The 288358-nt window shown below is 40.1% G+C and overlaps 4 protein-coding genes and 2 long non-coding RNA genes across 8 annotated transcripts; 2 read left to right on the forward strand and 4 right to left on the reverse strand.

Moving 5' to 3' along the window:
- Positions 1-949: 949 nt before the first annotated feature.
- Positions 950-80466, reverse strand: MMP24OS (MMP24 opposite strand). The gene is made up of 5 exons (XM_088156999.1): positions 80412-80466; positions 77160-77440; positions 48388-48454; positions 5819-5900; positions 950-1728 (listed from the first exon to the last, which is right to left on the reverse strand). The coding sequence occupies exons 1-5, from the start codon at positions 80464-80466 to the stop codon at positions 1689-1691; spliced, it is 525 nt and encodes a 174-aa protein (XP_088013125.1). The 3' UTR covers positions 950-1688.
- Positions 80467-87393: 6927 nt separating this feature from the next.
- GRAMD2B (GRAM domain containing 2B) lies at positions 87394-136774 on the forward strand. Of its 3 annotated transcripts, none has more exons than XM_014874393.2 (14): positions 87394-87599; positions 119579-119701; positions 121684-121765; positions 122084-122150; positions 123031-123134; positions 126537-126632; positions 127324-127395; positions 127518-127598; positions 128234-128345; positions 129842-129964; positions 130153-130240; positions 130742-130843; positions 132381-132474; positions 135515-136774. In XM_014874393.2, the coding sequence occupies exons 1-14, from the start codon at positions 87475-87477 to the stop codon at positions 135554-135556; spliced, it is 1311 nt and encodes a 436-aa protein (XP_014729879.1). In that variant the 5' UTR covers positions 87394-87474; the 3' UTR covers positions 135557-136774. The 3 variants fall into 3 exon arrangements, with proteins under 3 accessions (XP_014729879.1, XP_014729880.1, XP_088013498.1); XM_014874394.2 differs by lacking the exon at positions 87394-87599 and adding an exon at positions 106453-106621; XM_088157372.1 differs by lacking the exon at positions 87394-87599 and adding an exon at positions 107979-108113.
- A 12607-nt stretch (positions 136775-149381) lies between these two features.
- ALDH7A1 (aldehyde dehydrogenase 7 family member A1) lies at positions 149382-165179 on the reverse strand. The gene is made up of 18 exons (XM_014874396.2): positions 164948-165179; positions 164800-164853; positions 163802-163867; positions 162122-162202; positions 159740-159863; positions 159073-159205; positions 158440-158484; positions 157991-158068; positions 157025-157122; positions 156041-156082; positions 154367-154461; positions 153430-153514; positions 153037-153143; positions 152222-152338; positions 151698-151795; positions 151459-151532; positions 150636-150711; positions 149382-149876 (listed from the first exon to the last, which is right to left on the reverse strand). The coding sequence occupies exons 1-18, from the start codon at positions 165125-165127 to the stop codon at positions 149822-149824; spliced, it is 1608 nt and encodes a 535-aa protein (XP_014729882.2). The 5' UTR covers positions 165128-165179; the 3' UTR covers positions 149382-149821.
- Positions 165180-165787: 608 nt separating this feature from the next.
- Positions 165788-183165, reverse strand: LOC148219745 (uncharacterized). The gene is made up of 5 exons (XR_015799351.1): positions 182706-183165; positions 174087-174126; positions 167696-168554; positions 167321-167401; positions 165788-166070 (listed from the first exon to the last, which is right to left on the reverse strand). It is a non-coding gene; the product is annotated as an uncharacterized LOC148219745 (long non-coding RNA).
- Positions 183166-191519: 8354 nt separating this feature from the next.
- FEM1C (fem-1 homolog C) lies at positions 191520-208559 on the forward strand. The gene is made up of 3 exons (XM_014874401.2): positions 191520-191634; positions 192170-192897; positions 202351-208559. Exons 2-3 carry the CDS (start codon positions 192354-192356, stop codon positions 203658-203660), a joined length of 1854 nt encoding a protein of 617 aa, XP_014729887.1. The 5' UTR covers positions 191520-191634; positions 192170-192353; the 3' UTR covers positions 203661-208559.
- A 59910-nt stretch (positions 208560-268469) lies between these two features.
- On the reverse strand, positions 268470-269351 carry LOC148219746 (uncharacterized). Its single transcript, XR_015799315.1, has 2 exons — positions 269245-269351; positions 268470-269078 (listed from the first exon to the last, which is right to left on the reverse strand). It is a non-coding gene; the product is annotated as an uncharacterized LOC148219746 (long non-coding RNA).
- Positions 269352-288358: the final 19007 nt, after the last annotated feature.

Raw genomic sequence — 288358 nt, forward strand, 5'->3', positions numbered from 1 at the left:
AGTGAAGTCTGTGTTTACTGAGAGATATTATAAAAAACTGCAGCTTGACTAAACATTCCAGAACTAGGGAAACAACGTGTACATATCCATGAAGCTGAATCTCTTTTCTTATTTATATATTTATTATTATTTGTATTTTCAATTGGTCCCTTCACACGTATTTCTCATAAAAAAGAGATTCCATTTCAAGTGTTAGCTGGCTTCACCAAAATTATGTGGCTGGAAGTTCCCAGAAACTGTTTTTGACAGTGTTAGTGAGCTCCCCAGCAGCACAAAACAGACCTTAACTTCCAATTTGTTTACTAATTTGGTCATTGTGAGCAAAACACATTTCTCTCACTGCCTTTGGGAAAGGGATTCATAATGACATGATTTAAAAAGCAGTACAACCATCTTAAAAACATAACTCCTAAGTGTGAAACAGGGAGGTTATACTGTAAGGAAGAAAGGCAAAGGACACCAGAGAGAGAAAAAAAACCCCGAAGCTTAAAGGCAGACAGACATTTGAAAATTTTAATTTGTCTTCACTTGAAGACAAAAGTACACCATGAATCAACAATGCAAACTGTCTCAGCCGTATTCTTACCGTATCTGCTGCAGTAAAGCAGCTTAGCCTTTCCTCCATGTGTGCTGCTGTTTACATAATCAGTTCTGACTCTGTTATTTAATGATGTGAAATACAAACATTTCTTTATCAACTCATTTTGCAAAATATTCTGCCTAATTAATCTCTCTCCAACACCACCTATTACTTTCTCTCTATTTTTAAACACAAGTTTTCCCAGCAAATGTTACAAGAGGATGACAAGGGCAATTATCACCAGAACAAAGCAGAACAAAGCTATGGTAATGAGAGGAACTTCAGTTCATTCACTGAGGTTCTGGCAGTGATGAAAGGAGTAAACTAAGCCTACCTTTATTTTATAGATAACAAAGCAATTACAGCATGTAAAGTAATACAGAGAAAATAATAATTTATTGGAAAGCCAAGAGAACAGAAGGCTCTGAAAAATACAAAGGAAAGCACACTTGTATAAAAAATAATTCACTACATCAAAATTATTATGAATAGGTGTCATATAAATTGTGTTGGGATGCATAGCTAATAAAACCACCTTTACAAAAGGAAATACTCTTAATTGGGGGAAAACAAAACAAAGCCCCAAAACAACAAAAACAGGAAAAACAAAACAAAAGGTGGAGGAGAAAAAAAAAAGCCACCAAAAAGAAATAATCATAGGAAGAAACAGAAGTGCTTTATTGAATCCAACAAAGGGGTAGCATATTTTTTTATTGTAAAATTTATCCACAGAAAGCAAAATTTGTTTGAGTAGGGGAAATACCATGATCCAGGGGCGGCCCATATACACTGTGAGGAAAAGACACATAACATCAGAATGGTGCACTCAGGGCACTTCAGCAGGTTAATGAAGATCATGATAAATTAAAAGTACCATTGCAGTTGTTCTGTAGCTGGCACTTCAGATCTGTCAGAAAGGTAAATTAAAATTTCTTCTTTCTTCCTGCTTCACAGTGCCTTCAACTGAACTCAGGAATGAAAAACTTCACAGTGTATTAGCTGGAAGGCTCAGACAGGGTTCCTGTGTTGCCCCTCCTGCAAATTGGCCACCCACAGGCATTTCCACCAGATGTAAATGCTGGCAGTAAAAATTGTTTACACATTCACATCATGTCGTCTTGTCTTCTGATTTCAGCAATTTGGACTGTCTTAGGAGCAACAAACAAATAAGTGAAAGCCTTAGTTAGGAAAAAGCTTCTGCACTGGAAATTCAATCAGATTAATCTGAAAGCCATGAAACACCACAGTAAAATCCAACATTTCCTAAGCTCGTGTTTTGGCAGCACATCATGGCTTAAAAGTAAATTAAGAACATGCAAAAAGAAATCTGAGGCTCAAAAAGGATGAGTGCCTGCCTCAGATTCGTGCAGCGAGTAACCAAGACAGCCTCAGGTCCTTCTTGTGCAATCTACTGCCCTGCTCTGCATCCACTCCAAGCACATTTGTGGCAACCTCACTTGGATTTTCAATATCTGTTAAGATAATACATCATTTCATTGCCCTCATCTGGGCTAGAATTGCCCATCCTTGCCTACAAGGAGTCTCCTGAGAATTCAAAGCAGGTCAATGGAGCCTTCCACGGAAGACAGATGCCACAGATGTGTATCTTCCTTATCACCCTGGCACAGTTCAGCATGAGCATCTGCAGCCTGGAAAGCAGCATTAGCCCCGTGTGCAAGGCTAAGGAGCTGAGGCTTTAAGCAGTACTCCAGCAGATTAGGAGCAGGAGTAAGTGCCAAGTGACCTGGGTTTCCACTCTCTTTCTGAACTTGTTTTATTGCAGAGCATAACCTCTATGAGTCTCAATTCTCACACTTGAAAAAGTCAGATAATTACACCCCTGTACCTCATGGGGTCTCTGTGAAGTTTAAATTAATAATGTTTGCCAAGTGCTATGTAAGTGCAAAGAATTATTAAGGTCACTCAGCATCAAAAAGGGGACCAGAGTCCAGGGTTTTATGGCTCTTGGCCCCATATATAAAACACAAGACTTTCCACTCAAGCAGTTATATTAAATAAATCCAGGGCTACAATTCTTTACTATTTAATATGTGAAATGTCTAGACGGATGTTCATTCCAAAACTGATTTCTACAAAACACATACATTTTTACAAAGTAAAATTGTACTCTTTTGGGTTGCCTGACTACTCACTATGACATTTTCTGGCAGATTAAGTAAGAATTTTCCTCCAGCAGTTCTATCCCACAAGCAAATTATTTTTTCTAAGCCATTAAATAAGAATAAACACATGGGAAAGAAAGGATAATTGTTATGAATAGATAATAGATGGAAGCAAACCATTTTAGGAATATACTTATTTGTTTCCTTTTTATTTTTAAGCTCAAAAAATCATGCTTTTTATTGGGTGGAAAGATTTTTCTGTGTTTATATTCATGCAAGCACTTGATCTTAGGAAAAATCCAACTCGTTAGCAATCCTAAACTTCAAATTATGTCATTACATAAAGGATTTAAACACAGTTTAAATATGCCCTTAGTAACATTTTGACCCATTCATTTGGGAGGCTCTTGGGGAAACACAAAGCTCAGGACTAATTTGTCATTCAAGCTGGCTCACCACTAAAGGGAGGTACTATATGTAGCTTTAGTATTACAAGATAAGGTGATGGAATCACTTACTGTTTCCATGCTTTCTCTTCCAGACACATTCAATGACAAGTATTTGTTCTCTGGAGTATGGTTTAAGAACTGGTAAAATGCTTCTTATTATCCCTTCTAGTCACACTAAGAACAACAGTCTCCAAAATATTCAGTTCATTCTTTTCCATGGGTTGGATCAGGGAGATAAATTGTGAGTACACTTTTAAAAAAATCCCTTATTGACAATGGATAATATTTTAAAACGGTGACTCTGTATGTTCTCCATTCCACAGGAATCCAGTAAAATTTGCAAATGTCAGACACTCAGGAAGAAGTTTCTTCAGAGTAAATTGATTTCATATATCAGCATTTCTGTTAAAGAAATAGGAAGCATGCCTGGAAGTTCAAAAATGAGATTACCCTCAGAACTTCACCTAGACTCTGCAATACGCAAACACTACCCTTTATTCCAACCTCCTTTTCTAGCATGGAACCATACGTGACAATCATTTTAAAAGACATCTTTTTTGTTTCCTTCTTTTTTTGATTGCTTGTTTTGTTCTGTGAGTGGGCCAACATGAGGTTTGAGTAGTGTTTTCCCCATTTTTCAATGGTATTCCCATTCAGAGTTTAAATTTAGAAGCTATAAGGCCATAAAAATGGAAAAATATCTGCGATTGACATTACACAAGATAATGATATTACTTCAGAATTTAAAGTCATAAAAGGAATCACAACAATAGTGTTAAAGTATATGCAGACTTCATAGATAAGACAGCGCATGAAAATTCCTGGCATCACTGTAAGATCTAGATAGATACTAAGATTTACTTTTATATTCCTTTCATTGCCAAAATTATGGAATGTTAAGGGTTGGAAGGGACCATAAAGATCATATAGTCCCAACCCCCACTGTGAAGGCCAGGAATATCTCCCACTAGAACAGGTTGATTTTAAAGCGTTATCCGACCTGGCCTTGAACTCTGCCAGGGCTGGGACATCCGCAACCTCCCTGGGCAACCTGTTCCAGTGCCTCACCACCCCCACAGTGTAGAGTTTCTTCCTACTATCTTGCCTCTTTCAACTCATACCTATTACTCCTTGTCATATCACTACAGATCCTGATGAAGAGTCCTTCTCCAGCTTCCCTGTAGGCTCCTTTCTGCTACTGGGTGGCTGCTGTGAGGTCTCCAGGCAGCCTTCTCTTCCCCAGGCTGAACAGCCCCAACTTTCCCAGCCTAGCTCCACAGGGGATGTGCTCCAGTCCTCTGATCAACTTTTGGCATCCTCTGGGCTTGTTCCAACAGTTCCCTGCCCTTCCTATGCTGGGAGCCCAGAGCTGGATGCAGTGTTCCAGGAGGGCTCTCAGCAGAGCAGAGCAGAGGGGCAGAATCCCCTCCCTGCCCTGCTGCCCACGCTGCTTTGGACACGTTTGGCTTTCTGGGCTGGGAGTGCTCATGGCCAGGTCATGTGGAGTTTTCCATCAACCATCATCCCCAAGACTTGTCCACAAGGCTGCTCCCAATCCCTTCTCCACCCAACCTGTGGGTGTGTCTGGGATTGCCAAGACCCAGGTTGTAGTACATTGTGCTTTAATAAATTTTAAATAATAGCTAATAAATATTTAAATAAAACACTCCAGCTGGAAAAAACTACTATTACTAATATTATTGGGCCAAATGTTTACTTTAAAGAAAAATGCACAGAAATAAAATTACCCTCTACCTTGCTCTTTCAATGATAGTTTTAAAAATTAATCAGTAGCAGCTGTTGGAAACTTAAATTAATTTGAAAATGAGAATGTAAAAATATACAAGTGTTGGCTTAACCAGCTCTAATGGAAGAAAACTTTTGCCAGCATTGTATCCAGGTTGTCCTTGCTGATGAAATATAAAGTTGTACTACTTTCTATGAAGCTGGAAGGAACGACAATAAAGTGAAACCAGAGTTTATGATGAAGACAACCATTCAATTTTTTTTGGCTTGCTAGACTAAAGCCATTACGAGTATCTTATGTATTTCTGGTTATGAACAATACCATTATTCAAAGGTTTAACTCCACATTTCTGTTCAATTTGTAAGCCAGGTTTGAGAGTTCTCAACCACAAAATCCACACAGTCCTCAACCCTTCTAGACTGATAGTGGATTAACATATTTCCCATAATGTAGCTTTCCTTTAAGAGACAAAATGACCTGTTTCTGAAGTGGTAAGAGGGGAGAACCATTTAAGGTCTATCTGATTAACCAGATACTTTACAGTGAATATTTTTCATCAGCTGCAGAGACGGAGTGAAATTCAAAACTCATTGTGGTATGTTTTTTCTTCCTCAGCTTCTCAGATTTCATCCCCAAAGAGGTGTACTTCAACTCCGCAAGGTGAATGGAAATTATTTTGATAATGTCACAGTAAAATAAAAGCTACACGCTTGAAATCATCTTGGTGAAAATGAAAAGGAGTGCCACATACAGCATTGCCTGATATGTTGTGCTCATCACTCTATTAGTCCCAGGGAGAGTGTCTCTTCAACAGGGAAGTGTTTCAGTTTCAGTGCATTGTCTGGTTCCTGTCTCCTTCCACATTCCGCATGTCAGTTCTGTAACTATTACTTGAGTTAATCTAAAAGAAATAACCTACCTATTCAGGAGAAGTCTGAACATTTCACGTAAGATTACATTTCTTCCTTTCCATGTCAGGAGCGATAAGCAAAACCCAATACCTTGAGCAAAGAAATGATAATTCAAAAAGAAAGAAAATACTCTTGACATTTTAACAATAACAAGTTATTAATATAATTCACTGCAGTTGAAAGAAAGTAGAATACATTTACAATGCAACTGAATAAGGGTTAAGTGTATTTTGTGTTTTGCTCAGCATTAAATATAAATATCTGTCATATCAAATCCTAGACTAGTTGTAAGCACCATATTAAAATCCATGTTTCTAGAAGTACAAAAAGCAATTTGAAATACTATTTTTACAAGTGACAAAATCTAAATCAGGCAAACCCCATATGGAGTAGCTCAAGAAATCTAACATAGCTATCCTGAGCAGAGTTCTCCACACACTGGGAACATCACAATCTCTTTAATACAATTGGTGCTATTGAGATACAGTACCCTTGCAGTATCTCACTTAGGACCAGTTTCCTAAAATAAAAGAATATAAATCAGACTTATGTCTTCCTTTTCCTTGCTTGTTTCATGTTATCCCTTCCATACTCCCCTCTATGAAAATCATATTTTTATAGAAGAAAATATTTAACCAATTAAAAAAAAAAAACCACTGGCAATTTCTGCAAGAATTTTTAAAGGTACCTACCGTATTATAAAAGTACAAGACAAAACCCAAACATAATTAGTAACAAATCCAATGTCATTTTCTCCCTCTTGTCAATCTATACGAACAGTCAGTCTGAAGAAAGCATTGATTTCTGAGGGTAGTACTGGCTTCTCACCTTTGGGATCAAAGACTGAAGCTGCCAGACCTGTCCACTTTCGCCAGTGGCATCTTTTGGCATCTTTGCTCTTTTCTGGGACACTTTCAAGACAGCATTTGAAATGCCTTTTCTCTCCTGTAAAGTTTAGCTCAAACACTGTCCCCCAAAGGAAAGAATCTCTGAAATGTAAAGGAAGCCATGGGCTTTAGGCTGACTTCCCACTACAGTATCTTTTTTAAATGGACCACCAGTGGTAGAGCAGTTCTGTTCTAAAACTAGCAGATATGGCCTGTCATCACTAGCAGGAGTCTCACTATTTTGGAACAAAATCCAAATAATGAAAAACAAATGCTCTAACTTTCTGGGAGTTTACACCATTCAGAATTTGGGGATACACTCCCCCCTCCCCCTTAGAATTCTTAAGTACAATATGTACAATATGTACATAGGTACCAGCTACAGTATACGGCCTTTGTTCCCTATACTCTAATCAGCCACTAACAAATGAGTGGGTGTAACAAAACAAAGGGTATTTGTAAGGAGCATTTCTGTTTTTCTAACATGTTTTCCTTCAAAAGCTCAAAAGGTAAAGCACTTGGCAGATGTGGTGCTCAAAAAATATTTTACAGAAGGTGGGAACTTTCAGAGTCAGAAGAAGAAAGGACACATGAAAGATATAACAGAATTGTTTTTCATTTGAAAGGAATTAAATGGAGAAAGTTGAGGAAGGAAATAGACAATAAGGAATAACAGAAAAAGATGCAGAGGGTAAAGAATAATTCAAAGTTTTAAAAAAAAAAAGGAGTTAATGAGAAGTTCAGTGCAAATTGATGCAGTATAAAATTATACAAAGGTAATTAGAAGAACATGTTTAGTCTGTGAATAGAACACACAGCTTATTTGAAACCATGTTTTTTGCATCAGAATGGTCATTCCAGCATCAATAACAGATACATGTGTACTTTACTGCTATGAGAAAACATGTATTTACAACGAGGTGAAGGTTATACTTAAGGCAAGGAGTGCAGCCAGATCTTGCAAAGGACACATTTATCTTGTGTGATGCAGCTCTAAGCAAAGTAGAAAGTTCTAGCACTAATGATATTTGCAAGGTTTTAGAAGTCACTAGTTCTGTTCGGAAAACATCTGCAGAAACCAGCTGCACATGGACAATGCCAAAGAGTAAAGAGAAAACAAGCCAGTAAATTTTTCCTTTTAAATCTGTGATGACAAGCTCAAAGGCTGCTGAACAGCCACTTTTTACTGGGGAAAAATACACATAAAACTTCTGCAATGAGAGTAAAAGTGTATGGTGGAAGGAATACAGAAGTCTACTAACATGAAAGGAAAATATATGCATAAGGAAAGCAAATTCAGTGAGGAATGCAACAAGTTAATTAAAATAGACACCAACTTAGAGGAGTCATCTTCAGCTCTGTGTCTGCCTCTGCTGCTTCCTCTGAAGTAAAAAACCGAAGACTGAAAACAAATCCAGCTCACTTCCCTACCACAGAAGGAGGACAAGCTCCCCGTGAATACAGCAGCTTTCCTGCATGGATGGCACAGGAGTAGTAAAGCAGCAGGAAGTTGCACGAGAAGAGGGTGTGGAAAGGTCTACTTAGATATTCCTCACTCTTCAGGACATTTCCATAGGGAATGTCCTCTGTACCTTTTTGACCTCAAAGTGGATATTAAACTCTGCATTTGTAAAAGTGCTATGACTAAAAAAAATGATCAAACACTAACACATGTTATGCAGTTGCAGCTGAGACAGCATATTTCTTTCAGATCAGCCTACAAAGAGAATTTAAATAATATACAGCAATGTGGCAGTTTAACTCTTGCCATGAAGATTAAGATTAAGGGGATGACCTCAATTTCCCTCCCACCCATCTGGGACTCTGCCCTTTGGGCTAGTTAGTTCTGTCACAGTCATACTGTGAAGTTACTTTCAGCTACATTGAGAAATTTTGGTTGAAAGAAAATGTCTTTAGGAATAAAATATTCTTTAAAATGAGTAAATAAAAGGCTTTAATTAAAATACACACCTTTAGTTATTCCAAATCTATAGCTAGAGGTCTACCATGACTTCACAAGAAACTTTGAGATCTAAGAAATCACTTATAAAACTGTTGTAAAATACTTTTTCTTTAAAGAACCATCTATAAAATAATTCCAAAAATCATATTAGTTATATTTGTTATTCACATAATGTCCCAGTGCATGTTCTTAATATATTCAAGAAAGACTTTCCTTCAAGTGCCTCACACACAATACAAGCAAAATTTCATTTTGAGGAAAGCATAAGAGCAGTCGGGTCCAAAATCTATTAAAGCTAGTGTTTTGTTGAGTGGGAGAAATGAAATAGCAGTCAGTGTGCAAAACTGGTGAGAGGAAAAATGCTTCTGACTCAGAAAATAGTTAAAAGTGTTTCCTGCTTCTTCATCAACTAAACAGGTTAAAAGTTATGAAGTAAGCCTGATGTACCAAAGTAGGTTTATAAGTACTTTGGTTGACAGAATTAAAAGTGACAGTAACAACAAAAAGCCCTGGTAACTAGATAAGAAGAGCTGCTACTAACTCCTAACACAATTATGAAGTCATTGTTTCATCACAATTTTGCCATTTTCCTTATACAGAAATAATGTAAGAGAACACAAAAGAAAACAATATTCACATTTTCATAAATTACGGTTGTACTTTAAATTGCATTCTCCTGTTTAGAACCTCTGCATATTTTGTTTAAGGAGTGGCAAGAGATCCAGATGATTGAAACACATCTGGAGTTTGCATTTTCAATGCAATATATTTTTTCGAAAACACATTTATATGAAAATTCTAAAGCTAGTACTCAAACTCTGATATATCAGTTATGTAGAAAAGGACAGCATTTTTGCTACAAGTATTTCAGTATTTCAATTGATCATTTGGGCTTTATCAGCTCACAAATGCTGGGTCATGTTAATGATGCTCTTTTAAGGTCACAAGGGAACTCTAACCAGCTGGCTGTGTACTATGTAGGGATTGAATCAGTGCTATCAGATTATAGTAAAGAGAGTGGCCCAGACGTGAGCACAGAACAAGAACAAAATCTATTTCTTATCATAGTTCTTTGTAAACCATTTGTTGACTTTTGTTTGAAGAGTTACCTCTAAGGCATGAAAGACCTAATCCATGAATACTACAAGTCTGTAATTTATTTTTTTTTAATCTCCAAAAGCAGAAACAATTACATTGAAAGCTTTTCATAATGCAGTAAAGGTGTTCTACAAAAGACACTATTAACAAAGACAACACACTGCCACTAATGACTTTAACACTCTCTAGTGTTACGTATTATCATCATCAAGCAGAGTGTCTTATTTGCTAGGAGGTAGACTGTATCAGTTCACCCAGAAAGCACTCAGCAAAAACATTCTGGGTCCTCCCAGCAAAACTTGGTGTACACTTTATTTTAGGGTGTTCATACCAGGGGTAGAGTGTGGTAACTCAGGCTGGCATGTCATTGCTCACTTCAAACCAGTCAATTGACAGTTGTGCCAGGAAATTATAAACAGCTGGCCAAAAATGTGAGCTGAAGACATGTCCTCCTGAGGCAGGGAACAAGAGCCAGCCTGTACTTTGCCATGTAATGTTACAGCTAAGCTCCCTGGAGGTGGTTAACTTTAAATTAGGATGGTGTCTGCAAGAGACACAGCAATGCTCCTGATTACTCACAACACGTATTCTACAAGATCACACAAAACACTCGTGATGGTAGACAATGCATTTGCTTAAGAAAGAAAACAAAACAAAATAAAAAGCAGCTAAATCTTGGACATCAAGGAGAATGTGGACCCACAGATTTCAGTATCAGTGGGATATTAAAGTTGGTACTTTCAGTAACAGATATTTGAAAGTTTCTGTAGAGGGTAGTTTTGCATAGGAAACCAGGTTAAAAAGTAAAAGAGTTACAGAAATTAAAATGGACTTGATGTTTTAGAGTATTTTTCCTATTTCTGTAACTTTTCTTTCTCATTTCTTTCACTTCATATCACTTCCATGTCCCTTTTAAATGCTACAAAATATCCATAATCTGTGAATAGTACGCTAAAACTGGACTAAAATAATAATGGAGTAATTATTTTCTTTATACTGAACTTCAGACCAACAGTTTCTATTTAGGGAAAAAATCCGTGTAAAAATTCACAAACTAAACCATTTACAAAGGAAATTAAAATCTATTGTATACCTACAATATTGGGAGCAAGTTAAGATGCCTCAGGAAACATTGATGATTTCTGCAGTGCCCCCTAAAGATAATATGCACCAAAACAGCCCTTTCAAATAGAAGGCAAGTTTTACTGCATCCCTGAATGCTGGAACATGTATAGAGAGGAAGGTAACTAATATTAAGAATTTTATTTTATCCCTGAAGCTAGAAAGTACTTTTAGATGGTACAGCACTTATAAAATAATACTTATTTTAAAAAACTGTATATAGTTTAACATATTCTAAATTCTCCTTTAGATTGGTAACTGCTACATCAAAATAAATAGTCCAGGTTTTTGTTTGTGTAGACATTCAAAATAGAAATAATGTCTTTGTTTACTTCAAATAACCTTTTGTTTATTTTGAATTGAAGAAAGTGTACAATTTTTTTATTAATTAATAGCTATTTACTCACAGGAGACAGATTATTATACACAAACAAGGGTTTTGTTGCTGTTAGGATGGTGTGTGTTGTTATTTTGTGGTGAATCTGACCTGAAAATTGAACTTATAAAAAAAACCATAAGGTTGTCCAAAGAGTAGCAATTTCTTTTCATATTTTGAGGCTAAAAGCAGGCTCATATTGCCCCACTAATATCAACTTTTACACTTACAGAATATAATAATATGTAAATAATTTATAATACCTGTTAGAAAAGGGTATAGTAATGATTCAACATAAAGGCAGATAGCAACATAAGACAGTTTAATACTCAGCCTGTGGGAAGACAGTATGATAGCTGTGAGGTTACAAAGAGCAGGCTTCATATTGTTTTTACCTCAAGTCAGTAATTCATAGGGCAGTGAGAAGCCTGAAGTTCATAAAACTGTGGTGCTTAAGGAAAAGGATAATGACCAAAACCAGTGCAAATCCATGGGACAGAAAAGTTTTGATGCTGCATGTAATTCTGGACCTGTGTGCAAAATGACTAAGCTAGAAAGAGCAAAACATGATCAGGGGTACAAAGATCTGCCTAAGGAGTTACTAGACAAACATCTCTTTAGTCTGGGGAAAGTGGAAAAGGGTTTGCTAGGAGGGACCTACAAGGTTTCGTGCCACTTGGAGAAATGAAAGAGCAGTGTTTGCTTAACCTTTGAGATCCCAATGACTGGCAAAGCAGATGACTCAGCCAAGGTGATGCATGTGTCCCCTGCTTGCCCTCTCAGATGGGCATTCATCACATCAATCAAGCTTTGAAAATCCTTGCCATGGGGCACTGTGACTTACAGGCATCCACAAAGCAACTGGACTGCTTGATAGGAGAGTAAAAAACCACCAGGCTGTTAAATAAAAAGACAGGCATGCGCAGGACAGGGATACAATACAATACAGGTTGCTGAATACTGAGACCTTGTTTAGGAGGAGGTGCACTGACTGTGCTGCTACACCACAATGCCCTCCATGTCCTGCAGGCACTTCGAGGCTTCTGCTCCCAAATCCTGTCCTGACACACTTTTGTCTCACCTAGATAAACAATTCACATAATTTTACATAACAAATCAGTCGTCTGCTGCATGCCTCGAGGTTTTGAGATTGTTTTATGATACAACTCTATTTACCCAACAGCTACATCAACAGTAATGAAGAGTACCGCTGAACCAAACAGGAGGCATTATCGAAAATTCAATGCATTTTAATACATTTAATAAATTGTAAGGAGTTCCTTTAAAATGCTTAAAGTGTACTGCATGAAAGAAACAGTGCACAGCTTAAGAAGACCACCACAACATTAAGATCCATCAGGAAGGATAAAAAGAGAAGAAGAGAGAAAAAAAGGAAGGGAAGTGGGGGGGGGGGGGGGGGTTAGAACTGTGAAGAGACAGAAGGACAGCTATAGAACCTGCTAGCTTAACTGAAAACTAAGAATCCAGAACATTTTATGAAATACATAAACCACCTATGAGGTCGCCTGTTCAAACTCACCAAATTTTGAAGCCCTGCCCGAACTCATGTTTTCTTAATATTGGATGGGTTGAACACTACAATTCATCAAAATTCTGAAGGAGATACTCCCCTAAATGGAAAGACTTAGCCTACAAGAACAAAAGTAACTAAAATAGCCTCCACACTTTAAAAAGAATACTCTCTCTTATTCACAACTTATTAACTATATATACATTAACTAAATAAAGTGTTCAAACCCTGGAAAAATCAGCAAATAACTGTTTTCCTGCTTTCCAAAACCAGCCCCAGTATTACAGAATTTCATATGTTGAAGTCACCAGTCAAAACAACTTTCTTTGCCAATTTTAGTAAAATTCCCAAGACATCTCATTTTTCTTTCTTTCTCCAAGACAGTCATTTTGGAATCTGTCAATGACAGATGCTGTAACCATCCTTCAGACCTAGTTAAGCACTGTTAGTTATATGGATTTAATATATAACCTATTCAAAAGCAATGTGTTGAAAACACTCTTCCAAATCATTGGCTGCTAATGAAATATCAGCTCTTCCACATTAAATTATATTATATTATGGTGCTGCTTCACCTCTTCACAATGTAATTCTCGGCTGAGAGATCAAGGATGCTGCCAATTCCGTGCCCTTTAATCAAATCTGAATGCTCAAATGTTTTATCTGGCTTCTACTTTCTTGTCTGGCCTTGCACACGGTCCTATTTAACTCCTGTGTGGTTTCTATAAAGTCTGACAGGATGTCTTGGCATGATTACAGTTCCTATATGTGCTGAAGTTATTACTGTGGTATTAGAAAATGTGTTGTCAACCAGGAATTAGCAAACCAGCTGAGATAAAATAACTGTAATCCTGCACCTTCATTAAAACTGGATTCAAACTGTGATTATCAAAGAGAAGGAAATACGGGTTTGCAGCTAATGCCATGACTATATTCTGAAGGCTTCAATTCCTGGTACTCTGAAAGATTTCTTACTTGATCTGGAGCTGTGCCTTTTGGAGCCATGAGATTGTAAGCACTTGTTAAAGCATCTAGTCACGTTTGCAGATCCTTCAAAAGGTCCTTGCATATCACTGACTTTCAATATTGTACAAGCATGAAAGCTAGCATTTTTTAAAACTTCAACACATACATATCTGCACCTCCAGGAGACTACATACCTTGGAAACATTGAAAGCTGTATGTCTAAACCACTTTTGATTTGTAAATTTGTGATGTCTTTGCTAAATACATTTCACTGCAGTGTTTAGAAAATAATTTTACCTAATGATCAGGGTCACTGATTGTTTTATGGTCCTAAGATACGACTGCTCCACACAGCCATCCTTCAGCAAAAGTAACTTCCTTTATTTATGACAAAAAAGGCTACAACAAATTCTGAGTAGAAAGCAGTTAGCCATGAAGGTAGATCTTAGGGGGTAATGAACTAAACAGGAAGAAAGAATGATAGTATCACATATTAAAAGGTTTGAAAGGCACCTTAACTGATGATGTGGATTGACCAAAGAAGCAAAAAGGCCAACAAAGCTCCAAAGACTCTTTCAGTTTTGGACCTGTCTCTAAAACTGTCAAAGAATTGATGAAAGAATAAGGAAAGAATGGATATTGAATGAAAGCAAAATGAGAAATATCTTTACTGAATTTTACTTTCAAATTAGTAAACCTTATTAATTTGTTTTGTGTTGGGCAAGTAGACACAATTGCATTGTATACCCAAATTCTACTGCATTCTCAGTGGAAACAACAGGTAGTCTCTTTCTTCCTTAACATTTGTTTAAAGAAGTAGTGTTAGAATTACCAGAGCCTGATGAAGAGTATCTAGCTACTTCAACGTAAGTCAGGAAACTTCTTTAAAAAAATAAATATTTGTTATCATTTTATTACATAAATTAATTACACCTATTATATTAAACCCTCTAAAATTCTTAAGAAAAATCAGCAGCTCCAAAAAAACCATTTTTCCAAGAGAAACCTGCAGTTTTGTAGTAAAAGCAGCTCGATCAGTTCTCCTATTTTATTTTGTACCCAAGGGATAGTATTCAAAACAAAATTCAGCTTTTATTTCCACAGTAGAAGTATAATGTGCTGGTTTCAGTTGGGGTTGGGTTAATTTTCTTCGCAGTGGCTGGTATGGGGCTGTGTTTTGGATTTGTGCTGAACACAGGGTTGGTAATACAGAGATGTTTTTGTTATTGCTGAGCAGGGCTTACACAGAGCCAAGGCCTTTTCTGCTGTTTGTGCTGCCACACTGGTGAGGAAGTTGGGGGTGCCTGGGAGGCTGGGAGGTGACACAGCTGGGACAGGTGACTCCAACCCACCCAAGGGATATTCCAGACCATGTGACACCATGCTCTGTACATAAAGCTGAGGGGAAGAAAGGGAAAAGGGGAAACATTTGGAGTCATGGCATTTGTCTTCTCAAGTAGGTGCTGCACATGATGAGGCTCTGTTCTGTGAGGAGCAGTGAATGAATTCCTTGTTTTGCTTTGCTTGTGTACATGGATTTTGTTTTCCCTATTAAACTATAAATAACCTAGGAGTTTTCTAGCTTTTACCCTTCCCATTTTCTCTCTAGCCACACTGGCAGGAGAGTGAGTGAGAGGCTGCCCAGGGCTCAGCTGCTGGCTGGGGTGAAACCACAACATATGGTTTCCAACTAGAAGTACTCTCATCTCAGTGATCATAATCCAATTAGCAGAAAGTGACACCTGGATGTAGATATTAGTTTGTAACAATTCCAGATCACATTATAAAACTCAAATCCAGGAAAGATTCTAAAACTCCAGCTCTTTTTGGATGATCTTCTTTCTCAAAAGGAGGAAGATCCATTGTGTTCAGATACAAAACCTTCCTGGTATATTGAAGAACATCTGAAGAGACTACAGTAGGCACCAAAGTGCTAAATGAAAACTCTTAAATGAGAGGTGAGCTGGATAATTTTTCAGCGACATAAAGAAAATTGTTATTTTTGTCAGAACTGAGTCCCTTAGGTTCAGTGCTTTTCCTAAACAAAAAGCAAACAGAACTTTGATTTTTCCCACTTACAAGGCCTAATTGTAATTTCACAGTAAAATAAGCGCCCTCACACTGAGGGTGGCAGAGCACCAGAACAGGCTGACCAGGATGGTCATGGCTCCCTCTCCAGAGACATAAAAAACCCAGCTGGATGAATTCCTGGGTAACCTGCTGTAGGTGACCCCTCCTTGGCAGGGGAATTGGACTGGATGATCTCCAGAGATTGCTTCTGAACCTATGTATTGTTTTGGCATGGCTTGTTTTTTGGTAGCTGGAGGGCCACAAAGATGACTGTTGTGAGAAGCTGCTGGAAGCTTCTACCATATCCAGCAGAGCCAATCCCTGATGGCTCTGAAGATGGACATGCTGCTGGCCAAGGCTAGACCAATTAGAGATGATGGCAATGCCTGTGTGATGATGTATTTAAGAAGGAAATCAAAACAAAGTCACAGGTTTTTATTCTAGCCAGAGAAGAGGAAGAGGTGAGAACATGTGAGGGAAACAACATGGCAACACCAAAGTCAGTGGAGAAAGAGGGGAAGGAGGTGCTCCAGGTGCTGGAGATGATTCCTCTGCAGGCTGTGGTGAGACCATGGTGAAGCAGCTGTGCCCCTGCAGCTCATGGGGATTCACAGGGGATGCAGAGATCCACCCACAGCCCATGGGGATCCATGGGGGATGCAGAGATCCACCCACAGCCCATGGGGATCCATTTGGGAGAACTGTGTGCCTGTGGGATGGACTCGGATTTGCAGCAGGTGCAATTTGAGTGCTGCTCATGAGAGTGGACCTGTGCTGGAGAAGTCAATAGAGAACTGTCTCCCATGGGAGGGATCTCATGATCTCACAGGGGAAGGGCTCCTCTCCCTGAGCAGCAGAAGAAAATCTCGGTGATGAACCAACCAAAACTCCCATGCCTTGTCTCCCAGCATTGTTGGTGGGTAAGAGGGAGGGGCTGGGGGGAAAAAGGTGTTTTAAGGGCTTATTTTACTTTCCATTATCCTCCTCTGATTCTGTTAGTCATAAATTCACTTTGCAACTAAAGCTGAGCCTGTTTTCTCCTTGAGGTGTTTTCTCCTGGTCCTTATCTCAACTCAGGAATCCTTCATTAACTTTTTTTCCCTTTTCTCTCCTCTGCCCTGTCCCTGCTGTGTCAGGGGAGAGAGAACAAGTGATTCCCATGGGTGCCTGGTATAGGGCCAGTGTCAAACCACAACACCCTAACGATTCTGTGATTCCACAGTAATGCAAGAGTAAGTCTGATCCACATGTACAAACATTACAAGTTGGCATATAAATATTTAAAGAAGGTGTGGCAGATGGTTTTATCCACTGACAACCCATTTCTAAATTTTGCACTGGAGATCTGAGCTCCATGTTACTTTAATGACTGCTTTGATAGTATGTAATATTAAATTTTCATACTTAAAAAAAAAGTCTGTCCATAATCAAGCACAAGCCTGTATTTGCTTTTTATTTAAAGATCATATCTCTCAGTAAACTTATTATATTGTGTTAACTTTGTTAACTGTATGTGAGTGTCTGTCTTATGCAGTACTTTGCAGGCTATGAATATTCAAGAGATCTTCTGCTAAGCAATTTGAATTAATCTGTCTCTCATGTCAGAATCAGAGAAGCAGTTTGCATTTTTTACAGGAAATGGACAGAATCCCAGATATACATTGCCTGCCAGAATTTGTACTTCCCACCATTCAGAGAAGAAATGGTGCAAGATTTACTACCAACGTTACAATCAGGTTGCAATAAATGTTACTTTGAATTAGATGTGCTTTAATTTACCATGACTTTTGCACGTCTAAGCAGCCTGTTGGAGTTCTGCTGTTAATATTAACTGAAGCACATGGTTCTTTTGTTACTCATTAATGGCCCTATTCAACAGAAATTGAATTTCCACAGCTGCCATGCACTGCAAGCTCCTAATGCTGGGTACCCAAAGTGCCTAATCCTGGTGCAACTGATAGATTGTCCTTTGTAGAGGGTTAGAGCTTTCTTCAGGGCTGCCATACGATCTCAGATGGCCTTCCACAGCCTTCTCATCTAGATCCAAGGAGAAGAACCATATCCAGATAACGGATGCAACTGCTTCTAGAAGTGCTGACACTTGTCCATTTTAACAGGCATCCTCTGAACATTACAGAGCTTTCCAAATATTTCAGGTCACAAGTGTGATACCAAACTGGAATGAAAATATGAAACTTGATGAAAGCACGCTTTGTAAAGAGTGGCTGACAAGTAGTAGAAAAGCACTGCAAATTCAATGCTTTCTCTCTTCCATTTCGTCAAAGGCTATCAAAATTTGATTCTTACTGTTTCCACAATATGTTTGTTAAGATACAAGGTTCCTACATTACTGAAAATTCTCCAAAATTCAGAAAAAGCTAAAGACTTTCTCACAGATACTTCATTTCCAATAGCTGTTTTACCATTTCATGTTTCATAGTTAATCTAGGGATGTAGTACTTGTTTCTACATGCTAGCATTTTTAACGATGCAAGACATTTCTGCTAAACATAGGAGCTTAAGATAAATTCATTTGTGATATTTATTTCTCATGTAACCTGATCTTGACTAAAATTATCAGAATTTCAAAGAAAGCATTCTGATATAGCACTTGTCAAAGCATATCTGTAGATATAGCTCTTCGTATCTTTTACTTTGTCAGTCAAGCAGCTTATGTTGGGATTAGAGAAAGACATTGAATACCAGCTGAGCATCATAATTTATGGAGATGGAATACTATGATAAAAGCAGTATCACCAAGACAGCCTTTCCAGCCTCCCCAGCCTGTTTTCTCCTGTAAATATGTCTTGAACTATCATAAAATCATTGAATCAGAGAATGGTTCGGGTTGGAAGGGACTTTAAATATCATCTTGCTTCAACCTCCCTGCCATGTGCAAGAACACCTTCCACTAGATCAAGTTTCTCACAAGCCCATCTAAACTGGCCTGAAACTCCTACAGGGATGAGACATCCACAGCTCTTCTGAGCCTGTTCCAGTGCCTCACCACCCTCCCAGCTGAGGAATACCTCTGAAGCACATAGCTCACTTTGCAAGCTGCAAATTGAGATGAAGTTTCAGAAGCACATTGACCTCTGGGTAGGAGCCTGAACAAGAGGCCATGAACTGCAATGCTTTGGATTAAAAGGTGATTGAAGACGAGTGGTGCCAGCCAGGTGAATGGACATTGAGAGACGCAGCAGGAGCAGCAGAAGTCAAGAGGAAGAGCAAGACTTGGGCAGGGTAGACTGTGAGAGTATTAAAGCCCAGGGGTTGCTTTGAGGGAATCCTTCTCAGAGACACCAGCTCGAGCTATTTCTGTGCTGTGAACAAACTTCTCTGTAGAATGAGTCATGTGATAGTTTGCTACAAGGAAATCTGGTCTGAATATATGTGTGTGTAGTGGGCAAAGCAAGGGCCTGTCAGGTCCCTGGAGACACTCACTGTGGGCTTAGGTCCCATCAATGGAAGTCTCTGGCCTTGGGAGTGTGACTGCCAAGAGAGGCCCATGAATGGTCAGACTGGGATATTTCCTTAACTTTGGCAGTATAATATCTAATCTAATCCTGCCCTAATCCTACCCCCTTGTTCTATACCCATCCTTGTAAAATGCCCCTCTCCAACTTTCCTGTAAGTTCCTTTCAGGTACTGAGAGGCTGCAGTCAGGTACCTCAAAGCCTTTTCTTTTCCAGGCTGACCAATCTCAACTCAGCCTTTCCAACTGGAGACGTGCTCCATGACTCTAATGAACTTGGTAGCTTTCCTCTGGATTTGTTCCAACAGGCCGATGCCCTCCCTGTGCTGCTCCTCATCTACCAATATCCCTCAGGACTGTGAATTCCATCAGTGCATGATCACTGCAGCCCCAGCTAGATCACCTGTATGACCAACAGACTCAGTAACACCACGCCTCCACTAGGGCTGCATATTAGCCCTTCCTGTGGGTCAGGAAGTTATTTTCCATGCATTCCAGGAGTTTCCTGGACTGCCTACAGTTTTCTCTGCTGCTTTTCCCGCAGGTACTGGGGTGGTTGATATCTCCCAGCAGGACAAGAACCTGCGAGTGTGATCCTTCCTGTAGCTGGAGCAAGATTTTCTCAACAGGATACCTTTGGTCAGGGACCTGTGGTGACACCAGCCACAAGGTTCCCTTTTTGTCTCAGTCTCTGTTTCTTACCCACAAGCGACTCTTTGTTGTTCTTCAGTTCACAGGTTGTTCTTCAGAGATGGCTCATCACACTCAATTCACTTCTTGGTGTAGAGAGTAACCCCTCCATCTCTTCTTCCTCCCTTCCTTTCTGAACAGGCTGTAGCCATCAATAACTGTACTCCAGTCAGGGGATTCATCCCACCAGGCTTCAGTTATGGCAGCTAGGACATAGTTTTCCAGCAGCATAGTGGCTTCCAGCTCCTCCTGTTTGTTGCCAACCCTGCATGCACTGCTGTAGAGGTGCCTCAGCTGGGCAGCTGGCCATGTTTTCATCCTACAGGTACACCATTTACTTCCTGTCAGATCGTTCTCTGGCGTTTCCCTGTTGGCTTTTGTTACCTCGGGAGTCCCAGCTCATCTCCATAAGACTGCAAGTGTGTCTCAGTGTTGTCGGTGTGTGACTTCAGAACCAGCAGCAGGGAGCCCTCACTAGCACCCTATCCCTCTAACCTTTGCCTCTCATCCTACAGCTGGCCAGGGAAGGTCTGATGTTGTCCCTCTATCCCGACACATCTAGCTCTGCAATTGAGACACTAATTTTCCCAAGCAAAAAGCCTCCTTCTTCACTGAGAAACATCTGATGCCAGCATGCCTGGTGCTGCATAATTCTTTCCTTTGGGTCAAAGTGCTGGGTCAAAGAACTCAGCATTTTTGCACTGACACCAGTCATGGAGCCATGTATTTATAGATTCTGTCTGCCTGTTTCTTCCAATGTTGCTGTCTTCTACTGGAAGAATACAGGAGAATATGGCTCATACCCCAGATTCCCTTATCCACTATCCCAAGACCCTGAAGGCATTTTTTGGTGACTATGTGCTGCCACTTCATCATCCCTTCCATGGAAGATCAGTAACAGGTCCAACTCTCAGCAATTTTCAGCCTGTTGTCTGCAGGTTTTTTACAGACCCTCCCTACCTTAAGGAGGGATAATAAGCAGTACAAATGTTTTATTTCCATGCTAATAATTAGCAGAGAAAAGCCTCGGATATTTTTCTCAAAATACCAAGCTATCAATATTTTCAGGATTGCATGCAGGGTTCCTATTTATCTCTGAGATAAAAAATGGACTGGAATTACACAATTTTTTGCCTGCTACAACTTTGATTTCCTTTTTTTTTCCCAGATATACACAGCATTCCAGTAGCTTTGTAAATTCATGCCAAGAGTGTATGTTCAGATAATTGCAGCATTGAAATTACTAGCTATAGATTAAAATCTTAAAGTTATAAAATGTAATAAAATAAACTAAATACAAGTTAAAGACACCAGGGATTGTGATTCTTAGCCAGCATGAAAATTCATTATACTTAGTGGGACTGCTGGTAAGCTCCAGGACTGATCTTCAATATTTCCAGAATCTACACCAGTGTTAGTCTTCAGATCACAGAAAACATGACTTTACAGTCTTTGTAATTAACATGAATTAAAGGTTAGCATCACTGGATATTCTTTTCTTTAAAAAACTCAAGTATAGCAAAAATCAATGTAATTTAACAGAAAGCTGCTGCTAAGATTCATGTTAGCTAAATAAGTAACTTGGATTCTTTTATAAGTTTTGTTTTGATTTCCTTGGGTAAGCCCTACATGTCATAGTTACAGACTTTCATATTAAACTAAGAAGTTTAATTAAGACTAAATTCAGCTGTAGGAAAACAAAGTGTGGGCTATCTACCATCAAGTTTCAGACAGGGAGTCCCTATGAGCATCACTACTTTTCCCATTTTCTTTGCATTTTCTGGTGTAGCATCTGGCCCAATATCGTCTCAATTGCATATGTACAGAAAGGCATTATGACTATTATTGGTAATAGTTGTTAATGCTTTTTGTTTCCCACTCTCGGAAGGGTTCATACAACAGACACTTTACACTGTCCAGATGGTTTTTTATACTGGATTATAGAATCACAAAATATCTCAAATTGGAAGAGATTCATAAGGGCCAGCAAGTCCAACTCCCTGCTCTTCACAGGGCTACTTACAGTTGAACAAAAGAGGATCACCCAGATGCTCCTTCAGCTCTGTCAGACCTCTGAGCACTTCTCTGGGTAGGCTGTTCTAGTGACTGACCACCCTCTGGGTTCAGAACCCTTCTTCCCTCAAGATCCCCTCTGTCATCAAGGAAGTCCACAGCTCCTCCTAATTCAGAATTGTCATCAAACTAACTTAATGCATATTTGACTCCTGCATCCAGATAATTTATAAAAATACTAATGAACACTGGCCCTGAAACTGAGCCCTGTGGAACTATGATCAACTGTTTCTTGATTTTTCCATCCATTTGAAGTTTTGCTTTCTTCACCTCTATTTAGGTTACTTTCTTGCTTTATGGATAAAAAAAAAAGCCTTTAAACATTTGTGAAACATTTTCAAATTAAAAACAAATTCACATAAGATAATCCTAGTTCCACTGATTTTTTTTTTTTTAATTTGGGATACAATTTCAAGAAAAATCAATTAAATGCTCAGAAGTGGTCACTATTCAACCCAAAATCCAGTTCAAATTAGCAGTCACTTGTGCTGCATGGTAGGCATACAGACAAAATGTTTTGCAGAAAATTGTAAAAAAAACAGAGTGAAGAAGGTTTTCATTCATTCTTCTGTGGATCAAATATACCAGACAATGCATCTATCAAAATGAACAGAAAGAACACCAGAAATCAAAATCCATAATATCACCCAAGCCATGAACTCCAGTGTTTCAGTGGCATTACCACTGGAAAGGTTTTTCGCTGATTTCTACCTTGACCTTTTTTCTATCTTGCAATCTGAGCTCATTAGCACTCTCCATGGAAGGGAGAAGGAAACATTCTTTTCTTTCTAAGACGCACCTTTCTAATTGTATTAGTAATTGGCTCTCAGTGTTTTCCTAACCTTTTCTTGAAGATAAACATTTACAGAATTTTCAATTCTTTTTTGCAGGTCACATTTGCTTATGCACTGTCCTTTTCTGGACTCACCTCAATTTATCTATGATTCTCCTTACATGCCCAAACCCAGATGTTCCTTTGGCAAGACATCACACATGTTACTCAGGAAGCAATACTGTCACCCATTCATGTTTCATGATAATAACGAAATTTTCCTTAACAGCACCCACCCTGTACTTGTGGAGTTCCTCTGTCAACATTAGCTTATCCTCTCTTGAGTTTCATCTTAATTTTTCCCCAGATAATTTTATAATATTTTTTCTCCTACAGTTAGTCATCTCCGCATGTAAATAAGAGTATTTAATTTCTATTAAATCTGAAGAGCCTTAGACCCTTTTTGGAAGCACAGAAGATACATACACTCATTTCAACAGATTCTGTAAATGTTGCTACTCATCTCTGCAAATATTTTCAATTGAGACAGTATTTCATTTTTTAGTCCTTTTAGGCTACTATATTACCCAATGCCAAAAGCTGGTGGCATTTATTTTATCTCCTCTATCCACGTGTCTTTCCAGCTTACTACAACTTCTTTTGACTTTTTTTTGTTTTTCTCAATAAAGCAATGCTAGTTATTATTCTGTTCTTTGTTATTTTTCATAATCTCAAAGTCTTGGAATTGAATTAGCTTGTTAGTCCATGCTTCCTGGATCTCACTTTTCTGCATAAAAGTTAGCACCAGTCATTTTTCTAGCACTCCTGTTGCACAGCAGTCCTCCAACATTTCTCAAAGGAAATTCCAACCATTCTGACATTACTTAGGCAATATCACTAAGCATACTATAATGAAGTTTATCTGACCAGACAATTTGAAAACATCTAATTTATCTAAGTGCTCTCTTATCCATTTTCCAGGGTTTGGCTTGAAACCTTTGGCATCAGTATTGTATAAGCCATCTGCTCCTGACTGATCTTTTTGTGAAGACTAAATGTAACAAGGCTTATACATATCATGTGATAGTTGGAAAGGTTTTGTTTTCCCTTCAGTTTCATTTTGCCAGTAATAGATTTGTGGAACTTATAATTAACTTTTTAAAATGCTTTCCTTTTACCCTTGACATTTTCTGCTAATTAACCTCATTTCATACCTTGACTTTCCAACTTTGTTACTACATATTCACATTATACTTCTTTTCCATCAGACTGTCAACTAGACAACCAAGTTGGCATTTTGTGTTTAGTCACTTGTTGAAGTCAGTAACGCTACCACGACTTGGGCTTATTTGCTCTACCTAGCTGTCTTATTCTATCCAGTTTTCTTCCTGTGTAACCTTAAGTAACAATTCTGAGAGCTAATTGAATAATTGAAATCTGTTTTCTGGACCTCCATAATTTTTTTCCTTTATTTTTCTTCCCTTCCCAAAGATTACAAAATCTTATTTTAGTTTCAGTCATTTTCATTTCAAAACCTCAGACAGTTTCATCCTTGATTTCCCTCTCTACTTGTTCTTCACCTGTGAGTTCCTGTATTCTGTTGGACAGTCCAGGTCTTCAATTTTCATTTGGATTTGTTACAATCTTCCACTGAACACTGTTTTCCGCCTGGTGCTTTCTACATTTCTTTGACATAAATTATCACCCATAATTCTACCATGTAAGTCCGCATTTTGTATCATAGACTTTGAACAAGTCTAACTCCACATGTACTCAAAACCTCAGGGCAAGCGTATTGTCAGATCACACTTTTTTTCTGCCTGAGCAAAATATACCCAGGAATACTAGCACTCTAGTAACGAGAAATGGCACAAAACCCATTACACTAATTATACATTGCATCTGACTGTGCATTAAGATTTGCAGCTTCTCCTGTTTATAACCCACATTGTTTCATTTATGTGCTGACATGCAAGTTGTTCTTTTTTCTTTTATTAGCTTTCTTGAATAAATATACTTAATTCTGCTGTCTTATCTAAAGACTATGATCATCCACTGTTTCTTTTTGCATCCTGCTTCTTGATCTTCACTTATTTAGTAGGTCAAAGTACAGAGGTGGTCACTGCAAGAAGCTTTATACTTATCTTTAAAAAATGCCAATGTAATCAATGTTACTCAAACATCTAAGTTCAAATTACACTGGGTAATTGGGCAAAATAAATTGGGTAAGGGATAGGGCATTGTGCTTCATTTTTTAAATAAGGCCAGGAGAATTTTAAGGAATATCTCTGTTTACCTTTCAAGTAAGCATAAGGGAACACTGAAGCTCATTTCTGCATTCAGTTATAAGAAGGTGCTCTCGAAGCTCTTTTCTTTCTTATTAAATTCAGTAAAACCTGAAAATCATTCTCCTCTTTGATTTGGTTGCTCCATGGTTGCCTATTTCACGACTTGTTAAGTCTTCTTTGAAGCAGCTGGTTTCTGAGATCCTTGGATACAGTGTACTAGAGCAGCCAGAACCCTGATGCAGTAATTTGAACAATTACTTTCTGATGCTCTTTAGCATTTTCTGTCCATCTTTTCAGGCGCCCAGCTGTTGCTCTTAAGGCTAGATACCGAGCAATTAATTATTATACATTCATCAGTTTTAGACAGGATGATGAAGAACTCAAGTAGTGAGCAGATGAGTATCTAAGTACTATTCTTCTGATGTGCAGACTACAAGGAAACTCCACGGCATCAAAGACTGGCAGCCATGCACCAGCAGAGCTGAGAGCACTGCTCGGACCTGACAGCTCCCCAGGTCCCAGTGACAGGGGGATAGGAAAGGCACTCCACAAACCAGCAGTGGAAAATAAACCAACACACCCACTTGAAGAGCAGTTGAGATTGCAGGAAACACGGATGAAAACATCAACTACTGGATATGATTACCATAAATCGCACAAAAGTCTCATACCAAATGAACCGATATCTCAAGGCATTTCAGAGTCCCTAAAGCAGAGGAAAAATGTAAACATCTGCACTGCTGAAGTGATCAAACTATTTGATTAAGATGGCAGGGATGACAATGAAGAATAAGAACAAGAAGGAAACCTCTTCAGAGAGCACAGGGTGCTGTAAAGTCTCCATGTCCCAACTGAAATTATAAAATCTCCACTTCTCTGGCAGTTCTAGAGGAGCATACAAGAGTGGCTTAATATGAATGTTACTATACTTCACATTAAACTGCACATAAAACACATAAAATGCAAACATATCAATGCTTCCTGAAACTATTGAACATAAGTAACCTCTTAGTTTATCTCTTTTTACCTTATCTAAAGAAAACTACAGTTCTAGATTGGTACATGACTGGTGCATGGAGTCTGTTTTTTCTGAATTCCTCTTTTAACTTAATTTACACATCATGTTGGGCAAAACAGCACCTGAACAGGCTCAGTAGTCAAAACATTTTAAAACTGAAAGGTTTGCTTTTCCTCATAAAACTCTTAAAGCTAGTGCACTTTCAAGAACAAGCAGTAACAGATGTTACAGATGACAGGAAATAAGTCTTTGTCCAAGGAAGCACAAGAATAGTTCTATGACAAAATCCAGCTCATATGTGTACCATCAGAACTAGGCAATTAAGTTTTAAGAGAGTGTTTGCAGAAGTCTTATGAGCTATTTTATGTACTGCTCTTTGTGCTTTATGCCTTCTCCCCAGCCCAAGATTTTACCCCTAGAATGCCTGTGAAGGAAAATAAAAGAAATCTATTTTGTTTCTTAAAAACACTGAATACCTTATTCTATATTTGTGTGCTATTATTTGTACTGCTAACTGGTTTCTCTGTTGAAAGAATGAGGATGGTGATCTTAGAGCAGTAGCAATGGCCAGCTTGCATGGAAAAAAAAAGTGGTGGAGTTGACAAAGTGTAAACGGGGGTAGGAGGCATCTCCTGTGAAGGACCTGGTGGCAATTTCAGGTCCAACTGCCTCTGCTGAGGAACGGACATGTGAGCTTCATCTGGACTTTACACAATTACCATAGCGAGCAAAATTGGTTTTATCTATGTTGTCAACAAATACAGAATATCAGGCTTCCCAGCATAAGCTGACTGAAATGGTATTAAACTCCATGTATAGCAATTATCACATTAATTAAAAGATGTAATGGGCAGTGGCACATACCCTGGAGAATACTAGGGACAGAAAATATTAGAGACTGGCATTTCTCAGACACTGAAACTGAGTAAGCGACAGTATCTAACCTCTAAGGAATTTTCATGTTTTTGAATATAATGTAATGTAATTCAAAATTTTCAAATGGGCTGTAAACATGAATTCTCAAAACCTGGGGTTCTTGAACTTTTTGTCTCAAAAGAATTATCTCAGTAGCTGCAGCATATTTCATAAAATGTCTCAGGTAAATAAAACTCTTTTTTATTCTAAAAACAGATTTTAGAATATGCAGACACTCCTACCACAGCCTATAATTTGTATGACACATCTTCTCATGTTGATGAGAAACAATTCAAGCCTACAAGTTTCTCTTTTGCTGCCAATTATTGCAGGGAGCCAAATTTCGTTCTAATTTTCTTAAACCAAAATTTTCCTTTAGTCTCCCAGTTTCTTAATTATATGAGAGTTCAGTGCAAACCACAGGACGGAAAAGAGAGAACAACAGGTAAGCCCTATGTTGCAACCCAAATTGGAGAATGTCCACTGACCTCTTTGTGACCTGTAAACAACTCCTAGCTTGTACTGATTATAAAAATGGGGGAGAAAAGTCATTTTAAAATGTAGGATTTAAAGATTTTCTTTAGATGCTCATTTCTGTAGGTGCAGCTTGACTGGAGTTATATCTCTGGAAGTACAAATTGAGACCAAACACTTACTGGACACCTACCAGTGACACTGGGGAAGAAGTGCTGTGGAGTAGGTCGGTGATGTCTTCATGATCTTTGTGTGGATTGTCATCATCATGTTTATACTCTGTAAGTAACAGCTCCTACAGGCAGGTAAGAGCTGAGTGAAGCTAAGCCAGGCAGCCCACTCTGGTCACCAGCTAAGAAATAGCACCAGGTCATAACACAGAGTACTGCACAGCAGAGTTTCCAGTTCCAGCTGGACTGTCCATACAGAGACATTTGCTCTGAAAGGAAGGGGCAAATTCCCCATATCTTCTAGATCACTGCATCAGCCTTTTTTGGGTTTTTATTCTGACAATACAGGAGGCTTCTCAACTGAGAATGAGTTTCATTAGCATCACACAACAAATGGCAGTCATGACTTTTCCATCATATTTGTGATAGTAAATTAAATTAGTTCATATCACTGTTCACTGCTGCCTTGTGAAATAATTAACTCTTTTTTAAAAAAAATTAATGACATTTTAAAATCATTTTATGTCCCAGAGAAGCTGGAATCTATTTTATGAGAATTCTTTTATTAATTATAACCAAACACACTTCAAAACTTGTTTAACTTTAAAAAAAATCCCAAACCCAAACACAAATGATTGACCTCCATGAAGTTCAAACTGAACAAGGCAAATCTTGATAAAATGTCAGTAGGAATTAATTTATCAGTGAGGAAAAAAATACATAGTATACCAGAGCCTAGGGGATTAGGGAGAGGAATGTTTCCCCCACTTGAGGTTTTAAATCTATATCATCAAGTCTTTCAGAAAAGTGAAATTATTTCTTTGTTCTTACTATCTCACTTTGTATTTTCCTTCCAGAAAAAAAAAAAAATTAAATACAAAGCTTGCAATTTCCTTAGGGGGGAAAAAAAAAAGGAAAGAAGAAGAAAAAGAAAAAATAGAGTGCATTGTGATAGTAATCCTACTGAGAATTGCTGATTAAGAGTTTTCTTTGAAATAGATTTTAATTTAGATATCTAGAGGAGATTTTGTGAAATCCACTTGAAGTCTGATATCCATACCTCAAAAAAGAAGCAATTTTGCTGGAGCCTGAAATTACAAAGATTTTCATTTCCACCCATTAGACAATAATGCAATAATTTATCCTGTCATTCCAAATCTACTTTAAAAGGTGCAATCTTCACATGTAGCCCTTCTTATTCTGTCAAAATTACCAGGGTGAAATCAGAAGGAAAAGTGTTGTCACGGTGAGAATAGTTTGACATCTTATTGTACAGTGGTCTGGACAAGTGAGTCAGCCTGAGTGAGCAACACGATCATAATGGAATATCTTGCCATGTTGGCACACATGCAATGCCTATCCAGCTCCAACATATAAACAAACCACTTTACAACAAGATGGCAAATTACAGTGATACTTCTCAATGATATTTTGCTTTCTAAAGAACTTCCTCACCAAGAGCATAACAAAGGGGGAATAACACTCAAGTCACAACTCCTGGTGATGGGTAATTGAAGCACACAATTGAGCCCTCATTCCAGGCACTTTTGTAAGTTGTGTTGTCCCAAGCATCTCATCTGACACCCGGTTTCCCAGTATCTCAGTCCTTCTTCTCTAGGCTGAACAATGTCATGCACTGCCTTGAAATGTACAGACAGACGTGGCAGTGAAGAGATTCCCTTTCTGAAAGAAGGAAACCTTGCAAGGCATGCTCTAGTTCCAGGCAAACAGAAACCAGCAGAGATATGGCTAAGCTCATTGGCACCTGGTAGAGTATGCAAAACCAGGACAATCCCACGAGCACCCATTGGAAAAGTCCTGCTTGAGAAGAGCAAAGCAAGGAAACCACTGAGAGAAGACTTTATCACTCCTGCAGCCTCTCTGACAATTTGCTTACCAACCTTGCTTTATGGTTTTCCCCCGGGTGATAAACATGAAGTTCAAGGTACAGATATCCATCACTGGTGGCATCCAAACTACCAGTGAGGGACCACTGGAAATATGGCTGATAACCAGCCTTTGCTCTTTTCCTGCCTTCCATGGAAGGAGAAGGAGGAAAATAGTGTAGAACAAGGATACTTAATTTTATAGTGCAGCTTTAGGCCCAGATTCATTCTCTCTGTCTAAGTGCTTAATGAAGCCACTAAATCATCCGAGCTTTCCTCTGGAGTCAGTATAGGAAAACAATGGGCAGAATTACCTGCTATATTAAAGGTGTACCCAAGGGCAACAAGACACCTATTGTCAGTGTCTTGGGAAAGCACAGACTGATTGGGCCAAAACCCCTTACTGCTTACTTCAACTGAACTCTGCTCAGTTTATTGTTCAGTGATTTACACAATCCGGAATTTAAGCATATTCCTCAGGCTTTCTTCAATTCAGAAACAGCTAAAAAGGACATGGAACTATTCGCTACTGAGTACTTCAGCTATAACTATGGGATGGACATAGATTAAAGATAATGGACAGACAATATTTTGTGCATTTGTAGAGTAGAATTCAATTAAGTGTGCCTCTATCAGACTGTGTTTCTTATTACCAAAATCTTAAGTTTTATATTTGTGTTTCCAGTTAGACATCATCTAATATCTGTTCTCCTATTTCAATAAATTAGATTTCCACTTTAATTATTACAATTTTAGAAGTAGGGTATTTGACCATAATCTTAATAATAGATTCATTATGATTTATACATTAAGCAGAATACATGAATACTCTTTTGGAATCACGTGTGTTTGTTATGTGTAATACATAAACAGATTAGAACAGCTGTGAACTCAATGTAACAATCAATGCAAAATATGTCCTGACACTATGATTTCTGTTCAAATAAATTTGGGAGCAAAAACCCTGTGTAAGCAGAATTGTATTAGAAAGTAATTTCAGGAGAAAAAAAACAAAGCTTACAAAACCTATGCAATGCCACAACAGATATAGTTACCTGACACCTTAAAATTAGGAAAAACTGTAATTTCACACCTTCAGTAACCATTCATACAAAAAAAAAATCTCACCATTACTTTCTGGGAACTGTGATTGGCCATATTCTTGTGTAAAGTTAGTTTAGCCTTGGAAATGTCTCTGGGTGTTAATTATTATAAAGAGCAATAGCAAAAAAAAAAAAAAAAAAAAGGACAAAGAAGTGTAAGCACATAGTTCTTTAAGAAAGGTGTCCTTGGTCTTTATACTCTAACTGAATTTCATATGAACTTCCTTCCAGATTTTCTCTGCACTTGACAAAGTGGAAAATTATCCTTTTTGACCTCCATTGTAGGTAGTTTTAAAGGAGATAAAAGAGTTTTGACAATATGGCTGCTTATTCTCCCAAACAAATTGTACCAGTTCCTTCCACTGCTCCTGCGACACCCCAGTGAGGAGGTGCAGGGGTTAGGCTCATGCAACATTGCCATCTGGTGATGAAGTGCTTTCATTACCCTGTGAACATGTTAGACTGTGCTTTACAAAAAGAAAAGCTAGACAAGATGGCCACTTCACTCACCCATGACTGACCACCTCTGAATACTCAGTAGGGAAGATGAGTACAGAAAAATGGGTAATGTCCCTTTAAAAAGTTTTCTTGTATATGGTTCTTATCATCCACTACAAGAAATTGCTCTATGTTCTCACTCTGTGACAAGTTCCAGCTGCATCTGTTGCATTGTGCATGCAAGTAAACAGCAGAAAAAAGTTCTGCTGGTTTTAAAGTAATAAACGTATTTTGCATAACTGTTTTAGTGACGCAGAGGAGAATGGGAAAGAGAAGGCACTATCTCTAGAATCAGAATGGCAGTTTAAAGAAAAAATAAGTAATTGTTATTTCACTCGAACAATTGCTAGAGACCTGAAAAGCAAGAAAGCACTTGCTTTTTTTTTAATCCTAAAAGAATCAATGTTGGTAAATTTCATAATATTATTACGTCACAATAGAGAAAAATAAAATCATTACATTAATTTTTTGCCTCTACATAAGTCACTAGAAATGAGTGTCAATAATCCATATCAACAGCTTGTCAAGCCTGCAGCATCACTTGTTACATTCATGGAACAGTACACAAAGGTGATAACAAGTATGAAGATATATGCATACACTGCAAATTTGCTTTTAAAATAAGTGACCAAAATGTGTAGAGTCATGCAAAAAAGCATTTGAGTTGTACTTTGATGGCAAGCCATAATTCAGAAATAATCAAACTCATGTGAATGAAAATCTTTTGAAGGAAAGACATGGATTTTTTATCAATTATATGTTTTTTTTTCTGGACAGACAACTAGTTAGGACATCAGCAGGGACCAGTTGTCATCACCCTACACATTGGAAAGAGCAGCAGTGAATGCAGTGAAGGAGAGCGGAGCAATTGTGGTCAGCGTGAACTTAGGAGAGAAATTCTCAGGTTACTTCCAGCTGATCACAGCTGTGGAATACAGGAAGAAAGAGCAAATTTTACCAAATTGTAGCTAAGAAACAAGAGTCATGCCTGCAGAAATGAATCGGTTGAAGCTACAAAATCTTCTAATGATGGAAATGTAGATCTTCTTTTATGGTCTGGTACAAAAAATCCATTTACACCAGACTGCCTAAAAAAGCCTCCTTGGTGTACTAATAAAGAGTACCCTTATTCATTGTACATACTTAAAATCACATGAATGAAAAGCAAGTGGAGAGCCTTCCATGCACCCTCATGATGTAAAGATATCATATCTTATGTCAGAATCGTGAGGAATTTAAGTCAAGCCACTGCAGGAACACAAGGTGCTCTTGTTGTATTGTCGTTTTATTGGTTTTGGAATTATAACAGCATATTACAAAAGTATCTCAAAAGAATAAATTAGGCTCCAGAGGCCACAGAGCTGGCACAGAGAACAAGTGCACTGATGCTACATACCATATTTGCCTGGACCATGGAATACTACAGACAGCCAACACAGTACATCTAGGGGAAAAAGTATTGTGAAAGGGAAGTTCTCTAGTCTCCATTCTGCAGGATGCAGTACGGGCTGCATTAGGGTAACACAGCAGCTTTCTTGTGAGCTGTAGGGCAACTTTGGGTACCACCAAACCTAAAGGGAAAGCATTTGTCTGCTACTTCTTTGCTTCTGACATCTATGGCAATACTACCATGCTTTTTTCCTCATTTTAGGACCCAGGAAAAAGTGACAAGATTCATGTTTATTCTTTTCACTGCAACTGTGGATGTTTGCTGATCTGGCCACTTTTTTGCCTTCTATCTACAGTAACTTTTGTGTACGGTTGTTTCTCCTAAAACAGAGTCACTTATGGCCAGTTACGTTAGTAAATTAACTTCAGTTGGACACATCTCTGCTTTCTGATGAGCAGATCTAAGCAGGGAAAATAAGTCACCATGGGTATATTTCTTGGTTCATTTGTATAACAATTATTCCATTTGTTCAGGCATATTCTGAATCAGCAATTTGTGGACTTAATAAAAAAGCTAGTTATGGTAAGAGCAAACTTTTTTGTTTGTGATATTTGGAAGCAGTGTTAGAGAGTCACATGCCAGGCACAATACTTCTGATTTTTCTTCTCAGCTTTGTTCTCCCAGCTTAAAACTAAGAAAATAGGAAGAATACAATGAAAAAAATCTGAAGTAGTGTGCTGCATGCAAAAGAAAAAAAAAGTGGTTATTTTTGTGTTATATTTTTTTTAAGATTATGACATTAAGATTCTCAGGGAATTCTCTTACTAAAGATTTCCTTTAAAAGTCAACACATCTCAGGTACAGATCCCAGAGGAAGCGACATTTTATCTCATGTTCAAGGTCAAAAAATCCTCTGAAAATAAATTATGAATGGGAGGGAGACTGATCACATCAAATAGCAAAATGTAGAGCAACATTAAACAAAAGTCTTAGTTGCCTGAACATGTTTACTTTTTATTCTCTTAAGGTAACACAAAGGCATTGCACAGGGGGACCAGCAGGGCTCTCTAAATGCCAATACTCCTTGTGCTAATAGAGGCCTTCCTGGAAGGAATGAAGACATGTCTACGATGTCACTGTTACTCTTTAATTCTTAATCATAGATGTAATTTCCATAATTCCTAGATCCATGAAACATAATGGAAGGTGCTATGCACTGTCCTGCCACTCTCAGACAGAATAATGTCAAAAGAGCAGCAACACAACCACTTAAATTATTCTGGAACAAGCTCTCTATTTCTTAATTCTGTTCATGACTTTGCAGCTTACTGATACTCTCTTTAAGCATTTTGACATGACTTTTGAAAAAGAGGAAACCATTAAAAAAACAAATGTTCAAACAGACAATAATGCAAAAATGAGCCTTTAAAAATGGCAGATCCACCTCACAGGGTGCAAGATCCAGCTTCAAATGACACCGTAAGGAGTGCAAGCAAGCATTTAAAAGGAACCTAATTAAGAAAACTGACTGGCACTTTGTCTCATTGCTGGTCTTTTTGTGTAGGGAGAAATCAATCTAGCACAGAAGACTTGACAGCTGTATAACATAAAGGGCAAACTGAAAACTGGTGACTCGAGCCAGACTAAAATCTATATTATGCATTCAGAGAGAGCTCTGCCAGCATTAAATCAGAGAAACAGTCAAATACAGGGAATCTTTGACTACACAGATTAGTTGACTTTAGGAGACCCTACACACAGCAGTTTGCCCTGCGTTTCACCTGCAAAAGAGAAGCAAGCTGTTGCTTTTTGCATAGTGCCAAAATAAGTATATTCTTCTCCAAAGCACAGGACTTTTCAAGGAAGAACTGTGAGGGAATAGTGAATTTTATTTCTCCAAGGTTCGTTCTCAACCAGCAGAGGCATTCATGCGTACACATTATGGCGATATCTTAATTCCTTTCCATTCCCTATTTATCTGTGTCCATTTGAAAATCCAAGAGATTACTCACCAAAGATGAAGTAAAAAGGCAGTTACATATGTGTAGAATAAATGCAAAAGCAACATAAAAACCAAGATGACTGGGCTCTTATAAAATAATCTGCAAGACATCACAGGAGATGGGTTGGTAACACAGGCAATTAAAAGAAACAAATACACAGGATGATGAAAAAGCAGATTGTTAAAGAAAGAATTTTAAATCACTTTAAAAATTTAGCTTATGCCAAAGAGAAACCAGAGAAAGTCGCCCAGTACATGTTTCTTCTATAGTGTCTTCTACCATCTATTTAGAATACAGCTTTAGAAAGCTTTGCAATATCTGGACAGGAATGTCATCTTCACATGATCAAAATCAAGGCTCATTGTTACAGAACATCACAGCTTCTAAAAACCCTGCATAGGTACCACTCACATGCATAGAAAAGTATTATTTTTAACCTAACAATATACCTGTACCAACCTGGTACAACCATGAGTAGGGCCTCTGATACTAATATCAATGAAAATTTTTGCAAAACACACATGACAATGTTCATTGGAGATATAGAATAAAAGGTCATGCAGCAAGTCAGCTAAAACTGGGGGAAAAAAGTTCAGGAGTATTTCATTACAGAGTTTTTGATCTGAAAAACATGAAATTCCATTATTTTGTTTCTTTACATTGTTACAAGCTGGTGAGAAGTCAGCAACTCTTTTTGTCCTATAGATTAAAGCTGAAGTTGCTAGGGGTCTGTATGAAGGCATACACATATGAACTTTAAATACAGATCACGCCTACATTAACCTCTCTCCTAAAGAGTAATATTTAAAAAAAAATTAATTCATGATCTCATGTATAACATGCTTAAAGCTCCAAGTGAGAACTTTATTGTACCAGCATTGTAAATATGTGGTGAACAGGTCCTTTCTTAAAAGTTTCTACCACTAGTTAACAGAAAATAATTTTTCAAAAAATCAAGTCTTCTTTATAGTCAGCTATTGAATTTACTAGCCATTGGGACCTCAAAAAATCCTCAAGCCAATGAATTTCCATCTGCATTACCATCCACAAGCATCTGGGTCATCTGTTTAAAGATGACAGTCTCTGATGGGTGTAAAAATTTAACACAGTCTTAAGGAAATAGTTTCAGTGCTTAGTTCTAATGCATGTAAACATGTCTTCTCTGTTTTTGAATACAGCTTTATTGCCAGATGTTTTCTGTGTTTTTGTTTCTTTTAGCTACTCAGGTAGCATTTATTTTACCTCTCAGGGGCTGGTTTGTCAATCCAAGTCACATGGTGGTTGAAGACTACCCCACACAGGGTCCTGTTAGCAGCACTGGCACTGGCCAGAGGCACAGTACAGTTTGGCAAGTATGAGTTAGCCTGAGTACAAAAGAAATGGAGCTACAGCCACACACTCTGTTAAACTGCCCACAGGGGTGTATAAACACTACACCCAGTTCTGGGCGCAGCTCAGGCTCTGTCAGAGGTGTGCATGTGGGAAAGTGGTCTGTGTCTGTCACACTGCGTGAGGCAGCCACACCATTTAAGGGACTCCCTTCCTTTAAGAAGGTGACAAAAGCTGTACATCATACTGCAGAACAACACAAATTCTTGGCCCAAAAAATTTAATCCACCATGATTTCTTGTTGATTTCAGAACTCACCCACACACATACACCAAGTAAGGTCATACCTGCATGTTTAACTCTGTAGCATAGGAAGGGGGTGGCAGAAGAAGAGATGTTTTGAAACCTTTTTATTCTTTTGAATCTCAAGCACACCACTTTGCTATTAGTTACAGTAAAAATTAATTTTTGCTTTGATCTCTGCCAAATGGAAAAGTCTCCTGCTTCAAATAGACATCTTACCATTCAGTCTCCCATTTAGGGATGTGTTGCAGAAACACTAACCAGCACATAGTCCAAAAGATCAGAAACCTTGATGAATTGAACCATGTTTTTTAATCAAATAGGCTTTCATAAAGGGTCAGGTAAAAATCAGACAATGTGAAAACATTTCAAACATCTTCTGTCAGAAAAATTTGCAGATCAATGACAGTGGACCAAACCTGAACTTGAAAAGACTTTTGATCACATCCCCGACAGTTTCTATTAGAAATGAACTTGATACAATAAATTTAAATTTAGATAGCCTGAAGAACAGACAAACATATAAATTTGAGGGTTTGGTTTCACTCATTCAAATGGTAAAAGCTCATTTATAAAATTTAAAAATACACTTGGATGTGCTGGGGTGGTAAAACTTGCACGTTTTAGGTCTGATCAAAACGAGTTTGGGGGATCCAAAAGAGGCGAAGAAGTCCAAAGGCAATGACACCACTATGTCACTATCTTTCTGGTCACGAAATTCTGACAGCTCAGGAGGCCAAAGCTACCACCTCCACCAGTCTCTACCACTAGAACCAGCTTTCATAATTCACGTGCCAGGAGCAATTCTGTCACACAAGAACAGTGTGTTAGCACCTGAACATTCAGGGTAGGCAGCCAGTCCAGGCAGATGCTGTCCTTGTACTGGGCACCAGTGCTATCCCAGGCCCAGTAAGCAGGTCAGTTTTCTCAGGTACAGCTGAATGGTAGGAGAGGAGGATTATTCCATTTTCCTCATTTGTTCACTTGATCATGCTTCTTCAGAAGCCTTGGATCTGCTAGATTAGGATAAATCATATTCCAATTCAGGGAATTTTCCAGGCTGCTCAGTAATTCTTAGCATATGAAGGTTTGACCCTGTCCCAGAAACACAGTATACTAATTCTGTGGGTCTGGTGTTAACTAGCCCTTATGTTAAAGACCTAATCACTGAATTAATATATTAGTCAAGAATCTCATTTTTCTTTTTTTTTTTTTAAGAATACACACACAGTTCTCAGGACAGTGTGGAAAAAGTGAATGAAGAAAAAAACCATGACTCTAGAAAGCTCAAATACCAAAAGATGAATAACACCAGACAATCACTAAAAGCATTCAAGACTAAAATGGAGTGCAGTTCCAACTGACATAATGATTCCCAAGTTTGAAAGTCTATGTAATAGCTTTTGAAATTATTACATAAGTATATCTGTTAAATTATACACTGTATAGCACCACAGATTTAAAACATTGTTGGGTTTTATTTGTGTTGAATGGGTCTTCTGAGTCTAAGTATAAGATGGAAGACCAGAAGGCTCTTGTCTCCGGGGTATGTACAGCCCTGGAGTATATCTTGGGACAGGCCTGAAGTTGTGAAATAGAAGAAGAAACAGAAAAAGACAGTTATCCTGCCTTATAAATAAGATCATTTATTACCTTATTTATAAGATAAATATCTTATATTTAAGATATAAATTTTTAGTCATAAAAGATACACAAAGTATTTGTTCACGAAGCTTACTCTCTCTATTTGTCGTGAGCAAGGATCAATCAAATTATTTTCCTGAAACACTTTGCTGGGAGAATTATGACAGTTCCCATTTGAGTTGTCTTTAAACCCTTCAGAGAAACAGCAGTCAAAAAAAATCTTAATGCAGTAAAAGAGCTAATTCTTAAAATCATGAGACCTTCTCCTAAAAGCATCTGCCTGCTTTTCCTTGCAACCTTTTTAAAGGTTTTTAAAGCTATTTTTATAGCTTTTTCTTTCCAATATCTATATACCTGCCTTGTGCTAGGCTGAACCTGAAAAGAGAAAAAAACACAAAAAGTAGTTAGTAGAGATGAAAGGAAGGAGCAGCTTATGATGGGATATTTCCAGGAACGGGAGAAAAGAAACTGGAGTTCTTGCATATTAGGCAGCTTAGTTGCATTCTTTAAGTATGTGTGTTAAAAGCAACAAAAGGATCAATAAAGTTGAGAAGCGAGATGGTGCTTTGTGAAGGACTCATCTCATTATTTTTTTTCCCAACCACAAACTCTTGAGTCAGTTGTACACCAGAAGAAAAACAGTTGAGTTACCTGCCCTGTTATACAAAGACTTTCCAGAGCTATAAAAATACCATAATGAATACGAATTTTTGGACTATGAAGATAAAAGCTGCCTATAATTGATTAGTTTTCCTCAAGGCAAAGTTTCTGAGGAAACTAATTGAAATATCATCCCCTTTTTCTTTTTTGTTCTCTTAGAACTTCAAAAACCCTAAGTCTATGTGCAAGCAAAAAACTCTCATGAGTGTGCAGCCCTAAAGATAAACAATTTCCTAGACCTACTTGAATCTTGCACATCAGCTCTATACTCCAAAGCAAGACTCATTAAAAGCATCACCATTTTTCTTAGGAAACACTCAAGGAGATACAAAAGAAATATGGTTTTACATATAATTAATTGATTTTAGTCTTTATTTTTCGCCCTCTACTACCTAGTGTGAATTTGTTTGGCACACCTTTGCCTGATCGAAAAGGTCTTCTCAGTACCTGTTATTTTAAATAGCTTTTAACATTGTGTTTAATTAATGCCTAGGGCCCAATATATATAATTTTCTTTATGATTGTCTGCTAATTAAAATTCCTTTGTTTTTTACTTCAAAATTCAAGAATATTCAACACACACTATAATACCAGAACAAAATTCTACATCATTCTAAAACAAAGAAGAGGTGTCCTTCAACACCTCTGTGACAGCTACATCCTGTTGACAATTTTAAGATCAGCAGCTTGGTATTTAATAGTTAACTGAGCTTTCCTATGGTCTCAAAATAATCCACTTAAGTTATTGGACCACTGCCCTTTGGGTAAGAAGATTCAAAACCATATAAATGTTTTACAGCTCCACTCATTATCTATGTTGTGTAATTTTATTTTCTTCTTCCGATATTTTTGTTTTCCAGCTCAATTAAACATTCAGACACATATTAAAATAGCTTAAAAATTATGACCCTCCAGACTTACCAAATGCAAAAATTTGCTATGGAGCTTCAAATATGCTCCCTATACCAGCATCAAAATAGAAAGGTGGACCATAGTGGCCATAAGTATCTCAAAAGAGATTTCTTTGAATTACTGAATTATTTCACTTGACCTGAATTTACACTGTTTCTCTTCTCTCTGTGTCCTCTAATAGAGGAATCTGCAGCTAGTTTGTTGGAAATGAACGAGAGCCAGAAATGCTGCATCCTTCCCCACATGGGGAGTTCTGAAGCAAACCAAGGTTGGATTGCACAGACCTACCAACCTTGCCAAGCACATGTGGCCACCAATGGTGAGGACTGAATCTTGCTGGTAGAAATATTTATATGGCTCAAGAGCCAGAGCTTTCCTAGCAGGCTTTGGAAACAAATAGGTGAGGGTTTGCCAGACAGCAGTCCTCCTTCACTCCCACATGATAAAATGCATTTGTCCCTGGCAGGCTGACACAGCCATAGTTCAGGAGCTGCACAGCCTGCTCTCAGATCAGGGCCAGGATTGCTTCTGCTTGCAGAGACCATGCTACCACGTCAGCTGGGATCTGCTCTTACCTGGCTTTTAGTCGGGTGTATTTACTGTCAACCTGTCAGGGAGCACAGAAAAACGCCCCCACACTCAACAGACCCTGTGGGTGCACACAGCTGCCATTACCCAGGGAATCTGGTCTGTGAATATATTCCCTAAGTCCTCACAAGGCAGTCAACCACAGGAACACCCAGGAATGCTGTTAGAGTTATGGTACTGACCATTGTGGGGGTGTATGCTGGGCTTTGTACCACTTATTAGTGGTTTGTTGTCAGTTTCGTTTGTTTTTTCTCAGAGTTAGGATTAATAGAAACGCGATTGAGGCAATTCTCGTGTTCAGGCTTGGATGTTTATTATATCTTATCAGAAATTACAGAAAGTACAACAGCACCTTTAGCTCTTTGCTAGAAGTAGGAAAAATGACTACAGCTGAGCCTGCTTCAAGGCCTTTTAAAGATAGACAAACTAATAAAAGTTTAACACTTACATTATTTGTCCTTTTGACCCAATAAGAGATTCCTACAAGTCTTAGAGTGATATTTGACTGACCAACCAAAGGCTACTACCTAAGTTCCGTGAAGAAGAAGGAAGAGAAGATGAACAAAGAAAAAAACACTACCCAAAATTCTCCATCTTGTCTCATATCCACCACTATACGATAAAAACTTCACATTTAAAACCCATCACATAGCGAAAATACACACAACTAACCCACTATAAATTTGTGATTTTTAACTCATTATTCATATTTACAAGCCTTCTCCAAGGTCTCAGGTCCAGAGCAGTATTTTTCAGGGAGTCTGTAGCTGGAAGAACTGAAAGCTCAAAAACTCCAGATTTCTGAGATCCAACAACCATGGCAATGAATTTCAGGTGCAGGATTCCATATGGACTGCAGTGGAGGTGGGCTTGAATGTGATCCTCCATCTCCAGTGCTGGCTCTTACAAATTTCTCATGTGCCTTTATTCTGAACAAGTAGTACAGTGTCTTTCTTGGTGACCATTAATAGGTCAAAAATAATTTATATTCTTACTTCTAGACCATTTTCATAGTACTTTGCCATCTTCACAAAATTTTGTGTTCCTTTCCACAGAAATGACATTTTTTCACTTGACTGCTATATTGTAGATTTTCTGGATGGCAAAAAGTACATGAGTTATACTGAAGCTATTTTGATACTGTTAAGCAAGCTGAGAGAGGATCAACAAGTTGAAGTGAGAACTCATCCCAGGCAGCATTGACAGCCTGGTATAGGTGGTAAGTTAGGAAACCCTTACCATTCTTTCAGGCAGAGAGGATCAAATTTCACATCTGTGGTCAGAATGCTACTGATTTTTGAAAATCACTGTAATGGATCTCTTCCCAAAGTTACCCAAAGATTCTGAGCACCATAAAATTACACCTGTGGATGGTGGTTGCTGCCTTCTTCAAGGGGGGGTGATTGTGGAAACTATGCAAACTTTTATACTTAAATAAAAGGAAGTTTTACTGGTTACTGCTCATTTTAGTGGCCACTCTACTGTCATAACCCCCTAAAAGCTTATGACAGGATTCAGAACTCAATGTAAAATATAAACTTCACATGCCTTTCCATATCTAATACTGCAATATTATTTCAAATAGGCAGACTTGGGAAACAAACAAACAAATAAACAAACAATAAAAAACTTTTCCATCCCACACCACCTTAATTCTTTTTTTATCTTTCCTGTAAAAAAATATGAATAAGAATCCAGAGCTGACTCAACAAATTCTCTATTCTACTCATTAAAATACAACATATTTTCAGGAATGTCTGGTCAAGGAGTAGAATTTTGTATGGACAAGATATCCGATTCAAATTTGAGAAAAAATATTTTTGACCACTGATTGAACCTACAATAAAAACTGACTAGATTTAAGCTAGAATCCATGAAAACATTATTTCAAAGATTTTTTTCTACAATCAGTTTCCTCTAAATCTATGAAACACACACAGAAAAAAAAAATCTCATAACTGTGACATCAAATTAAGCATTTTATTTATTGAAGGAAAAGAATTAATGAAGAAAGTAGAAGAATGTTGTACATTTACTTTTAAGGCAAACATATTGCCCTCATTAAGCAAAAAATATTGCCAAACTTCAAGCACAAAGCTGTACAATACTGGCAAGCTGCAACTCAGACTATGTTTCAGTCACATGGATAATATCACTGAGAATTTCTTGATGCTTACGGTTAGTGTTAAAGTTCAGAGTAAAGACTTTTCTTAAGGAGGACAAACATATTGTTAGTTTCTCATTGACATTGTTCAGAACTTCATTACAAGTGCTGCAGGACAGATTATGGCTCTCACTCAGACAAAGAAACCCAGCACACTAAAAGGCATACTTACCATTGAACTTGCTCTTAGATACTCTCTAAAAAGTGATTTCTCCAAAGTCAGTACATTCCATCACACACTCGTTCTCAAACACCCTGAAGGACTTTAGAAAACAGCAAAGTATGATGGGGTTTGCATCGATGTTTTGAAAAAAATGCAGCATTCAGTTTAGTGTTCTTATCAGACAGACTTTCATGAATGCTGTTTATAAAGATTTAAGAATGAGCACTTATAAGTGTTTAAAAACATACCACAGTAGGCACTGCACACATTATATGACAAAATAAACTTTTTCTGGCTGAAGACGAATCTATACAACATTAATTAACTCCTTTAAACCTTTCTCATTTTGGTTCTAAAGCTTGTCACCAAGGCACAGCCTTCTGTTTTAAATGAATATCAAAGATATTATTTGAAAGAAACTCTAGTGAGACAATCATTAGCACAACCTGCGTTATATGAAAATACATATTATTCCAGCCAATGTCAGTAGCACACACTAGGAGATTCTAGAAAGGAAAGAACTAGTAAGGGAAAGATTGTAGGGAAAAGCTCCTGCCAGACAGATCTCTCACACGCATACACCTCCCCCTCATTTAAAATTTATGAAGATGAAGTGCTGCTTTTGTTTCCTGTCTCCAAGATGAGCCCTAATACTCTTGCCAAAAGCAAGCTAACACAGTGTAATTTTGTTTTACATATAAATTGTGTGTCCAATCTGCTTAGTTTTCAAAGAACATTGATGAGGCTACTTTGATACCCAACTGCCAGATGACAAAGTGCAGGGCAGAGAGGCAGATGGGCATGATGAGCATTTTTAATCATTATGTTTCTCAGTTATTTTACAGAGTGTGGAGTAGCAGGGGAGAGACATAAGAGATAAGAAAAATTATTTGTAAGAACAAGATAGTTTTTATTTTCATTAAGAGTAATTTAGAAAAACAAATAAGAAAAGAAACAATTTAGCACAAACATCCTCTGAGGCATTTTAAATCTGTTCTACTCCGTATAGCTAAAAGGATTTTTGAAAGGTAACAAAATTATCAGAGTGGACAGAAAACATAAAGACAACTTCCTTTTTTTGACAAAAACACTAGTCTTCGTTCTGAGAGAAAAGTAGCTTCAGAGTTTGATACTTACAGAGACACTTGTAAATTGCTGTCACCATAAATCACAATATAAAGTTATCATCCTTTAGCTTTCTCAAGTTCATAGACATACTGTAACCCTTGTCACTCATCTCCTATTTTTCCTCTCCATATTATTTCATGTTATCTATTTTCAGAAAGCAGAACCACATGGAAATGTGTAAGGAAAGTCATGAACAGTTAAATTCTCAAAATATATCCTCAGTGATGGACTGCCAGTGCAGAAGGATGTGCAGCTTTTACCTTTGACCCATACACGTCATTCTGTTACCTGGAGCCAGAAAAACTTGATTCTTTTTATCATGCTTGTCTGGGTTAATTTAGTACCTTCCCAGGTTAAACCATTCTCTAATTATATTTTCTAGGCTTTACAGTGCAGGGGTCAGGGAATGTATTGCTTTTCCTGTTGTGCATGTAAAGCACATGGCTTCAGCAGCTGCAGTAATCCCCCTGGCTTTTTGGAACCTTATCTTTATCATTCCCAGCCACTGATGCCTCAAGGAGAAGCAGGGCATCCTTTGCATGTGAGTGAACACGTGTGAAGAACAACACTGTATGTGGAAAAGCATGCAAGGAAAAGTCTGGCAGCACAAGATCTTCATAATGTCAGTCTAGACATCACTGTGAATCAAGGAACGAAAGCAGAGGCAAGGCGCTTTTGACAAGATTTTTTTTCCCTTTTTTTGATTGCAGCTACTGCCATTCTTCTGTTAAATGGAAGCACAAATATCAGTTTATTTAATACATATCCTCTTATGTTCTCAAAATTAAATGAAGGACATTAACTCTCACGTTTCTTTCTTTTTCACAGAGCCTTTCCATCCACTTATGCACAAATATATATTCCTGGCTTAAAATAGACAGACATCAAGAAAATCAGACCACTGACATTTCATGAAAACTATTCAAAGAGAAATTGACTCAGGGCATACATGCTCAATTCTAAACTTGCCATCATTTTGGCATAATATCAGTTATGACTTTCCCTTGTGACAGGTTTGCTCCTTCCATGGAATAGGAACAATCACACATACTTTTTCCATGCAACACCAAGGCACATTGTATTCATGTGTTATTTTGTCCAAGTGTTTAACATTTAACTGCCCATATAATTTCACTTTCACGAAGGCAAAGCTTTCCAGGTTGCTAGTACACCAATTCTGAGCAATTTAACCAGATGTTTAAACACATGCTTAATTTAGTCACATTTATCTCTTTAGATACTGTTCTTTTAGCTCTGTCATCAGGATTAGCAAGGGCTATTGAGTATTGACTTGCTATTTTAAAATTATCAGGTGTGTACTTTTACTTGTATAAATAGCCTTTAACAAAGGCTTGCAGAAAACTATAGAAGAAAGCACAAAAATGCCTTTATTGTTTGATTTTTTTCTCTCATTAAAGGAGAAATAGTAGAGTGATTTAAAAAAAATTAAAAAATCAGTATGAGGCATGAAATATTCTGGTTCAGAGTAACTGGTGTGCACAGAATACATCCAGCTAGAGAAGCCCCATAGCCTATTAGCAGGAACATAGATTTTGCATTTACTAAAACCTGTCTGACCTGTGAGAAGAGAGCAAGGAGAAATGGAGAACAAACCAGTGACAGCCATAGCCCGAACTTCATGTGAGTGCTATTGATCTTATTGACTGGGGCCCTGAAGTGCTGCTGTACATATAGTAGGGAGAACAACAGAAAATTACATTAATTCAAATTGTTAAATCAATATTTAACAGTATAGTTAGTGGCAGTTGACCTTCAACACACCTTAAATAAACCAATAGTGAAATAGAACTGCAAGAGTCATAGGCAAAATAGTAACCTGAATTAGTGTGAGATATGTGTTTTAAGGGCCTGTACAAATTTCCATGTAAGTGCAGATATTCTTTGGTTCATTTCTTGTAGCAAGTAAAAGGCTCCTGTCATCATGTTGTGTTACACTTTGTGTTAAACGGTCACTCAGATAACCACTGAGAAAAATCCCAATATTTCACTGCCACATGTCTTTTCTGATATATTTGTGGACCTTGAGAAGAAGAATAAAAACAAAGAGTAACAATATTAAGGCAGGAGTGGGCCACTGGCCATCTTGTTTTAACATACAGGGCATTCCTCTCTTAGATAAGTGAGCTGCATCCTGATCTGAGCCTCAGGGGTTCCTTCTGTGGGATGATTCTGGTGTAAAAAAAAAACAAGAAGCTGTAATAATAATTTTTTGTCAAGCTAGCACTAAAAAAACACAGAGCAGCAAAACAAACAAAAAGCAGATTTAGGTCACTGCACTTGAATCTCTCAATAATAGGTTCCCAGGACATATTTAAGCTGCTGCTGACTTGTCAAATGAGATTCTTAAGGCATCCCCTATGCAACCAGGATACCAGATCATAGTATATGACAGATGATGCCAAGAAATGTGGTGTCCTTAACAGATTATTAGCATTGGGTTAATGATTAATACGTCAAATTCATTAGACACGTGTTAATCCATGCATTTTAAAATCATTAATAAAGAAAATCCTTTTCCCTGCCTAGTAACCTAGATCCCCAAGATCACTGGAGATCTAGGTTCTAATCCCTCCATTTTTAAAGCCATCTTTCACTGCTGGCAAAGTACATCAACTATCTTGACTTATACTCAATTCTGCCTATCTAATAGAATGTTAATAATACTAAAACAGAGATAGTGAGGTTTCTTAAACCAAATATTTCATAGCCATAAACACAATTTAGCCTATTTAAAGGGAGACTGAAACACTTGTTAGGCTTAAAAGCCTTTGTTATTCTGGAGTCTCTAAGTGAGTAAAACCTTGGGAGAATCATTTCTTCCCACAGACTGAAGATCTTTGTAACACTTCATGTAATATTATCCACTACACTCATTTAAGACAATCATCTTCAGCATTTCCTTTTTTTTTTTTTGACTGGTGAGAGGAGGAAATCAGGCTTTCTGGATGACCACCTGCCTTTTTACTGCCTAGTGACTCAGTACCACAAGGTTCCTGTGCAATCTTTTACAAGCAGCCTTCCTCCTTACCATGCTCAGTGCAATGTAAACAAAAGGTAATATACTTTAAAAAAGCATAAAGAGTGATAGTTGCTAAGTTGACTGTTTCTAGTCACAAAAGATGATGAGATTAAATTAGATGGGTTTATGAAAATATCAATCCAACACCCAGTTCCCTGTCACGGGATACTTTCCACGATGAAGACTACAATTCAAAAGATAAGAGAAGAGAAAAAAAGGCAGCAACCCAAAAAAACTTAAGGGGGGAAATTTTTTTTAAAACAGCCTATAATATCCACCCACCAGGAAATATTTAGATTTACCATATATATTTCTTCTAGTTCACATAATTCCAGAATTACAAGTCTTATTGTATGCGGATTTTCTTAACACAGTTAATTTAAGTCACACTACTAGTAATAAATTTTAGAAGTGACTGGTTAACTAAATATTAGATTCATAAAATCTGGCACACAAGTTAATGAGGAATTTTCTTTTGTACTGGCAAAACTGCTAATATTTGAAAGTATCCACTGTGGCCTAATTATTTTTATTCTAAATGCTTCCTAAGCTTTTCTTATTCATTATTTTTATCTGCATGGTTTGGGAAAGTTTTACATTTCCTTTGAAGATTTAAGTGAGAAATTTAGCAAGTAATGGAGGCATCATGTTTTCATAAAGCCTGGGTCCAGGAGACCCTTGATAGATGGAGTAACTGTGAATTAAGGAATAATAAGCTCCTCTGGAGTGAATTTTTAATTACTGCATTCCCTTAATGCAGTTCACTGGTGCCATGAATGTCATCCAGAATATATTTTCTAATAGTGCTTTTCCTTTAATGCACCTTTCTGTTAAAAACAGATGACATTTTGTCATTACTAGAGCTGGGGTGGTGCAAGCATAACCACGGTGATTACACTTGAATTATTATTTACCGTAAAACACATACAAGATTTAGATTTAGTGAATTTATTACTTAGGTGACTTTGTTGAGGTGTTACTTCTCTTTTGATAACTGGATTTTAGACACCAAATATTTCCTTTTATTTCTTCAATTAATAAATTTCACTGCCAAAATAATATCTTCTAGTCAAAGAATATGTTTAAAAAACATAAGGAAAATAGTCTACTCTTTGCCAAAGCAACATTGACCATTTTTCATTCTGTCATTGAAGGCAAATTCCTATTTATAATCGCCAAAAGAATTCAAATCAACTTGATACACTCCCCAAAACGTCCCACACATGACACATTCTTACCTTAATTTAACATAAATTGTACATCTCCTTTACTGCAATACTGATGTCATAGCAAAGAATGAGCTTAAGGCAATATTATTTAAATATCCTTAGTAGCAAGCAATAATTAATATTTCCTGTCAATTTTATGATTCCTCAGTTGCATGCTATGCTCCATATACTCACAAGTGACCTGCATTTGTATTTGCATGTCTATTATTTCCCAACACAAATGTTTTACCCATTCAAATGAAGTTATATAAATGATAGTGACTTCTTTTTAACTAAATGTAATAGTAGAAAAAATAACACGGTAGCTGGAAGTGTAATGTAGTGTTCTTGTCTGACAGCTTTTCTAGGTACAATATAAACCTCAGCTGGTTTGATAAGAGAATTGCATTTGGAATTGTTACTTGGAGGAGAACGAGTTCTTTTCAATTGTCGTTGGAGTGCTGCACCAGGGCTTTGATTTGCATTAAAACCTGGTTATATTTAGTATCTGCTCATGTATCCATGCTAAATCAGCATTGCTTCATCATTCCACAAAGATATCTTTCTGCCTATATTTCTTCTAAGATCTTCCTTAGACTTCTTATTGGAAGACTTCTTATTATTGAACTTCTTATTATACTTCAGTTTAAAAATATACATTAAATCATACCTGTAATACTCACGGGTCTCCAGATGTCTCCTAACATCCCATCTCTCTGTAGAATTTGTTCTTCAACCTGCAAGAAATGTCTGCAATTGATACTCCATTTCTAAAGGACTCTTCACTGGAATTTGTAATGACTTCTGAGGTGCACAGGATCTTGGTTAATGTATGAAAATCTGATCAAAACTATAGAATCATATAATGTTAAGTGGTTGGAATGGACCTTAAAGACCATATAATTTCAACCCTCCTGCCAAGGGCAGGGACAGCTTCCACTAGATCAGATTTCTCAAAGCCTTATCCAACCTGGCTTTGAACACTGCCAGGGATGGAGCATCTGCAACTTCCCTAGGCAACCTGTTCCAGTGCATCACCTCACTCACAGTAACAAATTTCTTCCTCATACCCAGCCTAATTTTTCCTTCTTTCAGTTTATACTCATTACTCCTTGTCCTATCACTACTAACATTGTCCCTAGTTTCCTGTACAATTTCACTGTATTCCTCCCAGGCCACCTGTCCTTGTTTTCACTGCCTGAAAGCTTCTTGGTTTTGCTCCATTTGCTCAGTAATTCCTTATCTGTCCATGGAGACCTCTTAGTACTTTTTCTGGATTGCCTCCTTGTTGACCTTTATAAATCCTGAGGCTGGAAGAAGTGATCCTGGAAATTCAGACAGCATGGCTGGGCCCCTCTGCCCTCCAGGGCTTTATCTCATGGGATTTTACCAAGTAGGTCCTTGAAAAGAACAAAACCTGCTCTCCTGAAGTCCAGGGCAGTGAGCGTGCTCTGTGCCCTCCTCACTGCCCTGGAGATCTCAAATTCCACCATCTTGAGCTCATTGCAGCCAAGTCTGCCTTGGAGCACTACATTCCCCACCAGCTCCTCCCCGTTGGTACACACAAAGTCCAGCATGGCATCTCTCCTTGTTGGCTCTTCAATCATTTGTCTAAGGAATTTGTCATTGACATATCAGAGGAACCTTTGGGATTGCCTGTGCCCTGCCGTGTTGTCCCTCCAACAGACAATCCAGGTGATTGAAAGCTTCCATGAGGACCAGGGCTTGCAAGCATGAAGCTGCTCCTGTCTGCCTGTAGAGCACTTCATCCAAACCATGCCCCTGATAAGATGGTCTGAAGCAGATCCACACCATAATGTCCCCTGTCCCTGCCTTCTTCTTAATCTTGACCCACAAGCTCACAGCTTCTCATCCTTCCCCAGGCAGAGTTCCATGCTCTCCAGCTAGTCATCAACATGGGGGCTACACTTCCTCCTCATGTCCCTAGTGTGTCTTTTCTAAAAAGCCTAAAATCTTCCATTCCAATGCTCTAGTCATAAAACCCTTCCCATCATGTCTCCATGATGCCAGCCCACGAGGCATCTGCACATCTCTAACTCCTCTTGTTTGTCCCCCATTACACGTGTGTTTGTGTAGGGGCATCTGAGCCAGGCCCCAGGCTCTGGTTAAAGCCAGCTCACTAGCTGGAGTGTCTGGAATGCCTTTGCACTTGTCTGGGCATACATTACAGGTGCCAGCATCTCACTGGCAGGATTGGGATGGACAGGTGCCCTCCCCTTACAGGTCTAGTTTAAAGCCCACTTCACTAGTCAGGTGATTGACCTGGTGGATGCAGGGAAGGCTGTGGATGGTGTACCTGGACTTCAGCAAGGCCTTTGGCACTGTCTCCCACAGCACAGTCCTGGAAAATCTGGGAGCCTGTGGCTTAGACAGGAGCACTCTGTGCTGGGCTAGGAGCTGGCTGGATGGCCGGGCCCAGAGAGTGCTGGTGAGCAGTGCTGCATGCAGCTGGTGAGCTGCCATCAGTGGTGTCCCTCAGGGGTCTGTGCTGGGGCCAGTCCTGTTTAATATCATTATTGATGATCTGGATGAAGGGATTGAGTCCTCCATCAGTGAATTTGCAGATGGCACAAGCTGGGAGCATGTCTCAATCTGTTGGAAGGGAGGAGGGCTCTGCAGAAGGACCTGGACAGGTTGGATAGATGGAGAGAGTCCAACAACATGAAATATAACAAGTCCAAGTGCTAACTCCTGCATTAATTAACCTGCAACATTCTGCCCAGGCAGAAAGGGACCTGGGGGTGCTGGTTGACAGCTGGCTGAACATGGCCAGCAGTGTGCCCTGGTGGCCAAGAAGGTCAATGGCCCCTGGCCTGTATCAGGAATGGTGTGGCCAGCAGGAGCAGGGAGCTCATTCTCCCCCTGTACTCAGCACTGGTGAGGTCACACCCTGAGTGCTGTGTCCAGTTCTGGGGCCCCAGTTTAGAAAGGACCTTCAGACACTTGAGTGTGTCCAGAGGAGGCAACAAGGCTGGTGAGGGGCTTGGATCACAAATCCTGTGAGGAATGGCTGAGGGAGCTGGGGTTGTTTAGCCTGGAGAAAAGGAGAGTCAGAGGTGACCTTATCACTCTCTATAATTCCCTGAAAGGTGGCTGTAGTCAGGCGGGGTCAGCCTCTTCTCCCAGCAACAACTGACAGAATGAGAGGACACAATCTTAAACTGTGTCAAGGGAAGTTTAGGTTAGATGTTAGAAAAAAAATTTTCACCGAAAGAGTGATTGTGCACTGGAATTGTCTGCCCAGGGAGATGTTGGAGTCACCATCCCTGGACATACTTAAAAAAGACTGGACATGGCACTCAGTGCCATGGTTTAGTTCATAAGGAGGCATAAGGTCATAGGTTGGACTAGATTAGATGATCCTAAAGGTCTTTTCCAAACTAGTTCATTCTGTGATTCTGTGATTCTTTAACCATCAAAGCACGTTGGCTACTGCAATCTTGGCAGCATCAGCCTACATACTTGGGTTGCCTTTGTCTTTATATTCTGGGCACCTGAGATCCTGCAGTCAAGTATCATTGAATGAAAACAGGATCCCAAATCACTAAGTTCCTGAGCAGGCTAAGTCGAGCCAAAAGGCAAATATCAGAAAGGTCTTTATTAAAAGAAAAAAAAAAATTGAAACAGGTATTTCCAGGGGAAAAAAAAATAAAATAAAGTTTTATTTCTACCAAACACTTTTTCCAGAAACTCATTATACTTACTGAGCACGTCAGACACATTCACTTTGAGCTCACATGGTATGGATGCCATGTTGAGTATAAGTGCAACTGTTTCCAGGATCCATGTTTTGTCTAAATTACTAACACATACAACCGCCTTAGTGTACATTTGGGGTGGTAAAATACACACACATATATGCAGAGCAAATATTACCCTTTCTTCATATGCAAACAAAGTGCCAGCCAGCAGGGAAGTAAACGTGGATTTGTTTTATTAGACAGAAGAAGAAATTGTCCAGCTCTGATGAAAATACAGATTTTAGATTTTAATTATTATTCTAATGGAGTCACTTTCATTTGCAGTTACACATTTCATTTTGCAATTTAATAAATCATCACAGTGGGAGATAAATCAGCAGACATTCATGCTTCAGCCTGAAATTTCTAGTGTCATTTGCATAAAAGACAACATCTCAGAGAAAACTCACTCCTGGTTACATTTTCATAGTGGAAATAACTGCAAAAGCTAAAGAGATACAGGAGGGCCAAAATTATTTAAAACAAAAGTCACACTGTCAATATTTAAATATTGAAACTTCATTATAATAATGTGAACTTATATAACTAAGGAGAATGCCTTCTTACTGAAACTCACGATCTTAAATGGTTCCTGTAATATATATCAACATAGCACTCTTTTTTCTTAAAAAAATCCCACACTCATTGAAGTCATCATTTTACTAACACTAATGCTATGCATCCATAAGAAAGTAACAGAAAAATTACAAGTTTAACTAACCAGAGTTATAATCATGCATAATAATTTGGCTACATGAATGAGCCACATTTTGTCAATGACCTAGAGAAAAGACATGTTTTTGTACATCTCCACTCTTATAAAAAGAATTACTTACATTTCTATTTTTTTGCTTCAAGATTAGAAAATACAGAATCACAGAGGAGAAAATAACCTTGATAGCAATGATACTCCTTTCAACTTTTAACTCCAGGCTAGAAATCAATTAGTTGATGATATAATGTAACATACTATAAAATGTTTATTGAACTCCAGACTAAAAGATGTTGACACTGTTTGAATTTACATTTCTTCCTGATCTTTATGTACTTCCTCGTCTTTATTTTAATTATACATTAGAGAGCTTTTAAGTAAACAGGTTTTAAAACACAAATACATGCACATAAATTCTCAGGAAAGTGCATACTCTTACTGGAACAGTCCTCTCAGTTCATGAATTTAATACAGGAATGTATTAAATGTATCAGCTTCTTTCTACATAAGACTTGTTTTTCTACCTAAAAATAGTTCCCAAGAGCATCATTAAGCTCTATTGTTTCTTTGCTAGTCATGCAAGTGAACCAGAACTATTTCCAATTTGGAGAAAGTTTGTGACATCTGAGGCCTCTAGCTTGACGCACAGAAACAATTCTAAGAATAATTTTAGTGCCTGTGATAGGAAAGGAAAAAAATCCAGTACTGCAATTTTGTGGTAGCATAAGTTCCAGGTGTTAAAATAAAGAGTTTTGAAATAGGAAGCATTAAGTTAAGATTTTACAGGAAAAAAAGAAAAAAATAGAGAAAAGTAATAAGGTCTCAATGGTTACAATACCTTTGATGGTTTTTCATTTGCGTTTGAAGGCTGAGCAAGATTTCACAAATCAGACATGATCCTTCATATTTTTAAAACTAGGAGAGTATCAAGATGAGAAGCAAGAGGAAGACACAGGTGGGTTGCAGAGTCTTTTCACCAAGAAAGCAAATTTAAAGGTCCTATGGATTGAACAGTTTTAAATACTGCAGATTAAAACAATGTGAATATTCCATTGAAGAGGGGGAAGTGAAAGCATATTAAAAGATATTCATAAGTACAAGATCTGCCTCAGACATGGGAGAAATACATCGACTATTAGAGTACCAAGAACACTTTCTATTCCAAAGCAAGCTGAAAGCTATTTTCTATAGTATGAAACATATACACAGAAGATATGCATTAATCATAGAGAAAAAGCAAAAATGAAGTAGAAGCTATGTAAAAAGAAATGCGTAAATGCAAAACTAGAGAGATGAACAAAATTAATGTCTTGATCTGCTGTGAAGAACATGAAAAATGCCCTGCCTTCTGGGCCACATGGCAGCTGTGTTAGTGTGCTAAAGCTTGCAGTAAAGGAAAAGAATCACACACTCTGAAAGAAAAACAGCACCTGAGAGGAAAGTTTCTGCACTTTATGACTGTAATGCAATGCAAAATAGCACAAAGAAATGGTTTCTAGAATTCAAACTAGTATCAGACACAAAGATGAGGCATCAGTAGGCAAACAGTCAGCTGAATGCCAAGCAGTCAATGGGGCACAAGTAAAAAAGAGCTGTGGAAGAGGAGAGAGAACATAAAATTTTTCAGTCTTACAGAGGCAGAATTAGGATAATTCAAATCCTATGCCAAATTCTGATGAGGAAAAAATGCTAAAATTTTAGGCAGGACAAGGACATAAACCATACAATACATGAACAGACATTCAGGCAAAGTCACCAGCACTGAGCACATTCTGCCAGGGCCCACAGTATCCACGGGATCTCTGCAAAGGTGGTACAGATTGTCATGACAGATTTACAGGACCAGAGAATCCTGCCCATAAGCACACTAAACCAGATAAAAACACTAAGCAATACAGCATCCAGATCACTGATTCCTTTTGTGATATGAGAGTAATGGAAAGACCAAACAGAAAAAGAAAGAATTATGGGTATTTTCTGTTAAGTCATTTGTGCCAAAGAAATATTCAAACAAAGGACAATGAGAGTCGTGGACAGATTAGTCAGTGTTTGGAGCGTTAAGAACACACATATTTAAGACAGATTCTAGTCACAAAAGAGTGCTCCAAAGAAATCTTCTGGTAATGGTCTGAAAATATAATGGTTTCACTTCCCAAGGTTTGCACAGTAAACAGTGCCAGAGATGAACACTATTTTTTTTTACTCAAAACAATCATCTTGGATCTAAAACCATTCTACAGCAGACCAAGAGGATCTACACCACCTGGGAAAACGGAAAAAGAGATAAAGTAAAGGAACTGAATTAGTTCCATTGCTTCAGAGAGAACAAAAACAAAGCAAAACAAAAATAAAGTAGATTAAACACAAACTAATATGCTGTCACTATTTGCATCTGATATTCTAAGATCAGCTACTGATTGTTCTGAACTATCCAAGATCATCAAGTGTGAAAACTGTCACTGTACATTAAAGCATTGAAGTCCTTGAGATACAGAATCCTTTGTGAAATTATTTTTAAGCTGATTAGAGGTAGAAAACCAGCTCTGGCTGGATTTGACTTTCAAGTCAAACCTACTACACACATTTGCCAAACATGACCAAAGATATTCAGCATACAGTTGTGACACTTTCTAGGAAGCACAGAATAAGCAGCAAAAGCCAAATGTTTCTCAGAAATTGAGAGCATTCCCAGTTTCAGGGAGAGGGAAAGGGACTACTTCATTGACTGACAGACTTGTCAAGGCTCTGCACACCAGAATAGCACAGAAAATTAGTAAAACAGAAAAACGGATCTGTTTCTTAGCAATTAAACACATAATCCTATGTTTTAACCTGCAACCTATTCAGTCAAAATCTGAAGTCAGTAGGGATCTACCCAGCACGCTATAATAAAATACTGCTGATCTGATTTCAATGTGATTTGAAAGAGTGTGGACACCTGGAGAATTCAGAAACTGATTCATGTTCACTCAGTCTTGGGGCAGGAGCAGGGCAACACCAAGTGATGTGGTCCCAGCCTTTGACACAAACAAATTGTATTAACGATATGCCACTGCCTTAGAGGCAAAGCCTTAACCGAGATGAACATGTATATTCCCTGTATTGTTTGTGCCGTGAGTGTAACAGCCCCTGCCCGAGAGCAAGGCTGATCATGACCACCTTTATCACCACCACAGCAAAAGCACTCCAGACACCACAGCAGAGGCTTCATTCAGATTTTGAGGATGACAATAACCTGCAGATGTTCTGCATAAACCCAAGACAAGTGTTTGCAACACTTTAGAAACTGGGTGTTTTTGGCAACAGATGTCTGTTTGCTAGCAGCATGTTTACACCCCATAGCCAGGAATTCAGTCATGTCAATCTAGCACAGCCAGCCAAAAGCCAAAGCTTTGGAGTCAGCAGCTAGAATTTTAACCTTTTAAAAGCTTCATGAAGCAAATAAATGCATCAAGCCAGACTTGAAAAAAATAAGTGACACATGAAAATTCTATAAAAATGATGGCCATGACTTGTGAAACACCAAATTAATTTTAGAGATTTTACTGGTAAAATTTTCATTTTACAAGTTTAAATTAATTAAGGCTTGGGTTCTTTAAGAAATGCTTAGTTTCATTGTAAAAATGTTTTCCTCACATAGAGTCTGAACTTCAGTTTAAAACCATTACCCCTTGTCTTATTGCTACAGACCCTATTAAAATGTCCATCCCCATCATTATTTTAAGTCCCCTTTACAGAAAAGCCAGGTGGATGCCTTTGGCCAAAAAAAACACTTGCTTCTTTCAAGAAATCATTTAATTCATGTTTTCAAGGTTTTCCCTAAAAACTGACAACTAAAAATACTTTTAGGATGACAGGTAAAAGTTACATGTAACCATGAGTCCAGGAACATAACCTGTCAGTCAAAGCAGCATTATGAAACTGCCATATTTGAGATGTGAGAAGGATATGCAGACGTGTTACATTATTTGATTGTAATCTGCATCCATGACACAATACTGGCATCACAAGGAGGATTTAATCTGCCTGAGGGTTGTTCAGTTTTTCTTGTCTGCTTGACATGCGTGCGCCATGTAGTAAACCTATTCATTTTTCATTGTTACATCATTACATTTTCAATTTCTTATGTATTCAAGCTGATTTTCTAAAATGAATTTTTATAAATGTTTATTTGCACTTCTGTTGTTACTCTCTGAGCAGATACGAGGGAAAATATTTTCTAGCATATACAGCTCTAGATAATCTTGATATTTTTCTTAAATCAACAAAAAAACACCCCACACTCTCTGTCAGCTTACTTCTTTCCTTAGGAAAGGCACATAAAAAAAACCAAGGCCTTGAATTACACAAGAAAACACAGAATCAATATAATCAAATGTTACTGGATGGAAAATATTAAAGAAACTATAAAATATTTCCAGAGATCGATCCTAGAATACAGAAAGTTTTGACAGTTCTGGTGCAGAGCCTAGGCATACAGAATACAGCACTGGTGTCTAAACAATTGATTTGAGTTTAATAAGAAATGAGACTAATTTGCTCCACACTCAATTAGTAAAAGATTAAAAAAAAAAGAAAAAAAGAAAAAAAGAATCCACAGTTCCATGTAATTTATTCCTCACTTTCATTTCCAAGATTTCTAGTGTGCTCGTGTACCTAGTAATAAAAATTTAAAGTGGATAAGATGGTAATTAGGTTTTGTATGGATTTTCTTTATCTAACAGTATTAGGAAGCTACACTGCCAGCACATAGAATACTACAGATTGTGTCCCAGGTGCACAGTGGGAGGAAAGTGATCACTGTATGCCTGATTCAAACAAAAGATCCTTCTCATAATTTTCTAGAACATAATAAACTGCAGTACAGCATGGCAGACTTTAGTCTGGCAGAGGAAGCAACAAATGAATCCAGGTTTTTTTGTGTTAATAATTATTGGTTTCCAGCAACAGATTCCCTTAAATACCTCACTGCCAGTAATAATAAACTGTGTATTTAGTCCTTGTTTATGTTTATGGCAGAATTTTACTTTTAAAGCAGTGTAAAAGAAAACATATGCCTCATCACATTAGTCTGTCTTGCTGTTTAACATCATCTGTAATGATCTTTTGAGAATCTGACTGAAAGCCTGGAGCTTCTGTACATGATGTCCCTTGGAAAACATCACAGAATTCCTGCCGTGTAAAATTAGGCCTAATCTTAATTATCTTGCTGTCTGTTTCCTGAGCTTAATTAACTTCTATGAGTGCTTTTCTACAGTGCAATCAGTACTAAACCCATTTCATCTTATTCAGCATTTCATAATTTCTTTTCCCTCTGTTCTAGGACAACAAAAAGCTCCTCACAGTCCTAATTGTTATGGCAAAAGCTAAGGTATGAAATCTGAAAGAAAGCTGTAGCAAAAAATTTAAGAACATTCAGCCATGCATACAAATAGAAGGGCAGAAATCTGCAAATGTTTAGAGATAATCCATTCTATCCTCTAAATGAACTGACTTTAAATATTTAATTATCTTGTTAAGTAAATCCAGATTATAATATTCAAATCCTAGTCATTACAGGTCATGAGGATGTTTTACGTGAAGAAAAAATTGTCTACAGTCCACACAGCTCAAATAATTTTAGAATAATATAGCAGATAATTTGCATGGCCAAGCCTTCTCCCTTAGTGCTTATTCAAATTTTCATATGATCTTTTATCGCAAGAGAGGACACCACAAAGAAGACTGAGCATGTATTGCAACATATTACTTTCCTACTGCTTGAATTTCACTTTGTTTCTCTCAGATTATAAAAACCATCTCTATTCTTTGGGGAAAGAAGACACAAAGGCCGTTTATTCCATTTTTTTGCCCATTCATGAGACAAAAGAGCAAATTTATTTAAACTGGGTCTCTAAAAATAGATTTATCTTAGTTAAAAGAATACTTTCTTCCAAGATCAGATAATGCCCATTAGCCCTTACAGTGCATTTACTGCATATTACTCTCTTCACTTCTACCATGCCAGCAAGAAGCAGGGTGGCTTTATCTCTAGGTATGACCAGATGAGGTACTCTGTGAACGACTGGCTGATATGCAGGTGTTCAGGTAAGCTGCTTTTAATAATACCAAACGCAGAACAGACAAGTGAAAAACTAGTAAGTGAACACCAGGCACCTTCTATTTAAAGATCTAAGAGCTACCAGATTTTGCAGAATATTTTTTGACTTCTCAGGATTTAATCCTGTTGACTTTCAGCATCAAAGACAGATTCAGATAATTAAAATAACCAACACCAGAGAAAAAATAATCAGCATCCATCCAGAAAACAGGGAAAATCTAAACTATGTGATCCATTTCCACTTTTCCCATCGCAGGCACAAACAACAACTAAAAAGCTTAGCAATAATTTCACCAAAGTGAGCAAGAAAGCTTGATTATCATAAATAACTAACACAAAGTCAGGTTGGTCATCTCCTCTGTTACCCTGGACACCAACAAAGTACCCTTTATACCAAAAACAAATGCACTGCATCAAGAATGAAGAGGGCCAACGTTCACTTAATGAATTTGTTTCCATGTGTATTTCAGTCTTTTTCATTAATCAAAACTCCCTGCTTGTGAGCTGAAATGTCACACCAGGCTACTTTTAGCATCTATGGACCAGAGGCTTACAAGCACTGCTGTCCCAGGTTGTCCATGTTTTTTAGTGGCAGCTCTCAGAAGAAAGATGCAATAAGGATATCTGGATGTACTGAACATCTCGTACTCTCTCCTTCAGCAGCAGGGAGAGAAATTAAGCACAAATATCATAACTCCATGCTGTCACACAGGATGTACAATGTAGATCATCAGTACAGCACACAAGTGTGCAATTGCACAGCTGCCACATCTCACCTACTCCTTAAACTTCACACTAATACTTTCCTACACAGTAGCAGGTGATCTATCTTTCTCAGTAAGAAAGTAGTAAACTGAGTTACAGACTAGAATGCTTGCAAAAGCAGGTGAAAAAAGAATCTCAATACAACCCATTATAATAAACAACAAAATAAAGGAAAAAACACCTAGACCTCTAGTAGAATAGGTTTTACTTATATTTTCCACATTAGCTTCCTCTAACACCAATACTTAAACAATGGGTAACCTCAGTCTATATCATCACTAATTTCCCCATTTTACTCTCCCTCCTCCAAAACACCATAGAAGATGTAAAGAAGGGTAAGGGCTACTTAACAGAACCAAAGGGCTTTCTCAGCTGGGCAAACTCAGCCTAAGAAGCTTGAAAGCCAGGCTCCCAGGACTGGCACCAACGCACCCAATTCTGACACCTGGGCAGTATATGCAAAAGAAAGGCCCACCAGGAAAGGAAGCAAGCAATCACTGTCCCCCTCTTGTGAGGCACCCTCAGACACGAAGCTAAAATTGGCTTTGGACAACCTGTTATGCCTGTGTCACTAGTCCACGACAAATGGCCAGTTTTGACATGTGGCCTATAAATCTGAGAAGGTTGGCCATTTTACTTTTCAAGATTCAAGCACAGTCTAAACAGAAACAGTTTCATGTGATTGCTTTGGAAATGGAAGTGCCTTTTTCTTCAAGGCAAATCCCTCTTAGGAACCAGAGCCCAGAGCAACTTACTGGTCACCAGTTCTAAAAGGTTCTGCTAAGCCAGGGCTGCTCACACTGCTATGACCCCTATCATGTCCATACAGATAGAAACACCAAAACTTTAAACTTGAGGGCAGCAAAAAGGATTTATTTCTATTTAAGTGACAAGCTGGAGGTGAAAGGTTCACCATATGAAGCTCAAAAGAAAAAGCAACAATCTTCTCATTAAGTGGTTTATGATTTGACTCAGTTTCACCAGCTTGTGGACTTGTAAATTGTTTTTGGCTCACAGAACAATGGTGTTCATTTCCACTAAACTGGACAGCATTTTCATTAAAAGATCAAACAAAACATTTCTCATTTCCTAGCCTTCTAGCAGTAGTGTAATGGTGTAAGAAACCGCTGCCTAGGCAAAAGGTCCATAAATCTATCACCTTACTGTATCTATTGTCTTTTGAAGTGAGCAACTTGGCCTGTAATTCAATTCTCATTGACAGATACAGACACACATCCACATGCAAACATTCTCAATATCTATTTTAAAAATATGAGGAAGAGAAATATGTATATCCCTAGCTATTTTGAAATGAAGAGTCTGAACAACCAGAAAAACCCAATTCACGTATTCATATCCTCATTCAATTACAGAGAGCAATAGGCATATAAATTAAGTGGAAGAAAGAATCATAGATGTTCAACAGGTTGCTTTTGCTCAAAGACAAAAAGTGGCTGCATGCTAGAAGTGAGAATGTGGGTTTCACACCCATGCATGCTCATGTACAAAGCAGTATGTAATTTTCTGCTATTTCTCTGTACGAAGCAGGTGATTAAGAGTGAACAGATTGAGAGACAACTGTCATGTAGGCTAAGTGTTAAAAGAAAGCAAGCTCATGTTATCCCAACTGCACCACCATAACACTTTGAACTACTACTTGCTTGCTAAAATGAAGCAAAATGAACAACTAGAGAAACAAACAAGAACTGAAATAAACTCTCATAGGTAACCCTTGCTAACAGCAACTCAGAGATCTTTTAACCAAAAAAAAAGTTTCTAGTAAGTTAGAAAAAATCTGCTCATGTCTCAAAATTTAGTGAGTTTCCAGGCAAGCTCCATGATTACTAGAAAATATATTAGTCTTATTTGATCTAGACAAATGGGAAAAAGAATAATCCCTACATCTGCTGAAGCCACTAACAGCTTATTGATAGGTTCAACTGAGCCACTTCCATGTTTTCCCTGCTTTGTTTAATATATATCTTGGCAGTCAGCAGACAAAACACAATATTACAGAAGGTAGGGGAAAAGCCAATACATTAATAAAGAAAAACAAACATCAGCACTTCGGCCAACCTTTCTCTGTGCTTTTGCTTTTTCCTCAGTGCATGTCCTGACATTTATCTGGTTATATCTCTACAAAACCTATAGCAGAAATTAATATGAATTAAACATATTACCATAGGTACACATTTTGCTGCTCTAGCAATTCACAGATTTCTGCCTGTATTTTATGGGGATGTGCAATTATGGTTTCCAGAAGCCACAGAAGCACTCCTTGACACAAACATGAACATAATGCATAATACACATAATACTCCAACGTCCATTCCTTGATTCTTCCCTTCCCACCTTGCTTCTATTGCAGCACAAGTGAATAACATTACAGATTTCAATATGTTTTTGCTTACAGCATTTTCATGTAAAGATATTCCTAAGGTTTCACAATAAATTAAAATATTTCCAGAATAGAGAAGTTATTAGAAGTGTTTGTTTCTACTAAACAAGCATTCTCTCAGAATTCTGACAGCTGTGGTTTGGCTTTTTTTAATGGCTTTCCATCCAGATCCTGTGTAAAAAGGGCAAAGTGGCTGATACAAATCAAAGGCAGGAACATCTTTTACTGTAGTCAAGATAAACATATATATTTTTATATACATATATTTATATCTGTATATATCCTGATACTATTAAAAGACAGTGCTGTCTTTAATTTATATCAATTGGTTTGCCATACAGTAGATAGCAAGATCAGAGGGGTTTCTGTGACTCATCTTTTAGCATTTTTCTTCCAGCCTTGTATCTTTTCTGTGAATTTCATAGCCATAAGATCAAGTTTACTACATCTTGGTGTGGCAGAGCACTGGGCTTTCCAAACTCTGCAAATTATACTCTTGCATTTGATACCAGTAGCTGAATTCAAAATCACGAAGTGAAAAGTTGAATATTCCATTATTTCTTTTTCATTGTTTGTGTGGAATGTGTAAGAAACACAAATACCTATTTTTCTGCCCATCTTACCTGCACAGCAATAACAAGATAGACATCCTTTTACAAAAACAAGGCAATAAATCAGTCATATATTTCCCCTTGTCCACTCCAATATTCTTTTGTACTCTGTTACAAACAGATCTGACACTGGGCTCTTAAAGAAGGAAAGGACAATTCTATTCATATTATGTGGAGAATAAACACAGTGGTATGGAACACTACTATATGGATTATGATTTGATGTCTGCTGGATCTGAAATCTGGGATAATATATCTTTTTTTCAGAAAAAACACCAATAAAAAGTGTAGCTTTTTAACATCATAAATGTGCATACTTGCTTTACATCCAAATTATGGAACAGGCCAAGTAACTGAAAAGTAACCTAAATAATACAAGCAGAAAACAAGAAAAGTGACACAGAACAAATTTGGCTGGCAAGGTCAAATTCATAGTGAGCACTACAAGTGTCATCCAGGCATAAATATGATGATAATGTGCAATGTCCACGTTTAACAATAGAACAGAACAGGGTTCTTCCCAGACAAAGAGGGGGACATTTAAATACAAATATGAGACAGAAACTCTGTTTGGAAGTGACAGAGAATAAAAGTGGAAAGCGACTTAGATGAGGATAAAAATAAAAGTAACATTTCTGGTTCTTGGAAAGGAAAGCATGGGAAAAAAATCAATAACCTTCAGGTAAGCAGACTTCTATAACCTTACAGCCATGGCTGCTGAGGTCTAGTGGGATGGATGTCTAGATAAGAGAAGGAAATGAGGAGAGATGGTGACCTTTAAAGGGCATGGGTGCAAGTTATCACAGTTCAATAGAAAGATAAGTAAGGCTTGGGAAACAGTGACTTGGTTATTTCAGTTTTTCAGTGATTTCAAAAAGAGTACCCAGGATAGCAATGAGCTTATATTATTCTTTATTACCACTAGTAATTTTAAAAAAATGAGAAGAAAATATAGAAAGGCCAGTCTTTGAAGAGTTAAGGAGAAATTACACTTATTTGGAAAGTAATTCAATACAAAGACAAGCACCAGAAGAGCTGGCTTCATACACAGTGAAGAGGAAGCACCGCTTTGCATTTCTCAATTTCTGACATATTCAATACCAGTTTGCCTCCTTCCTCACTTGGGATGCAATCAGTGTTTAACATGACCAATCCAAGTGACAGAAAGGTAAAAAACCCAGCAGGACAAAGAGCATGTTGGATGTTTTGAAGCTGGCAGTGCTGCTGAAGTACCCTATTGCATAGATGAGGCCAGTACCTCTGTGAATGGTGGAGCCAACCTAACAGCACACTCAAGCTGAAAGCAAGGGAGAGGAACCTGCCTCCTTGCCAGCAATGGGCAGTTTATTGGTCCACCTTACAGTCCTAAAACAAGTGTTTGTAAAAGGCCAAAGGAAGCAATTCAACAACAAGTCAGCAGTTATGCTTCAGATTTCATAAAAGACCCAGACAAGCTCTGAAAACTGAAAAGAGGTTAGAAAAACCACTTGATGACAACTTTTAAACAGGGGAAATTAAAGGGTAAAATTTAGCAATCTGAGCCCTATGAGCTTACCTCTGATTTCTAGAATAAAAGAACAAGAAAGCTCTAGCACCACAGAAGTGCAAATAGCACCAAATTATTTGCGCTTCTCTTCCTTTCAGGGCAGAGATCCTCCTGAAAGGGGAGTAAAGTAAGTGCTAATACCTTGACTTTAAGCTTTGATTACAAAGCCATTCCAGATTATTTTCTTGTAAGAATTAAGAAAGCAAGAAAAAGTTGCATGTAAGAAAAGCTAAAGAGCTGAAGTATCAGAAGGTTAGTGACAAGCTGAATCAGGGTATGAAGTGAGGTTTTACAAGAGTCTATCCCAAGCCCAAAACTATTCAGGATTTCTTTACCAACCTGGATGAAAGAAACAATACCAATACAGGTAATATCAATAAGGATCAGAGTCAGAATTCCAAATCATAGTTAACTGAATTCTTACTGACTGCAACATAACAGCAAATGCAAAGCTCAGCATTTAGAGGTAATCCATTCACAGACACAGGAAAACACATTACTCCATGCATAGTTGCACTGCAGAAAGAGATCTAGGAGTTAACCAGAGTATTCTGTGATCCAAGAGGAAATGCCTAATTGGAATAGGTTTTGTCAGCCATGTGAACTTTTTCACTCATTTAAGTGACTGGGTTGCCCTCAGCTAGAGTCCTGCCTAATTCTGGGCACTCATTCAGGAAAGATGTGAACCAGCTGGAAGAGGCAATAAGAATAAGCAAAGGAATAATCAGTATAATAATGGAATTCTCAATCTAGAAGTATGAAGAAGAAAGTGGCCGAAAAGCTCCAAATGTACATCAGAAAAAAAGGATGCCATTGTCAACAGAAAATAGTGATCCTAGAGGTTTAAAGCTCTAGTTACATGTCAACAAAAATGTCTTAACATTCAAGATTTTAGAAGTGTAAAACAGTGCAACTGACAGCAGACTGGGCACTTCTCTATGGCAGACAGGTTTTGATCCTCTAATTAAATCTAAAATAGAATAATCAAGTGAAAAGAGCTGGAATTGGGAATAGAGATGAGTAGCTGTCTAATAGAAAGTGTCACATAAATTATTTTAATTACATTTTGTTTTGTTGGCATGGCAAGGTTTTGGTAGCAGGACTGTACAGGGTTGGTTTCTGTGAGAGGCTGCTAGGAGCTCCACACCTGTCCAACAAAACTGGTTCCAGCTTGCTATAAGACAACTGCACCACTGGCGAAGTCCAACTGCTGGAATGGTAGCATCACTGCAATATAGCAGTGAAAAAGGATAAAAACTGCTCCTCAATAGCAGCTGGGAGAGGTGATTGAGAATATGTGAGAGAAACAACCTTGTAGCTACCAAGGTCAGTGCAGGAGTGTGGGGAGATGCTCCAGATGACAGAGCAGAGATTCCACAAGACTATGGTGAGCCAGGCTGTGTCCCTGCAGCCCATGGAAGCTCATGCTGGAGTAGAGATCCACCTGCAGCCCATGGAGAAGCCCACGTCAGAACAGTTAGATGTCTAAAGAGGCTGCGACCCCATGGGAAACTTTCACTAGAGCAGGGTCTGGACAGCACTTGTGGTGCCATGGGGAGAGGAGCCCAGGCGGGAGCAGGTTTGCTGGCAGGACTTGTGACCCAGTGGAGCAGTCTGTTCCTGAAGGACTTCACCATGTGGAAAGGGACCCTCACTGGAGCAATTCATGAAGAAGTGCAGCCTGAGGGAAGGACCCACACTGGAAAAGTTCACGGAGGTTCACAGGTCCTCCTGTGGAAGAGACCCCACAACAGAGGAGGGGAAAAGTGCAAGGAGTCCTCTCCCTGCAGAGGAAGGAGCAGCAGAGCCACATGTGGTGAACTGCATTCTCCATTTCCTGTACCTCTGCACCATTGGAGGGGAAAAGGTAGAGAGAATTGAAATTAAAATCAAGCACAGGAAGAAGGGAGTATTGTGGGGGAGGTGTTTTGCAATTTAGTTTTTATTTCTCATTACTCTACTGACTTGCTTGGCAAGAATGTATATTAATTTCCTCAAGTTAAGTTGCTTTTACCTGTGACGGTAATTGCTGAGTGATATCTTCTTGTTCTTATCTGAACCCACGAGCCTTTGATTGCTTTTTCTCTGCCTTGTTCAGCTGAGAAGGGGAGTGATAGAGCTGCTTAGTGGGAATCTGGTATCCAGTCAGAGTCAAAAGCACAAAAGTAAAAACTGCAGGGAGCCTTCCTTTCCTTCCTGATTCTCAGTGACTTCTCCATCCAAACTGTGCTTTGCTAACCTTTAAATCTCAGTAGATTGCCAATTTATGGCACATACTCTTTGCAAATTGGATATTACCTCCATTTTCTGGAACTGAATCGTGAAAAGGATGAAGGACATAATGCAGTTCCATGTTAGTATTTGCCACTGGAAGACAGGATTAAAGAAACAGAAGACACCCGATCAGTGTTCAGTGTCTCACTTAAAGCTACACATTACTTGAAGCACAACAATACTTTCTCATGCCAAGCCATTATCTTTGCTAGAATACTGCCCATGGTTGTATTTCTCACTTAGGCAGACTATTCAAATGTGATACCAGAAATGCAGCAGTAGATGGCATAATTACACTGTGAGCTGGGGGAAATTTCAGGTTCCCTCTTGTGTTTGTCTAAGTCAAGCAGCCCAAATATTAAAAAAATAGAAAATGCTCTATACTCAAAACATTTTTTCTCCAACAAGGAATTCTGAAGATGGATGATCAAATGTAAGAGCAGAAACAACACAGAGGAATCTGGAACTGTGTTTTCTTGGAAGACAGTTGAGCTCTAGGCACAAATTCCTGTAATAGTGGTCAGAATCAAGCTGGAATTCAGTGTTTTTACTCCTTTCTTTAAACTGAAGGCAAAAAAGGTTTCAGAAAATAAGTCCATTGAGTTCTTATGTAATTATGTAGATAATGTGATTAAAATTACTCACTCTTGCTTTAAGACTATTTTCTTCTATATAGATTTTTAGGGAAGGTTGGTGGGATGTTACAGCTTTGGTGTTTTTTAAGGAATCATAAATCCATTTTGAACTAACTATATATCAGAATTTTTCCCTTGGACTTCACAGCTAACGTAAGTTTTCAAAAATTTCATGTGAAATACAGTAAAATCCCTCACTGCATTTCAGGGTATGATTTTAAAGTGATAAGTAGATATTAAAGCATGTGAAAAATGACAACATAAACAACAGCTTCTGGGCCACAGGCAACAGTAAAACAAAATTTTTGCTACTAGTAGGGGTTAGCAGAACCTTAAAGATAACTGAATTGCATGGTGCCTGTTTCCTTCATCCTTAAGAATGTTTCAAGACGCTTGCTGTCTTGCAAAATACTTTGATTTTTCTAGAGTGCAGAATATACTGCCAAGTAGATATCAGCACTATCTTGCTCATATATAGTTCTCATTCACTGAATTGCAATCTCAGAAGGAATCAAAACATATAAACAAAATGCTCTCAAAAAATCTGTAGCATCAGTGTAGCTAATAGTCCTAATATATGACATAGCACCTGGAGTGCTCCAGAGACAACATCAATCCATGTTAGAAACCCAGATTCCCTCCTCGGGGATCACCATGCATCCTGTTTCTTCAGCTATGTTTGCTGCTGCCTTTCCTCATTTAGAGAAATAACACACAAAGACATATTGTCTAGGAACTTTTCTATAATTCATGCCTAAGTTTTGAAGACTGTGGGCTAATACGATATTCTTGCAGGCAGGTGAGGCAGAGAAATATCAGCACTCTTCCCTGTTTCATTATGTCTCCTATTTCTTGCAAGCAAGAATTATTACACTCAGAATTTGGGTTATCTTCCAAAGTGTGTGGCACACACTTTTCCTACCCCAGAAGAGACTGCTGCAGTCTTCAAAGGGTTCCTCTGTCTTCTATAAGAACCTTCTATAGCACCTTTCAACAAAAATACCCACAATAGTAGAAAGAGTTGAATCCCCATATCTAAGATTTCCCTAGGGAAGATGTAAGACTTGGCAAAAGAAAATATTCTTCCAGTTCCCCATCCCTGTTCAGGCTTTTGTTTATATCAGTTGTGATTGAAGCAAAGAGGCTCAGGTGGACAAGTTTTTTTCTTCCTTGTGGGCAGCAGTAGCCTTAATTACACAATCGAATTTCTTTCTATAAGACAATCATCTGAGTGGTTTGGGATGCTGATGTTCATTGAATAGAAAGTACTCAGCACCATAATGTTGCCCTTACTACTCAGCACAGACTCACAGTTTAGTATATTCCTCACACTTTATTTTGAATACTGACCCTGAGATCAGTTCAGCTTGTATAACCTGGTGCTAAAAACATCTCATTTGTGGGTACAGTCCCTGTATGGGCCAAGAGTGGGACTTGGTGATCCTCATAGGTCCCCTCCAACACAATATTCTGTGATGCTGTGACCTACTAATTTCTGTGTCAAAGTCAAGTGTTTGTCATCCATCACATTGTCTCAGCGTGCTCCTCCAAATACTCCACAAGGTAAAGGAGCATTATGATTCCTTTGCTTTTACTGATGATAAATGAAAGCATGGAAGTCAAAGTTAACATTATGATGATGAACTGTTTCAAGTCAGTACAATGTGATTTTTCAAGTTTTCAGGACAGAATTTCCATTTACTAAATTTTTATTGTGAAATCTCAACATGTATGTGAACTGGGATGCTCAGGGTTAGAAGTAACATGCAAATAATTAGTGAGGGTTTTGCTTGGAGGTCTGGCTTTTGGGTCTTTCTGTTTGGTTTATTTGCAGGAGTTTGGCTTGAGTGAACTATAAAAATTTCAGCAATATTTTGTACAATGAAAATTAAGTTTTCATGGACAAGTTTCATCTGTCTTAGTTTTAAGAACTTTTTTCTCTACATCAGTCACCAAACACTCCTGTCTATATATCCTTCTATCTCCACAAACTTTTGAAAGGTTTGATCTCATACTCCAAATCTTTATTACTATTTTCTTGTTAACATCACTGCTGTTCAGTATACTGCACAAGTGTACTGACTGTTCAAAATACAGCAAGCAAAGCACCCTCTGAGAGACTGTCCATTTACTTACACATGAAGATGTGCAACATCTTTCTGGAAACTGTAGTATTCCCAAATCATCTTTTAAGAGTGCTTGGGAATAATTCACCTACCCCCTTATGCTACGTTATATCATAAGTGTCTATGTTGCGTGTTAGAAACTATGAAATGAACAGTTCCCCTGCATTTATCTCCCAACCTCAAACTACTTCAAATTCATGAATCCAAACAGACTGAATTCATTAATTATACTCGAACAATTGAGGGCATGATCACAGTGAACAATACTACTGCTGCCAGAGAAAAATATTGCAGTGTGGCATGATTGCAAGGGACTCTAGACCTTGTAGATTCTATTCTTATGCTCAAGTCAAATCAAGTGGCACCTTTCAAGGATTCCATTGTTTCTAAAACAAAGCAACCTGCTTTGGAAAAAATGTTTCACAACAGAAGTGTGTTGTGTGAATGCTTCTGTCCTTTGTTCTCTACCCCTACAGTTTATCCTGGAAGTTGAAAGAAGTTTCCTAAACTAAAAAAATATTCATAATTGAGCTCTCTTCTCACAATAATTTCTCCTTTGCAGGAAATGGAAACTGGACAAGTTTTATTCCACACATAATGAGGAGTCTATAGCCCTCTCCCACAATCTAGCAGTATTCTGTCTTGGAGAATCCATTCCAGTTACTGGGATTTTCTGCTGTTTCTTGAGGGGGGGAGGTTGGTTTGGTTTTGGGGTTTTTTTTAGGAAATGAAGCTACCTAGCTTTTAGCTTTTGTACTTTTATTTTTGTTACTGTCCTGGCTGAGTTCTTTACCACAGGTAGATGTTCTCAGGCTATATCTTACAAGTGTTTTCTGAAAGTTGTCAGGTACATTTACATATTTATCTAGTAACAGGTGTTATCGTGCCCAGGATTTTTTCATGTAACATCTGTCCCAATTCCCTACTTGATCATAAGAGTTAAATCCTGCTTGCCTCACAGGATATAAAATTGTTCTCTTGAAACATATAAACTTTTCTTTTGTGTCAGTAGATTCCCACAGTATTACTAAAATTACTGTCTGTCAGGACACTAGACAATGCACAGATAATTAAAACAAAAACAAAAAAACCCAACTAAAACCTCAAACAAAAAAAAACAAATAAAAATGTTAAAAATTCAGTGCATTACACACTATATTAAGCCTGAGGAATTCCTGTTAAAGAGTAACCCTCTTACAGCTGTATTGCAGCTCCTGATTTTTTTTCCATACTAGGCAAACTCTTCTAAGGTTTGAAAATGTAAATACAGATGTAAGCTTTTTCCATCCTATGGGTAAAGGTCTCTTTCCATCCTATGGGTAAAGGTCTCTCTTTGGCTAGTTGTAAGGGCCAATACAACTTTTTTTCTGGACAACAGCTTAGATCTCCACATGTTCATACACTACAGTTTCTTTGATGCAGTATTCCAAATTCTCAAATCATCTCTACAGTTTCAGGCACTATCTACCTTGAGAAATGGACCAAAACCACTATCTGCCAGGTGTGGCTGTTTTGTGAAGCATATATGGTTTTTCAGAATTTTCATTCAGTATCTTTTCTTGAATACATGCTGCAAATTAAATCAGCTGCTTAAGTCTTGCTGCAACTCCATCTAATCAGTAAAATCATACCTTAATTTTCACAAAGAACACCAAATTCTTTAATTTCCTATGTTTACATATAAAGCTGACTCGACAGAATAGATCCTTTCATGTGACTAGAAGCACTGCAGAATAGGAAGCCCCTCAGATATACCATGTCATTACAGCAAATGCTTTCTGAAAACCTGCAATATCACTTACTACTAATGCTTGCAGGGTCACACATAATTTAATTTTTCTAATTTTTTTAAATTTATTATTGCATATCTTAGCACACTACAAGGTCCAGTATGCAATAATTATTCAGCAATAAGATGGATTGTGCAATTTTGATTCTAGACACTTCTAAGGTACAAAAAGGAAACTTTCTCACCTCAGTTGCCTGTGATCTGCAGCTCTACTGCAGCAGCTGTCAAGGAGTTGGCCTGCAAACACTCAAGAAGGGACATAAACCACTTCTGAGGAGAGCACTGCCTCCCCAAAAAGCAAGACAGCGGAGCTACTACTGTTCAATGTCTTTCATTTTTCAGTACCTGCTAATTGAGTAGTGTGCTACTTAATAAAGAGATCCCACATATGCTGTGGTCACTGACAGGCCTTTTTCTGTCTCAGGTTTTGTGGCAACAGCAGTTTCAAAAGCACTTGAATATAACGATCAAGATTAATTCAAATGGTTTCATAAATGCAAGGGAATGACTCCTTCATATTTTTGCAACAAACTGTGGCTCTCCCGTTTTGGAACCCAACTTCTCATCTTTACTTTCTTTAGTGTGCTATCTTTAGACTCCATTCCAAAAAACTGGCATGAAAATTAAGTTTTAAAGTCACTTTATTCCATGAGGAGTCTGTTGTTAGAGTACTAATTTGAAACCAGTATTTGAAAACATGATGTAGCAAAACAGACACTGCACAGAATAATGAATTACATAATACAGATGCAAGTCATTGGCAGATCAGTTCAGAGCTACTGAGGCTTATATGGTTAGTATGGTTATTTAAATTATATTATGATTATGAAGTAATAATACACCATTAGTACTTGTTCGTGAAGTAGCAGCTGTCAGAAAAAAAAGCAGAGACTGTCAGAAAAAACTTCAAGATTGTGGCAAATAGTGTACAGGTGTGTGTATGTTTCTGCATGTGTGAATGGTCCAAAATGATAATATTTACAAATCAAGTTCTCCTGCAGGGAGTGCTTAATTTAAAATATTTATAAGACATAACATATTTTTTCGACTCTCTTTCTGAATTTTAGATATAAAATGAAAGCATAGCATCACTTGCAAAGAAATTGGAGGCAGACATTGCATTCCTCCCATTTGGATTGTTTGCAAAACGCACTTAATGACTTAATTCCAGTTGCTCCTACAGAGCAGACATGGGGAGGCTGCTGAAATCCAGGAGCATCACAGGACTAAAGGAATGCTACTGTAATCACAGAACTCTTGTAAGACTCAAGGAGAAGGCACTGGAGACGTTGCACATCGCAGCTGAGTCTTCACACCTTTCTACCCCTGCAGTCAGGCACAGCAGCAGCTCTGCAGCCTCTGGGGCTGTCCTGCCTCCCTTCGGGCCCACACTGTTTCCCATGGTTGTCTATTCTGGCAGCAGCCCCTGCTTGGGCCATGCCAGGGCCACTGCATGCCCAAATCCCAGATGCTCCTCCTATCCTGATTTGCACAAAATTAAATTCCAATGTCCAGGCTAGGAGCCACCCCAAACCCTCAGCACTGGGCATTGGCTGAAGATCTGTCCATCACAACTCTGGCTCAAGAGGCTCTCAAGCAGGAGCTTCAAAGCCTCCACGTGAGCAAAAATGACAAGGACACTTGTGCGTGGGAGAAAGGTGCCCAACTGGCTAACTTTCGCAGTGGGGCACTTAATACCTAATGCTGCAGTCTTCCCTTTTTGTCCCTGGTTAACATCTCTTACAGACAGCAGGACTCTGCACTGCCCTGACATTGCCTACAGCATTTCACAACAGTTGGATTTACTGCTCGACTCCTGAGTCCAAACACCTGCAGCTCTGGAAATGAAAAGTGATAACTGCGATTTGTCATCTTCCCCTCCTGCTGCTGCAGCATGCCAGGACACAGGCTCCAGGCTGCAATGGCACCACCATGGAGCATCATGGTGATATTTGGGAACTTCCCCTTGAAACCTGCAGCCAGGCAGTGCCAGTTCCTTGGCATTTTCTGTCTGGCAGGAACAAGCCCAGCTGCTCAGGGAAATGCCTACGGCTAGGAATCACTCTGCTCTAACAAGCAAGACAGTTTGAACGGGAGCCATCTCCAGGAAAAACATAATCTGCTTCTGCCCAAGATCAGTCCCTTCAGCTGAAAGACTCAGCTTCTCCTGTCCCTCCCGAATGGGACAAGAAAGCACCTTATAAAGCTGGTTTGGCATCCCTCAAGGAAAAAAGCATTTCCAAACGTGCATTGATTACCAAAGTACCAACAGAATCCATCCCCTTTGTTAGGAAGAGTGCTCTGGTGAAGCTGATGACTTTACCTTTTCTAACAGAGACATACACACACATACACACCCCCCTTCCTAGATTCATATGCACATACACATTCGTGGATTCCCCAGGAACTAGCATGGGCCCTCTTATCTCACATACAGACTCAGAATATTCTGAGTTGAAAGGGATCCTACAAGGATAATGAAGTCCAGCTTGTAGGTAAATAGCCCGTACAGAGATTGCAGCCACAAACCTTGATGTTATTAACATCATGTTCTGGCCAAATGAGCTAATCTCCTCTTGGTATCCCTTTCTGGATGTCAGCCTTATTTTAATCCTGCACCACCTGAGGCACAAGGTGAAGTGTCTGCAACTTGCAGCTCTGATGTGGCACAAGTGCAGCCCAGTGGCCCAAGCTCTTGCCTCCATACTTTCCCAACAGAGGATGGGGCCTAATAGACTTTTAGCATCTCAGCATCTTTTTGCAACAGTCATTTCCTCTGTATGTGTACAAGGACAGCCCTCCACCCTGTGAACTTACCTAAAGTGACATACTCAAAGTTATAGCACTTAGGCATCCAATTAGGTCAACCTAATGTATATGTATAGATTGCTCCTATGGTTTAGGGTGCAGCTATGTATGTGGTGTTCTTCTGTCTTTTTTTTATTTTGTTGAAATCATATCCTAGAAATATGACGATTCAAGAATGAGAACAGTACTTTGCTAGCAAGCCTCAGCTGTTTGTACCCTAATTTCTAATAAAATGAAATCCCATTCCTGATCATCCAAGGTACAGAACTATTTGAATGAAAAAAAATGTATTTCAATTTGACAAACCATACACTTGTGTAGACTACTAAAAAACCTTTTTTCAAATTATTTACCTTTTTTTTGCCAGTATTAGCTGTATTTTCTGATACAGAAACATTTTACAGGCGTAGCCAGCCATTAGTTTATTTTAGAATGGCATTTCTAACTCTGTACGTGAAATTGAAGACACTATTGCTCTGTTAAGTACAGCAAGAGCACATTTTTTATCCAAAGGACCAAACCAACTATACAGAGACTGAATGAGATATCAAGAATAAAAGCTGAAGCCTCACAGGGCAGGCATGCATTTTTGATACTGCATAGCCCAAAACCAAAAAGCAACACAAGACTCAGTGCAGCCTTTGCTACGTACCCTCAATATAAGCAATGCAGGCCAGAACAGCTTTGCTTTCTTCACTACACTACTTGCACATTTCACCAACATACTCTTTAACCTTTTAAAGACTGGTATTCTGAACCCTGGAATAAAAGCAAGGCATCACGAATTTCATATACCAGCTGAAGCTCCTCTGAGGATAACAGGCATGTTCAGCTAGCAGTTTTTTCTAGCTTTATAACAGGCCTTGGAGATTACATATCACCATCTGCACATTTTGGATTTAATTTCCATGGTTTGGGATGAGCTGAAAGGCCAATTTGCCAACAGCACACAAACGCCTGCATTTTGATTGACTGGCAGATGAGGGAAGAGTTTTGTATTTACTACAATGAAGTCCATTCAATAAGTAATATTGGTAGCGTTACCAAAATTAATAGTTCCTTCTTGCCAATGGTGTTCTTGCTGAAAGAAGTGTGCTGACACGCTTCTGCCTTCCCGCACACAAAGGCTTCATACAATAAAATCAAACATAATACGAAATCAAAACACCTCCAAGTCTTTCCTAGCAAGCACTAGCTCATCCAGTTGTTACCATAACAACATCCAACAAAAGTGGATGAGACTTTACTTTTAACATTGAAATATCTGAAAAACTACTTTCCTCAGGAAAAATTCAAGAGGATACTAGATGCTCTCTTCTTCAGTGGCAAAAGAATTGCAACCTCCTACAAGCCAAAAAAGCTGCTTGAAGAAAACTTACAATAGGAAGGATGCAATTCAACAGAGGAAAAGAAGATACTAATAGTCAGATTTGGAAAATTTGAAGCAAAGTTTCATCCAGTCTTAGCATTCTAGCTGTGTCAAGGTCAAAGGAGCCATGACAGGCCACATAATGTCCACTAAAAAGATATTTACTCTTGGATCTATGTAACTAAATTATGAAATTTAGCACTTATGATGAAACAGAGCTTAAGCAAACTCATGGGGTTTTTTTAATTTCAGCAGTAGTGTTTCTCAAGACCACAGAGCTTGTTCTTATAAGCAAAAGCACAAAATATCTAGTTTAAATATGATGCAAATACGGGCAATTAGCTATTCTAGCTATCCAGAACCGTGCCTATGGACTTTGTGACTATCTGAAGGCAAGAAGCACAACTACTCACTGTGTAGAGAAATTAGGCAGAAAAACTCAGTCTCCAGATTAGAAAATAAAGTCAAGCACTGCAGAAGCCTTCAAATGTCATGAGTTCAGAAACAGAAAGGTTTAGGTGAAAAGAAGGTAAAGTAGAACACTTCAGCACATTTTATGGCAAATTTGGTATTTCTGACCCCTTTTCTATCTGTCTCTCTCAAGAAAGTGTAATATATAAAGTGTTGTTCAGATAATTTTGGTCCTAAAGAATCTAAAAGTGAGTTTGGGGTAATTTTTAGTCAAGGGGTAAGGAGTTCTTTTTGAAAATGCAAAAGCCAAACAAGAAAATCACAGAAATATTCCACCCCACCCCACAAAAAAAAAAAAAAAAAAAAAAAAAAAAAAAAAAAAAAAAAAAAAAATTCTAATTAAGAGCTTGCACTGAATTTTAAGAATTTAAGATGTAGTCACTTCCACATATAATTTCAAGTACTCAAGGAGAAGTACTTCTTACTAAAAACAACCAGCACTATATGTACTTCTTTGTCAGCTTTAGGACTGTGCGTGCTGGTTTCATCCCACACCATCAAGGAAGTTGGGGGTGCATGGGAGGTTGGAAGCTCCTGTCACAGCTCCTGTCACAAGGGACAGGTGACCCCAACTGACAAAAGGGACAAAAGGGATATTCCAGACCATGTGATATCACGCTCAGTACATAAAGCTGGAGGGAAGAAACAGAAAAGGGGGAACATTTGGAGGGATGGCGTTTGTCTTCCCAAGAAAATGTTACACATGATGGGGACCTGCTCTTCTAGAGATAGCTGAACACCTGCCTGTCATGGGAACCAGTGAAATAATTTCTTTTTTTGTTGTTTTATTTGTATACATGGATTTTGTCTTCCCTATGAAACCATCTTTATGTCAACTCACAAGTTTCTCACCTTCACCATTCTGATTCTCTCTCTGCTGGCAGGGGATGAGCAATTGGTGGCTGGCTGGGTGAAACCACAACACTGTGTCACTTGTGTTTCTCCAGCTTAAAGTGAGGTTCCACTTATCTATGCAAGCTCTATGTTCCCAGCTGAATATTGCTGTAAGATTTTTATGCAGGTTTACATCCAGAGCTTCAGTCTGTCAACGTGTTCTGCCACTATCGTACTCCTTCATCTTTAGTAAAAGAAGAGCTAAAAAGGAAGGAAGCAATATCAAAACTAAGTGCATCTGCGCAATGAGGCAGACATTTAATGAGAAACCGGTTAAGAGCTTCACACTGTTAAGTACCACTGTTCTTAAGTAAGAAATTATTTACTGTGGGGGTGGTGAGGCACTGGAACAGGTTGCCTAGAGAAGATGTGAATGCCCCATCCCCGGAAGTGTTCAAAACCAGGCTGGAATGAGTCCTTGAGCAATCTGATCTAGTGGAAGATGCCCCACCTGTGCTGTGAGGGTTGGAAACAGATGATCTTCAAGGCCCCTTCCAACTTTTCTGTGATTCTGATTCTATTAATTCTTCTTAACTTTTATAGCTTCCCTCACAAATAATGAACAACAAACATCCCAATCACAAAATAAGACAAGGTTATGTATCAGGATCTCACAAATGCTCATATCTGGTGGACACATGTTGTCTGTTATCCAGTAATCTCAAATGTAGAAAATGAGATATTGACACATAACGTAGACAACATTGAGTAAAAAGCCACATAATAAACATACTTTTTCGAAAAGGAAAAATTCATGAAACTTCCTTCTGTTTATAAATCTCTTAATTTTGCACTAAAACTAACAAATAACTCACGAAAAGTGAATTATTAAGCACCTGTTTTGACATCTGTCTGCCTTCAGATATCAACTTTCTTGTTTGTTCCATCATTCTTGGCTCAACCATCTAAAGTAGCTTTAACTTAAATTCTTGCAAAAAAATAATCTACATTTAAGGCACTTTTTGAGAGACAGAAGGGTGAATGACTCGGAGTGAAAAAATTTTCTTCGAAAGAAAGACCGCTGCTGAAGAGTTCTGTTAATATTCATAAATGCACTGCAGAGATAATCAAGGGTGTTCTCAAATGGGGAACATTTGAAAGGGGTGCCTTTAACTGATATGCTATCAGAATAGTTTTAAAACAATTAAATAAATCAATGAATTCTTAAAGATCCTGAACTCACCCCACGCTGTAGAGGAGTCATGCACTCAATTTCTGCGCAGTGCTTTCCAAACTGACGGCACGATCTGCATTCTGTCGTTTGCATTCGGCCCCATCCCAAGCAAAAGGGAACTGGCAGCACCAGGAAGGGGTCCGGGTCCGGGTCCGGGTCCGGGTCCGGGTCCGGGTCCGGGTCCGGGTCCGGGTCCGGGTCCGGGTCCGGGTCCGGGTCCGGGTCCGGGTCCGTGACTGCGGCTCCTCGGGAAGAGCAAATGCCCCCCCCGCAGAGCCCGCTAGATGGCGCTGTTCGCCCACATATTTAGTACTTTTGTCTGAAAAACATGGAAGAACAGGTCAGGAAAGCGACCATTGAGGGTTACAGCAATTTTCGTAAAAATATAAGAAAATAGCATAAAGTTTCAGAAGAATTATTTCTTATAGGCTTCCTCCTCATCATTCATGTGAATGGTACTGGTGTCCATCAAATCTCTTTCTTGAGGCAACATTAGATAAGAAAACTAAACATTGGCCTTGTGGCTTAGAGTAAGTTGTCTCTTTTTTAACTGTTGTTGTCTAAAATAATCCAATTCTTAGCCTGCTCTAGGGGTAACATGTATTATTCAACCATATATTAACTTACAGCCTGGAAGAGACCTCTCATTTTGTTAATTCAAAGAAATAGGTTTGAAATAAATTTACATTGCATATTACATAAAAAGCAATACCCAGATTGTAGAAAGAGAACATGACCTTTTGTTTCCTGAACCCTTTTCAGTTTGCTCTCTGATAAATATCATAAGTTCACCGTACACAAAGAGAAAGTTTAGTTATTCCAAATGGCTTATTCCATTTTGTCTTAATTTCAAAATAACAGTCTATAACAGTCTAACTTGTATAAACCTTGAGTGCACACCAGGCAAGAGATCAGAGGAGAAACACATAGTATTTTCAGGAAAATTTGGTGTAAAAATGGCAGTTAACCCACAAAATATGGTAATTTTCTCTTGGAAAAAGAAAGTAACACACACACGAAAGTTAGAGACGTAGGATTAGGAGGCAAAGAATAATGGATTGAGTCAAAAGGAAATTTTACTGAAGAGGGCTTGACAACGTGTGTCAAGCACTAAACCATTAACATACAGCAGACTGTATCAGAAGAACAGGAGTGATAATGAGAGGCAGTGAAGGTCTAATGATTAGCAGATTCTATAGAATTTAGCAAATAGGTTTCTTATTGCTGGAAGCCTAAACAAAGTTCACAGAGAAGCATTCAAGATAGCAATTGGTCACGGAAGAATCACATTACAATCTACTTGTCCTGGTTTCTCATGAAAAGCTCAGAAACAAGGCTGAACCCAAAAGTTAGCTTCAACATCTTAGGTAAGTAACAAATGCAGTGCTTGCCTGAGTAACAATACGCAGGAAGCAAATCTGCTGGTGAAAACTGCTTATATATGCAAAGTCACCATCACGCCTCTAGAACTTGGAGATTTTTCCAGCTGTCGTGATTCTGTGATTCTATCACATAGGATTGACATGGCCTTAGAATGGCAGGCGTAAAATACAAACTTCTTAAACAACTCTGCTTATAAACCAAAATTGATTCAAAGTATGACTCTAGAGGTTTAATTTAATCTTTCAGATAGAAAAATGTTAAAGGTTACCAAGAAAACTAGCAACTGAGAAAATAAAATATTTCTGATATTTTCTGTCTTTCATTAGCACAAATAACTTACTACCAGATTAGATTATTCAGCAAATTAATAGGCAATATTTATTATAATTTTAATTGCTAGCAATTAAAAACAACATTAGTGAAATTAAAGATGTTAAAAGCCTTGAAGTATTGTTTCCAGTTTTACTGGAACACTGGGCTATGTCTGTTAAGCATAAATAGCCTTTGTTCACTTAGGGTACTTTTATTCTACCAATAAAAAATTGATAGCTTGGCATAGCAAACTGACCTACAGAACATAGGTTTTAACATAAAAGATTGTTCTGCAGAAATCAACTTCATGTGCTACTAGCTTACCAGGTAGCTTACCACATATTTTACTATTCACTGTGGAATGCAGCATACAAGAGAGTAATGATCTCATGAAAATTTCAACTCCTCTATTTTTTAATAATAAGCTATGTTAGCACTGAAAAGTAAAAAAGAGTTGCTATATAATGCTAGATCTAGTAAAGATTTTAAAAGTGCTTCCTTATATTTTCAAACATGTTTCTAGATATACTAATACCGACACAAACTTATTAGCTTTGCTGCACTAATCTGTTTCAAATTTGTTGACCCTCATTCAAGGGATAGGAAAATTTGCCATAAGAATATTCAAACAGATTTGTAAAAAAGGTTGCTAAAAACCTAAACAGAGTTACCATCATCTGAGGAACACATGCAGACATGGACAGACTAAAATTACCATGGTTCAGCTCCTTTAAGCGATACAATCTACTGCAAACTGATCCAAACCATAGCTTTATGTATTTCATCTAAAGTAGAATGGTTTTTAAGGACACAGTCCTGTATTGCTGGCCAAATTGAAAGCTGAAGTTTTGAAGGCTCTCCCTACCTCACTTATTTGAATGACATGGGCTGCTTGAATAAGCTTTTTAAACACTCAGCATTAATTGGTAACAGAGACTAGATTAAAATCAGTCAAGTTCTTTTAACCTTTCCCAAATACCCTCACATCTTCAAGTTTCACTTAATGTAATTGTAAAAACAGGTGTACTGTTACTCAACTCTCAAGGGTGGCATTAACTTCATTAGGTGCTGTTTGTACAATGTGTTAAGCTCCTCATTAGAACATGCACAGAGGTATTTTAGACTAATGAGGCTCTATTGTTATAACCTATCCCTGCTTAATTGCAATTTCTTTATAAGTACCTGATGTGGTGAAAACTCTCTTAAATGGCAAGTACTGGTACAACAATCAGTTTTAATTGATGTGTACATTAAAATAAATCTTCCCATTAGGCTGCAGTCTGTATGCCTATTAGCCTCAGAGAATAAAAAAATATTTTTAAAAGAAAAAAGAAAAAACACATGTGTCCAACCATGGACCTCACCTATTTGCAGAAGGGTGCTGCAGACTCCTTCCTACTCTGCAGCTCTACACAGCACCACCTGATGGGCCCTACAGCTACCAGTGACATAGAAGCATGGAATCATTCAGATTGGAAAAGACCTCTCAGATCACCGAGGCCAGCACTGCCGAGTCCACCACTGAATCATGTCCTCAAATGCCACATCAATGGATCTTTTAAATACCTCCAGGAATGACAGATTTCAGCTCACCACTGCATTTTTCAGCAGCAGTCTTCATCGTCACCCTCAGTTCAGGTAATTGACTGCCCTCGCTCGCACTAGAAGAGAAGCAGACACCGAGGTCAAGAGAGGCAGTCTTCTCTCACATGTGCACAGTCACAAGAGCTAAACTGTGGTATTGGAACTGTGCTTGTGGTGATAAAAGGGACAGATGAAATCACTCAACTTGCAAATGCCTCAAAAAATGCTCTACACAGGACAAGCATACACAACAAATCACTTGGAATGACATAAATTAGCAAATCGAGGCATAAACAAAAGCAAACCCAAATAAATCTAGGCTGCAAGTAGGAATTTTGTTTCTGAACAATGTCATTTTTGTGCTCTTCTGTGCTCTTCATGAAGGAAGGACGTGAGGCCTATGTAAAATCATGCTAAATATAAAACCTTCAAGGGAAAAGAAATGCAGCTAGGCTTTACTTCTTTTGCACTGGCAAGGCTCCTTCTAATTATCATTCCTAGGCAAAAAAGTCATTTGCTTTTAACAGAGCTGCACAGAGAAAGACAGCAGATAAAACCATGTCTGTGTATAGAGGGATAGAAATTTACCTCTGAAAAGACATTCTAAAGAAAAAAGTTCGTTTTAAAGCAAAACATGTATTTTTTTTTTACTTTCAGGAAGTACTCTACTCCACAATCACATAAGATTAACTTTGTATCTCTAACCCTTCCTCCTATTGTTTGTGCTAAATAAAAATATATGGTAAGAGGTTGGAAGGGACAGTATAAACAAGTGGGGGCAAATTCTGCTTGGGAATACTTGAAGGCAGTAAACCACCACTTTACTTACAAAGAACAGAAAAACAGGTATGAAGTGCTTAAATTCCATGGATCTGTTTACTTTCCCCCTGGCCTAGTCTAATCACTTCCTGAGAAAATCAAAGCAACCAAATCCATGAGTTGTTCAGGTCACCTTTATGATTACTGTAGGCAAGTTTCTATCCAGTGAGGGTTTTCCATGCTTCCTACCTGCAAATTAAGTTCAGTGTTGCAGCACAGGGTTGTCTGACAGTGATTGGATCAGAATTCTGATGAAGCTAGGTGGGGTTTTGTATAATACCTCAAATGCCATTTCTGTTTTAATTATTTGCTATGTGGACATATTAAAAAAGCTGTCCTTGTTGGGTTCCTCTTACCGTGTTGTTGTTGCTGACAACTGCATTAGCATCTGCTATCTCTTCAATGTTATTGTGGTCTCATGCATCTTCTTGGTGCTGCAACTCTAGCTGAACATTGCTGGAATTTCCTATTTTATTCACTAATGCTTTGCCCATACACCTCTTGAGAGGGGTTGTTACTATAAAGTCAGCAATGATATTTTACATATGTCCTGAGCTGACATGCCAATTCATTTACCAAATGAAATGTTTAATAAAGCAGAGGTCTAGCCAGGAGGCAGCTAGCTCACCACCAAAAATAGCAATAGTATGGATAAGCGGAAATTTCCAACATTTCACAATGCTATTCACCAAATTTATTTCTTCCTCTCATATCAGTAGTCACCAGTTAGGTAAAATATTGTAACTTCTCACTCCTAGCAACATTTTACTCTAGGTCTGTCAGTAATCATCATTAATACAGAAAGTTTGAAAACATTACCTGGACAAACTCGTCAGATTCAGCTGTATAAATGAAGATATTAGTATTGTTATTGCAGTACTGAAGATAATAGATCAATTCACAATTTTAGTGGACTGATAATACAGCAAGAGTCTATATATCATTTAGTGAATGGGAAACACAGCCATTTACAAAGCTGAATTTATTAACTTTTTAAATCATATTCTACAAAGATCCAGTCTTTATTAATAGTAATGGTCTTTCAGTAAACCAGATGAAGTGTTTTTTTTTTCTTAATAACAAACCCAAGTCTCTTACACAGGGCAACAAACTCAGGTTTTTTGTCTCAGACACTTTTGTCTTACATTTCCTTATCAGCCTCAGGTGCTCAAGAATTAAGGTTTGATTTTTTAGACTTCAGTGTTTCCTTCTGTTAAAAGAAAATTTTTGCCAAGTCTCAACTTCTAAGGTAAAGTTGCCTTTCATAACCTCACCACATCAGACTGTCTCTCCACCCCAATGGCTTTTTCCAAATTCATTGGGTGAGGGTTTGTTTCTTAAAAAAGCTTTACCTGCCTGGAAGTAGAGGTTTCCAAATACAAATACAGACCTCCAAAAGCTGAGCATATGGGAGTTCCAGGATGAGGAAGGGAACTGGATGTTCATACAGTGGAGTAACTGAAACAGCATCTACTAAGGTGACCACCATGCAAGGGAGCAGAAAAGACATAGTTTTTAAGAGTATGTTCTAACAATAAGATTACTGAAGAGTAAAACAGTCACTGGCTTCCACAAATAGGGATACCACACCACTCATTTAATTCCAGTGTACCTCTAGGCACAATGATTCTATGCTGTGTATTCACCTATTGCTCTCACTCCACTTGACCACTGTGTCCCGTTGCTCTACAAATTTGTCTGTGATTCTACACATGAGTTCGGGTCCCATGCAGCATTCAGAGCAGCACAGGAGGAGGCACAGCAATTCTATGTATCTGCCCATAGCATCCCACATGCTCAACACAGCACTTCTGTAAGCTCAAGCAGGAACAGGCACAAGCTTGTAAACTAGATATAAAATTTACCTAAAAATGTCCAAAATTATTTTAGAGTTAGTTTTAGTCACCAACATGTGACCCATATTTCCTTCTGAAATTATCTGTGGAAAGGTGCACTTTTCACATGTCCAGTTCAGAGGAAAAAAATGTTAGTTTTTGAATAGACTTGGTCCAAGCAAGAAAAAAACTGAGACAATTCTGACCATGAAAGACAATGTCGGTTCTGAATCAGAGCAAGTGCTTCTGTATATACCTCAGAAAACAAAAACTATGACAGCTAAACCCATAAAGCAAGAACTTATCTCTCCATTATTCTAGGGATCATAACAGACTAATTATGCAGTCCAATATTTACAGGCCAGTAAACTCTGAGACCCAAAACAAACTGATAAAATGACCACTCATTGATTCCTCTGCTTCTGACTAAAAAAATCTATAAGCTTTTGTGGCCACACTCCAGCCAAGATGTAAACTGCTGTAAGATTGTACATAATAACATTCACTACTATCTCAAGTCACTAGTGTGATGTCCAGCCACAAGTTCAGCAGATGGTTTATTGCTCATTTGGTTGATTCCTGGATGGTAATAAAATTGAATGCTTTGTTCAAAATAATTTCCTGACATCTCTTTACATACTGTAACAGCATCTCCCTGTATCATCACTTCAACTTGCAATATTTAGGCAGTTTCTTAGCAGTCACCTATCACAACACACAAAGGCCTTCCTAGCATAAATGAAGTCTCTTGCTCTGAATAACCAGATTTTGCCATTTTTTTCTTTGTATCCCATAACATGAGACCATTTAGTAAAGACATAAGGACATAAAATATGTGTAACACAATGGGCATTGTTAATATATTTCTGAGTATGTCTACCTTCAGAAGAAATATTCCAGGGACTGAGAATGCAAGAATCATCTACCATATCTTTTCTTGGAATAATTCACTTTATTTTAATGAAAAAAAACCAAAACCACAATAGTCACAAGGAAAAAAAAAAGTGTATATTTTCTGGACAAGTTCTTTTAACCTTTTAGTGACAATTGCTGCAGACTGAAAATAAAATTGTATGAGGTTCAAGGACACCAGCCACATTTTGTTCCCTCTCTGCCTGCCTATCAGAAATAATTGCAACAGTCCCAGACTCCACAAGATATAGTCTAGCAGATAAGTGATAACAGAGTGTCAGTGACAAAGGTCAAAATTAAAGGGCATAGTTTGATAATTGAGAAACTTGGCCAAATATGAATATAGAGTTCAAGAAAAGTAGATTAAAGGAAAAGGAACTAAAAAAAAAGAAAGGGGAAAGTTGTTTTCATTCTATGAGACAGCAAGAGTTAGATCAAAAAAAATCTACTCAAGCTTATAAGCTACTGAGCTACTAGTTTCTTCAGAACATGAAGAACAATTCTCTGGGGAGAAGTCCATGTACAGCAGATAGCCACACCATCAGGAGTATCAACTTCTTTCCACACCTGATCCATCACATCAGAAAGAGAAAAGATACTGGTGTCTGTTAATTACTGCTAAGAGGTCTGAAGTGAGCAGCTACAAAAAGTAAGATATTCTGTATCTGTCCCACATCTCTGTTGGTGACATTTTTGTAGGTAATCAGAAAGACATGGAATGATCAACTGCTTTTAATTTGTGTAGTGGTTACAAACTACATGGCTTTCATATCCTTGCATCAAAATAGGGCAATCCCAAAGATGATAATACAGCTTAGATCCACGTGGAATAAAAATTGCATGAATTTAAGTCTTATCATTTAAACAGGCACAGTCAGGTTAGCCCTTCTGGTCTCCTAACTACAGCTATCCATCTACTATTTTTCAGCAGTAAAACAGCTCAAGATCACAGCTGTGCAGAGGCACTAGAAATCAATACTAAACTCAGTTTGTGTGGGCCTGATAATAAGGAGAGAAAATCATCTCTTGAGCATATGGTGACAGCACTACCACCACAGTACCTTTCTGTTCCCCCTAGAAATTCATCTTGTAGGCCTGCTCCTCTTCTTTTCATCAATCCAGGGAGTTACTGCTGCAACATTCAAAACAGATAACACCTCTTAATAAGCAAGAGCAGTGAGAGTCTCAGGGCACTGTCACACAAACCTGTTTTTCTACACATGGCCATACATAACACCAATTGCCACTGCAACAAAGCTCCTGAGGTGGAATTGGCAGTGTTAAGTTTATGGACGGACTTCATTTAAATGATTCTGTAATTCTATGTAGTCAGGCCTGACCTGACCTAAACTGGCCCAGCAGCACCAGCTGTGTAGGCAGGGGCATTTAAGTCCCCAGCCTAGTACTTTAACTGGTTAGCATTGCACTAGCACAGCAAACCTAGAAGCCCTGCAGTACAGGAATATGCAAGTCATATAACTGCAGGCTGGAAAACATACCCTACCACTTAATATTGTTGTATAGGATGGAAAACAGTAGCTTAGAGGCAGGCACGGTACCCCGTAAGAAACTGCAAAACTTGAATGTTTTGTACAACAGCAAACATGCATAAAATTGCAGGAAGGAATCATGTAATTATTTTTCCTTGCTAAGAATGTTCCTGCAATTACTCATCTAGGGAAAAATTGCCCTTTCACTGTATTTGCTCTTTAACACAGAGAAAGAACACAGTTGCCGTTCTGACTTTTAATGACGGGGTTTCGTTACATTTTACTGTACAAATAGATTGTTTTCAAAGATAAATACATCATATTAATGGTATATAAGCTCACTATGTCACTTAAGATTTCTAAAAAGTTTTAAGAATGTTTCTTTCTTTGAAAAGAATAAAGACTTCCTATCCTAAGTGAATTGATATGAACAACACAAAGAGCCAAGGCAAACTTCTTGTGACTAGAGAAGGAAAAAGCTTTTTTATTTGTTGAAGATTATATCACTTGTTTTATGGAAGAGTAATAAAGTATAGAGACTTTGCCTAGCTAGGCAGCCCTGTGTTTGTAGGCTATGATCACACAGGATCAAGTGCAGAGTAGCAAAAAGGCCTAGATAGCAGGAAAACAAACATGTACAAACATGTATAGTGACTCAAGAAGGCTTTAATTCAGAATCCAAGTAGCTTAAATACAGGTCCTTAAGTACAGGTTTCATGGGGAATACTTAAGGATGATAGAAAGCATATATTTTATTCCTTTTCTGCCTTTTTTTCTTAAAAGTCTTCCCACATTTATTTGGAATTTTTGCTTCCAAGGAAGTAGCTGTTTCATCTTTACCTTTCTTGGCTATTATGCTAATCCTGTATTTCAATAGTTACTGTTTCACACAATTATAATTTAATTACAATTTGCTTAATACTTATTATAAACAAATTTTATATATTAAAAAAGACTAGATTTTAGTTATGCAAAGAAACCAGAAACAAAAGAAATTTTAAAAGACAAAAATATATCAGTTTGCTTAGATGTCCTTGCATTTACAAATAAAATCTGTGAACAGTCCAAATGGATTTGTACTGTTTCACAAGCTGCTTGTAGATGCTGGGAACAGAAAGAGTGTATTACATTAAAAATCTTTGGTCAGTCTCAGGCAAATCTTCATTACCATGCAGGTCTCAGATGAGGTTTAACAGAATTTCTAAATGCTTTGGGTACTAAATCAGAACTATAAGAGGATTTGCAATATAAAGATTCTGATCATTTCATTCACTAACCTAATCATTATAATAATCTTCAACAAACAGAAAACCATGCAAGTTTGTAGTTAATGTTTGCCAGTTCCTATGGAAAAACTGGTTAGACAAACTGGTTTTGTCCAGTTGGATTCCTGTGCATTGAGAATTAAAATGCTACTTGTATTTAAATTGAACTGCAATGATTTGACTTTTACAGCAGCTACATGCACACATGCGGACCAATTTGTCACCAGAGAAGTACAATATAATAGTTTTGGCATGTTCACATCAGGTGGAGGTAGTCACTTCTTAAACATATACAAATATGTTATTCAGACTTGGATACATAGAGATAGATGGATAATTCACAAAATAGAATTAATGACAGACCATGTTTCAGTTTCAGGTACAAACCTGAAAACAAAACATTATTTGAAACAGGTTTCTTGTTTTACACTCCTCTATTCATCCAAACAAGTTATTGTCATGTATAATGAAATTTCAAAGACACGGTTCACCTAGATTTGATGACTTTTGTGTTCAAGTAATCTTCTGAAATGCTGCAGGTAAAAAAAAAAAAAAAAAGCTCCTTTATGATGTCACAACACTATGTTACTCATTAACTGATTTTTAAACCTAGTTTGAGCTGGAGTCACACCAAGACAGTACTTCCTACAGCAGTGAAAGGCTGTGCATTTCAAGGATTGCTCTAGAACTGAACTTACCTAACTCCACAGTTAGCTCCATTAAAATGTTGAAAAAAGGAAGCTCCTTGGAGGACTCCGTTTTTCATTCTGAAAGTCAGAACAGCTTCCAAAAATCAAGTACTGACATGCCAGCCAGTCCTACGGAGAGTGTTGGATCAGTATTTATAAGGTAATTCCCAGTATGTTTGTGTGTTTTTCATGTGCTCAATGATGAGGGAACAGGGGAGCAACACAGAAGGGCACTGAGACCACTGCGCTAACAAAAATACCCAGATAAGGAAGCTTAATATGAGAAGGAAATTCACGCAGAGATGGTAATTTCATGTATGTTACACTGGGAAGGGGAGCACTGCTGTAAAGGAGAAACTTGTGATGGAGGACAGAAGGGTATTGTTTTCTACTTCCTTATCTACTGACACTGAAATAGGGCTTTGAACGTGTATAACACTATATACTAATACAACTCAAGTTTTAAAGTGAACTCTATGGGATTACCCAAATAACTATAATATTTGATCTCTGTACAAAACAAATGTAAACTTTGTTAGATCAGGGAGTTTAACAAAGTATTTTCACGTGTGTTTTGGCCTAAAGGAACTTCATAATGTTTATTAACCTAATTTCCAAGATAAGTGCCATCTTATTCACAAGAAATATTCACGGAAGTAGAAAACTTGGTAAACGAATATGAATAGTGATAAAGATATACCTCATAGAACAAACAAACAAATGAAAAAAAAAAAAAACTTAGGGGAAAACTGTTTTCTTACTTTGGAAGGGTGGACTGGTTGAATTGCAAATTCCCTCTATGGTGGAATTCATTGCAATGCAGAGTTCTGGATAAATCATGCACGTTTTTGACAGCACAGAAAAATGAGGGAAGGCAATGTCAGAGGGCTACCGGCACTTGTGCTTATCCTTCCTCATCTACTGCAGGAACAAGACAAGTAAACACCCCTACTACTTATGTCAACCCGTCGTGAATAGAATAATTTAAAAAGCTATTCAAAATATCATTAGACATTCATTGGTTCTTAATGCACTTGAAGATTCTTTGCCAAAGGCTGGTCCTTAATTGTTGCATTGGTGCCAAACAACCCTGAAGAGTGATTTGGAACCTCTACATAGTCTTTGTGTGGCTTTCATGGCTGAATTACATCTCTTTGTGGCTGTGCACAAATTTTTTATGTGGAGTGATAGATCTTAACACTAATTGGGTCACTACTATAAAAGAGTCTGTTGCTCTAATTTTTTCTCTTTTGAAATATTATTAGGGTTTTTCAATATTATATCTGCTTATCATCGTTTCTTCCAACTCAAATGTCAGAGAAATAATGTCTAACAGTTTGAATAGATAGTAGAGAATCGGAAATTTTAAGTTGTAATTAGAGAATTCAAAGACTCTTATCTAGAACTAATCACTTAGAGCTTGTTTAAAAAAAAAAAACATGACTTTTCATATGCCTCTTGATCTCATTTTCCAATTAGAAGCAGGACGTAAGTACATACAGAGCTATTCAGAGGGTGGCAACACAAGTTGGTGATTTTTAACCACTTCGTAATTTGGACAATATAAATTTTGTCCTCCTTTCTGTATCCTGTCCAGAACACTAGGCAGACAGAGCTACCTACTCTTTTATTTCTTGCTAAATAGCCAGTACACAAAAAGCTGCCATATATGCTCTGGGGGCAATGTGACCAGGCCTTACAAAGAACAGAGTCCTTTACCCCAGATTTCTCAATAATCAACCTGTCTGCCAAGTATTGAGTGGTAGGGGCAGGCCTCCTAGAAAACCAGTTTACTCAGTTGCTGGCTCAGTAAGGATAGTATGATCATAAAACCCTGCTGTGAAACCATACTTCTATCAATAGCAAAGATGGAAAAGCAGACTGCAAATGCTAGACAATCTAATAAAAAGGATGCCCAATAGCACACAATGAGCTAGATGGACTGAGCTCTCACCAAAGTTGCTTTTCATGTGTTTGTCACAGTCATGACACATTTATTGAAAATAAGCCACATTAAAATATCACAGAAAATGCTTTTGGGAAAAGTAAATGCAGGCTCTGCATGTTTAGATATTATTTTCACACAGTTCTATTTATTTAGAGCATATTTTCTATATATGAAGCTGTACCCACAGAGAAAATTTACTATATTAATGATTGTTCTTGTTCATTCTAATTATTCATGCCTGAGGACAAAAACTGACTATACGCCTAAGTTTTTATATACATCTGTTTTCACCTCACTGTAATTGGCACCATGTGGACGAGCATGAATTTGGCAGAAACCAGGGAGTTATTAACATTTCGTAACGGGGGACTCACAGTTTATCACCATGGCAGCATGTTATTCCTGACATAGAGCAAAACTGATTTCAGAAGCAAATTAAGATTCTGGAGCTAAAGCTGAGGTATCAGCCAAGCATTATTGACCAGAAATTTGTATTGATAAAAGTACTAGCCACATATCTTTGCAGCATTTTATCAGCATGAATGTATAGAGTTGTTCTGACATCAGAACTAAACATTTTTCAGTAGGTCAGAACAAACTATGGGCCAAAAAAATAGTGATCTCCAGCTCCCATTTGGAGCCCATCCCTATAACATGAGTCAGTACCTTGTATCCAGTTCTCCTAAAATTTAGAAAAATTTCAAGGCTTTTGGATAATCCTCAGAGTGACTCTAGAAAAAAATATCAAACATATTAAACACAGGGAAATTAGTTTTTTAAGCAATTTAGACCTCCTGTTCTGTGAATGTCACAATGCTATGTGTGTTTACACCAATCCTAGCTGTAATCACACTGCAGGTTATATATTCTATGCCTGTAAAAAAGTCTGTATTTGTCAGTAACATTGATATTAGGTAAAAATTATAAACATTTTTTTTTAAATTACAGAAAAATGTACAGTCTGGAGAGGTTTGTTTTCTAAATATCTCATGAAAATGGAAGTCAAAAGGGTTGTTGACTCTAGTCCTGACCTGGCAGCTCATTTGGTGCATTCTAATAGACAAATAAAGTAAATACAGTACTCACATTTTGCATCTGAGATCTGGCATTAATATTTACCTATCTTTTGCTTACAACAAAACAACAGAAAAAATCTGTAACAACTAATAACATAAACTTTAATATGGCTTTGTTACTGATGGGTTTTTGTTTGGACACAAAAAGGAACTCTACATCCAGATTTCCTCTCTAAAGATTTTTCCACAGAAAGCTTTTTAAAAGGAAATTCTGCATTGAAATTGTACCCCTCAGAATCTTCCAATGTACTGCTGTAAGACTGAGGCTTAGCTCAGACTATTTTAAGAAGTCATGTTGAAAACAGAGGCACATATCACTTCTAAAAGTTGTGTTGTTTTTATAACTCAATTATGAGCACCTGAAACACTGGCAACCACCTCACTGCTCAATGGCTTGCATCTGGGATTTGGCATTCACCCTTTGTAGCCTGACTATGAAGACATATTTACACTTCTTTTGATTCTTTTTTCCCCCAGAGTAATATAACTCCTAGTTCTAAATGAGACAGAACACTAACTGTATAAGCACAGTCAAATAGCTTATTTTTACAACCCCATCTGATGTAAAAACTGTGAGAAAACGGATAGGATGAGTAATTCTTTCACATTATCTTGTGTTCATTACTTTAGCCTTCCTCTTCCAAAGGTAAGAACAAATCTTTCCTAGGTTTCTGGCAAGTCTGGGCACTATAGAAGATTCAATTTATCCTTAAACAAGACAGTTTTTGTTTTCTTACATACTTAATGTACCATACTGCTGCACTTCAGAGACTGCCAGATGACTAAAGGTATTTTTCAACAAAATTATCACCATATTTACACATATCATGAATGCCTGCATGAACTCAAGCATATGCAGTTCCAAAAAGGACCCACATGTATTCCTTTATGCTACACAGATTGAGTAATCATATACATGCATGCACCTTTTTCATTAGATACACATCATCTGTTTGATACCCTAAACATACACCTGTAGAGGGATTGAAATTGTCGTCCAAGTCATCTGTATACAGAGATGCCACACTTGGATGTTGTCCAGGATTTCCTTGGACATTTATAATCAGAGGATGACAAACCAATGCTACTCCACTAGAGCAGAACAAGCAATGCCTACATTTATCTTTTTTAACATAGCTGGACAATACATTAAATGACAATATATATTTATTTTATTAAAAATGGAAATATCTTTTTGAAATTATAAATGGAGAAAGCAGATTTTGCTGCCATGAGATTTCATACAACCATTTTAAATTACAAGATCTAGGCATCACAGTATTCCAATATGTTAGCATTGCTATTCATGAGGCATCTAGGCCAATATAATGCATGAAAATTCTCCATAACTGCTCTTTATTTTTTTTTTTATCATGAGCAAAGAGGACATGCAGTTTTCAGCAAAATGCTAGCTAGCTGACTGCTTTCCTGCAGCTAACAAAACCAAACTGTTATATGTCACAAGGTTGCTTTTTCCAGAATGTAAGAAAGTTGCCATGAACAATTTGGACCGAGATGAAGGTTCCTTTATTTCAACGGTTCTACTGTGTTTTGCCATAACCTTCCATCCCATACTGTTCTTTTGATCACCATGGCACAGTGAGACACAGTGGTGAGCTCACAGCATGCACTATGTCTATATGTCTATATGTCTATATGTCTATGTCTATGTCTATGTATGTGACACAGGTCACTTTGAAGGTCATTGGCTCTAAAACGGCAGTAAATGTGCTGACAAGTGCAATGTCTTGCATGCTCACTGAGAGGTGGGCTGACACTATACTACTAATACTCCAGAAGTTTCGTGTGGCAATCTCTCTTCTTTGTCCTGCTGGATGTTACAGCACGAGTGTAGTGCAGTCTCGTTCACTCAACTGTTTCAGCATGGAGCCAAAAAGAAACAGCCCTGGCATGCGTCACAATTTGTGATAAGTGCTCCAACCAGCTTTCAGCCCAGCTTACTTCATTTGCCTCATGCACTGCCCTGTCCAAAGGGGAGTTCAAGCAATACAGTGATCCAGGCTGCCTTAAATGAAAAACAGGAATTGATAGTCAGATAAGACTTCATGTAAACAGCTCAGAAGAAAAATATTATCTGATATGGGTATCTATAAAATAAGCTCAAACTTTTAAAAACAAATAAATTAATAAATTTTTAATCCAGGCAAGGAACAAGACTCAACTGGTCAAAACTGTTTTTCACTCCTTACAAAATTGCACCATTCACTGTGTTCTGGCCCTAGTTATCTTCCACAGCCTATTTGGACCTTGGCTCTATCTATTTTGAGCATACTTCAGGTATGCTGAGTAAACTCAAACACTGTTTTTGAACATTTCTGCTTGAGTCAGAAGTATCATCAACACCAGCTCAGATCACTACAGCTTTGTCTAGCTGGGTCTTATACCCTCCAAAGACAGAGTCCATAGCCTCTCCAGGCAACTTCTTCCAATGCTGCACCATCGTTTTAGTCCAATTGTTTTGGATTTTTTCTAGTGTGCATCTTGCAAGCTGGCTTCACTCTAATTTGTGGATGACTTGTGTGTATTCTAGAAATTCGAATTTTTTCCCTGTTTTAACATCTTTCGAAATGTCTATTAGTTTGTGTCTCATACTATCAGAGTTCCTATTTCTATAGTGTCTAACATAAGATTTCACTTTCACATTTCAACAATAAGGACTTAGCACTAAGGACTTAGACTTAAAGGCTTCCAAGACATTTGCACAGCTTTCACAGAATCCTACCAATGCAGAATATCATAAACAAAACTGTAGACAAAACATACATTTTGACCTGTTAGGCGAAAGTACTTGTATTCAGGCACTACTGAGGCTGTATTTCTTAATACATTTTTACACCTGCAAAGAAATACAGAAGAATTTTCTACTGAAGAGAAATGTGCTCAAAGTACACAGAATGCCTGTAATCACTTCACTCATTTTCTGCTTTATTTCTTTCCAAGGAACTTTCCTAGCATTCAGGCATGCTGATACTTGCCAGATAAACTGAAAAATACTTCATGAGCACCCAAAATGACTGTACTGAAATAAACTTTGTTGATTAAGACAATCTCTAAAGAAGTCTATTTTCAGCTAGATTGTCTTTTTCATCATTCAACAGCAATATCCTAGCCATGAATCTCTAGGCATGGGTAGCAGTTTCACTGCTTTATACTGACCTTTCCAGTGTGTCTCATGTGTCTCATTAGGCTCTTTTATTCTTTCTTTCTTCATGTCCTTCAAGATATGATCCCTAACCATTCTGATAAATTGAGGAAACAGATTGGAAAGGAAATAAAAAAGAAAAGAAACAGAGGAAAATGAACAAAGGATATGTAGGTGGTCATACTTAGTCAAGCCTTAGAATTTGCTGCCGATGTACTAGAGAACATCTCAGCTGACATTTATAAAAACTTCATTAGGTCATAGTGCTTGAATACTAAACCTGAGCCAGCCTCACCCTGTTGCGAAACACAAACACTTCACTGCAATATATGTCCAGTGTATAGGACTGAAGAAGTAATCTTTTAAACTCCTCTCTACACAGCCTTCAAAAGATTGCTGGTGTCCAGTCTGGGGGATCACACTTCAGAAAATACCTGAACCTATAAGAGGTAGTTCATAGGAAAAGTCCAAACCTACAATTTATGTTTTATCTGAGACTAAAGACAAGATGAAAATGAGGAGGAACAAACAAGAAACAGGTTTCCAATGTTCTTCATATTGAATAAATTAGGAAGCAATGGCTTTAGATTTCAGCAACAAGGATTCAAAACCATGTTGTGGACTGAGGACATACCCTGGAGATACCAGACACTGGAACTGGTGGCCTGAACACTGTGATCACTTTGAAGAACAATTTAGACAGGAGTCTTGCCAGGAGTGACACAGGAGTAGCAGGCCTTAACTTGGGACGGAGAGTGAACTCAACAACTCAGTGAGTCTCTCTCCTCATTCAGCTTTTCTGTGATTTCATATGTACCTTAAATCTTTTTATTTTGCAATGGAAGTTTTTCCTACTGTTCCATCTCTAACTTTTTATCCTTTGCTGTGTTATACATAATGTTCAAGGCCCTAATTACTGAAAATCTTGAATCCCTCTAAGGTCTAATATACTCTTCAAAGCAGGAACATGTGAATTTTTGTCTACACCACATCACAGTACTGTAGGCATTAAAAAGTAATCAGTAATGCTTTAGTACACCACTTTCTCTTTCTCTTCCCAATCTGCCCTTCAGCAGTCAGAGAAAAACATAGCGCAGATTTTCCCATGAGTCTCAGCTGGAGACAGCTTGATCTTCAAATATTTGCTTTAGTATATCTGTATATATGAGCAATTATCACAGTACAGTAAGAGGTCCTTTGTGCATTTTTTTTCTTTTTATGTAAGACTTGATCATAATAAAAGCTTATGGTCTTCAAATATATTCCACTCACATGAGCAGTTGCACATTTGCTTGTTTAATGTAATGTACTCCTCCCTGAACATTACTGAAATTTCTGGTATTCAGAGCTTTTATCCCTGAGAAGTGTCCCATGTAACTCTGGAGTTGCTGCACAATGTACAGTTTGACACAGGTTGGCCACAGAGCTTCTTTTTCAAATCCTCAAAAAAAACCCCAAGCTATAGTCCTGGTTCACTGCTTATTACTTCCACTGCCATTATCAGATAATAGCAAACTGGACTAAGGACACATGTATCAGCAATCTGCCAGAACCAAATCTCTGACAAGAGTTAAGATATCGTGATATGGAAGAAATTACTAAGCAAGGTTTCCTTTTACAGTGTCGAGGCCTTAGGCATCAATTTATTTGAATATAAGTTTCTTCTGCACTAAGTGACAGATTTATTTAAATCAGAGAATTGTGCACACCTTGAGAATGGAGCCAGATGAAACTACAAGAAAGACTGGCCTCCAGGACAAAGCAACTCCTTTCTAGTTCTTGCACCACTGAGGTAAAGACAAGAACCTCTGGCAATGAATGAACAAAATGGTGGTAGCATTTATCTCCTAAACAGATGGTTAAACCCGAAAGACTGAAAATCTAAGCACTCAAGTGTCATGGCAGGCCCTGGGACACTGGTGGAGTGCCGTGACGTTCTAGAGAAGCGTCCTGAGGAGGACGTCCTCTGGGCACAGGCACATCCTTCGTGCTCACTCCCAGGCGGAGAGTGATTTCAGCTCTTTTGTGCTTCGGCCAGCACAGGAGGAAAAGATGGGAGCCGCCTGTGGTGGCCAAGGAGAAGCTTTTTTCTTCTTCCTTGAAGGGGTCCAGGGACAAAGTGGCTCGAGGGGGTCTGGGGGAGCAGGATTGATATAGGAAAGCCAGGGGATGGGGTAGAGCAGCAAACGAATTATTTGAGGGCTCAGGGGCGTGACAAAGGGGGAAGGGCCAATGGGGTACAGGCAATTTACATGAAACAGAGAGGCATGCCGGGAGTAACTTTTTGTAACCATTACTACGAGGGAGTGCCGAAGGGCAAAACCTCCAGGATAGAGGGACAGCCTTTCTTTTGCTGAGAGGCTTTCAGCCTCCAAAACTCCCCTTTATTTATTAAAAAAGCTTCTCTGACAGCCCTTTTTAAAACAACATATAAGACAAGAAAAGCAACACGCCAAAAACAGTAACAAAGATCCAAAAAATGTTTTTAAGTAAGGAGAGCCCCCAAACTTTAAGTCCCAACTGTCCAAGAAAATTGTTAAAGGCATCCGTGAATTTTCCACACAGTTGCAATGATGGCAATGAGGTAGGTGGTCTTCACTGTTGGGTTGGGATGGAGTTTGAGGTAGATGTTGCCAGCAGGATCGCTTTACGCAGCGGGGACGCTCGATCTACTGCTGGCGGAAGCAGCATTATGGCAGAAAATTTTAAACTGAGCTTAAAGTCAATTTCAGTTAAAATTAAAATTGGACATGAAGTAAGTAGGGTTGGAGAAGGGTATTAGGGGACTAGGGGAGGAAGGAGAAACAGGAGGGTAATTATAGAGGTAAGTATGGCTAGGCAGGTTGATTGGAGTTTGTTTGGGAATCATGGGGGATGAGGTAGTTGTGGCTAAGTTGCGCCTAGCCTATGGTTGCATACTCGTGTCTATGTTTTGTATCTTTTGCCTGGGATCTTGTGATGGGGCAATTCGGTTGCTGCTGGTTCGTTGCTTTGCTGCATCTTCTTCTCCAAGCAGCCTGCTTTTGGTCCTGTAGTCTTGCTTTATTAGACTTGTAAGAGATTTCGTTATTGGTGTTGGTGGCAGTGTTTGTTGGCCCCAAGTATGGCTTTATACATTTTCCCAAGAGCCATTTTGGCCCAGATGGTATTGACACACAGGCATATCCCCTCCCCCAGGTAATCAATGGGAAAGGCCCTGATATTTGTTGGGTTTCTGGATCCTTGATCAACACCGGTGGCTTCTCATCAAGCTTAGCTCAGGTCGAATTTGAGAAGTGCCGGATTACGGGGGGAGTTGGCTCCAAAAAGGAACAATTTAGGTAATTCATCACATAGAGGGCCTTACAGAGTCTCTCAGCCAGAGACATGGTCTCTGTCCCTCCCTACTGTTGATCAAGGACTTGCTTGAGGGTGCTGTGGATCCTTTCCATAACTGATTGCCCTGTGGGATTGTGGGGAATACCTATGGTATGCTTAACCCTCCCATTGATTAAAAAAGTCTTTTAGCTTTTGGGAGGTATAGGCAGGGCCATTATCTGTTTTGGGGACTCCTAGGGTGACAAACGTGAGGAGAAGATGCTTGATGGTGTGTGCAGCATCTTCTCCTGCGTGGGCTGAGGCAAACACTGCACCCGAAAATGTGTCAACAGACACATGAACATATTTGGAACTTCCAAGGCTGGAAAATGTGTCACATCCGTCTGCCATATCTGGCAGCTATTTAAACCGCTGGGGTTGACCCCAGATCCCAGAGATGGCAGCTGGCATGACTGACAATTTGGGCAGGTAGCCACAATGGCTTGAGCCTATTCTCTTGTTAATATAAACATTCTTATTAAAGCTGAGATGTTCTGGTGATAGAATTCATGGGATATCTTTGCTTGTGCAGAGATGTCCAGTATGTTGGTAACTTCCACAGACATGGCTAGTGCATCCACTTTCCAGTTTCCCTCTGCAATGGCTCCTGGGAGATCAGTGTATGATCTCACATAATATGGTAAGGTTGCTTTCTGTGGGAGATGATATAGACTACCTTAGAAAGCAATTTATATAAATTTGGGTTAGAGAACTCCTTTAAAAGCAAATGTTCTGCCCTCATAGCTACACTGGCGACATAAGCCAAATGTGTGACCACCTTAATTGGTTCTTGAAATTTCTCAAAAGCTCTGACGATGGCCACTAATTCTGTGGCGACCCTTCAAGAACCTGGACATCAGACTCCCACTTCTGTGTCTTGGGATCCTTCCACATCATTACTGACTTGTGGGAGGACCCAGAGTTGTCAGTGAAAATAGTCAGGGCTTTGAGGGGTGATTTACTTTGAATAAATTTTGGGACTAAATTGAAAACTGATTTGAACAACTTGTGACCGACCTGGCAAATGAATTGAAATTTGGCCTGAGTAGCTATCTAAGGCAAACTGAAGGCTCTCGTTGGACTGGAGCAAATGCTTTAAATCTCCAGTTGTGGCCAATGGGAGTATTATATATGTGAACTCACACCCTGCAAAAGAGTGGAGGAGAGCCCTAGCCTTCTTTATTATGTCAGCTATTAGTTCTTGTGGCATTGTTATCATTTTTGTGGGTTGATGGTGCAGAAAAACCCACTCCAGAATAATTAAATGGTCTCTTAATTGACCTGTCCCATTGGTAAATGAGCCCATGGAATCAAGGGGCCTTACCTAGACCCACCATCTGGAAGGGCGGGCTTAGCTTGTAGCGGTGGGTTTGCCTTGATGTCAGGGCTTCCTGGACTTTTTGGATTCATTCTTAGACTTCTGGGGTGAGTGCACGCAGCGAGTCGAGGTCCTCCCTGCCACATAGAAGATTGAAGAGAGGGGCGAGGTCTTCCGTCGCAATTCCCAGGAGCAGACACACCCAGTTAATGGACCTGCAGAGTTGGTGGAGGTCTTGCAGGGTCTTGGGGTTGTCTTTGATGGCGAGCTGCTCAAGTACGATTGTTCGTTCCTGGATATGAAGGCCAAGGTAAGTCGGGGGGCTGGAGAACTGGATTTTGTCTTTATTGACTTCAGATCCTGAAGACTCAATAGTTTTTATGGTTCTAGTTAGAACTGAGTTCAGATAAGTCAAGTCTGGTGTACATACAAGGATATCGTCCATGTAGTGTAAAATTATGGTGTCTGGGAACAGGATTCTAATTTGTGACTATTTTTGCCACATACCATTGGCAGATTGTGGGCGAGTTCTTCATCCCCTGTGGCAGTATAAGCCAATGATAATGTTTTAAGGGAGCTTGCCTGTTGGGTGATGGTATGGAAAATGTGAACCTTGGGGCATCTTGAGGGTGGAGGGGGATATTTAAAAAGCAGTCTTTTATGTCAATGATCACAAGTTTCCAGTCCTGGGGTTAATAGCACTGGTGAGGGCAGATCGGCTGCAGGGGACCCATGTCCTCAATGATGTCGTTGATTTTTCTAAGGTTGTGGAGGAGCCTCCACCTGTCTTTGCCAGGCTCTTTTAAAGCAAAGACAGGGGAGTTCCAAGGGCTGGTGGTCTCGACCATGTGGCCCTTAGAAAGCTGCTCCTCTACAAGAGCCTCCAAAGCACGCAGCTTTTGGTTGGAAAGGGGCCCCTGGTCGACCCACACTGGACGGTCTTGCTTCCAGGTGACCCGAAGGGTGGTAAGTGGTGTGCACTGCTCAACAGTGGCCTCCACTAAAAATCCCTGCAGGGGATTTTTATGGAGGCTCCCCATTGGGCCAAGAGGTCCCTGCCCCAGAGGGTGATAGGTGTCCTCACTACATATGGCTGAATGGTGGCCCTCGAGACCTTCCACTATGATGTTGCACTTACTGCAGATCGAGACTGTGACCCCTCCAATCCCTGAAATCATCTCTGCCACAGGTTGGAGTTCCCAGTTTGATGGCCATTCGGAGCGGGCAATGATGGTGACATCCGCTCCGGTGTCCATCATCCCTGGGTGGAGGATCCTTTCCCCTTTACAAAAGATATTACATTCAATGATAGGTTTGTTGGAGCCCACAATCTGTACCCACATAATTGTTGGGTTAATTGGAACCTGTTCTGACTAGTCTTTTGGCAATAAGAAAACTTGTGCAATTGGAGTTCCTTGGTATAGTTCAAATGCTGGGTCCGTACAGCAGACAGAGACGAGGATCTCATCCTCAGGGCCTACCGTCAGTACTTCAGGGAGAATGTGGAGATTGTCTGGTCCACGAACAGAGTCAGCAATGATTAAAATGTCCTGAGGACCATCTGGTGGCCTGTATTTCCCTGTTGGGATTCTGAAAACACACTCATCAACAAAGTGGATGGTCAGAGCGCTTACCACCTGGCGCTGGGTTCCCACCTGACTGGCTCTGTATGGACGGTCATCTGGATGTGTGTTGGAATCTTTGGAGCAGATGACTGTTTTTCCCAATGTTCTGGGATGGTGGGCAGAGCAGGGCAAAATGGCTTCTGATTTGCTGTCATAGCGTGGGGCCGTTCTGCGCTCCGCTGGAAGTTTCCCGAGCGCTGCTGGCGAGGTGACTGTTTGTGGGGCCATGGACAATGGTCCTGAATTGTTACTCTCTCAGAACAGTCTTTTAGAAACTGACCAGATTCTCTGCAGTAAAAGCATTTTTGATCGTCTTTTGCAGCAACCACTGCAAAAGCTCCTGCCACCCCATCTGCAATTCCCTTTGCTACTGCCTGCACTACGGTGTTTTTGGTGGAAGCATGTTTTGTGCAGGCTTCAACCATCTGTTTGATGGTGGGCTCTGAATCTATGGGTAGAGAGACCTTAAGATTGCTCTGTAGTCGGGGTTGGCATTTGCCATGGCAATTTTGTTTCACACTTCTTTTTGTCCCTCGGAACTTTCTATTTGTTTTTTGAGTGCAATTTTCAATCTATCAACAAATTCTATGAAAAGCTCTTTTGCCCCTTGCTTAATATTAGCAAAGTTTTGTGTAGGGAGGGAATTATCAGAGGTGAGGAGTAAGGCTGTTTTTGCCACAGTGGCAATATCTTGTAGTGTCATTTTAGGTAGCAATTGAGCTGGGTCAGTGGGCTTTTGGAAGTTCCCCTCTCCAGCTAGTTGTTCCACGGAAAAATTTGGCCTATTGGCATCTTTAGAATGTGTGTCAGAAAATGTTATTAGATGTTTTTTCCAGTGCCTGTCTCATAACATGCACTCAGAGGTGTAAGGAGACAGTGCACCATGTTTTTTATGTCGTGTGGAACAAGAACATGAGCCGAGAAGGTGGCTTCCAAAAGATTCTTGAAGTAAGAGGAGCTCCTGCCATGCTTTTTAGCCTCTTTACATAGGTCTTTAAGCTACCCATAGAAGAAAAGCTCCCATAGGGGATGTGATGTTGACCTCCTCCCCTTGCAGATGACTGGGAAGGCTGTGATCTTATCAGCCAGCTCCCAGTCTCCTTCCCAGGTGGCCTCCCTTTGGATCTTCGCCCAGCGATCCTCAACCTCGGGGTATGGGTCTGAGTCAGAGGAATCGCTACTCTGATCCTCCAAAGAGGATGGAGGATGTTGGATGGTGGGGCAAGACCTTTTCGGGTGTACCGAAGATGCCAGGTGGTGGGTGGCAGTGGAGGCCAAGATGGCCTCCTTACAGTCCCCATCAGGGCCACTTCCTGTCCTAGTGTCATGGGAACCAGAAGTGGGCTGGGCTATGGGGGAAGCGTCAACTGTGGAGGGGGCGTGGATGGGGTCCATGATAGGGAGGGGTTTCCCAATGGAGAGGGAGGGTCCCTACACAGTTACATCCATTGGCAACACATGGAAGGGGGAGCAACCAGGCGCGATGGAGGGCGCAGGAAGTGGCGGAGGAGAGGCGGGAAAGCAGCCATTTTGGAGTGGAAGGGTGGGAAAACTTGGATGAGAAGGAGGCAAAATGGCGGGGCTGGCTGCATTGCTGGTGTCATTTTGTAGGGTACTAACAGGTGAAGGAATTAGATAGGGAGCATGGGTAAGAGGTTAAGGGATTGGTCCAGACCGGCATGGCCAGTGCCACTCTGGCAAGGGGAGAGAGGGGATTGGCGGGGTGTCAGAGAGAGGCAACCCTGTGTGTCATAGTGACCACTACCCACCAATTGCCCCTCAGACAGGGAAGAGGGTTCAGGAGAACAGGGAGAGGAAAGAGGGGAAGAGATTTTTAACAAGGGACCCGAAACGCCTGATTTATGAGACAAAGGAAAGAACTTTAGAACTGAAAGCCCAAAAAGAACCCAAACGACCAGAACAGGAAAACGTTTAAAAACCCAACGAATAAATCTTTTAAGTTTCCCTTTTGATAACTTAGGAAAAAGGGTGCTCACAACTTGGTGGTATACATCTCATTGAGGAGGGCTGAGCATAGGATGGCTTAATTTGTTTCCCATCCTCAAATCTCTTATTTCCAACTCAGCAGTAAAAGGAGGAACTGAAAGGAAAAGACCCCAAAGTCTCAAACTCACTGTTTTTTCTTCAGGCCTACCAAAGCACGCTGGGTCAAAGCAGCACTGCTGGGGGGTCATTGGGCCGTCAACTGTTCTTCTGTGGTGTTGCTTGAAGGTCCCGGTCACCCCTCAGATAGCTTCCAGTAGAACATGGAAAGCTATCCTTGGGGAGCTGGCTGTCCTGAACGCGGCTTCTGTCCTGCAGCCAATGCTGTAGGAGACGCTTCTCCAGGAACTCTTTGGCAGAAGTCCCTGGTTTGGGCGCCAGCTGTTGCGGCAGGCCCTGGGGTACTGGTGGAGTGCCGTGACGTTCTAGAGAAGCATACTAAGGAGGACATCCTCTGGGCACAGGTGCGTCCTCCATGCTCGCTCCCAGGTGGAGAGTGATTTCAGCTCTTTTGGGAGCTCTCCACTTCGGTCAGCACAGGAGGAAAAGATGGGAGCCACCTGTGGTGGTCCAAGGAGAAGTTTTTCCTTCTTTCCTTGAAGGGGTCCAGGGACAAAGTGGCTCGAGGGGGTCTGGGGGAGCAGGATTGATATAGGAAAGCCAGGGGATGGGGTAGAGCAGCAAACGAATTATTTGAGGGCTCAGGGGCGGGACAAAGGGGGAAGGGCCAATGGGGTACAGGTAATTTACATGAAACAGGGAGGCATGCTGGGAGTAACTTTTTGTAACCATTACTACGAGGGAGTGCCAAAGGGCATAACCTCCAGGGCAGAGACACTCACTCTTTTGCTGAGAGGCTTTCAGCCTCCACATGCAAGACAAAGCAAATGTTATTTATTCAAATATCTGAAAGTCAGATTCTCACCTACTAAAACCAGCACTTCTGTTGAACTGCATATAGTTAGTTTCACAGGAATTATTCAACCACTAAGTCTGCCTGAAAATTAGGAGTAAATTAGCAAATATATTTTTAGTGCAATGAAAAGCCTCCAAAAACAAGATGACAGGTAGGAAGTCACTCTTCCTACTGATTCCAATCCTCCTGTGCATGCCTTGTTAATGCACACTAAGACAAGAACAATCCCCAGCGTACCTAAAACCTCACACAGGTCGCTGTACTCAAGACAAGGCCCTGAACAGACATACGATGCCTTCCTCAGCCCTCTCAGTTCCAGCTCTACACATAGTCCAGGTAGCTGAAATCGCTCCTATTCTGTTATGGTTGGAGAAATGAGATGCTGTTCTATTGCCACAGGTTGTGTCTGGTGTAAGGGAGTGGGAGAGGCTCTGCAAAGCAGTGCCAAGTGCACTCAGGTGCTCCACAGGGAAGAATAACAGCAATCAGTGTTTCACAAGTACAGGGCCTAACAGGCTGAATAATATCTCTTGTAAATTGAATCTCATTTCTTTTCCACATGTGCCTTGCTAAATACTACGTGAACATTAGTTAATGGTGTCTCTCAGAAATACAACCATTTTGAATGTTGTCCTCTCTATGCATCTTAGCAGATAGTCTTTAAATTTTCCTTTACTGGAGCCAATTAAACCCACTCAGTCTAGGAAAAATAATACAGCAATCTCACATTTTTGCAGGATCTGTATGCCCAAGCAGCGATGGCAGTCTTGAGCCATTTCACCATTAACACCTTTTTCTTATCATTGATTTCCTGGAAGTATTGCATCAATACCTAAAACTTACTTCTTGCACCTCCTAAAGACTAAGTATTCAAAGGTCATTAATTTACTTAATGCACTTTTCAATCTGAAATGTACATATGTATCTATCTCCAACACAGACATTCACTAAAAGAAACCACTCTACTGAATATATTCTCCCTTTAACTCATTTGAATAGTCAGCTGTTAGAAACTTATTCTATTATTAATTTTATTAAAACATTAAAATAGACCTTTATCTAAACATATTATTTTGAACTCTCATCCCAGGATTTTCTCTCCTGTGATAGTGTACTTACAACCACAGAGTCCATATTAACTTTATGGAACATAATTTCACCAAACTCAAACCTAACTGGAGTATTAACCAGGTAGCAAAAACATTTTTCATATGTACATTGATACTTTGTGCCTGCCATGCAAGATGACTTGTGCCAAATGCCACCTTAAATCTGACCTTCCTGAGGGCACTCAACTTGCCCCACAGCTCTCCCAGCCCAAGGAAGGCCAGGGTAAGCCAGCTTGCTGGCTGGTTTTTGGCACAGTATTGGGTGATTTTGTCAGAGTTAACAGAAATGAGACAAGGGCAAGGCCCATATGGAATTAAATCTGGACAAAGATGTCAAAAACAAGAATGTCTTTAAATACATCAGTAACAAAAGGAAAACTAAGAAGATGCATAGAAGGCAAAGTTACCATTGGTTTTCACTGGCAAGAAGGAATCTCTGACCCAGGAGACCAGGATAAAGGAATGGCAGAAGCAAGACTTCCTTGGTCAAAGATGATTGGGTCAGAGAATACCTAGGCAAATTCAACATACACAACTCTATGGGCCCTGATAGGATGCACCCAAAATTGCTGAGAGCGCTGATGGACATCATAGCTATGGTCCTTACAATCATCTTTGAAAGGTCATGGAGATCAGGACTAGTGCCTAAGGACTGAAGAAAATAAATGTCATCTCAGTCCTCAATCAGGGCAAGGAGGAGGATGCAGGGAACTGCATCCAGTCAGCCTCACCTCAGTCCCTGGAAAGCACCTCATTCTGGAGGCCACCTCTATCCACAGGAAAGACAAGAAGGTGATCAGGAGTAGTCAGCACGGATTCACTAAAGGCAAATCTTGCTTGACCAACCTGATTGCCTTCCACAATAACAATTACCTGGATGGATGAGGGGGGAACAGATCTTGTGCTACCTCAACTTCAAGGCTGTCGACACAGTCTCTAACAATGTCCTCACAGGCAAACTCAGGGAGAGTGGACTGGGTGAGTGGACAGGGAGGTGAATTGAGAACTGGCTGAACAGCAGATCCCGGAGATCATAATCAGTGGCACAGGCTGTAGTTGGAGCCCTGTCTGTGGTGGTTCATCCCAAGGTCCAATAGTGGGCCCGTTCCTGTTTAACTTATCCATCAATGACTTGGATGAAGGGGCAGAGGTCTCCTCAGCAATTTCACTGACAGCACAAAGCTGAGAGGAGTGGCTGATACCCCAGAGGGCTGTGCAGCCCTTCAGAAAGACCTCAACAGCCTGGAGAGATGGGCAGAGAGGAACCTTCTGAAATTCAGCAAAGGCAAATGCAAGGTCCTGCACCTGGGGAGGAACAACCCCAGGCACCAGCACAGGCTGGGGTGAGCTGCTGGAAAGCAGCTCTGTGGAGAAGGAGCTGGGGGTCCTGGTGGACAACAAGCTCTCCGTGAGCCAGCAGTGTGTCCTTGCAGCCAAGCAGGCCATGGTGTCCTGGGCTGCGTTTGGAAAAGCATTGCCAGCAGGTTGGAGAATGTGATCCTGCTCCTCTATTTGGCCCTGGTGAGGCCTCAGCTGGAATTACTAAGTTGATCAAGAGTCTAGAGCACATCTCTTCTGAGGAAAGGCTGAGGGAACTGGGCTTGGTCAGCCTCAAGAAGGGACAAATGAGCAAGGACATCATCAATGTCAGTAGGTACCTGAAGGGACAGTGCCAAGGGGACAGAGCCAGTCTCTTTCCAGTGGTGCCCAGCAATAGGAGAGGCAATGGGCAGAAACTGATGCACAGGAAGTTCCACCTGAACATGAGGAAGAATACTTTACTGTGCAAATGACCACACACTGGAACAGGCTGCCCAAAAAGGTTGTGGAGTCTCCCTTGCTGAAGATATTCAAGAACCATCTGGACACAATCCTCTGCCATATACTAAAGGATAGTCCTGCCCGAGCCAGAATGTTGGACCCACTGGTCCTTTCCAACGTTACCCATTCTGTGTTTTTGTGATTTTTCTGTGCTGACAAAGCAGCGTGGTGTGCTGCTATTGAGAAAGGAAGCTAAACCACCCACTTGTCTGCTCAAGATGTAAAGCCGCAGATGGAAATACCAGCTATTCACTTCAGAAGTTCTCATTAGCAGAGCAGTCCAGAGCCCAGGACCAGTATTTGGACTGCTGCCTGCTTCCACGAGTCACCGGGGAAGTGCGCTGCCAGAAACAGGGCCCCGGCCACCGCCACCTTCACCCCCGGGACCGCGGTCTGTGTCAAACCGCCTATCTCCCGTACCCCCCCATAAAACATTAAGGATGGCTTTTGTTGAAGCCGGCGGGAGCCGGCGTCTAACGCGACAGCGTCCCGACTGAATAATTTAAAGCTCGTAAGGGATCGGCCTCACGGGGAGAGAGGGCCCGCATCAGTCACAGGTTCCGCGGCACGGGCGGCGCCGGGCCCGGCCGGGCGGGCTGAACCGGTTTGTGGCGGCTCCGGCTCCTGCGGCCCCGAGCGGCGGCGGCGGGTCCGCCCCGGGGCGGGGCGGCGAAGGCGGAGCGGGCGGCCCGGCCCGGCCCGCCGGCGGCGGAGTGCCTTGGGGCGGCGGCGTGAATCGTGCTGCCCGTGCCGATGGTGCTCATGACCGAGCCGCGGTGCGATGCGGAGGAGCCGAGGGCAGCGCGGGCCGCCGGCCGGCGGGAGAACAGGGCCGCTCCGCGGCTGTGAGTAGTGCCCGCCCCGGGAGGGGGGCCCCGCGCGGGGCAGTGCCCGGGCCGCCCGCGGGGCAGCGCCGGGGCCGCGGGGAGCTGCGGGCGGGGAAGGAGGGGGAGCCCCGGGCGGTGGGGCCGCGCTGCTGGGGCGTCGGCCTGGAAGTTCCCGGGGAAGAATCACCAAGGGGGCTCCGCCTCCAGGCTTAAATCGAGCGCGACCACCCCCGCTCAGCCGAGACCTGCGCTCAGTTCAGCGGTGAACCCCGAAGTTTAGGAACAAGGCGTATAAATACTGCTTCTAGTAATTTCATCCAACAGCCTGAAAATCTTTCTGAGCCGTGGCACACAAATACAGTAGTTGTGCTTTATCGCTTATGTTAAAGTGCACGGGCTCCTGTGGAAAGCTGTGACCTTTTCCTCTGGGTGCCAGGAAAACCCAGAACTTTGTCGAAGGTTCACAAAGTCAGATACAGGCAAGAGACATTAAAATGGGAGTTAATACTGATGTCCTTTCTCGGGAAGGATGGTGGTCACTTACCCCTCCTGGCATGATTCCCCACTGGGCTCCTCGCCCAGCGGGGTCATACCCATACTCACACTTCAGCTTTTTAACTGAGAAATACCGTAAAAATTGAGCAAGTGAAGAGGTCGAAAATATTCTTCATGAGGAAGAGGAGGCCCTGCTGGCTGGTAAAGGCTGTCTGCTTGGACTAACTGATGGAAGGTAGGGAAGTGAGAGTGCTCAGAAGGGTGGGAGGACTCCCCTGAGGCTGCTGAACTTCCCAGCCTTTGATGATGACTGGAAACGTCAGGAGTTAAAGGTTCATCTCCTGCACTGGTCTCTTGCTTCCTGTGGAGGTCTCAGGTTGTTTAGGTGCTTGTGTGCCGTGGCAATGACCATCACGTGAAAATGTTGCTGGAATCAAACAGCTGTCTGTTTCCATACCAGGCTCTCAATTCACATGGATCTTGGCAATCCCAAGGACAGTGTTTGAGAAGTTCAGCATCTGTAAAACAAGAAACTAAAACATGTGGGGCTTTCTCCTCAAAAGAAGCTAAGAAAAGCTAACTTTCTCCTAATATGAGATGATTTCTCTTCACAAAGAACTTTTCTTCACAAATACGTAATCTTGAACAGCTTCCAGGAGAAAGATGAACAAGTTACCAGTAGCTAGTTCTTTCTTTTGAAACAAATTCTGGGAAGGTCTGTGTTGGTTTTTGGGTTTTTTCCCCCAGCTGTTGTATGAGTGATCTCTAAGCAGGTGTATTCCTAAACTATGTATCACAGTGAAATCTGTTACCAGAAATAACTTGCTTGTTAGAGAGCGCCGGGAATCAAGGTGTCTTCTAAGTGTCCTTTATCCTGTATGGTGTAATCACATCAGTGACTTCACACTACAAATGAAACATAAATCCCAGACATTCTCTAGAGTCTTCTGACTTCAAACCTTGGATCCTGATCCCTGCGCAGAATTATGCCAGTGAACCTAATGAAGTTCTTCAGGTATGCAAGATCTGTATCTGATTTTTCTCTTGAAAACAGAACTAGGAGTCCAAGATAGTATATGGAGAGCTTGATCTCGGAGGCATTGCATATGCACAGGTAACTGACCATCTGTTTTGCCCCCAGGTGTTTAGTCTTTCATCAGTTAACAGTTTTAGAAACAAGGTCAGTCTTAGCCAGTGTGATAAACAGAGAAGTCTTACTCACTGTGACTCTAGGATTTTTTAGCTATCAATTTTTGCTGTTCAGTAGGTGTTACACAGGGAAGAGCTAGGCAGTCTGTTACACTTTAAGATACAGTGTTCAGCAATAGTGGCCTGACCCAGGAGCGTGAAAAGGCTGGGAGAGGGGAAAAAAACCTTGAAACGCTGAAACGCTTTGTCTTAAACTAGAAAATTGTTGAAACATTTGCTCTTTGGAAACAAAGCTGGAATTTATTTTCCAGCTTCATTTTGCTGAGAAACTTGTCTGAGAAACTCTTGTGTTCATTTGATTGGGAGTTAACCTCACAAGCCACGTATCCTTGGTTTGACTAATGTGAAGTTACAGGGGAGATTGTTCATCTCAAGAACAGAAGCATGGCTTTAATTCAGCTAGAAATGAGATTGCTACAAGCTGAATTGTTGAAGATTTGGTTTTAGATTATGTTGTATGTAAGTGTATATGAATTTGGTGGAGTTCCTCTCATGTACTTCGAGGGAACTAAGAGAGCTCATGGTGACCTCTGTTTGAAAAAAAAGTGTTAGTGGGGTTATAGAGGTTTATGGAATCTTTAATGTTTTCCACAGCTCAGGGGAGAGAAATATTTATGTGTGTAAAGTGATTTATGTGTATACAGTAAACTGTGCTTCCTGGAGGTGTGCTTAAAATGTTGTTCAGTTTAGAGATGAACTTCATAGCTTAATATGCTGCTGCTGCTACCATAAAGGCTCCCTAGGGAATAGGTGCATCTAAGGGACTGAAACTGTAAAAGTATTTTGGGTTGTTTTGGGGTTTTTTTTCAGACTTTTTTTGGATTAGTTTTTCTTAAGTGTTTTATGATTAGAAACTTGGAAATTTGTAATTATCCAACAGTTGATTCAGAAGATTTAGGTACTTTCATACTGATTCAGAAAATGGGCTGCTCTGGCATGTTTAGTGATACTTACATACTTTGCAAAGTTTCCAGTAGATCTCTGTGAGTTGTAACCCCAGAGATAACACTCTGTAAGAAGATAACACTCTGTGGAAGATGGGCACTATTATTCTGCAGACCCAAAATACTGATGTGCCAAAAGTTTGTCCTAATATGGAGTTCCTTCCAAGCAAGTAAAAAATTTGTGGACGGAAGAAACTTTCCAAGTGGAGTTCCCTAACCATTACATTCTGATGTGGTCTTGGACCAAAAAAAAGTTAACCCTTGCGCTGTATATCGGGAATATTTATTTTTTTCACTGGAAGATGGGGTGTGTTTTATTTGTGGTGGCACTTGACCTCCTGTAGAGGAGCAGCCCCGTTTCAGGGACAGCTGGTGGAACAGATGTTTGAGCATTGAAAATAAGAGTGTGGCACATTAAGGAGAAATGGCAGAGAAGTAATAGCAAGCAGTTCATATGCCTTGTCAGCATCCCTCTACTTTTATCCGTGCTTGCTTCTGATGAAGTCCATGGAGTCTTTTCTGGTGCCACTAGTAATATTTGTCCTGGGATGATTCAATCTATCTGTATAAGTGAGATGTGATGGGTTACAGTATGGCAAAATTCTGCTAACATTAAGTGGCACATTCTGTCCCTTTACTCTTTACAGAATCGGGTAATGCCCAATTACCAAGTGTAACTTACAGAAATGAAGAGACTGGGACTTCAGAGTCTTAAATATGTGGAAGGTTTTAAATTTTTTAGCAAAAATGCATTGCAGTACTGGGGAAAATATGCTGCTGCAAGCAGTGGAAAATGCTTGCAGGTAAATTGGGTACTTCTGGGCAGGGAGAATGTGATTTTTATGGTTTGTTTGTCTGGCATATTACTCTGCTGTAACATATGTTTCTTAATAACTTTATCAGTCGATAAATTAAAACAAAATTAATTAACTTGTGCTTAATCAAAATTCACTTTTTTTTTAAAGTCTCTTACTTAAGAAAAACACAAAATTCAGAGAAAAAAGGGAAAGTTCTTTATTACTGACTTAAAGTTTTATTTCTACTTTGATCTAGGTTAACTCCTTTCCAGTAGTCAAACTTCTACTGTGTTTTTTTAGGTTTTTTTTACAAAGGGGAAAGGGTGTATTTTCAGGGGATGAAGATACTAACATATACTAAGTGTATTTTTTAATTCTTCCCAAGTAGTTTTTCCTCACTTTTATAGCAGAAGTTGTAACATGTGATCTCTAAAGGAGAGGCTTGCAAATTAAACATTTAAATTTATGGCGTGACAGGAATATCCCAGTCTAGGTTTGAACCAGCATTTGTTCATGATGATGTTTTTTGATCACTAATGTTTTTTCCCTTTTTTCTCCCTGCCATTCCTACTTCATGTGCATGATTAAGTTACAAAATCAGCTTTTTAAAAATATTTTTTCCATTTGTAAATGCATGGTATGGATCTCAAGAGTTTTTTCTTTCCACCTAGGAAAAACCACCACCTTTCCACCTTTAGCCCAGGTGCCTCATGTGACTAATGTATTTACCGGTTATACAGAATCTGTGAGAAATACTTGTTAGGCAACATAATAACTACAGCTTTGGACAGCAGGATTTGTTGCTGGTATTTGACAGGTGATGCATAAACATCCCATCACAGTATTGTCTTCTTACTTCCATCTCCATAAATGTTGCAGTCATGTGGTGAGAAATTACGTGCTTATCTAATGAGGCCTCTGCTGAGGTGAATGATTTTTATGCTCTGTACATAGCTGTTGCCACGTCCACATATATCCTTTCCAATGAATCTTCTCAGACCTGTGTTACTTTAACTAAACTTCTACCTGGCACTGACTATCTTTGCTTCTGTCCTTGAAAAATAGCACACTAAGTTTAGGGACGTTAATAAGCTCCACAAAGAGTGACAGGAAATAATATGTAGGCTCCTGATAGGCAGCAGATAATTTCAGCAGAACAGGGAACGTAGAGGCAGACCTGAAGCCTTCGCTCTGACTATGAAACAGCAGTTCTGTACATCCCCCATAAAACCAGCCATACCCTGGCATGTCCTGCACATGCCTCAGTTTAGCCCTCTGGCTATGGTTCACTGTGTTTGTGAAAGACAGACCACCTAGGCAAAAGGCTCTTGTACTTTTGTAGCTGCCATCCATGCTATACTAGTTCAAGAAGAGCTGTTTAGATTTGTTCAGCCTTTTTGTCAACAAGAAGGAAGTTTGTATCACAAAAAGTTCAGTAATTAACATAATTATATGTATTCCTATTTGGTTTTGAGAAATTTTAAAATACGTGTAAATGTGCTATGACCAGCATAGGAGAGAGTGTGTTTTGCCGTGGAGAGCAGCTTGTGGCCAGTGGAAAAGCTCAGACTTTTAGAGCATTCACACTCAGTGTCATGGTTACATGGAAAAATAGAAAAGAAATGGTGAAAATAGAAAATCCAGTTGTCCTTAGCAGGTGTCTGGCTACCATGTGTCGCATCTGATTCTAATAAGATTACCTTTTTCCAAGACTCTGGAAGGAAAATGGTTCCTTGTATTCAGTGTCACAGTCAAAGGCAGTGTTGTGACTGGTGTTGGTTAGACCCGTTGTTGGGAGCTAGTATTTCCTAGTGTGAAATAGTAGCTTTTGTATTCAATTATCCACATTGTTCTGGATTATTCTATGAACACATGAGCGAGTCTGTAAGAGTAGTCATAGGTTGGAAAAATAATAATGGGAAGTTCAGCATTTTCAGATCCTTGGTGAATGGTTCACTTCTGTCCTTGGTGAAATGCATGATGAAACATCAAAAATGTACTCAGCTATTCCTTGAAACTTCAAATTGTCTTCTTGATTAGTGTTGCTTTTTAAACAAGTGAAGTGTGATAAAACACTGTAGATAGATGCAATGAGAAGTTCATTTTCATCTCGTTGTTTTTCATTTGGCTTCGTTGTGCACTATTCTTGCTTGGAAACATCACAAAAATATAAATAATATATGTAGAAGCAGAATCTAACACACTTTAAAGAGGGGACATCTCATCAATGATTTTAGTATCATTGCCAGTTTTCAAAGACACTGCTTCATGAGAAAATCCAACTCTCCTTCTCTTTATATATAACCTGTCAGAAGAATCAAAATTATTTTTTTGTCATGTACATTGATTAAAACACTTTTTGTGCAGCATACTGAGTCATTATTTCTAAACGTACCATAGAACAGAAGCCGCTGGTCAAAGGTTTCATAGCAGCTTCACTTTTTACTAGCAGAGAATGGAATAAAAGTGTTTATAAGTTTGTTCCCAGACCTCTACTTTCATCTCTAACTGCATTCTTAATAATGGTTGTTAATATAATTGCAGGTGCCTGATTTTTTTTTAATTTTGGGTTTTTTTAAAATTTTTTGTGGGTTTTGTTTTGGTTTTTTTAAGTATTTGAGTCTGATGTAACTACTTTTTTTTTTTCAAAAGCGCAATTAATACTGAGAAACTGGTATGCAAGTCTTGCAGTATGTTGAGGTATGTTTTCTGGAGTTCTTCTTTCAGAACCCAGAGGTGCAGCTTCAGGCAATGAAGCCAAACCTTTATGCTTATTCTGTGGTGACCAGGCCTCGTTTCTAGAGATGCTTTTATTTTTTCAGATAGATATGTGTTGTTTCTGCCTGAGTTAAGGAACAGCTCTGATTGATAGATGTGTGTATTATGGTGGTATTGGACAAAGGAATTGTATATAGATGCAGTATTTATCTTTGTAATTGAATTTTGTATTGAACAATTGGTAGACCTGGCACTTAAGTGCCTTTTCTCTCTTTTTTTGAACCCTGAACAAGTCATAAATCAGGAAATTTTTCTTTTCCCTTTCTCCTGTCACCTCTGGAAGCTAAAGATATAAACGTGAGTAAAGACTGTATGCTTCCTTTTCCATATGAATTGTGATTCTATTTTTGTCTTGCTTAGGGTTAGAAGTTTAGGTAGGCTAGAACTAGGAGATATGAAAACATTTTCTCCTAAAGGGTGCAAGCAGGTTGAAGTATGAGAAAAACACATACTCCCATCCAAAGTATAGATGAATGAGTGTATTTTACTTAATTTTCTTTTTTTTCTCCCCCAGAAATGTCTGTCAAAGATTTCTGTTGTGTGCTAGATTTGGCTATGCCTATGTTCAAATAAATAGTTGTTGGTCATCCTACTCAAACTCCCACGGAAACTGCGTGATGGGAATCTTGTGGAGTTGAGTGAAGATACACGAGAGGGCTTTTGCTTTTTGAAGTGGATATATGAAACGGAAACTCTTGAGAAGACAAGAGAGCTAAATGGCTTGTGTTCCTGTTCTAGTGTTAACTTAGTAAAATATCTTGTTATAGTGTCTCTTGTTTCAGAGCACAGGGAATTCTTCTGTGTTTTTTTTTTTCTATGGAACTTGATAGCAGTCTGGTTTTGATTAGACAGGGAATACAGACAGTTAATAATAGATGGTATTTAGAGCAGAGAATTTACATACTTGCTAATGACGTCTGCGGTGTCACAGTGATCTTGCTGATGTCCAAGTGGTAAGGCAGTGTGAAACTTGATCTAGTTATTATGTGAGATGTCTATTCAGTTGAGGAGAAAAACCTGTCTTTGTCCTTAACAGTGTTGGAGGGGTTTCTGTTCAGTATTAACTCCAAAATTTAATTTGCATTTTTAGTAAAGACATTGCAACACAAATATATGAAACTATTCACAGGTGCAAAATCGTGTTCCAAGGAATGGATGTGGAATAGAACGCAGTAAGCATTTCTGCAATTAATTAGCTTGATATATAAAATTAGTTTCAGGTTTTGAGGAAGTCCTTAACAATTGGTTTCATTTCTCTTTTGATGCCATCTGACATCAAGATTCCAGCTGTGCCTACAGGTGTGTTTCAACCTAGAAATGCCTAGAGAATGTGGTGCATGTGCCAGTGTGCCCATCCATATGTATGTTTTACACAGTTAATGTGCAGCTATGTACCTCTGCCTCCATTATGCCATGTTTGGCTCTGATCTCATGAGAAGAGAATTAGCCTACTCCTTGAACTACCTGGGGAAGTTAAATCTCAGTCTAGTTCATACCTATTCATACTGACAAACTGACCTACTCTGTCATGCAGGGTTTCACATCTCTGCACCATCATTAATGCTTTGCTGCTCTCTCTATTTGATATAAATACATCTACTGGCTGTAAATTAACTATACAAAAGACATGCAAAATCCTGCACTTCAGAATCAGCTGCTTTATTTCCTTCAGATTTCAGCCTGAAGTACAAGCTGTGTACTTGGAATTATACCAAATGGACACGTTATGTCAGTCTAACATCTGTTATAACAGTTGTTAAGCAGCTTTCTGCCCTTTTGTGATTGGAGTAGCTGTAGCTCGTCTTCTGCCTGTTTTGATAGTTTGGGATTCTTAGTGATAGTCAATGTTTGGCTGCCCATTTGCATGGTAAGAATGGTGTGTGGTCTTCGAAGTAAATTAAATCACAACATTATTTTGAGAAATTGTCTCTGGGAGATGTGTTATCTCACATAAACAGTGCTGTGTGCCACATAAAGCTAGAGCATGGCTGTAGAGCTATGGGAGACATTTTGCTTCTGAGTGACCAGACTGTACAGACAACACCTAAATCCTCAATTTGAGCACTGTTTTTTCCAGTATGGTAACCATTCTAATCTTCTATGAAGAGGACAGCAGGAGAGTTTACAGTCCAGGTGTGAAGTAATTGAACTGTGTACTGTATGAATGCAAGCTTATCAGATAAAGCACTCCAGAATCTGCTTACACATGCAAAAAAGGTTTGTTCAGACTGCTGTGGCATAGAAAAGATATCTAGTAGAATGACAGGACATGTCTTCTGAAAGAAAACTTTAACACTTTAGTCCTAGCAAAAAGTAGTTTGCGATGATTGCTTCTCTAGCACATGATAGGTCAAGGAAAGTAAGTGCTTAGGAAGAGACCTGTGACCTGCAGCATGCTGAGCTTCCAAGCATTGGTACATTCCATCTTATCCTCTTGTAGTCATGTCTGCTTGAAGCATGTTGCTAGTATGTCTTTTGGATAATGCCTAGATAAATCTCTTCATCCTCCTCCATCTTCTCTGCTTTTAAAAACGGGCTGTCATCTTTATTTCGGGTTTTCAAATGTTTGGAGTCTCTCCCTTTGACTTTAAGTTTCTGTAAAAGTAACCCAGTCCTTTACCTGCATAGACTCATGCAAGGAAGTAAGAATAGCTTAAATAACATTAGCATTGGGACTGTTCACACTACTTTGATTCCTTTGTCAAATCCTGTCAGTCTGCCAACTGCTACCCAATAAATCCGATAGAACCAAAATATACAGAATGTCATTGTATTTGTGATGGATATTTTCTCATAGATTGTACCAAGTATGGTTGTAGACATTGGGGAAAAAATATTTCCCAAGTACTTTGGTTGATCATTTGCAGTAATACAGCAGTCTAACTGCTGCTGCAAAATTAATCCTTTTTGTATAACACAAGTGAAACTGGACCAACAGGGCTTCTAAGATAACATGATGATCAAATATGTATGCTCCATCCCCAGAAGGTACATTGCACCAATGCTGAGTCACATTAAACCCTTGGGAAATATGCTTTGACTCCAGTTTTGCAAACAATTGAAGATGTACCTAACATCTGATTATTCATTAGGTCTTTTTTCCTTTTACGTAACTGATCTGCAATTTGTGGGCTGGGGACTGGTTTGTCACAACTTACTGTGGCTTCTGGACTTCTAGAGCATTTATCAGTCAGACCAAGTAGCGTGGGTGTCCTGAGGAAGCTTTGTAGAAGGATTGGTGTGGTTGCAGGGGATTGAACCCATATAACCACCATACAGTTCTGGAATTTTGGTCTCTCTTTTGTACACTGGGAAGTGTTTGTGTCTGGCTCAGTACTGGGGTTGTCAAAGACAGCAGTTGTTCTGTGAGGTTCACTTTCCAAACTGTGGCCTATTACCACTTCTCTCTCACATTTTTTTTGGTCAGTGCTTCATATTCAAACTATATTTGAAGGGAACAGAGGAAAAGTTGCTATTTTAGATTAATGTATTTAATCTTTTTTCTCTTGAAAAATTCCCATTAACATGGTACAGTATAAGTTTCACAGGGAGTCTGAATTTTTCAGGTCCTGGTGAAGGTTAATATCAAACAAGAAAGTTTGAAGTTGAGAGAATTTTATGCAATATAAGGAACTTGACATACATCAGCCACAAAGCTTTGTTTTTCCAAAAAACAATTCAGATCAGAAGAGGTGAAGTTCCTCTGACTTTTAAAATTTATTGATGAATAATGTGCTTCTGAACTACATTAGAATGGAACTTAATCCACTGTCTTGGTTTATTTATTTCATAGCACTTTCCCTTAAACACAACTAATTTTTATTTATTTAGCTTAGATGCAAGGTATGATCCCACTGTAAGTGTAGGACTTGGCTTTGAAAATACTCCCTATGACAACTGTGCTTTATTTGGAACTAGAGACAACTTCTCCTTTTCTTTTAGCTATTATTTTGATAGGGTTGGTGGTAATACCAAGTATATGAGATCTTTTTTCGTTTCAATGGTCACAGTGTCACAACCTTCTTCTGTTTTGCCCTGATATTTGCAAACCTGGTTCTTTTGTGTGCATCTACTCCCAAGAGTTGTGGTGAGAATCACATTTTTTTTTAAGTGCTCTTAATCTAATTTGTTGTTGTTCATGACTTTTGTGCTCTTTTTACAAAGCATTTGTGAGTACTGACTCACTCATGAAAATGTGAGGATTGCTTTAATTTACTTGTGGTGAAGGGAAGGGAAGATTCTTCCGATATTTAGAAAACACCTACTAGTAAAATATTTGCAGTGTGGAGTTATAATTATCAGAAATATACGGAGAAATCAGTCTGTAGTTTTTCATTATGCGAAGGAGGCATAAGGAGGTAGGTAGGGTGAAGGATAGACATGATGAAACTGTGTCAGCTAGTATTGCTGCTAATATTGGCCTATTGCTGCTGTGAGTGTCATGTGTTACATGGGTGAGTCTCCTCACAGCTGTGCTGCTGTTCTTGGCTGCAGAAAGCATCCTGGAGAGGTGAGCAGGCTGGAACAAGTTAGCTCAGCATTCCCACACACAACTGTCAGCAGAATTAGCATATTGGGCCTCCTGAGCTCTCTGCCATCTGAAAGGAGCTAGATGGAATGGGCTCAGACACTAGAGATTCAGGAGTAGTAGAAGTTAGTAGGGAAGACAGAAAGAATGGATGAAGGAAAGCGAGTATGAATTGTAAGTAAAAAAGGCAGCAGCAAAGCATCTAACCGTGCTGACAGGTGTAAGTGAGCGGTAGAACGTGTGTTATAGGTTTTTTTAAAATATATTTGTACTATAGAGGCATGAGACAGGCCTCCTTGATCAGTTGGGAGCATTGCCATGTGAGAATAGCAGGCTGACCAAGGCAGTGATCAACACCTGTCAGGCTTCAGGCTCAAGCAATTAATCTTAAAAATAATGCTGTTTCATGCAGCCCTGTTCACTTGGGAGTTTACATGCTAAGCTGCTTTTTTCGAACCTGGCAATTTTGCCTCACCTTGTTCCTCATCCCACTCATTTCTAGTATTCTCTGGCCACTCTTGAGGCCCAAGGATTTGGGTAATAGAAATATAGCAAGATTGTGAATAAGACATTTTCAGGATTTGCAGACTTTTGGAGTACAAACTCACCTATGTTTGCAGGGAGCACTTTGAGTTGGTATTCTGTTTGTCTGCTTAAAATCTCAAACAGCATGAAGCTACTTACTTAGGTTTTTCACGTAGATTTGGTTTCACAATCTCATAAATTGCCTGTTTAATTGTCATTTATGTCGACTGAAAATAAAAGCTGATGATGTGTGGTCAAGACAAAGCTGATCCAAGAATGTAGTTATGGGGAAATAATAGTTTTTTCTTCATTGGCTGTGTGTATAATTGAAAGGATTACAGCACTAATAAAGTACAACTTAGGGAGTAGGAATTCATTGCCCCTGTGGTGGGGTCTGCTAAGAGTGCTGAGGAAGGCTTAGATATGGAAATAGCTGCTGTATGTAAATACAAGATGCCTTGAGAATCCTGGCATTTGTCCTGTGACATAAGCTCTAGTTTAGCTGTGAGGTAGGATAACACCTCATTAGACCTCAATTAACGTGTTGTGAGGCGTATCTTCTGATCTTACTCATCAGAGTGTAATAAAAGCAAAAGATCTTTTTGTGGCCTTCCCTAAAAGAAGATTAAATTTGAGAACCTCTGTTAGCAAAACTTTAGTCCAGTAAGAAGAAAACCTATTCATAGTAAAGACAGTGTCACATGATGGCTGTGGTATTGCTGTAAAATTGCAGAAATTAAACATTATAATGGAAATCTTCTGTAAATGGGGTCATTCAGACCAGGCATTAAATTAGTGGGTGACATGGTTAGCCTTTCCTCTTTAATCCTAAGAGCATCTTGCAGTTTTTTTCTGAGGCTTCAGGTTTCTGCAGGCAAGTGTGTGTCTGTATTTGTCCTGTCATTTTAAAGTGTCATCATTCTTCACACCCTATTATTAATAACATCTCTTTTTCTCTAAGTTTACTGAGTTGTCATTTTGTTGGAAAATTATGGAAAGGGATGCCAGGGGGGGACTCTAATGGCACATTGCTTAGCCTCCAGACACTGGGTCCATACCACAAATTTCTGAAGCAGTGGCACGTGCTGTGAAAAGACATGAACTGTGGTGGCAGTGCTGCTTTTGTAAAATAAAACTGGTGCTTTTTGTACTTGGAGAGAGACCTTTATTGTGAAAATTCTACATGTGGAGTCTCACAAGAGAGGGAAATGAGACGCAAAATAGGACCCATCTTCCTCTTGCAATATTGAGCCACATATAATCTGCTAAGCACCAAGTGCTGTCATGCAAGATTTTTTTCTCCTGGATTGCCAATCAAATTAATTTCTATTAGTAATCTGAGTCTGAATACTGAACATGGAATGCATTTTTCCTAAACAAGACATTCTCTTCAGAATGGAAGCTAGAGCTACAAATTTTATGAGTGCTGAAATATCCATGGCAGTATTCCAGTTTTCCGCTCTTCATTGCTGAAATTCCAGTACTGGAGCTTAGATGTATAGTACTGTTCAGTCAGTAGACAAAGATTTTTTCAGGATCTCAACAGAAATATATGTTACAATTTTGTTCTTTAATATATGCTATATTGTCAGCATGTGGCAGTGGCATTCAACATTACTGTGAATCCTGTAATACACATTCCTGTTTCTTTGGTTATTTATTTATTTGTTTGTTTGTTTGTTTGTTTTTCCCCCTGCAGTTCAGATGGAGAAAATGGACCTGATGAAAAAAGAAAGGCTGGAAAATCACCCACTGTGTCGCTGCAGACCCCTACCAGTGAAATGGAGTATTTTGATGACCGGAAAAAAGCTGATATTGCTAGGTAATGTCAGAAATGTCAGTTGTCGTCTAGTAAGATAATTAGAATGGCTGCAACTCAGTTCAAAAGCTAGACTGAGTGACAATATTTATCAGATATCCTAGTGAAGGTTATCTTGCACACTGTGCAGGTGAATTAGAATCCAGGCACCTTCCTTGGTTACTCTCTTTCCCACTGCAAGCAGTCACAATAGAATTTAGACACTGAGCTGGCTTAGTTCCTGTGTTCAAGGAAAGCACTTGCCATTGCTAGTTACATTCCTTTCATAATCAATTTGACAGGCAGTCAAACTGAGCTGCAGTTTTAGTCCTGGCCTATCTCCAGAACATGCAGGAATATTGATTGTCCATGGTAAAACTATGATGTAAGTTTTAATTTTGGACTCTGTGCCGTATATTGCATCAGGTCTTTGTAATGTCCCACAAAGTCACTCATTCTTCTTTTGTTGGACAGCTGAATTGTATTTTAAGTGCTTCTAAAAGATGTTAAAATCCCACATGGATGGCTTGACCCTTTGCATCCTTTCCACTTTTTCAACTCAACCGTCAGTGCAAAAGTCAGTGTTCAGCCTGACACAGTTGTTTTGGTCACAAGGCAAATATTTTAAAAAAACAACTTAATTTCATGAAGTATCTTTGAGGAAAAGGTGTTTGAGGGAATATGTTACCACTTTTCTTTCCAAATGTTGCAGTCTTACCTCTCATATGCTGTAATTGACTACTTCTGGTGAAGGCGAAACATAAGATTTTTGTCAGGCTTACTATTTGTTTCAGTTTGACCTGTACTTTACATAAGCACACAAATACGTGTACTCACATATTTTAGAGTTTTCTTCTATGAGGGACCTCCTGAGATATGCAGCTAGTTTATCTGCTAAGTCAGTGTCTAAAACAGATTGCTCTGTGATCTCTTTCCAGCTGTGTCTCCATAACACTCATAGTTTCTCTTCCTCTCACTCATATGGTGCAGTAATGGAAACTTTTGTAGCACCTGTATTTCCCTACTGTATCTTTAGCACAACATATTTTTCAGGTCATTCAGTATGAGTCCTGTGATACGATTTTTTCTTCTGCTGTTCAGTTTGCCTCTGAGGCCTCTGAAAAAGAGCTATCTGACTTTTATAATGTGTTAATATGCAGTTTTTCTGTGCCGCATAGCTCTTAGAGAGAGTGTTCTCCTCTTTCTGATTTATGAAACAGTTATCCCACTTCTCTGTTTGTTTTTCTGAACAATCCATGCCATTAATTCCTCCTGTATAAAACAGGCAAAATTGATTTTCCCAGCCATCCACAGAGAATTTGATCTGTACTTGTGGGTTTTTTTTAGAGCTGTTTGAGGTTTTGTTTGGTTTTCCAGTATAAATGGCTGGAGCTGTACAAGTACAGCAGCCTATACAACTGGCACTCAGAATTCCATTTCATTTCCTGTAGGGTTGCTGGTTGTCTTAATGATTTCATTATACTACACTACACAGTTCATAGCCATCCTCTGACTTGTGCACCTATTCTTCTTTGTTACACTTTTCAAATGAGCTTGTAGCTTGTGTTAAGAGTTCATAGCTTTCCGTATACTGCCTTCCACCTCAACTACTAAGTTTCATATCATTTTATCTGACATTAATAAGGAATGTGCTTGCTTAGTTATTAGTATTTCACATGTTGCACAGAAATGAAGGTGAAAATAAGCAATTTGATAATTCATTAAGCTGTAAAAATGTTTTGAACTTTTTCTATTTTCTTACCAATTAGTCAGTTATTTAGAATACCCCTTCTAAATTTAAAGGAGACCTTCATCAGACTGTTATAGTCAGCAGACTGTCGCAGTTTAAGAAAATATGTACTCCTCTTTATTTCTGCATGATTCTTGATGACTTATATAAGTTATCTAAAGGATTAACATGTTCCGTGGGAAGGCACATCCTGTTGGTAACTTACCAAGACCAATGAACTGAGGCTGGGTTTACATCAAATGCTTTAAATCTTCAGGAGCAAGAGCAGCACAGATAGTCCAGTCCTGACAACCAAGAGCGACTCCAAGATTGAAAGGAAAAAACGTGCCTCAAATCAGGTAAGACAGGGACTCTATTTGTTTGTTTACATAGATTAAAACTAAACACATAACTACCATGACAGGACTTTTGTTTAGCAGCACTCTAGTTCATGGTTGTATAAGGACACAGATTCCTTTTTCATCAGTGTATTAGAGTCTGAGTAAAGCAGAATATAGAGTTAATAACCATACAGAAAAAAAAAATTATGATTTCTTGTAAAACAAGTGGGCAGAATAGGATGGTGTGTGGAGGACAGGAAGTGGAACAGGTCACGTGGTTGTCAGACTGTCTAATAAAGTGTGTGTGTTTTTGTTGTGGGGCTTTTTGTTTTTTAGCTGAAGGCAAATGCACACTTTCATAAGCTGTTTCTAGATGTTCCCATTGAAGAGCCACTGAAACAAAGTAAGTATTGAACCCGCGTGTTGTTGTTGGCTGTGGATCCTAGATAGTGTTGTTACCCAACAAATGTGGTGATGTACAAGAGGAACTACCTAAATTTTAAAAAATTTTAACTCCAGTTGCTTAGAGCTACAGGGCCACGTGCAATGAACATTTTGTTGTAATCTTGGAAAATTTAAATCTCTGCATGTATGATATATTTGGAAATTGTAGCCCACTTTGCCAATCCTGGAGTGTAGCCTAATGCAGTATTTTTAGGTACTGAGTATTCCTTAGCAAAGGCAGTACTTGAGACAGCATTGGTCAAGTGATTAGCTTAAGTTTTTGCTGTTGATGATGTTTTAATGTTTAAAAATACTACTAGGAAAAGGAATGTTTAAATGCTTAAATATTTTACTATTATCTATAGTACTTACAAGAAGGGAATTCTACACAGACATGTATAGCAAATGTTTCTTGAAAGGAATGAAGGGAAGGTGGTTCATGAGTGAGAAATGGTTTGCTCAATGTCTGTGAAGTAAAAACAGTATTACTTCGCACGTTATATCTTTGCTGGACATCTAGTTTAGACAATGGCCATAGACCTGGAAGTTTAAATACAAAACCTTTCATTAAACTCTTCGCATTTAAGTAATTCTTACTCTTCATTTTATTCATTTCAGTTGTTATCCTTCACATACTTTGAGTCTAAACTTAGGTTCGTGACATCTTCTGAGCTTGTCAGTATTAGTCAGAGTTACTGAAAATTTCAAGGTTTGACAATGTTAATCAAAGTATAAACCTAAATATATTATAGCTTTGTAAAAAGAACAAAGCAGAAGTCAAATTGGCTTGGCTTGGGTTATGATTACGTTCAAGCTTATAGAGCACCTGTTTGTTTCAGGCTTTACCTGTGCTCTGCAGAAAGAAATTCTGTACCAAGGAAAGTTATTCCTTTCTGAAAACTGGATTTGCTTCCATTCCAAGGTTTTTGGTAAAGACACTAAGGTTAGTAAAATGTTTATGTATAGAACATTAATGCTATTCTTAACAATTTGTTCGTCACCAGAAGTTCAAATTACTGTGCAAGGCTAGAATAGTAATACTTCCAAGTTTTATTAATTGCAGTCACTGTTTATAAGTGATGTTTGAAATACAGTCTAGAACTGAGCACTATTATTATTAGAGATTCAATCTCTTGTTTAAGGACTTCATGTGTAAAAGAAACAGATGAAAGGAAAGGATCTGACCAGCAGCAGTGAAGGCATTGTCAAACCCATGTAACACAAATTGCAAAAATGTTTATCTTGAGGTAGGTACTTAAAAGAGGAGGAGGAGCAGGAGGAATGAAGGCTGAAAAGACTGTAGCTGGAGCACTGAAGAGAAGGACCAAGCATATTAAGGAAGTTAAAGAGGAAAAACTAAAACTGGTTTCTGATTTGAGTAGCAAAGTTCTCAGAAGAATTCTTCTAGCAGTCACATTTTGCATAAACAGAGAACAGGATAAGAAAAACAAGTTGGCAAGGTTTTTACTTGTGACCCCAGTATGCAATACAGAAATTAGATGTGAACTGTTGGGAAGATCATAAAGAAGTCTTTCTTGGTGATCCACCTAAAGCTTAGTACCCCTGTGGTGGATGATATGCATACAGTAAAAACAAAGGCTTGGATCTGTTTATTTGGAGCTTTTGGAGTGTGCTTCGTTTACATAAACTGCTTTGGTTTTGACTTCTCCTGGGGAAGATGAATTTGCTTCAAGGATTTCTTTGGCTTTTTCCTTTCAGGTGCATCCTTGAACAAAATTACAGATCAGATCCAGTAAATTGAATGCTGAAATCAGTTTAGGGGTTGAAATTATCTCATTTCTCTGCGGTTAACTATTTTGATGGAATCAAAATCATCTGTTGTTAAAAGACTTTATAAAAAGTGTAATATGTTTAAAGAATGCTTAAAATTATTGACAGCACATTGTCTATAACGACCTTGTGAGTTATTATGTTCCACCACTTGGCCCAGGACTACTGTTGATTTCTAGTTAATGGATTCTGTTAGTCATAGAAGAATATTAATGTGGATGGTGTATATGTTGGTGAAAGCTGTGTGATACGAGGGAAAAAAACAACTAGTTGAATACTGTCATTCAATATTAGTTACGGCTATCTCGGCAATTTATTAAAATTTAGGCTGTTGTACTAGCAATTTTCTGTTCATCATGAACAAATGTAACTACTTCAAACTGTGGAGCAGCTTTCTAATGTCAACTAAGCTATAGGTATACAAGAATATGGTAGAACTTTACTGAGTAAAAAAAACTGGAAAAAAAATCCAGGATGATGATGATGTAGTACTAGGAAATTATCTTTGTCAATAGGTTTTTAAATCCAGGAATATATACATACTTAGATATATGCTGAAAATTGGAAACATTTTACAAGGTAGGATAGAATAAACACTGTAAATGTATTAATAGCAATATTGCAAATTAGTCAGTTCTGGGTCTTATTTTCAGAAAACATTGTGGGTAAAACTAAGAGTGAAGGAGATAGTCTATATCATTTATTTACAGCTTTGTTCAGCTTTTAGGAAAACCATCAACAAAAACGCTGGAAAATCAGGGATACAGTGAAAAATGATGTTGTGGGAGAGGAAGGAGGAAATCAAGCTGGACCGGAAGTGGAACATTCTTAGCAGTCAGATACACTGACGAAGTTTCCAAGACACAAAGCTTCTATTGCTTAAAACTTGTAAAACAATTTAAGCTTAGGGATAAACTGTTTTATTCTGAGAAACAGATCTACACATTCCAATTAATTTTTTGACAAGAATCCTACCTGCAGATTTTTTTGTACTGAAAGCTTTCATGCATGGAACAGCTGTGTGATTCAGGAGTTTTGAGTATGCAGTAAAGACGTTGTGTAGATTCAAAAGTAAATTGCTTCTGCAGGATTGAATAGACATTGAAAGACTTTCTTTCCAGGTAGCTCTAATTTGGCTATATATGTTGGCCTTGAGTCTTCCTTGGATTTAGACATTGTTTTAGCCCTTTGAATTACTTTCTATATTGCCTGCAGGTAAACCTTTTATTCTGAAATAATTATTATTCCAGGTAAAAGTAGTTGTGCTGAAGCAGTGATTACATCCTTTCAATCTAATGCTGTGGGAACAGTGCAATAGACACATTAGTTTTGATGGCAGTAACGTTATCCATCAAAACTGCACACAGTAGAATGCCGTTTACATCTCTGATTTAAAGTTCTTTAAGGTGAGTTGTGAACTGAACAGATTAGAAAAATTGTCAGCTGCTTTCTTGTAGTTTATGGCAGGATTTCTGTTCAGACAGTATTTGGTCTTGTAACCAAACTGTTATGCACAAAGATTTATATTTTTTTTTTACCTGCTACAATTTTTCATTTCATGATTTTGTTACTGTTCTGAACAAAAGTTAACAAGAAACTGCACAGAGTAACTTCATTCACCTCTGGTGGCATGTTTTAATTCAATGCTGTGATTGCTAACTGAATAATTTATCGACATTTTTAACCTTGCTTCCAAATTTCTCAGATTGTTTTGAGAGCCTGTTCCAAAGGTATTTTTAACAGGATCTGTTTCTTAATCATGGATTTTATTATCTGTGTTTATTATATTACATACATATCCAGGATTATTATATTTGCCTAACTCACTAAACCTCTAGGCTTTTCAACTCACTGTCTCCAACCAGGTATTTTTACCTTTGTAAATTGAGATTTACAGGAAGAGCCCATGAAGAATTTCTGAAATGAAATACTCTGAAACTTAGCACACATTAGGCTAATGGCGTTGGATGTAAACGCAAAGCAGGAAGGAAAATTGAGAACTTTTCAATGTAAATGTAGATTGCCTCCTTGGCACACGTGGGAATCAGTTAAAGTCAGCAGGTGTGTCAGGTCTTTCAGCCTTGCTGAAGGACAAACTGTTTACTCACCTGCTTGTTGCAGATCTGTTAGTGATGAGAAAATTTTTATGTTCATTATTCAACAAGCTTATGTTGTCTGATATGTTCTGAAATACTTGGTTTCTAAACAAAGAAGCATAGCTTTAAGATTGGTTCGTTTTGCTGATCTGCAGCGCACTAAGCCTGTAGTCTTGTGAGAGAGCCATAAGGGATCAGGAAAGGAAGACACAAACGAAAGCCTGGATTAGCATTCTATAAAAGCAGAAGTAAACATAGTTAGGTATGGTTTCAGATTATTACTATTTCTTATTTCACATAAAAATAATATTAATCAGAAATGCAGTGGATAAATCTTTAAATAGTGAGTGTTGAAGGTCTGGCTTATCCCAGTAGCTGGGCCAGCCTCTCAGGAGAGAGTGTGATGTAGATTTGTATGTGAGTATTGGGATTTGAATGCTGTGTTGATCTTGTTTCAGATTAGTATACCTGTGCTGTCAGTGACACTTCTGAAGAAAACCAAAACTGCCCTTCTTGTGCCAAATGCTCTGATCATAGCAACAGTGACAGACAGGGTAAGTACTGGTCGAGACAATGGTATTTCAGTGAGTAAATAAAAAACAGAATCTGTTTGCCACTTGGTCTCTCTAATCTTTCATTCCCTGTTTTCCAAGAATTCATAGCACCAGAGGAACTGAAAAAGCTGAGTCAGGAGGTGCATGCACAGAGGATTACCTTCTTTGTTGTCAGCTTTGTCAGTGTTCTTCCATTTACTTGTGTCTCGTACCTAACCAGTCATACCTTAGACACACAAAACACTGTTGCTTACAGTGATATTCAGGAATTGTAATTGCATCAATCAGTAGGAAATGTGATTATCCTAGAAGCAGCTTCAGAACCAATGAATTTTCATTGCAAAAATATTTTTGGGTGCAGGAGACAGTACATAAAAGCAAATTTGGGGTTTTGTTTGTTTGGAGGTTTTTTTAAGGGGTAGGTAAAATATAGCATGAAAAGTGTTTTTGAAAGAAGAGATTTGGATTATGCTCTTGTTCCTGCAGCAGAACATGGTAACTTTTATGTGCCTGTTCTGTATTTGTGTGATAAATCTGAAGTCGTAGGCTTTGAAGGACTGCAGGTTTTTCCTGCCATACTAAAGTTGTTGAAAATTGTTACTTGATCAGCAAAATCACCTGTCTAGTTTTATTTAGATAAAAGGAAGACTGTATGTCTTTTGCAAACAGCTATGGAACTTTTGTTTTGCAGTACATGTTTGTCTCGCTACTCTCCAGAGATACCACCTACAAACTATTAAAATCTATCTGTAGACATCTTGACGTAAGTACTAGTGGCAGTGAAGATGGTATGTAGCTTTGTGTTCATTATTTCTGCTACCCTGCTGGGAAATACTAGGTACTTTCTGCTTGTGCTCCTTGTTAAAAGCGGTGGTTTTTTTTCAGGATACAAGCGTGGGCAACAGTCCAAATCCCTCTTCTGCAGAAAACAGCTTCAGGGCTGATCGTCCTAGAACTCTGCCCCTGGTAAGTGGTTTAGAAGTTTGTTCTTTTGTTCCATGGCATCTTTCATTGCAAGTACTATTTATAGTGCCTGAAGAAAGGAAACTGAAGGAAATCATGACATCTGTTTCTAAAATTTCCATGAGTCTCTAACGCTAGAAAACAGTTGGGACAATTAGCATAATTATCTCGTGACGTGCAGTTTATATACACGTGTATGTTTTGTATTTATTCAAGGTCTGTATATTCTTCGTATCTCTGTCTAGCAGTCACATTTCACTGTATCAACGTAAAGTCTGCCATGAACAGTTTTTGAAGCGTTTTTAGTAGCAAACCTTCCTCAGTAAAACAGTTCAGTCATCTGAAAGAACTGTGAAGCCACATGTGATGACCAGAGGCTAAGTCTATTAATGTTTGTCCTGGAATTGACAACTTGTCTAACTTAACAGTCTTTCTTATAGACAAAGCAGGAGATGAAGCTTGAATTCTGGTGATCTTATGGAGCTTATTTTTTCATTTGATCTCAACATCTTTATATGAGAGATTGTCCTGGTTAAACAGTTCTAAAGCTTTGCTCTTTGGTTCAGATTCTAGAGGAAGTTAGATTGTTTAGATTTAGAATGCGGCTGAGCCTTTTTGTGATTCATTCTCCCTATCAGGATTTCAATGAAGATTATTCAGATCTGGATGGAATAGTGCAGCAGCGAAGACAAGAGATGGAAGAGTCCAGTAGCACAGGCTCACAGACACCAGAGTTGGAATGCTTCCAAGGTGAGTGCGGAGAATGGACTAGTTCTTAGTTTTGCTTCTGTATCTCATTCTGATGTGGAATCTAGATCCTCCACGGTCCTGGAGGATTATGTGGATTTTGATGTCTTCCTCAAGGTCTCAGTACCTACATTTCTGTTACTATTGCCTTCTGCAATCCAGACTCAGACAATGACTTGGTCTTGAGCAGATCTAAATTGTTGCCACTGGTTCCAGTCTCTTAGCCATGCAAGCAGAGATAGAATGTAGGAGCTGTTCATGCTTTAAAACACAAAAGAAAAACAAACAATCAAAACCCATTCTAAAGTAGTTCAGGTCACAGTGTAACTTCTGATCTACACAAATAACATTTTATAGCAAAGTGGCTTACGGTCATCAAGGTTATTTTTGATTTGTGTTTTTGTGGGGGTTTTTAAACACTCATTCTTTGACGCTATTAAGATACTTGAAGATACTGTCTAAAGTTGTTCTTTATTTACCACACTCTTTGTAATCTGTTGTCTCAAGTTCTTCATCTAACTAGCAGCTGTTCTGATTGAAACTCACTTCGTAACTCGTACTTCATAACTTCATGAGCGCAGCAGTGCATTTTTGTAGCAGTTTTCTGTCGTGTTACTTTTTATTAACTTTCCTTTTTTATTCTGGGTCTTTTGTTCAGCAGAATGATTTGGAGTTATTTGCTTTCATCGGTATTTGATATTTACTGTGCATCTGTATTTAGTTGTGTGGTGCTGTTCATTAAGTTGTGGTGTCATCACATGCCACAGAAGTGCTTCTGAATAATGTTTTAACTTGTTGTCTTACTTCCTGATGGCTAGTAACTACTTCAGACCATTCCATTTTCTTTTTCCACAACTGAAAACCAATATCCAGGCAAAGAACCATCCTAGAAAAAGGAATTGAAAGCAGGGGTAAAAGGTAGCACATCTGTCCCTCACAGTTGTTTCTTGTGCATCATTAGAGCAAGTCCAGGGTAAGCAAGTAGAGCATAAAACTGAGTGTGATTAGATTTTTCTGTCCCATTTCTTTCAAGATGTCATTGACATTTTTAAAGACAGGCAGGAAAGGGAGTTGTAGTGTCCTTTTTAAAGTAACGATGCACTATCCTCATTTGATGTTGCTATTAAAGTAATTTGGAATCATTACTCTAGCAAATTCAGGCCTTTTGAGAGATTACTTTTGCGACTATAATCTTCTGCCAGGAAATTCAGTAGTAGCTTTCAACATTTTCATGGGTTGCCATCTTTTAAAAGATCTGGGCTGTAAATGCAACATACATCATCTTCTTACAACCCAGGTGCTTCTTTTTATTTTGTGCTGATGTGGAATTAGTATGTAAACTGTTTCAAGGATACTAAATCGACTGCTGCTTTTTACCCAAAAGTATAGACATGCACCTTTTAAAATTCTCCTCTTCCTCTATTTTTTGACCAACATAAGCTGTCAACAATTTCCTTTGACTTCATATTTCACCTCTATTAAAAATCTTTCTTTTATAGATTATCACGTCGTTGAAACAGAGACTCACTTGAAAGTTTCCAAGCCTGAGGCCAGGTCTGTTCGTTCAGATGCACACAGTAAACGTGGGCCCGATGGAAAAGCCCGGAACAGTCCTCGAAATGGTAAGAAATCAAAGACAGATCTTCAGCTGGAGTAACTTGAGATAAGTTTGCATTATTATGTCAGTTCACATAATACAGAAGATCTCTTTCTGGTTTCTCCCTCTGTTTGCATTATCTGTTGCATTCTTCAAAACACTATTTATATTCTCTGGTCTGCTTAAATTAAGATTTGGTTCTTTCTCTTGCAGGCCATTCTGAAGCCTTCAGGTTCCTCCACAAAGTGAAGTCCCAGAAGCTCTTATCTCTGAACCATGTACTCGTATTTTATGCAATTCTGTAAGTTAGCAATAACAAGATTGTCAAAAACTAGGGTTTTCTTATGTTTACATGATTGATATAATGTAAGCATGATTGATATAATCAAAGCTTTATTTGAAAAAAAGAAGTTATTGGGAATTGTGGCCTTTACACTTCCCAGAAATGTGTATATATATATACACACATATATATGTATATACATATTTCTATATAATCCTGCTGGGACAGGCTTATACTTAACTGGTTATTTATTTTTAAAAGCAAAGGGTCTTTTGATTCAGAAAGTGTTTAAGTACTTGCAGAGGTTCCTTTTGCATGAGACTTAGCAAACACATACGCAGGTCTGAGATTTTCATAGCTGTCTAAATGCCATTGATAGTATTCCTGAAATGTTTCTAAGAACAATACCTGTATTATTGAACATGTACAAGTAACAATTTAAATGGCTTTTAACAACAAATTTGTCAGGTACTGCTAAAGTTTCCTTAACTGATATACTTTTATTTTTCTCTCTCACAGTGTTTGTGTTTTAATACTTTCTACCTTCTACATGAGATACAAAATCAGTGTCCTGGAGGAACGCCTTATGTCCATGACAGCCTTTGATTCACATATTAAGGAGTAAGCTAAACTCTGGAAAAATGTTGGGGATTTAAAATCTTTTTCCAGAGCAATGATTCTATGAAGAAGGTGTAACTTTTGTCTTCAGTCTTAGTGTAATTTGATTAATATATTAGAAACATACTTCATACTCTTTGAGCTAATGCATCTGTCTTGCTTGTATAAGGCTTTGTGTTGTCTATATACTACTTAGAAATTGATAGCCTATCTTTCTGAAACAAAAAACCCCACACCACAAAATCAAATCAAAACAAAATCCAAACACACTAAGGGACAGGCATCTGTGTATTTGAAGACGAAATAGGGAAAGGGACCATAGTTACATAAATTCCTTTCTGTAGCTAGAGTCATGGCTGTCATCTGCCCCTGCAATTAGTTGTATTATTTGGATATTTTTTGTCTCTGTGTTGCACAGATAGAAAATATGCAAATATTAAATGGAGAGGCAGTGCAGAGGTATGTGTATTTTCCACAGTAGTTTGCCTCTATAAGTTGTATTGGCTCCTTGCTCTTGTCTTAGGACAGAAGGAAGTTAAACTGGATACTGCTGGGAAAACTATTCAAATTATTGAGCATTAGATTCTGCATTAAGTCTTCTCCCCTTCTTAAAACAGATTTTTCCCTGAGTTGCTCTGAAAAATGTGGCTTCCAAAGTCATTTGTAAACTCAGTGCAAAACCTGCATCCACATGCAACATGAGTGGAAACTCTGAGAGCTGGAGAAGCACCACATGAAAAAGAGAGGGGAAAAATAAAAGTCAAGACAAAATTCAAGACCTGGCTCAGACATGATGGAACTGTTTGCAAAGTGGTTCAAATTTAGCTTGCATAAGTGTGCTTTTAAATTCACCTTTCTTTCGTTATCCATCCATGACAAAAAAGGTCACTCTGACATTGCATTTGTGGTCATATCAAACAATGACTGTGCTGTTTATGATCCACCTTATCTCAGCTGTCATCTGTAGAAAGCAGTAGGACTTGTGTCAGAAGACAAAGCCAGCTTCTTCGTAAAAAAAGGGATGGGAAGGAGATGGTGCTCTATCTATGCAACCTTGCATTTATATTTTACCAATTTATTATGCAAGAGGTGGAGTAAACCTGCCTCACATAGTAGGCAATGTCAAAAGCCTTTTTCTCACTTCTGGCATATTTTTATTAGCAGGATACTGTGTCCCTTTTCAGAAACACTAACACAAGAAAGTCCTGTTTCTGTTGCTCTGATCCCAAACAGTACAAGATACAGGAAGGAAGATCCAGTGTGCACTTCTGCAGTGTCAAGGGCTTGGGCTTTCCGATTTCCTCCAAGTCACAGGATGTGGAACTTAGGGAACTTTTCAGTGGAAATGGCTATAAAGTGTTCTATCCAAAGTTCTGGAGAATGAGATCATGTAAAAAATGTAGTCAAGAAGTGATTTTTTTTTTCTGTAAACAAGTACAGTTTACAGTGCTACCCCTCTGTTGCCATCTATGTGTGTATTCAGTTCTGTTTTCCTCTTTTTTTGAGTTTGTCACACTTTCTTTTTCATTCTATTTGACAGACATCAAGTGCATCAAGATTTGGGATCTCACCTGCAAATTAATGCTGATGCCCTTTGTGATGAGTTAACTGCTAATCTTAGAAAATTGGAAAAGGTAACATTATATGATATAATGCAAATGATGATAGACAATAAGGTTCTTGCTGTATTTCTATCATCTTTTATCTTGAAAAGTGTTGAGTTGCCCCCTGATTCGATACCAAAAGGTAGCATGTTTTCCTAGACAAAGGACTAGTTTTTTATAAATTAACCCTATATAGTATAAACATTGGTATGTGTAAAAGCTTTGCCTTGGGCTGAGGCTTATAACTAGGAGAAGTGTCCCTATGGCAGACATTTCAGGGGTGATTATTACATTATGTAGTGACTCAATGGCTTTTTTCTTTTTAATCCATCAGGGCTAAAGCTTTTGAACTTAACCTTTATTGATATTTGATTAATTTTTCTGTTTGGGGCTTTTGTTGAAGTTTGGGGGTTTTGATGAAGAAAAATGGTGCTTGCTTACATATGTAAGCATATGTACATATGTAGTCAGCTTCTTCACACAAGGTGGCTGGAATTGTTTTACTTCAGTAACACAAATGCTGCTGAACCAGTTGTGCAATTCCCTATACCTGACCCTTGTTTTTTACCATTCTCTAATTGGAAAGCTAAATGTATTTAGTGACTTAAATTAGAAACCTATGCAAAACGAGTGGGTGTGCAGATTCCTTATTTGGTGTTTTTCCCCTTTCTGAAACTCTTTACCAGAGGCTGCACCACTCCCCTGGCTGGGGCTGGGCTGTGTCCTGCAGTGGGTCTGCTGGATGCTGCTGGAATGCCTGTCCAGCACAGGGCAGCCCCTGGTTCTGGCCCACAGCTGCTGCCCCTGCAGACCTCGCCCCACCTGCCCCCAAACCCTGACAAATGCACCCCAGTACAAGGGGGTGAAATGCTCTGTGTTGGGTAACACATACACAGGCTGACTGTGACAAAAGAACTAGTGGAGCAAAACCAAAAGTTACTTGAATTCCTATGTGCTTAAGTCACATGGGATATTTTTGCCTCCGTTTCTGAAACTGAGTCTGTGCCAAGGTCTTTCAGCTCCTTTTTTCCCCCCAAACCAAATTTTTCAAATAGCATAAAGCTAAGACTGTATAATATCACTCTTTATATGTGTGGCATAGGTTTCAGAAATACTGCCAAAAAGGGGTTTCTTCCCCCACATCTTCACCCTCTTGGCTATGGAAATCTATAATAATAATAATAATGCTGCCTTAATCCCTCTGTATTTTCTGGATAATAACAGTGTGAATACAAGGGGAAAATGCTTACCAGATGGTTACCAACTACAATCTTCAGCCAAATTATGTCATTTAAGAGGTTTCTGCTTTCTGGCTGCCTGGGACAGGCTGGCAAGACGGTTCATAGGAGAACTCATTTCAGTGGGAAGCCAGCCAGCCAGCCCTTTGCAGCAAGGCTAGGCACTGTCCCACTCCCTTATATAGTCTCTGCTTGGAGACAGTAATAGACAGCTGGATGGTTAGATCATTCAGCTGTTCCTAGAGAAGTAACCTTCTGTCCTGAATTAGAGTCTTAAATGGTGTGCTTTTTTGGTTTAGTGTCTCGCTTTCTTTGTTTAGTGTCTACAGGATTGGAGCCTTAAAGACTTACCTTTATCTGCCAAATATTCAAGGTGATGAAGTGTTCTGCATACAAGCTAAACCAGAATTGCCTTTAGCTGCATATTGCCACATCCTGTTCTAATCTAGATGAGCAGTGGTTAGAAATCTAATAGCTTTTTGTTCTCTGAGCAAAGTTATGCAGTTATTTAACAGTTTCATGTGCTTTAGTGGAAAGTGCTGGTAACTGGCTGCAGCAGCGAAGGTAGCATACATCTTGTAGTATAACTTGTCATGTCTCCTCTTACTTTCCCTGTGACCACAGCACTGTAAACTGGAGCACTGAGATGGTCTAGATTAAAAACTAAAAACTACTCTGCAGTTAAAAAATGGTTAGTGCACAAATATGTTGCAATGACTTTTTTAGTGTGACCTTGTGATTTTTACAAGTGCTCCTTCATACGTGGAGCCAAGGAACTACCACTGTTGAGCAAAATTCTGCTGATGTGGCTTTTAATTGTACTTATTGTTAAAATGCACGGTGTCTATCAAAGGATAAAGCATTACATTGTGGGAGGGGAAAATGTGGCCTAATATTACTCGTTCCCTTACAACTAACTTACCAAGCTAAAAGGAAATTCCTGTTTACATGGTAAGCAACTCTCATAAAATTAAGTGCCTCTTACTTGTTTCCCTTTCCTCAAAATGTCCTTCTTGAGAAAAGTGTGCATCTGGGATAGAAATCATGAGGTAGGACTGAAAAGTGGTATCCTTGAACAGGAAGTACAATGGCTCCTTGAATTAAAGCCTGAAAGTAGTTGTGACAAAATTTGTAACCACTGCTGGCAAGTTACTAAGATACTGAGATATTGAGAACATGTGTGTCTGGGGATGTGACCCAATCTATTCCCTCCTCTCTGCTTTTAAGGACAAGGAGATGAAACGTGGATAAATAGGCTGTGTAAAAATAGGTCTGTTCCAATTATTCTCAAGGATGCAACTCACATTATTTTAATTCCAACTAGAGGAAGATAATCCACAATCAATTCACTAAATCTGGTAAATGGGACATGTCTGCTGATAAGACTATATTTTGCTGTGCACACATCATGACTGAAGCTGTTATAAAATTATTTGAATTATCCAATTAGCCATGTGACTTGGAAGTTTGAGGCTTTTACTGGCATTTGATTAAGATGAAAATAATTCAGTTTCTTGTCCCATTGCTTCTAGCTCTGATTTTTATTTCTGTCTTTTCTTATAACTAATGGAGGAGACAATCTATAGGAGAAAATTTCAGGGAATATTCATCACATTAAACTTACGTGTCCTGCTAGCTGATTGTCTCAGTGTTCCATTTGAGGCACTTATTATAAAGGGAAGCATTTAACAGGAATATCATTGGTATGAAAAGGTGTGACAGAATTAACATGCACACAGAGTATATTGAAGAGTATGTCTTGATTTTCTTTTCTATTTAAAATGCAGTGTAACACTTCTTGCCTCTCAATTCTTTCCCTCTCTTTTTCTAAGATACAGAACAACTTACAAAAACTGCTTGAAGATGGTGAATGAAACATCAATGTTCTTGGACTGCTTCAGACCTCATTCTTTTGTCTTGACAAATCGTTCCAAAGGAGCTCTGCTGGCCAGAGTTCAAGCTTCTTTATTTTCAGTCCAAGCCAAGTCTTAACTACTGTAAAGCTCACGTCATCATGCAAAAAAGTCAGTTGATTCTTCAGCATGTATCTATATATTTTGAAAACATATATGGTTTGATCTACATGTATCTATGTTTTAAAAATGTGGGGATTTTTCTTCTCTGTTATGTGTGAATTAATGGATTTTATAGCTTGCTTGATTTTAGAGTTGCTTACACCAGTGCAAACCTGGTGCATATCTTTTTACCTCAGCATTTACTTTATGCCTATTGTCATACATATATAAATGTGAAGAATGTCAGTCATGATTCATGTACTGAAGTGTTGTGTGAATGAGCAGGTATCTTTTTTTAGCTATGATTATGGATTGGTGCTGTGCTCTTCATTTTTACTTCTCTGCACCCTGACATCCGAAAGATCAGAAAACAGACACTTCTGTGTTTGAGTGTGCAAAGTCATGAATGTTTGAGGTCTCCAGTGCTGTAAAAAGGCTCAATTCCACTTTCTGTGACTCTGTATCACCACTGAGGGTAAGGTCTGTTTCTACTGGGCATTCAGGTTCCGTTGAAGTCAAGCCTGAAATCTGTATGGACTTGCCAATTTACAATCTAGTTGCTTATGAATAGCAGTATGGGTGTGACACACCTGCACAACCTAGCAAAACTGCCGCTTTTCTGTCCACTCATGTGGTCTCTGTCCTTTAAGTTAATCAGTGTGAAGATCGTCAGTCAGCTTTCCTTGGTGTTCCATGGGGTTTTGATTGGCTGAGTAAGTGCAGTTTGTAGTCCAGTGAATGAAAATCTGGTCTTGGTATGTGACTCCGGGGACTGGATATTTCCACATAATGAGAACTGGCAAATTAATGGTGCAGCAATATAAACAATCAGTAGAGTGAATGAAAAAGTCGACACCTGCTTTGTTATATCACATACTGGTTTTCTTTCCAGAGTGCCTAAGATGGGGATTTTTAGCTTTCTGATTCACCAAGCAAGCTTATTAGTTTTTAAAAAGCAATATTTAGGATAATAACTACTATCTGTGAAGTAACAGTATTGTTTATAATATGCTATGCATTTTATAACCATTTCTGTGAAATGTACCTACTTTGTTTAAATAAACTTTTTAAAAACAAGTGACTCAATACTGTAATTTGAATGAACCTACATCCATCCATCAGTTTTGGTTAAGTGTGATATTCATGAGGCTTATAGCCCACAGTCCAAAATTTGTGCAAAACCCAGCACCCAACACAAGAGGTCAGGAACTGTATCCTGCTACAGTCCTTCCTCTGACCCCATTGTTTGTGACTTCTTTCTGGATCTCAATGACAACAGTAAGAGGAAATTTCGCCCCCAGAGTTTTGCGTTTTCTCAAGTTCCCCAGGTTTCTCAGGTTTCCTCTTTGGAGGATATTGGATGAGTACTGGAACGTCGAGGCAGTGTAGAGGGCCCTGAGGGCTCTAATGTGCCTGCCTGCTTCAAGATTCCACCTGAGCAGAGTATGTAAGAAATTTGTGAGATTTGGCTGTTCTCCCTAGTGAAGTCTCTGCCTTTGCTTTCTCAATTATTGTGGCGCTATTGGAAAACTCAGCTTCACAAGAAAACTGTTGAAATAAGTTATTTTTAACTTTTTTCCATTCTTTTCCCTACTTTCCTCTACAATTGCACATCTTATGTAATGCTTTGGACTCTCACCTCATCCTCTACCTTCTCTTCTTCCCTCTCCTTAATTCTGTATCAGAAGTCTCTAGCTCTGTGGTTGAAAAATTGATGCCATGAGCCACCTTTATCAAAGGAACTACAAGAAGACTTGGTTACATACAGCAGCTGAACTGAGTTAGCCTTTTACTTCCCTTACATCGTCACATCTGTGCTTTTCTGCAGGAGGACAGAGAGAGAAAATATTTGATATGTGCCTTAAGTAAATCAGGCAGGCTAAGCCCTTATCATTAGCCATACAGAACAAAATAATTACTGGAGGGAATGAGCAATCGGAGGTGGATGTGTGCCCTTTAGCCTGCTGCAGCAGCACGCCAGGGGAGGCGAGTCTGGACAAAGGTGTCACAGTGTTCTCCCAGTGCAGGAAAGTGAACTACGCTCCGGAGGAAGGGCTGGCTGGTGACACAGCGGCCATGTGAGCGCCCTGGCGCGGCTCAGTGTGACCTCTTTCCTGCCCCTCGGGTGCTACCCTGCTCCCCCTCTTCCTCGAGGGAGGAGGAGGATGTCTCAAGGGTGTCACAAGCTTCAGGCATCAGGGCACAGGTGGGCAATGAGCAGTGTGAGGTACTTCAGGGAGGTCCGCAAGGGCCCCCGTGGAGAAAGCTTATAAGTGAGTCATTTAAATCCTGTGATTTAAGCTTGCAAATGGAGAGGAGAGGGTTTACCCCAGTCCTGTTCGGGAGGGAAGTACTAACAGCAGGGATAAACAAGGAAAAGCTGCTTCCCCCAAGACTGGGACTCTTAAAGAGCAGGGAGACTTCTTCCAGTATCTGTAGCAGGTAGTGTATACAAGGGCAACGAGGAGAGGTTTTTCCTTTCGTAGGTGGAAAAGATGTGTGACTTTAGGGAAGTCAGAAATGCACACAAAAATCCTTAGGGCACACTCTTAGTAACAATTGTACAAAACTTGCTGCATAGGCTGCATAGAAATCTGCTTTCAAAAGCAATTTTAAAATTTCTTGTTTGTTTTTCCAGTTTTGTCTACCTGTTGTCCTTCACAGCACAGAGGCTAGAAAAACAGCTGAGTTCTATCAGCCATGCAGGACCTAGTAGTAGTGCCAGGTTCTGGGAAGATGCTTTCGGTACACAGGTGGAAGGCAAGAGGGGCACATCACCTGTGCTTTCTCTAGTTGTAGTTAGTGAAAAAGGTAATGAGGAGTTGTATTGGCTGTTTGGATGGAGGAGCTGTTGAATTAGTTTTCTGTCAAGGTATCAAAGTTTATGGTGCTGTTGGTGTGAAGGATGCAGCTAGCACTCCAGGCAGGAAGTATTACCTGCTGAAAGACTCTCTCAGCAGAACATCAAAGGCTGTAGCTCTCATTAGCATTTGCAGGAAAGACAAGCAGTTTTGTACATGTTTTTGAGTATATCTGAATTTAATACTATTAACTGTTTTCATATAAGCCTTTGTACAGGTGTGTGGTAATGCTTTCTGCTTCTTGCTACACCTGCACTTTCATTTCCATGTTTCCACCTCATAGTCAGTTGACAAATGCTAAAGAAATTTCCTGGTTGGTGTTATCCAGGCCTTTGCAGGCTATTGCTCAGCTGGTTCAGCTGCAACTGCTAGTGAGGTATTATTATTCCCAAATACGTAGGAGATTTTGCATTTACAGAGCAGGTGTGACGTGCAGTAATGATCAGAAGAAGCTGGCTATTTAGACAGAAAACTAAGCAAACAGTTACACTGAGCAAACAGTTCTTTTTGTGTTCAGTGCCTGTGTGTATGCTTATATAAACAGCAGAGGAATAATGTCATTTGAAAGGATTTTACCAGCACCTGCTTCTCAGTTTGCCTGGTGAGACTATCTCAGTCTGACAGGCAAATTTGCTCAAGAGGGAAAATTGACTCATCTCATTTGACACTTCTAGGTTTATGGTTTGAACCCAGTGGAGCATTCTGCTAAACATGGTTGCATATAATGAGACTTTACAAAAGGGATGGGTTTTTTGTTTTCTTGTTTTTAAAATTGGTGTACTATTATTTATGTGTAGAGCCTCATAATACCCTCTTGTTCACTGAACAGCTACATAAAATGTATGTCAGTATATTTTATTTGTGTCTAATTAGGTAATTTAATTGTATCTAAAGGTACTCCCTGTTTATCATAAGCCATCCTGGATTTTAACAAAAAATCAGTCAAATGTGAACAATAAAACAATACACAATCTACAGTAAATCCACAGCATTTGGGAGAGTTTATTCCCTGAGCTTCATGGAATGTTATGATGCCTATCCCTATTCCTGTCCAAAATATAGGGATTTGACTTTTACAGTTGTTGTTTCAGACCTTCTGGTCTTCTTCCTGGTGGCACCTACTGACTCTCAAGTTTCCATTTAGTCAAACTGGCCAGTGAGACTATGCCAACTCATCTTGGATTAAATCTCAAATTATTTGGGTGACAAGGCCTAGATCTAGTGTTTATAAGACCTAGACTACACCTGCTATTGGTAGTATCCTCAAAAGGGATGATCCCAAGAAGGAACTGATTAGAAGTGTGCTATGAGAGGATACTAGCAGGGTTAGTTTGATAATCAGAAGTGGGTTTTTTCCTCCTGTACCTAGTTTCATAGCTATTATAATTTACAAACGAGGGGTCAGGATGGGGATCTTAGCAAACAGACTTTGAGCAGGAATTCAAGTAAAGCCTTTCCCAAGACTGTTTCATGTACATGTACAAAACAGACAAGAATATTCCAGCTATCCTCTACTGAAGTTACAAATACTTTGCTTGAATCACTTTATCTATTTTTCCCACAATGGGAATTATTTGTGCCAAGAAGTCCACCTTGAGTTGGATGTCTACACTAAGTAAACACCTGTGCCAAAAAACTTGTAAATTAGTTCTTGAAGACTTGCCATAGAAATTATTGCCCCCTGCATACATTTCATATTGACCAGGCTCAGACTAGCTGCCAGTCTTTGTGAGTTCAGTTTAGATAGCTCTTCATCCTGATTGTTTTTTAAATTTGTCCACTGTGGGTAAAGCTTCTGCTCCATGTGGCCTTCTTATCTTTCCAGTTTCTGTACTAAGTCCATTTGGAAACTACTTAAATGTTCATTATTAGATTTGAATTTTAAATGTTCATTCTTAAATTTGAAAAGATACCTTTCCTGAGCTTTACATAAACAGCAAGCTCATGTCATGATGATGTAGGAGCTGCATCATGGTCTGGAGGTGTGACGTTCTTCATTAAGCTTCATAATAAGGATTTTATAGTCTTTGGCAATGCAGGTAGTTTGGACTGTACAATAAAGACTTCTTCAACTCCTGTTCTCACCTAATGGTATTGATAAGGTAATTTTCCACTGACTAAGCATTTTAGCAGTGCTTAGCAGGAGATTAAAGAAAAATCATTCTGATGTGCTGTCAAGTAAAAAATTAAAAATCAGCTCTTCACACTATCTACAGGTAGATGGATAAAGGCTCCCTCCAAGAAGAAAAGGTAATGAGTAACTTAATTACGACCTTACATACTGAATCTGGCACGCAGGGCAAAAAACAGCTCTGGATTCTTCCTGCACTTAGAGTTTGCTATCATGGCAATGTGCACACGTGGGCCCATTCCAGAGCAAGGGCAATGTGAGAAGGAAGTCAGCTTGTACCAACAGCTGTTTCCACGACGTATGTAATGAAACACAAACTTTCTCTCATAATTGAGTGATGAAACATTAATGCCTCAACACTGGCTTATGATACTCACATGAAGAGATGTCCTTCTGTTTTTTTTCCCAAAAACTCTTTTAAGTGATGCCACTGACAGCACACATGAAGAAAACAATATAACCTACATTAGATGACTTGGAAATGGTCACATTTCTAGACTCTGGTCAATAGTAATGGCTATAAAGCTGTGTGAAACACCAAGTTCTTGATTGTATGAACACATCTTCCACACTTCTCTTCCAAGACTCTTCATGGATTTCTGATTCTGCAATCACTCTTTGATCATCACAGTAAATGCTACCACAAAAAGTTTAAGAGAACTAAGAAAGCACAAGATGTGTGTTAGGTTTAGGACTAAGGATATCAGACTGCTTGTAGCTGAATATTGAGAGCTCTAGTTTTAGCTACTCCCTCGTTCTGCTTATAGACCATCCTCTGCCTCCATTTCCCACCTTGTTCTACTACATGCAGCCTGGATCCAAATTTTCTAAATAGCAGCCCATCCAAGACCAGTTAGCTTTCCACCACGGATAAGAGTCTGTAAAAGAGGCCAGTATCAAATGCAGGTATGTTGTGCAATGCCTAAAATAATGCTTTAGGAGCTTTGCTGACATTACAACTTTTTTACTCTATTGTTTCTATAATTGTATCCCATGTAAAGTGAAGCAGCATTGGAAATTGCAAGAATGTTCTGAGGCAAGTTCTTTGCATACCTGTCCTGTACCTCTGTGCTTCCCCAGGGAGCCACAGCCACAAACAACAGATCAGATCTGTCTGCAGCAGTAAGTTAGGCTTCTACACAACTCTGGTGTCTTTGCTGAGATTAAAAATTAAGGTAAAGAAACTAGCACTGCCTGATCCTTTGGTTTTAGTCATTCATCTGCCTGAGTCTCTTCAGATTCATGCACACGTCCATCCCCTCTGCCATTAAGCAGTTAAGTGATGCCAGCTGTGCCTGTTGTCCAACCTGCCAGCAGCTGACTTCCTTAAAGACCAGTATTACTGTCAGCCTACCATCACTACCTTCCTGGTCATGTGCTGCTTCTTATCCCTACCAGTTCACATGTGGTGCAGTATCCCTTATTTTCTTCCAGGAAAATCAGCTGGAATTACTTTGAGCAAAGTCCACATTGCAAAGGTATGTTGCATCACCTTTGCTGTGTCAGCTTTGCTAAATAGATTAGAGCGTCTGAGTAATCAGTTTGGTGGAGGAATGTAGAACTGGAAACGATGAGAGTCTGGGGTAATAACACACTCATATCTTATGGGTAGATGTGGAAGATGTTTCTTTAGGTATCTATTTCCCTTTTAGCAGCACTTTCCTGTGTTTAGGCCAAGGTTGGATAGGACCATCATACACATCCTTGGACAAAAAAGAAAACAGTTACAGCCAGGTTTCTCATATTCCCTGTCCTGGCTTTGAGAAAACTTACTAAAACAGGCTGACAAATACTTTGGGACAGCAACTGATACAGACTTTTTGGCAGACCACAGAGAGAATAGCATTGTTTTAGAGGGGAGGACACACCCTGTGTGTGGGAAACAGCAGAATGAGGCAACAGCATAACTAAGATCCAGTTCAACCTCTAGGTCAATGCACACGCCAAAATCTTACTTTGTAATGCTCTGACCACGTCTGTGTAAAGGAACTGTCTTCATATTGAAATGTCTCTGCACTGTGTGGCTGTGGAGCAATAATAATTCCTCTGGAATTCTTGTAGATAGGAGCAGACCTTGCTCAGCCCAAGGTGTTCCTGGACTGCTCTCGCCTGGTAGTCAGGATATGCCACAGTCGAGCCACTGCATTTGTGGCTCATGTAGTGTGAGGCATTTTTTTGGTACCTCTGATGCCTGGCAGCCCTGCTGATGAGAAATTGGGAGGGCACCCCAGCTGGGTGGGCGTAGGCTTCCACAAAGGGGCAGGAAGGGCGGCAGGAAAGCACAGACAGCTTTTTTCTTGGACAAGAAGGACAGCAGAAAAGCATATTGGAAAAAAAAATACAGCTTTTTGCACCCACTCTTCTGGGAAAGAGCTGCAACGGAAGTTATCAGAAAAGTTTGGGAAGAAACAGATTTCTGTGTGTTGGCTGCACTCACTGTATTCATCTTGCCAGGGTGGAAGAGAGCAAAAATTAAAATCTTGAGTCTTAGTTAAGTGGCCTGGTAGATCCAGATTCTCTATCCCCCGCAAATACAAATCTTGAGTAATTAGATCGAATTCTACAAACAGAAATAGTACTAATTCAGAAGAAGAAAGAGCACAAATATTTTTGGCTCTGGTCTCCTGATTTACTGAACCATAACAAAAGTTGACTAATCCCTTAGTACCAAGGAATGAGAAGCTACGGAATGATGAAACAGATAAAACATTTTTAAAAAACAGCAAGTTCATGGAGATCCTATAGATGCTATTATGTCAGTCTACAGGTATTTAGGGGAAAAATTAATTGTTTTGACTTGGGTAATATCTGCTATATTTCTACAACAGAACGTGGTCCAATTTCTGGCAGGCAAATCATGAAAGACCATGATTTCCATGTTTTACCCACATTGCAGAAGAAGTTTTCTTAGCAGCTTAAATACAGAATTCAATATATGTTTTCTGAGTAGCTGAAAGGCATTGAAAACCAAGAAAAACATTCATCTTTTGCATATTCAGCAGATGCCAAAATACCAAAATGTCTTATCCCAGTTTCAAAAAAACCCCAAAGAAACAAGTTAAGACTCTGAGGAATTACAAATATCTCATTTAATTAGGAAATTTTTAGTGTGGAGAACTCAAAAAAGATTTTTGCACAGTATTCTTCCCACAGGAATAACATAGGCTAAGTACAGGGAAGGGTTACTCTTTCTGTGAACTTTCAGTATTTGTTCATAAAGAAGAAGGCAGTGAACAGCCGGAAGAGAAAATGACATGATCAGCATGCAAGCCAGAGTACTTAGACAAACAATGGCTGACATAAATCTCACAGAGATTTGAAACGCATGATTTGCAACATCAGAGATGATTTTTAAAAACACAGAACAAGGAGACTGGTGTGGTGTTTCGGTTTGGGGCTTTTTTTGACAAAACATGCTTCATGACATTGGGACAATTTTTACAGCAAAGAACACGTTAAGAGGAACACAACCATCAAACCAATGTTTCTTCTGTTCTGAGATGCCTTCTTTTGTGTTTTTGGTGGGGTCTTCTTCCTAAATTACAATAGATAATTTTGACAGCCTGTTAGATTCACACTTCAATCAATTAATTCTGAACAGATTTGGAGGTTTGGGGTGATACTGCACCTTAGTGAATGTATCTATGTCTCATCTGCCATAAATGCAAACTTATGTGCTAGCTTAAACTTCATCTGCCTCCTTTCTCTGCATTTTCCTCACACAGTAATCCTCCTATCTTTTCATATAGTCAAAACCACACTCTTTCAATTAATTCTATTTTGTGCACTCCACCCCACCTCCCACTTGCAAATAGTCTGTCCTGCCCCGGCATTCCAAATGTAATATCCAGCAGTTAAAATCCTGATACTGAGTCTTACCTGTCTACAATCCTCTTTGTGCCTTTCACATTGGCTTCCCCATCATCGGCATCTCATCATCTTTCTGGTGATTTTGAATTCCTTATCCTCACTTTCAAGGCCCTTTCATTTTCTGCAGACAGCAATGGGTTGGTGCCTTACAACACATCCTCCAGCAAAACTAAGGTGCTTTTCAGACTTTGCAGGGAGTCACTTCAACATTAAATTGGCAGGAGACAAAACTAATAAATCAGTAACACAGCTAACTAAAAAATATGGGAAGAAAACAAGTAGGCAAAACAGAGTCACAGCAGCCAGTGTTGGTTAAGCCAAACTGAAGTCCTCATACTGGGTTTTTAACCTACAAGGAACTTACTACAACAGCAAAGCTTCAGAGGATAGTTCAGCTTATACTGCTTCATGAAACATCACCATAACCTTATTCTGCTATTTCTTCTGCTTTAAACCACGACCATAAATCAACTGCTGTCTAGGTCAAACTGAAAAGAGGACTGTGGCCAACAGATAGCTCCCATCTCTCCAACACTTAATCATGAGCACATAGAGTGTTAAGTGAAAACAGTCACACAGGAGCTACGAGGTTTATATTCTGGGATTCCACAGGAATCCTACACACTTCTTGTGGTAAATGTGTTAATAAAAATATCAGCAATTGTGGTAAAAAATGTAGGTAGACAAAATACAACTCAAAGAAGACATATGTGCTACAATTTTTAGACGTGTTTCTAGTACAGCTGCCGCACTGGACTGAGCAGTTTGTATTATAGGTCATTCTAAATCAGGCCAGTGAATGAGGGGCCTTATAAAGTCCACAGAAGACAGGAGCCAATAATCACTTAGTAACCGTTTTTGGTTTAACAAAAAATCCTTAGAAACAAGAGAGCTAATATTTATTCTGTCCCTCCTGAATCTCCCATTTTTAAACTCACATACTGCCATTTCATTTCCTCTGTAACATTCTGTTCCATAAGCAAGCAGGTGATGTTAGCTTCACTATCACGGCTAAGGAGGCTTGGGACACGTGTAAGGAGAGTGTCAGGGAAGCATGAAACACAATTGGCACATACTGCCAGCTTTCCAGACTTAAAGGTAATGAAAGGATGTGCCTTCCTCTGAAATTCAGGTATCTAACTTGAGCTGTTTGTTCCTCGTAAGTTCACCTTGAAATCAGGCTGCAGGAAAAGAGCTATAATGCTAGAGAGCAGCAGCATACTGGGTAAAGTAAGTATTAAACCATTTGTTCTCCCTGGCTGAAACACTATTATTTTTAACCTTTGGCTTTTGGAGTTAATGTTTTATATAACAATTGCACTAATCAACTGAGGCTTTTGCAGAATAGAGTGGATTTAATTACTAGCTCAGAGGCAGCAGTCCCAGATGTACTGAAACATAAAAAACATTCAGACAAAAGAGGTCTGTGTTCTACACAGCTGGCTAGCAACTGCAAAGGCTGCCCTTTGCAGGCTTTAGCCTGACCAACAGCGACACCGGGAGGAACACAAAGGTTTTTAAAAAGGTTCTGCTATGCTCTGCTGTGTAAGTCCCATCCAAAATGCACAGGCATTTTCCTGTTATTTGGAGGAAAGTAATGAGCAGAATGGAAAATCAGTGCTAATAATTTAACAGAAATGAAAGGCTGCTATTATATAAGACATTATTTACCTTTGTACCAGCTATCCATAGGATAACCATGTTCAAAATGTGAGCCAAGACACTTTCTCATTTCAAGCAGTACTTCAGTGACAGCAGATGTTTGTACACTGAATGCAATTAATCCAATAGTTTTCAAACACCAAGCATGTACCACATGACAGCACGGCTTGCTGATTAAGGAATACCAAAGAGAAGACACTAAAAAAAATCTTTACTAAGTCACTGTTTTTACTCAAGAAATTGATTCTGTGTGATTAAGGAATTTTACTTCTATATTATAAGCCTTAATTTTTTTCCTGCTTCCACTTAGGAAAATAGAAGGACACACTTGTGCAATAAATGAGCAACACCTTAGTGCAGGACCAAAACAGACAGAGATTCAAAAGAAAATCCAGGCACAGAAGTCTCCTGTAATTTACACTTTTTCACATAGTTATTAATGAAATTAATGCAGACACGCTAATGGGTTAGTACACCTAATGAGTCTTGAATGCAGCACCTATACATATGATTTCTCATACAGAAACACAGATGCCACAAATCAAAAGTTCTGGCAGCCATGTGGTTTTGAACTCATTCAGCAACAGCACAGAATGATGAAAACAATACATGAAAAGAACATGATATAACATGAATGGGCTAGTGTATTATTGCTGAAAAAAATGGTGAACACTTTCCAAGTTGCTTTAAATTCAGCACTGCAGGACCACTTTTTGCAAAATCCCAAGTTGATACCTACTGCTTGCTCCTGAAAATCGTCACCTCTGCAAGAAGCTGTGATAGGACACAACAGGATAGAAGAGAAGCAACCTACAGCTCCCATTCTCACATTTCATTAAAAAAGCAATTTCTCTGTTTATCAGCAAAAATATTAGTAGAATTTTCATTTTTCTTCAGGTAATAATATGGCAAAAAGAAACTACTTGTAAGAGTGTTCCCATCAAGGTCATTTCACAGTAAGCAATACTGTGCTAACAAATGAATTATTGATCACGTGTCATTTAACACTTGTTATTCACTGGTGTTACACACTCAGCAGTAATTAAGTTTATGCAACAGTGGAAGACGCTGATAGAATTTGTATTAAAACTGCAAGTCCATTATGTTGCACATACCAGTAGCTCCAAGATACATTTTACGAATTCTCAAAATTGCTTTCCTTGGGTGAGATAACCCACTGACAGCTAATGCAGTTTACAATCTCCTGAGTGGACTTTTCAAGTTAAAGCAGAAACTGAGAAACTGTGTGCTTACAGTATCTTTAAACCTCCTTAGTTTAATACCTCATCATAATCGTAACTACTCATAGGCACCTAAATGCTTGCCAAAACATATTACAATCTGCAGCAGTCTTTAAAAGCCACTCTTCCCAGAGCCACTTCACAGGAAGTCATTCAGCAAGCCAACCAATTCTAGTAGGATTGTTCATCACCTCATATAAGGTGAATTCAAAGCTGTCTAGAAAAAGAAGCAGCACTATGATTACATGCTCTGATGCCACACTAGCAATCCAGCGATAGTGCAGATAACAGATCTTTGCAACAGTAATTCTCATGCTCTGCAAAAGTGGATCTGAGTTTGCAACCTACTTACAGAGAGCCCATTCTCAGCCTACATAACATGGATCTAACCCACTTACTCATAACACACAGAAGCAGGTACACAAGCACTCCATGTTGAGTCCTCTGTAAGGCTACTCTTACAAAAGTTTGTATTGAAGAAGGAATTATGTATCAAGATGTCAAGTTAACCTTCAAAAGTTTAGTGTGTTTCCTATGCAGTCACCTCTTGATCACATTTGTGCGTTTATTCCACTTACATTAGTTTTCAGGTAATGATTTGAAAATTAGTCAAACGTTAGACTCAGCATACCAGTTTTGTTCCATTCACAAGCTGAATTCTCAGATCTGAACCCAGATGGCGGAATCAACCTTATTTCTGCAAATTAAACAGCTGGACTTGTGAGATAATTTTACTCTAAAAGAGTATTTTACTCTAAAAAGACCTTCTGTTTTCAAGAAAAAAAAAAGACAGAAGTGACATAAGGCTATCCAAAAACTGTAAGCAGCAAAAAAAGAGAATTCTTGAACTTATTTTCCATTGCTAAGAGTTTCATAGTAATATTCAGTGCCACAGAATAGTACTGAAGAGTACAATTTCTATAAACTGGTACTATTTGCTGAACAATTAAATTTGGTAACTGAATTGTTTCTTTGTCCTATTTGCTAATGATTATCTGTCTGCTTAGAGTATGTTAGTTCATTCTGTGTGCTAACATACATTGTTCTTTAATGAAATGGCCAAAGAACTAGAGGAGAGAATACTCCTGGCAGTAAGAGATTCAGTTGGAAAAAAGGCTTTGGCTGCCTAATGTTTGATCTACAGAATGTGACACCCAAAATACCCTGTATAACACAAACATAAAATTTTAAAGACTGCTCATTTTTTAAAATTAGAAACAAGGCTGAAAGGAGACCAACTAGCATTGTGGTATGGTGGACTTTCAACCCAGTTTGCATGGCATTGCTATAAAAACATCATCAAAATAAGTCATATCAGACTCCTAGAATCTGAGCCCATAATGAACAGTTCTGCCATGTTGAGAAATTGTGGAAATTTGGTATATGACATTGAGAAGAAAATAAATCCCCAGCAACAATACATTAAGAACCTCAGAAATTCCTCTGTGGAAAGCTACAATTAGTCTAGTAGCACTGTATCTTTCCTCATCTTGAGTGCTGGGAACAGGGCTCTCAAATGAGCTGCTGATGCCTTTAGTCTCCAGTGGCCAAAAGAAACTCTCATTTGAGGTGAAACGTAAGTAAACAATATGTCTTTCCCTAGAAAAGTATTTCCTCTGACTGCATCTCCATTCTCGTCTCCAGCCGGTCTGGTGGTAAGGTATCTCAAGACCTGTGACAACCTGGATCGGCTGTAACCCCTTCAAGTATTAAAAGGAGATTCCAAGGCACTACAGTAGACCTCTATCTCCCAAGATGTGTGCTGAAAGTCTCCTTGCTAAAGGAGAGGCAGGAAAACTAAAGCAGTGCCTTCAGCACAATGACTCTTCTCCTAGCTAGCAGTTTAGTGTGTGGAAATGGATAGTCCACTGAATATGCCTGCTCAAAAACAGTGAATAAAACAAATGAGAAGCCCAAGATATTTCATAAAATGTGCCTTTATTTATTCATTGAAAAATAGCCCTGTACTGCAGCCCAAATATCCCCCACAGCACCAGTTACCTGCAGGAAACTTAGCACACAGTTTGAAACACAGACATTGCTGGAAATTCCAGCAAGAGGTGGGGAGGGGATAGAGGCAGTGTTGGTACTGAAATACATTGTTAAGGGAACAGGTTATCCAGGCCACCTGAACCCAAGGCAGTTAGTTTTAGTCACCCTCCCTTCTTCCCAAAGACCACAGACTTCTTATTTGAAGACTAAATTAGTAAATACATACATAGAAAGTGAAGCAATTTAAGAGTAGCTGATCTTCTGACATAACTGGTTTCATATAATTAATTTTTATCCCCATGATGCTTAGGAGCTGCTTGATTCTGAAATGCTAGGATGGTTCATAGTACAGCCATACGTAAGGTTGTTACTGAAACTTGATTCCTTGAGCCAAGGGCAAATCTTTGCTGTAGTTGATTGTACTGAAAGAGAAACAAGAATTTAGACACCAGACTTGATCACTGAGACAGATTATGCAGACCACTTCCTATGTACAAGCTTCTGATTCCTGTCACATCTAAAGACTTCTTTACAGCAGTTTGCCTACTTAAAATTACCGACTAACTTTACTTCAGTTTTCAATATAATCACATATAGGAAAAGACCATATTTTCCATTATTTCTTCCTTTATGGAGGATCTTGCTTCTCTTTATCTATTTACTCTCTTACTAGGAGAACGTCCAGATAGAAAAATCAAGGTGCGATTTCTCATATTCATAAGTCCTTGTATGGAAAGCAAAGATAGCACAAGTAAAGGCTATGGAAGTCAGCAGAGGATACTAATGGTCATCCACTATGGGCTGTCAGGAGATTTGGGGATAGGTAACTAACATACAGCTGAAGCACCTATCAGAGGCAATAATGGTGCCCTCATGGTCCCCTCACTGTAGTTGCAACTCAGTGTATTTCCTGACAAGTTTCAGTAATTTTTCAGATGAGTTTAAAACCAACCAAAAGGGGAGGAAAAACCTCAAAACCACCTTTTTTTTTCCCCTTAGAAAGTTAAGAAAATGTCTTTATAAAAACCTTAAAATCTTCTACTATGATTGTGAAGAAAATGCAATTACACTTATAGATGGTTATCTCACATTCAGTAAAGATAGTAGCCTTATAGTCAAAGATTTATATTTTGAACTTTTGGAAGATCATCTGTAATTTAAACTTATTTGGTCTGTCTTACCAAGTAGACCGTCTCATATAAAGTTTCCATGAATCACTTCCAGATTCTCTTCCCCCACCAGTGTGCTTTTCACCACCTGTAGCAAAAATATTAAAAATTAAAATCTATTTTCAGATATGGGAATCTGGTCTAATTCCAGAAGGTAAGACATTTTTATAAAAATACATCAGAAAAACGATTCCTTTCCCTTGTCCTATATCTAAACTAAATTACCACTCAACACAACACCCACCAGTAGCTCTTTCCTCATGCTTGATGCAAAAAAATATCTGCCTGGGGTTCAAAGTCCCATCATAGTGGCACCCGAGGACTTGTTTTAAAAACATTTGTCTTAACACAAGACAAGAGTAGAAGAATGTGCTTGGTTCTTGTACTGTTTAAATTGGAAGGTTAATACTTCCACCCCCTTACTTCTTTAAGTATATAAAAAAAGAGAAATAAAAGCAAAAATTTTTGTTTAAAGATTTTCTCACAAAAATACTACATGCCATACATCTCATATAAACTTGCCAATATACACAAAATTGCTCAAGACTGTTTAATTAAAACTTTTACACAGTTTTCCACCTGGTCATATCTTTAAACACCTCCAGAATATATCTCTGAGTTACATTCCTTTGATGGAGGGGAGGAGAAGGAAGTAACACATGTAATTTTTAAAAACCAAATACAGGTATTTTTAAGAGTTTAAATCTAACTACCACTGGTCAATATCTGTTTTCTGCTAAAGCAGTATGATTTAAAAATTAACTTCATTTGATTTCTTCACACTTAGTAATTTAAATGGACGGACTAAAACCTTGAAGAAGCACAAATAACATACCAAAAGCACCTCCAATCTCAGCTCCGCTGGTTGGGATGTTAACATTCACAATGCCACAGTCAGATCCCTTTGGCCTACAAACAAAGATAAGGCACAACTCTTCCTTAGGATCAGGAAAGGCTCTGTCCCTAAAATGAGGGCTGTGAAATGCTCAACTAGCACTATGCATAGGTTTACAAAAGACATGAAAGACTGATCTTATGTACCTCATGAAAGTACAAAAATAATTTAAATTATACCCAAGCCAGCGGAAAATCCTTCCCAAATCCTTGGTAAAGATACTGCTGGAAAGACCTTGTTTTACTTCATTATTCCAGGCAAAAACCTCCTCTTCCTCCTAGAAGAAGCATGTGTCAATGGTTGAGCCATGACTATCCAAAGCAAAGAAGTTACAAAGAAGCTCTGTGAGAAAAACCCAAGATACGACAGCCATAATGCAAATGCACAGAATGGCACTGGGCAAATACACATGTACCACGTCAGCAATACCTGCACTGCTGCACCAAACACAGTCTGCTTTTGAACAGGTACGAACATACCAACAATGAACGCCAACAACAGAAATCCATTCATGTACAGATTCTCACCCCAATTCTTCACATAAATGCAGCTACACAGTGAGGCAAACAGTGGCTATCTCACAGTGCAGAACAGGAGAACACTTCTTGAAGCACTGGGACAATTGCAGGGATATGACACACAGATCTCTCTCATCACTCTGCTGTTACCATCCTTGACACCTGTTTCCCCACTGTTATTTTACCTTAAATTTCAGCACATACAATATGGGGGCAAACGTCTCAGTGTGGACAATGGGAGCATTATGAGGAAGGCCAGTCACAATGGTTGGTTCAACATAGTTTCCAGGGCGATTTATAACCTTCAAAATAAATAAAAAATAACCAAGTAAGTTCCAATCAGCATCCAGCTTAGTATCAGTGTAGGAAAGGAATCCTTCATTGTCTGACTACTACAGCTGAGAAATCAGAAACAGAAGGCCAGGTAGTCTGAGTAACTTAAATTTCACTTATTTAAGCATTTAAAATATAGAAGCATAACTTATATCCACTAAAGATATAATCAAATTGTGAAGTCTAGAGCTGAAACCTCTTTTCTCCTACTTGTAAGTTACTTAGAATTTTAAAGGTATAAACAAGTTGCCAATGAAAGACAAGAAGTCCCAGAACAGTAAGTAAATGAGAATTAAACACCCTGTATGATGAAGATATACAAGTGGTTGTCTTGAATCTCCAGTATTTCCTCAAATTAGATATTGTGAGGGACAGAACGGTAATTTTCCTTTGTAATGTGTTTGACATTCACCATCTACATTGCTGTTTTTATTTTCACTATCACCTGGAACTGGGGAGTGGTGCAAGAGTAGCTTCCAAATAGAATTGCCTTTACCCTGAAGACATCCTGAAGACAGATTTCAATTCAAACCTTCTCAATCTGACTAAACTAACATCCTGTAGTGGCTGACAGGACAAGCTGAGGTACAAGCTTGGCCTAAGCCATCCTGTTACTGTATTTTTTCCCTAGAGCACAAACTGTAGCAGGGAAAATGAGTTAAGTCACCTTTCCACCACAGACCACAGAGCCACCTTGTTGTTTTGCTTGTTCTACCGCATCAAGGAACATTTTCACAGCTTCTTTGGTATGAAGAGGCCCATACAGAGTGTCAGCTAAAAAAAAAAGATTCAGAAGCATACTTTCATCAAAACTCTGTTTGCACATATTCTTATCACTACATCTTGGGACTAACTGGTTAATCTGTCCAGGATGACCAGTATTAGACAGATTCTTCATCTTCCTCTCAGAGTTTGTATTCTAAATGAAACCAGCTATTTCCACCCCCTGGTAAATTTCTAAAATTAGATACTTTGGATCTATAATAGCTTCAGAACTTAAACAGAAAGAAACCAATAGTAACTTGCTTCCTAAGCCCATGAGTTGCAAATAGCTACTTACAATCCCATGGATCACCGATGCGGACCTGGGCATAGGCCTTGGCAAGTTTTGCCACCACCTCATCATGGATGCTTTCATGGAGAAACTAAAATGTGGTAAAAAAGTTTTAAGACAGCACGGCCTATGTAACTATTCCTGAAGTACTACTGCACTTGGAAGGGGGCTGAATGAAGAGTGGAAATAGTGTTGATCATATTCAGCAAATCCCAAAATTAAAAAGAGACAGAGGCCAAAGCCTTTGAAACAGCCCCAACATCAGAAAATGAAGATGTAAAACCTCCATGATAAAGATTTAAAACAAGCCGAGAAACAAAAATCTGTTTTAATTTAACCCCATCTCAGATCAGTGTTATCAATGTGTTCTGTAAACATTTTAGTTCAGTGTTCTAGAACAAACACGCAAGAAATTTTATTGCTACAGTGTGAGGAATCATTTCCCATCCAATACACCCAAATCAATTAACCCACATCAATTTTGCCAAATATTTACTGAATCAACCCAACTCTGACAAGACTATACAGACACTGGTTGACATTATAACACCGTTAAACTTTTTGAAAATGATTGGTTAAGAATTAATATCAAAGTAGGTAACATACACCCCCTTGCTTTGCTGCAATATAAACACTGCACCAAAATTTGTAGCAGTCATAAGCAAAGCTCTGGCAATGAAAACAGAAATACAGAACTTTGCCAGGTACTATTTTCCTGACTTATTTCCTGAAATGCGAAGAAACTGTTTATAGCCAGAATTACACCAGAATGAAATTATGTTCTTATTTTCCTGCCATACTTATTTTTGACAAAATAAAAACGTGTTTTAAATATTATTTGTTGCTCTTCACAATATTAGGATTTGTTAAGCATTTTCTGAGACGATTTGGAATTAAGTTAAAATTCAGAGCTACCCAAACCAGAGAATACATATTTACTCACCAGCCTTCTAGCAGTTGTGCACCTCTGACCTGCAGTTCCCACAGCAGCAAATAGAGCAGATGGGATGACAAGGTTCAGATCTGCATCTTCAAACACTTTAAAAAAATTAGAACATGAGCATGCTACCAAATAAACAAGCAGTTCACATGACTTAACATGCTAAACAATATTAGAAACAGACAGGTTGGTCAAGAATCATTAGGAACAGTTGCACTAGCACAGCATGGTAAGATACAAAGAAACACCTTAAAACTCCTACTATTTCTCTGCAGCTGGAATTAGACACATGCAATTGGACAAAATTACAGGTTTAAAACTACTGAAGAGAGCCTTTTGCAATAATTTTTGCAAATAATTTCAGCTTCCTTTTAATTCAAGAAGCTGTAAGCAATTTCTTGCCATTTCTCCACCTTGTCCATCTTTGAGAAGTTTATCAGTATAAAAGTAGCAATTATAAACTGTATCCACATGGCCTTGCAAAAAGCATAGCCAAAACACACAAGTGTACAGAAATACAAAATGTACGATGAGCTGAATAAATTAATCTGGTTAGAAGACACTGAGATGTTTCACAAAGCTCAAAGAATCCCCAGAGTATCAGTCAGCTTAACAAGTCCCACAAAAGTCTCTTAAGCATCCAAAACTATTATTAAGTTTGGGACAAAATCCAACCAATTCCAGAAAAAGCAGGACTTTAACATTAAAAAACAAACCATTTTCAAAGCATAAAAAAGGTTTATACTACTCGCTACAAAGGAGCATAGGATAAAAGGACCTGCTCAAATGTGATTTTTCAGAAGAGTAGATGATGTAGCATCATCTTCAAAAAGATACTTAAAAAATACTTCAAAAGAGTATTTATATGTAAATAAGCACATTGGTCCAGAATATGAGAAAGGTGAAACAAAAGGCAACAGCACAACAGGACAGCAATTTAGGTATTTACTGAGCTTATATATTGTTTCCACCATGTTGCTCATCTTAATAGCATTTATGTTGTTTGTCTGGGAACTGGATCATACCCTAAGGTACTTAATCCTGAAAAATGTGCTACTGAAATAAATACCTGCATGCTTTTCTTTCCTAGACTTTATATATGTACCTAAACTCTAAAATACTATAAGTGTAGTGTTCTTGAGATTACGTATCAAAGTGAAGTCACACATTTGAACAGGCTTCCCAAGGAAATGATGGAGTCACTATCCATGGAAGTATCTAAAAAGTATGAGGATATGGCACTAGGGAACATGGTTTGTGGTGAATAGGCTGGTACTGGGTTAAGAATTGAAGTCAATCTTAAAGGTCTTTTCCAACCTTAATGATTCTACAACTATAACTATCCTAAAATCGAACTTAGTTAGTTTAGCATTGTCCGTAACACAGTATTGAAGCTTACTGCTTCTCTCATTTCATTCTCCTCTTCAACAATGATTACTTAAAATACCTTGGACTCTCACGTTGTATCTTAAAACACTGCTCCCTCCACAATACCAAACACAGAGAAACCTGGCCACATTCTATTATTCTACGCAAACTATATGTACTTTTAAAAGCCCAGTGTGGAGGGAAGAAACAAACAAAAGAATCAGAAAAAAAGGGACAATTAGCTATGAATATTTGCATACTAACTTCCAAATATCATCTATAGGACTACAATTCTGCAGTGCATATTACCAATAATGGCATTGTTTCCTCCCAGTTCCAGCAAGCTTCGACCTAAGGAAAAACACAAAATAAGTTATGCCATGCTCACCTGTATTCACTGCACTTCAGTCAGTGAGGTCACCTCTAACTAGGGCTAAGCTTCATGAAACATATTTTCGTATGTTTCATATGTCTAAACCAAAACGTTTTCGAGATCACAGTCAACAAATCATTCTAGCCAAAGCAGAAAATTACAACAAATACTACATCTATCACATGTTGTGAAGATACCTGCACAGCAGTTATGGCACAAAGGAGTTTAAAAAGATAGGCAAAAAAATAGCACTGGGAAAGAAAAGGATGAAAACAGGAAAAAGTTGCAGCACAAATAGTGACATAGATAAAGAATAAGGTCTTACAAAGATCAAAATGCACACAAAATTTAACTAAGCTCATTAACTTCCTTGGCAACTGCTTATCAACAATCTGAGACAAAAAAATCACAACCTACATCTGGGTGAATATTTGCTAGCTGTTCTGGTTTCTGGGGGGCTTTTTTACATTTGTATGAACTTCAAATGTACAAAACGAAAAAAATATGTCTGCAAGGTGCTGTTTATAAACTAAGAAGTTAGAATCCAGCAGCTGAGATTCTTGCCTGGAAACGTTTAAGTATTTGCAATAAGCCAGCACCTCAAAAATCATCACTTTTCTACTACATTTATCAGGAGTAAAAGGTGAGGGGGAATGTATTCATGTGTTTTACTCTCATTGCCAAAAGACTCTAAGTCCTGGCTGTTCACCCTAACAATCTCCACAAAATTAAACACTAATGTATACCACTCCCTAAATTAATTGTAGGACTATGAATTTGGGGATAACCTGGAAAATGGATCTGAATTGTAACAGAACTAACTGAAAAATGCCATCTACAGACTGTTATTTTAAAATCTTATGGGGCACTGCTGCCTTCACCAAACATGGAAAGAAATAGAGAAGAACCCATACACTCACCAAATCTCTCCTGAACCATAAGTGCTACTTGCTTGCCGACTTTTGTGCTGCCAGTGAAGGACAAGAGGTCCATCCTCTCATCTCTTGCCATTGCTGTCCTGCAGAATGGGACACAAAGCACTGTGCTCAGCAAAAGGCACGCAGACAGAAAAGCAGCTTGCACCTTCCACATACATCAGCTTCAGCCAGGGAGATCTTTATAGCCAGAGCCACTTCTTTGATATATCAGGTTACTGAACTAATGGCAGGAAACCTTCTTCTTACCCAGAAAAGAGGAACAAGGCTGTTTCCATCCACCTTTTCTTGCCAAAAATCATCATCTGTAGTAACACTGAAATGCAGTCTAAAGTATATTATGAGATTGGCTCCAGCTGTTATGATCCATAAGAAAATATGCAAATCTACGACTTTTTTCAATGCTTGCCATATATTTTGTCTTCTCTTAAAATACTCAAAAGATAAAATTGAGTATACATTTGTACTGGAGATTTCCTCATTGTAAAAATCGAAGTGATTTGGATTGTACAACTTCCAGGCACAGGTATACATCTACAAGCAAGTGCAGAGTCCTGCACGAGCATGGAAAAGGGGAATTATTCTCCTCCACAACTAATCAAAAAGGCTATTGCGTTATACATTCAAAACTCTCAAGAACATGATAAGGGGAACCTAATATTAGCTGTATTCTTTGGGTAAAAGCATATGCAGAAGTAGAACATAAACTTAGTCATGTCTCTTCATTAAATACTGGACAAGCTCTTTGTTTGCAGCTGACCCTACAATAGCAAGTAGGCATATATATTATATTTAGTGCAGGGCCAAAGTTTCAGACCAGCTGATAAAAATCACGGCAACATGTGCATGTATTGGGAACTCCTAGAGACTAGAATAACTTTACAAGAAGTATCTCAAAGAATATTCTTTATCTTTTATAAAAGTTCACAAAACACAAGAAATGTTACCTACCCAATGTCTGCTCCACCACAAACCAGAGAGCAGATTGCTCCAGGCAACTTGTTATCCTCCAAGACTTTGGCAATTATCCTTGAACCAAGGATGTAAAAATGTTAGAGATTTCCGAGAGGTGCAAATAGGGAATGAATCATTAGAACTGTCTGGGGGTTTTGGGCTAGTAGTCTTCTGGGGTAATTGTTCTCAGGAGTTAATATTAGATCTACTTAGTAGACTTAGTAATTACCCATTTTAAGGAGTCTACTTTTATTTAGCATTTTAAAAATAAGTGCTATTGGTAATGCACAATAAGTATTTAAAATGCTAAAGCAACAATAAGGTAACAATAAAATGCTAGTATAAAGTAATGATAAACCTAAGGGAAGTACCACTATGAAATTTATTCCTTGGAGAAGCAAGTTCTCTTTTTTATTGAGATGAAGATCAAAGAAACCAGAACTCACTTTGTAACAGCAACACTAACAAGGGATGTTGTAGGAGCACCCTTCCTAGAAAGAAAAAAAAAATTACATTATCTTCCTATTTTTTAAATTCTTTAAGAATAAGTAATAATTCAAATAAGCCATTTTTAGGGTCTCAGGTCTACAGCACACTGTGGTTAGGCTGGTTTTCAGGTACAAATTAAGACAGGAACTCAAGCATTTCCTTTTGGAGCTAAGCATTCAGACTGAAATCCAAATGGACCAGGGCTAGGCCAAACTTTACAGTGAAGGAGGTAGATGAAAGCAAAGCAAGAGACAGGAGAGAAAGTAAATCGACTTATTTAGATTTTCAATCTTAGCTGTACCAACTCTGAATATTAACTGCCAGTACTGTAAGCCCTCACTCTGAGTTCTTTATTCACAGGTCATTTGGCTAAGTCCTGGATACATCTGTACCATAGTACTTCAAAAAAGAGGTTACGAAATTTTAAAAAGCTCTGACTACAAACAGACCTAAAAATAATGAGAATTTAAGCCTACATTACATAGAATCAAATATTCAGAAACACATGACACTCAGTAGCAATTTCATGCCTGAGTTAAGAGCTTTCAAGGCTAAAAATACTGTTAGCAGGGTTGGGAGCTAGATGTTACCAGAGGCAAGCATTCCCACAGATCATGGCAATTGCGCTGTTCCACCCATAAACTGCCACGGGGAAGTTGAAGGCCGTGATGACTCCTACTAGCCCAACGGGATTCCACTGCTCTATAAGGGCATGGCCAGGTCCTGAAAGCAAAGCCACAACATCATGCAGTTTTCATTCATTTAATGTTTGGGGTTTATTTAAAAAGGGAAAATACGTAAGCAAAAACCTAGTATGACTCTTCAATCCACCACAGCATTAGCTTGTGAAGAGTTGCATTATTTGTGCTCTGCAGGTTACCTGGAACAAGGTTAGCTAGATTGTGCAAAAAGCTAATGATCTGACAACATAAAGTTCTATTATTTTAGCTATTCAGTCAACATAATAATGACTTGTGGTAATCAGTAACTGACAAAGAGGTCTCTCCTTTCTAAGTATACTTCCAAACGTTTTACATACTTTCTTCTACCACCTTTCATCAATTAAAAAATCAAAGACAACAGAGATCTTGCTGTATTGTACTACAATACTGTATATTTAATTTACACCTCCATATACTCATTTCTTTAAATTTTCTTTAAAGAAAAAGAAAACAAAAAAACCCCAACAAATAAACAACAAACAAACACAAGCAAAAAAATTCCACAAACAAAACCGGAAAAATACCACATACTTACTTTCTGAAGGCAAAATAGGACCACCAATCATTCGGGACAAACCAACAGCATAGTCACAGACGTCAACATACTCCTGCACTTCCCCAACACCCTCGACATAAATCTTTCCCATTTCCAAAGAGACCTGAAAAAATTCAGAGTAAGACAAACTCTTTTGCAAAATTCCGTTGGATCCCAAACATATTTTGTGTTCCCCTAATGTCAGGTGTATCTACTCACCAAGTAAGATTTCAACATACACTTTTTCATTAGAAGTTCACCTCTTCCCCAGTTACCCAGAACTTAAACAATACACTAGACAACTGGACAAGGGTCATACCCCAATACAACATGAAGAAATGAAGAAAATTAAATTAATGGAGAAAAATAAAAAAAAAACCTACTGAAAAGAGTGTCTAACACTTATAAAGGTCAACAAAATTTTGGATTTACATGTAGGCTTGGACCAGGCAAGGAACAAGCTGGAAAGAGAGATTACTCTGCTCCAGCAAAAGAAAACTGCCACTTACATTTTGCTTATGCAAACTACTCATTTTACAACATCTGAAAGCAAATTTAAGCAATTTCATTTGCAGGCACTGCTGAAAATGCTTTTACATGTTTTTACATGTTAGCAACCTGGGATGTTTAGGATCAAATTTTTTTTTTCTGAAGTTTATCTTCAACTACATCCTTCTCTTAAAAATACATTAGATTTACTCAGTTGAAGTATATCAGTGAGAATAAGCTGATATTTGAAGATATCTTCATCCAAAAGTGAGAAAATTTGAAAATTTAGGAACTGAGAAATCACCTACTTATCTCCACTCAGTTTTGTAGTCATGCTCTGATAGCTAGGTGTGGCCTTCATGTAGATATCACCTACCACTTTACACTGATGATTGTACATTAAAAAGGCTATTAAATGAGGAATCAGGATCAAAGGATTTCCACGGGACTTTTCTCTCCATGTGAAAGTTAACATAAAGATGACTAACTGTTTTTTCTAAATTGCCTGTGGTCATCTCACAGAAGGAACAGTCCCTATCTGTGACCAAAAACAGCATCACCAGACGTTGACTAAGAAACACAGCTAGGGGTCTCTAAGTGCAGTAGAAATACCTGGATACTTCACCAGGGCATGGCAAGGTGAGGCTGGAAATTTCCTACAGGATATGAGAAAGGTGAGTTTCTATACAGTTCCTTCTTACATATCCTAAATCCAGGCAAAGTCCTAAAACCTGAACACCTACTGCACTTCTTTCACCCTGAAATTCATCCTCAATCCTATCAGACTTGAACAGACATATTATCTCTTTGGGAAAACAAAGAAAATGTGGCAAGAAGCTCTAAGTTTTGGTCAAAGAATATAAAACAAACTTCTGTGTGTCCACACTCATCAGGGAAGCTCTACTGCTTTTGAATACAAGGGTACGTTAGCACTCTAATTCTACCACAAAAACTGTGCTGAAGAGACAACATCAAGGGAAACAGCAGAACAAAGTTTTGAAGGTTAACAATATGGGCTTGACTACACATGGAGTTATTCACTCACAGCTATTTCTGAGCAGCAGCACAGACAGGCAAGCCCTGTAAAAAGAAAGTGGAAGTTCCCCACTTGTCTCCTTTTCTTCCCTAGCAACTAGCAAGAGTTTTAAGGAGTGGTCCTTCAGCCTTTATGTCCTGCATGGCACTGCAAGATCATCTCATTAAGACCATCTCAACTTCTGAAGCCTCGTGTTTCCACATGTTACTTGGAAAAATCCTGAAGATCACCAGAAAGAGCTCAAAGTTAAACGCTCTCTATTGGAGGAAGGTCTTTTTCAGGATATTTTTTGTATTAGGAAGTCCCCTACCTAACAGGCAGGAGGGAAAACAGCAGGGCAACAGTTGTACCACTCATACCAGAGATGTCCATAATAAATTTCTTTTCTCTATTATAAATTGTCATTTCACAGAATCACAGAATATCCCGAGCTTAATGATCCACAGGGATCATGAAGTCCAGCACTATCCCCAGGAATCACACCATGTGCCTGAGAGCATTGCCCAAATGCTTCTTGAACTCTGTCAGGCTGGTGCTGTGACCACTTCCCTGAAGAGCCCATTCCGGTGCCCAAACACCCTCTGGGTGAAGAACCTTTTCTTAACAAATAACCAAACTCTCCACTGACAGTTTCATGCCGCTTCTATGCCATAAGACTTTTTTATTTTTTTCTTCTTTTTAAAATTAAAACTTAAGTAGACAAGCTAACAGAACTAACAGCAATTATTTAACAGTTACTAAGGTTAGTATTGCAGATAAAACTGCTAGCATTACTAAAAAAAAGTTTTGACACACCCCTCACCCTCATTCCCCACTCTCCCCACCAAAAATGTAAGCTACTTCTGAAAATACCTTACCAAACTTCCTAGAACTTTGATTTTTTGTCTCAGAGCATCACCAATCTGTCGCACTATTTCTCCACGTTTAGGTGCAGGGATCTAGTCAAAACAAAACAGAAGAATCTAGGTGAGATTGAAATTCCTGCTGTACGTATACTGCTAGTTTTCAAGGACCAGCAGTCCTTGTAGTAAGCGAACACTGATTGCTGTGCTTCTTTGTTTATCTTCCCAAGACACTGTTACTTGTTCATTCTTATCATGTGCACTGCTTTACAAGAAAATGTTTCCTGCCTCAGAGACTGATAATACTGCAAACATTTTCTGTTCAAAACTTCATTCCACTGAATACTGCCAGAAGCATTCAGATCGTTAATTCTGTTACTTATGTTCAACTACATCACCTGCAATGCAACCAATCATCTGCACCTCAAGAAACAAGCATTTTTCATAAAAAAGTGCACTTACTAGTTTCTGAGTTTTGAAATGTACCTAATACCACACTTTCAAACTTTCTTTCAGTATAACTTTTACTTTGTTAGAAGAAGTATTAAGCTCATACACCAACTCTTGATATATTTTTTAATACAGTATCAGTACGGTATAATAATAATCAATAATAATAATCAATAGCCAATATCAATTTGCAAACCATATACAACAGAACTTACAGGTTTGAAACAGCAGTTCTCTGTAAAAACAAGACTGAGGAGAAATGCATAAACCATGCAAGCATATCTCTTTACAGGCAATATCTTTCAAGTAAGCTTATTACATACAACAAAATTCACAAATTAATAACAAATAGCTTTCAGGAAAAGTCTTCAAGAAACATTTGATGTGTTGATTCTTTATCTGGTGGATTGCTTTCAGATTATTTCCAAACATGTTATGAATCACCAACATCATACTCACAAATCGTAACAAAAGAACACGTACTAATATATCCTGAGGAAGCTGTCTTGTTCATCCTAGACTTTGTTGTATTCAGACAAGGTAAACTACTTTGTTGGCTAAAACATAGAGTGCACATCACCTTTTGAAATTCAGGTTTCAGGTCCTTCCAGGGAAACAGGTAGCTGTAAGAACCAAGCCTGGCACAGCCATCAACAGAATGGGTGATGGCTGGACACAGCTGGTACAGGTGCATGGGGAACTACAGCTTGGTAAGGAAAACCAGCTTAGCTATTATACACAATGTAACACTAATGCCTTTGAACAACACAGTTGTTCTGTGAAATACCAAGATAGCCGGTGAACAAAACCCCCATGTTTGTAACAAGCAGTCTTCCTCACACCATTATACATCCAAACACTCCACAGAGCTCTCCCAGAAGAAAGCAAGGGACGACAGGAAGTGAAACATGCACAGGGATAGTTTACTTGCTACAAGGTTTCTGAACTTCACCAGACCTGTTGGAAACAGTTTACAGGCATAAGCCTTGGTTAATCTGTCAGGATTTCCAAAATAAACATATCCCACAAGTCAGTGTCCTCATCTTTGTACCCCAGTGGTATGGCAACAAACAAACAAAAGAAGCAAACTATCTGTGTGTGTTTCCTGATGTCTTCATTGCAGATTTTTGCTTCAGTGCACCACACACAGTACAAACATATTTTTACACCTCCACCTTAAGGGGCATTTTAATAGCCTATCTTTCCCAGAAAACGGTAATAAAAGAGAAGTCTCCATTAACTTACATCAGCCCAGACCTTCCATGCCTCTTTAGCCTTCTTTACTGTTTCTTCATAATCCTCCAAATTACCCTACATGAAGAAGCACATCAAAGTTAGGAAAATCAAATGCCCAAAAGAAATGCCACGAAAAAGCTTCTACATCCAACTCAAGCCATTTTTATAGAAAGTACTTGCACTACAGGTACCACTTTTACAGGATGCTTGTAACTTGACACAATTTGGTCCCAATATGACAAGTCGTCCGAAGCCACTGTCAATGAAAAGCACATGTGCTGCCTAAATTTAAAAAAAAAAACCAACAACAAAAAAACCAACAAAAAAACCACCCAAAAAACCAAAACACAAGCAGAAGTTTTCATTCAGTGTTAGAGGAAGCTCTGTATAGAATAACGGTCTTCTATATGTTTGTAGATATACATACACACACGTATACAAATACATTCTACTCCATCAGCCTCACTGGGCATCAAGAGCTAGTTGATAGCAAACAGACAAAAATAGTAGGTTAATAAAACAGTACATTCTCAGAGTAAAAACTTTCACAAATTTACTACTTGAATTTACTACGCTGCTCTCTTTCCTACTTTCTCCCAGGCCACTCATCCCTACTAAACAGGCACAATCTGCCCCTATTCTGCAACTCCCCTAAGAACAAACAAAGAGGGAAAGAAGGGGGCCCTTGCTTTTCCCAACAACGCCTGCAAGAGTGCAAGGCGGAGGGCTGGAGAGACAAGTAAAAAAAAAAAAAAAAAAAAAAAAAAAGCAAACAAACTGTTTTTCTTCCCAGGAAAGCCGCAGGCATATTGCCAGCAGTAGGCCCCGGCTGCGACGAGCTCCAGGGGCCGCCCGGCACTCAACATGGCCCGGACCCTGACGCGGTATCGGGAGTTTCGTGTCCGTCACTATGCGGGTCACGGGCAGGGCCAGCGCCCAAACCAACGCGCCAGGACGGCTCGCTGGGTGACAGGGCCGCGGGCCTCTCCCGCCCCGGCCGCGCTCACCTGCCGGACGCTGGCGATGGGCTCGTTGTTGGCGGGGCAGTACGTGGTCACCACCTAGAGCAGGACGGGAGCGGTGAGCGGCAGGGCCCCTTCGCCCGGCCGAGGGGGCGCGACCCCCGCGGCCCCCCCGCCCCCGCGCCCCCCGCACCTGCCCGCGGCCGCCCCAGCGCCCGTTGTACACGCCCGGGTTCTCTTCCTGCAGCCCCAGCTCCCGCAACCACGCGTAGCGCTCCTGGCTGATCAGCAGCGTGGACATGGCGGCGGCCGGCGGCGACCCTGCCCTCGGCAGCGGCAGCAGCGCAGCGAAGGCGCGACGGAGCCCCAGCATGGCCGGCGGCCGCAAGCGCGGGGGGACGGGGCAATGGCTGCCGCGCTCCGCCCGCCCGCGGCCATTGGCGCCGCCGGGCCCGCGCCCCCCGGCCCGCCCCGCCCCCCTGGTCGGGAGCCCCTGACCGGGCCCCTCTGACCGGCTTGGCCTGCGCCTGGCCCCGGCCTCGCCCCCCGCCCCGCCCCGCCCCGCCCCGCCCCGCCCCGCCCCTCCCCGCCCATCCCCGCCCCGCCCCGCCCCTCCCCGCCCATCCCCGCCCCTCCTGGCCCTGGCCCTGGGCCCCTGACCGGGCCCCCCTTGGCCCCGCCCCGCTGGCCGCGCCCCCGCCCCGCCCCGCCCCGCTGGCCGCGCCCCCCTGACCGGCTCGGCCTGGGCCTGGCCCCGGCCTCGCCCCTCGCCCCGCCCCGCCTGGTTTGACCAGGCTCCCCTGACCCCACAAGGCCGGCACAGCGGAGCGGGCCTCTCCCGCCCCGCAAGGGCAGCCCAGCCCAGCCCGTGTGCTGCCCGAAACCAACCCACACTCTGCTTCTTTTCGAGAAGGGACGACTGAGATTGGACCTCATCAATGACTATGAGTATATGAATGGAGGGTGGCAAGAGGACAGAGTCAGGCTTTTCTCAGTGGTGCCAAGCAGCAGGCAGAAACTGGTGAAGGAAAAGTTCCACTTAAGCATGAGGAAAAATTTACTGTGCGAGTGCCTAAACACTGGAACAGGTTGCCCAGAGAGAGTGTGGAGTCTCTCTCACTGGAGATACTCAACAACCATCTGGGTGCAAATCTGTGCCATGTGCCCTGGGATGACCCCACTTAAACAGTCGGTTTGAACCAGATGATCCACTGTGCTCCCTTCCAATGCAATCCATTCAGTGATTCTGAGTGATTCCATATGCCCTTCAAGAATTGCAGGGGCAGAGGACTCCTCAAGTCAGGTGTTTCTAATTCCTGCAGAAAATAAGAGCAGGAGGCATCAAAACAAGAGAAAAAAAACTGTAGTTCTCCTTATGCAACAAATAGTAATACATAGGAGTATGCACAATTTTTTCCATTCTCCAATACCATGCTTGAATCTCAGTTAAAAATCTCAATGTCTTTGGCTTCTGAGCCAGCCACTTTATCTACACATCAGTGTTTGTGAAGTTACAACATTTTTCTTTCCCATATGCAGGACTAATGCGCTTATTTGATATACACTCACCTTGCAAAACTGGAACTGATTTCTATCCCATATTTTTACTGTAATTACACTTCAGTGGCTTTAGAAATTTAGATGACACACTGTGATCATGAAATATTGTTTGTTTTCAGGAATGCAATATTTTTTGAATAATCAAACCAATGAGGAATAAACCCTGATACTAAGATCTAAATGTCTCAGCACATACTTAGAGGATGGAAGAGAAATGCCACTGCTCACAAGAATGCTATTATTTATTTTTTGGTTTTCCACAGCTGCACACTTTTTCTTAATGTGAAGTGCATTAACTATAAATTATAATTTGCTCTGTAAGAAATGGTTGTTCAAGTAATTTTGTCAAATGAAAAATATTTTTGGATTATGTAAACAGATTAGCTGTAAAGAATAGTCTTGGCAAGGTTCAAGAGCTGGCTTTGCCTTTGGCTTTGCTGCGGCCAAGATCAAATTGTCTCTTTTACTTGGAAAATGTATTTGGATACTATAAAACTTATATCCAAAAGGTATCAATGTTTTCTTTGTGCAGACCACCGTTTTTGTCCTTATATATCTTTACCTGATCAAACAGGTGTTTCACAACCACATATCTGCAACCCACGCATTGTGTTCTAGGAAAAAAGTGGGACACTCAAATGTTCAGGGCAGTAGCTGAGGCATGGGAACTGAGTTTCAGTTCCACAGTCTCTTCTCATCATCATAAGCAGGCAGTTCCTCTAGCAACAACTGCACACAGCTATTGCTGCAGTAGCTACTGGTTGAGACACAGAGAAAATATGAAACCCTGGCACTGTGCCTGACTTGGCTCTGTTCACATTTTTCGGTCTAGAGCATCCAAGCAGATGAAAATATCACTGTCATAGGTCGTGCCAAAGTCCTTTCCAGAGGGACCTGGGGCCAGCTGCTCTGCAAGTAGCCAGTGATCATCATGCAGGGCTAACCGTGTGAGTCATTGTTATTAACCATCAACTGCACTGAAGATGTGCCTAGACCTACATTCAACCTTAGTGTGGGGCCCAAGCTTTTTTCCTTCGCGCTGTGTCTAGTCCAGGTCCACATCGAAATCCAGGTATGTCTTCAGAAGCTGGAAGCACAACAGGGGTATGAATTAAGGCCATTGTCTGAAATAAAGAACTGACACAATCTGTGCTCTGTCCCACAGTTGCAGAGCAAGGCTAATCACAGGGGAGTTTGCCAGATAGAAAATCATTGTGCAACAGCCAGATACATGGAGGTGGGAGTGGGAGGAGAAGCCCCATATCACACTATAGTATGTAGGTTTTTTCTATTTGTTCTACATGGGCATTCTGAGCTTGATATTTTTAATCTTTATTAGTCAGAGTTTTAGAGAGAAATTATCTGTCTATAGTAAACTTACTTTGATTTGTGATCATCATGACAATTTGCATTCTCCGTGACTTAGATGAATTGTATCCACCACTGAGAGCAAATCTTGAAATCTGTGTTATTTAAAACTAGTCATTAAACATTATTCTCCCATAAGGTTATAAATGTTCACTTCAAACAAAGCTTTCAAACAGATATTTAAAGATTAATTTCAGTGATGCTTGTGAAAGTTGCTAAAAATATGTCCTCATCTTGTCCATCAAAGTTTCCTTCTTTTAAGACGTGATCAGCTCAGCATTGTCACAGGAGCTCTTGGCTCCCGCTTAGGCAAAGAAACATTGTAGTCGAAGGGGCTTGGAAAGGGAGGTAGTTCGACAATATCCCAGTTGTGAAAAAGATTTTGATCCTATGAAACTGTGCACTTGTGTTCTGGATTCACCACAGAGCTCTTCCAATGTAGTTCTTCCTTGCTCTGTGCTTCATTTTCTCATCTGTAGGAAAAGGTGCAAGTTCCTTTCATCTTCAAAGCAATATTCAAGGAGCATTACCTGGACACAATGCGGCTGGAGGCCAAACGTCCATGTTCAGGAGGTCCCAGATCTTTTACACTTTTGTGAAGACAGAACAGCTTCAACACAGTACAAGCAATTCAAACAATGGAAGTTGAGAGGAAAAGGAGGAAAGCTTCCAAAAACATTCTTAAAATTTTACTTCCTTTCACATATTTTTGCAGCATGACAGAGCCTTGCCTCAGAGCAGCAGGCTCCTCAGTACTGTTCACATGACTGTTATTTCAGTTAATTTTCAGAAGGAACGGTATCTTTTTCTCAGTGGTAGTACATAAGGAATTCAAAGAACCATAGTGATTCATGCTCTCAAAATAGTCAAACCTACAGGGGGGAAAGCAAATAACAAAATGTCTCTCTTGACCTGAAGTATTTCAAATCAGTGCTTTTCACTTCTGTAGTTTGTCAGCTACTCATATTTTAAAGTTTCCTGTTTACACCTCACTGAAAGTGATAATTGCCAGGTATGACTTCAATCCTAAGAAATAGGTGTATTGTTGTATAGCCCATAAAAACATAAAATGGTTTGAGGTATTTGGAAACAAGAACAAACCCACCAAGGTATCTTGTCATGTACATAATGCAACAAGGAATTTAGCATGCTCAAAATCAGACTTTGCATATTTAGCTCCAAGTGACAATGCGATGGGCAACATTATACTATCTGGCAACAATCAGCCATGACTTGATAAAAGAAGTGGTCGAAGATCACTGAATCTGAAGCTGAAAAGAAAGTTGTTTCAGCACCAATCTCTGAACTCTGGCTTCTCCCCTTTCCATGTTGTCCATACACTGATAACCAGAGAGTTGCAGTTATTCCATGTGAAATAAAAGCATCCTTGGGTGCAGCTTGATGACCTATACCATAAAAAGTTCCTTTACCTTTTATATAGCCTTTTCCACCTGCAGAAAGCAGTGATCATAATTAGAAGCATTTCATCACTAAGGAAATGGAAGTCCAGAGAAGTTGCTTCACACACTAATGAGGGAAATCCCCTTGGACTTAAGTTTCATTCTGATATTTAGCCCTCAGACCTTGCTACTGTATCATTATCAGTGTCCCATTGTGTTACAGCTCTGGAGTTCTCATATAGACTGCAACTGTACTAAAATCACTTTCTTCTTTGCAAATAACAGGCTCTTAGTAATATAAACACGACTAGCAGACCCACCTTGCACACACTTGGCTTATCACGGGAGTTGCATGTATCTTTACACTGATGGGTGGAATAAATGGTGATCAACAATGTATTTTACTCAGTGTGGCTGCCTGTCCCCAGTTGGCCTCTGCCAGGGATCAATACTGAGCTCCAACTGTTCAACATCTTCATAAACGATCTGGATGATGGGATTGAAAGCACCTTCTCTAACTTGTCTTAGAGACAAACCCTAACAGGCTGAAGGGTTGGGCAAGAAAGACCAGAGTGAAAAGTCCTGCATCTGGAAGATAACCAAAGAACCCAGGACAGGCTAGGATATGTGTGGTGGGGGAACAGCCTTGCTGAAAGTGACCAGAGCATCCTGACAGACAAGCCAGAACATGATTCAGCTGAGCACTGCAGCCACAGCAATGGCAAAAGGTTAGAGACCCTGCTCCATGAGGAAAGACTGAAGGAGTTAGGTCTCTTCGCCAGGGAGAAGATAAAGCTTAGAAGGGACCCAATCAAATTATTTGAGTACTTCTGGGGCATCTACAAAGATGATGGAGGCTCTCTTCACAAAGTGCTATATGCAGAAGACACAGGGCAGTGATACAAGTTGCACTGGGTGAGGTTTCATCTTACCTTAGAAAGACATTTCTTACAATAAGAACAATCAGTGGAATAACCTCCCTAGGGACTTGGTGGAGTTCCCATTGCTGGTGGCTTTCAAGGTGCAATCAGATAAGGTGCTGAATAATCTATTGTAGGTTCCCTTTCCCACAAAAGGATTTTCCAAAGTCCGTTCCATGATTTTCTGGCATATGTGGGGTGTGTTGTTCTAAATTCCAATATATGAGCAATGGAGGGAAGGACAAGGAGAGACGTAAAAGAATTTAGAACAGACTTGAAAAATTCTGATTGATTTGAGGTACATGTTGAATGATGCTGAGAAGTAGGCCACAAGGCGGGGGGGCGGGGGGAACGGCAGCTTTTATATATATATGTGGATCTTTGAACAACTTTATTATCATCACAGGGCAAGACAGTTCATATTAAGTAAGCATCCCAGAAAGAGTTTACTTATTTTCATGTTACCACATGAAGAAAAACAAAACAAAACAAAATACAAAAACAAAAACAAAGACAAAACAAAACAAAACAAAGCAACTAAAACCACAAAAATTCCCCCAAAAAACCGAAACAAGCCCCACAAAAAAACAAAGCCCCCTGAAACCCTCCAAAAAACCCAAAACCAAAAATCCCCAAACAAAGAACAAAAATAAACCAAAAAAATGCAAAAAACAAAGAAACAAAAAAGCCAAAACCCCAAACCAAACAAACAAAAAACCAACCAACCAAAAAAAAAAAAAAAAAACAAAACTAAACTAAAATAAATCAAAACAAAAAAACCCCACAAAAACAAAAATCACCAGATCATTAATTACTTGGAAATGTGGGACTTTAAAAACAACAGGAAAAAAACCCCATATGTGTAAAGAGGCTTACCTGGAAGTTCAAACAGCCAGAGAGAATCCAGCTTTTGTTCTGCTAATGGTGCTGAGGCCATGAGCTACACATTACATCTAGCTGTTACTTAGCAGTTGAGGATAGGAAACAACAGGCCAATCACATTGAACATTTTTCCCAGGATGATAACTTGTGTGTCTTCTTCTGTAGTGTTTATGATAAATTATGAAGGGAGTTAAAGAAATGGGTGTTTGTGTAGTCATCATAACAATTTTTGCAAAGGTTTCTCTCAAGTGTAACTTAGCAGCTAATGTCTATGTGGGTGGTAAAGTTGCTGTGAAAATAGCCTCCCCACTGGGTATGTAATTATTCAGTGCTTTGCAGATTTGCATTTCTTGGCCTTTCAGTAGCATTGTGTGATGAGAAGGGTTGGCTGTGCAGCTGATACAAGCATTAGGCAGAGTTCTCTGTGATACACATAGAAAATAGCTATAAGGACATTAAGAAATGCAAAACAAACAAACAAAAGATCATCCAAATATTAGTTAACATGAATCTGGATTTCATTATGACAACTTGCATATTAGAATAACAGGGGTGAGAGAGTTAGGGAAGAGAATTTACAAAAATGAAATTAGCAGATATTTGAGAATACCTGTGTGCTATAGAGGCATCTTATCTTGGAGATACATATTTAAGTTCAAATCCAGGAATATGTCCAGATAGCAAAAAAAAAAAAATAAAAAAATAAAAAAATCAAAGCCTACAACCTCTGGATACTTGGCACAAGATCAAAAGAGAAAGGAATTCAAGAGCTCAAATTCCCTGTGAAACTCCACAGGTTTTGAAGGGCAAAATCTCCTTCCCAGGAAACGTGGCTCAGCAGCTATCAACACTCCCTCCTTCTGGATAACATTCCCATGAATATTACAGACCTGTAGGGGCAGAATAGGGCACGTCCGAAAGGGCTTTAGGCTTATTGGTATGGAGTAGTTCAGTGTTAATTCTTAATTCCAACTTAGAAAAAACTCCGCCTGTCTTGTTAGAGAGGAGTTGTATTTGATCCAGTCAACATCCTTTGACCAAATGAACCTAGAAAGCCTAGTCTCATGTATAAGTACAGTGGTTAGTGATCTTTCTAGGCTGAGAAAAGTATTGCCAGGACTCAACTTTTTTTCCTAAATGGAGGAAAATTATTTAACCCTCATTTTTAAAGCTGTTCAGTTGTGCAGTACTTTCTTCTTCTAATATACATAACCTCAAAAAGAAAATACTTCTGTACAGTTGTATCAGTCAAAGACATTTTTCATTCTCATGCTCAGCAAGATATGAGGATTAACTAGCATTTCATGGCAACTCGGAAGTCCCTTAAGATCGATGCCTACAGAGAGCTGAAAACACCCAGGGACCACTCAAACACATTGTAAATATGACATTACCTTGATCAATGTATTCTACATTATTGGTTACTGTATAATGAAGTCGACTAAGTAGAAACTGTCTGCCACTCAATTTTACACACAGTGTCAGTCTATTCAATTTTAACTACTGCAGCTGTAACACACCTTCAATTTGGAATTCTAAGGAAGTCAGGAGGCAGTCTTAATGGATCAGTGCTTAAATTATATAAGAGTTGAGAAGCCTGAACTTCCTAGGGAGACCTGTGAAGCAGACTGCCAAAATCAATCAGATCTGTGAGAAGTCAGGCTTGAAGGCAAGGCCCAGTGTGTGGCAGGGACATTTTGATATCTGATGGGAGCAGTTGCATGCTCTGTCTTGGACTGTCACTTTCTCCTCTTGATGCCTATATAAATTAGGTCAAAGTTACAAGGTGCTTATACAGCTTGAGTTATAAGATATCAATAAAGATAAGATATTTTATATATCTTTATATACATATATATATATAAGATAAATCACTCTGATTTATCTATATAACCTGATATCAATATAACCTAAATCAAAGTCTTTTATACCTATATAACCAGAACGATAAGTTTCTATACCTATATAACCTGATATAAATAACTTTCTATACAATGTAATGGCTAGTATATAGTTAACAAGTTGCTTAATGCTAAAAAAAAAAAAAGACTCACCAGGTGGATAGCTTTAGAGACAGATAAATATAGTACTAATGAGAAATTGGCAAATGTAAAGCCAATTAGCCACAAAATAAAGAATTTAGGATGGTTAGGACCAGACAGACCAAGGAACATTGTAACCACACATGCTCCAAAGGCAAAGTTGCAAAGTTCAGATGTGAAGAAGACCTTGGAAACCTTCATGAAATACTGCCGACGACCCCTGAATTTGGGGAGTCACAAGAACAGTGCAAAAGAACTATTTATAACCATGAGATCATACTATGTAAACTAGTTCCAGCACATATATGATGATGTTATAGTAACATAATAACATTTACTGTATAAATACTCCACAGCACTTGACAAAGGTGGGTGAGTTAGGTGGAGACAGCCCCCTCACTATCAGCGCTGCAATACAAAAATACCTGCTCTATAGATGATACCTCTAAGTTTAAGTTTTCTGTTCTGTTCTGCTTGGATGTGCTTTTCCGTTTTGCTTGGGTGATGAAGACAAAACAGTCCGATTCTACCTAGGGACTCAAGGACAGTATCTTTAAACTTCAAGCCCTAAGCATAAACAACGTGAAAAGAGGAGGGCAGACACACAAGCAAGCAAGGAGGATGAAACTTCCCTATTTGAGACTATTAATTGGACAGTTGACTCCTGCATGCAAATAGACTGAAACCTATAAAGGTGTGAGAACTCGTGGCCCTTCTTTCCTTCCATCTTGGAGCCATCCGGGCAGGGGCCACGAGTATGGCACTTGTATTGCTGGGCTGTGGCTTTTGTAGGCCTTTCGTGGGCCTCACAATAAATACCCATTTGTTCCCCTTAACTCTGTGTGTAGCCTCTGTTCCAGCTCCTGAAGGCATCATAGACACCTGTCTATGGGGATTTATTCCCGGCCTATCTTTCGGGCATCACTCTCCTGCAACCTCATCTCCAGCCTACAGTGCTGGCGAGCAGGCTCGGGAGCACGGCTGATGGATATTTTGCCATCTGGTGGCAGTTCACAGGGGAAAGACTAACACTCACTGTCCCGGAGGAGCATAACCAGATAAAACAGATGAGTGTGGTGGTAGTAACTGCAAAATGGTTTTCAGAAGGTTCGCAGCAGCACAGAACCACCCTATCCTTGCAGAGATCATTATCTACCCACCTGCATCTCTTGCATGTTTTCTGCATGCCCGTGGTGGCACCTGAAATGAAAACAGAGTAGCTCACCAGATGTATTTCTAGAATGCTGTGTCTAGTGGGGGATATGTGAAAAAAAAATTAAAAGAAGGAAGAAGGAAGACGGAAGAAGGAAGAAGGAGGGAGGAGAGAGGAGAGAGGAGAGAGGAGAGAGGAGAGAGGAGAGAGGAGAGAGGAGAGAGGAGAGAGGAGAGAGGAGAGAGGAGAGAGGAGAGAGGAGAGAGGGGAAAGGGAAAGGGAAAGCGAAAGGGAAAGGGAAAGGGAAAGGGAAAGGGAAAGGGAAAGGGAAAGGGAAAGGGAAAGGGAAAGGGAAAGGGAAAGGGAAAGGGAAAGGGAAAGAAGAGCCCACCCAAACCCCAAATTGACAGGTTTGACTCTTCTGCTGCCTTCCTCCCTCAGAGATGCTGTCACTGCCATGCCTGAGAGGGCCTCCTCCCCAGTCCATGGGATCCTGCTCCCAGCATGTGTCCAGGTTCCCCTGTGCAAGGCACTCCATGGTGCTGCTTCTGACCTTGTCATGATTAGGTATGGGGTAAGACAGCATTCACATCTCCACAGGGATCTGAGATTTGCTGTGGTGGGATATCAGTCTCCACGAAGGGACATCAGGTATGAGTCTCACTGGCAATGGCCCTGGTGTGCCCCTGCTGTGTCATACATGTTTGTGTCGTGGAGCAGCAGAGAGGAGTGGTGTCACATCTGGTGCCAGAGTAAGCCAGGGAGGGGGATGGGCTGGCTTCCCCCTAAGAACTGCAGGTCACAGTGCCAACAGCTTGGGCAGTGCCAGTGCAAGGGTACCAGAGCAAAGATCCTCTATGCTCTCCCCACAGAAAGCTGCCATTGGGCAGAAACGCTTTGTAGTGAGGAATTCCAAAGGAATCCTCTGAGAAACCTTAAAATTATGTATTCTCCAGTGTAATTAATTCTTCATCTTCTTCATTTTTCAGAAATGTTCAGCATAAAATATGGTACATATTCTTTTCATGGGGAATCAAACTGTTATGAATGATGTTCCATTTTTCCAATTTATCAAGCAACAAGATCAAATTTAATAGTAAGTTTTTAATAGTAACAAAATGAATACAATCAAAGTATTGGAGATGACAATTAAGTATTGGAGATGAATACAATCAAAGTGCATATATTTAAGAATATACAAAATTTGGCAGTAAGTAATTTAGTATACTTGAGGTTCGTATAAAGCATAAGCAAAACCGACCGGGGAGGGACCCCCCTCTGACCGGGGATACGGGGAGTGGCTCGCCATTCCTCACGTACCAAAACATCCAGGCTAACAATCCCACTTATATACTGGAGGCTACAGAAGTTTCTAGAAAACTCCTCCTAGTTTCTATTCCTAAAATCTACGTCACTGTGTGTACAGCTCATGCTCTACTAATGGGTTAGGGGGTCTCTCATCCTTTTGAGGGTCTTATTTCCAATGAAGGCTCATCGTCTTCCTCAGTGACCGAGGTGTGACCCGCAGGTAGCGCAGGCGCCCTGTGTGACTGAGCAGATGTTTTCCATAACAAGACTTTAATTGAGTCCCATGCTTGGAATCATCCCATTTTGGCCCATTTCAAGGTCGAAACTTTCTATTTCTAGATGCTGCTTGTCAGACCTACGTCCTTCTACTATTCTTGTTTGACTTTCTTCCAACCTCCTTCTTCGACTCCCAACATCTGGAAGATGTCCTTTGCCCTGTCTCACCCATCTCCCCCCTCACTCTGTAAGAATTGTCTTCTATTGATCTAAATACAATTTTGTTAATATAGTTACAATTTAATTAGCACGAATCAAATTTATCACAAAACCAACAGGATCTGTTGGCAAGCCTCTTTGGCACTGTTATTTCAAATGGTGGTCTCTCTGGATGCTCAAGGAAGGATGACCTGGAGGAAGGCAGCTGACCAGAGAACACTGTTTGTGCTCCTTGATCAAGGATTTGCATCAACATGATCTTGTTGGCAGAAGAATGTTCTTCAGGTTGAGACCGCTACTTTCCAGAAAGAATATGAGGCATATTTCCTCCATGGGAGAACCTTCATTATCTAAAAGAGTAGTATGTGTTTTCTTATGCATAAATGAGATATTGAACATGACAGACACAGAAGATTTGCAACTAGAAAAGTATTTCTCACTGAGTAGTCAAAAAGCTGCTTATTTACAGCCTTCTAGAGTATGAATGATCTGTGTGCATGGTCTGTGAACACACTGGGTCATAGTAAGATATGTGAGCATACAGAGATTTAATAATCAACTGTTTTGTGGCTTGCATTTCTTTATCTGCAAAGAGGATCCTGAATGACATGGATTCCTCTTCTTGAAACTAGAGCTGGAAGAAGACTTGTCATGAAAAGCAGATTTCATATTTGCTATAGAGGATTACTGCTATTCACAGGATCTAGTTTGTTTTAGCCTTTCTGACGCTGATAACAAAAGATACATATGCATGTACTGCAGATGGAAATGTATATGGAAGCAATCGAGGTCTTGGAAGTCTGCTCAAATATTGTGCTAGGGACTGAAAAGGAAATATCATCTTCTTTGGAAACTTGCTTTTGTGGAGAAAGAAGGGAAAGCTAGCTGGTAGATGCTCACAATACTGTATAGGAAAGGATGATGTTTCTCGGTGACAGACTCATTACCTGAACCAGTTCTCCTTCTCCCCCATATTGAGTCAATTAACCATACAGAAGAGAAGACATCTGATTTCTTAGATGCCATTAATTCTTTCTTCAGTGTGCAAAAAATTGCAAATGTTTTCTTTTTCTTTGGCACAAGACTCTTTCATTTCTCTGAATGAGTTTGCTTTGATTCTTTGCTCTTCTTCACAGAAGCTTCAGTTTTCTCTCCCGGACGCTGGTTATGTTGCCAAGAGAGGGCAGCAAACAAGCACAGAAAATGCACGCCGGGCCCTATGTTAGGTCACATGGGAATATAAGAAATCATTCGGACAGGAGGTCTGTGCTTTACTATAATTACTGCCAACTGCACATAACTTGCTGTTAGCTTGTCCTTACTGCAAAAACAAGCCTCTGAACTGCACTTTTTTCTTTCTGGTTTTTTTTTTCAAATAAAATAAATAAGCCCAAACTTCTGTGAAAAGTTTGAAAATAAATCCTGTGTATGGACAAACAGCACACACTGCTCTGGGGTTGAAGGCATGAATCCCACACCTGCCTTTTTGTGGTTTTGCAGAGGACAAGATGTATGCAAGAAGTGTACAGATACACTATGTCTTTGTTTCCATGTGTAATACATATCACTGTTCATGCTGTCAGCTTCCTACTGCAGGCATCATTACACGTAACACAGGCTCTGATCTCCAATGGGAGGCGCTTTCTTTCAAATCCGTCGTTCTTTCAATATCCAGAGCCAACTCCTTCATGTGTACCTCTACACAACTAGATCACCATGTAGTCTTAAAGACATGCTTATTGCAGTATTTATTGAATTAATCTGGGTTGAACCTGCTTTATTAAAAAACAGAGTAACCTCATTGGTTTCAATATAGGTAATTACTTTTACTTCCAAAGGGCCTGCAGTTTTTTGACCTCTCTCTCTGGAGGCAGTTAGTTCTACTGCCCATATTTTTGAGATTACAGTAAAATACAACATTGGCAGAAGATTTTCACTTAATGACAAAAATGGCCTGACACATAGAATTGAGGTAGAAAGAGAAGGTCTGTGTGGGTTTTGTGTTACTGCAGGACCCATTAATTGGAAAACACTTGAAAACTCTATTGATAAAATGAAACTAATATTTAAGGACTGGAGCACACTGTTCTAGCACAAGGCTAGAATTGTGGGAAACACAAAGTGGTGGATGAATCCTGCCACCTGTTCTATGCTTAGATTTGAACACATTAATGCCAGCTTAACCTTGTGTACAAAAAAAGAAAAGCCTTGAGTCAGACCAAGACCTAGTTGTGGAAGACCTTGGCAGGCTTCTCAGAGCAGGAGGTGCTGAGAGAGCATCAAGACCACAGGAAGGTATTCAGACAGTACCAGACCCAGAAGGCCTCCTGTCAGAAACTTCTTTGGCTGGTGAAGGGGAAAAACAATGATCCCACCAGTGACTCTGCTGATTTCTCCTTAGCCAGGATACTGCACATGAACCTGCATTTTAAGGGGAAAGAGATTGAAAGAGTGGAGGAGAAGGACAGGGAATGGAAGTGTGGTGTCATGGCAGGCAAACACTCTTTCCTTTGTAGGCACCACTCATATGTAGAAGACCTGATTCTGCCTCGCTTGTCCTCTGTAATCAGTGCAAGAGCACTGAAGTCCGGATTAATTTAAAGGCAAGTTTATTTGTATGAATTCCCTGGAGGGTGTGAGCCTTGGGTGCACTTTCATGCTAAAGCTAAATTGGTTTGGTAGCTGCTGAAAGCAGCAGGACCCCTTCTTCTCCACTCTCCCCTGTAGAGTTTGCTCAGATCTGCAAGCAGCCTCAGCAGAATGAAAAACCCCAGCTCCTCCAATGTCTTTGCAGAAAGGGAGAAGACTCCTATAAGTTCAGCTTGAGCTGTGCGAACAATGATTAAAGAAATAAACAGGAATGAGATAGTGAAAGGCTGATCATTTGGTTTCTGCAGGTGGTGTGCCTTGCATCAACCCCCTCTGAGATAAGTCATAGTGTTGAGCAGTTGAACCAACGCTATATCTGAATGTCAGTGATTTCATTTGAGTGAGAGCACAGATCACATAGGGGATGGATAAGCTTACATCCTGCCATCTCTATGCCAACATCTTCAGCACAATAACTCCCTTTGCATCACATGAATACAAGAAGAGCTCTGCTCCCCTGGATGGACTTTCCTACTGGTGGTGGCTGATGGGTCTTTGTGGCAAGTACTTGTCCCTCTTGCAGGCCAGAGAATGCTCAGCATTGAATTCACCAGCAAAACAATCTGGGAAATATAAATACCAGGTTTTCTTTCAGCATTTCTGCTTTCTTACATTTCTGCATGTCTTTCATGCAGTCAAACAAGCTGGTTGTTCCAAGAAAAGCAAAGAATTCCTGTTTCTATCCTGTCCCAGTAGCAGTTCTTCCGGTTTTCTTCTTTCTCTGACTGCTTTTTAAAAATTATTTGTTTATTTCTTTGTTTACTTTCCTTTTTTTTTTTTTTTATGAACGGAGAAAGCAGACGTTAGTCACCATGAAAACATTTTTATTACAGAATTGCAGAATCACAGAATAAGCTTATTTGGAAAGGACTCATAAGGATCATCTAATCCAACTCCTGGCGCTGCATAGCTCCATTCCCGAGAATTATACCATGTGCCTGAGACCGTTTTCTAGCACCTCTTGAGCTCTGTCAGGCTGGTGCAGTGACCACTTTCCTGGGGAGCCTGTTCTTCTGCCCAGCCACCATCTGGGTGAAGAACATCTTCCTGATATCCAATCTATCCTCCTCTGATACAAATTCAGGCCATTCCCCCAGGTCCTGTCACTGTCAGCACAGAGCAGGGATCAGTGCCTGTCCCTCCTCTTCCCCTCCCAAGGAAGCTGTAACTGCAGTGAGGTCTCCCCTCAGGTGCCCCTTCTCCAGGCTGAACAGACCAAGTGCCCTCAGCCACTCCTCACACCTTTGGCTTCCCCTCCAAACCCTTCACCATCCTCATGGCCCTCCTTTGGACACTCTCCAACAGCTCAATGTCTTTTATTGCAGTGACTACAACTGCACACAATATGCAAGGTGAGGCTGCCCCAGTGCAGAGCAGAGTGCGATTATGTGTGTGTCCTTTTTGTAATGGGCAGAATTCAGAATTTCAGAAGTTTGCAGCAGTGATAAGACTATGGCTGTTTACTTTAAGTTTGGGATTCTGCATGCTGACAATGCAGATGGAGCCATCAACATTCAGAACCTGCTGCAGAATAAATTTTGTGCTAAATCTGGAATAATCTTTGCAGCGCCACCTTGTAATGAACCTGTCTTCAAAAACTTAAATAATATTGTGAATGGCTCAGCATGGACTATTATGCTATCGACAAAATTTTCTGAATTAATCCTGTTATGTGTTTCAGTCCTTCATCTCCCTTGTCAATGCTTTTAACTGTATAAATTACAACTCTTCTGAGGCCATTAAACAGCCTGCTACACAGAAATACTTTTGTTTTGCAGACTGTTAATGCACTGTAAGAGGATAGCCCTGGCCTTGCAAAACAAGGGGAGAAAATTTTCCATGACTCTACATACACGCAAAAGTGAGAGATACAGAGATACAGAGGGAGGAAAGGAGGAAACAGAAACTATAGCACTTGTCATGGTGGAAAACTGTTAAAGCAGACCATGTTTAGAATAAAGCAGAAGTGATATTCATTGTCATTCTTTTATGAAGGAAGGGAAACCCTTCACTTGACAAAGCTAATGGTATAGCTCTCTGTTTAGGCATGTTAAGTAAGTACTGCTGAATGCTTGCCATATACGAAGGCATGACTGTCACTGTGTCCGCTTAGAGGCACAAGATGCTGCCAAACTGTAATCTTAGCTATGTTTGGCTTTATCTTGTGAGCTCTGGCAGACATGTATTGTTTACCATAAACAATGTACAGCTTTCCACGTCTTGTAGCTGATACTGAAAAATATTAACAGAAGAGGAGCTCTTGTCATCAAAATGAAATCAAGGCATTATAAAAGGCATTCTATGAAATACCTTCTGCTTTGAGAAACAGGCCTTTCAAGGCTATTTTATTTTTGTTACATTGGAAGGTCTTTTTCTAAAAAATAAAGCCATTTCCTGTCTTTTTTTAACATCAAGAAACCTTTTCTGGGATCATTCTAACTAAACTTTGTTTGACACATTCTTTACAGGAAAATATTAGACAACAATTTTGTTGTAGAGAGTAGTGAGAGACTGTGTTTGTCTGCAATGCAATCTGAGGCAGAAAAAGGAGAACAACAGAAACAACATCCATTTTTTTTTTCATTTCATGTATTCTAGTTCTCAAGGATATTTGAACAGATTTAAGACAGTTCTTCAGTGTTCTTTTCTTCTCCTGTACTTGATAGGCCTGCTATCAGTGAGTGAGTAAGCCACCTTGCATTAGGTATTATTATTGTTTTCTATTTGTGATACGAAATGTAATTACTAAAATAGAACTGGAAACCTTTGCTTTTTCTGGTAGCAATTAAATTAAACATGATTATTTATTATTTACTGAATACTGAAAACTGCCTGTTCCAAATTTAAGGACAGTTACCTTGGAGAAATAATTAGTTCCTTGCTGAAAAAGCAGTAAAAGGGGCCTTAGTGTCTGGATCAGCATCCATAACATTTCTCATGCTGTGCAGCACCATGCTTATGGGAGGTAGCTAGTGTGCTAGCTGTGACAGTGCTTGCATGTGGTGTGATTTTTGGCACAATGCTTTTTGCTCCGACTGTTCCTTTTTTTGCAAATGAGGAGAATAACAGCTGTGTACCTCTGTCTCAAAAATTTAGACCAAGGGTCATTTATGGACACACCATGTACTTCAGCCACATGCAGTCTGTGCCCGTCTGCTGCAGGAAAGTAAGTTTGTAGAGTCAAGGGGCTGTTGGGTGGCCACAGCCCTTGCAAAGCACCCTCAGCGCAGCCAGTCTTGATGCCTGGGATGGCAGAAAGACCTGAGCAGAGTAAGAGGGTTTCTCAGTTAATCACCCCCAGTGTCCCCGAGGCTGTGAGTGGTATCTGTCAACAACAGACAGCTGCCTGCAGCATTTCAGGGTCACCATAAGCAGGGTGGGACTGGCCTCTGCTCTTCTCTGCTCTTCTCTGCTCCCTTTGCCACAGTGGGGTGGTCAGAGCCACCCAAGCTCCTTGAGAAGTGCCACAAGCACTGTGATAAAGGGTGGAGAATTTTAGCCGTGGGAGGCTTTTGGCATTCTTCTGCCAATGCTGATTCATTGAAGTGCTGTCTACAGTATTTATAACCTTTTTTATTTTTTCCTCACAGAGTAAATCTACTTTTTTTTTGTGATAGTTAAAATGGTAGATAAAAGACAACATGTCTGTAGCATACAGCCTATAAATTACATCAATGGGGAGATTATGCAAAGAAAACAGAAGGAAAAGAAAATGGGAAGATTCTAAGAGAAATATGGGTAGATGCAGCCTGTCCTGGAATCTTATGCAGATGAATGTTTACAAAAGGAAAAACAGGCTTGTTCCAAACCTCAGCAACCCAGAGACTCCTGCTCTTGGGCTCCTGACTGTTGCTTTTGCTAGTTTTTGCTAGTTATTTCTTCCACCTCCATAAAATCATTACTTCTGTGTGATCCCAGAAGGTACCAGTTGCTTTACTGGTGAGAAGCCCATATTGAAGTTAGTATCCTACTGTGTAGCTCTCAGCCAATGTCTGGCAGTTAAAGTCCTCAGGTCATTTACACTTTAATGTTATTCTCTTTCCATAGCTAATTAAAAAAAAGTGTTCCCACTAGTGTTACTGTCTGCTCATATCACTGCATAGCTCCTTCAAGAACCACACAGACAGCTCTCTTGAACACTGAGAGGCTGCAAATAAAAATAATCATCACATCTCAATGCTAAGATGCATTCTTTGTCACTACTTACCACTGTCCATCTTCCTGCCACACTTACCAGGACGCTTAGTGTGCTGACCTGCTGGCTGGCTACTGCTGCAACTCCAGCCAAATGAAGCTCCTGTTACTTGTCTGAGGCTGTACTCGCTGCTGACTGCAGCTCTGCTGTACCTCTCCCAGGCAGCTGCCTTCATGCTACGTGCAGAGTTTCCTGAGCACTGCAGCAGAATGCAGCACTCAAAAGGGTATGCAGGGATACTCTGGCAAAGACTGGAAATTTGTATCCTTCTATGAGAAAAGTCTAAGATACGAGGATTTCATCAAGCTGTGACCTGATCCTCCTCTCACAGTCATTGATGCTAGTACTGGAAAAGCAAGCTGAGCGACCCTCCCCTGTGTTTGGAATGGTAAGAGAAAGAGTTCCAGAGCTTTGACTATGAATCAAATATATAGAATTATGTCTAAAGCTGAACTACTGCTCTGCAGGAAAAGCTGAAGAAAACCGTTGCCATGACTATTGCATTTGCAAAGGAGTCTTTTATCCTGCATCTGAGAGTACTCTGCAACTAGCAGCCTCCACATTGTCTCCTCCCTCTGGAGGCTCCAAATGTTACCTTGATAACACCTGTCCCCTTTGTATCCTGGCAGGAGCTAACAAAGGGTCAGAGACGGGGAGAAACCTTATGGATGCTGAGCATCATGTGGACTTGGATGAAAGGATACTGGCCTGGGTGCCACAGGCAAGGCATGGTGGTCACCTGGTTCAACAGCAGTGTTTGAAGCAGGTACTTTATTAATGGTTGGAGATCCAAAGTGCCCAAGCAGATGTGGAAAGGTATTAGGCCAAAAGGGCTGGGCTAGCAAGGCAACACACTGGAAAAATGCTCTCTGGCATCAGTCTCAGCCTCCTCTCCCCAAAGCAGGTTAGGTGTTCAGAGATGTCCCCGAGCTTTGCTATGCTCAGCTTTTAAATGAAGACAGTGGGTTTTATGTCACAGAAGGCTACACATATTTTATTTTAAAATCTTGTAGGCATTATACAATGGAAAGCAGAGCTAACACATTCCATATATGTAACAGTTTATTTGGCTTTCTCTGCAGCTGAATATATGTGATCTTAAATTTTTCTTTGTTCTGCCTGAAGGCCTATAAGGATTTCTGCAAAAATTTGGAGACATTGTTACTGGAATAAGCCACTTTCTGGGATTTTTTTTCTCTTAAAAGTACAATCCTATTCCAAAATTTCAGGCATTCATTTTACATGTTTCTCTATCAACTTGACCTGTGGAAAATGTGAAGTCTTGCAGCTGCCACCTCACCTCACACTGTATTTATCTCTTAGAGAAAGGGCAAAGTAAAAACAGCATCTCTTCCATCTCAGAAAACCATCAATCTCATTTGGTGTAACCACTAAATAGGAGGGAAAAAAGCAGAACCCAGAGCAGAGATAAGGCAGATCTCCTCAGTTTTCACTGCTGGGGATGGTCTGCCTACACTTCCTGGCTGATAGCCAGAGTTCAGAGGTACCCAAGGTACCAAGGACAGTACCTGGGTACCTAAGGTACTAGTGGCATATATCCCATGATTTATTATTCTTAAATAAGCTAAGGCAATCTGTGGTGAACAGCTTTAATGAGGTCAGCACAGTTAGCATTAAAATCTAAGCAAACATCTCCAATCTGCTCTAACTGAATCTTCTAAGGCATGCTTGCAAGAAACCCCAGTAAAATGCATCCAGCTTGCAGAAGAAAATGGAGCAGATGCTTATACCCTGCAACAGTGAACTGGCAGCCTAGATAAGGAAAGAACTGGTTACATGAGTGTCTCTAGTAGACTAATGCAGAAATGTGAAACCCATTGTCAAAGGCAAATACCAAGAGCTTGTGGATTTTCTTCAAGCAGGCTGGTTGTCTGGACAGGAAGATGTGGGACAATGCCAAGGGGATGGCTGAGATCAACAGCAGCTCCACAAAGTGAAGAACTACTGCCAAAATGAGACCAGTCTTACCAGAAAATCACCAGACAGAGACTCCTCTGCATAAGGGAACTGAGAAACTCAGTAGCTGAACCCTGTCGTTTGAAAAAAAGCCATCAAGCCTCTGCCTCCTAATGTAGGCTTAAGCCAGGTTTGGAAATAACTTTCCTGTTAGTCCATACCCTTTCTTCAGTCAGCAATGAGAGACAGACTAACAAAAGAGTCCTTAGTCATGATTTAGTAGGAAGCTACCTCCAGAGAACTCTTAACTAAAAGGCCACACACTTGACTCTGACCAGCTGCTTATGGAAATGGTTAGAAGGCAGAAAATGAGAGCAGAACTTTCCAAAGCCTGTAAGCATGTGACAGCGTGCATGTATACTCACATACACAGCCACGTGGCCAGAAACTACTGGGAACTGGGATTCTTTCTGACAGACAGAATGGTTTCAGGATATTTATATGGCAGTGTAAAAGGTCATGGCTAGTCTGAATAGCTCGATGCCTCTTCATACTTCCAGTGACAGTTACAGCTGCAGATGATTGAAATGCAGGGATACTACAGCACTTGCATCTGAAGCCAAGGACTGAAATACTACCCGCCTGCTCCCATGCACTCAGCAGCTTCTGTGAGAGCTGCAGCGCGTGGCGTGCCGCAATCCAGACCGTTGCCTAGCACTCGTACTCTGTTTTGTTTGTTCTCGCTGATTGTGCTGGCTGGGGCCTAGGATAAATGGTGTTTTCATCCAATTACCCCATGGCACCCCTTTCTACTGTCATCTATTTGAGGAAAAGAAGCTTTACCACATGGATGTTTGCTTCCAATTCTTTTGAACTCCCTAGAGCCTTTAGAACATTCCATTAACCCAGAGTGCTCACTAGCTCTGTAGTTTTTCTCTGCAATGAATTAGCAGAGAGATCTGTGCAAATGCCTGGGAGCTAAGTATCCATATTCCCAAGTATGATTAGCCTAGTAAGCTTCACTGTAGGTAAAATGTCTGGTCTATACGTGGAAACAGAGGATGTAATATATTTTTTATTCCACCCACTGTGGAGATCTTGCAAATTCAATAGCTAAAATTCTGTTTATCAACACTGTTAGGCCCATCTTTTCCTTGGCCTGGGAGCTAAGAAACAAAAATAACAGGGGATAAGTTTCAAGAAAGGGCAGCAAGGAGACTGTTAGCAGTTTGTTCTGAAAGTTTCACATCTATAGTGTATCAGAATGAGGAGAGACTGAGGGACACCAGAGGCTTCTGGAGCATAAGTATTAGTCAAACCAGTCAATTGTATACAAAATCACAGTACATTCCCAACATGTCTCTGGTAGATCACACCACAGCAGAGAACTGTTCAATCCCAGCATGACTAGCAAAATGAACTCACCTGGCTTTACCTAATAGCAGCACAGTTAAAGTACCATGAGCTAGGTCAGCTAATTTGTAAAGCTAAGCTATTTTTTAAATCTCTATCTTAGACAACTGTCAGCTTTAAACCACTGTTCTGGTGAGTCTGATATCTCGTATTTAGCAAATGTTGCTTTAGTAGTGAAATTTACTCTGGTACTTGATTTTGCTACATTTAAATCCTATCTTGTAAATTTACAAGTCTTCGTGCTCAAGATCTGCTATGGAGCCAAGGGCAGTTTCTACCAGAATGCCATACTGAAGAGGCAATGTATGGGCATGCACTGGCTAGCAGGAATGTCTTAGGGTATATGAATTCAGACGTGCAGTTCTGTTATTATGCATGCCAGGGATTGCCAGGAGAGAGAGAAAATTTTGTCTTCTGAGAGAGAAATTCAGCTTTCAAAAGCTTTGCAAATACTGCCTTAAAAGTTAGGTGTACCACTGCTGCTGATTTTAAAGACGGAAGTGTTGAACATCTGAAAATTGCAATCGCTGTCAATGTACTTTCAGCCTCTTGAAATAACACTGGGGAAAGAGGAAAGGAAATTTTGCAGCTTGTACATCAAACACCAAAATAATGTAGGTAAATTAGAATGTATAAACCCTCTGAATTCCTTTAAAATTGCTTTATTTATGCCTGCTAGAAATCCTTGCATCATGTGGAATAGTATCTGTGTCCTGTAGCATATTTCCATTACTAAACTACTGTGTGTATTTGAGGGAAGTTAATCTATAAATTATTTCTATTATATGAAAATATATATCTGCAGGCATACAGCTATACAAATGTATAATTTAATAGCTATAAAATTAATATTATTTGTAAAACTTTTTACGTATTGTAAACAAACTTAGATAATTATCTTCTTATTTCCCTCTTTTCATAGTACAAAAGAAATTAGGGAGCTGAATACTGTTATGGATAGTTGGGACGAAACCCTGACTTCCTTGGAAACAAAATGTCATCCTTACATCCCAGGGTGGATATGTAGAGATGTTTATTTCCTCATAAGAAAAGAGGCACCTCCTGACACCAGACTTCTCTGTCTCAGCCTGTATCCACAGGCAGACTGCAGTTTCTGCTGTCAGCTGTGAGTTAAACACTAAGGGACAAGGAAAGCTCACAGCTTGCAGGGGTTCAGCAAACATGCCAAAACTTTTCAGATCCTGCCGACTCATATCTCCAGCCATCTCACAATTTCTCATGATTTTAACACTAATCTGCACAAGTCTGTTTGTTTATATAACAACTAATGATTCAGCTTTATTGTCAGGATGATAGAAAGAACAGTTTCCAGTTAAAGGAAGAAACTTTGTCATCTGGCTTGTCCAGAGTGCACTTCCATATGAAGGCTAGGTTTCTAGACCAGAAGTTGAAAATCTAGATCATTGACGTCACCTAATGTGAGCAAACGCAGTTTAGGAGACAAAGCCTACATATGCAACTACACCATATGTCTCTCCCCCAGCTGAGGGTGTGTCCAAGGCACGTGGTGCTTGCTGTCCTGAGGGAGAGAGGGGTATTTCGTGCACACACAGACATTGCTCAGGCTCAGGCAAGATGAGAAAGTTCCTCAAGCCCTCATCGTGGCCCTAGCCCAGGAGAGGCAGGTTTGCATCCCTGGCCAGCCAATGCAGGGGTCTCTCCGCTATGTCTCAGCCCTTGACAATAGACATTTCCAGCACAGGTCTCTGCCCTCACAAAGCTCTTCTGCTTTAGATGAAAATGCATAAATATTCATGGTTACGAGCAAGTTTCAGTGACTGCATGCAGCATCAGTGGTGGTATCTGTGATTCTAGTGGGGCTGCCAGAGGTATGGGCAAGTACTGGCAACCAGGAAGGGGCTTTACTAAGGTAAGTCTAGCAGCAGTTGACAGGAGTCTGCTATCCCTCCCTTGTTGCCCAGTAGTCATGGTACCTCAGGGAAGACCTAGGATTCAGGCTATGCTTTAACAGGTGTTTCAATTTATTGAATAATTTAGCCTTAGCTCACACATAGGCAGTTGCACAAATGCTTTATGCATCTGTCTGCGCAGCCTGCCATTTCTTCTGGCTCCCCTTTTTGGAAGCCTATTTGATATTGTAACATCCTACATATTTGTAATATCTTACATTGCCTTCCTGACCTGACTCTCGGCCAGGTTTGTATAGGCAACTGGGTGCCAGTTTAGGGAAGACACACGCTACAGACATAACACAGAGCAGCTGGACTGCTTGTCCATCTTGCAAAATGTAACATAGATTTTTCTGAGTTAGCTTGGGGCCTGACAGAAGTATAGTCATGCTGTGGATACCAGCTGTTGCATGAACAAAAGCAGGATAAAGAATTTGAAGAAATCACTGTATTAATGCATATATATGCCTTCTAGTGCCAAAGTTAACAACTGAGATGTAGATTAGATTAAATTTCTCTTTGCTATATTGCTGAGCATAATCTGCCTTGAGGATGAAGAAACCTCTGCACCTTGTGTCATAGGGATAAGGAAGTTAAGGGTTGAAATTAAATGCAGCACTTTACAACCACATCTCTTGCTGAAGTCAGAATCTGACTTCCAAAATATTATCAATGGCTATCTTGAAAACCCTTCAGCTGGTTCAGATCAAGCGCTGTCAAGAAATGTCTAGTGACCTGTGACTTTTTCCTTGTGGTATTGCCATTTGTACACAAAATGGGTATCAATTCTTCAATCTGGAATGAGGGATGTGAATGCAACAGTAAAGCACTGGTGTATGAGACACAGTGCTACAGAGCTGTGACCCAGACGCTGAGGGGACCACTGCTCCACACGAAACCAGAGTGTCTGCAAGGTGGGTAGCACTTTAGTCCCTTGTGTATGTGACAAATCCCTTCTGCTGCCTACTGTGAACAGCTGTGAGGACAAGAATCCCCTGAGGTGAGAACTATGTAATCACAACACTATTATTTCACTTAACACCATTCTCCATTCACAGCTTTCAAAACCAGAGAGTTTTGAGGAGGGAAACTGCGAAACTGAAGAAGCATCAAAACTTGCTCTTTTCAATGGCATTGTGTTTGTGGCACCACCAAAGATCTCATCCTGACATCAACACCTCTCTTCCCCATGAGCATGGGACCATTTTTCCTATGTCCAGCACGGGCCAAAGAGAGGGGGAGGTAAGAGAAATAAATTGTCACTGTCACTGTGTGCCCATGACAGATTGACTAGCTATGAAGGACTGAAGTTGAAACCTTAAAGCATGGATTGGTATATTTTATTTTTGATGGTGCTTCTGGTACACTAGGTCAAATTATTTGTTTTTTACCTCTGGGAAGTAGGGCTAAGTTTCATTTTGGGAGCCAGACAGTAACTGCAGTAGGGAACAGCAGGCTGGGGCTATGCCATGCTGGCTCTCAGTGCCCCCAGAGCCAGGTACTGCCAAGCAAGTGCTTCCTCCACAAGGCAGTATGAAAGTGTGAAACTCATAGAACAGCAGTTAGGAGGCAGCCACATTGTCAGACCTCCTTAAGTCCACTTACATCATGAGAATGGCCTTCTTAAAATATAAATATGACTAAATGATTCTTGAAGAAGTATGTATACTGAGATATGAAAGAGAAAAATGGCAGCAGGGCACTTAGAGAAGTATAACTCCTGTAAAATTTTCTTTAATAATTTATTTCTCTACTTAATTCATAGATGACTACACCTAGTTACTGTAAGGTACATTTCAGAAATATCAAGACAGACTTATAAAGAGGAGTAAGATATTTTTTATAAAGAAGAAGCCCAGTGGTCTGACAGGCAGTGTCTAAACGCCCCATCAGTGTACCTTCTGGTTGCAGACAAGGGTTTATCTTTTGCCATGGTCCAGGCATTACATTTCTGCAGAAGCCATTCCTGTTCCTCTCTGGCCTACTTGACCAATATTCCTCCCCTGGACCCTGTCCCAGGACCTTGGTCTAATTCAGAGCTGGAAGGGGGTGAGTATAGGCTGTGTATGACACCCACAGATGCATTACTGCTCCCACTGCCCTGTAGTCTGCAAGCCCGTCAGTGCTGACTGCACTGCTTACTGCCTGCCCTGGAAACTCCAGAGACTGAAGGGGGAAGGTCAGTAAGGTTATCATCTCCACGGCCCCTCCAGCACAGAACCGTTCCCTACAGTACCTAATTTATGCGTGCTATGATTTACACAGCCCACCAAATTCCCGTCGGTTTCTTCTGATCTTTCTTCTCCTGAGTCTTGCAGACAAAACAACCAGCAGCCTGTGTACCATCTTGCCAGCACTGGGTACAAAGGGCCATCGAGTCTCTGATACATTGCTTTCGTACATAAAATTACAAATTGAACTGCTTTCTCTCTCTCTCTCCCTTTTGCCTCCCTCCCCCTTTGTTTTGAAGTGGGGAAACTACTAGATTGCATTTCAAATTTATGTCACAAATCAATGCTTACGAGACTTCTCTGATGTTGTTTCTGCATTTGACTCCTTTCTGAGGCTTCCAGACTTGGTTGTGACAGGATTTACACTCCCTTGCTCAGGTGCAGCTCTTTTAGGATTTTCTCCCTTTCTATTACCACAGGAACACAATAAACGCCACGTCTTAAGCCTGTAGCAAGCCATGTGCAATCTCAAAAAAAGCAAATTTTGCACCAAACAGCAATATTGTCCAGAGCCAGAGCATCCTCTGTGCTGCAAAAATTGGACTTTTAATCCACAATTTTTAAATTCATGAAGCATATATGCACAGAATCACAGAATCATAAAATAATTAAGGATAGAAAGAATCTCTGGAGATCACCCAGTCCAAATACCCTGCCACGGCAGGGTCACCTGGAGCAGGTGACACAGGAAGGCATCCAGGTGGGTTTTGAATGTCTCCAGAGTGGGAGAGTACACAACCTCCCTGGGCAGCCTGTTCCAGTGCTCTGCTACCCTCAGTGTAAAGTTCTTCCTCAGGCAGAGGTGGAATTTTTTGTGTTGTAGATTATGGCTATTAGTCCTCCACTACCGCTGAGACCACTGAAAAGACTTTGGCATCATCCTCCTGGCACCCGCCTTTGAGGTATTGTATGCATTGATAAAATCCTCTCAGTCGTCTCTTCTCTGGACTACACAAGCCCAGCCCCCGCAGTCCCTCCTCGTAAGGGAGATGCTCCTGATCCCAAACCAACCTTGTGGTCTCCGCTGACCCTCTCCCGCAGCTCCTTGTCTCCCTTGTGCTGCGGAGCACAGGACGGGACCCAGCAGTGCCGGTATACAGCACAGATGTATACCGCCCACGGCGTGTCTGAGAAGGGCATTCCCAAAGTACCTCTGTGGGATTCTGTGGGGTTCTGTGGCACCTTTGGGCGCGCTTCGTCACACGATCCCCCGCGCTGCTGCTCCCCGGCGCCCCCTTGCGGCCCGCACGGCGCCCGCACGGCGTCCTCCAGCGGCGGCGTAGTCCCGCCCCGGGGCGCGCGGGGCGTGGCTCTGATTGGCCGCGGCGGGGCCGCCCCGCCCCCTGCGCAGGGCCGGCCCTGGCGGCGGGGCCCGGCTGTCATGGAGGCGCCGGACGGAGCGCTGGCAGCGGCGGCGGTCGCGTCCCTCTGAGACCGGCGGTGGCGGCGGGAGACGGCCCGGAGGGGCCCGGGAAGGTAACGCGCGGTCTGGCGGACCTTTCCGGCCGGCTCCGAGCACGGCGATTGCGGGAGTTGAGTGCCGTGAGGGAAAGAGGGAGGGGGATGGGGCCGCAGGGCTTTGGGCGCAGCGGGTCCGGTCGTGGGACGAGCGGATGGCTCGGGGCTCTCCGCCGGCGCTTGGCCGGAGTGCGGCCGTCGCCTTCCCCGCTCAGCTGCCCTGGAGGTGCGTGGCTGCGGGTTTTCTGGCGGGAGCCGGAGGCTCTGTACTTGGGATACGCCTCGAAACGAGTCGGGGGTGCAGCTCGCGGAGGAATGAGGGAGAAGAGGATCGTTCTGTGTCTGGTATGGATAACGCGGTTGTAGGATCAGCCCCCTCCTCCCCGTGGCTTTCCTCAGGGGCCACCGCGCGGCCCGGGAGAGTCCCGAGGAATGCAGATGGACACCGGCGCGCCACAACAGCGACTTGTTTGGGTGTAGCTGTGGGAAAATACAACGCGGTTTCTTGTTTGCGAAGTAGGAGGTGAAAACATCGAGAATTCTCCTTTTGCAGATTTGTGATAAGCATAGCCTACTCTTCGTCGGGACCCTGTTCGGAGTCTCCATGTTGTCCTGTCTGGATGAAACTGATCTGAGAAGAAGCTGGGGACATTGTGTTTGGGCTAAGCACTTCCAATAAACTCTTGGCTGAAAAAATTAGGTGTGTATCCATCAGGAAGCAGAGAGGTACAGACTAAATGGATCTAAAGACAGCAGTCTTCAACGCAGCTCGTGATGGCAAGCTGCGGCTTCTTTCCAAGCTACTGGCGAGCAAAACAAGGGAAGAGGTGGCCCAACTGATGTCAGAAAAAACCAATGGTGCCACACCACTTCTGATGGCAGCCCGCTACGGTCACCTCGACATGGTGGAATACTTGTTGGACCATTGCTCTGCCTCGATAGAGGTTGGTGGGTCGGTGAATTTTGATGGTGAGACCATCGAGGGGGCTCCGCCGCTGTGGGCAGCATCAGCCGCCGGCCACTTGAAGGTTGTTCAGTGTCTGTTGGATCATGGTGCGTCTGTCAACAACACAACGCTGACAAATTCAACGCCGCTTAGAGCTGCCTGTTTTGATGGTCACCTAGAAATAGTCAAATACCTTGTGGAGCACAAAGCAGACCTGGAAGTATCAAACCGTCACGGGCATACGTGCTTGATGATCTCATGTTACAAAGGCCACAAAGAAATTGCTCAGTATTTACTTGAAAAAGGAGCTGATGTGAACAGAAAAAGTGTTAAAGGTAAGTTAGTTTTTTCACTTTGGTTGTGGTAAATAGATAAAGTTGCTCATTTACTTCTTTAGGAGTCTGACATTAAAAAAAAATTGTTTGTTCTCATAAAGTGTAAGAGAGAAAGTGTTTATAGGTATGTTTTTTTCTTACTAATTTATTCTTTTTTAATGTGGATTATAACATTTTGTTTTAAATCGATACATTTTAATCTTAAATCCCTAATTCTTAAAAGACTTAATTATATCAAATGTCACATATATGCATGTGTGAAAAGCTAGTAAAGTTGCTGAGAACCACTCAGTGTAGTAGGTATGTCTCAAATACATGAGCATGTGTTCTTGGTTTTTGTATTATTTCTTAGCAAATCAAGTATGCTGCACATAAAACTGATCTGTGCTAGTAAGGCTGGTCTAAGGAAATACACATAAAGGAGGAAAAATCCTTTCTGCACTGGAAAATAATAACCATTTTGCTCTTCACCCACTCCCTCCAAATTACTGAGTAATTTTGTACCTTCTTCAGTGTTAGTAAACAAAAATACATATCAGAATGAAAGAAATGAAGATGCATGTGACTGTGATCTCAACAGAAGGACTTCCAGTGGCTCCCAAATCTCAAACCCGTTTTCTCCTGTTTACAATTGCTCTGGTGTTACCATGCAAAGTGGAGATTTCTGGCTTTTTTTCCTGTGATCATAATTAGTTGGAACATCTAAATTTTTTGTTACGTATCAGACTTGTATTTAGTTGTGATAGCCTGAAAATCACACCAGTTACTGCAAGTTACAATTAATTTTTTTATCTCATTGAGCTAGGATTATGTTTCAGCAGGTTTTGGGTATTTTAATATATATCAATATATATAAAGACTAATCTGCTGGAAGTTCTTTTTGTAGCATAATATTTCTGCCTTTTTCTGGCTAATTTTATATTTAACTGTATACTGTATCTTCTAGTTATTTGTGTTAAAATATCCTTTGTGTCTAGATTGTTGTATGATACTGGTAAATACCAAATGTGAGAGTAATCTTTAGAAAAGTTGCTCGGGTAAATATGCCTTTTTTCAGCAAATCATGCAAAAATATGGGTTTAGTGTAAAAAAAGCTAAACTACTGATTTGTCATGGAGGTGGGCAGAGCAAAATAAATCTTCCTTTGTAAGGGTTTGAGGTTGCTTATGAATCATCATGGACTTGTGGTAGGATAAAAATGTCATTTTTCTAAATAACATTCTGGGAATAGCAAGCTAAATATAACACGTGTAAGCAGCCGAAAACTTGGGTTTTAGTTTTAAACCTATGCCTTTATATGATAGGTGTGAACCAAGCAATGCTGTTAAATATTTGATTTAATAGGGAAAAAGATGTAATTCTGCAGCTCTTTTTCTCCCCCATTTTGTGTTGGTGGAGTAGGCTTTACCTTACTCATCCTTTTTATTCACTTTATTAGTGAATTAGCATTATTTGTCTTTGTTTAAATGACTGAGGGTTTTCTCAGTGCTGTCTATTGTCTTAATTTCTTTCTACTTCCTTTTAGTTTCTGTGTGACTTGCATCTAGGCACACGAGCAAAGGTTCTTAAGGTAGATAGGTGATCCTTAATTAACAGAGTTGGATTGGATATGGTTCAGCTCGTTAAAACTCATTTTATACTTCAAACTGTCATGTACACAAGTGGATGTGTGTATGTAATAGCTGTCTGTTGGTAGTGTATGGAAATCCCTCCGGTAGGACAAGAGCATACTTTTTGATGTCTTAAAGAAGTCTGATCTCTGAAGTTACTGAATAAGCTGTGGTGAGGTAAAGCAAGCAAGTCTGTAAACCCTGGAAATAAACCCTGAAAGTCATCAGTGGAAAGGCAGAAGAACTGAGGAAAATTGGTAGCCATAAGTATTGTAACAGTGGTTGAGATTCAGCAGGTAACCTCCTCAGTTTTGTTTTGCGAAAATGCTCTTGGTTTTACAATTAGTCCTACAGAATTAATTCTACATTGTCACCTTCCCCCTCAAAGAGTCTTATTTATTACTTTCAGTTTCTACTCCTCCTTGCTGTGTACTAAATAGCTGTGTCCTGTGCTCGTAGCAGGGAGATAACAGAGCACCTGGGTGTTCTGCTCCTGAGTAGTAGAAGTTGCTGCTGCCCTTGTATGTGAGTTCTTTTTAGACCAGCCCTTTCCTGGACCATATATAGAGAAGCCTATTGTTCCGTGACAGATGTTAAAAAAAAATGCTGCATTTTAAATTGCAATGCTCTTTATAAGACCAGAACTATGTAACTTCAGTAGAGTTGCTGTTGTGGGATATTACTATAGATCCTTTTTCTTAGAGCTTGTGTGAAGGTAGGGGGCAGAATTACTGGAGCTATGTCTTGTGGTTTTCCACTGCACTTTCATATTGCAAAATAGAACTCAATACACATTTTTAAACCTCATGAACATACAGATATGAAAATTTGTCCAAGTGTTGACAATTCCAGGGAAAAATCTGAATACTTTGGTAGGAAAAAATAGGTACATTCACTTGCATCTAAATTTATGAAAGAGTAGGTGAAAACATGTGGTGAAATCATGCTTCTAAAATGCAGAATCCCACATCTGTGTTTTGGACTGTGGAAATTCAGAATTCAGAGCTTCTTGAAGAAGTTACGAAAGTACAGAAGTACAGTCAGGAAATTAAGATGTTCATAAAGATTTCAGAGTGTGTGAAGCAAGATGTTACACTGAGGTGAGTGATGTGAAGTGTAGGCCTGGCAGTGTAGCGTGGTAGATGGTGCTGAAGAAGCATGTTTGGGTAGACGAGTCCTCAACTGTGAAAGATGCCCAATGGTTCTGAATTTAAAGTACAAGCCTTTAGTGGTATTTGTTTCTTTCTCACAGTTTCCCTGAGCTTTTATATTGGATTTAGGCTGCAGAAGGAAGGGAAGAATTTGTTAACACTGTTCATATAAACTAAAATATTTTCTAAAAATGATAGGTGGGGTTAGAAGGATGGATGAGTTTTATTATTTTGTGATTGTGGAAAACAGCAAAGATATCTGTAGATAGGAATCAACCTAAGCAATACTTCACAAAGTGAATTAATTTACCACTGTCTCTGATTCATGGCTTTCTCCAGTGTATTGCTGTCATGGTTTAATGCCAGCCGGCAGCCAAGCCCCAGGCAGCCACTTGCTCACTTCCCTACTAGTGAAACTAGGGAGAGAATACTCGTGGATTGAGATATAGACAGTTTAATAGGGAAAACAAAAGCAGTACACACAAGCAAAACAAGCAATTAATTCACCACTTCCCACGGGCAGCCAGGTGTTCAGCCAGCTCCAAGAAAACAGGGCCCCATCATGTGCAGCACCTACTTGAGAAGACAAATGCCATGACTCCAAATGTTTCCCCTTTTCCTTTTCTTCCCCTCAGCTTTATGTACAGAGCATGGTGTCACATGGTCTGGAATATCCCTTGGGTGGGTTGGAGTCACCTGTCCCAGCTGTGTCACCTCCCAGCCTCCCAGGCACCCCCAGCTTCCTCACCAGTGTGGCAGCACAAACAGCAGAAAAGGCCTTGGCTCTGTGTAAGCCCTGCTCAGCAATAACAAAAACATCTCTGTATTACCAACCCTGTGTTCAGCACAAATCCAAAACACAGCCCCATACCAGCCACTGCGAAGAAAATTAACTCTACCCCAGCTGAAACCAGCAGAACAACTCATTTAAGAAGCTGCAAATTAAAAATAAAGTTTAATGAGTTTCACTTGTAGTTAATGATCTCTCAGGTGGTAAGTTTTTAGGCTGTTCCTAAAAGTAGTTAGACTGTGGATAATATTAAAGTAGGAGAAACACAGTTTTTTCCAGAGGGTGGAATCCCAGAACTGAAACCTCAAATGAAGCACGGTTTTGCCCCTGTGCCAGATGAGGAGCATGTTCTGTGTCTGCTGCATTAGGAAGCCTGCCAGTGATTTGTTGTTAGTATGGTGCTGCCTTACCAGTATCTTTAGAACAGACCAATGCAGTCTCAAATACATGTTTCACTGATGTGTTTCTGTGCAGTCTTCATTTCGTAATGTGTAGGCAGGGAAATGCTTACTCTCTTAAAACAAGTGTCAGTTGTTCTAGGGATTCCAGATTACAGATTTGGGGTCTTCGGGGCTGTCTGTTTGAATTTTTTATCTGAAGTACAATATTTCATGTAAGTTCCCCAGTAGAACTATTTTTGGTTCAAACTGATTGTAAAGAAATATTATACTTCTGCTTCAATTCCAGACAGGACAGCTAAGATCTTGCATTTTGAAATACAATGCACATTTTAATAGTTTGTGTTATACTTTATTCTCCTCTGCCAGATTTGCAGAAAAAAAGGGAAAAAATCCATTATTGCAGCAATTAATGAGTTAGATTGTAGATAAAGTATGCGTGTGCTGGTAGCCAGGATGGGCTGAATGCAAGGGAATTGTAACCTTTTTTTCAAAATACCTGCTTGAAAGGCAAGTGCTTTACCTGAACATAGCTGGTGAGCCTTTCCACTGCTCAGTGACTTGGTATGTGGTCTCTTTCTTCGAAGTGTTTTCTGTGGTTTTGTTAGTGGTTTTCACCAACTTTGCCTGCCTTCTGTTAACAGACTCATCAGTTAGCCTGAAGATTCTCCTCCAGAATATTGGAAAATCAAAATTTCTAAGAAATGCTGGACTAGGCATTCTCTTCAGTGGTCTCTTGAGATATGCAAAGGAGTGTTTGATTGCATTAACAAAAAAAGAAGAATACTGTGATTCTTAAATTCCACTGGCGCAGTATTTGATAGTTTTGTAAAATAATATGGTAAACAAGGTTTGCTAACTTTGCTTCCTCATTTTGGGAAGTATAGAATCATACAAACCTCTGTTTCTATGGGTACTGTATCAAGGGCTAGTGCTACTTCAGTATTGTTGTTTGTAAGGGCTACTGGAAGGTGTAACACTTAAACCTGCTGGTAAGGGAAAAAGTCTTTTACAGTCATGGCAGATGCAGAAGTAGGGTGATTATAGAGAGTCGTGCTCTTTCTTTTATGGCAAGTGTGGTCTAGTATGTGTTAAAAATAATTAATTTTCTCATGCAGTAAACATTAAGGACTCTTGACAGGTTTGTTTTCTTCTGAGGCTGTTTGTCTTTTCTGGTTGCCAATGTTCATAGAATCATTGAGGGGTTAGGGAGGGGTAAAAAAATCCCAAAACAAAGGTCCTTGGGTTTTATTTCTGCTTTTTGTTGTTGCTGTTTTGTTTTGCTTTGTTTTGTTTGTTTGTTTGTTTGTTTTTAATTTTCCTTGTGATTTGTAAGGCTGCAAAAATATATACAGGTGGCTAATTTTACACTCTGGTCAGTAATTTAAATTAAATACTTTTTTCCTTTTGTTTTTAATGATCTTGGATAGAAAATCAGATTGGTGTTAAGTTTTAATGTGAGTTTTACAACGTAGGAATTTGATAAAGCATTTTGGAAGTATTAGCAAGTGGATGCACTAAATTGGTTGCATATCAAGTCAAATCACCTTCTGTGTCATGGCTTCATTTTCTTTCATTCCCTTGTCACAAGCTATCAGTCTATTTTGGGAGTTACTTGCTTCTGACATAGAAAGGCCTGTCCTCCTTATGAATTTGAATGCCCACCCCCACTCCAGTAAACTTTCAGAAACACTGGGTAGTTAGTTTTGTGATACATTAAGTGTTTCTGGAATGTTCATGGAGTCCTGTTAACAAAAGAGTAAAATGTGACGATACAATGCCACCTAGCCATACCTTTTTCTGTACTTTGTGTCTGCAAGATTTGGAAGGACTGGACTTGGCGTTGCTATTTTTAATAAGAGAAAGTCATTAGGTAATGTAAATAGTAAAGTTTTATACAGATAGAAACAGTGTGTAAGCAGTATTAGCAATACAATGAAGTGACACTTAATATTTAGAAGTATCAGGGCTACCAGAACCATCTGCAGTCCAGTTTTTTGTCTGTACAAGGAGGAGCCTTTCATATTATGGTAACACTAGCTATCTTTGATATGTGATTAAATTCCTGCAGGTCATTTTACAATTTAAGGTTGATTTAAAAAAATTAAATGAAACCTACTTTGCAATAATCATTGCCGTCTTTAAAAGATTACTTTAATTTTGCCAAACCCACCATATGTGTTTCTTGGAAAATTGGTTGTCAAAGAGAATGATTTTTAAATTACTTCTGCTTTTTATTGGTCTTTTTTCTTCTTAGTACAGCAATAGATACACCGTTGATTTTTAGTTTATTACTGAATAGATAATGCTACAAAAATTGAAATAACTGCTGAATTGTGTTCAGTCACTATTTATCACTATAGACTATATAGTCACTATAGTGACACTATAGACAATGTAATGTTTTGAAATGGATGAGTTAATTCACAGAATAGTGGTTGATTTGCTGCATTTATTTGAACTGTTCAATTCCTGTCAATTTCTGGCCAATGTGTAGCCTTTGATTTACACATTAGAACCACTCCCATGTTTTCTTTCAAATTCTTCCTCTAATTTAACATTTGATACTTATTAGGTGTAGATGGCTGGCAGTGTTATTTCTTAAGGTTGGGGTTTATGTTTGGGTTTTTTTTAAGTTGACAACTCCCGCTATCTATCTACTCCTAGGCACTTTTCTATGGAAACTTGTGTTCCTTACGAAGTATTCTTCCCACGGCTGTATCTGTACCATCCAATCAAACTTCAGTTAGGTGCAGCCACTAAAAATTAGTGGTGATAGCCTCGTATTATTAGTTTATACGTGGCATAATTTAAGCCGTGGTTATTTTAATTCTAAGGGCTACTGCAGTATAAATAACTGGAAAATTAGACTACTTCTGATTGGCTGTTTAAACTGAAATCAGTAGCTGTAATATCAATCAAAAGTCAATTTTAAATTTAGAGCATACAGTTGGAAAGAGCAGTGAAATTCCTCGGAGTTCTACATAGCTGCATTGTAAATTAATGGCATACAGACTGCTGGATTCAGTTTACCTGGACAATGGCCAAGCTTATTTTGTGTGGATTTTTTTCAGTCATAGTGTGTATGCCTGGCAATTGATAAAAGAGTGTCAAAAGCAGCATTACGTGTTGACGGATATATATTCTGCAGGAGTATGTACTATGCATACCTAGCACTGTTCCAGTTGTCAAAGCTAGCAAAATACGTATTAATAGATGTTACTCATGCCTTTTGGCTTACTTGTCCTTAATGTGCTTAATGTTGCTATTTTTAAAATGTATTGAAAATATTTACTTGGAGGTAGAAACAGCCGCCAGTTGAAGAGCTCTGCTGCGAAGGATAGTGTATGGAGCCGAGTACACCATGAAACAGCTGTGTTAACTGCTGATTCAGCCAACACCCATGTACTTCTGGTTTTGCCTTTATCAATAAATGCAGAACTGAAGATGGTCTGAGGGACCAGTCATTCTTTAGTTCTGGATTGACTGCTGTAGTTTCATTTTAACTAGACTTTCAACAGCATAGCAAAAAGAATAAAGTGCATGTGTGTTGGTAAGTTTGTATATAGGTCTACATTTGACATCTTCCTCTCCTAGGAATGTCAGGGTCTTGTCCTTTCTCAGTTGACATATTGACGGTTTTCTAGTCTGTGATGTCAGAGACAGATTTACAGTTGATAAGCTATGTGTGCCAAATTTGCCAACTTTCAATCCATTTAAATTTGCTTAAATCTCTGCTCCTCCTATTGAAAATTTTGTTAGTCTAGGTAGAGATTGTAGTGTGGCCAGACATATAACTGACTTAGTGCTATGAATGTTAAAAATTGACTGAGGTATTAGAAAGGTCGAAAATAATTTCTCTTTGTATGAGCTAGATTTAACTTTATGAATCTTGATCTAACAAATAGTTTCATGTGCCACTTTGTGTTGGGATGTCTTCTTCAGTTTACTTGTTAGTAAACGGTTGTAAAATCACTGGCCACTATTCAGAAATATTTCAGGAAAATAATATTTTGAAAGTAAAGTTCACTGTCAATAAATGAAATAATCTAGTATTCTTATGGGGCTTTTTTCATAAAATGTTTGAATTTTACACTTAAAATATGATTCAGGGGACAAAGTATGTTCATAACTCTGGTATAATTGCAAAAACCTGAGTCATAAGCTTTAGAAAATAACTTTTTTGTCATCTTTTCCATAAATTTGATTAGTATGTCAGCTAAATTTGGTAGCCCCATTCACTGCAATCCTTTGAGCTCTGTCCTTCAGACAGTTCTACACCCAGTCCACCATGACCCTGCTCTTCCCACACTTGGATAACTTGTCCAGAAGGATGTTGTGGGAGACAATATAAAAGACAAAAAAGGCAAAAATCCTACATCCATTGTCTTCCCTTTGTCTGCTGGATGGGTGACCTTATTCTAAAAGGATCTCAAACTAGTTAAAACAGGACTTATCCCTTGTCAACCCAAGCTGATGGTACCTAATGATCACGTTGTCCTTTAAATGCCTTACAGTAGCATTCAGGGTAATCTTCTCCATAATTTTTCTGAGTGTTGAGGTAAGACTAACAGATCTCTAGGTTCCTGGGTAATCCCTCTTTCCCTTCTTATAAAATGAAATAACTTTGGTTAGTTTCTATTCAGTAGAGACCTCCCAAGACCTTTAGTAGCTGATGGAGAGAGATACTGCCATAACAAACATCAGCTTTTTCAGTACATGGGTAAATACGATCAGGTCCCATATACGTGTGAACTGTGAACTGCTACAGCTAGTCCCTGAGAAGTGTCTAAACAAATGGGAAGTCAAAATTCCTGAAGTCATCCTCTAAATCGGGGGACTGGGCAGATCGTAGTTTATCTGTAGTATTAAAGACTGAGGCAAAGGAAAACATTGAATGTCTCCACACTTCTTCACCCTTAATAGTCAGATGACCATCTTCAATAAGTATTTTCTTTAGACCTCTTCTTGCTATTAGTGTACTTCAAAAACCTTTCTTGTTGTCTGACGCAGTACTGGTCAGTTTCAGTTCTAATTGAGCTTTGGCCTTTTGCATCTTGTCCCCTGCATATATGAACCACAGCTCTGTCAAATTCCTGCAAAATCTGACCTTGTTTCCAGACAGCATACAATTTCTTTTTCCTCCTAAGGTCCAAGTGGAGTTCTTTGTCCAACCAAACTGGTCTCCTGTCCTGCTTGCTTGGCTTTTGATACAAAGGAATTGCCAATTCCTGTACTTTGATGTAGTGAAGAATTCAGTTTTTATTCTGGTTTGGGGTTTTTTCTTAAACCTTGTGTAATTTTTTCAGATAATAGTATCAAAAATTTTTGTTTTTATAACTGCCTGGCAGCCTTGCTTTCATAGTACATAAATGGGGAAACACAAGGTATTTTAAAACCATTAATATTTTGGGGGTTTTAACTGGTTTTTTTTAACTATTAGCATGGTGAGATTTGGACTGTAATTTGATATAATTTATGTAATTCTCTTTGTTCTCTTGCAGGAAATACAGCACTACATGACTGTGCAGAATCTGGAAGTTTGGAGATCATGAAGATGCTTCTCAAGTATTGTGCTAAAATGGAAAAGGATGGTTATGGAATGACTCCCCTTCTGTCAGCCAGTGTGACAGGCCACACAAATATAGTGGACTTCCTGACCCAGCATGTACAGACTAGTAAGGCTGAGCGCATAAATGCCCTGGAACTTCTGGGAGCAACATTTGTGGACAAAAAGAGAGATCTCCTTGGTGCTTTGAAATACTGGAAAAGAGCTATGGAAATGAGATACAGTGATAGGACTAATATCCTCAGCAAACCTGCGCCACAAACGCTGATTATGGCTTACGATTATGCTAAAGAGGTGAACAGCTCAGAAGAGCTAGAAAATCTTATTGCAGATCCAGATGAAATGAGAATGCAAGCATTATTAATTAGAGAACGCATTCTTGGCCCTTCTCACCCAGACACATCCTACTATATTAGATACAGAGGTGCTGTGTATGCAGACTCCGGAAACTTCAAGCGTTGCATCAATTTGTGGAAGTATGCTTTGGACATGCAACAGAGCAATCTTGATCCGCTGAGTCCTATGACAGCGAGCAGTTTGCTGTCATTTGCTGAACTGTTCTCCTTCATGCTTCAGGATAGGGCAAAAGGCCTGCTAGGCACTACTGTCACTTTTGATGATCTGATGGGTATACTGTGCAAAAGTGTTCTTGAAATAGAACGGGCCATGAAGCAAACCCAGTGTCTTCCTGATCCGGTACAGCTGAACAAAGCCCTTTCCATCATTTTGCATTTAATTTGCTTGTTGGAGAAAGTACCTTGCAGCTCAGAACAGGAACATTTTAAGAAACAAACTATTTACAAGTTTCTTAAGCTTCAGCCTAGGGGAAAGAATAACTTCAGTCCACTTCACCTTGCTGTTGACAATAATACCACATGTGTTGGCCGCTACCCAGTTTGTAAATTCCCGTCTTTACAAGTTACTGCTATCCTGGTGGAATGTGGTGCTGATGTGAATGTCAGAGACTCTGATAACAACAGTCCATTACACATTGCTGCACTGAACAACCATCCAGACATCATGAATCTTCTTATCAAGTCAGGTTCACATTTCGATGCCACAAACTCATGTAAACAAACAGCTAGTGATTTGCTGGATGAGAAGGAAATAGCAAAGAATTTAATCCAGCCCATAAATCATACTACTTTGCAGTGTCTTGCTGCTCGTGTAATAGTGAATCATAACATATGCTATGCAGGGCATATCCCTGAGAAACTAGAGAACTTCGTTTTACTCCATAGATGATAGTGTGGTGTTCCAGAGTACTGTTTTTGAAGCACGATGTGGTAATATTTTCATTGAGCACTGTTGTGATACACCAGCGTTCCCTTAGCTTGCTCCATTTTGCTCTCATTGGCTAGTGTTGTTAGCATCAGATCTGCAGAGTTGGTTACCCAGTATTTAATATGAATCTGCCATATAATATATTTTGTGGATTATTTAGAAATGTAATGCCATATTTAGACTTTTTAAATGGTCTGCCAAAGGCTTGTCTTTTCTGGTCTTATTTGCCTGTTGGGTGTTTGGGACTGAGTTGAGTATTTTCCACTGATGTCTTTTTACTATAACTGTTATGTGGATTTTATACGATTGGAAGGTCATCTTTTTTTGGTTTTGCTTGAGTGTTTCTACTCTTACTCTCTTCTTTTTCTATGGACTCATTGCTAAACTGTGCAAGTTGTATGGACTTGTTAACATTTGCAACTACCATAAGTGCTTTTATCTTCTCTATGCACTGGCTTAAACATGACTGTTGTGTGTGAGCATATTCCTATGCAGCACTTGGCCAATTTCAACTTAAATGCCAATCTTGTTTTGCAGTTTGTTTAGAGCTCTCTTGAGAATGCTGTCTTCATAGCATGATGAATTTTGGAGTTATTTATCAGCTCTCCAAACCTGGGCTTGACTTCTTTGACTGCTGTAACTGAGGTTGCTTTCATGTTGGTCCTCTGGAATTTTTTCCTAAACTGGGGAGAAGAAAATCTTGCTTTTTCTCTTCGTAGTCCACTTGAACTTTTAATCTGAATATTGTTCTGTTGCATTGTGCAGCTGGGAGAAGAGTCCTCATGATGTACAACTGACACCTTCCCCTCTGCACTGACGTCTTGCTTGTGCCGGTTATGTGACTAGATGTGAAGTTTGCTCGAAGTTTAACCTCGAACCTTAATGATACACTTCTATGAGAAATAGATCAATTATATGCTCTGCTTTAAAATCTGCAAATCAGCTTTAGCTACAGAAGAAAACTAAAGCATGTTGATGGCATGATGTTTATCAGTCCAGATCTAGACATCATATAGTATACTAAGTGGCTGTCTGCCAGGGTATTGAAAGTTATATAGCAGTGTCCTTTTTTCTTCATTTTAAGTATCTTTATAAATGCTTGCATGGATTTTTCTTCTTTACTATGTCAGTTGTACTTAACAAAAGCAGAAGTTCTGTTGTGTATATAGCTCCTCCTAAAGTACCTATTTTTTATAATATTTGCACAACAGCTTAGCTTTTGCAACAGAAAGGGCTCTTTTGACTTGATAAGAAGTCTATAAATGAAGATCATAAATGTGAGTGCGATTCAGGTAATTAATATAATTCAGCACTTTACTGTTGATTAATAGTAGAATTTATTATGGCACATTAGCCCTACAAATGTCTTAAAGTGAAATTAATTTCTGTTGGATAGGATACAGTTTACTTGCAAATTTAGTTGTCTAGCATATTGGGTATTTTTGACTTAATGTTTCATCTTAGTCGTGGGCAGTAAGTGTACCTATGGGATTTCTTACACCAGAAATCCAACAACTTGTTTTATGCCTTTGTTAGAGATAAGAGATGTTTAGAATCCAAATTGATTAGGTTAGGAGGGTCTTTTCAAAACTTTAATTTTTAAGTTGGTGTTAGAATATTTTTGTCATTTGTGATTGAACTTGAGGAAGAGCATGTCTTGGGAGCACATAAGAATAGCCCTTCCTTGTTTTTGTTTTGTTTCGGCATTCCTGCCAGTGTATGGCAGTGTACAGGTGCCTACTAGCTTAGCCATTTTTGCAAAAATTATGGGGATGTTTTTAAGCGAAGATATGTTGAAAGCAGTGCTGTTTGTGTATTGTCACTACCAGACTTGCTGTTTTAAAGCAATTTTCACTGGTTTGTCCCTTGCCATGTCTGTGTCATATAGTATTATGAGAATCATAGAATCATTTAGGTTGGAAAAGGTCCTTAAGATCATTGAGTCCAACCCTTAACCCAGCACTGCCAAGTCCAGCACTAAACCATGTCCTTAAGTGCCACATCTACATGTCTTTCAAATACCTCCAGCCGTGGTGACTCAACTGCTTCCTTTGGGCAGCCTGTTGCGTTGGTTAACCACTCTTTCCATGAAGAAGTTTTTCCTAATATCCAATCTGTATCTCCCGTAATTCAGCTTGAGGCCATTTCTCCTTGTATCACTCGTTACTCAGGAGGAGAGGCCCACTGCCACCTTATCAAAACCTCCTTTCATGTAACTGTAGAGTCGTGAGTTCTCCATTGAACCATATTATCCCCAGGCTGGACAACCCCAGCTCCTTCCGCTCTCCTCATCACACTTGTGCTCCAAACCCTTCCCCAGCTGCACTGCCCTTCCCTGGACATGCTCTGGCACCTCGGTATCTTTCATGTAGTGAGGGACCTAATAGTGAACATAGCACTCAAGGCATGGCTGCTCTGGTGCCCAGTACAGGGAGACAATCACTGCCCTGATCCTGCTGGCCACACTGTTGCTGATACAGGCCAGGATACAAGTTTCTCTTGCATCACACAAGACTAAACTCTAGTCAGTTGACTGTATTGCTGTGATTTGTGATGCTTAGGACATATGCCACTCAGATTTTCATTTGTGAGGACATGTAGCTTGGCTTTTGAATTTATACATTTTAATGCTTTTCTGCTGCTCTATAAATGGGGATAAATAGCAAATCATACCATGCTAGAAATACATTGTACATCAAGATATAAAAATAATTCTTTTTGTATAGGTCATGAGAAAAGGCTTTTTAGAATTCTTACTTTGGAATCTGTTCTGCTCTGTGGTGGTTTTAGTTTAAATTTCTGTTTATAGCTGACTATTGCCCTGTTTAAAGTTACTTGGACATTATTAGTTGATTGCTCAGCCTGAGGAAGAGAGGGCTACAGAGAGACCTTATAGGACCTTCCAATACCTAAAGGAGGCTACAAAAGAGCTGGAGAGGGATTTTGTAAAAAGTCGTGGGGTGAAAGGACAAGGGGGATTGGCTTTTAACTGAAAAGGGTTAGATTTAGCTTAGATATATGAAAGAAATTATTTACTGTGAGCATGGTGAGGCACTGGTACAGGTTATCCAGAGGAGTTGTGGATGCCCCATCCCTGAAAATGTCCAAGGGCAGGCTGATTGGGGCTCTGGTCTGGTGGAAGGTGTCTCTGCACATGGCAGAGAGGTTGGAACTAGGTGATCTTTAAGATCCCTTCCAACCCAAATCATTCTATGATTTATGATCATCAGTCCAGAAATATAATGTAAAAATCGTCAATTGTCAGCAATTTTTTAAATGGAAAGCATTCCCAAGAATTAAAGCATATCACTGTTAGTTCTATGTAAATCTAGTGAATATTGCTACAAGAAAGGCTTATTGTGTTAACTACTCTTTAGAAACAAACCAGGCTATTAGTACATACTGATTCATTGCACGAATTTCTGTCTAAATTTCTACTGATGTCCGTCAGTCCGAAGGATATATCACCTCCATGCTGAACTTAATTTCTGATGGTGATGGAACTCTCTGCTGAAGCAAATACTTACCTTGCCAGATAACTTGGACTTAAGTGTCCTGGCAGATGAGTTCATGCATTTATGGCCACTTTGCATTTGGACCTGTGTGTTTACACTACTCTGTTTTATTTATCATCATTTTAATTTTGTAATATTTTTGACTCATTCTTTTACCACATTTCTCTTTGCTTCCTGTTTGGCCTTTTTTTCTGAAGAAACATACTGCTTCTGAGTTACTGACACAGAAAAATGCTGAGAACACTGCAGAAATAATTATATGCCCTGCAGGGATGAAATAGGTTTTAAATTTATTAAACAGCTTACAGGTATTGTTCCCCTAGAGACTGAGGAGCTGATATCTCCTTGCTTGTTGATACCTCTAAGTTACATTTCTGGGGGAAAGGGATAAATGCATAAAGCAATTTTTCTTCTAATAGTTGTGGGTATCAACTGAAGTACTTCAACAAGAAAGATGAAAAATATTCTCATTTAAAAAATCTAAAATTATATTCCTGTTTTTGTATCACTTAGACTGGTAACAAGATTTCAGCTATCTGCAGTGTCTCTGTTGTATTTAAGTGCAGTGTAAAAACACTTTCTGAAATGCAAGGCAACATTGTGGTTAGTTTTCCATATATACTTCACAACACTCCCTGGATAGGAAGTAGTCTCCTGCATTTCCTAAGTCCACAAAGAGCTGTCTTTTAACAACTGTTTTGCAGCTGGTTAAAATTAACCTCTTTCCATTTATACAAGCACTACTTAAAAGAAAGTAGTGCAGTGCTATGGCAAAATCCTTAAAGGAAGATTTGTAATTAGATAAAAACCTTTTGAGGAAAAGCGTGCCTCTCCTTAGTTTTGTATCAGCTGCAAGGTGACAGCAGGATATGGCTGCTCTTGAAATAGCTTCCTTATGCTTTGAAATATAGAGTGGAATGACTGTTATACTCTAAAATGTTGAGAAGCATGAAAACGTAGACTAAACACTAATTTTACCTTCTGTGACTACAGTGATGCCAACTGGTATTTTACGCTTCAAAGTAATTTTGGTAGTTTTGATGAGAGACATACTAGACTGCTCATATTTCTTGGCTTTGAGTGTAAAAGTAACTGTTGAGCCCTCAGTGAGGGCAGAGCGAAAAATTGTTGTTGGTTTGGTTTAAAGTAATGTATTTGTGTTCCATTCTATTGCAAAGACTTCCTATGCAGGGCTAGCTGCGTGTATGGAAATATTGCAGTTTCTTTTTTACGTGAAGTAATTTAGCTTTAACAGTAATGTAAAAAAGGAATAAGCATATTTCTCTGTTCCTACTCTCTTTAGGCTCCAAATGCAGATTACATTAAAAATATGTTTTGGAGAACACTTGTCCGAGTGTATATATCTTGTTTTCTCTGGGATATTTCAGTACTGGTTGCTAAACTACTTTTCCTGTTGAGTAGCTAAATGTGAATGCTGCAGCTTCGACCTTCCTGCCATTAAGAGTTGTACCTTAAGCGAAAGGTCATGTTTCATGCTCTTTCTTTCTGCGAAATTGTGGTCTGGCAAAGCCTTTACATTTCAGTGGTGGGTCATAGTAAAGAAAAAGCTTAAGCTGGATGATACAGGAGAAATTATTTTCCCACTTTCTAGAAAAAGTAGTTAGTCAAACTGTTAAATGGGGTGGAAACATAGTACTTTCAGTTTGTAACCTAAAAGTAGATAGCAATGCCTTGTAAGAAGTAATCAGCACACAATTTGCAAGAAAGCTGGACAAATTAATTTTCTTATGCAGGCTTTTGAAGGATCTTCCATATTGCATGAAAAATTTAAAAACCAGAGGACTCTTTCAAGGGTGAGAGAACTAGAAGATCCTTATTAGAGGCAGATAGAGAATTGAAGACTTTGAAGAAAATTACCATTGTAATTTCAAAATATCTTTGTAGTTGGGCACAGCAGTCACAGTCCTATCCTATAAGAAAGTGTCTATTTCAGAGAGCTGAGACTTTAGATTAGGCCTGATCAATAACCGTAGGATCAAAACGGATGATGTTCTGGATGAGGAAAACTGCTCCAGAACTTTCTGGGAGTATAATTGTCACACAGATGGCTTTTGTGAATCAAATGTAGATTCTCTTAATTAGGAAAGGCAAAAACTGGAAAAGATCATTTACATCATTATTCATCCTTCTGTAGTTGCAGATGATGAAAGATGTCTGCTGTTAGCTAAGCTATGTAACCATCCAAAAATGCTTCTTGGCTTGCAAAATGCAAGTGCTGGCTGATGCTTGAAGACCAAAACTCCTCATACAACGTAATGCAGGATTATGGCAGAGGAGACCAAGTGTGTGTGTTGCTCTGGCAAAGGCCATACTTTTGTTTGCTTTGCACATAAGATCCAGAAGGCCAAATGCCATCCACAGTGAACAGCTGAAGGCCCTTCTCCGCCACTCCAAAGTCTTACCTGCAGTTGATCTCCAGCATTCAGAAAAACTGAGAGGAGTCTATACTCAGAAGTTATGGACAACAGTATTGAGTTATGCACGCAGGGGAAAAAGAATTGCTTTCTGATTCATGTAAGTATCTTTCAGATGCCAGTGAGTGTGAGGTAATGTAAATTCTGAAAACAGAAACCACATCTCCCATCAGATCATAAGACATGATCATGAGACATGATCTGGGTTCCTCTCTGAAGTTCAAAGGGTTACTTCAGTCATATTTCTTGAAGATTTATCGTCAGAAGTTCCTTATAAAAAATTCTCCTTAGAAGGTTATTTGGCATTTCCATCTATCAGTAATTAGATATCTAATTCCAATTTGAAATACATGTTTTCCTAGGTTTGTATGTGTTATCTTCTTATAGTTTCAGCACTTGTCAGTCCTTCAGAGAGAGTTGTCTTCTCTCAACCTTCATGCAGTTAGTCTAAATCAACCAACCGAAAGAACTCCCAAGCTGTAAGAATGAGCAAAAATCAGAATAATCTAGAGTTGAGTAACTGACAGAATGGTTCAGTTTTCCCCTCTTGATTGTATGCTACCAAAAAACCCCCAGAATCCACTGGTTAACTCAACACTTTCTGCTGCTGAACCTGCAATTTAAATTGCCCATTTTTTCCTTCTTACAAGGGGAGGGATTTTTTTACAGTAAACAGTTGATTGTTTTCTCTTCAGATTCTGTAGCTTGTATTGTTCTCTTCTAATTTTTTAGGTTCCTGGATGTCACTTTGTTCCATTCACATACAACATTATCCTAACTGGAATGTGAGGCAAAATGTTCAGTGAATGAGTCAGACTTGGATTATTTTTTGTTTCCACTCCATAGTTTCAAAATAGTGAAGTTGCCTTTTTCTCCCTTCTTTTTGCATGTGTGACTACCAGGCATTTTATTTGCTAGCCTGTACTTTTTATTGCCTAGCTTGTAAGATGACTGTTCTCTTTCTGGGTTTCTGGCTAAGGGAAGCACATCTCCTGCTTTATCATGCTTTGTTTTCCTGCAATGCATGAAGTAGAAACTTCAGGGAGTTAAAAACCAAAAGAAGCAAACAAATCCCAAAAAGAAAACCCTACAAAAACCCAGCCAAAAAAACCCCAAACAACCAGAAAATAAATAAAAAATTGCCAACAAAACCCTCAAAACCAAACCGGAGAACAGGACCTGTTGTAAAATAACAAAATATGCTGTGTGAGGCAGATGCCCCGTGAGTTGCCAGTAGATGTGTGGATGGCTTACTTCCAGTCTCACCTTGCAGTAACCTTAGGGCCAGACAGCAGATAGTTCTGTGAGGAGGTTGGTCTGTGCAATCTGCACCCACCCCAGTACTGCTGTTCAGATTGGGGTGTGCTTTTCAAGTGCATCTCTCCATTGTCCATCCTTTGCTTGTAGTGTCACTGAATTGTCTTAATGCACAACCTGTGTTACTTTTTCATGAACTTGAACTTAAAGAAGCGTTCCAAAAGCTCACCTAGCAGGATTTGACCATTAATAGCTGTCCAGTTTGGAGGAGACTGTTCTGAAATAACCCCTTTATTTTCTCCCATTCCTTCTCTACTCCTACAGTGTCACACACTTTTGATCGTTGGTATTAACTCCTCCATTCTACAGATCTCCTTTGTACTACAAGTGTAAGCGTAGTTTTCAGTTTCTCTTCTGATGTTAAATGTAAGTTGACATGGACACTGGCTTGTTTTTCTCTTGCTTGTCGGTGGTTACTGCCTATCGTGCGTAACATCCCATAACCCATGTTCTGCATTGACCTGGGTCGTGAAAATGAGGTGATGTTGATTGCAAAAGGTGGATCTACCACATCATTAACCGTTGGAAAATGAGTCAGCTGTGCCACATACAATGCTTATACTTCCTCCTGACAACATGACTGACCTTAGTACAAAGTACTGTTGATGTGTAAAGAAATATTTGCTCCATTATACAAAGGCGGAAACTAAGGCACAGACTCGGTGACATCTTAAAAAGACCACAGGAAGTATGGGCTGTAGCAAGAAACAGGGTTCGGATCATCTGGCTCCAAGGACTTTAATTTTGAGACTCTTTGCTCCAGGTAGGTTTGACATTGGTAATTTCATAAATTAAGACTGCTATAAAAAAAAGACAAAACCACCAAGAATTTCTTAGGGAAATTAGACTAATGTTATTGTGCAGTTTTAATATATGTGTCTATCCTTCCTCTCCCTAATTTTTGAACGTTAGGCCAGTTTAATAAACTCAACAGAAACAGAGCAGCCTACGTGTGTCTGTAACTTCCTTGAGAACACCAGAGTGAGCAGACGGCAGAATCTGTACTAACAGTTCCCACTGAAGAAGAGGATTTGGCAGGAGCCTGACTCTTACTAGGCATGAGAGAATCCACACAGGAATTAAAATACTTAGGACCATGAAAAAGTCTTTGATCACAGCCCAGGCTTTACTAGAGAGCAGTAGATCTGCTGTTCGCACTGTTCAGGATGTGCCACACTTGCATTACGTCATGTGGAGTCAGTGTACCTGTTCGTCGAGGTGGTAGCATCTGAGTGTCAGATTAGTATGGTTTTTATAGTCTAATCTCCCTCATTAGGCACTCCTGAGTTTGCTGTAACAGCAAAGAATGTAAATAAAAATCAGCTAAGCTGCACAAAAATGAGAATCTCTAGGACCTTCTATGGCTGTTTACTGTCTGTATTACTATACATGCCAAAACGGTCTGAAGTTAATTCTATTGAGTGGTTATTACTGCCTGCTAACCAGGTTGGTGGAAGCCATGACTCCCAGCTCATCTTTCAAGAGTTCTGACCTTGTTTGCATCATGATTTCTGTTGACTTTGGTACAAGTAATGAGCAAGACCAGACTCTGTGATCACCCTTTTTCAAAGTCCTTCATTTCAGTTCTCAAGTCTGAAAACTGTTGTCACTGGAAGTGACATGAAATCTGTACGAGAAAACATGTATCTGGTAAAGAACTGTTTTATAGAAAAATGGATCTGGTAACTCTGCCCAATGATGTCTACTCTCCCCTGAGCCTCCAGTGGGAATTTTCCTGAGATCCCTGCTTTTGTCAATGCCTTGGTTTAATTTTCTAGCTCTCATTAATTCTTCGTGCAGCAGTGTTTCTCCAGCTGTGATGCCTTGCCCTCATGCCCTTTTGAAAGCTGCAGTGCATGATGGGCTGCCATTGAGAACCAGCTGCTAAACTAGTCAGCACTTCTCTAATAGTGATGCCTGGGAAAGTCCAGTGCAGGTGATATGCAATGGCAGCTACTTTAAAAGTAAATGCTCATTATTGCTTATCATCATCATCACCATCACCGTCATCATCAGCATCATCGTTTGGGTTCTCTGCTGCCTGCCTTTATTGTTCCCAGTTGCTTGTCGAGCTTCTTACCTCCCACTGTTCCCCTGCTGCCATTGTGGCTGAGTCAAGCCTGCATTGAAATGGAAAATGCTTGGGGAGATTTGGCACTTGCTATGCCTCAGGCAGCTTGTGCTGTTTCTAAGTTGTGTCAGTTGAGAAGCAGAAAGGCTGGAAGAAATGCAGGATTCAGCTTGCTTGTCCTTTCTTCATCAGCCTGATGAGGGTGCTTACCCTCCTATCATGGTTTCACCCCAGCCAGCAGCCAAAACCCAGGCAGATGCTCACTCACTCCCTCACCAGTGGGATCGGGGAGAGAATTGAAGGGTAAAAGCCAGAGAACTCATAGGTTGAGATAAAGACAGGTTAATAGAGAAAGCAAAAGCCATATGCAAGCAAAACAAAACAAGGAATTGATTCTCTGCTTCCCATGGGCAGGCAGGCGTTAAACCATCCCCAGGAGAGCAGGGCCCTATCACATGCAGTGGTGACTTGGGACGACAAACAGCATGACTCCTATTTTCCACCCTCTTCCTCCTTCTGCCCAGCTTAATGTACTTAGCCTATGGTCTGGAGGAATATCCCTTTGGTCAGTTGGAGTCACCTATCCCAGCTGTGTCACTTCCCAATGTCTCATGTACTCCCAATTCCCTCGCCAGTGTGGCAGTACAAACAGCAGAAAAGGCCTTGGCTCTGTGTAAGCCCTGTTCAGCAATAATGAACACAACTCTATTATCAACACTGTGTTCAGCACAAATCCATAACACAGTCCCGTACTAGCCACTGAAGAAAACTGTACCCCAGCTGAAACCAGCACACCTCATCATTAATGTGAAATGTAGGCTCTGTTAATCACACTGCACAGTGAGTCTTGTTTTGTATGATGTTGCCGATGTACTCTGCAGGTATTGCTGGTGGAAGCTGTTAAAGATTCCATAAGCGGATCTCATACTGGAATCAGTAATAACTGGATTTCCTCACATGCAGAAGGTACTTGAAAAGCTTTGTGCCTATTTAAACCTCTGTTCTGTTTCTTAACTTGCTAATTTTTTGCTCTTGAAAATCTGCGTTTAAAAAGTGTCATTCTCTCGGTGTCTTTCCAGATCCCAGTACTTTGTCCACCAGGTTCCTGCGTTATGACTCTTTTGCCCTTCTCTGCCATAGAAATACATGGAATTATTAGGAATGTGACATTTTAAGGATTTCTCCTGAAGATATTTATTGACTCTGCAAAAGTGTAAAGTGCATTGAAATTGCCTCTTACAGCATGTTCTGTCTGGTTCTGTCTTGCCATTAACAAGGGAAGAGGATTAACTTATCCATCAGAGGATAAGTTCTAGTAGACTAAAAAAGCTTTAAACGAATGATAATGAAAATGTGTAAATTCCCACTGTAGAAACATGTTTTAACATGTTTTTTCATGTTTTTGAATTGAATATGGAACTGGTTTTTTAAATCCAAAAAGGAGGAAATAAAGGAAGCTGGACATACTTCTAGTAAGTGAAAAAATAAGGTGGAACTGAAGAAGCAAGCAAATTCACTTCTGGCCCGTTTGCAGCCAGGCTACTGATAACTTAGATAATTAGACCTTCCAGTACTTAGAGCAAATAATGCTAAATGGAAATATCTGGCTGAAGGCTTCTTGGCAAAGTAGGCAAAAGCAAATCTAATCTTGCACTGACAGCGGATTGCTTTTTGCAGCAGAAGAGGAAGAAAGGCCAGGAAGGGTCTTATAGGAGGAGGAAGGTATAGTGGCCAGTTGGACTTTACCAGGCTGTATGTAACTTAATGGTACCACAGAGGGATGTCTGTCAACCCCTGCATTTACCAGCTCCTCATAGCAGTCTTTACTCTCTGTCTTGCTTGATGGTCAAAGGTTTGAGCTTGTTCGTGTTGCAGCAAATGTGAGGGATGAGACTGAAGAATGCACATTCTGCTCCTCTCTGGCAGCCAGTAGTGGTGCAACAGGGATAAGCAGTGGCTGCTGATGGAAGTCCCTTTCATTGACAAGTTCACTGAACACAGCAGCTATCCCTCTGTTCTCCAGAACATGGAGAAGTGAAGGAGTTGATCTAGTTGTGCTGTGATCTGGAGCTGGATAACATTGCCAGTCAAGGTATCCAAAGATACTGCTCTAAAAGAAGTGTGAAGAAAAGCTGGAGCAATGCCTCTCTTTCCTAATAAAGCCTCACACCTTGCTTCAGTCTTTGGCTGTGTGACATTGATCTGATACCAACAGAAAACAGCCAAGAAGAAAAGTGAAAGAGGGACATGCAGCTACTGCAAAGCCAGTCTGATATAGCAGGCAATAGTATGTTTGGGAGGTGAGAAGGTGCTGGAACACCCAGTGAGAAAATGAAGTATTGCTAATGTACTAATAGTGCAAGGCACTAGACACAGAACACTATAGAGAGAAGAGGGTCTGTGCTCACATGTTATGAACTGTCAGTCTTGAAATCTGAAATATCACCTCAGTAATTTTAGCAAGGTTTGATTCCAGAAAAAGAAACACAATTAGAAATGTAGCTTTATACATTTTCTAAGCAGTTTAGATTTTGTGCATAGTCATAGAACCATTCTCTGACATGATGCTAAAAATTCCTTAAATTTCTAATGTGATTGATGTGAAGTAACTGCAGCATTTTCTATAATGGATTTCTCAGCAATGAGCACTTTACCTTCTAGGCAAAGTTGTCTACATAGTCAACTGTTCAGCAATATGCTCAGCTGAAAAAACATTTTTGCAATGAGGAAATACTCTTTGAGACATAGAGACAGAAATGTTCTAAGGATTATGAAAAAGCAGTCAAAACGTAAAAATCCCCTCAGTCCTGAGTAAGTTCTTGTTCAAAAGAAAAATTTCAGAAGGTGGGTAAAAAGGAACAGTTTTTCTTCAATCCAGGAAATCTGTATAGTCACAGCTAAAACAGATGTTTTATCTATAAAAGTTGGATAAAGACCCCTAAAAGAAAAAGATTAAGTAATGTTATCTAGATCTTTTATTATATGTTCTCTGAAAGACGGCTGATGATGCTTCTTCCAAGAACAACTTACTTTGATTCAAATCAGTGAAATAATTTGCTTTCATACAGAAGCAGGATTCTTAATCAGGGGTATCAGAAAGACTTACAAATCAAACAATTTCACAGAATTTTTAGTCTCTGTTTCCACAGAGTATTTGAACCACACACACTGCTGAAAGGTGTCTTGAAACTCCACAGCTTAGCAGCTGGGGTTGAGCACCTGTGATGAACAACAGTGTGAAAGAGGGTCAGACATTCCATCCTTGTTAACCATGCGTGTGTGTATAGTTCACGGCATAGATATATGTATGTGCATGTGTAGCAAAACACTGAGTTCATAGACATGCATGTACTTATAGAGAGAGACCTGTGACCCTTCTTTAGTCATTAATCGTGCTTTTAACATGTCCCTTCATTTGACCTAAGTAGCAAAGACAAAGCAGAGTGATTTGGTCTTGAGACCGGTGCAGAGGTACTCAGTAGCAAAACTGAGGCATTAAGAAAACCAGAAGTGTTAACAGTCATTGGTTTCTGGCTTGTGTGGCTTGATGTGATACTGGCCTTGGGAAAAACAAGCACTTGGAGAAAGCACTGAGCAGAACACTGATTTTTATAGACATTACAATATTTTGTGTACTTAATGAGATATGATGCAACTGCATATATGGATAAGGAGAGACTATTTTTTCTGGGTTGGCATGGTTGGAAAAGTGTGTGACAACATAATGTTGAAGGGAAAATAAATCCAAAACTGCCTTGATTTCTTTTTGTGCTGTTAGCATTTTACAATCAATTGCAATTCCACATACACTTTTGCCCTGATGCCCAAGCAGGTGTCTCTTGGATTAAATCTGACAGGTATTCACAGAACATCTCCATTGAGACAGCTTATGGAATGGAAGAAGGGTGTTTTCCCTTAGATGTTTTTAAGAGGAACACCTGCAGACTCAAGTTCTGTAGGATTTTTTTTCTTAAAGTCTTTTGTTGCTTGTTGTTCTTCTTTCTCCAAGTGGAGTTACAGCATGTAGAAGACAGCTGTAATAAAACAACTGTGTTTTACCTCAAAATGGTCATACTATCTGCAAAGTGGAAATGCTGTTTGCTTAAGTATCTCACTTGCAAAACTACTCATCTAGAAACTTCTCTGGTTCTACACATGAATGAAGATTAGAGATACCTTTGCCTTGTCTGCAGTGTCTGAGAGAGGTCAAAGTACAGAAAATCTTCATCATTCCCAGTGAGATACTGCAATAGAGAGAGCATCATTCAGTTGGCATTTATCTTAGTATGTAATTGCTATTGCCAAAATATATCCCTAGCTGTTTTGTGCTGCAAAACGTACTGGAAAGAGGCACCTCTGAGACAGTGCAAATTGCAAGTGTGAATTATCAACAGCAGGAAAGAACAGAGGTGGCAGTTTGCAGAAGTAACAACTCTCCCTTTTGCTCCCTCTCTAGCTCCTGACCTGTGTCTTTTAAAATCAGATGAAGAACATTATTGTTTGTGACTGTGATGCTAGCATTAAGGAGTGAACCAATGGTAGAGTTCCCATGTTTGCAGACAGCCTGAAGCTTTGGCATTCGGGAGCAAGTTGTTTTCCAGCCTTCTCTCCAGGACGACAACGGTGAAACTCACAATGATACACAGCATTATTAGCTATGCAAATACCAGCTAAAGCTCCTAAGAAAGACAAAGAAATGTCAAGATTATTAATACTGTTGCACTGACTCCCAAGACTTAGTGAAGCTTAGGAGGTTGTCATCACATTTCTAGTTATTCCGGCCTCCTGCTGCCTCCATTCTAGTGCTGTGCACTTGTTTCACATGCAATCCCTCTGCAGTATTTCTTCAGACATCCTTCAGCTTGATCATTTCAGATGAGCTGTGACGTAACATCTCCCTTGGAAGGGTAACACTCCTGTGGAAGGATACCTGGGTTGCTTTCTTCTTCCTTTCTGGTACAGGGAGTGGCAATGTGTTTGTCCAGCTAACAGCCATTTTGCTGCCCTTTGAGGCTGAAAGGCTTCTCTGGGAGGAAGTCTAAGTTGTGTTAAGGGCTTGTCAACACAGAAGTTTGTGCAGTCAAAACACTCATACAAACAAAGTACTACAATGCCAGGCTGCTGGAACTGTTTGTGTCCTTCAGAAATGCAAGGTATTTCTTAATGTTTCAAGGCACTCTAGAATCAAATTCGAAAGGTTTTGCCAAATAGAATACACACAGCGTTCTAAACTGTAATGACATAGTCTAACTGCTGAAGGGCAGAAGAGGAATGAGATGTAGTGCCTTAGCAGAAGGGAATCTTTCTGTCTGCCGTTGATGGGATTTAGGCTTTAATAATCAGGGAGGGACCTTTGGGGCAGCTGTTTGGCACAGGTCCCGTGGAAAGTTAAAAATTTCCCAAGTCAAAATGGGTGGAAAGCAGCTGAATTGGCTTTTTTCCTGACTGTATTGCACCTTGTGTATGAGGTGTATAATGGAGACAATAATAGCATCACCATGGACAAGGGAAATGGGGGAAATGTTTCTTCAGGAGTCTTCCTCTTTTCAGCCCCAAAGGGTATTCTTGTAAAGTGCACAGGGGTGAGGCCATGTGATTACTTTGTTCCTTTCTTGTTCCTGGAAAGATTTTAAATCTACTGAATTTGAATCTGAATTTTTGGTGTTCTCACATCTTATCAAGCTACAATATGTTGAAATAGGATTAAGCTGTTTATACAGAGATAGGAGTTCACTGTGTGTGCAGCTGTGCAAAGTGAAATTTTGCCATGCATATTGAGCCATTTAATATTACAAAAATTTCAAGGGGTGCAGGGGACTTCTGATTAAGCTAACAGTCATTGTGTTTTCAAATATGTATTTTATGTTTCAAAACCTTTCAAAAATGTATTTGCAATGTGCTTTGGCAAATGCCTGGGTTTGATGGTCTCATAGTTTTCAGCCAACTTACATTCTTGTTAAGCTGTTGGAAGCTCACAAATCAGAGTGGTTTTGGAACAGTATATTTTAGAGTATCACAGCCTATCAAGCCAGACAGATATCTAAGCATGAGTTCCTGCTCAGCTTCTTCCTGTGAGTAGCTTCAGTGCTGTCAAGGAGATTGGAGATGTACTTCATCTGTGACTGTCAGCCAAATGCTAAGACACTGCATTTTTTCTAGCTGTTAATGCCATTAGTTAGTCTTTCACAGGATCATCCAGGCTGGATGGGAGCTCAGGATGTCTCTTATCCAACCTCCATAAGAAAGCATGGCCAACTATGAATCTAAGTCAAGTTGCCTCAGTACTTTACCTGGTTGCATCTTGAAAATCTAGATGGTATTTATCATAGAATTATCTAGCTTCTCTGATGCTTATTTGGAGAAAAAAAATTCTGTTTACAAGCCAGACCCGTGTATGGGGTGTTTCTGCTTTTTATCTTGGCTGGGTCAATGCACCAGCCTCTGGAAAGTAAGCTCCATGAGCATACCTTCTGTAAATTGTAGCATTGTTTGAGAGAATAGAATGACAGAATAGAATGGGTTGGACTGGGAGGCACCTTAAAGATGATCTAGTTCCAAACTCCCTGCCATGCGGCAGTGATGCCAACCTCTAAATCACGTTGTTCAGGCCACATCATCTATTTGGATTTGTGCCTTTCTTCTCCTAATGTTAATTTAATAGATCAGCGAACTGCACGTTTCCTTCCTCCGCATTTTACAATTGCCCACAGTCGTCTCATTTCTCCTTTATGCTTCCCTGTTGCTGACTATTTGACTGCCACCAGCTGTATTCCAGGTACCCTTGTCCTCACGTCTCTGATTCTATATTTCTCCCAGCATCTTCTAGTCCCTGTTTCTAAACTTCTGTGTAATTTTTTCATGTGGATATGTGTCATTTCTGTGTAATTTTTCCAAGGGTGTATGTAATTATGCAGAAGAGCAAAGTTTACAGAAAAATAGAATAGTTTACAGAAAAATGACCAAGTCAAACAATTAAAAATTCAGTGAGGGCTGGCAGCAGTCTCATTCTCTATTCCCACATGCTGCTGGTAATTATATGAGCAAGTTCTTTTATTCCCAAAGCCTTTTCTTGTTCCTTGGACCAGTTGTGATTCTGGGTGTGAGTCAGAGCTCTGCATTGGAGGAAGCTGTTTGCTGTTGCAGGAGCTGAGACACTTGTTGCAAAAGTAGCAACAATTGCAAAAAAAAAACCCCAAAAACTTGTAGTAACAATAGCGGGAAAAACAAAAGGATAGCCTTGTGTTTGAGGGGGAACTGACTCCTGCCCTGGAAATTTGGCTGACTCTGGTCCAGGATTTCGGTGATGCAAGGCAAGTGACTTCCACCTAAATTCTCAAAAGCAGTTACAGCGGGCATTTCACACTTTGCAGGTGCTTACCTGCTAGATACCTGGTATTGGAAATTCTCTCTCTTCACAGATATGATTGAAGTAAACAGGAAAAATTTGCTTTAAATATATAAAGAAATATGTTTTCTGTTAAAATTTTTCTGTATTCTCAAAAAATCATCTTCGCACTTCAAATATGAAATCAAAACCTTAAAAGAAAGTGCAGCACATCTAGTTAAGATAGCATTAGGAATGTTTCTCAAGCCCTAAATTAAGAGAAGGCCACAATCAGTTATGATAGGCATGCTAATGCAAATTATAGGTTCTCTATTGATTTTTATTTTGTTAGGCTTAGGGCTTGTTATATTTTGAGGGTGACAAGCTGAGGCGAGGGCAAGATGTGAGCATGTGACTCTTAAGTTCCCATCTTTTTGGTGTCATTCACTCCATTATTACAGATACTTGAAGCCTTATTTCATAAATCTATTACTCATTTAGTATTTACTAACACTTCAGCTAGTTTTGGAGTTGAGTGTAAGGAGAAGTAAGCCAATGTAATTGGACTCTTTGTGCAAGCCAGAGCTTGCACTGTGTGCCACGGACCTCCAACCTCCACTCACAGCTCTTGAGTGTGCAGTGTAACCTCCAGCCACAGAATATGAAGTATGACCTTTCCAGAACAGGGCCCTCCCACTACATGAGTGGGACTCTAGTGCTCAGTCCATGTTTGGATGTGTGGGGTGATCTGACAATGCAGGACAACTTGCTGGTGAGAAGCACCCTCCTTCAGATACTGCCCCATGTCCTTGTTCACATGCAACGGGGTGGTGTATTTTGATAGGAGGTATGCAATATAGCTTCAGCTTTCACCAGGGATGAACGAATAAGAAACAAACGTATCAGCTGCACGTGTCTGGGAAAGGGAGTGCTTTATTGACTCTTGCTGCTGCAGAGTCAGTCTGACGACTTGTACGTTGAAGTGTGATTTAACCAGCGCTAGTGTGGGATGAGTCAGAGAGGATTACACATATGTTGCACAATTTCCTTATAAAAAAGTGTTAACCAGCTGGAGTACAATATGAAGCCTGTCATTTCAGGACAGAAATTTCAAGCATGCAAGAAACAGGTGTCCCCACAAAGTGCTGGACTGTTCAGGAAAGGCTACTCTTTAAATATACAAGTGAATGCATTTGTTTTGGTGGCAGGTCACTAAGCAACGTGCACTGCACCACGAAAATACAATCTCAGCAGCACTTCTCAGTACAGTTGGCATCATTGGCATTGAATCACCACACCGTGAATTAGCACTGACGGTAGCTGCAGAGCCTTGTCCACAGCAAAATACTCGGGGCAAATACCCAGCTACACCAGTGATTTCAAGTACAAATTAAAAAGCAGGTATGTAGGTTTAAAGTAAAGTAATGGTTGGTGTTTAAATCTTACATGGTATTGTCAGATCTTGTAGGCAGTATGAAAGTGGATTCATAGTTGCAAAAGTCCATAATCAAATGTGGTGGTTTGAGCATAAAGATTACTCTTACCTGAACTGCCAAAGAGCAAATTTTTGTTGCAAAAACTGGGGCAACTAAATAGGCTGAAAGAGTGTTGGGAGAGGAAAAAAGGGACAAGATCTTTTAGAGGTTGGGTGTATGTGAAATACAGTAGTGCATACCTCTGTGACTGAAACCCAAACAAACTAGATGGCCTCACCCAGTTCTTCCTCAGTAAACTCATCATCCTCACCTGTCATACCTAACTATGGCCGTCACATGAAATTTAGTTTACTGAGGCAAACAAGTGGGTTATTTGTCATTGAGGATAGACATATTTTTTCAACTTCTTGTTGGGCTTTATGTGGCATGTCCCCTAAAATAAAAGTCTCCATAGCCCCTGCCCCAGAGATCAGAGAGGTCAGTACATAGAGAATGTAGTTACAGTTTGCCTATATCTTACAAACACCTTTATAATGAAACTTGTAGTTAGCTAATCTATAGCACAGCTTAGTGCCAGACCAACAGGAGGAGACACAGGAAACCTTTGATCTCCTTAGAGGAGTCTTGGGAAACTGGTGGCTATGGGGTGCTCTGGCATACTGTAATGCAGAGCAGGGCATGCCCTTACTTTTGTTTATAAAAAACCTGTCAATGCTTCTAGAAAGCAAAGTAGCGAGAAGTGTGAGGTCTGCATAATACAAATTTCTAGCTCTCCTTTGCTGATGGGAGTGAGCTACCCTAGGGTCTGATCTAGTTCGAGGCTATATGAGAAATGGAGGGAGGAAGTAAGCTATAACATTGAAAATTATCCTGGGAGAACTGGTGACAAAGCATCACACAGCCACTAAATAGCACTTACACAGTAAAATGAGCTGGCATGAGTGGGAAATCTGTGTGTTGGGACTGACAGTATGCCTAGTCATGGCCTCATAGTTTTCTTCTGTAACAGGAGGAGTGGCCTATCTGTAATCCTTCATGCTGAATTTACTATTTCACTTCCTTTCTGGCACCACCTCAGTGTTGCTGTAGTATTTTAGCCTGTCTGCATGTACTAAAATGTAATTTGCTTGAGCATGGAGACATTTAAATAGGAAAGATTTACTTGATGCTCTCTGCTCCCTATGGACAATGGCAGGGCATGAGCCTCCCATGAAATGTGTTAACTGATGTGAAATGAGTGTGATGCTAAGCCTGTCCAAAGTCTTGTGAGGAAGCAATACTAGTTTCATTTCCAAAGAAATGTTTCATTTTAAAAGGAGGTTAAAACCAGATATTAACTGGAAATGACACTTTTATAAGAAGACACCAGAAGGATGAATTTGTTAGACAACTGTTTAGACAATTGAATTTATTAGGTAACTCTTTATCTTGCATTCACTGCATTTCAATATCATTTTAAGACCAGTTCCTAAAATGTATTTCTTACTGTTCACCTTGTCTTCTGGTGTCACAGTCACTTGATGAGAAGAACTAACATTTTTGGGATGATACAAGAGATCAAAGATTATTATGGACTTCTGACAGTGCAGCCACTTGATTATGTCACCTGCCTCTCTCTCCTACCATGATTACATTTATATGAGTTCTCTGGTTTATGGTTCTATACATTTGTTGATACCAAGTGTCTTAATATTGCCAACAGCCCACTTGACTCTAATCTCTGTGGGTTGTGCTACAGATCATTTGTCTGGTCATGATTGAATTGATACTCATCCTCAGGAGGATAGAAATGCAACTAACTGCAACAAATACAGAACACAGAGAGGTTTTATCTTTGTCCCCTTCTCTTTTCCCTGTCCCTCTTCCCTTTTTAACTTTAAAAGAGTTTGGGAGCAAGGGCTCACAGTGGGTAGGGAAGAAGCAGACCCCCCTTTTTCTCTGGGACAGGCACACACTGCTTATAACATGACATGTGAAGGGAACTTATTTCCCAGGCTTTCTAACACTACAGACTGTTAGCTGAGCAGTGACTGAAGTGACTTGATGGAAGATCTGCATGTCTCCTGCCTGCCACCTACTCAGCAGTCAGGTCTGGGGGACCAGACTGCTCAGCTGGGGCTGTTTTGAGGGAGGTGTTTTTTGGGGTGGAAATGTCGATGAAGGGAACTGCTGGTGTGCTCCTGTGGCAACTGATCTGCAGTGGGAGATGGGGAGATGCCAAGTGGCAGCAGGATCACCACATGTGAGTCCTCTCTGGTGCCTGCTGAAGCGGCTGGTGAGGTATCAGGGCTTCTCCACCACCACATAATGAAGAGGGATGAAGAGAGATGCTCCATAGCAGTAGCTCAGCTCAGCTGGGAGGATTTGACTAAGCAATGTGCATATGGATACTGGCAGCGCCTGTGCAATTCATAGTCTCTCACCTCTAGAAGCAAAGGTGGTCCTAGCTGCTCTCTTGGACACTTCTCAAAGAGCTGCAGAACAGCTAATTTATATGACATGGAGTGCTGAGACCATGGGAGGGAACCACCCATGTTCTGAAAATTTCATATATGTGTTTATAATTATCTTTACTGAAATACCTGAGAGGCAAAGTGGCTATCTTGCTAGCACCATGATCCATCAGCTTCTAAGAAGTTACTCAAATCTATTCATTTCAAATGCATCTAGTTATTTTTCATGTCTCAGTTTCTGGATCCCCAAGTTGGAAAAGTGAAGCACTCAGGAGGAAGCACTAGGAACTCAGGTTGTTCACCTGCAGAAGGACAGCCTCAGACATTGCACGCTGGCAGAGGAAAAAAAGAGATCCTTGAGAATGATAAACCGAGTTGATGCCTTGAAAAATCTCAAAGATATTAGCAGTTAGAAAAGTTCTATTGTTCACTTTTCTTGATGCTTTTCTTTGATTAATAGTGCTAAGGGTCAATAATCCTTGGTATCATCATTTTTCATAAACAGAAATAAAATATCTGACTTATAAAATAAATGTGAGTCAAGGTTAATTTGCTGAAGGAATCCAAATAGTATCTTCTGAATTTGGCATGGTCTTTTCTTCGCAGTTCCTTGCAAATCTGTTTGCATTTCTTTAAAATAACTGTTTGTTAGATAGTCTTGCATGGAATAATGCTGAGAACAAAATGAGAAAACTTTTTATTACCTTCAGCATGCATAAGCTTTCTTCCAAAGGAAAAATCCCACCATTAATGCGCATTTGATGTACTGCTAAGTGTAGCAATGGAGCAATGATCAGTGAGTGAAATATTACAAGGGCTTAGGAGCACACCTATATCTGTATGGCTTTAATGATTTATGTAGAGGTGCTGTTACCTACTTGTAGCAGGCGCTGGACTGTGTGGATTGCTACACTCAGGCAAAATACAACAAAATACTCAACTGTTGCAGATCCCACTACTTCCCTGAGTCTGTGCCTCCTCCTTGTGTGAGGTAGGTGCTGGTCTGGGAAGCTTGGTGGCATTGCCCCATTCCTTACTTCCCCTGGCGTGCTCTGCTCTGCGGGAGGCAGCAGCCAGACCTCACATGGCCTGTGGGAGCTGGAAGGATGTGAGTGAGGTTTTGCTGCACCTGGAGTTTAGCTTTGAGGGACTCAGCTGCAGCCTCTGAGATCCCTGAGAAGGCTGCTTCTGGTTTTTTGGGTGTCTCAAATCAGCTGTGGAGTCTCAAGTGAAGAAGCATCTGCTCAGTATGAAATGCTTGTGCCAGGGAGGGCAAGGCTTGTGATGGCAGCACCTGGCATGGCAGAACAGGAGCAGCTGTGCTCAGCTGTGGGACAATTAGGATGTGGGAATCCATGACAGCCCCCCAAAGCAGGGGCTGAGGTCCCACAGAAAGAAATACTGATATCATTCTGACTTTTGGGTTCCAGTTTTCTTGAGCGTGGTGTCTTGACAGAAAGAAAATCTAGTTACTGCTCTTGTGTACTTTGTGTTCAAGAGTGTTTCAGAAAAAAAAAATCTGAAAGTAAAACAGAAAAGGAACTAGTGCATATTTGGGGTCAGTCCTGTTTTCTCTGTACTACTATTACTTTGCAATGTGGAGGATTTTCCACTTGCAAATTCACTTCTGAGGAGCTCAGTTACTTTTCCTAAAGAAGTATACTAGGGAATTACTTAATTTCTTGTTTGAGTGGATAAAATACTGCATTGTAAAAACCTTTCCTAATACATTTCTTGAACTTGAAGCATGAAAGGCTCTTTCAGCAAGGTGTGATCTTATAGAAACTGAAGGTTTTGTTTTTCAGGTTGAAATTTCCTACTCTCTTTGAAGGTGGAAGCAAGTGGTTTTAACCTAGAGGAAGGTGGCTTTGGTAGCAAACTTTTGATTTTAGGCCAGGCACAGAAGCTAACTGATATATGAAACAGATAAAATATTGTTAAGACTTGTTACACTTCTACCAATGAAGCTTCTGAATACAACCACTGAAGTGTGAAATAGCAACACAATACTACCAAGTATGGCACTGCCTTGTCACCTTTTAGAAATTAATTTAACATCTTGCTGAAAAGAAAACAAACCAACATCTAAACAATCTAACCAAGAACCCACAAAGACATTATTGGTTGAATTATTCTTTGTTTTACTATTTAACACCAACTGATGGTAACCCAAAAGAATTACCTTAACTGAATTAAGCAATTTATGTGTTTAGGGGCCTCAGAATAAACAAATTAAATTGAGACTGAGGACTACATTATTGAAATATGTTAATTTAGGTACACTGGTTCAGTGTGAAAAAAGTACCCATTTCAGAAGAGCCAGGTGTTGGAAACTCTCCAGGAAAGTGTATGCTTCTGCTGTGTTTAAGAGAAGAATGAACTTGCTGAAAGATCAAACCACTGGAGCCCCTGCCCTGGCTAGGAGAGGGGATGCTAAAGCTGTGGCTGAAGCTGCACCATCACTAGGAAGTGACCAGTAAGGTCCCACTGTAAGCACTACCACTGCTGGCCACTGCCCAGCTGTGCTGTTTTGCCTTTTGCCTGCAGTTTGCCATTTTTGCTGCAACTTTGCCACAGGACAGAAGTGACTAAAAGTACCAGTAGGTCTAGAAAGGGATTAGATTGTTAAACTGGCATTTCAAGGAAACTCTGCATAGCCTGCATGCACCTGAAGCCCTTAACCAGGGGTAAATCTGTTGCCTTCCAGATTGCATTCTAGGGGGACGACGGCTTTATATTTGTCCTTTATGGTCCTGCTGTAAGCAGTTATTGCTGGTTGATGTCTGACTGAAATATGGGACCAGACTGTTCTCATGCTAGTGAGCTGTTCCTGTTTTGCTTTATTCTGTCATGTATTCCTGAGTGTATGCTGCCATTCTGCAGCTCTGCCTTTGGCACCCAGGATCCCAAACCTGCCACCTGTGTGTCTTCTGCTGGTCAACAGGGGATCTGGCAGGGTCTGAACTGTGTCACTCTACTTGCTTAAGTGCCTAAGAATGGGCTTTTTCACCTTATGTTCCATTTTGTAAAACCAGGACCAGCAAAATCCCTCCCTGGGCTTGCTCATTTTCTTCCTGCTGTACCTCTTGGAACACAGTTCGCAGCTGTCTGTGTCGGCACAGAAAAGTGCTGATAACATCTGTGGATAATGAGCCTGAGAAGAGCGGTTAATGAAGATCTTGTTTCAGAAACTGTGCTTCTCTCAACCCTAGAATAGCCAGACATGTAATACATGAGCACGGTGTTCATTGCACAGCTCTATTTTTGTCCCTTTCCCTTCTAAGCACCTTTCAACAGCTTGCTGTGTGGAACGCCCATCGTGGTCTGGTAGGGTGCAACACTGGTCTCCAAAGTAGAGGGGTATGAGCCCTAGGTGGTGTGCAAGACAGCCCACTAGGGCACAGGAAGAAAATGTCTTTTGTGCCATTAATAAACAAGATAAATTTAGTTTTAAAGTTTTAAAACAGTGTTTACTTTATCTTTTTCTAATTTCTACTTTTATGTCGGTTTTATAATGTATGTACTATTTAGCTCAAAGACCTTTTTTTTACTGAGAGGGGTGAGAAACCAAAAAAATTTGGAGGCCACAGGCTTTAAAAGACACCTCAGAAAGCTGACATCTGCAAACTCTTCTGTCTCATGAAGATCTAGTCTGTTTTTCCTCTCCAAATCAGTCAGCCCCACCAGGACTGTCATTTCCTGATTGTCATCTACACAGGTATTTCAAGACTTTCTGTCATGTAATTTTCAGTCCCACCTGAAGTCTGTACAAATGGTAGTGTAATCACCAGTTAGGCTGGGATTAATTCATTGAATGTCACCAGCAGAGCAGGAAGTCAAACCAACTAATCTGTTCAAATTTATAAGGGCCTGCACAAGACTGGATGGAGAGATATGTAATAATTCTGCACAGAAGGAGCAACTAATTTTCAAGTACCAATCTGCCAGCTGGAGATTTGCTGGGAAATCAAAATCTTTGTTAGAAAATTATACTGACAGCTAAATGGTAAACCAGTGCAGTGCTAGAGCAGACCTGGTGTACTGTCTGTCCTCAGCCACAGGCTTGGGAAGGATGCATTCTCTCTTTCTCATTTTGTGCAATGCAGATCACCTTTCTTTTACATAGTGTTTGTGGCAGCCTTAAGGCCTGTGTGACAGTGGCTGTAGCTTGCTGAGAGGTCAGTGAGATTGCTCTCACCCTCCTTAGGCTGACAGTGATCTTGGGTGGAAGATTTAGACCCTACAGCAGTTCTCCCCGGTGAGTGCAGCTAAGTGTAGCCACAGACACTTAACAAGGTTGGGTTTGAAGGAGAAGGAGGGCAGTAACTAAATTCAGAATGACCCACTTAGACTATGTGTATTGAGTTAGTAGATACTGATGAAATTCAGTGTGAGAGCTACCAGGCAGTAAGAAAAGAAAATTATGGTGACCTGTGTAGGGTCACCTTCAGCTGTACTCTTTCAGGGCAAGCAAGTTAATGGGTAAAAGTTTGGAAATTGATGTATCCGAACCATGTGTGTGAAATTTCAAGTTGATACATGCAGGCATTATGTCTGCCTTTAAAAATCTAACTGTAAAAGTGCAGGAGAAAATCATCCTCTACTGGTAACAATAAAAAAGTTCTCCCCTGCCCCACATTTCAAAGTGTTAATCTCTGCCAACTCACGTACCACAGGGAATCATGAAGGAGGAATCTGTGAGGAAATAGAGGGGGGTTAATGTGCTCTCCTTAGTAATGTGTATGTGGGATTTTCTGAGTATCATTTGGAATTTGATGCACTTTGACATGATGGCAGTCACACTGGGACATAAACACATCTCAATGGAAGGAAATGCAAAATTTGGGTTCTGTTCTCAGAACTTTCTTCTCTAGCCTTTGAGAAACCTAGATGTGGATGTTCAGTATGAACTGTGGCTGGCAAGGGCTGCTATGAAGACATGAGCTGGAGCCCAAGTAGTATACCATGTCTTAAGCCCCTACGAGCTTTGCAGTTGAAGACCTTGATTGATTTTATGAAGTGGATTAGTAGGTGATAGGAGCCTGCAGACCAAAGGTGACTTAAAGTGATGGTAGTATCTCCCCATGTGAAGCCTGAATGATGCAGAGTCCTGGAGCTGCTGGAAGATTAGTTGCTGTAAAAAAGATGAAAAATAACAGGGTGATGTATGTGAATGTAGAAGGGTTTTATGTACCAAGTAACAATGTGATCAACACATTGACACAGGTTGATTTATTTCAAGAGGAAAGAAACTCTACTACTGTCTGTGTTTCTAAGCTTGAAATCAACAGCTTCTGGTGTGCATAGAGCCTAGTTCTCAGTAAAGGAGGCTCTTGACATAGCACACATCCTTGCACCAGCAATATATGCACCTCAGAGCACCTCAGAGTCTGAGGCCTGCTGTAAATATTTAGGACATCCCAAGCAAAAAAGAAGAGCCTCATCAAAATTAATTAAACTATCATTAGTAGGCAGATAATTATTTGTAATCAAAGATTTGTGTGCTCCTTAGTCCATTCCCAGCCTCTTGGTTCTTATGTACAACGTGTAAGATAATTAGAAAGAACTCTCAAAGTGAAACATAGCTGTCTTTGCACTATGTTCCTTTGCTAGTCTTGAAAAACATTCTTTCCTGAGGAAATAACCAGCCATTCTTTTTATGTAACCCAGCATTTGATGGGGCTGTCTTTGGAGGGAGGTCACTGTGGGGAACTTTGGTCATTGCTCCCTAATCTCAGGCATAATCATCTCCCAGGGGGAGAGGCACTAGAGCAGCCAGAATACAGCAGCAGTTGTTACAATCCAGGCTCCCTGGCCTGGTAGTTGGTCTGGGGGTAAAACTGCTGAACTCAACCCTTTTTATCTCAAGTCAGGGGTGAAGCCAATAAATGCCAGATGAGTCACTGTGGCCACGGATTTGCCATGAGCCAAAAGTTGCTCCTTGCCCCCATGTTAGTGCCAGGCAGTGCAATGTGTAAAAGGTACATCACAGGTTGTGTGGACACAGCTTTGCCCTGATCTGAGACCAGTACTGCACCTTATCACAGTCTTCTGAGTTATAATTCTAGAGGAACTTGTACAGAACAACATATTTAGTACCATGTATATAATAATAGAGAACGCAGACTATCCAAGGCATTTTTTTTGATCTTTGCAACTTGAGTGTAGTATCTTCTTAAATCAAAAGCAGTGTGGACAGCAGGTTGAGTAAGACTTTTGTGTCCCTCTACTCTGGTGAGATGGGCCCAGTTGGAGTTCTGCATCGAGTTCTGAGGTCTCCATCACAAGAAATACATGGATCTGTTGGAGCAAGCTGGGAGGAGGACCACGAAGGATGGAACACCTCTCCTGTGGAGATAGGCTGAGAGAGTTGGGGATTATTCAGCCTGAAGAGGAGAAGGCTCCAGGGAAACATTATTGCATTAATACTTAAAGTGTACCTACAAGACAGCTGGAGAAGGCCTTTTGATCAGGGCATGTAGTGATAGGACAAGGAATGATGGCTTTAAACTGAAAGGGGAAAGATCTAGATTGGATACTAGAATTTACTACCGGTGGGGTGGAGCACTGGAGAAGGTTGCCCAGAGGTGTTGCCCAGCCCTGGAATTGTCCAAGGCCAGGCTGGAGGGAGATCTGAGCAACCTAGTCTAGTCTAGTGGAAGGTATCCCTGCCTGTGGCAGGAGGACTGCAACTAGAAGATCTCTAAGGTGCCTTACAACCCAAGCCATTCTGTGACCCTGTTTCTCCCTTCTGCCCCTGTGATGCGGGCTCTTCTCCATGACTGGATTACATTTTAAAGGAGGTGGTTTAAATGCATCTTTCCATATGCTGAACAACACGTGGATGGTGGTATCTATTCTAGGGTAAACATCAGTAGGTTTGGGGGCTTTTTTGGTTTGTGACAATATCTTTTATATAAAGTCACATGTCTGAAGAAAATAATTCACACAGCTGTTAAGTACAGCTTCTTTCCAACAGGGGATGTAAGAAGAGACTGAAAGCTGAAGAAAACTTCCAGGAGCACAAAATCTTGCTAATTTATTGACAGAGAAATTTCAGAAAGACTGCAAAGAACATCTGGCAGCTTCTAGTTTATATTTCTTCTTCCCTAAATATTTATTTAATTAAATTGCAATCTTTCCTATATTTATCACCGGACTTTTATGGAACCTTTCATCTTAGGGCCTAGGGCAAGTGATTTAAGTGGCAAAATACTCCCAAGAGATGAACTTCCATGTTTCTACTAGGCAAAGAAACAGAGAAAGTGGAAATAGTCCACTGACACAGGAAACCTGTAGCAGAGGGAGGAAGGAAGTCTGGGGTCTCTTGGGGTCTCAGGCAGTGTGCTGTAAAACCAAGCTTGACCAAAACATAATATTTCTGCTGTTTATTACTTCAAAGTTCTTTTACAGGGGAAGAAGATTTATAATATAGGAACTAATGGCTAAAATATGCATGTACTTTTCCAAGGGCAAAAATAATTCTCTAACTTTCTGCAAATGTGGTGCTTTTGTGAGGGAAGGTCACTGCACAGTTTTGTCTGCTCTGCTTAAAAATATCTCAGTTATCAAGTAAGTGTATTGCCAGATCCCAGAATGAGTCTCTTGAGTGTTCTTGACATCACAAATAAAGTTGCTTCTAAATAAATAAACTAGTAAGTAATGTCATGTTAATCCTCCTGAATATTAGAAGCTTGCATTTTCCCCATCTGTCTCATTGAAATTACCATCATTTTATTTCAGCAGTTTTCAGAGATCTGTGCTCTGTATAAGATCTACTCTAACAATGCCCCTAGTGAAGGTACCTCCGTGACAAACTCTAAAAATCATGTTATCCTTCTTATGAGCCTCCCACAATGCTGTCTGTGTTACCCTTCTCAGCTCCACTGAACTAATTGCTTACCTTTGTGACTAGCATTTTTCTGCCTTAGAGTTATTTCATACAGAAAACCGGCTGCACTTCAAGTGGCATGACTGTACTAATCTTTGAAAACAGTACATCTATGTTTAAGTTCAAAGTGAAATTTAATGTTAGTGGTGCTTAAATCAGTCTAGTTCTTACCAAAAGTGAAACTTTCTCAAAGTGGAAGGTCAGCAGCTTAATCAGAGCCATCTCCAAAATGCTTTTCCTAATGAAAAGGGAGAAATATGCCCCTCTTATATCTAGAAGTCAATTATATTTTGGATAAATAGAAAAAGAAAAAAGCCATTCCTCACCTGCCTGTCCGTGAGGCATTAATAATACTCCTGAGCATAGAATTGCATCTGTTATTGAGCCTCATGTATCATTTCATAACTAGCATGATTATACTTGCAGGGAGGGGGTCATGTATAGTTAATACACACACATGCAAGAGCTGTTCCAGCAGGTACTGCTGGAACTTGCTGGATTATGTTTTGATTAACACTCCCTTATCCACTGTTCCTCTCTCAGAAACTGTTGAAACTCAAAAGAGAATATCTTTAAACTAACCAGAGATAAAAAGCTAGCTTGAGAATGTCATGCATTTCTCCTTCAAAGCGGCAGATTTTTGTGTATTTGTTGTGGTGCGGAAAGCACTAGCAAGAGTGTTCCCAAGGGATGTTTACCCTGGGCTATATCTGGAGCAGTGGTGTGTTGCTGTGATAGTACTGTCACCGTCAGAGCACTGGTGCTGTTGGCAATGGTTCCCTCCTTCAGAGGAAAGTCTGGGCCTTCTGTGAGAATCAAAATTCCTCCAGCCATGGGCAGTGATGTTGCCACGGCATCCTGTGCCCAAGAAAGACATTTAAAAATCCACTTGTCCCTTTTAAACTCCAACTTTTAAAGGAAGGGATGCAAGTCTGGAAGAGTCTTTTTTCCTCTCTTCCCCTGGAGACTAATGAGGTACATTTCTATGTCTGTTGTTCCTTTATAGTTGATTTTTCCTCTGGTTCCTCATCACCTGAAGCCAATTTATGTTTTATGTGTTTCAGCAGTTTTTGCTGGGAGAGGCAGTGGTATCCAGGTGTGTTGAATCCGTGAGGTGTCTTTGGTCTTTGTATCATGGGATACAGGGTACTGGGTGCATGCAGTCTCTCTTTTCTCATCATGGTCTGAACCAAGCACTCATTCCAGAGCTATGGAATGGGAAATCTGAGCTCTAGAGCACTCGTATTGAGGGATGTGGGTATAGCACAGAACATATCTAGACAGACAGGTGTGCATGCACACATATGTTCAGCACTTCACCTGTGTGGAAGAGAAAAACCTTTAGCATTAGGAAAGCCACTGAATGTGTAAAATGTGAACTTAGCTTTGTGTGTAACATCAGTTGTGCTAGGAACTGCAGCTCAGAAAGGTTGGTTGTGCTGTTGGAAGCTGCCACTGAGAGTGACTTACCACAAGAAAGAGGCTTTTTTTCCTACAAAGGGGCTTGTAAGCAAGGAGACAAGAAGAAAAAAGTAAAAACATTAGAAAGGAGCATGTTTTGCTCTGTCATTTCACATAATAGCATGGCAAGAGGCTTTTCCTGGCAAGCAATGGTAAAGAACTCCAATAAAAAGTCAGGCCATGATTGAAATGTAACATTTTTGTTCATAAATTAATTCCAAATGACAAAACTATTGTATGCATTAGAGAGGAAAAAGAAATTGAATAATAGGTGGGTGGAGGGAAGAGATTACTATTGTTCAGCTGACATCAAACATGTTTTTTTTCCTATTCCTTTTAATTGTCTGAACCAGTGTCAAAACCTAAATAATCAGAACTGAGAAGAATTTCAGCAATAGGGTCCACAACTGAATAAGTATAACTTGATTATTTAAAATAACTCGATGAACAGATGTTAAGGAGCATGAGTGAGGAGCATGAATATTAAATGGCTCTGTCTCCTTTGCTGGATGTGGAGGCAGTGGCAGTGCCAGACCACAACTTCCATCTCCACGCCACTACTTGAGTCCTGCTACAATTATCGATAATCACTGCTTTATCCATTCCAAAGTATTGATGCCTTTAGTTTTAAGTTTTCCTATTCTCCTTGGATATGCTTTTCTGATATGCTAGGGTGATGAAGACAAAACAGTCCTATTCTAGTTAAGAACTCAAGGACAGTTTCTCCAAACTACAGGCCCTAAGCACAAACTACGTGGAAAGGTGGAGGATGGGTTCATGCATATTAACCAGAACCTAGAAAAGTGTAAGATTTTGTGACCAACCCCCTCCTTTCCTTCCATCTTGGAGCCATCCAGACAGGGGCCACGACTGTGGCACTTGTATTGCTGGGCTGTGGCTTTTCTAGGCCTTTCGTAGGCCTCACAATAAATACTCATTTTATTCTCCTTACCTCTGTGTGCAGCCTCTGTTCCAGCTCCTCAAGGCATCAGAGCAGCCAGGGACATATGTGAAATCACTTAGTTGCTAATGAGGGATAATTTAATGAGTGGTCAATCTAAGCCGCAGGGGAGCACTTGTATTTCCTGTGTCATGCTGTCAGCAGTGGCTGGTGGCCTCAGCAGAGAGGCCGCTCACTGAGCAGGGGAGGGCTCAGGCCCTGAGCACCTCTGCACCACTCCCGGTCGGCACAGACATAGAAGGAGCAGAGGCTGGCCCTGTGTTATCGTTCCTGTCTGCCCTTCCCATAAGGGAGCAGGATCTCGCAGTCCCCTGCAGCCATCTGGCAGTATCCCTTCTCCCAGCCACTTGTCCCCTCTCCCGCGGTGTCCGGCTGGGCAGCTCGGCTCGTCCCGATGGATGTGGATGTGCCAGGGCAGCAGCAGCCAGCCCTGCGGGGCTGGCATCCAGAGGAACCCATGGTGACGGGTGGGGTGTCTCTGCCTTCCCCCTGGGAGCCTGCCACGCTCGGTGCAGAGCTGCTGCTGACAGCTGGGTGCCAGAGAGTGTCTGTGACACTGGGGAGGGGACAGCGTGTTCCGGGACAGCATGGAGTGCCAGACTTGCAGAGCTGGCTTTGAGGAGCAGCTCTTCTCTCACTTAAGCTGCTGGGGCCTAAAACCCCACCGGCACAGAAACAAATGCAGAGCCAGCCCTTTGTTCACACCCACATTATCAAGAAAATGTTCATCCAGAGGAACCTTGACAGGCTTGAAGGCAGGCCCCTTTATCAATACAGGCTGGGGGATGAAGGGGTTGAGAGCAGAGAAGGATTTAAGGATACTGGTGCATAGAAAGCTGGGCATATCTCAGAAGTGTGCACTGGCAACCAAAAGGCCAACCTTGTCCTGCGCTGCATCAAAAGCAATGTGAGCTTTTGATGGGAAGTGGGAAATGGAACACCTCTGTTAAGACGAAAGGCTAGAGTTGGGGTTTTTCTGTGTAGAGAAGAGAAGGCTCTGGGGAGACATTACAACACTTTCCAGTACATGAAGGAGACCTTTTCTTATGGAAGCTGGAGAGGTGTGTTTTACAAGGGTACATAGTGATAGGATGAGGAGAGATGGTTTTAAACTGAAAGAGGGTAGATTTAGATTAGCTATTAGGAAGCAATTCTTTAGTCAGAGGGTGGAGAGGCACTGGCATAGGTCGCTCAGAGAAGCTATGGATGCCCCGTCCCTGGAAGTGTTCCAGACCAGGTTAGACAGGACTTGGAGCAACCTGGTTTGGTGGGAGATGTCCCTGATCATGACAGGTGAATTGCAACTAGATGATCTTTAAGGTCCCTTCCTACCGAAACCATTCTGCTGTTCAGGTTGAAGACTGCTTTAAGTGCTAATTCTTTCTTGGTGCTATTCAGTTTATGATTTTGAAGTGCATAGATGGACTTGTTTCTCCCACTGGTGCCTATACAGCAGCTTCTTTCTGCTGATGCATGTAGCACCCTGCTGTGGACACTGCAGACAGATCAGACAAATCACTCCATCAGCTTACACTGGATTTGTGTCTGGTCAAAGCTCGCTTTTCCATGGCCAGCAGTGTCTGTGCTGATCTCATGAGTGAATTGACAGGCTGGGGAAATTTGGTCTGACACAGCCTATGAAAAAACCCAGCAAGCAGTGGACCTCTGCCTGAGCGGATGATAATCCCTTTCCTTTAGCTCTCCTTAATCAATTTAAAGAAACATTAGAAACAAATTTACAAACTGCAAACAGGCAATTTCTCACAAGAACAGGCTGTAATAGTTATTTCAGCGAGCAGTCAATTATTTCAGAAGCATCAGTGACAGTGGTTGGGCCATTAAGAGCTCAGCTGAATTTCTAGTCAGTGCAGGATAGCGTGTTCTTCTTCCTGGGATAGTGGCTGATTGCTGCAGATGATTCCAGCTTTCCCAAATTGCTAAACTGCTGGTGTGGACCACATGGTGTTATAATACTTCTCACTACCTGCGATAGCAGAGGTTCTGCATGGAAATGCAGCAGTGACACAGCAAAGACACAGCTGGTGCTTGGTGGGGAAACTGAGTGCCTGGGGCTCGTGTGGGTGGGTGTCAGGGGCCTGAGATGCCCTTTGCACTGGCCAGGTAGTGCTGGCATGTGGATGGAGGGCAGCTAATGCTGCACTTATTTACTGCATGCATGCTGCTATTTCCAACTCTGTGACTCTGTGCTCCTCAGGGAGATTAAGGCTGCCCTTAAGACTGCGAGTCCTCAGCTGAGATCATCCACAGCTTTAGTATCTGTGCTTTAGTAGGGCCAAATCCCTTCTTGCAAACAGTTTGTAATCAGTGCTGCCGTGGTGGCCATGATCTATGGCAAGGACACCCAAAGATATGCTGGGGACTAACACTGTGTGTTTCTTCCCCAACCCCTTTGCAGAGCAGAAGCATGCACTAGACAGTTGTTTCCTCTCCAGGAAGTTGTCAATGGGACCTCTGCCTACCCATCCCAGAGGATAAATTCCAGAAGGACTCCTGCAGAGATAATATCCGTGCTCTCTGCTAACAGCCCTGGCTTGCTTGGAGCTTTCAGCCAAGGTTCCCCAGGGTGGTGGGATCAATCACACACGCAAAAGGCTTGGTGGCCTCCTTGCTGCGTGGTGCTGCCACTGGGCTGACACAGGACATGGAAGCAGATGGTGCTAATCCAGCTGGAAAGTCAAATATAAATATAAAAACTTCTAGTTACTTTAGTAAGCAGACGGGATGGCCTTCAGGAGGCTTCAGTAAATGGGGCTGCAATGCCTGAGATCATGTGTGAACAACTGTTCAGTGTGTGATGGCCATGTCAACCCAGGGACCCACCTGGATCTGGCTGTTGGTGCTCCTCATGGTGCTCAGAGCACAGCATCTGCCTGGAGTGCCAGAGGCCTCTCAGCCAGGCACATGTGGAAAAGGATGCTGTGGAAAGTGCTGCAGGTGTTCCTTGGTTAACACTCCTGTGGAGCACAATAATAAAGGCAGCATGGGTCTCTGCTCTTTTCCACTAGCCATTAATAGGGGATTTTCCTTGTACTTTCCAAACCATACTGCGCAATACTCTGAAAGTACTGTCCCTCCTACTATCAAATAAATGCATTTTTAGAGTATGAATGGTTATAGTCTGTGCATATTGTCTCATTGTATTCCACTTTTTTTTTCCTACTGTAGAAACGTTTCAAAACTTGTATTTAGGTCTATCATTTGGTGTTGAGTATTCAAGGGTAAAAGCAGGTATTGTGTCAGCGTGACCCAGGATGATGACTCTCCTGCTGCAGAGTCGTGCTTTATGGTGGAAGGACAGGCTTAAACTGAGCTAAAACACATCTGTCTTTTCTGATTTTTCCTTAAGTGAGACTTTTTTTATCTTCCTAGAAGCAAAAATTTAAATTTTTGACTTGAAATTTTGACTTGAAATGTCATTTCTGGCAAAGAGTTTTAGTGCTACACTTTGGCAGACCTCCTGTGCCTTTTGCAAAAGAGCAAAACCAACATAATCCTGTGTGGTTGGAGAAGTACACTTACTAACCCAGATTGCTTTTAACCTAGATGGCAGGCTCGTGCCTGCCTGTCTGGCTTGGTTTCTGACTAGTCAGCTCCCACAGTTTGGGCAGCTGCTGTAACCCCCTTTCTCCAGAAACACATTAGGCACTTAGGTGAAATGTAGGTCAGCCAAACTGCAGGGGAAAAAAAAATATCAAAACTTTTGTCTGAATAAAAATGTAGAAACACTGCAATTGAAAATTAAATTTCTCTGTTTAAAAAGTTTCTGTTGTGATAATTCTGTTATAGCAGGACTGGCATGATTTCCTGAATTTTCAAGTTGTTCAGATTCCCTTATTTGTTTGTTGATAATTGACTAAGCAGTTTGCCACATATTATGCCATCCAGGACTGGTAAGTGTTGCTTGTGTCTATAAAACTTTATTTTCCCATTTCCAGTGGATCACATTTTAAGATTTCAAGAAAATAAGTTGTTTGTGGAGAGTCACAAAGCTGCTTTCTTTGATGACTTCTGGGATTTTTTTTAAATTGCCCTACACAGACTACATAAAAATAATTTTCCATTGGTATTTTATTTATTTGCCCTAGTATAGAAAAGTAGTACCATCAGATCTTTACATACGCCACGTTTGCTTTTTGCCCTGAATTTTGTTCTGTAAATAGTAATGCTACTTTTTATAAAAGCACAAGACATGACTTCTGTCCATTGGGTATGTTCGTGATGCTAAAACAGAAAACAATGAAGATTTCAATGGACTCACTGTCTCAGCATCTTAACATAATTTAACCAACAGGATATGACAAGAAGATGCAGCTGACTTCTTTCAGTCTGTAACATCTTTAAGCCTGCAGCTGATTTGTGTAAACAGTTATTTATACAACAATCTCTTATATGAGGAGACTTCCTGTGAATTGCATAATTTGAGGCAGAAAAAACTCAGTGAGCAAAAATATCACCAGGAGACCCTACAGCATGAAAGGAAAACAATAGGTGCTTTTCTCTCCTCTGATCACCAGCAGCAATGTGTGTTGAGAATATTCATCACAGATGTTTGGTCCCCCAAGGCTATGGCTGCAAATTCAGTTGCTTTCACCCTGCTCCCTTCAAGCTTAGCACCTGCCGAGACCACTAATTCAGCGTGGGTGTACACAGAAACTGGGATGGGTGACTGGGAAAAGCAGCAGTGACAAGTGACAGGGATGCACATTCCTGAGTGGTGGAGGAAGAGCTTGAAAGCAAAGAAGGAAGGAAAGGGGGAAGAGGAAACAAGAAAGTACCAGAAAAGAAAACTGGTACTGAGGAGTCAATAGCAAAGCTTGACAAGACTGGGAGTATGGCACTTCCATAAGGGCCAAAGTAGCTGATTACAGGGAAATTACGTGCGTTGTCATTTATTTTTCCTTCAAGTGCATACATTCATTTGATATCTGGGGATAAAGATGTTTCTCTGTCTTATTATGACCCAAATCCTGTCATTTTTATGGAGGGAATAAATCAGAATGTATGTACTAGTAATTGGTAGCATCATCACTGTATTTCCTGCAAATGGAGCTCTTTAGATTTTCATGGTACCACAATCATGTTCACAAAAATTACCTCTAATCTAGAGTAAAGCTACCAGATGGGAAACAAAAAACCCACAGATAAACCCACCAAATGAAAGGGTGCAGGGGGGCTCTCCACTTCTCCACTGGAATGTCCCTGCAAGAAGGGCTGGTACTGGGGCTGGGTTTCCACATCTCCCACCCATCACAGCATCATGAGCATGTACATTCCCAAGTGATACAGCAAGCCCTGTGTCTCATAGAAAGACAGCACAATAACTTTAAAAATAAGTTAGTGAGAATGGTTAAAGGTTTAACATCAGTCTGTAATTTGCGTTTGCCAGCTTGTTCAGGTGATGCTGCTTGTCTCCACTCTGAAGCTGTACAACACCAGGCAGCATGCTGCACTCTGGTGATGCTCGTTTCAGCTCAGCTCGATGCAGGCTATGCTGCAGTCAGTGTAACAGCAGCTGAAGTGGTTTTACAGGTTCCTCACCCTGTCTCATACACAGCTGAGGCAATTATTTTTCTGGAAGGACTTGTATGCTTGCTTCCAGTGACTCCTCTCTGCCTGCAGTCCTCTGTCCTACAAGTGTGTGCTCTGCAGAAGGCCATGGTTTCAGCCCAGGTACAACACCTATAGAGATGTGACCTGACTGGATCTGTTTTGCCTTTCTTTTGTTTTTAATGTTCTTCTCCTACCTATATCCCATGTGCTTGCTCCCAGCTTGCTAAACATTCATACTGGTTGCAAAGGACTTAATATTCTGAGAGGATCCATTTCTTCCCACTCCTACACAACTTTAACTAAGAACTTTTTATGGGACATTCCAAATAATAAGAAATTCCCACAATGACTGTATGTGCTAACTTCTATTTCAGAGTTGTGCTATCAAAATCATCCTAGCTAAGTGTCAGCACAAACAGAGTTGTGCATTTCTTGGGACTGGTAAGTTAGGCTGTGTTTAAGAGGAAGACATGTTTGTGTTTTGCAGTAGCATATTCTGGAGGGTTTTTGCCTCCAACTTCTTCTGGGTTTCTCCCAAGAGCCTCTTTCAGTACACTGGCAACTGTTCTTTTCAATAAGACAAGCATTAAGACACAGAAACTTAAGTTCATGAGCTGGTATAGAAATGTGTGGGTAAACAGAAAGAGATGTACCATACAGATGTTCATGAAACAATTATTGTCAGCAAATGTCTTTATGTGAACATCACAGTGACAAAATAAAAAATGTTTTGTCATGCTAATTCTGTGGCAGGGTCATGCATACTCGAACACATCAGGAAAGAATACTAAGATGTTATTAGTGGATTGGAGAATTTTGAGAACAGCCTGCAGATTTCCTGTCAGTATTAAGCCCCTGGCCATTGCATTTATTTTATAGACCCTAGTTTTGAAATTATGATCTGATGGGAGTGGTAGTTAAGTAATTAGCAGATACTCTGCACAGAACAAGCTACTTGTTCAGCAGTAGTGCTCAGAGGCACAGAGTGTATCACGATTTTTCCATAAAGTCTCTCTGTTTAATCGGTATTTCCTAAAGGTGACAGACTCTAGTGCTTGCCTTTTCCTTCTTGCTCAACCTTTTATGTCATTCTTTGATTTTTCCACTGTAATCCCCCAGAACTGCTAAAGAGGAGGAAGTATTCTCTGCCCATAGCTTGCCTGTTTTTGCCATAAGTCTCCTGGGTTTAATCAAAAGTGTGATTGAGGTGTGAAACTGTGATACACATAAATGTATATTGTCATATGTCCGAAGTGTCCTAAGTGAAAAAAGAGGTTGTTTTTATGGAGACTGTCATCACATTTTATGCTTCTAAAGGAAGAACAGTTTGAGCTCCACCTTTCAAACCCTCTCCATCTCAGAAGAGATGCTTGTGCAGTTTGCCCTGATGGTGTGGCCCAGGTGTGCAGCCACATGAGGGTGAATGAGTGAAGGCAGATCAACTGCGTTGCAGAAGGTCTGTTATAAGCAGTGTGTTTCCCCAATCAGATTCTGTTTTACCACAATGTTAGAAACTGTTTTGTGGTGTTCAGTATCTTTTTAGCTCTGTCTCATAGTTGTCTGGGAAGCAAGGACAGTTCCCATGCTGCATCAATGCACAATACAAGCTCAATTAGGCGACCTGCTTCTGCGACTGCCTCCAAACTTCTGCACTGGGGAAAATTATTTGTGTGCATGAAAGGGGCAGCTGAGTCATGATGCCTTTGCTCTGCTTCTGACTGGAGTAGCTGGATTGCTGGCCAAGACAACAGGTCAGACAGAGCCCTGATTTGGGCTCAGAAATCTCCTTTCTGCACCTTAAGGAGTGCAAAGAGCTGCCAAGTTCCCTATGAGGGACAAAAGAGTGGATGAGAGGAAAAATAATTTCAGATCGCTGTTCTGTCTCGGACATACCCCTCTCTTACAAATCTTCTGATTTGATTCACAATCCATGCTCTGTTTCTTTGTCTCACAGTTAAAGATTCAGGCAAAGCAGAGTGACTGCTTTAATTTTTGTGGAAGCTCTTGTCAGACACCACATGGCTGTGTCCTAGTTGCCCCAAATCATTCTAGTCTGGGGGTAGGTTGTGTGAATTACCTTATGTGCTTTTCAGAGGTTCTGTACAGGGACCTGCATTTTGTTTGAATTGGCCTTGAAAAAAATCCTCACTCATAAATATTTTGACCTGCTGCCAGGCTATAGAAATCTATTCTTAGAGCAAATGATGCTATGGCAACTGTCCCTGCAATATGACACAGTAGCAAGAATTCTGTCTTCTTTTAATCTGTAGCTCCCAAAATACCTTCTGCACATCCCAAGCCACCTGGCTTTCCCCACCCTCTTCAGAGCCAGGAAAGTAGCTCCTTCCCAATTTATTTTTCTAGTTCAGTCTGAGGCAAAACCGTCTTAAGCCAATTTAAGTTGATCTGAAATAAAATACTCAGTCCCAGCTGTCATAACCTATATTGCAGGATATTGCCCTTACTTTTCTATGACATTTTCCCAGTTGCTCTTATGATCTCATTTCCCCTCAGGATTTCCTAAATAATCCTGTGACATGGGCTCTATCATACCCTACATTCGTCTTTGTATATCTCACTAAAGGTGAGTTGTCAGCTTGAAAACATCTGTTTGCACTTTTTTTCAATCAATATAACATGCCATTTATTCAGAGGCTAACATTTTTACACATAGCCTTTTCTGACAAGACTAGCTTGTGTTTTACTTATTGATTTATGTCCATTACAATAGCTGAATTTTTTGGAGCCTATATATGTCAAGAGCTTGCTTTAGTTGGAATGTACCTATGCCCATCCTAAGAGATGGGCTCTTCTTAAAGAGCTGAAGACCTGGTGCTATAAACATACTCAGAACTAACCATTACACATTCAGGACTGATAGCAACAGACCTATAGAAAAATCTGAAATTTTTCACCTCTCCTGATCCATGCTTCTTACCTACTAATTTTCCAAGTACACTGTGGGCTTGTACATGGCATCCTGCTAGTAATTGGGAGCTGCAAGTGCTGTTTGCTTGAGTACTGAGCCGCCTACAAGTTTCACAGCATTTAGTGAATAACTGGAGGATTTGTGTGTTCAGTACATCCAATATGCCATGACTGTGGCAATACAGTGGCAGAAGCGATGTGGCTATTGAAAAGTTCTGCAGATAACACATAAATTCACCCCTGGTGTAATCCCCCTGAAGAATGACCTGCAGGTGGAAAAGTAGCACATGAGGATGTAGGATGTAAAGGAGTTCTTCCTGCTACCCTGATGGGCTCTCTTTGTTCTGCTGCCCTGCTAGGATGCCACTTGTGTGTGTGTGTGGCACTGATGTGATGAGGTGTGGCTGATAATATAATTTACAGCTCTACAGTGGGGTCCTACGGGCATTAGAAAAATAAATTTGTCATTGCTAAAATGCGGGCATGAACAAAAATACTTGCCCTGATTTCTCTGCCATAGTAATCACAATTTCTAGCGTAAATGATATTAACCTTCTTCCTCTCAGAAGAAGTGTTTTAACCCTTTAGGGAGAAAGAACAGGGTAACAGACTAAGTATAATGTACTGTGTTTTAAAATTTATCACTGTGCCTCGGATTGCTTCTTACTTTATTTTACTGAAAGCCTTTTAAGGTCACTATCCTTTTACACAATGCAATGTACTGATGCTTTTGTATCAAGTTTTCCTTACTGAAATGTAAATCCTCTGAAATACAAGCTGTTCACATTATGCCTATTTCTTCCAGCTTTCCAATTGTCTTCCTGCACCACAGGAGGATGGAGCACCAAACATTAGAGTCTGACAGGGGAAAGGGAGGGAGGGGTGAGCAGATGACAGTGCAGAGTCCTTCTCTGCCCCAGCTGCAGAATGAGGGATCTGGAGCGGAGCAGTTTCACTCTCTGTTGGCACCTGTTAATTGGGGCACAGCTTTGAGCTCGGTGCCTGTGCCTCAGGTGCACACCCAGAGCCATCTGCCTCCCCAGCCTGCCGTGCTGCCATCCAGCAGGTACTGAACCATCCAGGCAGCAGGGAACGTCTCCAGGAGGAAAGGAAGCAATAGCCTAACACATTCACTGCAAGCATTTGGACCTTCAGCCCCCAAAGCAAGCAGCCTGTCTCTGTCTGCTAGGGCATGGGCAAACCTCCTTGCTCCAACAGCTTTGGGGTTAATCAAGCTATACCGTGTTTTGTTGGTTTGGGGCTTTTTTTTCCCCAAAGACAAAGCTACATCCCTGGCAACAAATAATCTATTGCTATAGCATGGCCTAAGCCCGTATTTTATCAAAATCCTCATGGGCAGGCTGAAGCTCCCCTGGATGTGATATGGCTGTGCCCTGGCAGCTTTGACTCTGACACCAGACTTTGTATCATTGCAAAAATTCTCTTCTGCAGTGCATGCATAAATAATTCTTTGTTGTGCATGTGTGTTTATGTAGTCAGTCTGAGTTTTCTGAAGTTTCTAGGGGTGCAGGAGGGGGAAGAAGCATAAACCCCACTGGGATTAGCCCTGTCTGGCTGTGCACAGCTCTGCCTTTGTGTGTTTTTCCAGCTCAGTCCTCCCTCCTCTCGCACCCACTGGCAGAAATGAGCAGTCCCAGCAGTGACTAATTGTACCAGGTCAGTGGCAGGGCAGCAGCTCTCTCCCCTTCTCTGCAGCCCCTTTCCCTTCCCTCTCCACCCGAGGTACTTTCTGGAGGACACAGTCAAAGCTGCGTGGCTTTGAGGTTTTCTTGGGTGGCTCCAGCATGCCTACCAGAGTTCCAAGGAGTCAGCTGCTTGGGGCACTGGACACTGGTGTCCTGCCACGTTTTGCAGCACTTGGGTTTTGGTGAAGGAGGCAAATGCCATGGAGGCAGTCTACATCACTGGCTCCCCAGGACTTGGGTTTAATCAATCCTTGATGCTTTGCATCATGTCTTTTTGTTGTTACCATCCATCATGCATTTTAGCACGTGTTTTTAACCACGTAATTATTTTATCCTTAGGTGAAGCATATACTCCAGCACCTGTCATTAGCAACACCATGTGTTCAGTTTATGCTGTAGATCTTCAAGTGCTATATTTGGATGTCTTTGTCATAAAATACCTCAGGTGCCCTGTGGAGGCCTCAGACAGCCCTTTGATGGACTCCAGACAGCCTCCTCATTGGCCCATTATACAGTTGTTTACCAGTTGCACTCTCAATCACCTATTATATTAATTGCACCTTTCCAATAATTAGATTTCCTGTTTTTCAGGCTTACGTGCCATTATTTCAGCCTTCCACAACATGCAGACGTGGATGAGTGCTGCCAATTTGCATTCATACCAACCAAGTGCAAACAGAGCAAACTTCCTGAGAGCTGGGAAGGACACAGCTGCACTGTGCAGCAGCTTCACCTTCCCTGCACAGACTTCCCCACTGAAGAGAAAATTTGACCCCCTAGTTCCACTTTAACCTGCAAGAATTGAGATTTCCCAAACCACTAGCCAACTTCATCATGATTACCAACAATGGTGGTTTCATCTCATCTTTAGCATTTATTTTCTAAATACTATGTTGCTCAGTCTTTCTCACACAAGATCTCCTGGAAACTTCCTTTTTTCCCCCCTTTAATAAATCTCGCCATTCAAAGTCGTTGCTCTATATGTCATTTGCCATAGGAAATATTTGCAGTACCATTTTATTTCTATAGAAATGCATTTATTTCCTATGGGAAGAACATGTAGTGAACACATTTTATTCCATTGCATCTGTGACACTGAAAAGACTGTCTTGAGTTTAGGCATTTTCCTGTCCTTCTATGAAAGTGCATGAACTTGTTGAGGTTATGAAAACACTGAAGGATCTCTTGACAGTTTACTTCCAGACCACACCCCAATCCCACTCTGCCTTCTTTGCCCTCTCCATTACGAGGCTTCCTACACCTTCAGTGTTTATGCCAATGTAGTCGGTGGAGGAATCCTTTCTGCCAAGTGAAGTCTTACTCATTAAGCAGCAATTTGTTGTTATATTTAGTACAGGTTTCCTCATTAGGCAGACTCTACAGTATATCCCAGGAAGTACCTTTGGTTTCTGTGGGAGTTTTGTGTGGGTTGCTTATGATATTCTACCTGTTGTGCATATTCTCCACTGAGGACAGAGCTGGAGCAGAGACGCCTCAGTGAACCTTTTGACTCAGCTAGGACTGAAATTATTTCAGCTCTGGCAAATAAATAGCAGCATGGTAAGCAGTCTGGGAAATCCAACACAGCTGACACTAGAAAACACTGAGGAAACAGCAATGGGAGGGGGAGTTAGGGACCACAGGGCACTGACTTGGCACACTAGAAAAGATAGCATGCTATGGTCTGCACAGGACTGTGAGAGGCACTGACCCTCCACACCTAGGCAGTTTAGCTGGGGCTAATTGTCTGACTGCCCAGAAAAGTCCTTCTCCTGGCCCAGTGTGGGCTAGTGTCTCAAGGACATAAGAAAGAACGTGTGAACAGCACAGGGTGCACATCAGAGGGCTGAGGTTAGAACGAAACAACAGTGCGGGAAGGAGAGATAGAAGAGGCTGTGCTTGCACACTGAAGTAATTCCTCATAGGAGATGACAGCTTTATACTGATTTCACACTCTTTAGAGTACATGTTTAGTCAGTAATATCAAGAGTTCTAAAAAACTCTATTAAAATAATACTGCCTGCTTTAGTTTTTCTGGGAAAATGAAAGATTGGATTTTTTTGGGGCTAAATACATAATTCTCTACTTATCAAATATGCAGCATGTTTCCTACTCCTCATACCTTCTACAGTGTCTTTTAGTTCCTTTTAAAATCTGATAATTGTATCACAGTAACATTTCTCAATGGCTACACGAATAGTTCCTTTTTCTTCTTCTTCTCCTCTTCCTCCTCCTCCTCCTTCTCCTCCTCCTATTTTCCCAGGTTAAGTGATATCTACTTTAATGCATTGCTGGATTTGAGGGATCAGGTGAGACCTAATGCCACATTTGCCCTCTTCTGAGAAACTGGAAGTGAGACTTTCATGTTGCTCCTTTGTTCCACAATGGGCAAGACTAAATGAAAGGGAGCTGCCAGCCATAAACTACTCCTTGCCTGCAATATGAGTCATGTTTCTAATCAGATATTTTTTTGCTGGTGAGAAATAATAACACAAGTCTTCAATTTCAGTAGAAAATACCATGCATTTCCACTCTTCTTAACCAGAACAAGTATTTATCTTTTTCCTGCAGTGCAGCTTGGATCAAATATACTCACACAGTTGAGGGAAGACTCAGTTGGTGGAACAATAGAAAGGTCACAACAAAAAACGGACAATTTTTATCACAGCTTCTTGGGAACCAGTCACTAAATCCTTTTCTAAAAAAAACCAAACAGGAACATATATGTACATCAGCACTGAACGCAGAGCAGTTCCTTTTTACAAAAAGGTATTGCTGTATAAAAGAACAAAATAAACATTTTATTAATGCATTTCTTTTAATATAGAAATTTTACAGCCTAATTACATTCCAGAAGCAATTATCTCTTGTAATATGTGATCTGGATGTAATGGAGACAGAAAAAATATCTCTGTAATTAACGACAACTTAAAATCTTCTGCATCAAAAGCACTTTGCATGCCAGACTTTTCACACGCAGCTGTGTCTCAAGGCTGGCTTGGCTGACAAGGTGCAGGGCTGCTGGCTTCCAGGGCTGAACTCCAGGACTATGGTGGCAGTCCCTTCCTGCAGGTCAGGTGCTTTACAAATCTGAGCAATGCTACATGGTTTTCCACCAAGATCTGAATGCTGGCACAAAGCCTTTTTCTGCAGAAATGGTCTTTACCAAGAAAGCTTTGATTTCAAGCCCCACTCCCACCTTTCCAGGACAGGAACCATGTTTTTGTTAATGTGATCTTGTTATCAAATCCTTGTGCAACTGAGTTCTAAACCTGTTGTATAATTTTGTATGTTAATCACCATGTAACCACATCCTTTAAGTACTTTTTTCCCCAGAGTAGAGGCCCTGGCTATGCTGTGGTAGAAGTTTGGTGGGTACAAGTTTCTGTTCTTTTCTAGACACTCCGATTTGTGTGTGATCTGTTTTACTTAGCTAGTCTTAGCTGATATACTTAGCTAGTCAAGGTAAAGGGTATGGGTAAATCTAGGTCCTTTATAGTCAGCTTATCCTGGTGTCAAGCCTCCCAGCTTCCTTACAAGCTTTTGTAAAGTGTTAGGACTGCCTCTGCTGTAACTTCACAGAGCTAGCCTAGAATAGCTGGAAAAATACGCCCTTTTTGGCTATCATGGGAACACACCTAGCAAATCACTGAATACTAGAATCACAGGATGATTTGGGTTGGAAGTGATCTTAAATGTCATCTTGCTCCAAACCCCAAGAGACCAAGTTGCTCAAAGTCCCATCCAGCCTGGCCTTGAACACTTTCAGGGATGGAGCAATCAGAGCTTCTCTGGACAGCCTGTGCCAGTATCTCACCACTCTCTCAGTTAAGAATTTCTTCTTAGTGCCCACTCTAAATCTCTCATCTTTTAGTTTAAAAATGTCTCCCCTTGTCCTGTCGTCACCTCCCATTGCAAAAAGTCTGTCACCCTCTTTTTTTCATATCTCCCTCTTTAAATACTGAAAGGTCACAAGGATAACTTAGAATCAAGTATAATATATATATATATATTTAAGACAGTGGTTCCACATGTACTAAAAGTGCTCTCTATCCTTACACACCAGATAAGGAACCGGGATTTTTTTCTCTGTGGACCAACAAAAGGCGTGAATTTTTCTTAGGTGACATAGATAGAGTTCCTAATCTGGTAATCACCACAAACAGCTTGCTAGCTAACATATTTATACATCCTACTTTGAAAACAACATCCATGGCTAGTGCCCAGCACACATGTCCACCAGAGTTCAAAGCAGATGCCTGCTTGAACATCCTTCAGAACATCTAGGTAACTCCGACTGAGGAAGTACACCCAGCCGACATTGCACTTAGTTCACAATCTCATATCTGGGTAGAATATATTTAGTGTAGAACATATCTAGAATATATCTAAATCAGTGCACTAAATTTGCAGGCTGCACAGAGACTGTGTGTCCAACACACATTCCAATAGGACAGCCACATGTACCTGACACACAAGGTGAGCAAAGAGTCCTCAGCCCCTTCGGAAGGGATTAAGAAGAACAGATAACTTTTGTGGTGTTCTACTAAAGCTGTTAATTGGGAAGTTGCTCTACACTGAGCATCAAGCCCCTGCCTTTGCACAAGTTCAGTGTTACTCTTCAAGCTATTTTATGTCAGAGCATATCTTGTTAACCAAAGTAGTGGCTGCAGGCACAAGAGAGGAATGCAATGGGCTCTGATGTAACAAAAGTCCACTAGAGGTGAAACAACCTGCTTTGATCTATAACACTCCTACAGGAAAGCTGTAAAATTTGCAAAGCTCTCAGAGCTAGTTACTGAGGTAAATATTGGATCACCATATATTTAGCAACCATAACATAAAATCTCAGAGAAATACAGTGTATGAAAGAAAGTTCCTACAAGTAACTGTAGAGGGGGAAACAGGAAGGGGTTTGCCTGAATCTATTCCCAGTTGCTTCTCTCTGTACAGAAAAAGAAATTAATGTTCTGTTGTATTTTCTTCATTCTAGGAGGCAAAAATGCTTGGAGAAGGTCTGTAATTATTTTACTCAGTCTTCCGTCTATGGAGGGAGCTGAAAAACAATCACAGCATTCACATCTGAAAGCTGGACTTCGAGGTCAGACAGAAAATTCTGTGTTCTTCTGTCTTCCTCTCTTTCTGTGTTCTGCTTGGTTGGTGCAATGTGTTGCTTACAGGCATCTGTAAAATAATAAGGTGGTACCCTAAAATTAGATCAATTGGGCATTTACCTGGTAGCTGCAGCTCATACTGTAATGATGAAGTTAAATCAGAATAGATGCTTCTTGGAAGTTTCCTGAGGGCTTCTTTGATGATAGCACAGTCTCACTTCATTCACAGCAAAGGAAGGTCCAGTCAAGGCACTTCCTGAAGGCAAACAAATGGTTCTGTTATTTTGCCTGCTCTGTTCCACGCTGTTGTGAACCCTAGTTACATGCACAGATCAGTTCATGGCTGATGTCTCTGTAGATATTTTCTCAAGGTAAACGGGGCTCCAAGACCGTGGGTAGCCCAGGAGTAAAAAGCTTCAGGCACTTCCATTACATGCTCACAGAGCTGGGGATGATTCCTAGTTTCTTGACAGTTTGGCTTCTGAGTGCTTTAGAAAGGTGTTGTGCTCTTTTCCGTTTTTTGGGGTTTTTTTTGTTTTTTTTTCCCCAAGAAATTTCATGCCTCACATAGTATTTAGGCGATGAAATTTTCTAATGTGTTTGCCATGCTGCAGCAGAGCTCATCTGACAGGTAGGATTTTTTTATCAGTGAAGCCTTTTCCTGATGACATGCAACACTTCATGAAACTCATCTGGTACTAGTACTGCAGCCAGTAAGAAAAGAACATCAGAGGCAAATAATAAATGAAAAGAACCCTCAGGTTTTGCTGAGCATCATGGATTGATCAGGTACTCCAATCAGAGCTTGCCTAAAATATTCATTCAGGAGGCAGCTCACCAAACCCAATGACCAGCCAGTGAGTTGACATGAAATATGCAGATCTGGTACATCATGATGCACTTCTTGACACACAAAGCGTTGGAATATCCATGTCTTGAATGTGTCCCAGCTCAACAGAGAGGAGGAGCTCTAAACAGAGGTAGTTATTTCCATACTGTGCCAGTTTTGCATGGGATGGAGTTAAATTTCTTCCCAGTAGGAGTGTGGTTTAGATTTGCTCTGAACACAGGGTTGGTAATACAGAGATGGTTTTGTTATTGCTGAGCAGGGCTTACATAGAGCCAAGGCCTTTTCTGCTTCTCCACCAACCACACCAGCAACCAGGCTGGAGGTGCACAAGGAGTTAGGAGAGGACACAGCTGGGACAGCTGGCCCCAACTGACCCAAGGGAAATTCCAGACCATCATGCTCAGTAGATAAAGTGGGGGGAAGTAGGGTATGTTTGGAGTGATGGTGTTTGTCTTCCCAAGACAGCATTACACATGATGGTCTGGAATGGATGGTCCTGCTCTCCTGGAGATGGCTGAACACCTGCCTGCTATGGGAAGCAGGAAATTAATTCCTTGTTTTGCTTTGCTTTAGTGGGCAGCTTTTGCTTTTTCTCTTAACCTGTTTCTATCTCAATCCACAGGTTTTCTAGCTTTTAACCTTCTAATTCTCTCCCCTGTCCCACTGGTGGGGAGTGATCAAGCAGCTGTGTGGGGTTTAGTTGCTAACTGGAGTCAAACCATAACACATATTCCTGGATGGTATATTTCCACTTCTCTTTGGAATATTTGACTTTCTTAACTGCATCATATGGTTAGAAATACAGTGCTCAATTCTTTCTTTTCTTCTTTCAGCTGTTACCAGCTTCTGTGACCTGTACATTGTACAGTGTACCTGTAGATTGTCTTTATCTGGATCTATTCATTCACTCTTATTATTGAGGGTTTGAGTTTGTTGTTTTGTTTGAGGTTTGTGTGTGTTTCAGTGGGAGGGTTTCCTTGTTTTTCTGGTGTTGTGATGTGTCACTCCTCTCTGCCAAAGTCCTCCACCCAGTATTCCTATAGGGTTTCTTCCCTCAGAAGCTCTAGCATCTTTCACTATTCTGGCACTTCAATTCTTTCAATCTATTTGTTTGTTTGTTTGTTAGATTGTTAATATTGCCAAGTGTGACGCTGCAGCAATGAAAGCTCTTCCATCTCTCACATTCTTCTCAGTTGTGACACTTGCTGTTGGAGTTTTAGAGATCTGTTGTTTTCTTTATCCATTGCACTGTACTTAATAAATTTACCTTCTATCACTAGTTTGGCAAAGCATGTCCTAAAGCTCATACAGGGGAAATATGTTCATTTTATACTTTTGAAACAGTTTTTTTCAATTTTTTTTAGAAATTAATCATTAGAATAATAGTTCTGCTTACTGTATCTGTCCTAACTTCAGCGTTCTTCCCCTGTTTTCTGATCAGTGATTTCACTGCTTTCAACATCATTAAAGGCACTCTCTGCAGGAAGCTGGAGGTAATGCTTCCTGTCCTTCAGGTACTCTCATGCTCAAAATTGCATCTGATGACTAACTGTGTCAGCATGCTCTAACTTTCTGTGATATTCCCCTAGTCTAGCTCTCTAATGAAGCTCCACTGAGTAAACATCTCCTGTAAATGTGCCTTTGTATCTTGGGCAAAATTATATATATATATATGTGGACACACACATTTAGAGAGCTAGGAAATTGCAGCTTGGCAATTCCTTTCAGGCCTGGATTTCTCCTGACTCTCAGGTCCATTCCCAGGCTGACAAGCTGACTACAACTTCAGTTAAGGGAGGCAGTCTCCCAGAGTGATAACTTGGTAAAAAACAGAAGGGAATTCATAATAAAGATTAACACCTGGTGTCTTTCCCAAGGGACATCCGGACATGCTGTCCCAGGGGATGTTTGTCCCAGTCGTCCGATGAGCTACTGTCCTGTCCTAGCTGCACGTAACACACTTTAAATACGGGTTGTCCATACAATAAAGTTGGCCTTTTTTCCCCAAAAGAGGTCCGTGTGTGTTGCTGTCCTTTCTCTCTCTTTGTAGCACAGTAACCACACACACACACACACACACACACACACACACACACACACACACACACACACACATATATATATATAGTATCTATATAAAGTTATGTATCTTGTCATCATTGCACAGTTTGCACCAGTGTGCAGAGTTTCATCCAAGCACACTAACAACCATTAAAATCTGAAAGCTGACCTTTTCACAGATCGTTCTATGCACAACGATGACTTCAAGAATTGAAATTAGGGTGAAGATTTCCTCCCACCTGGAAAGACAGGCTCTCCAGCTGTCTAGTTCTGATTCAGCCTTGCTGTGACGCTCATGCTGGGCACTCCTCATGTGGTTACTCAGTGAAGATGTTCTGTTTTGTGCAGTTTTGCTTCCTTTAGTCTAGTGATGGATTTTGTTTGCAAGGTAGGCTGATTTCTAGATGAACTGTAGACTAGAGAGCTGCTGAATTTGTACACTGACCTTTAGCTTTCCTACCACCTCCACCAATGCACAGTATGGTTTGATTCATAGTGAAATTTGAAGAATTACTTTCGGTAAAAACAGAAAATATTTCCTTAAGTCAGTAATGTATCAAACAGACTGATTTGATTAGTTTCACTTGGTTTATTTTAATGCGAATAAACCTCACTGCAATCAGTTTGGGGAAAATATGTCAGCTACTCTGTTTTTAAAATCTAGAAATTGCTCCCCGAGAAGCTTGTTAAATTCGAGTTACTAGATGTATTTGCTGAAGTTCACATTATTTCTTCTCATGTTCTGGAAAATATAAAAGACAAGAACGTTACCACCAAATGTCTTCATCTAATTTTCTGTGGTTCACAAGAAAAGACATATTTAGTGTGTATCTAAGCTTAATCTCTTTTGTGTGGTATAGAGGAAAGAGGGTGCATTGCCTGTGAGGTAAACATTTGCCTAATTAAAATAAAGCTCCAGAGATTAGGTGGTACTTTAGTGCTGTGATGTTTCTGCTCTGAGAATATGGGTATGAATGATAACTACAGTTCCAGCCCCGACTCCAAAAATCCTTATTAGTAGTGCAAGTGACTACACAAATTTCTAGCATGTGATAGCACAGTAAGCTACTAATGCTTGGTGAATAAGTGTGATCAGTTTATCGGCTTTATTAAATTGAACTTATCTGCTTTTGGACAATCCTTTCTTCCAAATGTCATTATTTGTGGATGAGAGGAAGTATGGAAACTGTGCAGTTGTTCATTTGCAACGTGATGATCAACCAGTGCTGTTGGCTTGCTGCCATTCATTCCTTCCCTATCGTGTGGGTGTCGAGCTGGCAGTCCCTGAGCACAAGTCATAGTGGGCCTCGGGGAAGCAATGCCATGGAAAAAGGGACAGCCAAAGGGGTAGCTAAAGACACTGCTCAAGAGGAACACACAGGATAAATCAGCTTTAATGAATGCACTGAGAGAAAAGTAGAACTAATTCCTACGACCTGAATCTGAAGAACATGTCAATTCATTACACAGGATATAAACAAGTAAGTAATTCCAATAGGAGCTGTCTATTAGTGTGAAAAAAATTCCAGTATTATTTCTGTGGCTGAGCAGTGCAGACAAGATTGCCCAAAATCCATTTTGCAGATCTCCAGAACTGATCTGGTATTTGTAATTTTTATATTTGTTAATATTTTGGCAACTTCCTTCACACATGGTTAACCCTAGTATTATTTGTCATCTGAACTCTTTATAGTTATTGTACCATTGTTTCATCAACTGCTTAAAAATGAGGATGAGCTATTATTTTTAAGTAAATGTCTTAGAACTTGTCACTGCTTTGAAATGTTTTTCATCTCGTAGATCAAAGACTTATGACTGGATCTGACTTTTATTGTGGATTTCTTATGGCAAATCTTAAGCTGACGTCACCCATTGTCCCTCTCAATTCCTCACAAACACAACGAACGCATAAATCTAAAAGTTGTGGAAGCACTGTTTTTCATGGTATAGTAAACTAAAAGCTGTCTCCCTTTCCTCTAGATGCACAGCTATGGCACAGAGGTCCACACTTAGTGTCCCACAGGCTTGCAATGCCTTGCACCTGGAAATGAGCCCACTGGATGGTGTGCTATGCAGCACACTTTGATTTCAGCCACTGGGAGCAACATAGGAATATCAGGCAGGTGCTCAGATTTCTCAGGCTGTTTGAAGCTAAAGCCCAAATGTAGATTCCCAAAGCCTGTGAGGTTTGTCTTGTGATGTTGAGGGGGCTGATATTGACAATGGCAATACCCAGTCTCCTGGGTTTGGATAACAACTTTCTTCTAGCTCTTGGTCAGCAGGCACGCTGTATTTTTTTATGAAAGAATATTCCCATAAAACAGTTTCTGATTCCTGCTTGCTTAGGAGAGCCAAACTAACTGAGCAGTCTGATGACTGGTTGTGAGATGACATTGACATCTTGGGGTTTGCCATGTGATACAACCTGGCTGTGGCTGCAGGTTCCTTTGTGCTGAGACAGACTGAAAAGCAAGTGGTTCCAAATCTCCCAAATGCACTGGTTCCTGTCCAGCTATTGCCAAACGCATCCCTCCTGCTAGACCTCTCTGCTGTATGTTTAGCAGAGTGAGACTTTTTTGGCTGTGAAACAAATTTCAGAGAAAACCTGGCCTAGGAGCACAGTACATCAATCAATCAATCAATCAGTCAATCATAAGGAAATAAATAAATAAATGTGCACACATATTTTTGTTACTACTTGAGAAGAGCTCTGGGACCACATTAGCCTGGGTGAAGTAGGAAAGAACAAACAATTAAGGTGAAAAGCAAGCTGATGTATGTAGGTGGCTAAATGGAATTAAATGTGTAATTATGTGACAAAGGGTATGGTTATGAATCATAAACGGTGCTACCACTTTTAAAATGAGTGCTGTGGTGAAATAGACCGCACTATCGTTTTAAATCATATAAGTGGGTCTGAACCTTATTTGTTTCTATCAGTCTTGGTTGAGTATAACTTTTTTTTAAGAAGTATGTAACTATTAGGAATGCATTATGCTCTGTTTTTCAGAGCGCACTACTGCTAAAGTGTATGATGAGTCACCTAATTGAAGAGGGATATGTGTCATTACATAAGGAGAAAAATAGATTGAAAGTACCACCCAAATGCCAATGTGTATTCTGATTCTGATTGCCGTAAATAGACTTGGAAATAGTTTATTTTATTTATTTTAAAAAATGGAACATATTGAAAATTGATTAAGGCTGGAAGTTTAGGGGACATTAGTTTAAACATAATCTTTAAAAATCCCAGAAACAATATTCTTGCATCTACTGATCAACTGAAAATTTCAACGTCTTCTGGCATTTAAGACAAAGAAGAAAATTCTCCTCTTTACTCAACCACAAAAGAGTCTGGTATTTCCATAACACCCATTAGGATGAAGGTGCCTAGAGAGCAGGTGATGTTTCCAGTATGAGTTAGAGACACTAGAGCCGAGGATGATTTAAAAAAAGTGGACTGTAGCCCTAAGGTAAAGATGGAGGCTGTTTAATTGCTTCTGTTATATAACTGGGTGTGCCCATCATGGGGTTAATGCTAGAGGCAGTGACAAACAACAGCCCATTATCCTTTTGGTAAATCCATGACTGATAATGATGTCAGAGCTATTAAAAGTGATGAGCTGCTCATATCTCACAAAGAACTTTGGGTAGATGTAAATCCTTTATGCAACATTACCCAGGAGGATGGGAGGGGCATGAAAACCTTTCTCCATGCAGGAATGGTGACCACCCTGGCACAGGGACTCAGTCTTGCCTGCTGCCACTTCTCCAAGCACGGCCTTCCAGCTTCACCACTGGCTGTTAGGAAGGCCACCAGCACCACCAAGGTTAACAATTTCCTTCAATGAAGCTGTCCCAGCAGTAAGCTCATGACATTTCCTAAAGCCTGAATTTTCCATCCTGGATGGCAGTGCCATGGCATTGCCCAGCATGCTGCATGCCTGATGGAAAGCATCCAAAGGCTTAGGATAGACAACCTATATGTAGCTCAGCTTGGAGCTAGGTCTGTGTAAGGCCTGCCCCAACCTTCCAGCACCACTGAGCACTCTGTGGGTGACAAGTGCCTCCCTCCCATGTTGATATGGACCCATTTCCCTCAGCCTCAGGAGACATCTGCACTGCAAAAGGCCAGAGAAAATGAAAGCAAATTGGAGACAGGGCTATTGTGTGGGTCTAGTTTTTGTCTCATATGCCTGTTTCTCTGTAATTCATTTTCCTTCCAGTGACAGACCCAGTGCTGCTGCTCCTCTAACTTTCCTCCACAGGAATAAATCCCCCAGAACATTTTCACCTCCCAGGTTTCAGGTGGACTTGAACTCGGTCTAATATAGCTTGGCTGCTGTAGACCACTCTACTATTAATAGCTCTTCAGTTGCTCGAGGACATCAGGTCCCTCATACTTCTCAGTAAGTTATATTTATATGGTACTTATATGACGCAGCAAGTTTGTAAAATGCCACAGCTGCAAAAACAGTGTATTGGGATCAACAGATTGAACTCAATCAAGATCCTCACTCTGCTTCAAATCAGACTGCACCTGTTGACACAGATTACTGCCCATGTGCCATAAAGCAAACCTTACTTTAGAGAGTTTCACATTTAATAAACATGTAAGAAGAATATACAGGCATTCCTGGGCATAGCTATAGACATTGATTTATAGCTACACAGGTACTGAACCACATGGAAGAAATATTCAGAAAATAATAAATGAGCTGAAAACCATGCTGAAAAATGCATGTATAAACCAGTGTGTGTGTGTGTGTGTTTGTGTGTGTGTTGTGTGCATATCAGGCTGTGTCAGTGTGAGGGCATTTGCACACAAATGCATGTTGCAATCAAACACAGATGGATGATCTGTGGTGCACAGGCTTCATACAGCCCTGGAGGTCTTGCCTTTTATGTTAGCTGGGCTAGCATATAAATGTCAGGATCTAACTTTTATATTAATGACGAAGAATTGCTTGTTTCAGAATGTGCCTTGGTGGATGAGTTAATTAAAAATAATAATAGTTCACCAGCTGCTAATTAGGAAATTAATTAGTCATACAGTAGAGTGTTACTTCTTCATGTGAACGAACTGACTTCAAGCTGTCTCAGAGGAGACTGTCTTTCAACCAACATCATTAAGTATATTCACAGAAAAAAATAAAAGCTGATTATTGATGAGTATTTTCCTTTGAATAAGAGAAGATCCGTTCCCTCAACAAAATAACATGCTCTTCACAGAAAAGATGTATGTTATCTCTTTTGGCAGGAAAGAGTTTCTGCAAGCTTCTAATGATCCAAACAGGAAAGGAAATGCATTGATGTAAAGTTAGTTTAATCTACTTGGTCCTGTGGTGTAAAAAGCAGTTGTATGAAAACACTGCTCTTTGAATAGTAAATGAAACATTAAAATGGGAGATTCTATCAGTAACTTCTTGCCTTTATCAGGACAACAGCAAGCTGCATTTAAGGTCAACACCCTTAGAGTCTCCTCCTTGAAGTCTTTGCTGTTCTGTAAGTCCACCATGGTTACTCACAGAATAATAAGGAAAGGAATCAGTGTGCTTGTGGGTTACAAATTGTGTCTGAAGATGTAATAAATGTAATAATTGGGAAGAGACTACCTCAATAACAGTACCATTCCAGGCAGTCTCAATTTAATTTCCTACCTAAGAGCCAGCACAAGCTCATAAAAAGCCATGTTACCATGAAAGTACTTCTTGACAGCTGTGGGGTGCAAGATACAAAGTGAGTGAGTGTAGGTGTGTTAATTATAATACTGAGCACACAAAAAGACCAGCATGGTGAAGGCCCAGGAAAACAAGTGTCCCATAAACGTTCAGATCATCATACTTGTCAGAGGGATGGCAGCAGTCGCTTGTTTGCACCCATCAAGCAAAATGGCAAAGTTATGTGTTGAAGTCTCTGGGTAGAAATTGGACCCTTTGCGGCAGCTTTGCCAAGCAGGCAGTGCCTGAACTGCTCGAGTAACACGGTAACAAGAGAAAGCATGTCTGAAAGTTGGTGATGGAAGACCAAAATGAGGAAACATAAGGTAATAGCAGCCTCAAAGGTGAGAAGGTCATGAGATTATGTTTTGTAGTTCGTTACTTTTTCATTCTCAGTTGTGACTGAGTCCTGGGAGGCTGTAGAACAGAGCTTGGAGAGGTTTCTTCCATGAACAGACCCCTTTGTCCTTAAGGACAGCAAGGTGTCTTCATGAGTGTATCTGATTTGAGGGGTATACTAATTTTAGATGGACAAAATTGGTGCTGAGGATCTTCTAAAATCCTTGACAAAACAGAGAGAGAAGTTGTGTTGGCCTCATTAATACTGTCAGACTCACTTGGCAGCTTATGTGGGTAAAGTCCTGAAATATTCCTTTTCTTCACAGTAAAGCTTCACCTGACCAGTCTTGACTCCACAGCATTTTATAGCCCTGTGAGCTCTCTGCCCAGACCCGAGAGGAAAAGGAAGGGCTTGGGCAGTCTGCAGTGGAGCCTTGGGAGTGGGCTGTGGAGAACACAATGTCTTTCCGCTGATAGCTTTTGTGATCACTTTGGGGTTACAGTGTCTTAGCAAATATTCCTTTAACCATGTAATTCTCTAGTTCTGTCCCCAAAACAAGGCAGCCCCGACTAAAATCACTGCCCAAAGCCTGGTGTAGAACAAGGAAGACATCCCAAGGCAGAGTTGTGTGTCAATACTGAGACTCCAGGGAAATTAGCAGCGCTATTTTCAGCTGAAACATGGTTTCAAACAACTTTGAGTGCTATGCTGACTTTTTGTTTTCCCTATATGCAAATAAATTTTTCCCTAAAATGACATGCTAGCTAGACGAAGAAAATTTTATTCTAATGTGCTTCCAATGCCTTTTGTGCAGGTTCATAGGAGATTATGCCAAATAAGTGATTTCTGCTTATGCAAAAATCTCCTACCATGCAGGAACCCAAGGTAATTTCCTCATCATTCTCTTTGTAAAAAAGAAATCATGACAGAAGACAAGAATATCTCCCATATATTAAAAAAAAGAAAAACAGAAAGAAAATTAATATGTAGTGGGACTTAGCGAAATAGACAGGATCATCTCAGACATGCAACAGCTTCAAGAACCCCAGTGCCCAGCTGCAATGCAGTTGCAGGCAGGGTCTGTTCCCAGAGGGGCAGCAAGGGAAGCCTCTGGGAAAAGTAAGGGATGAAAGCTGGTGACTTCTGCTCTATCTGAAGGCCTGTAACTATGCCAGAAGTTCATAAAATCATAGAACAAGAGTGTCATAGAATGGTATGGGCTGAGAAGGGCTTGGAGGCCCTCTAGTTCAAACTCCACTAGAGCAGGCTTTTCTGAGCCCTAACCAACCTGGCTTTGAACACTTCCAGGGATGGGGCATCCACAGCTTCTCTGAGGAATCTTTTCACTGGCCTCAGGGCTGAGGAAACTGGCCGTGCTTTCAGGTGAGGTTTGGGCCAGCTGACCCTGGCCTGTGCAAGCCCAGCATAAGGCAGCAGTGGCAGCAGCAGGTGACTCTCTCCCTGCTGCAGGGGACAGCAGCACCACCTGCCAACCTGCCCTGCTGGCTCCAGGAGTTTGCTGAGTGCTGGGGACCTGGATCTGGGTGTTGGTGGGGACTGCCAAAGCTGGCCTGACCCCCTGACTACTGCCCCATGATGTTCTTAAATGCAGACACCAGTGACAATGCTGGGAAATCTGGAGAGTATCCAAAGTGACTACAGAGCTCTGGGGGTGGCAGTCGAGGACCCAGGTGATGTTCCAAATTCTTGTCAGAGGAGGTTGAAAGTGTAAGAAGGGAGAAGGCACTGGTACTGCCTGTCAACAAATGATTGAGCAGCAGGGTATAATTTTGGACCATGGGACCCTGCTTGAAGGTCAGCGTCTTCTTGGAAAAGACAGAATCCCGCCCACTAAATGGAGCCAATAGATCTTTACAAGGAGGATGATTGCCTTAGTAAGGGGGAAAAGAAATATATATGCATATATAAAAATGCAATTAAATCTTTGTTCAAAGGCATAAATAACTGTTTAAACTCACACACATTATTTCAGAGAAAGAAGAAGAATATTTTTTGCAGTACAGAGGGCTGAATGCTAAACTAAACACCATGAAAAACAGTTACTAAATCTGGTGGAAGCTCCCCAGATACACCAGAGTATATATTCTATGGTGTAACATGGGAGAACTGATTTGATCTAGTGTTTTGAAAGCTGGGGTCTGTGTGCATGCAGGTCCTGGTTCCACCCCTGGTCAGTGACCTTCTCTCCATCAAGACATCTCCCTGCCTGACCAGTGGGTGCCAAACCAGGGTCTCTATGTCTTTCTGCATTGCACACATCCTGCATGGGGGGCTTCCCATGCCAAAAAGCAACGGGAGCAGGCCATCCAAGGGGTCTCCAGCATCTCTGTCCTGTCCATCACACATCAGCAGTGTGGGCATGCCAGGGCACCCGAGGGGCCAGGCGTGTCAGCTGGCACCCCTCCTCCTCCCAGTGCAACAAGTGTCCAGCCCGACACCACCACCCTCTTCAGATAAACTGCTAGATTCCTTAATAAAGAAGGCAACAGCTAGTGCAAGCACTGCCCTTTTTTTGGGGGTCAGCGCCAGACAATCCTACTTGCAAATTAGCATCTTTGAGAAAGCACCAGCTCCTGTGCTCAGTGTTCTCTAGGCAGTGAGGGGTTCTCATCTGGCATCTTGATTCCTGACAGGATTTCTGCTCCTTCCTGTTCCTCTAGCATGAGTACACTTGCACTTTTACATATGAGAGGTAAAATTGGAGAAAAAAAATTTACATGAAAAATTGTTGTTTGATGAAATTGTGGTCTAGTGGTTAAAAAAAAGATGATGATACAAAGGATATCTTGTATTTTGCATAATATTAATAACTTAGCATAACCCAAGTAGTGCTAATATTACTCCCAAATGTGACTAATTAGATATGTAAAAATAGCTTTTCTCATCCCTAGAATAGATTTGTCTTTCTAAAATACCAGTTTTATTTAAGATTTTTAATTTTGAGTGCTGAACATGTGAGGCAGAGTTTGACAGTTAAGAGGACTGCTTGTCAGTGAACACTGGATAATTTTTGCAGAGTGGTATGACAGAGAAAGTTGTTTTGCAGCTTGAGTCCCAGTACATGTTTGTGTAGTGCCTAGGGTATTGAACCCTTAAGGTTTGCTAGTGCTGTCAAAATGCAAGTACAAAGTCATTAATCTACATGAGCCTCTCAGGAGCAACAGCTTCAGAGCCCCGTGCACAGGGGCACTGTACAAGCAGGCAGTGACACCTAAAGCAATGGGCTTGAGGGTTAATCTCTCTTTTTGTGCCTCTGTTTGCAGGGTCTCCCAGAGCAAACCCAAAAATCCCTGCCTGATTTCACTTATCGTGGGAGGTATGAAATGAGAAGGTGATTTCTAGAGAAGAAAAAGGCTCAGCAGATGTTGGTTTAAACAGAAATGCACCAGTTTATACCAGTAGACCAATTCTCTCATCGTCTCATCCAACTTAGTCTTGTCAGGCTGATGTTGCTAGCAGTGTTGTTGAAATGTCTGATAACAGACAAAAATGTGCATGTTTTAATATATGTGCATATATTGCTCTAAAGTGATGGGGGAGGTGTGGGGGGCGGGGGTGAAGAAAACAAAGAAGACCTAAGAAAAGCTCTCAGGCTTCAAATTATCTTGCCTTTTTTTGCTCACTTTTACTGACAAATGCCTTTTTTTTTTTTTTTAAAGTGGTAATAAGCTTATTACGGCTGCCACCACAACAGGTACTTGGCATGCTTGTGTGCACTGAGGAAAGTGGTGGGTGACAAAATTTCACTACTATGGGTAACTGTGGAATGGAGCAGAGCACATTACTGGAGAGATGCAGTGGGTCTGAAAACACCCTGTCCTTTCCCCTCCCCTACAGTCTTCTTCTAGTCCTCATGTTATTTTGGGGAGTGATTCAGGATTCCCCAGACTCCTCACCAAAGCCCTGCCTAAAATGCCCCTTTCACATCTGTCCTGGTTTAGGGCAAATTTGGGGGAAAACCTCCGGAAGGAGCCCCCAGAAAGCAAACCCCACGACTCCTCCCCCCACCACTGGGTTCGGGAAGAATTTTCTCAGAGAGGAGTGGAAAAAAAACTGTTTATTTAACAAGCTAAACACTCCCCAGTACAGAAAAAAACAACACCAGCTGACAAAAAAACTCTTTCACCTCTCTGAATGGATGACAACCTCAGAAAGTCTCTCCTGCCAGTGGTCGCCCAGTTATCAGTCTCTGGCGCTGGGGATAACTGCTACAGATCACAAAATGCAGACTCCCGGTGTTTCTGGGTGTTTCCCAGGTCCCTGTCCGGAACAGTTCAGATGGTATCCAGGAGAGGGAGGGGGGTGGGGAAAAAAAAAACAACCAGTCCAGGGAAAAAGTTGGACTGCCTAGCTGAACTAACTAATAAGCAAAAGCAAGGACAAAGCAAAGCAAAGAAAAAGAGGCAGAAGCGAGCAAGCAGGCAAGCAAGCAAGCAAGCAAAGCTAAAACCTCTCCTAAACATAGACCATGGGGGAGGTGAGCCGGCTGATAACAAGACAAAACAAAGCTTCACTTTCAGAGTCAGTCCTGAAAGCACAGGACATAATACCAAACATAATCAGAACACACGATTGGAGATACAAACACCATAACATTACCCTAGGACAACATCATATCCTTTAGAGTATAAAATTAAAACCCTTCCTAAGCCATGTGATAACAGGGGCAATTATTTCCTTGGTGCATAATGGTAACTATTAATGGTTAAACCCACTCAGCACTTGGGATAAGCTGAGCACAGGTATCAATTTCTGTTCCTTTCCCACAGTATCAACTAGTTTTATTCAGAGGAGCTGTCACATGCTGTAGCAGAGTGAAAAATCAATAGGGGCTTTTTTTTTCCCTTCTTCCTTCTTGTTTTTCAATGCAGATTAAAGTTATCTTCCCCAAATGAACAACACATTGCTATTGGCTGACTCGACCATAACTGACTGAAGGAGCTCTCAGAAAGTTTTTAATCCCTTAGATTTTAAAGTTCTGTCAAAAGCGTGTAAAGTTCTGTCAAATTCAGTGTAATTAAAGTTACTGCATTTTTGTATAACAACTAGGAGCCTGTTTTATTTTATGAGCATGCAATAGCACCTCTCGCCTCCTTCTCCTTTTAGTGTACAAAAATTGTTTTATTGAATGGGAGGTAGCAAAAGATTATCTAAACTTTAACTTCTGTCTGCCAATCTCTTCCTGTACAAGGGTAAAGTTTATTCTTGCAAGGGGTCATGCTGACTTCAATGATGTTTATTTGCCTGGGCAAAAAACACCCGGGTCAGTAACAGTGATCTCTGTCCCTGAGTTGCAGCCTCTTTGCATCTTGTGGACATTTGAAGGATATGCTGCAGGGTCAGGAGTAGGCATTTAATTATTAACCTTTCTCAATTTTTTCCACTGTCCTGAGCAAAGTAATAGAACTTGTTTTCCCCTGGTGTATTGGAAAAAATTAAGGGCCACCCATGACTTGCGAATGCTGATTTTTCTATACCTACTGCACTAAAAGAAATGGATTTTGCCTTTATGTAGTTATTTTCTTCTGTTCTATTCACAAAATATTAACAAATAAGTTAAGTGCAATGGCTCTCAAGGTGAAAAGGAGGCAGACACTGTGTGCTCAATATTGTTTACACTCATTAGGATGTTTCAGGCTATTTCATTGAATAGGGGAGAGTTGGATGACAAGCAGCATCCTCTTGTAACAAAATAAAAACATATTGGCCTTCATGTTGCTTCCCACTGTGGGCTTCTTTCTCTAGTGCCACAGAGATCACATACTCAGGAGTGCTGTGTGCCCAGCCTCAGTCTCCTTTCACATGGGCAGCCTAAGGCCCAGAGGAAAAGAAAAGGCTTCACCTTTTCTGTTTCTTACCTAAAATCATGCTTTAATAAAGGAGCTACACTACCTTCTTTACACTGCTTAGGCCAGGCTGGACTCCTCCCAGGGCTTGGACCTGGAGCTGGAGATGAAGACAGCACATTCTCCACCCCACAGAGGGTCTCTGGCATCGGTTCCAGGTCTCTCCAGCATCCCTCTGAAGCCCTGTTCCATGGGTTGCCAGTGAGCCAGGCCCAGAGTTGCTTAGCTGGAATTCCTGCCTGGGACACAACAGGCACGTGGGAGAAACACCTTGTTCTTTTTCGTTCTGTCATACTAATGACCATCCTTCTCTGCCTTCAGTGCAGGTACAGGCTGATCCTCAGCAGTTCCAAGAGCTTCCCGTTCTATATATTCTTTGTTGCTGAAGCTGCCTGAACAAGTTTAAATTGTCATCTCTAAAGAGCCAATCCTGTATCCACAATGTCACATATTACCACAGATTTGGGAGGCCCTCATAGGTCTCATCTGCACCAAACCCTGTATCTGTGTAAGCCCCCATCCTGTGACACTTCTCATCACAGCCACCACTGCTCCAAAACTTTCAGTATGACTTCTTGTCAAGCAGGAAGAGAACACATACATTTCTTTTCAGTCCACAGACTTCTTTGTCAGATTCAGTAATGCCAGCTTACAATGCCAGTAAAGCCAGCATTTCTCTCCCTGGGACCACCACAGTATACTGTATCACTACCCCTTCCAATGCTCTGTTCTGCAGTGGAGAATCCCTCCTAAATACTACAGAGTAGTTCAAAAGCCTTAAAAATTATGGATTTCAGTGAAACCCTTTAGGAATTTCCTATACATATAATTTCTGATGTGCTTGATATGTCTCAGCATGGTCCCCAAACTTAACGACAAATAACCATGAAACGTGTGGTAGCTTTATTTTTGGTGGTCTTAATCACAACCACTTTAAATATATTGAGCAGCACATAAGGACGATGCTTATCAGGAAGGTGCAGTCTCACTACACATCCTATTTGGATGTCCTATAATGGCAGCGAAGTCCTGGTGGAAAAGGTCAACAAATAACTGCACAGCTCAAAAAATTCACACATGATAATCCCACTGCTTCAACTTCCCTCTTCCTCATGCTGTGCACTATTCATCATCAGACAGGAGCATTTTCAGTTCTCTGCCTCCTGTTCTCTTCCTGCTGTTCTCAAATCAAGAAAAACAGCCTCCTTCTTAATTAATTAAACTTGGTTCCTGTGATGCTGAGCATATCACATTTTATCAGAGAGCTTATAGTTACAGACATTAATTTTCTTAGGAAAAACCTTCAATCTAAAATCAATGCATTGCTCATGCAAGCAGTAAAGTCTCTTTGGACTGCAGGGTGTTTTTGTCTGCAGCCTACACATCTTTCCAGCTGTGAAAGCTCATTTGGATGCTGAAGATTCTAGAAGCTGTAGTCAGTGAAGAGTGGGGAGAGAGAGGAAAGAAAAAAACCTCTGCAAAAGGGCCTGGGAGTCCTCGACGATGGCAAGTTAAACATGAGCCCGCAGTGCCCTGGCAGCCAGGAGGGCCAGCATGGTCCTGGGGGGCATCAGGCACAGCATCACAGCCGGGCAAGGGAGGGGATTGTCCTGCTCTGCTCTGCTCTGCTCTGCTCTGCTCTGCTCTGGGGCAGCCTCACCTCCATTGCTGGGGGCAGGTCTGGGTGCCACAACACAGAAAAGACATTGAGCTGTTGGAGAGTGTCCAAAGGAGGGCCATGAGGATGGGGAAGGGTTTGGAGGGGAAGCCAAAGGTGTGAGGAGTGGCTGAGGGCACTTGGTCTGTTCAGCCTGGAGAAGGGGCACCTGAGGGGAGACCTCACTGCAGTTACAGCTTCCTTGGGAGGGGAAGAGGAAGAGCAGGCACTGATCCCTGCTCTATGGTGACAGTGACAGGACCTGAATTTGTATCAGGGGAGGTTTAGGTTTGATATCAGGAAAAGTTCTTCATCCAGAGGGTGGTTAGGCACTGGAACAGGCTCCAGGTGCTGGTCACAGCACCAGCCTGACAGCGTTCAAGAAGCGTTCAGAAAATACTTTCAGGCATATGGTGTGACTCTTCACATGTCCTGTGTAGGGTAAGGAGTTGGTCTCTGATGATCCTTCTGGTTCCCTTCCAGCCCAGGGTATTCTGTGATGATCTACAGCCTGACCTCAGTGCCTGGCAAGGTTATGGAGCAGATCACCTGGAGTGGGATCAAACGGCACCTACAGGACAGCCTGGAGACCAGACCCAGCCAGCATGGGATTGGGAGGGACAGATCCTGCTTGACCATCCTCATCTGCTTTTGTGACCAGCTGACCCACCTGGATGCAGGGAAGGCTGTGGATGGTGTACCTGGACTTCAGCAAGGCCTTTGGCACTGTCTCCCACAGCACACTCCTGGAAAATCTGGGAGCCCGTGGCTTGGACAGGAGCACTCTGTGCTGGGCTAGGAGCTGGCTGGATGGCCGGGCCCAGAGAGTGCTGGTGAGCAGTGCTGCATGCAGCTGGTGAGCTGCCATCAGTGGTGTCCCTCAGGGGTCTGTGCTGGGGCCAGTCCTGTTTAATATCATTATTGATGATCTGGATGAAGGGATTGAGTCCTCCATCAGTGAATTTGCAGATGATGCCAAACTGGGTGGGAGTGATGATCTGCTGGAGAGCAAGAGGGCTCTCTAGAGGAACCTGGACAGGCTGGATAGATGGGTGGAGTCCAGCAATATGAAATTGAACATGACCAGGTGCCAGGTCCCACACTTCGTCCACAACAACCCCCTGCAGCACTACAGGATGAGGATGGTGTGGCTGGACAGTGCCCAGGCAGAAAGGCTCCTGGAGGTGCTGGTTGACAGCTGGCTGAACATGGCCAGCAGTGTGCCCTGGTGGCCAAGAAGGCCAATGGCCCCTGGCCTGTATCAGGAATAGTGTGGCCAGCAGGAGCAGGGAGCTCATTCTCCCCCTGTACTCAGCACTGGTGAGGTCACACCCTGAGTGCTGTGTCCAGTTCTGGGCCCCCCAGTTTAGAAAGGACCTTGAGACACTTGAGCACGTCCAGAGGAGGCAACAAGGCTGGTGAGGGGCTTGGAACACAAACCCTGTGAGGAATGGCTGAGGGAGCTGGGGTTGTTTAGCCTGGAGAAAAGGAGAGTCAGAGGTGACCTTATCACTCTCTATAATTCCCTGAAAGCTGGGGGTAGTCAGGTGGGGCTCAGCCTCTTCTCCCAGGCAGTCAGTGACAGGATGAGAGGACAGAATCTCTTAAGCTGTACCAGAGGAGGTTTAGGTCGGACATAAAAAATATATGTGGAAAAACCATTTGGGCATTGGAAAGGACTGCCCAGGGAGGTGCTGGAGTCACTGTCCCTGGAGGTGTTCAAAAAAAGAATGGATGTGGCACTCAGTGCAATGGTTTAGTTGATACAAGGGTGTTAGGTCAGAAGCTGGAGTTGATGATCTCCGAGGTCTTTTCCAACCTGGTTGATTCTGTGATTCTGTGATCATAAAATACAAGATGATAAATGATGATGATAATGATTTCTTTTCTATTAAGTTCATAAGACCACAATGCCTGGCTTTTTGCTTGGAAAGGTGAGGAACAGTAGGAGGAGTGTGAGAGAACAGGTGACCATGCTCTGCTGCAAGGGTGGCCTGCAGGCATGTAAGGTGAAGATAGTATTTCCTGTCCCTCTCAGAATTCGACTCTGAATCTCATCTTGGTCGTGATGAAGCAGGGGAATAGACAATGACAGAGTAGTTATCTTTTTTATTTTTTAAGGAGAAAATAAATTTATATTTCTACTTGTCAGAGGTGTGGACAAAGCTGGAAAATACAACATAAATGCTGCCCTAAATGTAAAAAAAGATATGAATCAGCAACTAAAAAGAGCCCAAACTTTATTTTAATCTCCTGATAATTTTCCTAGCTAATTTTATTATTCTTCTGGGTCCTGTAATTTATAAACATCTGGAATTAGCATCAGTCACAATGCTTCAATACCATTGAGCTACGCCTATGAGTTCCCATGAAGATACTCATGTCAAGGTGGAAAGTGAGGCAACCCAGTTCACATGGAGCTTCTGTCTCTGCTCATACCTCTTGGGCTGACAGGTGAGGAGAGATGTGTTGAGAAGGATGATGTAGAAGGAATCTTGACTCCTTGGCTTCTTCTCTCCTGCTGCCACAGGGACAGCCTTGAAGCATATTGATTCTGTGTCTGCACAGTGCAAAGGTTCCTGCCAGCACCCCCAGAGGCATTTCTGACTGGTTTTCTTCTTGGTTCCTATGTTCAAGAGCTGACAGACAAGTGCTTTGTGGGCTGATGGGCTGCACTTCATACCGAGGTCTCACAGCTGTACTGTCAGATGTGGTAAAAAGATAAATGACAACATAGCTGAGACCACCCCTGATTCATTTGTCCTTACTCCTGGCTACAGAAATTAAAGAGACAGCTGAATGAAGTCAAACAGTCGGAAACACTGAAAATGAGGGAAAACATCTTCAATAGAGGTGAGGTCTCTTACCATATCTGTTAAAATGTTCGGTGCACAGAAAGCCGTCCCTGAGTGAAATCACTCATCTGGAGACGAGTGCCAGAATGGTCTGTTCTAAAATGAACTCTTGTTGGCCACATCAGGTTCAACCTGATACTCTTCTCAGAAATGAACAACCTCTTCCCTGAAACAGAGTAAACATTAACAGGAATTTCTCAGTCACATTATTACCTGGGTATTATTATTTTAAGAGAAGAGCTTGCCCAGGAGGAAAATTGGGCCCAGCACAGGCTATAAAGTGCATCTTCACAACAGCTCCTTTTTGATTCTTTGAGACAGTGATTAAGCTAAACAAATTCCATGGGGTAACTATTAATTTGTTTTGTTTAATTGCACATTTTGGTGTAGCTGTAGGGTGTGAGTCTCCACTCTGGAGCTGGTTGCTGGCCTGAATACTGACCAAGGAAGTCTTGGCTATGCAGTGTGGAGCTCTGATTTGTTCTTTTGCAAGTACACTGAACACAGCCCAGATCAGCAAAAACCCAACCAGTTAGACATCTCCCCGTCCCAGAATAGTTGGATTCACTTTGAAGTCATTAAAATTGCAACGTTTTAGTCTATCTCCATTTGAATTTCCACACCTCTGTAGATGCTAAGGTTTCCATCACACGAAGGACATCTAAAAATGAATTGCTTTAATGTGCAAGCAGAGAGTCAGACTGCTAGCTCACCACAGCTATGGCTTCTCTGTAAGCCTGCAGCTTTCTCAGGGTCTACATGACTCCTCAGTCTGATGGACTGCACACTGGTCCAGCACTATCGTTAGAGGATTCTGACCTCCCTCCCACTGAAATACAGTGCAATTTTTATGCCTGTATAGAGACTACATTTATATCCAGATTCATTTAGCCTTGTCTTCTCTCTGCTTGAGGAGTGTGTGATTATAGATGCATACACAGGTATGTGTGTGCATTTGGACTGGCTGGGACTGTCTAGATCCAGGACTGGGCAGCTCTACCCTGTCTGCTTTTTACCTAATACGTGATACAACAAAAAGTCATTATCTATTTGGGCAATTTGGACTCCCAGCAGACTGTAGTCTCTCTCCTGGATCTGAAAATCCATAGCAGCCCATCAGGCTCAGGAGTGTGTGTATGCCGTGGGGAAACACCAAGGCACAACACTTTAAACCAAGGAATACACCTCTCTCTTTCACAGATTATCACGGAGATCTCACATTTCCTTTTTTCCCTAACTCTAAAAATAAGCATGGAAACCTACACACAGTTTCTGTGCCCCATCTTGGCCCCTTTCCATTATGCCTGAGGGCTTGTGTGCACCTGGTAATTCATTGAAATAGCAACTCTGGATAATGACACTGGCTTTATATCTATGTGTCTATCTAAAAGCAAGCAGCAGAACTAAAAAGCATTACCTGGCTTTTGCTTGGATACACAAGCAGATCAAAAGGGCCAGTTATCCATACCACTTGCCTAAAAGTTTCTTCTCCTTTTCACTCATATTGTGAGTGCCTCCCTGCAATGGAAAGCTCCAGACAGAGACATTTTTTTCCTACTACTCCAGCAGTTGTCATTTCTGGGCAGCAGTAGATAAACTATAGTGAATGTATGAGAGGACATTTTCCTTTTGTGATTTTTTGGAGATGACGGGTGGTATTTTAGTATTTTCCCTCCAGTACATCTCAGTTTTTGCTTAATCACCTCATTACTATATCCTTCTTTTTACAAGCAGGCATAAACTAGCAAGCTGTGGGAAAATATGCCCAGTTTCAAGCTGTCTGCAATCAGCATCTCATCTTGAGAGAAGACCCAGGGTTTTGGAGACAAATAATTATCTGTGATTCATCTTTGTTATTTTAATAGGCCAAAATTACACCCAAGGATGAAAACCCTGTTAAGAACTAGGGTGCTTGAGACTAGAATCTGTATTTTCCACTGTGAGTTCCACTTTGACATTTAAAATATTTTTACACTGGCTTATCTGAGTAAGATAGTGAGTCCCTTGGAGAAGTAAAATGATACAGATAATTTGGTTTAACTTTTACAGGAGGAGTTGCTCATGTATTTTCTCTGTTTCCTTGGATACTAGAGATTTCATGTCACAGTTCAGCCACACATACATTTTCTATTCCATTACAGCACCTGGAATACACATGAAAAATCCCCATAAATTTTTAAGACATGAACAAGACTTCAGGAGTAACCTCAAGCAGGAACATGCTTTTCAGGGTCAGATGGAAGTGGACAGGGAAAGCAGAAACCTCATCATCTGCATAGGCTTCTTAATGCTGCTCTTGCTTTTCTAAGAAGTCAGGACTTGCATGGGAATATTCTCCTCCCATTTTGAGGCTGAAGTTGCTTTTGCTTTTGGCATTAATCTCATTCAGCTCAAAAGATAATGAATTAGACTATGTGCATAGTTTGGACTGAAAGCCAGCCCAGTGCCTTTTAAAACCAGTTTTCATAAGCATTTACACAATCATAAGTGTGTGACTCCTATCAGAACGTTTAGCCTTGAAGCTAAACTTAGGTGTGCAGATTGATTTACTAATCTTACCAACCATTTCACACAGAAATTCAAATTCTTTCCATTCACTTATGAATATTTGCCTAGCGTTTTAAAGTATTTTTCAAGTTATAAATATTCTCACAGAAAAAGATAGATTACTGTCTAGCTTCAAGGGCATTGATATTATTAACAGAAAAGCTGGTTTAAATAGTCTTATAAAATACAACCAGACAACTTTTAATGAGACTTCTTTAGTCTGGACTAAAGGACAGGGAAGATGTAGAAAAACCCGGTAAATTATTATAATTTTAGGCAGTGTGGTTTTTTTATTTGTTTGTTTAGTTAACCTAGATGGACTTTTCCCATCAATGTATTGAGTTATTTTGAAAATCCAATATTTTATCTTTACATTAAAAAGCCCCTTTTATAATTTACAATGCCTTGGTGCAATTTAAGTGATTTAAGTTAACTGCTTTTTGTGAAGACCCATCTCTTTTGCTTGTCTGGAACCTCCTATGTTTATTTCAGTCAGTGTTGTTGAGGCATTGTGTTAGAAGAGCCCACGAAAAATAGCCACCTCCTTCAAATCACTCAATATTCTACAGTGAATAAAGCTGGGATTTTTCTAAATTTCTTTCTCTTTTTTATAGTGAGTATAGTTGAGTTCTGCCCCTTTCCAGTCTGAAGAGTCATAAATTTTTCAAATTTTTGTCATAGGAAAGCTGTTCTCTATCTTCACAAATCACACTTTTTTTCCTGCAACTTTTCAATTCTTTGACTTTTTCTGAGCTATTTCAAACAAAATACGGTGTCCAAGATGAAGTTGTACCATAGCTAAACATACAGTGGTATAATGGCATTCACTGCTCAGTCCTTTACCATTTTATTTTTTACTTGCCTCTTCCTTCCATTTTCTGAATGGTGTTGAGAACCAATATTCCTTGCAGAGCAATCTCGTGGATGTGGAGCCACTTTGCAATGGCAGCATCTGCTTAATGAGAGAAAAAAAATCAGTGTGAACCAAGTCAGTGTAGTGGCAGGGACTGGCAAAACTTCCCCCCTGGACTCTCAGATGTGTCCTTGCCCATGATGTAGGAAGGTGAGCTGGGAGGCACCTACCACCCACTAGGGCAGGTCGGTAGTTTCCAAAAGACATCAAGGGATATTAATACCCCAAGGCTTGTGGAGTAGTAATATGCTAGAATTGCATTGAAATCACTTTTTAACTATTCTTGCAAAATTTATTTTTATTGGATATACCACAGTAGAAGTCTTAATAAGGATGATGGCCCCTGCTGCAAAAGAAGACTGCAAGCTTGTGGTTGGAGAGGGTTCCTGCATTGTGAAGCCTCTTTAAAGGCAGGATCATTAACTCCAATTCCCTCCCAGGAGGGTGGCTTGCTTCATGACTAATACTCAGCACAGTTAAGTGGCACTGCTAGAGTTTTTGGCAAGGCAACATATGGTGTTTTTGAGCATTGTAGATGTTTCATTGCATATGTTTCCCACTCTGTTACCTCACGACACTGCAGGGCATTGCTTGTCTCCGTTTATTACTGCTGTGCTAGTCCTTTAGACCTTTGTTTTCAACTGTTAATTATTTAGAGTATAGACAGCAGAAATTCATAATACAAAGATAGATATACCTGTAAACACACCTTTTTGGGCATTTCTTGTAGTTGAGACTCCAAATTATGCAGTCTTTTTGATGACAGACTCTGTGTCTGCTTTCCACCATATTGTGCACTCACAAGCTGGGGACTCTTTGTACAAAGCACCAAGGCCTTGGGCTTATGCCAACTAGAAACTCAATACACTGTTTGACTGCTCGCCTGTGTTCTTTGAAACAACAGCATTTTCATTTGCACAAGTAGCCTTTATTTATACAAGCTTGGCTCAGAGGCAGGCAGAAAGATACATAGGCACACAGAGCAATAAAGCCCAGCCACACCGAGCAGGACATAGAGTTAGTACACTGTGTTTTTATCAGAGAATTCTCTGGAAAACCCATTTTGATGTTTTCTGCAGAGTCTAAAGATTGTCCTAGAACAATCCTTCCGAATCACCATTCACTGAGTTTCCATTTGCACAAACCTGGTCTTAAATGAAATGCTAGAGAGGCAAATAATTGTTAAACCAGAAAAGACACAAAAAACTAACAGATTAAATTAAACAATGGTCACCTTCAGATGGAAAATGCCTCCCACCAATCCACTAAAAATGCAAAAGGGAAAATGGATTACTTACTACTAAAGCTCTTTATTACAACCTGTTTTCTTAAACATACACACCGCAGCCAGTTCAATTAAAAGTGTTAGGATAGATATATGAGGTTGAAGATGAAATTGTCTGCCTTGTTTTATGTGAAAAATCTCATCTGAAATCATATCTAATTAGGATAATTGTAGCTGTAAGATCTATGAATTGTACAGGTAGAGAATATGGATTACATGTTGCCTGTATGAGATGCATATTGTAGAGAGGTGAGGCACTGGAACAGTGTCCAGAAAAGCTGTGAGTACCTCATGCCTGGAATTGTTCAAAGACAGGTTGGGTGGATCTTGGAGTAGCCTCTTCTAGTGGCAAGTGTCCCTGCCCATCATGTCTGTGTTGAAGAAAATTATCTTTAAGGTCTCTTCCAACCCAAACCATTCTATGCCACTATGGTAACTTGTCCACATTCACAGGACTGATGCTAGAGTGAAATCGATTGCTTCAGAGAGGGTCTATGGGGGGCAAACTGCACTAGCCTGCACTGCTGAGAATGGAGCAGCTTTCTTCACCAAAGAAGGCAGATGGTATAACACTGGTTCTCTTCCCAAAACTGTGTCCCATGTATTTCTTGAGAATACACTGAGGAAGAGGGAAGAGGATTTTTTTTTGCTAGGGACTTCTCGAATTTCTAAATTTTCTGTCCTTGGTACATTTAAGAGAGCAGCTTGTCATATAAACCAAACAGGAATCTGCAACAGCAGTACTTATGTTAAGAGGCATCCTGCCCTAGGCAAAAATGAGGACCTTTGATTTTTTTTCACTAGGCCAAACCCAATAAGAAATCTGGCATAAAAAATGTAAATACATGTAGGGCACCACTCTGCACTGTGGCTGTTCTATGCTGGCTCAGCAGTGTCACCCACAGCAGCAATGTGGCACCCCCAGAACAGAGAGCTCATCATTGCCTTTGCAGTTCATCATTCTTGCTCCCTGCAGATACTTCTTCCCAGAAACCTTCAAGCTGCTGAAACCATCTTGCTACCATCCATAATGGACAGAGACTGTCAGTCTGATCTACACTGTGTGTGGGGTGTGACCTACCCCAAAATGAGCAGAAAGCAAAATTGGCCCAGCATAATTTTGATGGCTGCCTTTTGCATCATGTATCCTGGGTAGGAAACCTTTAGACATTTTTAGGAGGGCACAGAAAACCCAGGAGCCTCATGACCTTTGAGAAGTCAGGATAGTGACTGTCTTAAGCCCTAAGGCTCAATGGCATTGGCAGGAAAGGAGCTGGAGATCTTGTCTATGCTCTTTAAGGGACTGGCTGGACATGACTCCAACCCCATAGAAATCCAGGTGCTTTTCAACCCCTCTTCTGATGACTTTTAAATCCCTCAGGATAAAATACAGCAAGCAAACACACACAAGTGAGGTAAACTAAAAAAAAAAAAAAAAAAAAAAGAAAAAAAAAAAAGATACACATTGCACTGGGTCACCCAGCCATATATTGACATCTATGAATGTCAATTCATAAAACAGCTAAAGAAAGCAGATGAAGAGTAAATCATAGCCAGCTAAATTAAATGGCACCAAATTCAGTAAAATAATGCTATTGTGGGTTCAAGATCAAACTGATCTGTAACTTTTGACTGCTCAAAGAACCCAAAATAGCTCTATTCCAACCACACTGCTGACTTTCTTTCCAATGACCACTTTTTTAAAAATTTTGAAGTATAGAAATTGCATAATCTAGAGTGCTTAGTCACTTCAGTATGTGTTTCTGGATTTTTTCTTTATTTATATCTATGTTTGCAAGGATTCGTGAGTTTTAAAAATACCATATCTCTTCATTTGAGTATGACATGGACTCTGCAAGGTCACCACACAAGAAATAAAATGTAGGTAATTTATTTTGATTTAAGCTGATATCCAGTAACTTATTCATGTTCCCTGATAATTGACTGCAGTTCATTTTCTGCTTGGGCAACACTTGATGTCAACCACTTGTTTCACTCACTAGATAAGCTTGGTAAATTTTGTGATATGATCAATGATGCTTGTGGGTGAACATTCTAACTGATGTTAAAACGGATGTTTTGTACTGATACACAGCTCATTTTCTGCAAATCCTGGTTTTGTAGCCTAATGGTATTTCATTCTGTCACCTGACAAATTCCAGAACTTTCTTCTGTGTCCTACCTTTCATATGCATGAAAAAGGAATGCATATGTGATGTAAACAAAATCAGGAATCAAGCCAAGAGCACCTTCATTTGGACCACATGACACCCCCCACCCCTTTCTGGCTTCAGAGCAGGAAGCTTAGAGTAGCAGGTCTGCAGGGATCATATTGATTATCTGCAGGTATTCCTGTCTTAGACCATAAATGCACCTATGGTTTACAAAATATCAGGTGTTGGAATATTAGTCTGTAACAATAATACTGTAGTCCTAATAATGCTACCATATTGATAACAGTAATACCTCATAATGATAGTAATGCCACAAAATTAAGAGATCCTGGAAAATAATCAATACAAAACTGGATCCCCATGAAAGAGGGACTGACACTGACTGAATTTTTAACACATATTTGCATACACGTATTCACTCTATGTGAGCTTTCCTAGCTGGTCTGTTCATTCTATTAGCACCATGACTGATCTTTTCATTAATCATTCAATCTGAACTCACATCATTCACTCCTAACAATTCCCCCGGTAACAAAGCCCTCACAACCACAAGAAGCCTTGAACTGACCATGAATTTTAACCAATTCACAAGCCTGTCCCTCTTAGGAATCCCCCTAATCCTTCTTTCAGTATTATTTCCTGCCCTGCTACTTCCCACGACACTGATGACAATCAGAGAACTGCCAAACACCTTTCCACCCTTCAATTACAATTCTTCCACTTAATTACAAAACAGTAATGATCCCACTAAACAAGGGAAGACACAAATGATTTTTAATCCTAATATCATTAATAACACTTCTACTGATAATTAACCTTTAAGGTCTACTAGAGTATACATTCACCCCGGCAATCAATCACATTTGCCTGTTATGTATTTTACTGTCAAAGTCTACAGCTCTGTGGTGCACAAGTTACTGCAAGACACTTTCCATGAGACTCCTAACCAATTTTCCTTTTGCCAGATGAGAACATCAACCTTTCCATCTGGCCCAAGCCACCCTCAGCAACTCCTACACTGTTTTAGTAAAAGTCCTCTTCTGGGCAGAGGCGTAAGAAAACACACAAAAACTAAATATATGCTTTGGATTTTCTCTTGTGGCGAATGCCCATGGTTTCCCTATTGAAGGATAAAGGATGTTTCTTTCCTTAAAAAATTGGTTTTTAGTTCTTCCCTTTTTGTATGCAAAATAAATATATCTAGCAATAAGTAAATATATAGCCGCCCTGGGTAGACCTGTGAAATGTTCTCAATAGTGCTGTAAGGCTGTTCAGAACAGGTATAGGTAAAATTTCAGGGCAGTACCTGCCAACTTGCTCTCATGGGCATGACCCGTGGGCTCTCAGAGGCAAATTGTGCACTGCCAGCCCTCTGTCACCCACGCAGTCACAATCTCTGGGCACAGCAAACAGCCAGTCTGCACCTACAGCTTCATTACCATTTCAGCAACACCAGAAACTGATGACTCAGGAAATTTCAGAACTGATGACTTCTTTCTACCTATGTGACTTTTTTTCCATGGCAGGCAGTAATTCCACGGTACTTACATGGTATTAAAGGTGTATTGGAAACACAACATGTACGTCTTCTAAGTAATAAGATGGTGATCCTTTATTATCAAAGAGACATTCCAGCACGGTCTGGAGCCCCACAGGCAGCTCTAACAGGTGAGACTCTGTCTGAAGCACTCTTGGTTTGCCTGTGTCATTTCAAAGCTATGTCATGAAAATGCCCTTCTAAAGAAGTGTCTACATTCAGAAATGTTGCAAGACTGAAGTTCTAATGTGGTTATACTCCTAGCAATTGCAGAGTTATTGGCAGATGTTTTCAGGTTCATTTTAAAGTGTCCTCCCAATAAAAACAGGACAGAACCGCATGCTGCTTTGCATTTAGGTCCAGGTACATGAAGGTAAACTTCATTTATATTTATATTGTCTTCTCCTGTTCTAGTAAATGGGATATCTACACACTTTTTATGAAGAAGTGAAATTCTCTAAGATAAAAAATATCATGTATGATCAGGAAATAAATTACCATAATAATAGTAATTTGCATTTGCAAATATCTTTCATTTCAAGTGGCTTTACAAACCCTAGCTTTTGCTCAGGCTTAGACTTTGTGTGGGCAGGTCTAAAGATCATACACATATTTGCAGTAAGGCCCCAAGAATTTATTTGCACAGAATATGCAAAATCACAGGTACGTTTAGTGAGCAGTAAAGTCACAACTCTATAAAGGAAAGCCTCATATGAGAAAGAAGGAAATATAGTACTATTGTTGTTTGTCAACATAAGGTTTTCAAACACTTCCCAGCTATTACTTGCACCCAAGGCTCTGTTTCAGTAAAGCCATGAAAGGACCATTCCTGAGTCCAGTGGTGTTGGATCAGGCCTTCCTGTATATTCTCCCATGTCACAATATTTGAAGTACCACTTAAACAGCTTGTTCTGTCTCATTGACATGGCATCTGCCTATATAATCACCAACTCTCTTTGCAGCAGCTGTCTATTCATTCTCCAGAACATTAAACTAGCTCTAACTAACCAGAAAGAAAGTAAAACTAGTGTAACACTTCAGACTTCAGCAGCTGGGTCTTTAAATAGGATTCCTGGCAGCTCTGTGCTTGTCTGCAGCCATTCTGCTGCAGATGTTCTGCTGTAGGTAAAAGGGCCCTTCATTGCACAGCTTCTAGCTGTATCTACTAGATCAACTGTTTAAAAGTCAACAGGAGTACACCAGCCAGAAAAGGTGCTGATTAAATCAGAGTTAGCCCACTACATGCAGAAAATGCTGGTAGACAAGAGAAGTTGAATATATACCCAAAAATTAAAACCCTGTTATTGCTTGGTCAAGATGGAGAAAGATGCTTAACATATTTGCTGTTTCCTAAGTCAGCAGAAAGACTGAAGTAAATAATTTTTTGTCTGTTGTGAGCTGCACTCAATCAAAAGAAATGTTAAACTAATGACTCTTTTTATTTGCCATAAGAAATTCATATTTTTACCTAGGAGCATTAAGTCTTTCCTCTAACTTGGAACAGGCTTGGCCTCTGTTGGCAAAACAAAATAGGAAAAAAAAAAGGGTAAGATAAAAGAAAATGTTTTGCCGTTAAAGAAATCAAAAAAGCTAAATTTAGAAGATATCATTCATAGCAAGGGCTATATGATGCAGAGAACAACAATGGAGTCCTTTTCTGCAAGTATCTGTCAGATGCCTGACAGGGGACCCCGGGCAAACATGTGCACTTGAGAGCTGCGCAGTCTATTCATCAGCTTTGAAAGATATTTTGGGACAGCCGTGTGTTTCCAGGTCGTTACCATCCCAAGAGCAGGTTTCCATCAGAACTGCAACATTTCCGCCCTTCAGCAGGCTCTGGAGGCAGCCTCTGGATTTCTCCCAGTGTGAGTTTCCAGGAGATGACGGGCGCCCTGCAGAGGGTGTCATTCCCCTGTGAGCTGTGGTTTACCAGCAGCCTTTACCTTTCTTGTTTTCCTCCCAGGCTGCCCCTCAGAGGCTCATCCACTACCACTGAGGAATTTGGCACACACAGGAGCAGAAGGCAGGTCTTGTCTTCTCCTATGAAGAGCCTCCTGTGACTCCAATGTCATAGTCACTAGAACAATAACCTCTGGTGTTGACTCATTTAATGCATCCAGCATTTTTGTGTGTGTTTAAATTTTTGTCAGAGTACCTTCAAACTGCAAGAGTAAAAAGAAAACCTGGAAAAGAGAGGTCTATATATTTATTTAGATCGCTTGATCTTCTGCTCAAGCACTGTGATGTTTGATGCACTTTAGAGCAGATATTATAGCAACATATTGGTTTCGTCTAGGTATTGTGAAAGGATGCTAACATTTTTCTGCAAGATTAATTTCTTGAACACCTTTAATATACTGATGAAAGGCCAGAAAAATGAAAATGCTCTTAGGACTAAAGAAACAAACAGCTTGGACAGCAGGTTTAATGTTTCTCCTGTGGATTCACATGGTAATAGTCCAAGTGTTACATTCTTACTTGTCCACAGACAGAATTTTATAACGTATTTAGAAATCAAACGTTTACTATTTATCTCAAGAGTCAGAGTCCTGTACATTTCTGGATCATGCATAAAACTTTCAAAAGGCGAGCATTCATTCTGTAGGATCAATTCAACATATTATCTGATTAATTTCTGTAGAAAAATATATAATAAAAATATTATATATTTTTCTATATCAACTTATTTTTGTTCCCCAAAAGACAATTAAGACTTTTTTTCAGTAAAAACTTTTAATACTAATCTTTATATTGGATTGTATTGTATTCAAAATATAAACACCACTCACCTCTGCTAATAATTTAGGCAATTATGATAACAGCAGTTCAGTGCCTTTATTCAACAAGCACCAAAAGTGTTTTCTACCTGTTTTCTGGCTATGCCATTAATACTTTCATACTAGGCAGCTTTCTGGAGCAGTTTGGAAAGAAATGCATTACATTTGTAATACTGACCCACCTCTGGCCTTTAGACAACTGGCTTTTGCTCAGCAATTTCAAATGAAAATGATACTGCTTTAAACAAGCTTTTTAATTACATCTATTGGGATTACTAATGCAAATGCATGAAATGTATCAATTTACTATTACTAGTTTTTATAAGCATGGGAGCATCTGATTTAGTCCATTTGGCTTTGGAATAAAAAAAGCCTAAGGTGTGTCTCTCCTGAATGGTACAGGTTTCTGTAGAAATGAAACCTATGATTTAATCCCAGATTAGCAGAGATTTTCAAAGGACTTGTGCCTGACAATGTGTCCCAACTGACTTAGAAATGGTATTTTTGTAGGAATAAGGCACTAATGGTTTAAGAAAAATCAATTTGATCCTCACACACTATTGGCATAGCACAGCGTGTCTGAGACTCAGTGGTAATTGTCTCCATTTCACAAGGAAATAGTGAACACTTTTTTTTCAAATAAAGTAATAGATTTTACTTTCCAATAGTTCTTAATCACTGTAATGAAAGATATTTCAATTTAATTATGTCATACTTTAAGTAGCAGGCAAGTTTTGTAAAATAATGTAGCACACTGAAATGCAGGTGAGTGTAATGCACAGAGAGGTTTGTAAAGACAGAGGTTACTGCCACTGTCTAAGTAGATGCACAGTTACTGTGGGGAAGGGGCATTCTGAAACTCCAGATAAACACTTGTCAAAAAGGTCAGTGTAACAGTCTTTTTTTGTCTTTTCTTCTCTTTTGTTTTTTTAACAATCTAGTACAGCAAATACATCTGAACATTTGGGGCATCCATCTCTGGGCACCCAGCAGTCGTGTCACCACAGCACCTGTGTGCAGGGCTGCCCCAAGTCAGCACAACATGAGGGAGCTGCACAGCATTTTTCATGCCTCCCAGTCAACACCCTGCAGATGGCAAACATGGAATGAAAATGTCCTCAGGACTGGAGCATGAGAGAAAATGGGATTTACTGTTTACACTTTTTGGTGAGCTCTGACAGCAGCTGCCATCTCAAGTGCATCCCACAGGAAGCTTTCCACACATCAGAAGAAATGCTTAGACGCCTCAGGCATAGGTCTGGGGTTTAGATGATTTCATATTGCGTTTTCTTCTGGATACAGCGCTTCATGCAACATTTTTTGGTCAGATGGGGCCTAACTCAGAAAAAGGGCCTATGAAGAGACTTGGCCTGACTCACTAAAAAGCACACTGTGATTGAAATGTTCAAAGCTTTTCTATTATAAATGAAAAGCATCTGGAAGAATTTGATTTTTATGTTTTGGATTCATATTAATTCCTGTGCATTAAGTCTCAAGAGTTGCACTGGGGTTGCACAAGCACATTTAAATTCCTTTGCCTTTGTTTTTTCCTCTAACTGCTGATTCTGGTCCTAGCAGTGATCTTTCTTTTCATTTCCTTGTTCTTCTGTGACCTTTACGAAGATCATTTCAACCTTTCTGACAAACCAGACATGGCAAAATAAGAAAACATTTTGAAGACATACTTTTAGATAGATAAGTTAGAGCTGTTAGACAGGGAATAATAGTTAAGTTCATTTTTGGAAGTGGTTAAAATCAGATCACATATACGTATCAGTAGGTTCTCATAAGAATATGTCCTGAGGCTACCAATCAGTGCTGGCATGTGTGTGTTACATATTCCTCAGTACCTTGGAACCTGAGACTACAAACATTTGCTTTATGGGAGACCTACTCAACCATGTCAAGTTATCTATGCATATACCTGATTACAGGCTTTGGCATTTGGGTTGGGATTTGACACCAACAGACACTACATGTGACAGGACAGAGCTGGCAGGCACAGGCTCAGTCTGAATGGGTGTCTCCACAGCCAGGAAACCACTCTTATATCATCCTGCAGATGGTCAGCAGCAGTGCTAGAGAGGGCTCTGTCAGCATCTGCCTCCTCAACCACCCAAGTGTCATCTCATCAGATACAAGCCAAGCTATGTAAATGCGGTGTGAAATTAAAGGGTTACAATACATTTCGCCACTTCTCATTTGCATATTCCTGGGAGTAAATTGAGATATGACACATAATAGTCAGATTTGAAAGGCATTTCATTTTGGCTTGATGGCTGATTTTCTCACACTTTGACTGTGCCTGTCCCTCCACCCTTGCAGGAACCTGCGTAACTGCAAACACAATCAGAGCAGTTGTAAAGTGAAACGTAATCTGGCAGTCAGATACTCACGTCACACTGATTGCACCCAGGAGGAGACTGAGGATAGGATGGAAGGCAGATCCACAGATGCTGATCTGCAGGTAAACCATGTTCCCCATGGTGGAAACTCATAGCCCCAGATCCCCATCAAAGTCAGACAATTCCAGGTATGTGGCCTCTTATTTTGGAAGAAGCTTTGACCCCCAGCTGTGGGTCCAGAGCCCTCAGCTGGGGAATGGAATGGACAACACATCAGATCTTTGCTACCTGGGACATAGGTGTATTGGGAAAATCCTTCTGGCCCATTCATCTGGCTTTGGGAAATGACACAAAATTACCTTTAATGCATAGCAGCATCTAGTGCCAGCAGCACAAAAGCAAAGTGTTAGAAGGATTGCTTTCTTGAAGAGGTAGTGAAATGCTAGTGTGTATGTGCTGATGTGTTAATAGAGTCCTCCGATACAAAGATCGTGCTAAAGCCAGATATTTCACTGTAGTAGAGTTCTCCAAGTGGGGGGGCTCTTCAAATCACATTACACCAGCATTGTCAGAGCAGGAGCATGCCTTGGCTCATGTCCCTGAGTCCTAGCAAATGGTATTTATTTGAGTGCTCTGTGCTTTGCTCTGACAAAACTCCACCAATTTGCAAACAAAAACCTGAAAACGTCAATAGAGGCAGGAAAAGAAAACCCAAACAATTCCTCTTAGGCACACCACGGTCAGATAACTCACAGTATCTTGTCATAAACTTTTATTATCCTCAGGGTTGCAGGATACAATTGGGATACTAAAAGTTCTCAGCAGAGTGGCATGTTCTGATTTTGTAATCTGACTAGCAGGAATGGTCAGGATCCAGATTTGCTCTCCCTAGAAGAAAGTATACTGGAAACAACTCTTGACAGATGTCAGAAGGAGAGACAGTGTATCAGTCCTACTGGAGTTCACCAAGAAATAAAATGACACAGGGTAGAAAAAAAAGAAAAATTACCTTTACTTGGAAATGGAGAAAATCGTCTAAGAAGTTCTGCCAGAGCATATAACATTTTGCTTAATGGTGGAATTGCTCAATAAAATAGTTTCCAAGGGGAATGTTGAATTTGAGCGATGTTTTCCAGAGTTATCATGTGCCAATCTAGAATATGCTTCCAAATGGACTATTGTATGCTCAGGGGTTTAGTACCTCTCTCAACACAGCTTCAGCTAAATATCTGTAAAGGGTGTGCATCTGTATTTTCTTTGTCTTGAGTAATAGCTACTATTTTTTTCATTTATGTGGCGTTGTCAGTGTGTATTCATCGATTTACAGAATTGTGCCTTCTGACAAAAGTTCAGGAATCCAACTGTTCATTTTTGATTCCCCATCCTGTGAATACTGAAGTGACCACTCAGCCAGAAGGCTAGGAGGGGAGTGGCAGTGGCAACAGTGGCTTTAAACAATATATTGTGCTGCCTTAGCTCTGGGTCTAATTCATCTGTGTGGAGCTCAGAAGTATCCTGTGAAGATTTATGTGGGAGGTAGATCACGCCTGTGATTACTACCCATCGAACACAGGAAGAAGTGGAAACCTGTGGATGTAAGTTTTAGCAGTTCTACAGAACAGCCTACACCAAAAACCACCAGTTTGGCAGCTGGCTTTGTGAGTATACTACTCTTACCAGCATTAAAACTACTTGTAATCTCACACTGACCTTTAGATTTTGGGCCATACACAGCTAAAATCATCTAATTATCCCAGCTGTCTGCTGATAAATTATCCTTGCAAATTCTCCTATTAACAGTCTGTAACTATGAAACATACTGTGCTACATAATTTTTCCCAATCTGCCAGAAAGTTCTAGTCAAGCACATAGTCAAGCCTCTCACCTTTCTCATGCAGGCTATTTTCTCTCAGACATGTAATCATCAGAATTACTCTTTCTTAAGGACTTCATTAAGGGAAAAAAAATCTCAATGTATGACTTACAGCATTTCCTTATCAGTGCCTGAAGCATAGCTCATTCTGGTACAAGAGCTTATTTGAGGAGAAATCAAGCACATGTCCCTCACTTTCTCTACAGTGCCCCACAATCCTGTTTTTTTCCAACCAAATATGTTTCTGGTCCTGACAGGATTGTCTAGCTGAAGGCCACTGTGACATGCAGGCTTGCAGTCCATGTTACCAAGGATAGCATAGTATACAAACACTCTACATATATTTGCATGGTTTTGGTTTTTTTTTTTTCTTAATCATGTATTCCAGACTCATTGCATCGCTGTGCCTCCATTGTGAGCTATTTCACTCCAGCCATCTCCAGCACCTTGCATATTTGATATCACATTATGCATGTAAAGATTTTCTTCACTTAGATGCAAGTGACTGTGTGATAGCCCATTCATTTTCATTGAAAACAGCTTGATATTTTGCAGTTCTGCCAACAGGCATGAACTAATCAAAAGTGCTCCACTTTCATTTTGTGCTTTAAAAGGGACAAAACTCTGGTATCTCAAGAAAAGCAAAAAACACGAATAGGAAAGAATAAAAAATTCAAAAACTTAGCTACTGACCTCCTTTGGCTGTGAGTTACTAATTATGTCGTTTTCACCCCCTGTTACCACAACCATTATCTGACACTGAAGGTTTCCAACAGATGATTAAAACTAATGTTCCTTGGATCTATTTTCACTTTTTTTGATAATTTCAAGCATTTTCTAATTTCTGTCTATTGCAGATAGGAATCAATAATGGCTATGCAGATCCTTCTAAGGTAACTATGCGGGAGTAGCAATACAAATAAAAAAAAGTCAATGTTACTTCATGCTTCTTGTTGGCTAAATATGGAAGAGGAGATCATTGTCTTCAAACACATCTGCAAGTTCATTGACACAGAGAATTTGTCAGGTTCTTATTACAGTGTCAGCTTCCTGGGGCTATACTAGGAGTCACAGGACAGGAGTCATGAGGTGCCAAAAGGTATTCCTGCAGGCATGGTTTTGTGGGAATGGCAGCAGACTCCCAGATCAGTCCCTGCATATGTAACAGGTGGTCTCTCTCCTTGCCCTGTTGCCTATCTGTTTCTGCTTTAAAGTTTTTTTACTGGATGTCTTCTTGCTCTACTATTTTACTACAACTAAGTACTATTTTAAAATAAAGGAAAATTACAAATTAGGAAAAGAGCTTAAATGAAGGCCTTTAAAGCCTCCTGAGCTTTGTTTCCCACCTCACTGCTTGTCAATGCTGCTTCTGTAGTATTTGGGTTTGAAAAACCTATCCAAAATCTTATCAAAAGCATCAAGCACTCTTTATGTCAACTTTTTCATACAGCAACATTCCTAATGACTTCACTGGGACATTATCAGGATAGGAATCAGGAGTACATATCCCAGCATCACATGTCTTTGAGCAAAAGACATGGTAAAATTTTGTTGGTGTTAGATAGGATCTTGGTACTATTTTAGAGGAAGGGATTTAGTGAAGATCCTCAATATATTCTCTGTTCCCTTGATTGTTCATGGTCTCTCTCTTGTGGAGTATACATTCTCAAACACTTACTTGACTTAATATCAGCACAGACTCGAATATTCTTGCATGTGTACTGTCACATTTTCCAGCAAATTGTTCTGAGGCCATGTATAAAATTAGAGGCTATATTATTTCTTATATATTAATGATATATGATATATGATATATGATATATGATACATCATATATCATATATCATATATCATATATCATATATCATATATCATATATCATATATCATATATATACTATTACATGCTATATATTACGTATTATATATTACATATTATATATTACATATTATATATATTATAATAAAATGAGAGGCAATATTTAATATGGTCTGGAAGGTGCTTCTCTTTGATAAATGGGTGTTGGTCAAATAAAATTCAAATAGTAGTAGTGAATGTGAATAAAACCTGTTAGCAAACTGCTTGTTTTCATTGCAAGGGTAAATCTGTGAAAGCCACAAAGTTTAACTCCATACTACTGAAATCCAGAATAATCTGTGAAATTGACATAGCGTTATGGTGGCCATAAGAGTAGTAAATGTCCCTATTCCAAGTTTAATTTTTAAACTGAATTTGGACAATATTACGGGGGTTTTGCTGTAAATGGACTTTATGTTTGTGTGTTCCCTTTTTAAATTATGAAGGCACGTTAAACAGCAGTGAATGTGTCTCGCACCTTTCAGCCATATATCCAGAATAATGGAGGTGAAAATTGTGGCTGTGATTGACATATGTGTGTTGCTGAGCTGCTAGTGCAGTTACAGTCCCAAGTCACACACATGCTCTTTCAGCTGCTTAAGCGTAAGGACTTAGAGTAACTACAAAGAAAAAATATAGAAGTACTACATTCTAAACTACATGTTCTAATTCTGATCACTAATTTAATAATTTAATTCTCATAGCTACCATGCTACTCTCATAGCAAACTGGTAGGGCCCAGAACTGAGAAAAACAAAAGTAATCATAAAAGTTAACAGTTTTAATGTGCCCATTAGGAATGCAGTGCCAAAATTCTGAACACTTCCAGCTGCAGCAATGCTAGGCCATTCACTTGTGACAGACTAGGTGATTCTCTTTATTTATGTCAGATTTGCTTTTGTTCACCAATATCCTTGCACTTGCACCCAGTACAGGTGCAGCCAGCCAAGCATTTTCTTCAGGCACCCAGGAACCCCCTCTCTTTTCTGCAGCACACACTTCCCTAGAGAACCTTCATTACATTGGTAATGCTTTCTCATTTATTTGCTTCTGATGTGTTTGAGGTCTTCAGAGTGCTATTGAGTGTGGCTTGAGTTAGTCAAATCTTGGCCATTAGGTCACAGGAGGAAGAAAAGCTCCTAACAATCCAAAGCAGGCAGCCAGTTTTTCGCAGAAGCTGCAAAAACGGCAACAAAAGGCCAAAAGAAAGTCAATCACACTTGATTGCATTAATAACCAGTTACAGAAAAGCAGTATAGGAGCTGATAAATTAAAAACTTGTGATGAAAAAGTGGCAGAGACAGCTGCTGAGTAAGGTCTTAAAACCCCATCATGACTGATGTAGTAGTGTGACCTATACAGTCTGCCAGTTCCCAACACAAGCAGCTGCTAAGATCGTTGATTGAATGTACAAATGTGTACCAGGGACAGCATCCAACTTTTAGCTGTGTTGAGGTTTGGCTAAGACTAAAATCTTCTGTAATTTTGCCAGAGCACATTTCTGTCCTCTGCTTGCCAAGATCTAAGAAGAGTGGTATTTTGGAACACTGGGACGTGAACGTAGAACTAACACCTTCATCACTCCCAGAATTATTTTCAAGGAAACCTTCGAGACTTAATACACATTTGGAATTGTTTGTTTACTGGCATGCCTGCTATCTCTTTTTGTTTCTTTCAAGTACAGTCATGGGAAATATTTTCTTTCTCCTTTTATAACAGAAAAGGAAGATAAACAAGGAGATAATTATGAAAGAGGCAAGAATGGGAAATAATGTGAAAACAGATTAAAAATTCTAGAGAATAGAGAAAAAGAAGGAA

This window comes from Sturnus vulgaris, chromosome Z (genome assembly GCF_052056855.1).
Source record: "Sturnus vulgaris isolate bStuVul1 chromosome Z, bStuVul1.hap1, whole genome shotgun sequence".
Classification (NCBI taxonomy): domain Eukaryota; kingdom Metazoa; phylum Chordata; class Aves; order Passeriformes; family Sturnidae; genus Sturnus; species Sturnus vulgaris.

Excerpts from the sequence above, each read along its gene's own strand:
- MMP24OS (XM_088156999.1), bottom strand. The coding sequence starts at position 80,466 with ATGAAGACTGCTGCTGAAAAATGCAGTGGTGAGCTGAAATCTGTCATT. Across the intron at positions 48,455-77,159 it reads TGACTCCTCTACAGCGTGGG|GTTGAAGAACAAATTCTACA; the intron begins GTGAGTTCAGGA and ends CATTTCTTGCAG. Across the intron at positions 1,729-5,818 it reads TTCAGACTTCTCCTGAATAG|ACAGTCCAAATTGCTGAAAT; the intron begins GTAGGTTATTTC and ends GTTGCTCCTAAG.
- GRAMD2B (XM_014874393.2), top strand. The coding sequence starts at position 87,475 with ATGTTGAAAAAAGGAAGCTCCTTGGAGGACTCCGTTTTTCATTCTGAA. Across the intron at positions 119,702-121,683 it reads AAAAAAGCTGATATTGCTAG|GAGCAAGAGCAGCACAGATA; the intron begins GTAATGTCAGAA and ends TTAAATCTTCAG. Across the intron at positions 127,396-127,517 it reads CTATCTGTAGACATCTTGAC|GATACAAGCGTGGGCAACAG; the intron begins GTAAGTACTAGT and ends GTTTTTTTTCAG.
- ALDH7A1 (XM_014874396.2), bottom strand. The coding sequence starts at position 165,127 with ATGCTGGGGCTCCGTCGCGCCTTCGCTGCGCTGCTGCCGCTGCCGAGG. Across the intron at positions 164,854-164,947 it reads GCTGGGGCGGCCGCGGGCAG|GTGGTGACCACGTACTGCCC; the intron begins GTGCGGGGGGCG and ends GTCCTGCTCTAG. Across the intron at positions 153,144-153,429 it reads CATCGGTGATCCATGGGATT|CTGACACTCTGTATGGGCCT; the intron begins GTAAGTAGCTAT and ends TTTTTTTTTTAG.
- FEM1C (XM_014874401.2), top strand. The coding sequence starts at position 192,354 with ATGGATCTAAAGACAGCAGTCTTCAACGCAGCTCGTGATGGCAAGCTG. Across the intron at positions 192,898-202,350 it reads GAACAGAAAAAGTGTTAAAG|GAAATACAGCACTACATGAC; the intron begins GTAAGTTAGTTT and ends GTTCTCTTGCAG.